General features: G+C 43.5%; 2 protein-coding genes across 3 annotated transcripts in view; one reads left to right on the top strand and one right to left on the bottom strand.

The window, feature by feature from the left end:
- Window positions 1-123,371: 123,371 nt before the first annotated feature.
- On the bottom strand, window positions 123,372-258,432 carry BANP (BTG3 associated nuclear protein). The gene is made up of 13 exons (XM_030457659.1): window positions 258,349-258,432; window positions 247,651-247,795; window positions 247,101-247,195; window positions 245,606-245,805; window positions 229,011-229,133; window positions 227,500-227,675; window positions 215,890-216,129; window positions 200,286-200,453; window positions 190,375-190,505; window positions 187,480-187,542; window positions 185,385-185,429; window positions 128,111-128,254; window positions 123,372-124,175 (listed from the first exon to the last, which is right to left on the bottom strand). The coding sequence occupies exons 2-13, from the start codon at window positions 247,718-247,720 to the stop codon at window positions 124,104-124,106; spliced, it is 1,527 nt and encodes a 508-aa protein (XP_030313519.1). The 5' UTR covers window positions 247,721-247,795; window positions 258,349-258,432; the 3' UTR covers window positions 123,372-124,103.
- Window positions 258,433-266,665: 8,233 nt separating this feature from the next.
- CA5A (carbonic anhydrase 5A) overlaps window positions 266,666-288,358 on the top strand; it is a 22,124-nt gene continuing 431 nt past the window's right edge. Inside the window, exons 1-7 of one of the 2 annotated variants that reach the window (XM_008491337.2) lie at window positions 266,666-266,923; window positions 275,326-275,523; window positions 279,318-279,436; window positions 281,112-281,207; window positions 281,383-281,445; window positions 283,787-283,942; window positions 286,214-288,358. The exon at window positions 286,214-288,358 is cut by the window's right edge and continues 431 nt beyond it. In XM_008491337.2, the coding sequence (XP_008489559.1) occupies window positions 266,794-266,923; window positions 275,326-275,523; window positions 279,318-279,436; window positions 281,112-281,207; window positions 281,383-281,445; window positions 283,787-283,942; window positions 286,214-286,393 (942 nt within the window). In that variant the 5' untranslated portion in view covers window positions 266,666-266,793 and the 3' untranslated portion in view covers window positions 286,394-288,358. Of the gene's footprint in view, window positions 266,924-273,666; window positions 273,821-275,325; window positions 275,524-279,317; window positions 279,437-281,111; window positions 281,208-281,382; window positions 281,446-283,786; window positions 283,943-286,213 lie in introns of those variants that run through there. The other variant, XM_030457660.1, reaches the window with a different exon arrangement.

The following is a 288,358-nucleotide window of genomic DNA, read 5'->3' as shown; positions in this document are numbered from 1 at the left end:
TGCCCACATAAAGAAAAACTCACACGACTTGTTCAGCCTTGGCATCAATCCAACAGGCTGGAAACCAGTCATGAGCTTTTGCACAGAGTGGTCCTCACTGCAGGGTTGGTGATGGTGATTTTGCACTCCTCTGCATGCAAAGGTGTCCATAAAACTTGTGGGACCCATAAATTTGGCACTGGCTGGTTTGTCACCTGGAGCTTTTGGCCTTGAATCACTCTTCAGCCTCTGGGACGGGGAGTTTCATGGGTTTTAACAAGACCTGTGCTGAATAAAGCACTCGAGCCAATCTTTTCCATCACACCTGCACTACAGAAACAGCAGTAATTTTCCTGATCTGAATAACCAAGAGCCCTTTCCACACCCAAACGTGGCATTTAGGAGAGGGATGGATGCGGAATTGCTGCGGAGCCCCTGTAGGAAGGGGAGGGACCACTTGGAATTGGAAGAGAACCAATTATCCTCTTTGAAATGCAACTCTACACTAAAGAGATACCCAGGCTGCAAACGCAGAGCAGAAGAAATAAAAACCCAACCTAAAAATCACAGGTAAAATCACCCCAAGAGTCAACGGGGATGTGTGTCTGACTCCTGGAGCTGCTTTTAGAAGGATTAACTCGAGCTCTTGATGCCAGCAAAACCTCTGCTGGGCCCTCTAGATTTTCCTGAGTCATTAGACGGTCAAGAAAACAGCAGGCCATTGGATGCCTTTCAAACCCCATAGAAGAAATGGATAAAGCCATTTATTCTATACAGGAATCAAAACCAGGGCGTGCAAATTTCCGCTCCCGAGAACATTCTGATGATTAGCTTTGATTAATGGTGCTGCCAAAGGATCATTCGTCAGTATTAACTAACATCTTTTTCCTCGTTACTTCCAACTCCTTACAGGCTAGAAAGTGAAATCTCGTTCTTTTCACCCCGTTCTCATCCCTGTGCTGGTTTTTGTGGGTTTTTTGGGTTGCCCACAAGACCTCCTCAAACACCAGGGGGTGGGTGAACAGCTTTGCGCAGCACGCGCTGGCGTTTGGTCAACATCTCTCTTCCATTTGTTGTTGTAGGGTTGCTTAGGAGCACCCCTTATTTGGAAGCTTGCTCAGTGCTGAGCTTCTAAGAGTCATTTTCCCCTCCTTTTATTTTTTTTTCCCCCAGTTCAGGACAGAAAAGCCATAAAGTCCTGAACTTGGAGACAATCCACGGCGCACGGTGCTGGTTTTGCAAAGATACAGGAGGAGAAAACATTTGGTCACGTTTTGGCCTGCAACAGCATCTTATCAGCACCAAAGACAAAGGGAAGGCAGAGAGCACCTCCTGTGAAAAGGGGACCTTGAGCTCTGTGCTCTCCTGAAGCACTCAAAACACCATGGAAACATCCACAGTATCACACACCCCCACCCAACCTTGATGGCCAAATTCTCCATGCTGCCCAAGATATTCCCCTCTTCCTGAGTTTGGGATTTGAGTCCTGGCTTTCACAGGCTGAACATCTGGGTTTCTACAGAACAGATTTTTGGAAGGTGTGGTGTAATTGTGGCTCACTCTGTAAGCAGCATCATGTCATGAGAACATACACATATGGAAATAGGGGAGGGATGGTGCAGCCTTTGAATCACAGAATTGTTTTAATTGGAAAAGACCTTTAAAATCATTCAGTCCAACCATTCCCCCAGCACTGTTGAGGCCAACAACACCATGTCCCTCAGCACCACATCTCCCACAGCCTGGAAACCCCTCCAGGAATGGGGACTCCACCATTTCCAGGGAGAAATTGTCCCCCAACTCCAACCTAAACCTCCCCTGGCACAACTTGAGTTGTGCCAAAAGTTCCTCTTGTCCCATCCCTTGTTCCTTGGGAGCAGAGCCTGATCCCCCTGGCTCCAACCTCCTCTCAGGGGGTTGCAGAGAGCCAGAAGGTCTCCCCTCAGCATCCTCTGCTCCAGGATCAACACCCCCAGGTCCCACAACCCCTTCTGGTCAGACTTGTGCTCCAGACCTTTCCCCAGCTCCATCCCATTCTCTGGACACGCTCCAGCCCCTTGATGGCTTCAGGAGTCAGGGAGCAAACAGAGGTGTCTGGAGGTACTTTCAAGCAAGCAAAACCTCCCAAGCAAAGTCCTGCCCCTCATCCCTGGGCACAAGAGCACAGCAGAGAAACATTCAGCACCCTGTTCAGTAATTTACCAGTTCAGGAAAAAAATAGGAAGCCATTTCCTTACCGTTGCTTGACAGGACCCAGGCTCCAGCAGGCAGCAGCTCTGCCTAGGATGGGCTCAGAGTGAAGCTGTGCTTCTTCTCCTGCTCCTCTCCCAGCCCCTCAGCTGCTGCCAGACACCTTCAGGAAGAGAAAATGAAAAAAAAACATCAAGAGATTTTGTTAGCAAACAAAAAAGCTCTGTCTGCCTGCTCCTCTGTTTCCTCATGAATCCCTTTATCTGGGGTATCAGCAAGAAAAACAGCAATTAGGAGAAAGCACTGGAGATATTTTAGAAGAAAAAGCTGTAAGGCAGAGGAAACATCAACTGGGATGGTGGGGCTCATGTCTGCCCTCCAGCTATGGGGCTGGGAAGGAGCTTCCCTCTAGTTCCACAGTAGGGGTGATGCTACAGATGGAGGTAAGGCCCTTGGTAGCCCCCAGAATTTCAGTTCTTTTCCCAAACACCTCCCAGGCTTTCTAGTTACCCACCAGCCTCTTGAGAGAAATGGTTCCTCATGGGCAGATGAAGTAGAAGGGACCCAAGCTGCTGCCCCTCCCAACCACCACCTTCAGTTGCTAAATTTGGGCGTTTCCAGGAAATCAGAGAAGGTGACACTAAAACTCAGGGAAAATCAGGACTCTCCCTCTCCTTCCTCCTCATCCCCTGCTCCTCTCCAAACCCAAGTGGGGGAGCAACCAGAGAAAGGTTTGATGGAACTCCCCCTCCATGTCAGACCTGCCCACAGAGATGGGCAGGGGGCTCCAGCTGCCCCAGGCTCCATCTCCTGCCTGCCATGGGTCAGCCTGGCCCCGAGCCACAGAGAGCAACCCCCAATTCATCTGACAGCTCAGGGAGCATTTCCAGACTGCTGGGCTCACTTTCTGTCACAGCAGATCGGGAAAAAATCTCCAGTCATCCAAAAATGGATTCCAGCAGCCCCTCCAGGTGATTCTTAAACCTTCAGACAGGCCTGGAGAGTGAGTGTTCCCCTCTTAATCCCCTACAAACATCCATGGGAATGGCAAGCTGGCTTCCCCCACATGTCTGCCCCTTCCCCTGGAGCCCTAGCTCCCCCTCTTTGGAGTTGGGCAGACAAAAACTGGCTTGATTCTTGCCTCTCCCAAGAGTTTATTTTCAGGTCAAAGAGCCTATGAAGAACAGAGGAATGGCACATGCCATCACCATGATGTGATGGGGCTGGAAGGGCCTTCCCAAGCCATGCTGCCTCCTGGACCACGGTGTTGCCCAACCAACTGGATGCTGCCAAGACCTCACCTGGCACTGGGACATCCCCCCAGAGATGTGCTCAACCCCTTCTCTGTTTCCCCACCAATATGTATTTATAGTCACCTGCTCACATCAGATGTATTTATCATGTTCATAAACTCACTCAGTGTGCTTCTATTTATGTTTTGTATTAATTTAGTTGACCAGACCCTGCCTGGGGCTGACCCCAAGCTGTCAAACCCCTGCAGCACAGAGCAGGGAGGTAGGTGTGATGCTAACAGGACCATGCAGTTAAAATTTCTCGAGTTAGAATCCTCACAAAACAGGTTTTCTTTCTGCAATGGTTGAAAATTAAGATTTTTTTCCTTCTTCTCTGCTCATCAGCTCACTTGAATAATGGGAAGAAAGGACAGCATCCTACCAAAAATGGCTATAGCAGCATTTGTTGCCAGATGACTTTCAACAAGACAAGAGGGCAGGGTCTCAAGTTGTGCCAGGGGAAGTTAAGGTTAGATATTAGAAAGAATTTCTTTACAGACAGAGTGATCAAGCATTGGAATGGGCTGCCCAGGGAAGTAGTGGATTCTCCATCCCTGGAGATATTTAGGGAGAGCCTGGATGTGGCACTCAGTGCCATGGTCTAGCAGCCGCAACGGTGGTTCAAGGGTTGGACTCAATGATCTCTGAGGTCCCTTCCAACCCAGCCAATTCTATGATTCTATGATTTCTAAGCACTTCTGTGTTGAAAATGAGGATCACAGGATACAAAGAAAGAGAAACCAGCCACCAGCCCCCCTTGGGCATCCCCTGAGCTCTGCAGATGACTTGCTGGAACAAGGACCAGTGCTTGTCCCATTTCCCAGAGCATCCATTCATGTTCACAGAGGAGGAGTAAGAGTCAGTGGATTCTTCTCCAAAAACCTTTTTGGTGACAACTCCCCAGGTCCCACCAGCACTGCTGGACATTCCCAACTCCAGCATGGTAGTTCCTGTGCAGCAGAATATTTCTGCCCCCTTTATCCTCCACCCCTGGAGGACTTTGCTGCTCAGATACATTAAATCACGTGGAAAAAATATCGTGGGTGCCCTCCCAGCCTCTCTCCAGGACTGGAGCACTGCTTTGGTAGGTCCAAGCCAGCACAAAGGATCCTGCCCAGTTTGTTTGCACCCAGTCCCAAGAAAAAAACCAAAACAAGAAAGTGGGCCCTACATGAATGAAGAAAAGGAAAGGAGAAAGCATGACTCCAGCAGTTTTCATGGCATTCTGACAGGCTGGAAAGAGTGATGGCAATAATTGCCTGTGGCCTCCCCAAAATTGCTTGTCACAGATTTTCCAAAGGCTGAAAAATGGATCCAGATATCTATATTTGTAAGTAACCAGCAGACTCAATCAGCTTGTCTTGACCAAACACTCCACAATGACATTATTCCACAATGGCATAATCCTTCGAGAAAAACCACAGCATTCTTGGAGCCCAACCAGAAACTCAGCACATGTAATACCTAAAACTGGAGTGGACTTTATACCCTGCTTGCCTATGAGTCATTTTCCACCCCATTCTGCTATTAAAAAAAAGAAAAAAGCTTTTATTTTGGTTGTTTTGTTGCTTTTTTTTGTTTATTTATTAACGATTCTCTCAATGGCTTTGCTGATGACAGAAGAAGGGAGTGAATGAGGCAGAGATTCAGCATCCCAGGGACCTGCCACCAGATCTGCCCTAACTCAGGCCATCTGCCTGGGAAAGGAGCTGCAGGCACCAACCCCACTGCCAAAATCTGATTTGTAAGGGGCAGTGCTGGAGCAGGGAGGGGGATGGGATCCAGGGTTTGTATTTTAAAACAAAGTCGTGTTACCAAACACAACAATAATTAAAAAAAAAGAGAGAAATGCATTTTAATTTGCTGGGAGGAACATGGGATGGAGGGACCAAGTTGTTTTGTTTTGACTGTCAAAGCTCAGTTTTCTTGGCAGAACTGGAAATACCCTCAGGCCTGTCTGGAAGAAGCTGGGCTGGGCAGCTTGTCAGCCAGCACATGGAAACAGGCAAACAAAAGTGTGTACCAACCCCAGAAAGTGGAACTGGCTGATCTAGCTCAATGGTCTAAAGCAAAGACTGGGCTGGCCACACGTGGGACCATTTAAAGCCCCCAAGAAGCAGCTCAGCATCAGCCCTGTGGGTGCAAGGTGAAAGCAGGCTAAACCAGCCATTTCTTGAATAAATACATTGAGCTGTGCTATTTGATCAAACTTCATCATCTCACCAGCTCGAGCCTGAGCCGTGGGGTTTTATTTTCCAATTTAAATCTTGGCAAGACCCACTGAAACCCTAGAAAGCCAGTGGCAGCACTTTGTGGGGATGTTGCTGGGAGCTGAAGGGTGTTGGATGGAGCTGGGATTCCTGTGAGCTCATTCAGAGCCCAATGAACACAGGGGTGGCCTCAGCACCAACAACTCCAATCTGCTACAGATGCTTCACCATCTACATTTCGAGTTAGGGCACTCAGCTCTGCTTCCCCAAGGTGTCACTTGATAAATGGAAGGCTGACCTTTCCTTCCCCTCCAGAGAAGAGCTCCAAGCCTTTGCTTACAGGTTATGCTGGGGTTTTTTATTGGATTTTTGGACTTTCTAAGGGGAAAGAAGAAGACAGACCTGCAGGAAAGGCTTTCAGCCATGCTCCAGCTCTGGCTTGCCAGTGGCTATAGGGAGGGACTCATCCCAGCTTGCTCCATCACTCTTGAGCTACATGAGGTCACCAAACATGACCCACCTGTCCCAATGACTGATGAAACAACAGTTCATGAGGTTACCTGATGGCCATGATCCATGTGATAGGTGCCATGAATCAAGGGACCTGCAACAGCTCTGTTTGCCTCCCAGTGCCAACCATGTCACCTCCAGCAAGGATCCCATTGTGGGGAGCTCTCAGCTCTTGTGTTAAAACCAATGGTCACAGATCTAAAATGCTCACATTAGGAATACCCTTGCTTCAAACAGAGGTTCTGTCTTCCTAGGGCCAAACACAAAGGATATAAACTCCATCCCATGCATTTACATGTGGGGATCATAAGCACAGGACACAGGGCAAGGCAGCCAAGCCAGCTCTCCTGATCAATCTGTGGTGCTGACAGGAGATCCCCAGTGCAAATGTTCCACATTTGCCTTATATTCCCTCTTAAACAAAATGAGCAAAGGTCAAAACTAAGTTCCTGTAGGAGGGCACATTTGCTGTCCAGATGGTAACAAACTATGAAGGTTTTTTCTGTGAGCAGAATGGACAAACAGACCTTGTGCAGCCTTCATGGCATCCTGACCCTAAGGCTGTACAGGACACATTGGGGTTTTTTCTCTCATGCATCAGAGGTGGAGTTTGGGGTCCTTATTCATATGGTACCTGGTCTTGTCTTGCACCAAGCTGAGTGAAGCTCAAGCACCTTCAGAAAGCCCTGGTGCAAAGTTCAAGCTCTGGAGGAAAGCCCTGTCTGCAGCACGTGGGGTTTCAGTTCCAGTGATTGGCACAAGCCTGAAACGACTCAAGACAAGGCTCCAAAAATAAGAGAAGGTCTGCTGGGGGAAAGAAGATGAAACAGGCCAAGGCTGGGGTCAACATCAGTGTCTCAGGACACCTGGGTTAACTTGCTGGCTTCTAAAAAGCCTACCAAAAATTCCCATCTATTTGTCTCTCTTGGGAAGAAGCACCACAGGTTGCCTTCAGCAACAGCTTCCCAGCCTTCAGCAAGATCTTTTGCCTGGGGTTTAGCAAAGGAGACAAGAGAGCTTGTGAAAGGCTGCAAGAGGAGGACCAGGGGTCTAGGAAACTGTGGCTTCTACCCTTGGGGGTCTCATTCATCTCTAAGCCATAGCTGGGTGTGCAAGAGAAGACAAGGAGAGGCAGAACCCAGCCTCCATCCTGCCCTAAACCAGTGGTCCCAGAGTGAGGAGGATGGAATCACAGCCTCACCCAGACCACCGAGCACACCTCCTGCATGGAAAGCACTGTGAGGAGTCTCCGAGGGAAAAAAAAAGCCCCAAACCAATAGGGCCATGGAATGGCCAAACCAATGGTCCTGGAAGTATCACTGCAGAGGATGCCCCAGTTGTTTCTGGTTTGGCTTTTTGGCCTGGTTTCTTTCAGGCTGTCAATAGCTGCATGTCCTCTGCAGAGCCAAGCATAAATCTAGTCAAACCCTGACTTATCCTCGAGCAAAGCAATGTCCTTATTGTTATTCTAGCCAGGAATACAAACATTTTTATTGGCCTGAGAAGTGCAAGCAAGACCCTTGGAGCAAAGGTAGGGCCCACCTGCCACCTCATCTTCATCCCACAAAGATCAAGCTTCTTACAACCTGTTTTTTTTCCAAGGCTGAGCTACCAGGTAAGCCCAGAAGGTCTCCAGTGGCAGGAGAATTGGTGCTCTTCAGCTGCAGCTTTTGTCTCTTGCTCCAAAGGCTGAAGCTAATGCAATGTGAAAACTATTACCCAATGGCAGAGGAGAGCTAATTCTCTAGGACAGGCTGAAACATGCAAATAGAACCCTGATCTTTGCCATTTGCAGCACAATGGAAAAATTGCTAAGAAAAGTTCCTATTGTGTGGGGGATGTAGTACTAACCACAGTCTCTCTCCCTCCCTTCCCCTTTGCAACCAGGCAGCTAAAAATGGCTTAAAATTTCCTGGCTCAAATGCTCGAGGTCAAACAGTGATGGTGAAGCCCCAGAACAAAGAGCTTGAAGACCCTTTTGCTCCTTTCCAAGCTCAGGAGATGCAGTGCTCCTTGCTCAGAGCCCAGCAGCACTGCCTGGCACTCCAGCTTCAGGGGGGACCTCCCCAGGTGCCCCAAGGACCTTCCCCACTCCCCAAGAACTCCAAAACACCTGCACCATTCTCCCCACCAAGCCACTGCCCACATCATCATCATCATCATCCCTGCCCCATGCAGTGTGGTAAGAAACCTTTCCCCATCCTCATGGCTGAAGAACTTTTCCCCATCCTTCAGCCATCTCTCTTTGGACACAGTTCCTCCTCCTCCTTCCCCAGAAGAGATAAGGTATGCACACACATGTGCTTGTCCCAGCCCCAGGAAAGGAAGCTCAGACACAGGAATTAAAAACTGGGCCAGGATTTTCAAGGCTGGATGCCTAAAGCAGGGATCCTTGACCCATCTTTGGGCACAGAGACAAACAGTGGGATTGCTTCCCAGCCCACGTGAGCACCTGCAGCTCCCAGCAACCTTCTCCTGAAAGGGAGGGCTTGAAAACCTGACCCCGAGCTCTCTGTTTTGAGGGCTGTGAGCTTTCCTGTCTCAATTCCTTCCTCCCCAGGCTTTTAGGCTCAAGCAACCAAGTGTCAGCAGTAGGATGGGGGTCAAAGAGGCAATCACAGCTCCCACTTCTGCCCTGCTTCCTTGGAAGGACACTCATCTCTCCCACTCGGTGCTTCTCCCCACAGCATCCCTTCTCCTGCCTCATGCCCCAGCCCATCAGCATCTCCCTTCTGTCCCAGCTTCTCCTCTGGCCCTGTCCTGGGAGGAAAAATGAGGATGGAACAGTGGCTCACACCAGCTGTGTCTGAAACCCAAGGCAGAACCTCAGCTCTTGACAGGCTGCAGGGAGAACATCCCCATGACAGGACAGTCGGGGGCAATGAAGAGATTCCAGCTGAAAGCAGTGGCTTCAGCCTTTCACCCAGGCAGCCAAATGCCTTTCCTTCCGTGTTTTTGTTAATAATCCCATTATTTACTGGACCCATGTGCTCTCTATTACCTTCCCTTTTCCAGTCCTGAAGGGAGGACATCTGAGGCTGGTTAGCCTGTTTGTAACGGGGCCATCTTCAGCTTTTTGGTATTTCCTGGCTGGCAGGTGCCCAAATCATCACTCTCCTCTTCCCATTTCACACCGAGTCCCTCCCAGGGACCATGCTACGCAGTCACCTCCTCCTGCAACTCCCAGGCCAGGAGCTGCCTTGGGAATCCAGAGGTTCTAAGAAAAAAACCAACAACAAAACAACCCAACCCGCCCCAAAACCTCACAACTGAAAAACAACAACAAAAAGTAAACCAACTCTGATTCCTGTCGTGGTCCACTGGTGAGTGCAGGCAAGGAAAACAGTTTGAGGATGGGGAATGTTTCCAATGAGGAGGTGTTCCAGGGGGTTGTTCTGTCTGGGAGGTGGTGGGGGTGGTTTTTAGGAGGGTCAGAGAGTGAGCTGCAGATGTCAGCTGGATGTCTGCAAGCATGGGACCTGCTGCCAGCACCTGAACCTCTCCCACTCGAGTTCTCCCCTTCCCTTCTAGCTGACCAAGACTCAAATGGAAGAAGCCACATGAAGCAGCATCTCCCTGGATGCTGAGGGCATCTGCTCCAGCTGATTTAAGCAGCAGCCCTCTGGAAAGGCAGTGGTGTTCACATCTCTCTCTCTTGTGCCTTATTACCACTCCACAAAGTGCAGGTTTGTCTCCCCTGCTGCCATTCATGGTGCTGGTGTTCAGCAAACCCTTTCTCACAGCATGGTAAAAAACATGGTTTTTTCTGCCCTAGGAAATTCAGTCTGGGTTCAACATCTGATACCTTCAAGGAGGTGAAATTCTGGGAGGGATTCCAAGCTGCTGGGTCGAGGCAGAACAAGACTCACCGATGGCTTCAGCACACACTGGGGACCCATCCTCAGCCCCAAAGAGGCACCTGCAGCTTGGCTTCTTCTTCCCACCTCCACCCAGCACAGAACCTGGGCAGCAAACCTGCTCTGTTCCTGACTTCACCACCTCCAGAAGCTGGTCCCACAGAGCACCCAACCACCACCAGGCAACCAAGTTGGTTGCACACAACATGAACAGACTGAGAGACTTATTTTTGCAAACCACATTACAGCACCAACATGCTCATCTCTCTTCTAAACACAGCCCATGTGCAGCTACATGAGTGAGGGAGATGTTTTGGGGCAGTCTGTGAACAGTAATTATTACCAAGACCTGTAACATGTAGTAAGACAGATTAAATTCTTCTGCAGGGCTGCCAGGAAAGCTGAGTTGCTCTTGGCACACTTGAAGGAGAGAGAATTGAAGGGACACTGCCAGGCAGCATCTGCAGAGATGCTAAGGCAGACCAACAAAACCTTCTTCCATCCCACCACAGACTCCCAACAGCAACCAAAAGCCACCCAAACCTGGTCCCAGCCAAACCTGCCTCTAACCTTCCCCAAAGCCACCTTCCCCAACGTGACCTTACCCAGAGGCTTTGTCACTCAGCAAGGATCCAGCTCAGCACATGTCCAAAGCTGGGAGTGGTGGGACCATCTCCTGACCCCCTCCTCTGCTGCCAGGACCTGTCAGCCCAGCTAGACAGGCAGCTTTCTGGCCTCTCTGACTTCCCTGAGGTTCACGGGTGGCCCAGAATATGACAAAATATTGAGCTGTTAGCAAAGCAAAGAGATTTGGGCTGGAGTTCCTGGGTAGAACTGCCAGATGTGTCACTTCTGCTCCGAGCTGAATTGGCAGATCATCACCACTGGGGAAAATGCTGGAGGGGAAGGGAAGGAAAGGAAATCAAACAATTTCCCAAGTCACCTGTTTCCTCTATGCCAGGACTGCCAGCTTCACAGGGAAAAGCGCAGCCTGCAGATTTAACTTGTGCTAATTGGGATCCTTCCTCTGCTCATCCTCATCCTCCCTCTGCAGCCCTCCACTCCAACCCTTCCTAGGCATTTTACACTTAATTATTTACTATCCCTAATGAACACTCTCATGCATCCACCCCTCTCCTCTGTAGCTGGTTTTAATCTTCCAATTGGGCAGCTCTGTCCTCAGCAGTGAGAAGTTGTGCAATCATTTGCACACATCTGCCACCAGCCCTGCTCCACCTCGCCTGCTCTTTATTTGAATCCCAAACCATGAGCCTCAAAGACTTTCTCTGGTCTGGCTGTTCAAGAAGAAGTGTCACTCACTGCAGAGGGAAGAGAGGAACCTCCCTGAGATGCTGTTCCAGGCTGCTTCTTCATCAACATGATGGCTTCATACACAGCACAGCCCAGATAACGCAATCCTGGCATCCTTCCTTGCTGAACAGGCTCATAACAAATAAAGAGATTTGGTGGGAAAGAAAAACCCTGCTCTGTTCCCATGTGCTCTGGTGGTAGAGCTTTCCAGCCCAAAGGCCCCAAAACTTGAGCTAGGATGGAATTTCTGGAGATAATCAACATCTGCAAACACCAATGCCCCAGTCCCCAGCTGGACCCCTTGCACTCCCAGCAATGGTGAAGGCAGCAGGACTGCAATGGGCAGCTGGAAATCTGGGGCAGCCCTTGACAGAGATGCTCTAATCAACCCTGGAGGGAAATCAGCCCCTGGAATCCCCTCAGCACCAGCCAGCTGCTTTGGGAAATGGTGCTTTGCTTTCCCTTTCCACTGCTTGCAGCCACAAACATGATATGGGCCAAGAGAGATTTCCCCCCATTTATTTTTTTTTTTTCCTCCTTCTTGGGGCTCTTTGCACCTGCCTGGGATTGTAACCTCAGCTCCAGGCAGACAGCTCAGGCTGCACTTCTTGTCACCCAGCCCAAAACCACAGCATCCTTGCCCCAGAGCAATGCTCCATGTGAAGCTGGCTCAGTGTGAGCACATCTCCCTGGGCCTGAAAGCCTTAATGAAAACCCTTGGGAACCAATGGGAACAAAAAGGGCACGTAGATCAGTCCTTGGTCCTGCAGAACAGAGCTCAGCCTGGCAGCCACCCACCCACAGGGAAAAAAAAACCATTCCCCAAGGTCTGTTTATTTTCCCACCATCCTTTCTAGGTGGCCTGTGCTGTGTGATTGTCTTGTGAAGGAGCAAGAAGATGAATTCAGGCAACTTCTGGACAACCTTCCTTATCCCACAACTGCTCACAGCCTCCTGATCCTGCTGGCATCCACCGAGATGAAGAACTGTCCCAAGGCAGAGAAATGTCCTCTCCTCCTGGCCCCCAGGTCTCCTGGAAACATCCCAGGGAGGATTCCAGTTTGTGAGGTTGCTCACTGGAGAAGTTCAAGGGAGAGGGATGGAGGGAGAGGCCAAGAAGCAATCCAGCAGCACAGCAAGTTTTCATTAAGACTGACTTCAGATTTGGCTTTCATGCACTTTTCAGATCCAGGCTGTTTTGCATAAAAGGACATTTCTTACCCCAGAAAACATCATGCTTTAGATGTACATCAAGGCTTTTGGTTTGAGTCTGATTTGCCTGCTGTAGGGATTGATGGGAAACTAATTCTTCCTCATCTGGAGATGATGGAGCCCTTTCCCAACCAAAAAGCCTACAGCATACTCGTTGGGATCTCACCTAGCAGCTGGAGGAACTTGACTGCATCTACCTGACATTGAGGAAAAAAAACCCACCATGTACTTTGGATTCAGAGGAACAGTGGAGAATTTTGAAAGCAATGGACATGGACAAAAAAAAAAACAAACCCCACTAACATTCAAAGAAGCTCCTGTCAGATGCCTTGGTGCTGTGCTCATCTTCCCCAGCACCAGACTCTTGAGGCTCTGGATCTATTGGAAGGGAGGCAGCAGCCTCAGCCAAGACTCCCCCAGCAATCCCAGCCCTTCCTGCCTCTCTAATAGGAGACAGCCCCAGGCCAGAGAACATCTAAATCTGGTAGAGGCAGGAAATGTCAAAATCCAAACCCAACCCCTGGTCTTCTGAGAGACCTGGAGCTCTGTAATGGGCCTGAAGTACAAACCCACTCATGGAATTTGGAGGGGATTGAAAGCTGAACACCAAATGCCACTTCAGGGCTCGGACCCATCTCTCTCCAGTTCATTTTTCATCTCCCCTTTTACTCTAGAAGCAGCAGTCTCCCTCCCAGCTTCAGTGTACTTATTTTTCCATTTATCCCAGAAGAGCAGAATTCCTTCTCCAAGGGTTACTCTACAGGACACGCAGAGAACATCTTGGCAACCCAAAATCAAAACCTTCACGTCGGCTCCACCACAAATGCCAAATGTGCTTTGCAGCCCTGCCTGCACCCGGGCAGACAGTGACTTCTGCAGATCTCCTGGAAACTTGGGTCCTGCCTGTCAGAAGCTTCACCTCCATCTCCTCCAGGAATGTGGGACCTTCGTCATTCCAGAGCCCTTTTAAAATGTCATCACTTCAGAGGAGGCAAGTCGGTGCTGGAGCCAGGGCTGGCCTGCTGGGTAATGGAGTGATGAGACTGAAGCTTTGAACTTTTAACAGTCTGGAAAGCCAGGAGAAGCCAGAGCAGGAGCTGACATCACCCTATCTCAGAGGCAAGCAAGCAGGGATTCTCCCCAAGCCTCTGCCTCGTAGCCACTGTCGGGGAGTTACGGGAAGCCAGGATGCTGATGCTCTGAGTCATTGTGGTGAGATGCTCTCCTGGGAGGAAGGAGCAAGAGTTTCCTTGCAAAGAAGTAGCTTTTTTTTTTTTTTTTTTTTCCACTGTAAATCTTCTCAGCGCACTGATGAGTCTGAAAGGTCACTGGGGCTTGGCACTGGTTTGGCAACTGAGAGCCAGATGGCTTTGATGGGAAGGAGGATAACGCTGTCTAGTTCTAATGCCTCTGCTTACAGCTTCACTGCAGCTCCTCTGGGTCACCAGGGACCAGTTTCCTTCACCTCCTGCCCCTCTAAGTCAGGCAGAGGTCAAGCACAGGCTCCTGCAGGGCTGGAAATCTGGGTGCTACCTAAGGGAAAGGGAGTTTTGTCTTTGGCTTCAACGAGTGAAGGATTTTCACCCAAGATCCCTGTTTGTATTTTGAGATGGGATGTCCAGTGCCCAGTGAGCTGAACCTGCAGGTATCCTGAGGGTCCTAAGATGACCCAGAGCTTTTCAATTTGGGTTGAAGGTCCTGAGCATATATTTATATCCTTCACACCCATGGAGATCTCAGTGGGGTTTTTGGTAGGAGTCAGCTCCTTCCACACACAATTGTTCTTTGCTGAAATCCCTTTTCTAGGATTTGGGAGAGAAGCACTGACATTAAAGGGCACGTAGATAGGAAACCCTTCATCTGCAGCTGTGGAGAAGGAGGTTTGCAGAGGTCTCTGATGGAGCTGCCAATGCTCTGATACCCAGGAGGAAAGCCCTCAAATACTGGAGGCTTGAGCATCTTCAGGAATGCTCGGGAGGGTGGGAGCTACAACCCTCCCTTGGGTTTAGTCCAGCCAAGCCTGACCTCTTCAGAGAGGCTGCTGGTACCACAGCCAGAGGAAAAGCCAGTTAAAAGCAAAGAGGTTGCCAGAAGAAAGGTGAGAAGCAAAGCAGGACAATGAAGTGACAAACCCCCACCTGTTCAACTGTCCCAGTACTTCCTTTAACACTAATTAAAAGACCTAGGAACAACCTGACATAATAACAGCTTTCCAATGTCCATGCAGCTCAGTGTTTTGTCACTAAAAGTGGCCAAAAGCAGATGATTAGGGAAGGGCTTAAGAATACAATAAACATTCTGAGGGTTTTCTCCTCCAGAATATTCTCTCAGCCTCAAAAACATTGCAGCTGAGGGATTTCCTGAGCTGAAGGAGGTGTTGTCTTTGTATTAAACAAGACTCAGGGAACTGCCCTCCTACACACCTCTCCATTGTCCCTTGGTTAATGGCAAAAGAGGAGAAAAAACCCCAAACATTACAAACTCTACTGATGATGAGGTGTCAGCCTAGAAGGCAGGGAAAGAAATGGAAATGAATTCACCTGCACCTAAAGGCCAGGTCAGGGCAAGTCCCTTTTCTTCATTTGACAGCAACATCTTGGTTCATTAACAAAAAGTTCTGCAGTAAAATCTTTCCCCTGACTCCATGGGTCTGGGCTTCAATGTCCTTGGAAGGATTATTTCAACACCACAGGCTGAATCAGTAGGTTCATTAAGCAGCAAAGGTTGGGAAAAGCCACAAGGGATTTCTTCAGTGAGGGTTATTATTGCTGCCACAAAACGTCTCCCTTGATTTTTCAGCCAGCTGCAAGCAAGGTTTTGCTCTGAAAAGCAAATGAGTCAGGGAGCCACCAGCACCCAAACACATTGCATGGAGGTGTTAAAGGCCTTCTGGGCTGAAGCTGAGAGCAGAATGGTCCATGAAGGTATTTGACTAGGAGGGATGGTGGGGTGGATATGTCCTTCCTCATCCACATCTGGACCTGGCTGCAGCTGTGCATTTTACCCCTCCCCAACACCACTTCTCTAAGGAATTTGCTGTTCCTGATGACACACGGCCTGGGCAAACCCAGGATCTCCTGCAGAAGGTAAGGACCCCTGCTCACATCCCTCCTGGATGGCATCCAAGGAATGCTGTTAGAGCTTTCTGCTCCACTGGAGAAATCCCTGGGTGTATTCAGGACATGTCTGGGCAGAAGACATGGCCTAGAGGACCTGCCTGAGCTGAATTTCCAAATCAGGAGTTTCTGCCTGGCTTAAGCAAAGTTCCTTTTCTTTGCCACTCTTGGGAATCATTACAGAAAATTCCTGACTCCGACATTTATTTTTTTTTTCCTTGCAGTGTCTCCCTGGGACTGGCTTGACACTGCTTTACCTTCCCTTTCTTGCATAGGAGAACCCCAGGAATTTAAAGCCCAGACTACTGGGACCATCTTCCATCTTCCTTGCCTGTCACAAACACGAGCCCCTCATCTCTGCTGGGGAACAGACAGGGGATGTACCTCCAGCTCACTTCAGTATGACTTTTTTTTAATCTTTTTTTTTTATTTTGGAGGTGATACCAAACTGGAGAAGAGAGTCTACCCTGGCTTTGGTTTCCACCCAAATCCTTTAAAGCCACCCAAGGCCACATGGTGCAGGGGGAAGAGCAAGGGCTCACCAGAGGGATGGGAAGAGGATTCCAGCACCGAGCAGACACAGTGAGAGGGCAGAAGAGGAGGGAAGGAAGCTCTTCATCCCACAAAACTGCCAAATTCCTCATTTCCATGGCAAATACAATCACCCCCTACCATCTCCCTGCCTTGGCTTCCTGGCACACAAGCCCAGGACTTCCACATGGGGTCAGACAAGCTGATGCCATTCACATCATCAGTTGCACAGCAAATTAGTGCCAGGGCCTCCTGCCTTGTTTTTGTAGCCCCTGCTCCTTGTTAATGAGGCATTTCAGCACCTCCTCAGGACCCTTATTGGTCTCTAATGAGGGCAAAGGTGTTTGGGGTATTTGACCACTTGCCTAATTAGTTTACAGCACAGATGCTCCCTGCTGGGGAGGAGATTTATGAGCTTGACTTTGTCCCTGGGGCAGTGGTGGGAAGGGAGCTGATGGCTGTGAACACAAAGCACAGCTCCCACCTCCCAGCTTTCCCCATCAGACAGCAACAGAGCAGCAGCACCCAGGGGACAGAGCTCTCTGCACCCACCACTCATCCCTAGGGATCTGCCCCCCGTGCATCTCTGGGGACAGCAGCAGGGATGAGGGTTCTCCCTCTGGAGTAAAACCTCTGCCTCATCCAGAGCACAGAAAAACAGAGTCAAGTGCTAAAGTGAAACCTCCTCCAGATCTGTCCCTGGCTTGCAAACCAAAGACCTGCCACAGCCTGTCCTACCCAGTGGCCAGGACCCTCTGGACATCCCAGTCTCAATAAATGCACAGTTTGGAAAACAACAAAACAATCCCCCATCACCTAACATCTCACCAAAGCTTCTCAGCCCCCTAGAGGCCTTTTAGCTTTAATTGTTTTATTCATTAGCTGGAGATCATTTGGTGTTTAGTTGATACAACAGGGTAGCAGAGGAGAAGAGAACAAAAAATCACCTTTGCCTGAAAATGTATGGAGAGGATGGAGAAGTGATTGAGTCCAGCAAGAGGGATGTGCTGGAGCTGAGCTGGTGCTGCCAACAGGGACCTTCAGCCACCAGCTCTGCTGCTGGCCTCTGGGGTGATGAACTCAGTCACAAGCTTGTTCATTGTTCTGGTTGGAAAAGACCTTCAGGATCATCATGTCCAACCCCTTCCATCTCACCTCTCCCATACAGCATATGGGGAGGTGGGTGGAGAAAAAGGACACGATAACCACGTGGTGCTACTCTGGTCTCAGTTTAGGACATCTTTCTGATTCCTGATATGTCAAGTCCTAGGAGAAAGCCATGTCACTTAAATGGCAAGGAGCTCAGCATCCCTTCCCTACCAGGCTTTCAATTTAAAAAGCATCACAGAGCTGTAATTGGATTCAACTGCTCCTACACAGGGCAGCTGGGGCCACAGCCACCCAGTAATATTCTGTATCAAAAAGCTTGTGTTTGGCACAGCCCCTAATGAGGGCAGCTGCAGCACAGCCCAGCCAAGAACCTGTCAAAAAATGACCAGCAGAAATAATTATGGGGGAAAAAAAAAGCAAAAAAACAACACGAAGCAGAAAGTATGATTGCCACAGAAAACTAAGGGGTGATACAGGTACCTCCCAGGGGCACTGAGCTGGGTGTGCAGCTTGGTCTGACTGAAATCAGGACAATAACTGATGGTGGGGAATCTACACCAAGCAGCTGCTGACAGGTGAGCCCCAGAGGTGTTAACTCACCCTGTGCTCTGCCTCACCACTGCCACAGCCCTGGGCTAACAAAGGCTTTGTCTTGGCAAACCTGTAGGGTGTCCTGCACCCTACAAGGACAAAGCTTCACCACTGGGACATCCCAGAAGCTTCCACTGGAGCTCCAGTCACCCCCAAATCAGCCTGACCCCTTTTTAGCCACCAAGGGGAAGCATCTCAAATGTACAACTTCAGCACGTGCTAAAGAAGGGTATTTTCCTCAAAAGAGGAGCACTGTCTCCAAAAGGCCTGGAGGTATCTGCACAGAACACCTACTATTGGCTTCTTTTTATTTCCAGCTGCTAAATAATTGCTCAAGCTTCTGCTCTATTTACATCACACATTCTCTGATTTTTTATTTTTTTTTCTTGCTGCAGCTTCCCAAGGAAACTCCTCAGTGCCAGCACAGGGAGGAACACAGGCCCTGACCTCTCGTTGTAGCCCATGTCATCATCTGGTTGAATGAGGTTGGGTGGAGATGACAGATTTCTCTTCAACATTTTGCAATAAAGCACATCAGGAACCCAGCAGCAAAGTCATTTAATAACCAAAGCAAATCTGAGCTAAGCCCCAGCTTTGCACTGGCTTTACATGCTTCCTCTCCAACCCTTTTTCCCAGAGAAAGCCCTTCAGAAATGTGGGTTGGGTTTCAGCCTTGCAGTTGGAGTTACCAGCATGTTTCCCAGTTACACCACTGCTGATGGCAGCTTTTGCTCCATGGCTGGTGTCCTTTCTGCCATGCAGGTAACCAAGATCCATCATCAAGATCCATCATCATCAAGTCCAACATTAACCCAGCACTGCCAAGGCCACCCCTGCCCCATGTCCCTCATCCCCACATCTCCAGGGCTTGGAAACCTCTCCAGGGATGGGGACTCCACCTGGGCCAGGCCCTGACAACTCTTTCCAAGAAGAAATTTTCTCAGTCCTGCTTGAGTAGATCCATGGGACTCATATGCTTTACTTCAAATCAGCCACTTGCAAAGAGTCCAGAGATAAACTCCTTTCTTCCCAGATTCCTCCAAAGTCAGACCTGTGGAGCCCAAAACCTGCCAGGAGCCAAGATCTCATCCAGGAGGTTTGGCAAAAGCCAAATCAAATCCCCCCCATCTATCTGTCACACAGCCAATGGCCACAGGGACAATTATTTAATGTTTATTACTATTATCTGCATTATTTATTATTATTATCTGCATTGGAAGCTCCAATGCAGAGCACCTGAGATGCTTCAGGAGCTGCAGCAGAGGTTTCCCAGGTGCTCTGGAAAGCCAGACCAATCCATAACACCAGTGCTGCAGGGAAGAACTGGGAAATGAACACAAGAGAAGGAATTTCTCCATCTCTAACCCTCACAACCCTATAAGGTTGTTTGAAATAGGGAACAGAGACTGTTTTCCTTGTGGAAATCCTATGTTTATTATGAGTTATGACTCTGAGTATAAATAAATACGTAATGGGTTGCACATTGGTTAATTCCCTTCATTGTGGGCTTAATTGCTTCCTTGTTTGCTTTATACTTTCCACTCTCCTATAGCCTCATATTTCAGCATAATCTCATCCTTTCCCCGTTTGTTTTTTGTGTCTCCATTTCCAGGAACTGAAAGGTTGAGAGCAAACCTGATGTGTTATGGAACTTCCTTATAGGAATTCAGCTCTATCACACCACGCAGCTTCTGCCTACCCTGGGGGCAAGGATCAGCTCTGACCCCCACCAGCCTGCCTCCAGCAAGAACCTTCCTTAAATCACAGAATTCTTTTCATAGAATGGTTTGGGTTGGAAAGAGCCTTAAAGATCATCTCATTCCCACCCCCTGCCATGCCCAGGGACACCTCCCACAGCCCAGGGTGCTCCAAGCCCCATCCAACCTGGGCTGAGACACTGCCAGGGATGGGGCAGCCACAGCTTCTCTGGGAAACCTGGGGCTCAGCACCCTCACACCAAAGAATTTTCTGATTTTCACTTCAAACCAGAGAGGGAGGAAGATTGAGTTCTCTGTGAGCACAGGCCTTGCCACTGGAGTCTCCACAAGAAGCTGCAGACACGTGGGATGGAGTTTCCATCTGCATTGGTTTCATGGGGAAACCACTGTGTTTGCTTGCAGCAGAGACAAGGGTGGGAAGGGTGAGCTCAAGAGGAGAGCAGATTTCAAAGGAAAGTGCATGAGGGAACCAACTCTGAGCTCACTATCCACAGCACAGAGAGACACATGCTTTTCCCTAACAAATACTAGATCAAGATGAGGTTTGGTACAGATGCACCAGCATCTGGAGATGCTTCCATGGATAAAGATGTCCTGTAGACATCCCATAAATGTTCCTTGGGCAAGGAGGAGATGTTATTGCTCTCAGGACCAGTGTTGGTCCTGTGGCAGAGGGGAATTAGGCCACTTGCAAAGTCTTCCTACCCTGGCATCACTGTCAGCCCCCAGCTAGCACTGGGTTTAAAATTTCTTTCTCAATCCTGTCCTCAGACTACAAAGCTGCCCAGAGTTTCCCACAGGCAACCACCCATCAGGACAGTCTGGGTAGTCCTAAAGCTTCTCAAAAAAAAAAAAAAAAAAAAAAAAAAGGCTGATTTTTGGTAAGCAACCAGGGGCTAAAATCCTTAACTCAACCTTAGTAGAAGTAAGGAGAAAAACATGCAGGGATGTGAAGCAAATTCCTAATTCCTCAGGAGACCCAGTCAATGGAAGGCTTCTCCTCTCTGTTTATTTTTTTCCCAGCAGAAGTCCCAATCTCTCCTCTTCCTCCCCAAAACCCCCTGACCATGCTCCTCACCCAGCAGCCATGACATCAGAGGATATTTTAGGAAGGCAAATCTGTCCCCAACCCATGTTTGGTCTCCTTCCCTTTCCCTCACACAACCCCAGCCCAACCTCAGGGCTTGCTGCAGAGGGAAGGCAAAGCTGGCTACTGGATGCCAAACCTGGAGGTAAAAGTGGGAATTTAAATAAGAAGGAACTTTTCTTTTCCAGTAATTTCCCTCTGAAGAAATAATATGCTTGGCTTGTCTCTCTGTTGATACAAGGGTGACTCATTAATCCAACAATGTGAGGCTGTGGTAAGGTTAAGGGCAGGCATCTACAGCTGGCACTGGCTCAGCTGGCAGCTCCTCAGCCTGCCTCAAAAAAATGCACTTTTATCACTGCAATGTATCCGGAATGCAGCTGTACCTACAGATTTCCCTCTCTGACTCGTTCTGGGGTTTTTTTTGTTGTTTTTTTTTTAAGGCAATTCTCAGAGTTAATTTGCTCCTGGCCCCTCCTGCAACCCACGCCTGTGCCCAGCCCTACACCCAAGCCTGGTCACACCTCTTGTGTGTTCTTATTTTACCCAAATTTGGTCTAACCCAAAATCCATGGAGGATGCTGGACTCGGTCAGCTCGCTGCAAGAGTTCAGGGCAGGCAGGAGTTTTATAACTCTCTCAACACCCATTTGGCACCATCCCCTGGAGCATAATTGGGAGCAAACTCCAAAATGTCTCCTGACCTCCACCTGAGAGCTGAAAAAAAAGCTGCTCTCCTGAGAGCTGACTCGTTTTTCAAGGTGGCCTCCAACAAAAACAGCGACCAAGAGTGGTATTTCTGCTATGAAAATAAAAAAAAAAAAAAAAAAAAAAAAGAAAAAGAAATGAGCTAAAAGAACTACTTCCACCCTTCCTACATCATAAAATGAAGGGGGGGAAAAAAGGTAAGAATATTCTCTCCTTACACACCACCTCTGTAGTTTCCTTTAACTCTGGAAAGATGTTTGCTTGGTTGGTTACAGCCATCCTGTGGACAAATGCCTACATCCTTCCTCACAAACTGCTCAGGCAGAATTCCCAGGGAAAACAGGGAGCCAAGTCTGCCACCGTTTCATCCAGCCCTACCCAAGCCACCAGCCAGGGACACATGGAGAAGCTGGAAACTTCAGCCTCCACAAAGACAGTCAGGCTGCCTTAAACAAGGAAGGAAAATGAGAAAATTCTCTTTTTTCAGCATCAGAAACCTCTCCTCCCTCTAGGACAGATGCTGGGGACTCTGCAGAGGAGCAGAAGGGGGATGCAAGCTCTGTGGGCTGAGCACCAGCATGGCCATACCAGGACCCAAGACCCATCTGACACAGGGTTTGTTTCCAGCAGTGGTTTAGAGCCATGGGAAGAGCATAAAACCCAGAAGCATAAAGTGATCCTCCCTCCCATCAGGCCCTTATCAGCCTCCAGCTTTTTTGCATCACCCAAGCTGGACCACGCCAGGTCCTCTATCTCTGTAGTTTTAAGTCCTTGGCTCAAGCTCCTACCAAGGTCCACGTGGGGCAAGTTCTCTGCTGGGCTTCCAAATCCCATAACCAGGTGTAGGTTTAAGGCACAGCATAGCTGGGCTGGTGGAAGTGGCCCAGTGGGTTGAGTGTTAGTCAGGTCAGGACTCATCAAACATCTGCTTAGAGTTTGGAGTACCCTGCCTCAACGCTCAGGGTTGGGTTTTTTCCAAAAAGATAATGATCTTTTTTTCTGTTAGGTTTCCCAGGGACAGCACAATACATCATCCTAACCATGGGCAAAGCTCTACAAATGCAAACCTGCTGCAGTGCTTTGAGAAAGGCACAGAATATTTTAATTAGGCCTCCAAGACCCAACCTGACACACCTAGAAGCAGAACAGACAAGTCTCAGAGATTCAGGATTAGGAACACACATCTGCTGGGAGGCTTTTCTAAAACTGGCCACCATTGAGGAGGTACCTGGAAGTTACAGGTACAGGATGCAAATAAGCCCAATAAATTATCTCTGCTTTCCATCTTCTCAAACCAGACTCCATCTCCTTCACCCAGACCAGCTTGCTCAGAGCCCCATCCTAAGATGCTCCAGATCCATCATCATCCTCAGCCTCCTCCAGCCCGGATGCTCCCATCCACGCTGCCCGATTCTCAGCAGAGCCCAGACCTCCCCCACCCACCCACGGGTGGTTTTCCTCTAGCTTCACCCACCAGTGTTCTCCTCTTCCAGCCCCACGTTCTCACACACACACAAGCCCTGACCCAGCACAACGTGTGCCCCTCTGCCTCTCACCCTGACACTGAGTTCTGGTTCCTAAGCAGACATCCCCACCTTGGCTGATGAGCAGCTGTAAAACCCCCCCAGCCCAGCCACCAAGCCACCTCCTTGAATTTCCAAGCTCAGGAACTAAATCCATCTTGGTGCAGGGGCATTTTGCCACCAGGCAAAGCCAGAGCCTGCGTTTCCCCAGCGTTTCAGGGATGCTGCTGAGCAGGATGCTGCTCCTGAGGGATGCTTGAGACCTTTTGGAGGACACGAAACCCAAGTACCACCCACCCTACATCCTCCCAGTCCCTTGCAGTGTGTGCTGAGGCTTTCCCTTTCACAACCTGGCCCCTTGCCCTGCTGGCTGCGTGCCTGGAGCTGGCAGTTCAAGCATCCCAACAGATCCATAAATAATTCAACAGCTTGCTAAAAAAAAAATAAAAAAATAAAGAGTGATCAATCACATTTATGGGTCTGAAACACTCAGAAAATGTAGGCAGAGACCCACAGTACCAGGAATAAGTCAGGAGAAGTCAGAGGGGGATATCAGCATCAGAGGAGCCAGGTGCAACACAACTGAGATGCCCAAGAAGGAGGAAGGAAAGAACTCTTCAGCTTCTAATTAAATCTTCAACAGAATAAAAGAAAAAAACCCCAAACTTTTCCATTTCCAGGCAAGAATATTTCAGAGCCCTAGACAGGCATGTGAGAAGTTCCAGCTAGAGTAAAAGCCTTTTTACACATCTTCCAGTAGCATGTGCTTTAAAAATCACACGAGAGAGAAGCCTGCATTTCTTTGGCTATTCCTGCCTATTTATTTCCCTGCTCTAGGAGCAAAGTATGCCACAGAGACAGATTTCATCCACCCTGACAGCTACTGCTCCTCGCTGATATGCAAATACCAGCACTCATTCATGTTCCTTTTTGAAGTTTATTAGCCCACTTTCCACATTGCTGTTATTTTAGTAACACCACCCCAACCATCGTAACTCCACATCCTGTGCTCTGCAGATATTGGTGTAAAATTAAAAGGCTATTTTCTCCTACAGAGATCTCCAAATCTTTCTGGCAGGGAGAATGTCTGACAACTGACTGGGCTCCAGCCCACGCTGCTGAGTGCTGTTTTCTTTTCAGTTTTCCTTTCTTTGGCTGTTGTGCCAGATGTAGTGAAAAGAGGCTCCCTTTTTTTTTTTTTTTTTTTAATTTATTTACATCCCTCATATATAGGTAAAACCAGAGTCTCAGGATAGCAGGAGGAGGGTGCCAGCATTCCAGACCCTATGCTGGACAAGTCCCCCCCATGGACAACACGCTGCCCATTTCTGCTGCAGCATTTTCACTTCAGCAAGAGAACCAAACCAAAATCCTGGGGCAGTCACAAACTCGTTTTCCTCCTTATTCAGCCAGGAACAGGAGAGGTGGAGGTGAACTTGGAGCTGCAAGAGGCCAGTGCCTTCAGCTTCCCAGCTACTTCCAGCCCTGAGCCACTGGGTTTGGAGCAGGATCGTGGGGTCAGGCACCTCCCATCAGCTTTCTGCAGTGTCCAGCACTGATTTAAATGACATTAAAGAGGAGGATAAAGGCAACAAAGGACTTGGGGGTAGAAAAGGCTGCCTTGTTTTCAATGGGTGCAAGTGCAGGTGTGCCCAGGGTAAAGCATCTAATTCAGTCTTCAATGGCTGAAGCAGAATTCCTGCTGCTCTGTTAGGGAGGCTTAGACCTTAAAAAAATTCTTCCTGTAATGAAACAGGGCCTCAAACCTTCTAGAAGAGCTTTTGGATGCTGGTACAACCCCCCTGCTCTCCTCCACAGCAAATCAGAGGCAGCCCTGGGTCTTTGTCTGTCCTGTCCTCACAGCACTGCTCTCCTCCTGGCTGGGGAGTAAGAGGAGAGCTCCAAAGCAAGAAGAAGACTGGGAACATCTCGAGTCCTTTATGCAAAACCTCTTCCCTCTGAAGGAAACAATCCTAATCCAAAGTAAAAATAGCAAGGAAGAGCACAGCTGCTTACAAACACCAGGGCTGATTTCTTTCTGTGGAAGCAGGCAGGCAGCCAAGGGGAGCAGGACCAGTGCTGAGGAGAGTTGGGATTACTGGCCCAAGGAAAGAGAGATCCCTGAGACGTTTCTAAACATTGCAAAACCCTGAATTACCCCAGGGACACTGCTAGCCCACTCCATTTATCTTCCAGTGCTGCACTCCCAGCCAGCTTTTCACAGAGCCAGGGGGCATGCATGTTTTCAAAAGCTTTATAAACACAGTGACACTTCCAGACAGCCAGCTGGAGGGGACACCTCCCTTCCTAGCCCTCTGTCCCAGCCTGCTCCCCACATCCCAGACTCAGCTTACACCAAAAAAAACCAAAAACAAAACCCAAAAAACCCCAACTACTCTACATTATCAGCACTGAAAGGGAAATACAAAGGCTGAACAATGAGGGAGAGGGACTTGGGTGCCTGCTGTGCAGGATTTGTGCCCCATCTTCCTTCAGCTCCTCAATCTGAAGGCTTTGGGGCAAGTGATGGGTGGTACCCCTGGGCTGAAACCTCAAACACCAACACGTCCTGAGCCCCCCAGGGAAATGGGTCCTAGGTATGGCAGGAAGGAGAGGTGGGAGAGGGGGGAGAGCAAAGAGAGGAGGGAGAGGAGGGGGAGGAAGGAGAGGAAGGGGAGGAAAGAAAGAGAGGAAAGAAAGGAAAGAAAGGAAAGAGAGGAAAGGGAGGAAAGGGAGGAAAGGGAGGAAAGGGAGGAAAGGGAGGAAAGGGAGGAAAGAGGAAAGAGAGGAAAGGGAGGAAAGGGAGGAAAGAGGAAAGAGAGGAAAGAGAGGAAAGAGAGGAAAGAGAGGAAAGAGAGGAAAGAGAGGAAAGAGAGGAAAGAGAGGAAAGAGAGGAAAGAGAGGAAAGAGAGGAAAGAGAGGAAAGAGAGGAAAGAGAGGAGGAAGAGGGGGGAGAGAGGAGTGAGAGGAGGGGGAGGAGGGGGAGGAAGGGGAAGAAGGGGAGGAAGGGGAGGAAGGGGAGGAAGGGGAGGAAGGGAAAGAAGGGGAGGAAGGGGAAGAAGGGGAGGAAGGGGAGGAAAGAGAGGAAAGAGAGGAAAGAGAGGAAAGAGAGGAAAGAGAGGAAAGAGAGGAAAGAGAGGAAAGAGAGGAAAGAGAGGAAAGAGAGGAAAGAGAGGAAAGAGAGGAAAAGAGGAGGGAGAGGAGGCTTTACTGCTGAGAGGAGGAAGGAGAGGCAGGAGAGGCAGGAGAGGAAGGAGAAGGAAACTGCTTGGTGGGGACACAGTGGTTGCACCCATCTCCTTGTGCCTGGGAGGTGCATGTTGGGTGAGGCCTCAAGAGCAGATGGCAGGAGATGGTGTCAAACCCCTCTGCTCCCCCTCTTCCTGGCCATGGGGAGGGTGCTGGCTGCAAGGCTTTGAGTGAAAAGCTGTTTCCAAGATGTAACTGCCTCTGGCACCTTCTGTGGGATGAATGGGTGTTCAGAGGGTGCCTGGAATTCTATTGCCTCCAAAGGATGAAAGAAGCTTTTTTTCCTCTTTAAAAGAAAATAAATAAAGAAAAAAAAATGAGAAAAAGACAGAAAAGCATCCAGGTAATGGTTTCTTTTGGGAACAGAGTCCTCCAAAATGTAGGTGGTAGGACAAATACGTTTCTGGAGAAGCTATATTGAGAACTTGGCCATGGTGAGCTTCCATCCCAAACATGCCTTATTGCTGTTGGGCTAGGAGGCTAAGAGCATGTCCAAAGAAAAGAAAAAGGGAAAAGCTCAATGGAACTGAGCTTTAAAGACAAAAACTTCCAAATGCTATTTGGACACTGGCAAGCACATGCTCCATTTCAGCCTTAAGGAGAAGGGAAAACAAACATGCCACTACTGGGAACACACTGGAGGTCTTGAGCTGGGGCTGTGGGGAGGAAGCTCCCTGGCTGGCCCACACAAACACAGACACAAACTCACATGGTCAGACCAGTCACTCAGAACAGAAGGAAACATGAAGCTCTTTGGGAGGAGGACACCATCCTTGTGACTCCAGTGACCTGCACGTATCCTCCTGCTACTCCAGGGCACAGGGACTGCCAGAAGAGCCAGCGAGCAGGCCCCTTCCAGCACCCTCTGGACACCATCCTCATCCTCATCCTCATGGGGGTAAGGCCTTTCCATCAGACTTTGTGCATCTGCTCCTAGATGGTGGCAGCCATCCAAGAAACATCACACCTCAGGTACTGCTGAGGAAGCTAAACCTCACCTCTCACAGCATAAACAAGGGATTAGTGAGACTTAAAATGTTTTACAAACCCACAAAAAATGCTCAGAAAGCCCCACCACAACCTGAGCAGTGGGAAGGAGGAGACAAGTGAATCAGAGCTGCTTGCTTTCAGCTCAGTTGGATAAAACCAAGAACCAGCCAGGATTCCTGCAAGGACACAAGGAACCAGCATAGGACTGAGCAGCATCCAGTATCACAGAATCACTGAATAGAAACATTTTGGGGCTGCCCCATCCCTGGCAGTGTCTCAGCCCAGGTTGGATGGGGCTTGGAGCACCCTGGGCTGGGGGAGGTGTTCCTGGGCATGGCAGGGGGTGAGCTTTGAGGTCTCTTCCAGCCCAGCCCATTCAGTGACTCAGCAGGAGCTTGGCCACCTCTGCTGCCCAGCTGGGTGTGACTACACTGAGTGCACCTCTGGCAGGTCCTTTTATTTCCCTTCCCCTCATGTGTTTCTATTTGGCCCCCCTGGCAAAGCCTCTGACAGCTTCACAACCTTGCACGGGAGGGAGGACAGAGTGGTGGTGTCTCCAACTCACAGCAGGGACAGAGCAAAAGGAGGAAAGTCACTGGAGAAACATGGGCCAAGGCAGGAAAAGCAGACCTGGATCCTCCTAAATCTAAAATGCCACTCTGCTAAAACAAGGGATAGTTTCCTTCATGCAGGCCAGCTACCAGGACCAGCAATTAAACATCTCAGGTTGCCAACACTCATTTCTCCCAAGCCCAGTTCCATTCTTTGCTGTTCTCAGGAGTTTTGGGTTTCTTTTCCATGAGCATTGCAACACAACTGGGAACATCACTGCTGCTTTGCAGGGGGGGATCCTTTGGAAAGGCTCCTCCAGCAAATCTGCACCCCTGAACACACATAGGAATAGTGCATGATGCCAACAGAGAAAGAAAAGGAAAAGATACCATTTTGGGATGCTTTACTCCTATAGAAAGTCAGTTCCCAGGATATCCTTGAAGGAAAAACCTCCTTTTTATACTTCCTCTTGACAGCAAGAGTTGTGAACATCCAGGGCCTGCCCCTGATGAGCAGACAGCAAGGTGAAAGAGGGGAGAAGCAGACCCTGAAAGTCAGCAGCATTGGGACCTTCTTTTGAGGACTGAAGTTGTTGGGAACTGCATCTTCATCTCTGCCCCTCCATGACTTTGCTGCAGCCTCTGAAGGTCTTTGGTTGCCCTTTCCACATGAAAGACACCCCCACCCTTGTTGCCCCTACCACCTCTCCAGGGAACCCATGGCTGTCCAGTCCAATTTAGTCACCCGAGGGTACCACTGAGAGGTGACATTCCCAGTCAAAACCAGAGAGCATCTCCAGGGACTTGCCATGCTTGCGTGGAGATGGAGAGGGGAGGAGTGAGAAGGTGGCAGAACAAATTAAGAAAGAATAATTAATTGATGCCCCACACAGCACACGTGTGATGGAGAGCAGCCATCTCCTCCTTGCCCACCACCTCCCAACATCAGCCCTGAGCCCACCTCCCACGTCCAGGACACCTCCCAGGAGTGGGGAGCCCAGAGTTGAAGCTGCTAAACTCCAATAAAGCGTCGGGTGACTGGCTGACCCTGCCTCTGATACAAACGACTTGCTAGGGATCAGCATGAGATTTTATTTCCTAAAAACATTCACAGCCATCCTAGGAAGGGTAATTCCCATTCGTCAACTTGAGTTTTTCCTGGCAGGACCTTCTAATCTCTTGGCACTGCTCTGCAAGCTAAAGCAAGCAGATGTGTACATTTGCAAATCGAAGCCCTGCACGCAAGTCAGGTGTGAGAACTGATCAAAAGCTCCCTGACAAACCTCAGGACTGCATTTCGATGACAAATTAAGTTTTGATTAATTCCTTTAAATGATCCATTGCCCCAGAAGATATCAGCCATTCGTCAGAAGTTGTGGAACAAATTAGTCCAGGATTTGCTCATTCCCGTTTTGTTCTCTCCAGAAGAAAAATCCAGGTTTTCCCTTGGGCAAGCCCCTTTTTTCTCTCAGCTCCAGCCCAGCATCTTCTGCACATGCCACCCCTAGGCTGTTCTCTAGGAACCTAGAGGGGCCATAACAAATCTTAGAGAAACGGTGGCGTGAAGCTGAAAATCGATTTTAAAACCCCCTCTTTTACCTGAGCACTCCCACAAATGTCTTCTCTTAACCTGGTGACAACACATCATCCCCCCTCACAGCAGAGCTTGTGTGCTGTGTAATGTCACCTGTCCCCATCACCCACCTCCAGCAGACACACACAGCACTAGGGACACACCACAAACCCCTCCTCTTCACCGACTTCACTCTTTTCTCCTCTGTACAACCCAGCCTTTTTTGCTTTTTTTTTTTTTTTTTTTTTGTGGTGGGGAGGAGGGTGTTGTGGAAAGCCCACAGCCCCAGGGGAGCCTCTGAATTCCCTGGCAGCAGCCAAGTCCTTCGGACAAGTTTCTCCGCACGCAAAGCTGCAGGGACAACCCAGGGCGTTTGTCCGCAGGATTTCCCTCCTCGTAATTTAAGGCAGGCGGGTGCTCAGGGAGGCTCCAGCCTCCTTTTCTCCAACAAAAATCCCATCATCGCTCCCAAACCACAGGCCAAGAGTCACCACCCAGGTACACGAGGCCCCTGCAAGCACTCACACACTCAGGCACTACAAACCAGTTGCTAAACGACGGAGGAAAATACCAAGAAGGAACAAGCGGAGAGGTTGGGAGAGCAGGAGATGAGCTGCTGCCAGTCCTGCTGCTCCCCATCCCCTGGGTCCCTCCCCTGAGGCCATCAGCATCCTCCAACAGGAGCCAGATACCTGGAAGGAGGATCTTGTCCTCCTGCTCCAAGGAGTGATGCTTGCAAGGGAGCACCAAGCCAGCTGCAAACCTGTCTGGGCAGCTGGAGGGCCCTGGGGCAGAGCTTCTCTTTCTGGCACCATCAGCTCCAGTTCAGCACTGCTGGAGCAGCCCCAGGTTGGAGGCAGAGACTCAAGGGTTTGGTGGCAGTTTTGGCAGGAGATGCCTTAATTTGTCCCCAGGCTTTGTCATTACACAGGGGGTGGTGGTTTGGATCTGTGCCATCCGAATTTGGCCTCGTTGTAAAAACGATGAGCTCAAAAAGGACTTTGTGATCCCCAAACTCGACAGATCCCATCTCTGGGCTATGGAAACCCCTCCAGGACTTCAGAAAGATTTGGAATAGGTAACTTCCCAAGACACAGCTTTTGGATTCTATGTGTGTAAAATGCTTGTGTCTTCTACTCCACGTGCCATGCAAATAGCTGCTTTTCTAAAGATATTTTCTCTTCTCCACTTAAAAAAGAAAATATCTGAAATCAATGATTTTATACTACTTGATTTGTCAGGCAGCAAGTTATGTTCAGTTCTGTTCAACACCTTGGACCTCCATTTCCCATTACATTTTATTCAGAACCACCAAAGGGAAACTGGATGAGACAAAGCTGGAATCTCACAAGCACTGAGATCACTTCACAAATACCAACAAATGGTATTTTTTTCCTTCCTCCCCAAGCTTCACATCATCCTCTACAGATCCATCTCGTGGAAGCATAAGAAAAAAAAAAAAGTTGGCTAAATCTTACCAGGCCAGGTGATGGAAGTTATTAAGTAAACTTACAAGAAAAAAAAAACTCAAAAAAATCTTTGGCTCAGCTCCAAGCCTGTGTAGGCAGCATTGTACATCCCAACACCAGAAAGCAAGGGAAGGTTGGAAAACTGCATCTTGAAGCCCTAGAGACCAAACGTATTTATAGGATAAACTTGAGGCTTGCTGATGAGGGAGGAATACACCCATGGTCACCATATTTTTACAAGGCAGAGAGTCACCTAAAGCAGCATTAAAGGAAGATGCAGAAAGAGAATTTACCTTTCCTTTCCTTTTATCCTATTATTCCTTTTCCTATTATTATTATTCTTTCCTGGTATTCGAAATACCAGGAAGCAGGTAACAAACCTTGGCTGCTGGCAGACAGAAGGTTTATAGAACTTTTTGCAAATGTATTTCAGCCTGGAAACATTTCTCTCAGGAGTCACCTCTTGTCAGGGGAACAGCCCCTGGCTCAGTGCCTGCCCCTCCAGAGCATCCTCACCAGACACTCCTCCTCCCAGGTGTCTTAGGAAGCTCCAGGCTGATACTCAACATTTGGGTACAACTTTGTGGTGGGGGCAGCTGTTTTCTGAAGGTGTGTCAAGGGCTGTGTGTCCTGTCACATGCTGCCATCACACCCAGCAGGGCACCCAACTTGTCCTGGGAGAGCTGGGGAAAGCAGAGGTGCCAGAATGCAGCCCACCTCACCACATCCCAAAATGCAGCTGCTTCTGACTTCTGCAGCAAACTCACAGAAGCAGGAACACCAGGACTTGCACTTTCCAACCTCTGCCAGACCCATCCCAAAGGCGTTTGGCATGGGCAGTGGGAAGTGTTGCAAGAAGCTAAGGAAGAGGTGATGACTTTGCTGGGAGAGAACAAGTACGTCCCGGCTGCTGCTGGCTCTGGCTGTCTGGCCAGCATCTCCCTCTCCCAGGCCTTATTGCCTCAACCCACATATTTCAGATTCTTTTAAAGGGCTTTACTACTGAGCCAGTTTTCTGAGGTGCCGGGAATCTCCATCAGCACCAAGTCAGGAGGAACCACAAACGGGCCATACCTCAACCACCCAAACCAGACTTGCTCTTCCAGCATTCCTCCAGCATGAGCACGGATAAGCCTCAGACAGAATCCACAGGGCAGAGAGGCAACGAGGAAAACAGGACACAGGCAAAAAGCAACATGACTTGCAGTGAGCAGGGTCACCCTATGGGGTCACCACCAGACTCAGGAATCACCTTCCCACCTCCCTTTCGCTGGGTGACTCCACGCCAGCAAACCCCAAAGCACCCATGGGATGGAAGGAGATCTGAAGAAGGCAGCCAGGGCTTGTTTGTGTTGCTGCAGCTGGATGTTGCTCAGAGGCAAAGCTGATGGGGCCTTGATTTATTTCAGGGATGATACATGCAGTTCAGAAACATGGCACTGACCCCAGAGTCTGCTCACAGGCAAACGTAAATCAACGAGCATGGCAGGAAACACAAGATCCACACGAGCTCCTGCTACACTCCCACCTTTTTACACACCTTTTAAGTGGCCCCCAAACTCATGGAAGACTGTGGTTATCCCACCTTGTGAACCATTCCTACCCTCACACATCCCTCCCCAGGTGCTGGTGGCTTTCATCTCCTGCAACACTTCCATCACCCCATGCTCAGACCCCTCTAGGTATCAAAGTCAGGCTGGCTCAGCCCCTGCTGCAATTCCAAACCTCCAGGAAAATGGTAACTGATACACTCAGGCAGGATTTATTTATTTTTTTTCCTCAGGGTAATTTCCCACTTTTGTTTTTGGCTCCTGCTGATAGTGCAGAAGTGCAGAAGGGTCCTACTTAGGGTCACCCCATGGGGTGTGTTAGACCAGGGGAAGGAAAAGCTGCTTCAGAGGCTTTACTGCTGATGTCTATTTATACTTTACATCAACAAATCTCTTCATTTTTAATAAAGTTGTCATCTCACCTAGGTAAAATATGTATTAAAATAATTAAAACCCATAAAGTTTGGGTCTGTTGCTGTAGGTTAAGTAAACATGATTTCAGTTTGCCCTTAGTCCTACAGCAAAGGCTCAAATTGTTCTCATTACTCAGCCAAACCAATTTTTTAATTAAAAAAAAAAAAAAAAGAGAAAACTTAGAGCAGAATAACACAACTCCTGTGCAGAGTATGTGAGGAGGCCATGAGCTCTGCTTTCTCACAAGGGCTGACACACACCCATCCCAAACAAATCCACACCACAGAATTCTAAACAATTCGGACACAAAATCTAATCTGCAGCAGATCTGTCACCTGGAGAAGGGTGTCTTGGTTCTGGAGACATGCCAGCTTGTTGCTGAGAAATAGACATAAGCCAGAGCCCCCAAATTAACTTTGTCCTGGCTGGTCAGGAGACAAACTCCCTCAAAACACCCACGTGGCTGGATCGGGGTCCAAAGCAGGTGAAGGATGTGCTGGGAGACAGAGTTCACCTCTTCCTCTCCCCTCAGCAAACTGATCATCCCCTGAGATGTTTTCCTTGGCTGCACAATGCTGTTAACAACAACAGGTACATGACAGCACCTTGCCTCAGGCACCCACCTGTAGCAGGGGGGCTCAGCTGCTTCTTGGCAGCACCCAACACGTTCAGGATGCTGATCTGGGGACAGGACCATGGCAGCTTTATGTGGAAAGGAACTTCATCAGATTAAACACCTTTTAAGTGCAACACACACAATCAATCAGGAGCCACTCCAAGGAAAAGCATTAAACATCACTTCCAAGTTCTTAACTATGATGGAGAGGAGAGCCCCTCTCCCCCTGCCAAGGTGGAAATTCAAGACTTATCATGGATTAAGCTACAGAAGGAAATGCTTTGTCCCTGCAAGGTTTAAATCTGTTGGTACCTACAGTGGTTCCACAAGAGTGTTAAAGCAAACCCCCTTCATCATTTCCTTCCAGAGAAAGCCCAAAGCAGCAAGTCACATCTTGCTCCCTATAGGTGTGCAGGAAACATAATAAATATTATTAAATTCCATCAGATACTACAAACTTGAAAGCCCTGTCTAGGGGAGGGGGTAATTTCTGACATAGGGATGATTGATTTCCAGTACAGTTAGGAATGGAATGCTTGCTTAACAGAAGTAAAATACATGTATTTCAGTGCCTCTTTAGCTGGGAATTCCAGCACTCTGTCTTGGCTCTGTTTTGGCGCAATGTCTGCAGTGACAACGAGATACTGAGCAAGGGCTCCTCAGTGCTAAGGCAATGAGTAAGTCCTGAACTGCTCACAGCTACATACACATCATTGCAACATGACAGATGAGCCCTGGCCAGTGTACATCCCTCCAAAAAGCTGAGCAGAAAAAAACCACACAAAAACACCCCATGTCCAATGATGCTGAAGGACCTTGCTTTGTGTCCCTGCTGTGTTTGACCAGGCTGAAAACCACCCGTGTGCTTGCACAGAGCTGGTTCTTAAAACCTGCTTGGGTTTCCTTTTAGTGCTTTCAGACCACTGCCTGGGCCCAGCAGAGATCACTGGACAAGCTCCACAAAGAGTGAAGTCACCATCAGGAATAGATTCCCAAGTTGTGCTCAAGAAGGGGATGCTGGAGGATCCCCCCATTCCCAGTGCCATGGCACGCAGCTCCCTTTGCATCCTCTGCTACGTGTTGTTCTTATCTTGCTCCTTCTTGGCTGGTTGTCCCCAGAAGCAGTGCTGAGAGCACAAATCCCTCTCTGAGGATGAAACTCGTGATGTTCCATCCCTGAAAATGACACCAGGACTCCCACACGCTCCCTGGAGGCCACTCAAGCCCAACCCTTCCAGCCCAGCCACTTCCACGTGCTGCTTCCACGACTCTAAGGTTTCTAAGAACTGGCCCCAGATGCTTGGAAGCTCAGGATGCAGCTAAAACAGCTCACGTGGCCTCTAGCCTAGGAAGGCCACGAAGCAAAGGAGAAACCAAGCTGGGGTCATTCAACACCAAGCCCATGAGCTCCTATTTCAGTGGAGCTTGGGGAACGCAGCTGCAGGGAAGCAACACAGGGGTTAACCTCTCTTCCCTGCCCTGAAGCTTTGGGAAGGGAGGCACAAACATGGAAATTCTTGTGATGTGGTGGGCTTTGGAAGGCAGGTCCTGCAGCCAGAGGTTAGAGCCAGGGACAAAGCCACTACGGTCTTGTTTTCTCCTTGGCCAGGGATGCACAGTGGATCCTTGGCCAACAACGTGCTCTGTCTCATCTGAGGAACAGAGATAAAGGAGAGGGGAGATGCTGCATGTGTGCAGAGAACTTGTTATTAGCACTACTCACAAGCTGGCAGGAAGAAAGGAAGGCCCTATCCAGGGTGGGGCAGAGGACAGGCACCCAGAGCCTGCTCCCTGTGTTTTCTTTGGTCTGTTATCATGCTCTGCTGTCATTAACACCAAACATCCCATCTGAGGCTTTCCTGATGTTTGGAGCCCAGCCACAGCCTCCTTGGTGTGTGCATCAGGTTCTCCCTGCTGGTCTCTGGGGCTCAACAAATGGAGCCCCTGGATAAAGAGATTCCTCTGGTGGTGAATTGCAGACTGGAAACTTGGTCCTATTGGCAGGTTGAGTTGGTGGGACACTAACTGAGGGTTGCTAGGAAGGCTTCTGGAGGATGTTTGCAAAGAAAAGAAGAAAGGATAGAGTGTTCACAGAACCACTGGATGATCATCTAGTCCAAACCTTCTGCCAAAGCAAGATTGCCCAGAAAGCATCACACAGCAGCCTTGAGGAGAAGAATCTTGGAGTCTTGATAGACAGTAAGTTAACCATAAACCAGGGATGTGCCCTTGGGGCCAAGGTGGCCAATGTCAGCCTGGGAAACATTAGGAAGAGCAGTCCATTCCAGTAGGTCAAAGGAGATCATCCTCTCCCCCCTTTATTCTTCCCTAGTGAGGCCCCACCTGGAATATTGTGTCCAGTTCTGGGCTCCTCAGCTCAAGAAGGTGGTGGGGTCACACAAGAGCACATTGCACCAGAGCCAGGCAAGGGGGAGGTACAACCCTCACACTCCTGACCTGCTTTGAACATCGGTTTCCAGCATCAGGAGCAGCTCCAGCAGCCCCCATCACATGGACTGCTGGAGTTTTTGTGCCTTGGTCTGGCAGAAGCAGCTCCTGCAAGAGCCCGATTGCCCTTTGCAGTCAGGGATGACACTTTCCCAAAGAGCAGTGATGATTTTATTTAACGAGCACCAGGAAATGGATTGAGTGAAAAGGTTTGGAACTAAAATATCTCTTGGGTCTCCTAAGCTGTAGCATGTAGCATGACAATTCTGTGATTCTGTGTTTGTCATCAAATACACCAAGGTTCAAGGTACTGTGAGAACATCACAGAGCTTTGTGGAAGAGCTGAACACCCCCAGTGCAGAAGGACCATGCAAGGCAAGAAGGTAGAGATGGAGAAATGAAATGACCCAGAAACAGAGGTTCTTCTGGGTTTTCTTCCAGGAAACAAGACTAGGAACACACAGAAAAGTTCTGCTCCAAATTTATGCATCCTGACTTTAATCCAACTAATCCCAGGGAATCACAGCACCTCAGCCACCATCCCAACTGCAGAGCTCTTCCTTTCCACGTTTCCCCCAGTGGCCCAGCAGCAGGTTGCTGTCAGCTTGTCCTGGGGCTATGTCACCAGAGGCTAAAAATAATTATCCTTAAAGGAAATCCAAACACTGTGCTCTCCCCTTTCACTCACTACCTAATTAATAGTTTCCAGGTCACCCCTGGCTTTCTGAGAACATCTGTTTGTTTTCACTACAGTCAAGGAAAGTCAAAGCTGGCCTGGAAGGGGGATATGAAAGCACTTTCTGTGTTTGCACAGCCTCCCATCCGGATGCTGAAGCCTTTGAGTAAAAAAAGCTCATCCACAAAGGCAGCTTCATGACCGCAGACCTCCAGCGTCTGTGTTTGTAGTTCTGAGACTCCCATTGATCTCTGCAGTCACGAGGAACAGGCCATTTCAGGACTGGTTTTACAACAATGCAGAAATAAAAGTTGTTGCACAAAAAGGAACCAAGGATTTGCCTTCAGATCTTTGGTGGCACCGCCCGAGGACGTCGCGCTGGGGCACAACCTTGGAGTTTGGTTTCTCCAAGAGCTGTATCAGCTCATGCACGCCCAGGAAAGGTCCTTTTTTTGGTCTAAGTGAGGTTTGCACACCTCCAGTCCTCACATTTATGGCAGGACAGGATGCATTCATCTCGCTTTGCACAGACTTGGGAAGAGACAGGGTCATGGTGGCTCCCAAGTTTGTCACATGGGCTCGTGGCTTTAGTTGTGACACAGCAACCCAGCTTCCCTCTGCTTCTGATCTGCATCAAACAAGATACAAAGCTAGGAGGTACAACTGCAGGAAGAGTATTGGAGGTCTTTTGCTGGACCAAAAGACACTGGAAGGGAACAATAGATGTGCCATTAATAAAGATGGAAAATCATGGACAAACTGCTCCAGACAGCAATGACTGGAGAAGCAAGGAAGATTCCACTGCATGAGGATGAGCAGAAAGCAGCACAGGGAGATCCCAACCTCAAAGTGAGGTTCTAAATGAAGAGCAATAGGTAATAAAATGAATGGTGGCAAGGAAAGAGCTGGAAGATGGAGGAGATAGGATGACTCTGGCTTTCCATACATCCAGGGACAGAACTTGACACCAGGAGCTCCCCTGGAGTTTGTTAGCACCTTCAACCCAATCATCACTTGACAACACAGCCCTGATTCAAGTCCCAAGCTGTAACATAACCCAGCTCCACGGCTCAGATCCCAGCTCATCCCTGGCTGGGGCCAAGGATGTGCATTCCTGCACAGGCTGGGTTGGGAAGTGCTGACAGAAAATAAGCAATCACTCATCATTCTTCACTGTCAGAGCACTGTTCCACCCAGGAACACCAAGTCCTTGGGTAAGAGGCACTGGAAGGACTTTCAGTAGCTACTCCAGTGATATCAACCATGCAAGTGCTTGTGGACAAGCAGAAGGTCCTGGACTGCGATGACATTTCAGGAGTAATCATCAGGGGACCCTGCAGAGGGCTGTCCCTTTATTTTAACATTATTCTCCTTTAATGTTATGAAGCTGACAGCATAACCAAGCCTTAACACCTTTTGGATCCTCAGGTCTGTGCTATAACATCATCCCCTAGACACACCAGCCCCTGGCTCTGATTTTTCTTCTCCCTTCCTCATGAGATGGAAAAGCCAGAGCAGAGTCCCTGGGATTTGCTCCATCTCAAGAGCAGCTACATTTAAAAGCCATGTCTGTTCATGAGGAGTGAAAAGCTTTTCATTTCCTTTCCCTCCTCAGCAAAAGAAAAATGAAAATAATCCTTTAAGTTCAGGTCAACTACAATGCCTGACCAATCCCTTTGGTTTGGGTTGGTAGCCTGAATAATTTCCACCTTCTGAAAAAACAAAACAAAACAAAACAAGAAGGCAATCAATGCAGACAAGTTAAGAAACAAAATGTTACTTCAAAATGGAAGAATGTGAATATTTAGTTCTGAAAATGTTGAAACAAACCATAGCTGCCCTTTACAGAAAGATTAACTACTGGTGCCAGCTCAGTAAATACTTTCAGTCAAGCTGAAAATTGTATTTCTCAGCAACCAAACGATTCATCCTGAACAAGGTTGCCCAGATCTACCCAGACTGCAAAACCCAAGGGCTCCAGGAGTTGGGCTCAGCACAGATCTCCATCACCACAACCACACTCAGGACTTGGAGCCTCTCCGAGAGTTCCCCAGCCATTACGTGGCAAGATATTTTTAAAGAGAACTTTGATCCAAGTGATTTGGTGGTGCTAAGCTTTGCTCTTTGGAGGAAAACAAGAACAGTAATGGCTTTTTGCTCCCTCAGTCAGGAAAACAAGGGGGGTGAGAGATGGGAATTTTTCCAGGCACCCATACCTGGCACTTTAATGGGTTAAATGATCCATGTAAGCAGAATTACTCACTCTGAAAATCCATGACCCCGTTATCTGACTGATAATATTTCTTGATTGTCCTTAAATTACCAGCCCTTTTTGTGGGCTTCCATAATGGAAAGAATTGAGGGATTTTTTAGTGGTGGCTACAGAGAAACAAGCCCCAGCAGATACTAAAGGTCACCCCATGGTCCCCCAGGGGTTTGATTTGTTATGGGGTTTTTTAATAGTGTTGACAGCAAAACCCTTTCATCTTCTGGGAAACCAGCAAATGGCCTCTCCTAAAAGGGCAAACCCACGACCCCACCAATTCAAGTCCTCCAAGGCAGGGATCTCAGCTCCCTGCAAACCAAGGCTTTTCCTCTGCTCCCAGCACCACTTCTGAGCCAGCAGAGTCCAAGAAGAGAGGGCCCAGCACCCAAACTTCCCTCACAAAATAAACATGCACCTCTGTACCCAGCAAACCCCTGCTTCCAGACACAGACAGCTCTCACAAGTGGCCACCAGAAATGACAGGAACTGCTCTTCACCCCTCACGAGGAACAATATCTAAAACCTAAAGCCAGCAGAAGCAGCACAGCTTCATGCCACTGAAGGATTTTATGGAACTCCAGCCCAGAAGAAACAGAAAAACCAAAATAGCCCAAGAAAGCTGAGGTTTGAAAACCTAACGACTAAACAGGGGCTTTATTTACACCTGAAGCTTAGGTCTCCTGTCTATCAAGGAAATTAGATTTACTATTACTGCTCCAGGTGGGAAGATGTGCACAATGAAACTTAAATCAGCTGCACAGCCAGCTCATGGCTGAGGCAGCAGCATCAGTCTCCACTTGAAGAACCATTCAAATCTCTTATTTCACCTCATTTATTCACCTGACCTGCAACCTTTGTGTGCATCTCTGTAAAAAGAGGACTGAGAGATGGCAGAAGACAAGACTGCTCCTTTGCCAGTGCCCCAGCTCACCACTGAAAAGATTTCTCAAGAGTTTAATGCTGCTGTTTGCTTTGGCTTGTCCCTAAGGAGCAATCTCCACACCACCCTGGCCAAGCTGCTTAGACCTTCTCTAATCCCTTTTTTCTCCCCTTTTTCCCTCCCCCAGGACTTCCCTACTCCTCATCGCTAGCATCAGCTTTCCCAACAAACTAAGAGGGCTGAAGTTGGAACAAAAATAGCCATTGACATCACATTCCCCACCAATGTGTCTTGGTAATCAGGAGAAATCTAGTCTCAGCCCCTGGCAAAGCTCCTCCTGGAGGAAGATGACCTCTCAGACTAGGTCAGCACGATGGGAGTTTACTTGCTCCTCAAAACAGAAATGAAAAAACACAAAACACCAGCAAAAAACTACCCAGGGTCTTACTCTGTTCACATCCACAACTGGCTCCACACTGGGGAAATCCAGATGATTTCCTTGGAGCTGCTCACAGTTTACATCATAGCATGAGCAGAAGAGTTGGGCCATTCCCTGTGCGTGCTTCCCAGCGCTGGCTCCAGGCCAGAAGGAGCTGATCTCAATCTACATTTTCATTAAGCTTGTGGGTGGTTCAGGGAGAGGGTTTTAATGGGCTAAGAGAGACAATAGGGTGCAGCTGTGAAGTTTGCATCCGGATCTGAACTTGCAAAGAGTTCAAGTCCAGGGTTTTTGGGTCAGATCCATCTTCAGCATTAATTTTCGAGATATCAAAATACCACCTGTGGGACTCGCAAAAGCAAGGCCAGTTCTGGCATACAGCAGTGGAACAGCATTGCCCTCCATGGAGTCTGTCCTGATTTACACTAGAGAGAGATCAAAATTCCTGCCAGGGCAGCAGGGAAGTTGTGCTTTACATTCACTGCCATAATTCCAGTGGACACAATAACATCTGCTTGCTCCAAAACCCCGGAAAATATCCTAATGCGCTTCCCATCCCTTGGTTACCGATGCCAGAAGGACTCTAAGTGCATTCTGAGCTACTATTTTTGTTTGGGGATGATATGCACGACTCCTCTGCTTTCACATCCAAATGATCTTTTTCATCCTCCTCCTCCCTTTCTCCCTGGCAGCTGCTGGGGCTGCATCTGGGCCGGGGGTGTGAGCAGTGGGTTCTGAGAGCTGGGAACTGGCGGTCGGTGTCCTGGTACCTGCTGTGCTCTGGCTGCTGCTTCCCTGCAGCTCCAGGAGGGTTTAACCAGAGCTTCTCAGGTCTCGAAATCATTCAGAGCTCTAGGGAGGTTTGTGCTTTCAGGGAAGGTTTTACAAAAGCTGCAGAGGTGGGGATGGAAAATCAGGAAGGGAGGAAACACAACCTCAAGCTTAGACACAACTTAGCAGGGAGAATTGGGCTGGAACATGGCCAGAGAAGGGCAATGGAGCTGGGGAAGGGTCTGGAGCACAGATCTGCCCAGGAGCAGCTGAAGGAGCTGAGGGGGTTGATCCTGAAGCAGAGGAGGCGGAGGGGAGACCTTGAGGCTCTCTGCAACCCCCTGAGAGGAGGTTGGAGCCAGGGAGGCATCACTGGTGGGGCCATCAGGGCTCCCCAGGTCACTGATCTGTGCCATTAAGGACAACTTGAGGATTTGCTAACTGCAAGATCTATTTCTAAAAGAAAAACTGTCACTCACTTCCTCAGTACAGGATCTCAAAAAAATTGTCTGCTTCACTTTCCAAACCTTTGAGAACTTGAACCCCTGATAACAAACAGCAGTCAGGTCTTGGTTTCTGAAAAGCCAAAATACCTCAGATGAGAAACCTGCCAATTGGTCAATATTTGAGACAAAAGCTGTGAAAAGTAGCTGCAAAATCTCCCCTGAGCTAAGTGAAGCTGGTGGCATCTTGGGAAGTTAGAAGCAAAGCAAAAGCTTCTTTCCTTTTAAGTGTAGCAGCTTTAAAACACAGATTCTCATTTAGCAGCAGGGTATGTGGATTCAGACACTCCCAAAAGAAGAGGTTTGTTTGCCAGCCTGAAAACTTTGTCTTTTAGGTATCTGGAGGCAGGCAGAGGCTTCCAAGCAGTGCCCAGCCAGATTGTGAGATTAAAGAACCAAGAGGCATTTTGTATCTCATCCTGAGGATGAAGGACCAAGAAGTATCAGAGCCACCAGAATCCCCCTGTGGTCAGCACACTGGAGCTTAAGAAACACATTTAAAATAACAACTGCTTGTGCAAAGCCATTAATTTGACATTTAGCATTAAAACAGCTGTTAGATTTGAAAGAAACCTCCCAGCAGGAGCAGAGGGAAAGTGCTGATGTTACCTCTTGCCTGGAGGGATCGGTGACACTAAGGGCCACCTCCCAGCTTGTGGCAGCTCTGGTGGCATCCCAGCCATGCTCTCTGGGATGAGAAGAGTTGGTGACACCCCTGGGACCTCTGGCTGCAAGGGGAATTTGGCCCAGGATGTCCAAGGCATGTTCAGTTTAAGAGGTCAGGTTGAGAACTAAGTGCCTGCACGTTCTTTATGCCTGGAAACAGGAGGTAAGTGCAGCCATTAAGCATGGCTAAAATACATCTTAGTAAGAGATTCTTGGAAAGTCTCGTGGTCTCCAGTGTCTTCACCTTTGGCCAAAAGCAAAGGAAGATTTGCTCCCACTTAGTCCGTCTCAATCCCAACCAGGGAGCCTTCTACAGCTGCATAAAACTGATGCTGGTGGGAATTAACACACGCAGAAATTCCTATGGAAAGCCAGTCCATCCCCTCCTTACTGCAGGGAAAACACTGATTATTTTATTTTATTTTCGTATAATTATTTTTTTAGCTGCCAGACAGGGGTTCAGGAGGTGGGGAAGCAGCAGCATCACTGCCCCCATCACCGAGCAGAACCCCCTGAGGCAGCATCAGTGGCTGGAACCAGCTCATCCTCACCAACACCCCAGTGCTATAAACTTCTCCTCTGCTGCCAGTGCTTAATCAAATACCAGAAAAATATTAAAATATGCCAGATGAGATCAGGCACCTTGTCTGTGTGTCTGTGATTCCTAACCAAATTGCTTTGGAACTGTGTAAGAGATGGTGATGTAAAGAAAATATTTATTAATTAATTATCTCAAGAGTGTAAAAGACAGCAAAATGTCCACTCACTGAAAAGATTACATTGCTATCTATATTATTTTCTATTTCATACTATACTGTACTTTATTTCCTATTTTTACACTATATTACTATAAATTGCTATTGAAGTCAGATTTACTGATGTGACACTTGCTGGCAAGGGGCCACTTCAAAGCAAAGAAATCCCCACAGAGCCCAAAAATAGGAGAAATCAACCTGTTTCTTTACCTGTCTCACCCAAAAAAAAGGCAAACAATCCACAGACCTCACTGCCACAGGATCTCAGGAGGTAGTGGGATTCAAAAGGATCATGTAAAATAAGTTAAGCAAGAATGTTAGGAGTTCTGAAACATGGAGAAAAGCCTGGAAGAGCTGAACAGCCCCCATGGCTCTGGTTTGCCCACCAAGAGTCCACCCCAGCTTCTTTCTCCATCAGGTTTCCCCAGCACCACTTCCCTCAGAGCTGGAGGTCCCAGGCAGCACTGGGTGGGGGGGTTGAGGGCCCAGAGCAGGATTAGGGCTCCACAGCCTGAGCTCCACCATCCCACAGACCCTGAAGGAGAAATACAGGATGGAAACAAAGAGAAAAGTCACCCAAGTGGAAAGAGCAGAACCAAACTGGGCAGGAATTCCTTCCTCTTATTCATCTCCAAGGAACAGCAGCTGGCCCAGAGCTGCCCACGTGGACCCTGATGACCCTGGCAACCTCCCTCCTCCTGCCACAAACCTTAAAATTCATTGTTTAAGCAAAGCCAAAACTTTAAGCACTGAAGCAAGCAGCAGAGCCAGCTCCAGCCCAGCTGCTGCTCCAGCAGAGACCCAGGTAGGCAGAAAGCTCAGAGCACACATCTGGAGCCCAGCCAACATCTGGCTTTACTTTAGCCTTTCTGTATCCTCCTGCAGAGCAGCAACACAGCACCCACCTCTTCCTCTGCACTTATCTCCTCCCTGCAACCCCTTGCCTTCAGCTGTTGCCTTTTTATTTGCTTTGCACTAAAAGGTGGTCTTTAATTAGACAGTCACTTTTCTGGGTATGTTTCTGATTGTATCGTATTTAAACCAGACCCCCGAGTCCACTTCTATGTTTCTGACACAAAACAGAAAACTCTCCATAGGGCCCTTTCCCAAACCTTAATTACTTTTCTTATGTTATTGCTCTTCTCCTTTAGAGGCCAATACAGGGTCTTGGGACAGAGGGTTTGAAGCTGCAGGCTCGAAATTGCCCACAAAAGGACAAGAGCAATGGACCCTGCAGGTCCCTCTGGGCAGGTGCTGGGAGGGAACCACAGGTAGCTCCTATCTGGCTCAGTCTCTGAAGTACCTGGGGCTGCTCAACCCTCTTCACACCACAGAGAAACACACAGATCCCGTGCAGAAACTCCACAGGAACCTTCTGGGCTCTCCTGTCTATTTCCTCTGAGGTTACCAGCACCCCTAGAACGACCCAGATGACACAGAGCTCTGCCAGGATGCAGAGCAGGTGCAGCCTTAGGGGATTTTACAGCCTGGCTTTTTTGGAAACCCTCCCTGCAAAATGCATCAGACTGGAGTGCAGTGTTCTGCTTGCCTCCAGGGGCTTCCAGAAGAAGTGGCCAAGCAAACAGGAGGCCTTGGTGCCTCCTTACACAGCCAGCCCTGCAGGTCAGAGAAATGAACCTTCTGAAACTGTCCTTAATTATTCTGTAGCAAAGGGAAGAGCCCTCCAGTGAAGGACGTTGGAAGGCTCAGGGAAAAAAAAAGCTCAGGGAGTTCAGGAGGCTGCTGATGGGCAGATTATGTTACTGTTTAGTTCTCAGACTTCCTTCCATAGGGACACTTAACATATATTGAAGCTTGCACGGAAAAGCCACACGCTCTCCAGACTAGCAAGCTTTTAAACCATAGATCGAAAGCTTAGGATAAGAGATAGAAAAGCAGATGCAAAGCCCCATTCAGCATCACTGAACACACAGTTTAATAAATCCTTCTTGGAGTTTCCAGGAACTCCATGCATCCCGATTCCATACTGGTGCTTTTCCTGCCAATCCACACCGTCAACACCATGACATCACCTAGCACGCACATCCCAATACGTGCACCCCTTTCTCCAGGCTCTTCATTTCACTTGACTCACCATTAACATGCAACTCCCACTTCTTTTGACTTCCACTGTCATTAATCTTGCTTCTTGGGAAGGCTTCAGCCATCAGTAGGTCTAACCCTACAGCAATGAAGTCACACTCGTGGGGCTGCCGGGGGGAGCTGACTCAGTGGGGCAGTGACTCACCCGCCTGAGGCAAACTTGGAGAGCTCCATACCCTCATTCCTGGATCAAGCTGCTCCAGAAGGTTGTTTGGAGACACTAAAACGTATGGGACACAATACAGCACAGATCCATGGGGAATGTTGGAGAGTTACGTGGTGTTGTAAGGTGATGAATGGGGTGCACACAAGGGCCATGAGGATGAGCAGGAGACTGGAACACTTCTCCGATGGAGACAGACTGGCTTGGGCTGGTGCTGCCTGGAGAAGAGAAGGCTCTGGGGGCCTTGGAGCACTTTCCAGTAACCCAAGGGGCTAAAGGAAAGCTGGGGAGGGACTTTTCACAAAGTGGTGAGCCCCTGGCCCAAGTTGCCCTGTGAAACCATGGGTTCCCCATCCTTGGAAATGTCCAAGGCCAGGCTGGATGGGGCTTGGAGCATCCTGGGCTGGTAGGAGGTGTCCCTGCCCAAAGCAGAGGGGTTGAAACAAGATGATCTTTAAGGTCCCTTCCAAACCAAACTATCTGATGATTGTGAATGTGAGTGCACACACTGGTAACACCAATCTCCATCCTGCAGCTCTCTGCCAAGGTGCCTCAAGACAAGAGGTGAAGGTTTGAGTTGTGTCTTCACCATTTTGGGAAGACTTCACTTTTTCTCCTGTTCCCATGCTTCTGTCACCAATTGAGGCTAAAGCTGGGAGGAAAACTAGGCCCCTTCCAGAACTGCTCTTTGGCAGAGCTACCCAGGAGCAGATGCACAGTAAGGACAGTTTTGTTTGGCAACTTGCTTGTAGGAATATATACATATATACATTTTAATACCTCTGGCAAAGAAAGGATCGTAAAAAGAAAAGTTGGTTGGCCTTCCTGGCTGGGCAAAGAATGTACTTTAGGTTAAAAAATAGATTCAGAATTGAAGTAAGGAGACAAAAAAAAAAAAAAAGGTTTTATCTGCCTGTGAACCTGCCTTCTGCATTGCTGCTGCCACAAATCAGTGTCAGGCTGAGCCCGTGTTACCCACGGAAAGCAGTCGATCAGCAAAACACAGGCGTGCCACACCTTTAGGGAAACATCTTAGAGACTAATATCTTTTCAATCAGGTCCAGAAAGACATTTATTAATCTGCTCTTGTGATCTGGAATGAATTTCAACCAGTGTAAATCACTAGGCTGACGATGCAAGTGAGACAAAAGAACAACCACATGTTTCACCGGGTCATTCCTTTTCCCGTTCTCCCCTTCCACTGCCTGACACTCACCCCAAAACCTAGAGCCTTTTCCTTGCCCCCCAGCATCTCTCTGGTCTTGGGGTCATAGAGGTACCTTGACAATTACTGGGAATTTCTTTCACATGGAGAAGGAAACTGCTGGACACAGGTCTTGTCTGAAGCACCAGGACAACTCTTAATGTTGCCGTAAAATGGACATGTTTTATGTGCATGCCTAAAAAGCCCATTTCAGCATGATAGATACGTAAAATAAGTTACAGGCTGTTAAAATTGTGTCATTTCTGTGTAAAATGGCCATAAAGGTAATTGGCCTGTCCCTTACATCATGTAAATTGCTTCACAAGTGCTCCAGGAGCCCAGCGCTTGGCCGATGCAAACAAGTCCAGGAAAGAAAAGCAACTTGCACTTTTAAAGGACATTTTTTGGATAAGATCCTAGCAGAATAAGTCTCAAAGCATGTGGCTGTCTCGGGGAACTAAGGGATGGTGGGTTCCACCAAGCCAGTCTGAGGTTCTGAGGAGGTGATGCTTGGATCCAAGGCTGCAAGCAGGAAAAGGCCATGAAATTCCTACAAGCACAAGTTTGGTTGCTGCAGGCCTGGTACCAAAGTTTCTGGTAATGTATCCACTGGGCTTTACACCAGACACCAAGTGTAAACTTTAAATATTACAACTTTAAATCTTTAAAAAAACCCCACACTTAGGTATAGGTGCTGAGATGCTTCAACTCCTGCATCAAGGAAGCAAGAAGTTGAGCTCAGTCCTGAAGGCAGCTCCAGGCAGATGTGGAGCAGATCAACCTCACAGTGAATCACCTCTACTGAAGAGAGAAAACAGGCAAGAAGCACCCAAAAAAAAAAAAAAAAAAGGGTGGAGTACCAAAGTCCTGTCTGAATCCTCTGGCCACAAACCACAGAAACAAGCTCAACAGAAAACTAGAAGTCAAGAGAAAAAGGGAGCAGATAAGGGAGAGCTCTTAGGCCTTCCAGCTCTCCCTTTGGACACTGGCATAGCAGAGGGTAAAATCTCTCTTCCAGTCACTGACATCAATCTGATTTATTTGCAAGATGTCAAATCCATGCAGGCAGAAAATAATGGTGCTTTGGCACTTTGAGATAAATTTCACCACTCCACAGGAAGATTAAGTTACAATAAGAAAAGTTGGTTTATTCTTGTTTTTTTTTCCTAATTCCTCAAATAGAAGCCACTTTAATATTATAAAGACAGAGTGTTTCAGAGTTTTCCTGTCCTAACTTCCAAACAACATCAAGAAAAGCAAAATTTCTTAAAGAAATCACAAACCAGCAGCGATTTTTTTTTCAGTAAAACATGAAAAACTTACCACATTCCTTAAGTTTTTCCCCCAGCTGAGAAAGCCATCCTGTGAAGAAATGGCACTGCCTTCCCCAGGTGTGGAGAAGGACCTACAGACCTCCAGAAACCCAACCTTTACAGGCAGAGGATTCCTGTAGCACGTGCAGGGCTTCAGGATCAGGAAAGCTCAGACTTGGTTTTCCATTTTCATGTTTTACTGGTCACAGGTGGGAAAGCTCTGCGTAGGCTCCTCCCAGCCTCTCCCTCTCCCATCATCCAACTTTGGCAGAGAGGAGAAGAGATCCAGAATGCTTCCAGTCCCCAGGGAAACCCCGAGTGCTCACACCACCATCCCTGGAGCCCTCCCAAACTCTTGGCGCGGAGGGGCCGGCATGTGCTGCGGGGACTTCCCAAGCCATTTGCAGTGCTTCATGCATTAATACCTCTCCACCCAAGCCTCAAAACCACGGCAAAAAATATGACAAACCACGTCGAAATTCATGAGAAACCAAAAGTTGCAGCTGACCCCAAGCCTTCCAACCCCCCCCTGGGCAGCTCACCCCTCCGGGCTCGCACGCGCGGCGCCGCGTCAGGACAAACAAGCAAAAAAAGTTTGCTCTCCATGAACTGACTCATGAGTTGGCCATCCCCAGGGCCATCACGAGAGGCTTGACGCATACCTTGGTCAGAACATTATATTCTGGTAAACAGGGGGCTAAAGAGGGAGGGAAAAAGTTGTTGGGTTGTTTTTTTTTTTTTTTTACAGCCAGTATGGGAAAGAAGCGTCCCGGCTCTTCAATCCCTGGAAGAAAGCCCTACCATGAGCCCAAGATGCTTTCCAGACCTGTTGGTGACTCTTGCTGCTACCATGCTACAAAGAAAAGTGGGTATGTCCAGAAGAGGAAGTGCCCTGATGAGAAGGGGGAGAGAAGCCACTTGTGGACCAGGGAACAAACCATCCAATTGGGTTTTTCTCATCCATTCCAGCATCTCTGCATACTGCACAACACCCACCACACACCAGGATACTGCTCCAGGTGCCCCAGGAACCTCAGCTTCGTGTCCACGTGAAGTGGGCATGAGCCTTCCCAGCTACTTCTCAGTTCCACAAGTCCTTTTCTTTTTTGGTGTTCAGTAACACCACAGAAATCCCGATGGAAAAGCTCAAGAGAGAAGGAAATCTACTCTCCAAAGGGGTGTGCCAGGCCAACTCAGTTTCCAGCTACAGCTGATCATTCCCTATTTTTCAGGTCACAGGGCTCTCCCTTTAAACAGTGCCTTGAGAGTTTGGATGCCCACATATTATTAAGCCAGAATCCCAATCTTATAGGTGGCTTTGCAAACTGGCTCCATAAATGTCCTAAAGATACTCCTGGGAACTGGATCTATCCAGAATGACAAACATGCATCCAGCAAACAGAACCCAGCCCAAGTCAATGTGGTAAGCAGCAAAAAAAAAAAAAAAAAAAAAAAAAAAAGAAAAAAAAGAAAATAAATCTCTTCCCTAGTCAACAGCATTTTCAAAAGCAATTAAAAAGCCTCGTGGGGCTGTGGCTGTGTCCTCAACTGGCAAGTCTAGCAATGCTCTTGTTGACCGAAGAAAACACCACGAGGAGTGGTGTTGGCAGGAATTTTGCCACTGGAGAAAAACCAAACCAACAAAAAACCAAACCAACAAACCACCACCCAAGCCCTAAGCCCACCACTTTCAGAGTTTTGCCATCTTCCTGTCTGGTAGAACCAAGATACTGGTTGTTTGCATAAGCTCCTGGCCCAGGTCCAGCTGTCTGCAGTGTAAATACAGCCACAGAACATCAGGCTTTGCAGAAGTTGTTTCTCTGGAGTGTGTTCATGTGGCTTTTGCAGGCAGTGAGAGATGGAGAAAGACTCTGCAAGGAACCCTGCCCCAGTCTGCTTTACATAAAGCTGCAACCAGCAGCCAAGTTGTCTCAGTTTCCGACCCTGCCTCGAACATTCACCACTCACTGAAAGCCATCACCTGACATCCTGACAACGGGGGGTGGTGAAATTAGAGAGGCTCGGGTCCTCCTAAGGAGGTTTGCAGAGACAGCTTCCCCAAAACTGGCTTCCCAGTGGTCCTCCAGAGCTTTCCCTGGCTGCTCTCCCAAACACCACATGCCTCCAGGCTGTCACCGAACCCCACTCACGTTTCCAAGGGAGATGGGTCTAAACTAGAGGATCAGATCCAAATATCCTGACAGCAGATACGAAACCCAACCCAAATAACTCAATTTAAGCTTCAGGCTTGCCCGTCTTTCCTTTTAGCAGGAAAAGAAGAAACTCCACCTTCCAACACCCCCAAAACTGGGAGCACTTTAACACCTAGGTCTGTCTGGCATCCAAGCCAAGATGTCAGAGATTCAACATCTGAAGAACATCAACCATGTTGCTAAGGATCTGGACTGGGACCCAGAAGACTTGGAGTCAGTTCCACACAGCTCTCCAGGACTAATCTCTCTCAGTGTGCAAACAGTGTATGCCCACATCAAGCCCAGTTCTGGAACACAGATCTTCTGGTACAGCAAAAAATGCAATCCCAACAAGCAGCAAGGGGGTGAACAGGCAGACCTGTTCTTCAGAGGCAGCTGAAGGGCTGCAGAGCAAACTAAGATTTGGAAACTTGACAGCTTTTTGTCATGGGGGCACGTTCAGCTTTGGATTAGAAATCAACAGCTTTGGCTGATCCACAAATCCCCCCCCAGACTCACAAGCACGAGAAGCTGACATTTGGGTAAGCTCTGTGTAATCAAAGTGGCAGATTCTTATCCAAGGCACACACTCTCTGAAGGCTTGTCCATCAATCCTTTATGATGTTTCATAAGAAGCAAGCTTAGTAGTGTTGAAACCATTCAGTTCTGCAAAAAAAAAAAAAGGAATTTATCCTATTAACCCTGCCAAATGTTTCAGCCTGGAGGAGCTGAGATGAAGCAGCCAGGATACACCTGCACACAACAAGCTCTGATTCTCCTCCAACAGCACACGTGTGTCCACCTCAGGGGTGTTTGATGAGCACAAGGTTACTTTGCAGGGATCATGCTGATGTTTTATGAACCACCACTTCTCATGGCCACTCTTTTGTTTATCATAATAGGATTTGCTTTGAGGTTTGGGCAGCCACAGCAGAGCCCAGAAACAAAACTTCCCCCAAGCTGAACTGCAGCAGGGCAGCTCTGAAAAGGTCAGACAAAGGAAAAGCAAAGTGCAGTGGCACAGGCTCATGTTTCCAGTGCATCTTTCACCTTGAGCCATGATCTGAAATGTCTTTTCCAACCAAAACAATTCAATGAGTCCATGATCAAGCCAAGCACTTCCCAGGACTACGCCTTGGAAGGTTGCACTGGACTTGTGCCCATGGCTATGAGTTGCAGCTGCACCTTCCACACAGGCACTGGGCAACCATCAGTACTGGAGGAACTGGGATGCAGTTGTTGTTGTGCAAGGTGCTTTTCAGCACAAAAAAAAAAAAACCCAAAGTCTGATAATTAAATGAAGGGACGAAACAGAACTTGGAGGGCTCATGGAAGGTGGGAAGCAGAACTGGGAAGCTGGCTTGGCACTGCCCTAAGCCTGGTTTGATTCCCTGCCTGGGAATCAAAAGGAGGGAGATGAAACAGCCTCAAAGGTATTTGCAGAAATTTCACCCCATGTCTGACAGGCAGCAACAGGGAAGGCTTAAAAATGTCCAGAAGGGAATAAAGAAATTCTCCAAAGAAGTCCTGAGAAAGGTCAGAGGACCAACGGGATGGTGACAAATACATTTGGCTTAAGGTTGGTTTTTTATAGGTAGAGAGCCCTTTTATTTGTGTTTGCACAGCAGAGATCAAATTTATATTTCTCTTGCAACTGTTAATACAGCTAAACCAGCAGAGGAATCCGAGATCCTCACAGCATTTCAGAAACCCAGAAATATTTATGATCAGGCATTGGGCCTCTTAATATCTTCAAGGAGCACTGGAGGGAATGGTTGGACCATGCTCGTTCAAAGATTTACTTCCCTCCTACTGGGAATTCAGTGTCTGAACCAAGACCTAATTTTGTGGTGACACAGTATTCCATAAGAGAAAAATATGGTACAAATATTTTGTTTGTACGTAAAAATGATAGTTTTAATTAAAAGAAAAAACATAGGGGCCTTATCAGGGCTTTTGGCAAGGAATAAGTGATATGTTCAGCATTATACAACCAAAAACTACTGAATTTTTTTTTCCCCTTCATTTTTTATCTACCCCGAGACACATTTCACACGCAGAGAGTTACTGGAGGGACCTTATTCTGGGTTTGCTTAGAAGAATAAAATGCACAATTATAGTCACTAAATATATTTTAGTTGTGTCACTACAGAGCAGTCCCCTCAAGGTCACTGTCCCGAGGCCTTTAAGGAGGAGACTTCCCTGGCAGGAGGGAATCCAGCCCACCCTCTGCAGACCTCAGCTCCTTCTCCAGTTTTTGGCATTTGCTTGGTGCCTTTGTCCAGTTTTGGTTTACATTGATTGCAAATCCAACTAATTTCTCTTGGAATCAAATTCAATGACTCAAACACAACGCAGGCCAAGGCATCAATTTCTGCCTGGTTTTTGGTGGAAATCATATGACATCTTCCCTCCTTTGGCCTTTTGCATGGTTCCCACCCGCAAGTGTGAACTGACCTGAGCTCCTGAGGAGGGGTCACGCTCCACTTACACTTGTGCTTCTTCTGTTTGGGACAAAACTTCTCAAACTAAACCCAGAACACAGCCTGAGAATTGACTGAACGCCTCGGAGTTGCCTCTTTTTCTGTCTTGCTCAAAGCCACCACTCTTGACCAAGAACATCACCCCAAGGGGGGTTCTGCACCCCCTGCTCTGTCCCATCACTCTTATTGCCCAGTGGAGCTCCAGCCTCAATGGCCCATTGCACAATTCCCTGGAAAACCATCCCACTCCTGTTACCCCACTTCTCTTTGAGCATCCCAGCAGCCACCAGCATCTCCTGGAAAAGTGGGAGGCCACGTGTTGCCCAGGGCAATGCAAGGACATTTTGCAGCAATCCCAGCTGCAAAAACCAACCCTTGAAATCACAAAGAGAAATCAGATACCCCCTGGTACCCCAACCAACGAGTTAAAGCACAGTCAAACATGATTGAGCCACCCCACAGATATTTTGCAGCAGGACTTTCCATGCCCTCCTCTGCCCCTTGCAGCAAAGCTCAGCAGGGATCTGCAGTCCGGTCCCATGGAGCAGCAGGATGGAGTTAGAGAAGGCTGAAGATGACTCATGTCACACACATCAGTCTGGGCTTCTGGATTTTATTTTTACTTCAGCAAAATATTCAGCTTGCCCCGGAGCAAAGCTATTAGTCATGCTCGCTTCTGGGAACGGTCAGAGTCCAAAAGGGATCAAGACTTATATGTGGTTTCCTTCTTTTTGATTTGATTATTATTCATCAGGAGCAAAATTCCTTCCTCTGCAGAAGCCCTATCTATCTTGCATCCCTTAGATGGAATATAGGTCACCTAATTTCACCCCTGAAGAAACAAACATTTGCTGAGAATAATCTCTTTCGGATTCCTGAGAAACTTTTTGGAACAGAAGAAACACTTGCTCGTCAGCCTCAAAACCCAACTCTGTCTCATTTTAGAATCAGAAATTCTTGAGTTAAAGCACAAGTCTCCATCCTTTGAGAGGAGAGATACCCAGGGAAAGCAGAAACCATCCAAACCAGAAAGTCATATTAGCATTGAGGGAGAGCAAGGCCCAGACAAGGATTGAGGGCTTTAGGAGGACCCCTGGGACATTCCGCATGCACGAATTATTTGTTGAGTTTATTGCACATATTCAAAGATGAAACCATCTGCTCTGACTTACAGCTATAACTCAGCTATAACGTGACTCCCAAAGCCAACACGTGGAGTCCTTGGGATGCTCTGTGATTAATTCATTACTGCAAGAGCAGAGGCTGCACCTCAGCAGCTCCCCACGCACAGCAGCTCCAGGTTGCCTTCCAACCATGGGGAAGATTTGCCTTCCAGCTCCACTCCTCCCCACACAGAGCAGGCATTCAAGAACTGGACACAGCAAAAAGTTGATGCTTTTCTCATCCTTCCAGAGAACAACACGTCCTAGGGGAGCGGGGTGGGTGTTCTGATTAATAAGCAAAGTTAAAAGAAGAGAAATTCAACTCCAACCCACTTCCAGCCATGGGTGCTTGGAGGGACCCACCCTCAAATCTGCTCATCCCATGTGCTAGGGTGGTGATCCAAAGATCATCTCTCCTTCCCATCTCTTCTCCATCCAGGTGGGCAGTAAATCACTCACCATCAGCAGCTCTTGATTAACCATTTCCCATGGCTAGGGACAGGATGGGATGTTTCATGCAAACGCCATCAGGTTTTTTTGCAGTATTTTATGGTGGATGAAATGCCCCTTAAGAAAATCACCATTAAAAGCAGCACTGTTCTGTACAAATTACTTTCATTGGGATGTAAAGAATGTGAAAGGTTTTCACAGTTTTAGTTGGACAGCGAGCACCTTTGCATTAGAAATATAAATAGCAGCTTAATCCGAGCCAGACCTTTTCCCAAAGAGAGAATCCCTCAGACTTACTCCAACCCATCCAGATTTTATCTGACTCACTAATCCAACTAACTTCTTCTCTACTACCAGCAACAAGAAAAAAAAAAAATCACTGTGGGAAAACAAACAACTTGTTTCAAAACCTCTTCACTCAGAGTCACTCTCTTCAGACACAACATCCATTAGGGAGATAAATGACACTTATCACTGCAAACTGCCCTTCTTGCCAGGGCTAGCAGAGGAACAGAGCTTGTGAGATGAGGAGAATGGGACCGTGTCCCAAAGGGATGAAGCAGAGTCACATCCCTGCTCCTCAGCATCCCCCCAGCACTGCTCATCTGGTCCCTACCACTCACTTTTGTTCTTTAGTGCTGGAAACTCCCAGTTTCCAGAGTTTCAGCCAGAACCTACAAGTAAAGACCACAGATCTGCAGTTCAGAGCTCTGCAGGATGATCACTTGGTGAGTTCCAGTTCCTGCCCTGCCTTATAACCATACTGGGCTCCAGAAGCAACTAAAATATTTCCTCAGATTTACAGGTTTTATTAAGTTTGACTTAACAATTTAGAGCCAGGACAGGTGCAATAATACACTGGAGCACAAAATCCAGCTCTTGCTCTTCTCTGAGCCATAATGAGCCCTAAATCTCACCAGAGCATGAATGCTACTGTTTACCTCTGCCATGAGCATCTCTGATGTGGCTAGGAGCCACGTCCTAGCAGAAAGTGCAAGGGATAGGAAAATGTGAAGATTAATAAACAAACAAAATCTCTTATTAACAAAAGCAGGCGTTTAGGAGCAAAGCACACACAGAATCCCACAGATTTCATCTTCAAAGACTCAGAGATCACCTCTCAGTTTAAGAGACACAAGCCAGGGTAGGATGCTTGGTTCACATCGTGGATGCAGGAAGAAGCTAAGGAGGGAAACACTATAATGAATTCTGACATGAAAATATACAGATGATTTAGTGTCTTGATCGGTTCTTCTTGAACTGTGCTGCTTTGGTACAGCAGCAAACAGACACAGATCTCTGAAGAAATAAACCAGCAAATAATCCCACTAATAAAAGGCTCAGCTGGGCTTGCAGAGCACACACACATTTGCATTTCACAGCAAGGGTGAGGAGCACAAAGGTCCTTTGATTCCACAACTCCTCCAAAGCAACCCACCTCCCCAGACCTCTGGGCAAGGCTCCAGCTGGAAGCAGGAGAGAAACCATTAAGAGCAAACAAACAAAACCCCAAAACAATGACAACAACAACAACAAAACAACAGCCAGCAAGCTGCCAAACCCATCCCAACTCCCCCTCACTGCCTGTTCCTTTCAGGACCCAGCTCACAGATCCTGCTGGCTGATAGGAAAAGGGCCAAGCCCCAGCAACATCTCCCTCCCATCCCTTTGGGAGGAGTAGGTGGGATGGGGAGAAATGGGACAGGGAGATGGAACCCCAGGGCCAAGCCCCCCAGAGCAGGGGGCTCACTCCTCCTCAGGCTATGGGGGCTTCCAGCTGCTGGGGGGGTGGCAGGGCTTGGGCTGAGCAAAGCTGTGCAAGAAACTCACCTGGAAGGTCTGCCTCTGTGTTTCCTTGCATTTGCCTTCAAGCTCACGGGATCCCATGGGATTCTCCTGGTTATCTTTCCCAGATTCCTCCCCAGGAACCCAGCAGTGATTCCCCTTTGCTTTCAGCTGGAGATCCCGAGGCTGTGTCCAGGCTGCAGTCCCTATTTATTTCTGCATCCCTCTTCCTGGTTCCCCCCTTATTCAACCAAACAACATTTAGGAGGCTGACGCAAGCAGTGGGTGATCCAGAAGCCAACTCCAACCCCTGGGATCCCTCCCTCCTGCCCACTCATCCTTGCTGTGGAGAAGTGGCCGTAGCCACTGGGACCTCCAGCTACATCTGCTGGAAGATCCATCATTTCTGGGTGGTCCTCAGGGGGAGCCCAACGTTGCTGACAACATCTCCACTCCCCCACTTTCCAGCCCAGTCAGGCCTGTCCCAGCATACAGCATGGACCATCCTGAACTTGAGCATCTCTCAAATCTGCAGCCCAGTCATTAACTGTGTCATCGTGCACACCCTCCCTGGAAGTTCAGATCTTTCCTGTAAGGACACTCCTAAAGAAAGACCCCGGGGAGATGCAGCCCACATCCCCTTCCAGCCCTCCTGGAGGGTTATGTCCAGGAGAGATGAGAAGAGAGAAGGGAAAGCAACCCACACTAACACAGCTTGCTGCTCCTCTGCTAACCCTGAGCCTCTGGGATGTCCCTGACAGTGACACCAGGCCAGCCACCTGGCTGCAGGACCTTCATCCAGAGCAAAAGATGGGTCACCACATCAACATCCGCAGGAGCTCTAAAACAATGATTTACAACAGTCATTTGTAAGGAAACAGATACTCTGGTTAGAGGAAGCCTACACACCCCCACCCCAGTTACCCTGCCCTTTTTCTCACCCTGAGAAGCCAAATGCAATACATTATCCATCATCTCCAGCCTCATCTCCCTAACTTGGCATTACTTCCCAATTCCCCTAGGCCCTCTCAAATCCCTTCCCCACACCTGGATGCTCAAAGGTGTATCCTACCCTCCCCAGCACCTCTGCCCACCTTCCTCTCCTGCCTGGGGCTTCAAGAGAGCAGAGGAACTGCAGCTCCTTCCCCCCAGCTCTGCACCTTGAGACTGCCTCCTGGTCAAGGCCAGGAGAGTCCCCACCTTCCCCAAACATCCCCTCCTTGTTCTATGGGTGCTCTCATCCCATCACAGCCCTGCAGGGGTTGGACACCTTTGGTCAACACCCAAGCTGAAGAGACAGGGTGATTACTCCCATTCAACATAAAAAAGGAAAGAGTGGAGGTTTTTTTTTTTTTTTTTCTTCTCTCCTCTAAATTGCTTCATAGATCAGTAACCACAAAGCAAACAATTGCCATCTGCAAAGACAGTGTTCTCCTTGCAGGAAGGAGAGGGGGTGTGGAGAGCACTCTCAGGAGAGGGTTCAGCTGCTGAGCAGGATGTTGGGATGAAAGAATTAAATCAGTGCTGGTTAAAAAAGGGCAGGTGGGGTGTTTTTTTCCCTTGCATTACTTTTTTTTCCCCTACATATACCACCTTTTGTTAGTGAGGACCATCCCTGCTTGCCTGCATGTCCCACACCATACCCTGCCAGCAAGAACCCCCCACCTTGGGCTCTGCCCTGGTGAGAAGGCAGCAGACCTGAGAGCCAAGAGGCAGCACCTGCATTTTGTAGGAGAGAAAGCAGCACGGGAAGGGTGAACAGCATGGCCAGAGCAGGACTGAAAATAAAGCCTGGAGGCCCAGTTTCCTCCTTCTAGCTGTAATCAGAAAAGGATTTTCCCTCCTGATGCAATTTCCCCTTCCCCTCCTCCCTGCCCAAAGGTAAGGAAACCCCTGGAGCAGAGGGGATCCCAGGTTATCCCAGCTCATTACTAAGCAGTTATTCCTGCAGTGCTCAGCTATTAAACTCTGATGACAGCCCAGAAGACAGGAGGAAATGCCTCCTTTTCACAAGCATGCAGAAGACTCCTCTGCTCACAGGAAAGCTGTAATCTTACCTACCCCACCATCATTTTACCTCTACCTTTTCCCCATTAGGCTGAGTGTTCTCCAAACAATAAAGAGCAGGAAATTACAAGTTTCAGAGTAATTCTCAGACACACCAAATCCCCAGGTCAGAAACTTATTTGCCCCTTGAGTGAATTAAAGCTGGACTAAAGGGATTTTTCTTTCTCATTTTAACAAAGGTAGCTGAGATCCTGCGAGGCACTCAGCAGAAACTGACTTGGATTTCACATGTATCCACCACAGCCCAAACGCATTAAAGACATTAACATTATATAGATTTGGATTAAATTCATTGTAATAATAAGGCCAGATGTTTGCTCTGACAATGAGCTCAGAGGAATGTATATGCTCATTTACACCAGCTGGAAATTTGGCAGAATAGGAGAGGAACATCTGAGTTTGCAGAGGTACCAAAGAGACATTCTGAAGGAGATTTGCAGCAGAGGTGTTAGAGGAACACTCCTATTTCAGATGTTGCCTCAAAACCAGATTCAGCAAGATCATAAGATCCTTTGCCACAATATTTAACTTGTGAATGAGAGCCCAGCCCCAGCAGCTCCATCTCTTTATGTCCTTATATCATCACCAGCTTCTGCACCACCAGCCAAGGACCACTAAGGACAAGTTATAAACCCACATGTTATTTGCAGTATCAAGCAAGAATAAATAAATAGAGATGAAAGCCTCAGTGGTTTTTTGTGTTCTCCCACCTACATTCTATTCATTCTTTTCTTGATGTACCACAACATTCTCCAAAAATACTGAATTAGCCTTAAAAAAGACACTCGTGTCCAAAAAAAGACGACTGGCACCTGTGAAAACATTTTCCCACTAATCCCAGTGAAAAGAAAACCTCCATCCCAAATGGAAATCCAAAAGCATCCCCAAAAGTGGCACAGGAGGACTGACATTACAGACTGCTGGCTAACACAGGCTGGGTTATTTGGTACCCAGGGTGGTTTTCTTAGGCAAGCTTTCCACTGATCCTCACACAGCTGGGTTCAGAAGTTCATCTTTTGTTTGCTACGGTTCACTACAGGTAGAAAAAGAAATAATTTGGGGAACAAGCTTCATTTACTGTGTGATTAAGCCAAACTTCAATGTGAAGGACAGACTCGTTTTTCTTCCTGTCCTCCACTAAACAACCTCCTCCCAACCCCTGTTATGTCCACAGCAGGAGGCACAAAGGTTTCCAGCAGTACCTAGGTACAGCTTTGGTCTCTGTCACGGGGGATATTTTGGGTGTTGCCAGAGGCAATGAGACCCCCCGACCCTCAAAACTCCAGAACTCCTCTGCTCACACATCTGCCCAGGTGTGTTTCCTCCTCTCTGCTCCCCAGCAGCAGCCACAGACACAATAATTCTGCACTGGACACACTTAGGTTATGGCAAAAAACCCAAAACCCACAAAAGTGCTAAAAACTTAGCATGGCCAAGTGCTGCCAGGCACAGGCTCTGTCCTGCAGGCACTGGCACAGCTTTTCCCACTGACATTGTGTCCAACTTTAGACAACTTGGGAGAAAAAAACCCAAACACATATTATTTTTCTGCCTATCGAATAGGCTTCCAAGATGCCATTCACCCAGGAGCTGTTTTATTAAAAATACATCAAAGATCCTTTTCTTGAAACACTGAGCTACTCCCAACCTCTGCTGGGTTGCTCCTCTTTAGAGCTGCTCAGGAATTCAGCAGACATGCTAGCTGGAAGAAGAGAGTAGCAATGCAGCTCCCTGCTTGGTTCTTCAGAAGACACTTTTCTTTTTTTATTGCTCAAAATTACACATTTTTATTTGGCCACAGCTCGTTAGGATGAGCAGACAGTTCAGGAAAAAAACCTAAGACGTGGCCCACGCCCTGAATATCTTTTATCGCCAGCATTTCAACTGAAGACAGACATTTTTTGGAGGTTAGAAAACCCATTTTGCTTTTGAGCTTGTAAACTTCTACCCCTCTCTGGGAATGCAGGAAATTAGAAAATAGTCAAAGAAAGAGGTTTTTCTCGGGACCATTATCCAGTCTGGAAATACAAAGAGGCTCCCTGCACCGCATGGATTTGGGACACAGGCGTTGCCTGGCCTTGGGACATTCCACACATCTATGCCAGCTCCAACCCAAGTCATCCCCAGCTTCTTGCTCCCCGAGAGGCTGCAGGGTCTGAGAACTCCCCAGGCCTCTGCTCCAGGTCTATTTTCAGGTGCACAGAGACACAAAAGCACCGGGGTCACGTTGCAGAAAGCAAGAGCTGCCATCTGAAAGCACTTTGGAGCTGGGGTGTTCACACGCGCACTGCAGTAAAAATGTCAACATAAAGCAGCACACACGTAAACTTTCAGATTTAAAGCTTTATGAGGACGTGGAAGTAGACATCAGGGAAGCACTGGAGGTCTGCCTCGAGAGCTCCAGCTCCTGCTTGATGTAGCAAAGAGGTTTGGATCTGCTCAACAGCTTCGTGCCTTGGGGAGAACGGGTCCAGCGCTCCCTTTGAGTTCCTCTTCGAGCTCTGTTTGTACTCACACACATGGCTGAAACCATAGAGGGTTCAGGGGCATAAAGTTTTACAAGAAGCCTTGAGAAAACACAGAGCCCTCCCTGTGCAAAGGATTAAGCCACAGCACAGCAAAGTACAGGACAATTTACCACGAGTCCCCTTTTTACCTTCAAGTAACACCTCACGCATCCCACGGGCAAAACCCACTGTGACCACAAGACTTCTAAATGTGGATTACTGGACAAAAAGGTCCCATTATGAGCCACGGAGGTCTAGCAGGGGGTTAGAGTTGCAGACATTTTATAGCATTGCTATTATTCAGGCAGTTGACTTCAGAGGAGAGAAAAAAAAAAAAAAAAAAGAGAGAAATGTCAGGAAAATCTGCAAGAAAAAGATATTCTTGTGTAGCCTATAAATACCATTGACCCAACCAGAGAGGTGCTTATGCTGGCAAACTTTCAGGACACTCTATGGAAAGAAACCAGATCCCTCTCTCTGTGATTGAATCCACTTGTGGTGGGTAACTTCCTAAAAAAAAAAGACAAAACATGAGCCCTCTCCCAAAGCTACTCAGCTCAACCTAAAGCACAAATCTTTAGCTTGTTGGTGATGGGAAGAGAAAGTCTTTAAAAAGAAATAATCCACATAATGACACCAGCCAGGTGAAGAAAGGAAGGACCAAGAACAAGGGGGAGAAGTTTTCCCAGACTGTGTACAAGACTTGATAACATTTTACTAGAAGGTTTTATGGACATCCTTGGTACAAGCAAACTGAAAGATTTCCATTGAAAAGTTGTGGTTTTGCTTTATTCCTTGTGGAAATATATTAATGTATTAATGGAAATACATTAATACAAAGTTCATTGGAGAAATCTTGCAGCATCTTGTTGCACCCTTTCTTTGCATTATTATTATTTTTTACTTACAATACAAACAAAATTCAGTATTTATATTTCTGACGTTATAAAAAAACTTTCCTCTTTTTAGGTAATATTCTCAACAGATACCACTCCACAGAAGTTTCCTCAGTTGCACAGTTATTTAGCCCATGGGACCTTTTCTTTAGAAGATACAGAAACTTTCTAAAGAAAAAACCCTCTGGTTTTCAGCTATTTGCAGTCATCATCCCATTATGACCCAACAGGACAGAACATCCGGCTCACAAGAGCCATGGTCTCACCTAGGATCTTCTTTACAAGGTTTTATTTTTTTTGCTTAATGCTCAGAGGATGCTTTCAGCTTTATTAAAAATGATAAATATGATTTGCAGAAGGTCCTGTTTCTAATCAAAGATAGAGAGGAAAAGAGATGGAATTTGGAAAGGATGCAGCTGAACTGAGATGGAAGAAAGCTGAAGTGATCCTGCCCTGCTTTTTAATCATTTTCCAGTGTTTTCACACTTTGCCCATCCTGAAAAAAGGGTAAGGATTTGTTTTTCCTAAAAGAAAAAAAAGAAAAGAAAAAAGGAAACATTTACTTCTGTCAAGTAAGAATAAAACTCCACAGTGGGAAGGCAGGGCAGGCTGATGTTGTTCCACCTCTTGCTTTACATCAACTCTACACATTGAATGTAGATCACTAGCTCCTGGAAAGCCCCCAGCATAGCTGTGCATGACAGATAAGGTTGAGAAAGAAAAAAAAAAAAAGCTAATTTCCTACTCATGTACAAAGCATTGTTGTGTTCTTTTTGCATTAGGTACCATTTTGCTAATCCTCACAACCCACACAAAATGGTGGCGAGTTATAAAATCAATATTTTCCAGCCAAAGAACCTAAAGAAAAAAAAAAAAAAAAAAGAAAAAAAGCAAGCAGCTCAATTCAAAATCAAAAGCCTAAATTAATCCTCAAGACATCCTGACAGCCCTGGCCATAGGATTTGTTTTTCTGGAGTTGGACTCATGCTCCAATATGCTCCAAAACACAATTTTTTTCCCTTCCCTATACCTTTCCCTAATTGTGCTGGTCTGCAAGGTGTGAGAAGCTGGAACAGGATGCTCAGGTCTTTGAAGATATCTAAGATGCCACGTTTACTGCTGGTGTTTATTGTTCTGCACTGGGTCTCCATCAGGGGTATCCTCAGATCCATTTGGGGGGCACCAGTACAGGAATATAAAGTTATTTGCCCTACACCAACGTGGGGCGAGCCCTGGGCTCGAGGTGGCACCCCTTTCCCTACAGAAAGGATTTGGTGTTTTTCCAGGCTCTGGGAACTGTTCATGGCAGATAACCTAACCCCATAATAGCCTGTTTAACCCCAACCCACATCAACAGAGCTCCGGGGAGGTGATGTTTTGAGGGGTTCCAAGAAAGAAGCTGGAGAAGCAGCATGTTTGGCAGGTGCCCATCCCAAGAAAAGGCACCAGTGGGTTCTCCCAGGGATCTCTCAGCCATAGTTGGCTGGTGGATGAGGGATCTCACCAGCTGCAAGACCACCCAAGAGAACAGGAGGTATTTCACCAACCCTGGTGTTAGCACCCTGCTCTGGTTTGGGGGATTTGCCCCCCAGGACCTCCTCCTCTTCCTCTCCACACCAGCACCCTGCAGCCACAAGTGGTCCTGGCCCCAGCTGCTCCCAGCACATCTGGGAACCCAGGCACCAGGATGAAAACAACTCAAACCAGCTGGGTCAGGAAATGAAGGGGGAGGACAGGGATCAAAACACCAACTGGAGCACTCCACCGGGCTGGGGAGGCGAGCAGAATGCAAATAAAAATGGAAATTGTTTTGCTTGCTACCACTGGGAGACAAAACACATCTAAACCTTATCTGAAAGGATGGGGACAAACCCAAAGCAGAGGTTGTGCCTTCTTCCCAAGCAAACCCAGAGCAGACAGAGAAAACAGAAGCAGAGACAGCTCAGCTGGGTGTGAGCTGCTCCCCAGTAAATCCATCTCTGGGTTTGCACAGAGGAGCTCGCTGAAATTTAAGCAAATAGCAGCAAACCTCAAAGAACAGGAGAAATCTCACTGCATCCCCAAAGTATGCAGCAGCAGAGATGTTGCACAGATGCCAACTGGCAGGCCACAAGGAGGGAACACAGTATTCCTAACAAAACCTCCTCATTTTTCCCATTGATGATCCCAGCCAATCCCAAGGAGCCAGAAGGAGCTCAAACCTTTTCCCCTAAATTGGGGGGAGAGGTAAAGAAAACACTAATTTCAAAATGAGCAGACCACACAGTAGAAGTGGAATAAAAATAGTAACAGAGAAAGCAAAGCTTATTTTTACTGACTCTTTCCTTATTTAACTATTTGCTCAGGAGTAACCATCCAGGAGGTACCAAATTTGAAGCTTGCCTACTGGGAGCTGCCATGGGAGATGGTGGCTTCACCTCCAGCTGAGTGTTCCCCAGCAGAGTCCCATGAGCAGATCCATACATTCTGCTGAATCAGCAAGAATGATTTCACCCATCCTCAGAGATATTCATAGCTAATTTGCACCCTCAGATCAAGGAGCAGGAACCTCCTGGGCACACTGACACCTTCACCACCCACACACCACTCAGTGGAGCAACTGGCTGAGTGCTGGGTTTTGTTTTGATATCCCCCCCTAAGACTGAAACATTTGTTAGGAATACTTGAGACTGAAATCTAGGGACAGGACTGAGCTGAGACTGACTGCAATGATGTGTCCCTTCTACAGCTGCAGGAGATCTGGAGGGGGGGAGACCCCTGGGGTTGGATACCCAGAGCCCTGCAGTGTTTGCTTCTGCAACCTTGCCTCCTCCTCCTCTTCTTCCTCCCCTGCCTTTCTCTCTCTTCTCCTCACACTGTAGCTCCCCCATCACCTCATTTGCCCTCTCCTCTCCTTACCCTCTGTTTCTTGTTCTGCCTGGGCACCACACTCAGCATGACAGATCCTCCAGGCACTTCCGTGATAGCACTAAATAATATTTTAATAGTACAGAGATCACCCAAAGAGCCTTCAGAGGAAGTTTTTAGCACTCGATCTCCTAAGCAGTTTTCCCCTCTGATATCTGATTTGCACAAGACTGGAGTTCCCTGAGAGCATCTTACCCAGATGCAGAGTTAAAGGTGAAAGACATTTTCTTCTCAAGCTTCTCACATGGAAATCCTGTTTTGGGTTAAAAAAAATAAACACACAAAAACCCAACCTTTGAGCTTATTCTCAGACCATTTTCTTCCCTACACCAACTCATGTGCCACAACCTCAGGTCATCTTTCCAACAGGAGCTGCCAGGGAAGTTCAGTTCTCTGGTATTGCAGCAGGGTCCCAGCCTGCACGTGCACACACAAGTGCCTGCATTGCACAAGCATTCAACACATGTCACCTGCAGGAGAGCAGAGCTGTCCAAATGGGCACCTGCATGGATACAACCCCAGTGTTAAGTGAATTTTCATGGTGAAAAAAATCAACCCCTCTCTGCAGGGAACCCAGCAGGACACAGAGACCTTCCTATGACAAGGAATATTTTGCCAGCCTGATGCTCAGGGCTCCCGTGGATGTGGGCAGAACATCTTCCCTGCCTCCTTCCAGCCTCTGGCTGCTGCTCCTGGCTCTCCTTGCAACCCCTTTATCCCCCCCCAGCAGAGCTTCCTCACGCTGCAGCTCAGCCCAGGGGATGTTAATGTGATGGAGCAGCTCAAAGCTCAAGGAGATTATGTGATGCTCTCAAAACATCTGCATTCCTTCAAGATTTTTTAGTAGCAAGAGAGAAAGCGAGGGAAAAAGAGAGGGTGGAATGAAGGAAGAGGGGGGGAAGGAACATCAGCTCCAGGTGCAGCCTATTCCAAACCTTTCCCATCCAGCTGAGCTCCCCTATGGGCATCTGCTAAAGCCCCTAAATACAAGCAAGAACGATCAGGTGGTCATGAGACATGGAGCTGCTGTCAGGAAATTTCTCCACCGTGGTTTGAGGTTATGTCTTTCAATATCATTGTCCTCAAGCTCCTTTTTCTTTTCTTGAAAATAATCATTTTGCTCAGATACTTGTGGTGAAAACTTCCAATAAGTTCCAGTGTGGAATCTAGGCAGAACGACAGATTATCTGTTTGCAGTAGGACACCTAACTTAGAGCAGCTTAATAGCATAAAAATGATATATTTTAAGTCCTGCTCCCTCAATAATACCTTTTAATGTACTCAACTTATTTTAACATTATAAATAAAAGTGCTGGCACACACTGAGGTTTCTCTTGGATGGGGGAGCAGCATGCTCTCCAGCTCCTTAGCCTCGCCGAGGTTTGGTTGCCAACCTCAGAGCTGGAACTCCAAGTCACTTTAATAAGCAAAATATTCCATTTTCCATGTATTGTTGCTCTTCAGAATGGATCCAGTTCTTGGGAGTGACGATGAAAGGCTGCAGATTTCTTCAGAGCAAAAAGGCAAACTTCATCAAAACCATATTACAAATCATTGGGATGGGGCTCTTCGCCTGAGCACTTGGCTGGGTACTTCTTCAAGAGAAGAGAACCAGCTCCAACCTGCTGTGCTGGTGTCTCATCTCCATCAGCACCCAGGTCCCTCCTGCTGCTGAAGGTGTGGTTCCCTTTACCATGATGCTCCCTCTGCAACCCAAGCCAAAAGTTTATTTCGAGCCCACGTCCCTCCGCTGCTCCAAGTCCCCAAAGCCTGGAAAACTGCACACCCAGCCCCAAAACTTGGTACTTTGAGATCATCTTTTAAATGTGGGAGGTTGGAATTAGCTCCAAAAAGATATTATCAGTGGCGTTTTCCATAGTTTCACGAACAAAACTTTCTCTGCTTTTTACTTTTAATAATTCCAGTGTAAATTGGAAGCTCCAGGGGATTTTTCCACATTGCCTACATCCCCTTGGACACAGGTCTGTTCCTGTAGGGATGGCTTGTGTGTTGCTGACAGTGTTGAGCACCTCATTCTCCAGAAAAGGAGAGCTGAATGCCTTATGTTGGAAAAACCAGAGAAAACTTGGCAGCTCTGAGCTGATCGGAGGGGGAACGAGGCAGCATCACCAGCACCCCTATTCACAGACGGTCAAGAAGACAAATCCCTAACATGGCCCCAGAGGTACCAGAAACTCCTTTTTTGCTTTCAGACCTTCTGGAGGCAGGTTGGCTTCCTGCAGAAATGGTTTTGTTGCTTCCAGTGACTTCATCATGAAGAAGGGTGGCCACTGGGCTTGGGCTGGGGGGAGGGCTGCTGGCAGCCACACAGAACTGCTCTCCAATGTTCCCTGGCTCAACCATCTCCCCAAGCACCATTATCTCCACTTGTGTGCAGAGCTCATCTCGCTGCTCTGGGGAGATTCCCCAGGCACCAGCTTCCATAAGATGGGTTTTTCTTTTGCCAAAAATAAAAAAAAAAAACCCAAACAAAACAAAACAGAAACCTGAACAACACTGACCTCCACATTCTGGCATCACCGCCTCTCATGGAACAGGCATCTGCTTTCACATCCAACTAGGATAACTGAGGTTGTTTTTGTTGTAATTCTGATACAGCTGCATGACTGAAGAGTCATGGATGGAGCTGTTATGGAGGAACTGACCCAGTCCACTGCTCCCCAGAACAGTGATCACAAGCAGACAGCTCAAGAGTGGGTGTGGAACTGGCGGAGCTCAACCCAGGGCTCCCCACCCCATCAGCTCCTTTCCCCAAGGGTCTCACGTTGATGGAAGAGGGGGTGTCAGCAGCACCCCAAGAAACCAGCCTGGGATTTCAGCTGCAGAAAGTGGGCAAGCTGCTCCCCTCCTGACAGGGCTTGGTGTCTGCTCCCAATGAGGACAATGGGAAGAAACCATGGGATGAAGCTCTTCCAATACCCACCCCAACGCCACATCCAACAAGCCTGTCCAGGTACATCCAACTTGCTTTGCCCAGCTACTTCTCCAGCACTCCTGCTTTCTCCATCTAGGTTTAGACACCCAAAGAGGTCCTACAGCACCCACAATCTAAGGTCCTGGATGCCAAGACATAGAGCAAACCCATTACTGAGGGACATGGGTTAATGAGCAGCACTCCTTGGTGTAACCATAACACAAAAGCTGCTCTTGGTTTACTCTTAATTCACCTGACTGGGTGAGGCTGCACATCCTTGTAAACTCCCCACCAGCACCAGTGACAGCCACTTGTGGACTGCAAGCACAAGTCCAGCACTGAAGACAAGAGTTGTTCAGATGTTCAGATTTTGAACCAGGGCTTTATTCCAGATCAGGAAAAAGCAAACTGAAGGAAGCTGAGCTCTCCGCAAAGAAGCAGTAAAGTTCAGGGGTAAAAAAAACCCAAACCCAAAACAAAACAGACAAAAAACCCCCCTTTGTTTTTGTTAAAACAAAAAGCCTAAAGAAAACCAAACAAAAACCAACCCTCACTTCAGTTGACCTGAAATGTCCCATTACACTTTACACCCCAGTTTGTGCTCGCATGTGTAAGAGTTGGGTTTCTTCTTTTTATTAAGACCCAAACCAAGATAGCATTCTGTTAGAACATCCCAAAGCACTTTTGTGACAGCATTTTACTCTCACAACCTCTCCACATCAAGTATCTCCTCATTTTCAGGCCCTTCTTCCCTCTCAGGCACACACAAAACCCAGCAGATTCAGCTCCCCCCTTCACACCCAGGCTGAGCTACAACTGCTGTATCTCAGCTGGTCCTAACAAATACATCCTGATCCTATCAATCCCTGCAAAACTTCTGGAATTGCTTTTGTTTATAGAGGCAAGACTCACACAGCAGGACACTCAAAATATTTCATATTATGCTATGCTACAGTGCCTTCTTGACTGGCATGTGCAAACCCACTTGGGATAGATATAACTGGGACCAGAGCTCCCAAGGCTTCTCTTGTTTTGGGGAATTCACATGCAGAGCCAGAAGTGATAAGAAAAGGAAAGGGGGCTGGTGAAAAGATGATATTCTAATGAAAGGCACTGGCATTATCCAGAAACAAGAAAACCTCCCTGTGGGAGCTATATCCTGTTTCATACACAGCTGAATTTAACACTTCACTGAAATCTCTCTGCAGAAGCACTGAGCTCTACGACAGAATAACCATTAACATCAAAGGCTAACCTCAAGTGTCCTGGAAAAAAAACAAAAACAACCCCACATCAGTAGAAGTTCTCCAAAATTCTGCTCTGCCTTCACCCCCACAGGCAGAACTGAATAGATTTTGATGGCACAAGTGAATTCCCTGCCAGCAATGTCAGGAGGAGAAAGCTGGCAGCTCCACTTCTTCACCAGTAGCTTTCCAATTGGTTTTACAATATTTTCTTCTGTAGGACCTCGTGTTTACCCTGCTCTCATGTCTCAACAGATCAGCACAAAATTCTGTTATTTTTACCCTCAGCCCACAGTGAGAGGCTGTGCTCTTGAAGCTGTTAGCAGTACTTCCAGCATCTCTACATCTTAAAAATAAAGGCAACAGGGTCCAAACCTGCCAAGCAACAAAATAAACCCTGGGAGGCACCCTGAGCTGACTTCAGCTCAGATCCTTCTATAGCAGAGACTCCTCCAGCAGCCCAGTAAGAGCAGCTACCTGCTTACAGCCTGCCATAAATGATACAAAAGGTTCCTAGGGAAGCTGCAGCAAGACTCAGAGCATCCTCTCAGCCCCAGCTCAGACAAGCTCCAGCTGTAAGCCCATGATTTTTGCAAGTGACAGTGCCAATGGCACTGGGAGGTAAGCCCAGAATAGATGGCTTTCTAAAAATTCAACTTCGTGGGCATGCAAACAGTTATTTGACCACACATCTTTTGTTATTTATCCCCTGGCTGCCACACAGTCTGTATATTCACCAGTAACAGGCCAATGTATATGCAGATACACACACATGTGCCCTGTGCTGCTCAAAAAAACCCCAAAACCTGCTGAAAAGCTGCCTTTGGGGAACCATCTGCAAATACAGATTCCTACCCACTATCACATCATGCTCCATATCTCCAGGTTCCCTGCCTAGATAAGAAGGAGCTCTACATCCATGACCTGCAACAGGATCTAAATTAGGAGTCCAGCAGAACTCAGCTTTGCACAAAACTTCTGCTCATTTAACACTTGGGGATTTTTCCACAGATACAGGACAAGCTTCCACTTCTTCTTACCTTGGATCTTGAGAAGCTCAGATTGAAATTGGAGGTGAACTTATTCACTCCATGCAGAGCATCCCCATCTAGCAGATCCACATGGAAAAGGTGACCATGACCAGAGTAACCAGTAACAGTGGTGGGAAGTGGTCTGCACCAGATTACTGCCTTTTTAGGGCAGGGAAGTCCCCAGGTTCAGGGTCAGAGAGCAGAATGGAATCAGTTTTAATTAAATGAGCTTCCAGGCTGGCAGAAAACAAGACATAAATGAACTTTGCTAAACCTTATTGCAGAAGTGAGGAAAAAAAACCTATAAAGTAGAAGAACTGAAGGACCAGAATTCGACAGCCTATGCTACAGGGGAAACATGAGGAAAAAAAAACCATACTACTGATCTCTAAGCCCCAAATTTGATTAATTTATGAACCATCAACAGCACAACAGGATAGAAGCCCTGACACTCACTAGTGATCAGCACCAGAGTTTCAGGGGAAATTAAACCTTCCCCAGAATGTGCCCCAGGTTGGAGATGAGCATCACCAGGGACTTCTGCCTTGGCTCAGCAGAGGAGTTTGATAAGGAAAGATTTGCTCACGTGCACATTTCTGAGAGATCTCAGTGTGTTCAAACTTGGCCATACTTTGGTACTTAAATACTCTCCAGACCTGGATGGCTCAAAACAACGTTGTTTGAAATCTCCAGACCTCCAGGAAACAAATGGAAAACTTTTATAGTTAGCATGAAACAGGGGTCAGGGGCAGAGCATGTGTACAGTGTACGAGTGTCAAGATGTACATTTAGGAAAACAGATTTCTGCATTTAAGTGGGAAGGGTCGTGGCCCCTCCAATCCCTGCGGAACCATCTCCTCCACCCCCATCTGACAGCAGGGAGGGAAATGGGAGGACTTATCTTCCACGTGTGGGCCAGGAAAACCAAAGTCATCCATCTGCCCTTTCCAATGCAAGATGATGGATGGGAAGCAGTGTGTAAAGCCAGCCCAGGATCCATCCCTCCTCGCAGGGAAAGGGGGAAGTGGACCAACACAAATGTGCAGCCTGCTCTGCCATCTGCTCCTGGAACAGCCCCATCGGATAGCAGCCATCACACAGGGCTTATGGAAAAGTCATGATCTGGTGCCAATCCTCCCTGGTTGGAGTTTCTCAGGACTATATTTAGTCCCTTTGGGAAGGAAAGGGGTGTTATTGGTTGTTACTAGCAGAAAAACATGTGATTCAATCGGCAACAGCCTTCGGTTCCACCAGACCACAGCATCATGTGAGTCCTTCTAACAGCCATGGATCCCTCTGCCCAACTTCCCAAGCATTTTGGAGCATTATTTTTGGTATTTATTGCAAGCTAGACAAGACATTGAACGATAAAAAGGGACTTGCTGCGTGCTGAAACTTAGACCCACTGAGTTCCATCCAGACCAGAGCAAAACAGCTTGGGATTGGGAAATACAATCTGCTCCACAACGTGGTTTCACCCATAAATCTATGATTTCACTGGCATAGCTACTATTTTGTAACATCAGACTAGACACCAAGAAGGAAAGAGTTTGCTGGCACTGCACAAGCCTATCATGTGGCTCAGCTAATTAAAAACTGACCTGGTCCCTGATCATTAAGTGTTGTAATCACATGCCTGCAAGCCATTAGATGCAGAAACAGCCTCCCCCCTCTCCTTCTTCCCAGACATCATCAGCAGAATGAGCCTAACTCGAGGGTCCAATCCCTTTGAATAAACACCAGGGCTCAGCTTTTGTCAGAGAGGAAGACCCAGGAGAGTTCTGACCCTTCAAGTGTTTCCTCTCACTCCACAACCACGTTTTTGCCAGATGTAGAGGAGTCAGCATCAACTTCAGCCCCTTGGCTGTCCCCAAGAGCCACCTCTTCCCCATTTGCACCAAGGGCTTTGTACTCAAGCTGGGTTGCAGCCAGGATGCTAAGGCTGATGTATCTTAAGCTATGCTAGAAGGGGGATTCAGGTGGAGGTGACACCATCATCCAATGAAGGACAAACTCCAGCCTTGGCACTCAATCCTTGACAGGCACACCAAGACAGAGAAATTGATTTTCAATTCTCTTGAAACTTTGCCCTCCCTCTTAACGTTAATCTCAGGAGTACCTACACTCAGCAGAATGGGAAAGGTTAATTAAGGGCAGATGAAAGATGATGGAAGGAGAAGAAAGGATAAGAGGGGACAGATAAGAGGCAGCACATCTCTTGGAGGATGGAGAGAGGAGGCTGCAGAGAACCTGTGGGATATGGGGTTCTTCATTCCCAAAAACCCTAAGTCTGCCCTGAGCTCAAAACCCTGGTTCTTAGAAGAAACCAAAGGAAAAAATATATTTTCCTGAAGCTGCAAGAATATGCCAGAGAGTTACCACCATCCCTCTTGCACAGGCTTCACCTCCACACAACAAACATCTCTGACTCCATTCACCATGCAAAGAGGAAGAAATTCCACCAAAGTGTAACACAAAAACAAACAAAAAAATCCACATGTGCTTTTTTGATAAATCATTTCATTTATCTCAACTCATTAGATTCCTTAGCATTGTTTCTCCTAGATATTCAGATATTTGTTTAGTTGTATGGGCTTTAGGGCTTGGGTTTTCTTTGGGGGGGGGTTGGTTTTGGGGTTTTTTTGAGTCTTGTTTTAACTCCTATCTCATGCAGGTCACAGTGTGATTCTGCAAGGTACACAACAAGCCCTGAAAACCCAGTTTACTGATTTTTCAGCTTAGCTGCATGTTCTCAGAAGAACAGTTAAACCACCTTACCTCCCTGTTTTATACTCCTTCCAATGACTTGAAGATTCACTAGGGGGAAACAGCTCCAAAAGACTCAGATGCAACCCCTTGTCATTTCCCCCTGAATTCCTTATTTTGCTCCTTCCTCTAGGAGAGGAATTGACTGGAATGGAAGGCAACACTTGAGGCACACTCATTCAGCAGATTTACACAATGGCAAGATAATTTCCATGTGTTTTGTATGCCTCTTAACACTTCTGTTTGCTTTTTTTGACCACTGGTGTACACGGTGCCAAGGGCTACACTCAGCAACCACAAAGAACTTTAAGTACTTCTCGATTAAGATAATAAACTTAGAACAGACAAAAAAAAAAGTAGAAGCAGCTCAAATTATTTCTCCTAGTGGAGTTGACTTGGATTTTGTCAGTAAAGAATTAATCTTTTATTAGATTCTTTTAGCTTCCTCCTTGCACCCAAGCATTGCTCGCTTCCAGTGCCATGCCAAAGCTGAGAACAAGCCAAGCCTGGAACCAGCTGGGCAAAAGGCTCCTGCATCCTCCAGTCCTGCTGGTCCTCTGGTGGAAGAAGGACCAAGGAGGGAGAGAAATGACACAGAAGCATCATAAAGCAGCATTTAGTGAGTAAATCCTGGATGGGAAAGAGGGAGCAGACACTACAAGACTCTGGATGTACTCAGTACATTTGTATTATCAGTTTTCTGGAAGTGAAGCCCTGGATTAGACATCCACCAGGAACAGGTTGGGCATGCAGAGGTGCTGGAATAATTTTGGAATAGTCCCTGTCTCATAAGGAAGAACTGAAGATCTTTCAGGTGTTGTGATAAAATCAGAAACCTGAGCACTCTGGACTGGCTCATGGGGAGGTCATTTAATCAGCTGATGGGAAGCCAGGTTCAAACCACACAGAGGAAAGTCAAACTTCATAAAGCTAGAGCATTCCAGGAGAAAATGGAGTGCTACACCATTCACAAGTAGAGGAGCAACAAGACAGGCTGAAAACATTTATTTGCAGGTGTGAGGTGTCACACAAGTAGATTTCTACAGACAGCTTTGCCTTAACCAAGCAGTAACTTCCAGACTCTGAGCTACATCATAAAAACTTCCCTTGCCTTTTAATCAGAAGCCCACTGATTTCATAACAAATGCTGGTTATTAATTTAGATTCATTTTAAGTTATTACAACTGGCTTTGTTAGAATCAACTTGCAATTAAATTTAGAATTCATTTGAAAACACAGATATATGTTGTACTCAGTGGCCTGCTTTAGGGAAAAAAAAACAGCTATTTGTGTTTCTTAAGAACACAACCTTGGAGATATTGATCTAAATAAGTGTCTACACAATACTAAAGCAAACACATCCCATATCCATACTGCTCCAGGGACCATGAGGTAGGAAAGAAGCACCCAGTGACAGCTGCAGAGCCCTGCACTGGCTCAGGCATCCTCTTGTTCTGCAGTGTTTCACACAATATACAAGGGTGTTTAGGGACTTCTGCCATAGAAAACAATCACTGCTTTGCTTTCTGATAACAAGCACACAAAAAAACCCTACAGAATGGGAAAACTCCAGGAAAAAAACCTAAATACTATAAAATCTGGAAAATAATTAATAGATTTTCCTGTGCTTTCATAACAACATTCACTTGGTTAACCATAAAAAGTGATTATTATGGTAATAAAAAGTGATTAATAAATTATAATAGAGACAACCTGTTCCCTTCCAGAATTCCAAGATGACTACATGCCTGTGAAAATAATCTCTTCAACATGTAGGCTTGGGGTAGCCAGCAGGCCAGAAAACATCCCCCACTCTCCCCAGTTCTCTTGGATTTTATCCCCAACATTTTGGGGCCACACCTCAGCCCAATGACACCACTGCCAGGCACCTCTCACCCCAGGAAAGGGAGATCTTGGGGGTACAAAAAGAAACACCATAAGAGTAAAAAAGAGCCATGAACTTGAAAATGGGCTTTTTATGGGGCACTCAGTGGAACCCTGGTCTGAGTGACAAAGGGAAAGCAGAGGAGAGGAAGGGGAAGAGAACTGGAGCAGGTGACAAGGACCAGAAATAACAAGCCCTGAGCAGGAGGTGCAATAACCCAGTGGTTCCCAGTTTGGGGTGGATGCTGCTCATTCCCAAAGCCTCTCTCCATGCCTATGGCAGCTGGCTCCACAGAAGCCCTGAGTTATCATAACACCAGGATTACCAGCGAGGCCAGACAAGAGGAAAATAAGGGAAGCTCCTTCCAAAACAAACAGCCATGATTCAGTATCTGAGACTTCACAAATTACCTATTGAAAATAGTAGAAGCTAGATCCTAATAAAGCATAACTGCCTGGTTTGGATTTCACAGATGTTGAAAGTGTTCACAATCTGGAATTAAACTAGGCTAATCTAAACCATAAACACAAACCAGCCTTTGGATTCTATCTGTAACCCTCTGGTTCAGTTCACAGCTCATTCTTCCAGAGTTCAACAAGCAACAAATAAACCTTAGAGAAAGAAAAAGAATTGTTACTGTCTAGTATAACCTACTATTAAATAAGTCCTCACACAAAGCATAATAAAATCCAATTTATTGTAGTTTGTAAAATGCAATTCTCCACCTTGATAATTAAAAAGACATTGTAGTAAAAGTCTTTGGTTCTCATGTGGTCACACGTCTTGAGATCTGATTTTTATCCAAAGCAGAAGGACTAGAAGAACATGGAACTGCTGTTACAGTGCAAATGCACTGCTAGAGGAGACAATTTTGGTGTTTCCTCCATAAGAAGCAGGGAAGTTGGAGCTCTGAGCTCTCTGCATTGCTGCTGAACCAGCCCAACCCACCATGGACCAGTCCTGCACTCAGGAGCAGGAGCCTGGCCTGCCAGCAAGGGCACTGGGGCATCACTCAATCCCACCACTTCCAAGACACACAGACCCTTGGGTTCCCAGCTGTGGGATTAGCATCACTGTGTGCTTTGGATGCAACAGAAAGCTCAAAGGTTCTGCTATTTGAGTAGCAGGCAGAAGAATGAGCAGTGCAGCTCTGGCCCTTCCAACCTGCAGGGTTAGTGATACCCAGGATCTTCTTGCCTGGTTTCCAAGAGAAAGAGTCAAGCAGCTTCCTGTTTAACTGAAAAATGTGCACACAAAGTCATTTTTCCCCGACTCAAGTAGGAACAGAAGGAGAATTTCCTCACAGGCATTTCCAAGCCTGCCCTCAGAGCCAGCTCTCTGCCTGAGAAATCTCTCCTTCTCTTGGCACCAGCTCGGGGCACAGCACCATTGCTTCTGTGGATTTTTCCTGGCCCATTTGCCACTTCTGACACATACAGACTCACACACCCACGAGGCAGAAGAAGCTTCCAGCCTTGTACTTGCAGATGCACTTTGGGGAAACCCTTTAAATTCCCCCAGGTTAGTCCAGATTCAGGTCGTCTGCAAGGCCAGTGGTACAAGAGATCCTTTCTATTGCTCATTATCTTAGCCAAAAAAAAAAAAAAAAATTAAAATAAAAAAAGCTTTGATGGTTTCTGACACCAAACTGGATCCACCAAGCACTGACCAAGAGCTCCTCTCCGGAAACTCCATCCTGAGATGCAGTGGCTGATGCAAGAATTCAACTGGAAGCAAGGATGGGTCCAAGCATGGGGAAACATCAATTAATTGCAATTCCCAGCTTGACAGCAAGATCTTCAAGGGCAGATCCTGCACCTCACACCCAGCCCTGCAGAGTGAGACCCTGCAGTCCAGAGGCTCAACCACATGGCCAGTATCTTTGGTTTATGCAACTCCACTCCCCTCATGACTTCCCTTGGCTGAAGGCATCCCTCTGGATGTGATCATTCCATCTCAGCCCTTGGAGTAAGAGCAAAGGGAACCAGACTGCACAATATAAATCCTTCCTCCAAACACATCAACACCCTTCCTAAAAATCAGGCAAACACACCCAATTCTAGAAAGTGCCCAAACTTAATGTTTATTTAACATGCATTCCTCCATCTCACAAGCGATTAAAATCCATGCAGCTAGACAAACACTCCCATAAGAGGAAAAAAAAAAATCCACCAAACCAGACTCTGTTCTCTCCTTCTACTGCAGCAAAATTTGGAATCACAAAAGGTTTAAGTCTTATCCCTAGATTAACTATTTTTAAATATGCTTAGAAGACAAGCACACCACATTTAGTCCCCCCCCAGGAAAAATTCAAGTGTATTGAACTACAAACCATAAAAAAACCTGCTCGTTCATTTACATATTCTGAAATACCAGCACCCAAAGGCATCTGCAGCCAGCATGTCACATGTGGTGACAGGTCAGCCTCAATTTCTTACTGATGCTCCAAAGATTCTTTCCAGTTTGGACCAGCACTCCCACTGCCGGCTCCCCTCCAGCTGCACACCAGAGGGCAGTGTTCTGTAGGCTCCGGCCAGAACCCAGAACAAATTCCTCATGTGCTGCAGCCCAGAATTGTTGTGCCAGAGCCAAGCAATTAGACCTTCTCTGGAGAATTAACTCTGTAGCTAGAAGCAAAGCTGCCAATTAAATCAGCATCTTCAAACACCTTCGGTGATCCTTCACCTCACTGACCAGAATTACTTTTTTTTTTTTTTTTTTCAGGAAAAGAGGGAAAAAACAAGCCATTTATCAATTATAATTCTCCAGACATTGAGACTGGAGCTGACTCCACACAGCTTTTTGCTTGCAGGTATCTGTCCTGCAGAAGCCAAGGGAGACAGAGGCTGTGCATGGCATCAAAACCTTCAAGTCACACAGGTTCAACCCAGGCTGGACTCAAGTTGAGCCAAGTATAAGGCTTAAACAAATGGATCCAAGAATTCTGATGAAATCCAGTGGCAAAGCAACTGGTAAGAAATCAGACACTCCAGTGCCTCCCACTTGGCCATCAGACAGCAACCAGGTGCCAGCACTTCAGGGATCTTCATCTACTGAGTGGATGCAGAAGAAACAGAAGGAGCCAAGTCCAAGCCAGCAAAGCAAACCAGGAGGCAGGTGCAATGAAGGTTAGAAAGCACAGAGCTGCAGTTGCTCAAGACTAAGCACCTGTGAAGTTTATCCAGTTGAGCAAAATTATCCCAGGTTTCCCTTGCCACAGCCCACACAGGCTCTGCTGGGCTTTTATCCCCTTACCTGCTGCATTTGGGACACCTTCCCTGCCCCCAAGCACACCCAGTACCCACTACAACCCCCACCCCCCTTCTCCTGCACCTCAGCCAAACAAAATCAACAGGAAAGGGGACTTTATTATTTAAAACACAGGTATCCACCTCTTGTCAAGTCCCTGCTTCAGGCTCCTGTATTTTTTCTCTTGCAGCACGTGCTGACAGATGCTGCATTCCTCAGGCCACTGAGAATTTCTGCAGCAGGGGAAGGGCAGAGGCAGACCATGGCCTTGAAACATAATGCAGGAAATTGCTATCTGTTCATTTGGTATAAAAAAGAAATGTATGCACAGCTTCACTACAGATGATAATGTACCTACTGAGCAACTGGGATCAGTGCCTCCAGATCACTTTACCTGCACCCCAGAGCATTTTACTTCCCCCCCTCATTCACATTTTACCTTTCAGAATCTTAGAGGTAAGTGGCCAAAGCCCCTATCAGTCTAGTCATCACGTCTGGGGTTTGTGTGCATTTTCCTCTTTCTGGAAGGATCAAGTGAGCACCATGCTATAGGAACAGACCTGCATTTAGAGGCAGGCATCCCAACCCCATCACTGCCATCCTGGTGACCCCAGGCACCGCTGAGCCATTTGGCACCAAAGGAACCTCAGAGCAGAATAAATGCTGTCTGAAGCCTCTGGATTAGTGATGTCCTGGGAGGGCCAAGCTGACTGGCGAGTGGAGGCTTTGCTTAAATTAAATAACCTGAGGATGGTGTCAGTCCAGCAGGGCTGTGTGTTACCAAGGACAGAATGCATGCTTGGAACAAAACTCTTTTTGTCCTTAGGTAGCCTGTGAACTTCCTGAACTCATGCAAGAGTAGGAATCAGGAGTTCATCTCTACATGCCACACTGAGGGATATTCAAGTCTCCCTTGCCAGTGCTCTGCATTGCTATGGAGCCATTATATCATCATCTGTATTTCAGAAAGATCTTTCAAACATCTGGTTAGCTTTAAATGCACAAAACCACATGCACGCACCACGATTTTTCACGTTCAGCTGCTTCTCCCGTGGTTGTGAGAGAACCCAAGAGCAGATGAACCTCAATGACTCCTGATTGATGATGGACGTCCCGTTTACATTTCAGCTGACAACACCAAGGTATTTCCTCTCCAGCTGCAGCCACACAACAACAAAAAAGGAGACAACACCACCAAAACCCCCTCATCATGAGTCACGGACTCCGAGCCCACTGACTCTGGGCCACATGAGCTGCAGAGGTAATAACAGCTCAGCAACAAATTACACAGCATCCTTCACCTGTGTTCCAGGGGGATACAGATGGAGACCATTATTTTACCTAGTGCTTAGAGGCACTTGACTCCAGTCTGGAAGGCATTTAACAGCACAGAGATGGTTAAACTTCCCTCCTCAACTCTCCATTCAGAGAAGCAAAATGGAATTTGACTGAAAGGCAGGATGGACGTGTTGCTGCCTGTAACAGAAAATGCTTTGCTGTTTGCAGGGAGCACAGCAGCACTGGGATTGATGGCCCAGCTTCATCACTATGTGTAGCACTGGATTAGATCAAGAACTCATCACAAGTCAGATATCTGACCTGAAAAGATTCTTTTTTCTGGTTTTGCTACACAAAGCCTAAAATATTTGCTTCCCTCTCCTGGTAAGAGAATGAAGGGGTTTGGTGGATGGGGTTTATGTTGTCTCTGCCTCATTGGGACTCTCTCTTCTGCTGGAAGAGATGGAACACTGCAAGCAGGACAAGCAGAACAGTATCTATGGAGATACCTTAAGAATCAGGTATGAAAGGCAGAAAAAATTACCCCAAGTTGTCCTTGCTTTGACAAAACCAGTTTGGTCTCTGCTTCAGAGCTCCTGGAGCAAGGCAGAAAACTGCCCTCAGAGATTCATTCTGTTAAGACACCTGAAGATAGGTAACAACCAACTGCTTTACCTGCCCAGGCTTTCCTCTGTATGTTATGTTCTGTGATCTCTAATGAAAAAAAAAATTAAAAACCATAGAGATGGTAACAAAAATTAGCCCCCAAGTGCTTCAGCTCCTTTGGTGAATGCCCTGGGGAGCCAGGAGACCCAGAGGGCTGAGCCAGCACTGCCTGCAGCAACCCCCCAGCCAGCAAGAACATTGCCATGGCTCCAGCTCTCTTTTTAACCTCAAAGAAAGCCAGTCCTTTCTCCTAGAATATAAAAGAATTTTCATACTCATTTAGCCATAAAGCTTCAAGTCCTGAAGGGGCCACGATATCATCTATTCCAACCTCCAGCATCACCCTGCCCATCACATTTCACCCACTCACCCCACTGTACAAAGCCCCTGAACTAAAGCCCTGCAATCAAAGCTGCCTTTGGGTCCTGGCAGCAGGACCCCTCCCGTGCACACAGCCCTGACTTGACAAGCACCAAGGGACAGTAAATCCTCTGTGGCATTCCTACCCCAGAACACATGCTTTGTCTCTCAGCTTCAATGTGTTGGGCTTTAGCTTCCAGCTAGGATTCCCACTCGAGCTTTTCCTTTTGTTTCCAAAGTTCTCTCTCTCAGAATGATCCCAGTGCATAAATACCAAGCCACTTCATTTCTCTTTATATACATTCAGCAGATTAAGAGCTTTTCAGTATTTTGCTCTCCTTAGCTCTCAAATCATTCTCCTAGCCCTTTTCCAGACTGACATCTCTTGGAAGAGAAAACAAAAGACCAAACCCACATGGTTTGGTGGGGGGACACATGGGTCTCCTGCAAACACATCCCAGCATCACACTAGGGTTTTTTTGTTTGTTTGTTTTTGTTTAGTTTTTGTTTTTTGGGGGAGGGATTTGTTTGCTTTTTGGGATTTTTTTGCCAGGCTGCTATACTGGGGGCTCCTTCTGCCTTTCACAAAGGTGTTTATTTCTGCAGTGCCATCAGTTCTGCTTGCTTGCCTGCCTTGTTCCCAGATGAGGAGTTACATCTGGATCAAAGGAGTTTGATTTCCCTGGGATGAGCTTCCCAAAGCCTTCCAGACCAGACAGCATCGTTCCTGCAGTCACCACTTTGTGCTTCCCAGCCAAAGCCTGAGCTGTACAAAAGCTTCATCAGCAGTAATTTTACCATGACTGAAGGTCACTGATGAGATGATGGAACAACAACCCAAGCTCCAAAGCCCACCAAGCAACCTCACATTTCACAAGGGCTCCCTGACAATGACTATTATTTTTTTTTTTCAGATCTATCAGCCAAGACTTAATCCATTTGGTGTGTGTGCTTTACACTGCAAAATGCTAATTGCTCTCTTCAGATACATGTCCAGCACTTCAGAAAAACATCCAACTTTATTTCAGCTACCTTTGTCAACCAAGCCCTTTTAGGAGGAGATAACTTTCCAGTTGACAGTTGACTTCATTTTAAAAATATCCACCAGAAACCACATGTGTCTACAAGACTGCAACTGGAGCACTTCATTAGTGCAGGAAAACTCAGAAACAAAGCAAGCAATCAAGTAGTGATGGTTTACTCAGTTGAGAAGCCCAATCTATCCAAGCATCAAAGGCAACAGCTGCTTTTCCCAGTGCTTTGCAAGGAGAGCATCAGAAGAGCAGATATAATAATCCATCAGTACAGGGCACTCAGAGCAGAGGATCTGGGACTCCCAAGAGATAATCATCATTCAGTAACAGCTTTCCAGAAGCACAGAATTAGCTGGTAATTGCCTCAAGAACACTCAAATTTGAAAGGTAAATAGAGTCTTCCCATTTCCCTAATGTCGCTCAAATAACTCTCCGTTCATTTATCCAGCAAATCCAGCTCTTAGTTTAAGTCATAACAATCTATAAACAACCTGTGACTCTTCCACACATTTCTCCAGCCTTTAGCACTGCTGAACATCCTCAACAGACAGACTGGAGTTGCTACAGAGAGAAATGAGTTGCTGCGAGTCTGGGCTACCAGTACCATTCAATTAGTCAACCCAAGCCAGATGCTTTCATTTCTATCCCAGACTTGATGATCAAAGGCTCAGACAATTACAAGCCCGCCCAACTCTTTTGCCAGTTGCCCACCAAACAGCTATAAACATTCAGCAAGTCTCTTTGGTGAGTAAGAGGAAGAGAATTTGCAAGCGGCCGTGCGAGCGCTCTCAACGTGGATTCTCTTGTGAATATTTACTCGCACGAGCATGCAACGTGATGTTGCTTTCCCACAAATGTTCTTGCCAATGCAGTTTTTGCTCATCCGAAGCGGTTGGGGAATAAACAAACAAGTGTGGTCAAAAAATACCAGCAAAGCAGATCAGCAAATTCTAGATGGAAAAAATATTCACGGCGGCCGATCCCGGCCACGTGACGGGGAATGGCTGGGTGCCTGTGCACTATGTCATCCTCCCTGCATAGGGCAAGAAGGCAAAATTGACTTTCTTCTCCCCTCTCTGCTTTTGTAGCCACATGCTCATTTATAAGCAGAAGTGGAAGTAACACATAGTAGTAAATACCAGTAAGGAAACATCTGAAAACGATCAGATACCCGGGTGAAACGCTTGACACGGTTTGATCGCACAGCCAGAACTCAGCATTGCCTTGGGCTCTGTGGCCATCAGAGCCTGCCATAACTTCAGCGTGATGAAAAGGGACTGGGGATGAGCTTGACAAAAGTATTAAAGTATTTGAGAGGCTTCAGAAATGTGGGATGTCTCAGGTCACACGTGGGGCTTTTCCTCCTGACATGATACATCTGTGATAAGAAACAGCTGGGAAAGGCTGAGTGCTTTTCAGAGGCACAGTGCTCACGGTTGTGAAAGCACAACCAAAATCAGCTGGGACACCAAGATCCTTTAGCCAAACCCTCATCGCATGCTCTTTAAGCAATTGAAAAAGATTCTACTTTCTGCAAGGCCTCCACATACCATTCAATTCACTGAACAATATCCAGTCTGTATTTCCAAGGGCCCCATCACCCCCCGGTTTCCATGTGCAGAAGCATCTTCTTGTAATTAAAAAAAAAATAATTCCAAGGTGGGCACAATATAGAGCCCAAGCTCTTGAAAGCAAGATTAAAATCCACACACAGAATCTGTCAGAGCATGAAAACCTTCCTGAAGGGGCATTAAATGGAAAGATGGCACAGAAAGCACAAACACGCAATGAAAGAATAAAGTACCTGGTGCAGGTGTTCAGGGGATGAATTCACAGGGAACAGAATCAGTGTGTTGAATCAATAGTCCTGCCTGGAAAGAGAAAAGAAACAGTAATTAACATTTCTTCAGAATTAAAAAAAAGTATTTTACATGGTTGAACAAAATAAGCAAGAATGAAGCACATGTATTCACCAAGAAATGTTTGGGTTTTCCCTACACATGAAATTTTTCCTGTCCTATAAATGAAACTATTAAAAAATTTATAATAGCAGTTCTTCAGCCTTCTGTTAGTCTCCAAAAATATTGCGTTCTAACAAATAAAACATTTAAGAAAAATCTGAAATAGACTTTTTAAAAAATCCTATGACTCAGGATGTGCCTGACCAAGCTTCTTCAGCAGCTGGTTCCTTCATGTCAGCATGAAGCCCAGCAGGTAGTACAAACATCAGCAATGAGCACACATCCCATTCACTCCACAGGCAAAAAAGCCTTCACAAAAGAATTCTTTTCATTTTAATCATCTCAGCATTAAAAAAAAAAAAAAAATAAAGCATTTGAACAACCACCTAAAACTTTAGGGACATGGTTGTGATTGCCATTAGTGCTCTCCATAAGCATCAGGTGGCTTTAACCACCCACCTGTTTCATTAAAGCAGCAAGAAACACCTTATATTTATTTACTATATCTCTCAGGATTATTTTAGCCACCGACTCATGATTTCTCAGCATGCAGGGCTGGCAGAGCTGCAAACCCTTTTGACTCATTACATGAGCAGGGGAATCCCCAACTGGCCTTCCCTCCTCATCCACTTGGGGAACACTGATGCAAAGGAGGCTTTTACCAGGTTGAAAAAGACATCTGGAAGAGAACATGCCTCCCTCTTCACTATGGCCATCAGAGCTTTCCTTCTCAGTGTATCTATGGTAAAGCTCTTGCACAATAAACAACACAAAGTGCCTCGTTAAAAAGATGGCCAGTGTTTTGAAATCATAGCAAGAATGCTGCAAGGATAAATATTTATGGGGTTTGATGAACTGCAGCACTGTGCTAATGAAATCAAGACTTAAATGTGCTCGGACAGTCCTTTACCCAAAATGAGTAAGACTTCATTGTAAATATTCAAAGAAAAAAAAAATCTATACACTCTCTCAGTGGCAGAGAGAGTGCACATGGGAGATCAAAGGCAGGTAGTGGAATCCTGCAGTGAGAAACACCAAACCAAGCATGGGACCAGTTCTTCCTCCTGGCAAGGTGGGTGGTTCCCATCCGTGCAGCTGAACACCTGAACTGGGACTAATCCCAAGGAGCAGAGCATTCATTTCAACTCCCTTTCCCTTGGTCTGGATGGAGCAGAAGCTGCAGATGTGGAGGGGAAGCCTTTTAGGAAGGTGAGATGAGAACCAGAGAGGTTACGGGAGCCGAGCGGATCCTCCTGCGCTCAGCAACTTGGGGCTCCCCTTCTGTGCAAATCCACAGGATCACAACAGCTCTCACATCCCAGGTTTCATCTCAGCTGAAGGATGAGGAACCCAACAGCATCAGGAGCCCAACCCCTTGAATGCTTGGAAAGTGCTTGGAGATTCTGCAGCACAAGAGTTACAGCTGTGAAGCAGCACCAAGTCTCAGCTCTTTTCCAGCGAGCCCTTGCTGCAAATCCCCAGCCTGGACTCTTTTGCAGACATTCTGCTTTTCCCACCCTGTGAAATGCTATTCTAGAAATTCCACATAAACGCCTTTCACATTGCATTAGAATTCCCCCAGCACAAATAAGCCAGATAAGAAGTGCCTGCCTACAAGTGTTATGAGCAGACTTTCAACACAGTTGAACTTCAAAAGAAGAGGAACTGCTCATCCCAGCAAATATTTGCTTCAGCCCCTACCCTCCAGTGACTTTCAGGTGTCTGATAATCAAGTTATGCCATAAAACCCGTGCAAATTAATGGATTCCCCAACCATTCTGAGGTGGCTGATAAGCTTCTTAACACCACTGACCCTCTAAACCCCCAAAACGATCAGCGAGCAAGATTGGGGGGAAAAAAAAAAAACAAACCAAAAAACCACACACAACAGATGGTAGCATGTTTGAGCAGAGTGATTTTAAAAGGAAATAAAAGCTCTCTGTAGACTCCACATCCTCTAAATCCATTCTGTGAACAGATAAAAGCCACATTGTAGTCAAGGCTCCACCTAAACAGCTCCAGCACAATCTAGGTCAGCGTGCTCTCGGAGGAGCTGATATATTAATCAGTGGTGATTCCAAAGGGGCTTTGGACTAATGCAGTGTTTTTATATAGGAACTGGCAGCCACCACCTTTTGCAACTCAATACTCTCTCAAAGGCTCAAAGAGCCAAAAGTTACACCAAAAAGTGCTTTTAAGCCACCTGGAAAAACAGGGGTGGCTTTGTCTTTATTCTAACAATTAAAAAAAAAAAGGCTATAAAAAGAAAACTATGCTACACGTTGGTAAGAGCAGTTCCAACAAGAGAGGTGTCCTCTCCTTGCAGGTAAAGACAACCCATTTGCTCCATGTCTCCCAGTGAGCAGCTGCAGGAGATTCCCATCTCTGCCAGGCACCTGAATTTTACACCCTAACTACTCTGGATCTGGGAATCAGTCCCAGGAAGTTTTCTGTGGCACTTGATTTAAAGCAGGACCATCTCTGCTGGCTGGAAATGAAGTTTCCCATCCCAGTTCTTAGGGACAAGGACACGGTTCCTCTTGGCTTCATTAAAGGAACTTCCCATTTTCTGCCCAAACAGTCCACAGAGATGTGTATTGGTTCTGACAACATTTGGTGGAAAAGAATCCGAGGCCCAGAGTGAGCTGTTTGCTGCCTCTGGAGAGATGGAGAGAGGCAAACTGGTGGGAGGGGGAGGCTTTTCTACCCAAAACCAAATGTTTTGTCTCCATTCCATCCAAAAGAAGAAAAAAAAACCCAAAAAAACCAAAACAGAAAAAAAGCCATCCCTCAGTCTCGAAGGTCTTGTTTTCATTCCTTTGTAGAACTCAATCACATTTTAAACCTCTGTGACTACACAGAGAAATTTTTTGTTTTCTGGTAATTTCTAACTCCCTTATCAGCTCCTCCTGCTGATGTGCAGGGGATGGGGCAGGACAGAACCCCAGGGAAGCCCTCAGCATGCTGGAAGTCAGCAGAAGGGAACCCAGAGCTGGGACTGCTTTTTCTCCCAAGCCACCCAGTCAAAGGAGGAATTACCTGAGCTGAAAAGCCTGAGGACACAGAAAGCTTTTACTATAAAGGAGTACATTTTTTTTACCTCTATAAATAAATAATGGAAAGCCAACCTTTCCTCTCTCCCTACAGCCTCACCTAACAAACCCAGGATCCAGCTCCATCACATCTGAGCTTTCCATTCTCCCCCAAATCCAGCCCTGGAAGACGCAGGTTTTAACCCTGCAAGCACCACAGCAGCTGCAAGAGCTCACTCAGAGAAAAGCAAAAACCTGGGCACCAGGAGGGCAGGGTCACATTGCCACTTGATTTTACAGCAGATTTGGGTGCCAGGTTCTGCCTTCCCAAGCCTGGATGGAGCCATCCTTCCATGCTTCCCAGTGGCACAAGCCCTTCACATCCACGCCTGGATCCTACTTCAGGAATGCCACCAGATCCCAAGGGTTTCCTTGGCCAACTCTTCCTCTGTCAGATGCTAAGGAGCAGCCAAAATATATTTCCATCAATGCACATCTACACCCAACCCAAAGAGGGGAGTCCCTGGAGCTCTTTTAAACCTTTGTCAATGAGTCACAGCTATTCCTGCTCCCTGATATATGGAAAAGAGCCCTAAAGCAACAGTGAAGTGGTTGCATCCAACCATCCAACTTCCCATCCTGTGTTTAGCTCAGGGTTTGGGTTTTTTCATTTGTATCAGTTTTATGTCCATGCAGCTGGTTTTATTACAGATATCTCCTGCCCCACTGTCTTCTCTGGAGTCTGCAGTCTCACAGGGCGAGCTATTTATCTCAAAACCCAAATAAAGGTCATTTTTAGGCTGAGCCATTGCATGGGAAAGAAGTGCTTTAAGTTAACAGATTGAATTAACAAGCCAGTAAAACTTAAAATGGCCTTTTTTGTAGTTCTTGGCATTACAAGAAGCATCAAGTCTTTTTTTTTGTTAACATGGGCAGAAGATGGGTGAATAGAGCTGCTTATGGTATCAAATGTTCCATTTCAACTTTGGTCTCTGACAATTAGAAGAGAAAAAAAAAACCTTTCCTAAAAGGACTCCTCTGGAGACAGGCTTTTACTGACTGATAAACACTAATTATATTTTAACTGGGCTGCCCACAAAGAATCAGTATTCAAACTATCCACTGTCCCCTTTGCAGAGACAATCAGGGGAAACGGAGGAACTATTAAAATCACATTTCAACAGAATCATAGGATTTCTCAGGGCAAGTCCATTAAAGAGATCCAGAGATACCTCCATCTCCTGTGGAGATAGTGTTGCCCTATTCAGGTAAATGGGATGCTGATTTACCAGGACTCTGCTGCAATCCAGGTCAGAGGAGGCTGAAGATATCTTACACCCTGAGAGCTTAAACCAAGTGCTCTTGGGTTCAGGATCCTGATGGAACCTTGGTCCCACAGCCCTTTGGTGGGAAGCTGGGAAGTGACCCCAGTGCCACCTGCCCCAAAGGGACAGCCTGGGCTTCTGTGAGGCCTCCTGCACATTCTGTGGGTGTTTTGGGGAGTAAAGGCACAATGCTGCTTCCAGGAGACCTCAGCATCCATATTCAGGTCAGACACTCTGCTACAGCCTGGACTTCTGCACCAACCTATGTTCTGCTCCAGCTGTTAGTGCTGCAAGAACTCTGATTCCATAAAAACCAGCAGCTCCCTAACAGAGATTTCCATGGACCCAGCACCACCTGAGCACTAATCCCCAAAGCCAGAGCACTCACCTTCCTCCTGGTCTCACAAAAAAAAAATCAAACCCCTGAAGAAACAGAACTGCCACAGGTGCTTGGGGCTTACTCTTCAGGAGTCACTTTTCAATACCTTTTTTTTTCTAGAAAAATATCCCCAAGCACTGCTATAAACCCTTTCAGAGGCTCCAGAGTGCAACCACAAAAGCCAGAAACCCTCAATCACACTTCTCAGCTCTTCAAATACCCACCAGGTGAAGGCAACCCCACAAATCTCTCCAGAGAGTCTCTCAAAAACCACAGCTCACTGCTGTCCAATCCCAGAAACATTTAGGCACTACGGCCACCCAAGGCAACTTTAAAGATATCCAGGTATCCAGTATCCTGGCAGGCAGGATGAATGCTGCTCCTGAGAACTCAGCAACCCAACACCTATATCCAGATTTAACCAAGTCATGATGATCAATACTTCACAGGAGAGCCAGGCCCTGGGTTCCACAGCCCTGCAGAATGCCAGGGATTAAATACTGACATATTTAAACATGGTTTAACCTGGTTTGGGGGTTTGGTTTCCTTCCCTTCCATTTTCTCTTTGTAGAAAGTGCTGGAAAAATTCACTTGGGAACAGAAAGCCAAGATCTGGGACATCTTGCTAATGGATCCCACCTGAAAAGGCATGTGGCATTTTTTTTTTTTTTAATTAGACCAAATAAGTGAAGGCATCTGTGCAGCACACAGCCCAAGGGAGCTGATTACTTAATGGTCTCAGGTGCTTGGTGCTGATGCTCTCAAGTGGCTGCAGCTGCAGCAAGATGACACTGCTGGGTAGGGAAGGCAATGGAGACCTTTAAGCAAAAGTGAGACAAACATCATAGCATCTACTCTAAAGCCCATTAAATCCATGGAAGTCTTTCAGATAGCTTCCAAAGGCTTTGGATCAGACTCAGAAGCTGCTCTGCATCCGCAGTTTAAAATGACTTTGCTAGAGAGAGAACAAAAAGCCTTTTTATTCCCTTTTTCCAGATGTGGAGACCAAGGAACAGAAAAGTTGATGCAGAGCAGGTCACCATGGCAGAGCCTGGGCTGGGGTCACTCCACCTCCCCACAAAAGCTCCAGCAGGATGGAGGGAACTCCTCAAAGCTCAGCCTTCCCACGAGAACCAGCAAGGGCTTGGCCTTGCACTTGCTTTCTCATTGCAATGTGCAGCAGACAATTTTTAGGGAAAGAAAGTGGCCTTTCTCCAAGGGAGAGCAGAGGAGCAGAAGGGAACATGGTGCACCAGAGACATCATCACATCATTAGTTAAGTCTGCAGGGGGGGTATTGCCCTCAGCCAAGCTTACAGATTCACAAGGAGAGGATAAATAACAGCAACCTGGAGCACCAAGAAAAGCAAGATGCTTGGTACCTTCACCTGCCAACATCTCAGAGCTGTAAAAAGAGGGGCTTGTAAGAAATTCCAGGCAGACATACCTTCTGATGGCACTGAAGCACTCAGGACACAGAGAGATGAGGCTTTGGGAGAAATGGAGAGGAATACTGAGAGCTATTTTGCTGCTGGAGAACATTCCCCTGAAACAGGAACAGTTTCTATATTCCAAGAGCACAGAGCCCCAGGGCTGGGGGACTGGCACCAACCAGTGCTCAGCACAACAGGAGGAAGGAACAAGACAAGCTTTGCATTCGAGACAGCTATAATCTCCCTTAACTCCAAGCAGGCAGCACAGTAGCACAACTGAACCAAGAGGGAGCTGACCCAAACCACAGCTCAGCCCCCCCCAAACACACACAGTGTAAATCCCAAACCATTACAATCAAATAAAGGCAATTCAGGGACAGAGAGGAGAGAGACACCTCACCTGCTGAGCTCAGAGGTGGCTGCTCAGGATGGAAAGGACACCCCTGGAAGGTGCCCAGGGCTCCAGCCAGCTCCCAGAAGTGGTGGCAAAATTTCCAAGGGCAGCATCAGCCCAAGCACACATAGCACCTTGCACCCCAAAATCCAGGAAGACCAGTACAGCCCCCCCAAGGAGTGAAGGCTGAACACCCACCAACCTCCTCACCATCCCTAACAAATAATAAAGAAATAAAATTGCAGCTCCTACCTAGGTTAATCCAAGCAGCAGCTCCTCCAGACTCACCCCAGGGAGAGAAGGTGGCACTGTGGGTAGTTTCAAGGCTGGTGCCAGGTGGGATAGATGAGCTGGGTTGGGCTTTGCCACCTCATTAATTCCTTTCAGGTGCCCACAGCCACTGATGGCTGCAGCTGGGAAACTCCAGAGCTGCTGGGGGGATGAAAGCAAGGGCAGCATCCAAGTAAGGAGGAGGCAAAGAACCCCAAATTTATTATTTCATAATCTTGAAACCAGCCTTGTAAGGCTGGAAGGCAGGGCACAACTGATTAAAAGCAAGGCCAAACAGCACAGGGTAAAGAATGTGAGATGTGCTGAGCTACTGGATGTGGTTTTCAACCCTTCATTTTGTTGCTTATTTAGGTTCTTTATGCTAAAGGTGAGGCCAGCACATACCCACACCTGCACACAGAAACCACGGTGAGTCTACAGCATTGCCAGTGATTAAAAGCTTCACCTGCTTGCAGCCTAAGTAACCATTTGTTTGAAAAAAAAGGGTTCTGGCTCCAGCCTTGCTGAGGGGCTGTGCTAGGAGCCTCACAAACAGCATCTCCCAGGCTGCAGCCTCTGCAAACTGAAAACCTGCCAGTTTTCTGGGGGTTTTTTTGTTTGTTTTTCCTCCAAAAGAGGGGGAAAGGGACTGTGACAAGAGAGCTGTATCTGGAGCATCTCCCAGCAGCAGTGGGGTGGGTGACAGGCACAGCACCCCACTATTACTGTATGGGGAAAAGGTCCCTTTCTCCCCCACCTTCTCCTATCTATGCTACTTTATTTTCTCTTGGGATAAATATAAAACCACGCTGGGTCCTGGAGAGGTGATCACTGCCCATGCCCAGGGCTGGCACATTGCAGGGCTGAAGCTCAGGCCTGGGCAGCAGCAGATGGAAGCTGCCTTTGCCTCATCCCAAACACAGCCTTTGAGCCTGGGCTGCTTCTCAAAACCCCTCTTTACTCCCTAGCAAACTGGGATCCAAGAGATGCCTGGATAACCACCTCTTGTCACCTCAAGAGCAAGCTGCAGTGTGGAGGCAGCTGCAGAGTTTGGGGAACCCCCATTGCCCCCTTGCTGCCACCAAGCCCCCACTCTGGCTGCTCCCAGATCCCTACAGATGCTCCTCAAGTCCCTGAATCCCCTGGCTCAGGATGCCTCATGAGAATAGCAGTCCTGCTTGAAAGCCTCAGTTGGGCTTCAGCACTTTGTTCCCTTCCTTGCAGCCCTGAGACCATCCTGCTCTCCTGACCACCTCCACCAGAACTCCTGAGCCCCCCTCGCTGCCCTCACCTTTAGGATTTTTGTTGGCAAATGCAAAAGCAGAACCCTGAGCAATCAGACAGAAAAATTCTCTTTCTGGAAGGCAGAGAACAGCAGCTCCTCTCCAGCCTTCCATGTGCAGAGTGACTTAGGAGATGTAGTTCCTACAGAGAAACCTTTTACCCCATGGTAAAGGTGTCAATTCTGCTTTTGGAAGAGAAAAAAAAAAAATGCAAAATTACCAAGATTCCTAGTTCCCCAGCAAAATATGGCCAAGAGAAAGCCAGCTGTGACACCCCTACAAATATGCTGTATATAAATGCTGGAAGGCTGTATGGAAACTGGATAGCACACCTCTGGTATTTGCAGTGTATGCATTTTTTTCCAAGACCAAAGCCCATTTTCATGGGGTTAGAAATCAGCTCCACTAAAAAACCTCAGTACAAAACCGTGCCCATTTAAATTTTAACATATATATATATAGGTGTTTTGGGGTCATGTTTCCACAGGTCCTACTCCTGAATCTTTGTCCCACACCTACCTGGCTATGCAGAGCAGGGATGTACTCTGAATTTCTAATGAAATCTCAGAAAATGGGCTCAGATTCAGTAGCCTGGGCTCAACTATAAGAAAATAGAAAGGGGAATGGCTGCCCTTGGCAGGTCAGCTGTGATCATGCTGCTGCTGAACCCTGCAGAGTGTTTGCATACCACTGAGATAGGGCTACTGTGGAAATACTTAGCAACAGCTATCTGTGCAAGATTAATTGCATTTCCCAACAATTTCAGGCTCTGTCGTTGTGAAGAGCAGATTTTCAAACCCCCTCAGGGGATCTGGGAGCAGAAATTCCTCCAGGATGCAGAATCCCTGGCCCTCACCCTTTAGACACTTCAAATGAGAGTTTGGGGACCATCTGGCCAGATGATGCCAGCTACCTCAAAACACTCCTGAAGTCAGGAGAAGCAAAAACCATCACTAAAACCATCACTAAATAAAAAATATATATTTCATGGGTGAGGAGACACCAAGCTAGGACAGCTGGTGTCCCAGAGCCCTGTGGCTGAGTGCCAGCTGCAGGAACCCTCCTGAGAACATGGGGCTGTGCACAAGGTCATTGGTGAGCTGGAGATCACAGCCAGCCCAGCAAGCACCAGCTAAGAATATTTTCCCTGTCTACATTTGCACATGAGCAGCACTGGCTGTAAATCTGTGGGGTTTTAAAGACAGGTTTGCCATCCATTTGATGGGAAGCAGTAAGAGGAGAGCAGCTGGGGCTGGAAAGCTGCAGGATGCTCATCATGCACACCCCACGGGGAGATGATGGGTGGATGGATGGTTCCAAAATCAGCTGCAAAGAGGCCAGGCAAATCCCAGAATCACAGACTGGTTTGGGTTGGAAGGGACCTTAAAGTTGATCCATTCCCACCCCCTGCCATGCCCAGGGACACCTCCCCCAGCCCAGGGTGCTCCCAGCCCCATCCAACCTGGGCTGAGACACTGCCAGGGATGGGGCAGCCACAGCTTCTCTGGGAAACCTGGGACCCTCACACCAAAGAATTTCTTTCTAATATTCAATCTCAATCTAACCACACACACTGGAGATTGTTCAGAGAAGTCAGTCCCTGGCAAAGATGGGCCAGGGACTCACAAATGGGTAACTTGCAGTCAGAAACCCTGGGAATCTGTGAGTGCACCTACTCCACAAACCCCAGGCAACCACAAATTCCCACTTTTCAGCTGTTGAATCACCTTTTTTTTTTTTTTTTTTTTCACCATATCTCTGCACCTTGCTTTCCTTTGCTGGCAGACAAGAACTTTGTCCTTGGCTTTGTTGTGCCCTTCCCACCTCTCCAAAAATAGCCTTATTTTAGGTGTATTTTTAGCCATTACATTCCTTTCATCAAAGCAAGACAGCAAACATTTTTAAAGATATTTATCTTCCTTTAGTGGCCTGACTCTGACCTCACATAGCATGGCATAAACTTAGGAGTAAACTCCCTGAAGTCTTGAATGGGTGTAAAAGTAGCACCACCCTCCCCAGCAGGAAATGTTGCTACGAACTCTTAATCTCACAAAGCAGCAGCAAAGCACATTGCTTATAGACTTGGAGGCTGGCTTGACTTTGTAAAAACCTGGCAAAAACTGCAGGAAAGGGAATTTGCAGGCAACCAGCTAGGTCTGGTTGTCTATTAGAAAAATCAGTGGATGTGGTTTAAAAACACAGCTTGCTGTAGGACAGCAGAGTTTGGAGAAAAAATGCCCCAAACACAGGAAACACAAAACTTTTTTGCCTCCAACAGGCAAAACAGCTCTGGCAGGGGCAGTGCCACAGCTCTGTGTTAATGGTGTGACAAGAAGAATACAAGATGTGAATTCCATGTGTGAAAGTCAACATCAGGGGGGTTTGAAGCATCCAAAATGGGATGCCACCCTCTGCAAGTCCCTCATCTGCTGCAGCATCAGGAGCAGACTCTTGTTCGGTTCCATGGAGCAGCTCCTGAGGGGAGTGGGTTTCCATCCAGAGCAAAGACCTTGCTGAGAAGAGAGCCAAGGAATGGTGGGGGGAAAGGTTGAAATTCCAATCAAATTCATTGTCCCAGAAAAGGGGAAAGGTTGAAGAGTGCCACTGGAGCAGTGTGTTTCGGTTTGGGTTTGGACACGGTGCCAGGCAGTCTGTACTGCCTGTTGTTCCAGGAGGAACATCACCCTGGGCTCATCAGATGTTTCTTACACCACAGATTTTGCAGTGGAAATCGTGTCAGCCCAAACCCCTGAGCAGGGAACTGAACCACACACCCCTGTCCTCCGTGTCCTCACCACCTCGACCACTTCAGGGGACCCTCAGCCCCAGGGACAAACCTCCCCAAAGCCCAACAAGTTCTCAGCTCCTGCAGCCAGCACCTTTGGGGCTCTCATCATTTTAAGCAGTGCCCTGAGCCCCTCAGCCCTGTGTTCACTTTGCTCCCTGGGGATTTTTTTTTTGTCCCAGAAGTAGCAACCCCAGTCCAGGGCTGATGCACCTCACAGACTTGCGAGGGTTTCCCTTGGAGGAGCTGCAGTAAAATAGAAAGGACAGAACAAGAAGAGAAAGTTGAGGAAGAGGAGCAAAGCCTTTTCCAGTCACCAGCCCAGGGGAGTCTCACAAACTTCTGTCTGTACTTATGCCAAAACTCTGCCCACCCACAGCCCAGTGGCTTCTACCACTCCCCCACCCCATTTTAAATGCCCTGGGAAGTGCCCTCCATGTGCTGCCTCATTCCCTTCTTCTCTCCAGCTGAAATCCTCTTTGTGGCATCACAAAACCTCAGCGTGGGTCCACCTTTCCTCCTCGGTACTGCCTGTGGCCTTGGGGACAGAATACAGAGCTGTCAGGAGTGGCAGCCAGGAGATAAGATGCATTGCTTGAGATGCAGGAGGTTCAGCAAGGTGGAGAAGGATGGGGGGTGTCAGTAATTGATGTGGATTTCTCCCAACTCTGCAAGTCCGCAGAGGTGAGAAAATGGAACAAACAAAGGAGGAGCAAAGAAGGGATCACTGTGATCTAAGAATAAAATTAAGCTGGGGAAGATTTCAAATTTCAGTGTTTGCATCATCCCTTCCCCATCTGCCCTTGACCAAAGACAGATAGTGAAATACCTCTGAAATAAGAAAAAAAAAAATATTTAAAATGTGATATGAACGCTGTTAGCATGGGGCAGTAGCACGAGATATTTTATCTCACTCACCAGGACAAAAGGTTCATTAATCATGTTGCACTATTTTATGCACCATATCTTATCTTCAGATTGCTCCCTATACTCTCTTTTACAGGACATCTGTGAGCAGAAGTGACAGCAGTAAAATATTGATTAATATTATGATATAGCGATGTTCTTCACTGAAATGGCTTTATTACTCAGGAGGATGTGAGCACAGGCATTACTTAGCCCCAGAATGCAGCCACCTCCTAAGTGAGATCTGCTCGCCAGCAGAGCATTGAGCACAAGAAACAGAAAATTCTCTAAAAATATAAGAAAAACATCAGGAATATTAGGGAAGATGGAACAGAAGGGCACAAGTAGGAATTAAGACAGAAGAACCATACAAATTCCTTCTCTCTTGGGAAAGTGCTAAAGGGCTTTTGAAGAGTGTAACTAGTGTGAGACCTTAATTCTCCATCTGATGAAGAAGGAATGAGGATGCTAATTTTGCATATCTTATAGCTCAACAAACCTGGTTCCCTAATCATCCATTATTATGTGCTTTTATACTTCTTACAGAATTTTCTCCCCAAAAGTTTCTGTTCACTGACATGTTGAATACGGGGTGTGTTTATGCCTGGGTTGGGAACAAGCAGCTAAAGCTGATTCTTGGGAGATTCAGGAGAAATCCCTTATCCCAATTCCCCACCCAATGACCAGCAGCATCAGGGCTTGATCCAGCTGACACCAGCTTGCTGTTCCACAAAGCCTGAAATGAAGGAGAAGACACTGAGCTCTGGCCTCAGCTCTGTAACACCACTCCACTGGCAATGTTTTAAACAACTTTCCCAACAGAAGGTGGATTTTACAACACGGGGGAATCGTTGCTTTTGGAGGAGTTTAGCTGTGTTTTCCAGCTGAAGAGCAGCATGACTGAGAACTCAACCCCACCAGCACACAAGGGATGGAGACTGGGGTCCAGGATGGGCATATTCTGCATGGAAAGACTGGAAACAGCCACAGCATTGAAAGAAAATACTAAAATTCCTTTGCAGTCCTGAGGCTGCAGTCTAATTAACCATTTCTGGACACAAGGAAAGGGGTGGGAATAAGCTGAACGTGGCCGTGGATGATGACCACCAGATCTGCTGAGTCTCTGTGCATGGGCTCAGGAAGAGTTTGATGATTTTATTTTTTTTTTTAAGTGGTGGGGAGGACTCTGTGGGAGAGGAGGGTGGGTAGATGTGGGCACTGCACCCAGGAGAGGACAGTGCCACCATGCACACCCTGGGAACAGCTCCCTTGGCACCACAGAGCTGCCCCTGGGTGACAGGGACCATTTGAATAATGCAGAATAGGGGCTTGCTGGGAAGAGAAGCAGCATGTTGATGAAGTAATGACCTTCAGAGAGGTGGAGACTCATGAGTTATGAACCCATCACTGCACACCCCCCCCCCTTCCTCCACTTCCTAGCTCATGTATAAACTTACGCAATGATTTATTTGCATCCTGCACGAAAACAAATGGCTGCTTTACATATTTATATCATAAGATAAACTGATATTTAAGCTGATCAAAGACAGCGGCAGATCTGGAGGCGATTACAGAAAGTGTTTTCTTAACTGAGGTCACGATGCACTTTGTGGGGGTGAGGCTGTGGATCTGCTCAGCACATGTTAGCAGGGGCTGGAGGTCAGCAGATCGAGGCACACACTGCACTCCTGCCTTTCCAAGAGCACTGACAGTTCAAGCAAAACCAAACCTGGCTCCCTGCAGCAGGTCCTGGTAACAGCAAATATTAGGCGAGGGGGTAAACCTTGTGCTGTTTGCAGAGGGAAAACTGGAGTCCTTGTGGAGTCTAAAGCCTTTCATCTGGAAGGGAAACGGGGTGGCAAGTGTGTCCAGCACTTTCTGAAATCTGCCTGGGGAGATGCAGAGATAACCAGTGGCCTGGGACAGCGATTTCATCAGTTCTCATCCATCAGCTGAGCTGGACGTGTCCTCCTCAGCCACTGGGAGTGAAGAGCAGCACCGTGCAGCAGCAGGCAAGTGGCTTCCAACCCAGGTGACAAGCAGTGACCTGCCAGCCTGCAGCTCACTATCAGGCATGATAGATTTGAGGAGTGAAAAAAAATAATTGCCGGTTTCAGAGAGACGTAAAGACTCCTTCTGGGACAGGATAATGCTGCTGTGTTTTTTCCAGGTGCACGTTCAAAATCCTCATAGCCAGGGCTGGGATTTGCAAAGCTATGAGCTGTCTGCAGCAGAGGAGGCAGAAGTTTAATTCTGTAAAGCAGACCTGGCACACCACGGGCTGGTCTTAGAGGGATTTTCCTCTTTGGCATCTGAGGATAAAATGGATGAAATGCTTCCACTTGCAAAGCCTTGCACTGACTTTGGCTGGGCAGAGGCTGCATGATCCAGGGATGACCAGCACGCTCCAGCCTGGCATTATGGAGATACTGCTCTGCCACCCCCCAAGCCCTGTGTCTCCCAAGGGATGCAGGGATGGAGACTTTTGTAACACGGGAAAGCCAGAGCAGCACTGCTGCAGAGAGATGTCCCTGATGCATTCCTTGCCACTGAACTAAATGTCATCACAGTGTGTGTTTTATTTCTGTCTGCTCCCTTTGAAATAGCAACTTCCCACTCTCATACCAGAGCCCATGGGCCAGCAGATTTGCAGGATCCCAAAGTCCAACACTGAAAGAGCCAAGCTGTCCCTGTAACAGGCAGTCAGGAACGTGCCTTCCCCTGATTTTCCAGCCTTCCAAAGCCACCGTGTCCACTCAGCGTTAAGTGACTCTGCAGGCCCAAGGGATGGAGCCAGCTGGGATTTACAGTCCCTCAAAGAGGCAGAGCTGCTCTGGGATTTCACTTCCAGAGACATCTGGGTCCCTGCTGGCCTCTGCAGAACCAGACAGCAACGGCACATCACGGAGCTGTGAACAAGCAGCGGGGATGGGAACATTTCTCCTCCCGTTTAATGGGATGTTCAAATTAAAACCATACTGTTATCTTCCACCCCCTTGTCATCCCGTTTCCCTGCAACTCATTCCTTTTGCCCTCGCTCCTTTTTGGCACCTTGAGTGCTGCAGGAAGGGCAGCAGCTCGGGGCTGTCTGCATGGTGCATGTCACATCCCCCCAAAAGCCAGCATCCCCCATCAGAGCTGATCAGTACCCCTGGGTACCAGGGGGGGACACGAGGCTCTCTCTGCCTTTCAGCTCCCTCTCTCCAGCAGCCTGAGCATTCGTTGCTTTGCTGTCAGGGGCTGTGATGATAACACTCTCACCAAGCTGGTTATCAGCCTGTCTTGGGCGGGATAGCAACATCAGCAGCTGCTGGCTCTGAAGGGTGAATTTAAGTGCTGCTGATGTAAGGTCTGCTTGTAAGCACGGAGCAAACGGCCTTGCTGCAGGTGGAAAAGTCCCTGGGGATTCAGAAACCACAAGAATTTTTTGCAAGTCTTTTCCTTAAGTGCCAACAGGGGCGACCACGGGGTCATCAGCTGGGTGCTCTGAGCACTAAACACCTCGGAGATGCTCTGGGAGGGATGGAGGCAGCATGCCAGGCACCAAGCAGAAGGCTTTGGTAAGAGCAGTCTCCTCTCCTCTGGAAAATGTCCCTGAAAAATGGCAGAAGCCCCAGAATTTAACAGAAAAGCTGCAGACTTTGTCTCTGCAGTTCCTTTCAGCAGCACGAACAGGTTGTAGCAAGCTGTGTATGGGTCATGGTCTCTCTGCCATGGAAAAGTAATTATTTGGTCTATAGAGGGATTTTGATACAAAATATGTGAAAAAACTAAGACTTCCTGTGATCACATTCCTGCATAATACATAAAAAGGCAGAGACTTCAAACAGCATCTTTTAGAATCTTTCCAGCAGACAAATAAAGAGCTGTGCTTTTAAAGAAACCAGGAGAACTGGGGCTGCCACACAGCATTTTGCAGGTTTTTTGGGGGGAGATCTCATGTTTTGCAGCACCCATCTCCACCAAGCAGTGGTGTTTTAAGCAAATGTCTTGCTGGCAAACAGGAGGCATCCAGGCCAGATGCAGCCAGCACTGGGATGCAGAGCTACCACAGCCTCCACCCTACCTGACACTGAGTGTGTTCCCAACATGGGAGTTTTCCTCCTGCATCTTAACAGCTCAGAAGATCCAAAGTCCAAGTCTTCAGACAAGATACAGCACTTACAAAAGCAAGACACTTTCCCCTACTTGCAGCAAAATCCTACTGGTGACTCTGCCTATGTCCATCTCTACCCTACACCCATTTCTGGGTTAAACTCCACCCTTGGAAAGTGCTCAGGTCACATTCGGACAAACTTTGGTCTCTTTGTTAAGGCTTTTGGCAAGGGTGTGTGCTGGGGCTGATGGGTTCTGGTGGGGCTTCATGACATGGATGCTATTCCTGTCTGGACTGGATGGAGGCCAGCATAGGCAGCATCCTGCTAGCCAGGGAAAGACCTTTGCAGGGTCTGCCCTCATATTTCAAAGACCTGGATCACCAGAGCATATCAGCACAGCGTGCACTTGACAAAGAAACACTGCCCAGTCAAACTGGGATAAAAAGAAGAAAATGGCCTAGAAATAAAGGCCTTCAGATCCCTTTTCCCCAACCAATGCAAACCCCCCTTTCACGTGTACTTGAGCAGCCTCCATGTTCTTGGCAAGCTCAGTCCCAACTTTCCATCTGCATCCCCCAAAACCTCTGCAAAGCCCTCGGAGAAGGACAGATTTCATCATTCTTATCTGAGCTTTGGAGACAACATTTATCTTCCCTGACAGAAATCAACTTGGTTTGCGAGCAAGAAGACAAATTCAAAGGCCAGGAGACCCAGAGGGGCCTGGATTGTTTGAGCTGGCACATTCAGGGGGTGAAGTTTCAGAGAGGCAGCATTTATTTCCACTCAGTCCCTTTGCACCTGGCGCACAGAGATCCTTCAACACCACCGAGCAGGGCCAAGCCACACACCCGCAGCGCAGACCTCAGGGGCTGCAAACGTGGCTTTTGAGAAGATGGGGGCAGCGAGGCAGCCCCCTGCCCTCCCCAGCCCCCCGCAGCCACGTTTCTGTTGGCTCCCGGGCTGGCTGGGCTGCTGTACAGGGATGAAATAATATTTGGACACGGCGAGCGTGAGCGGCGAGGGTGAGCGCGCGGTAGCGCTGCGTGCTGGCGGCTCTCGCCGGGTTTTGGGAAGGAGATGAAAGGCCATTTGCCCCCCTGTACAGGTGGAGAAATGGTTCACAGGCCAACATTTGAGCTTGTAAACCAGGCTGGGATCCTCTGCTCGAGGAGGGGAAACGTCACTGGAGTGGCGGAGCAGATCCCTAAGGCTTCGGCTGGAAGTCAAAGAAGGGGTTTAGAAACTCCGAACCCTGCTGGCAACCTGGGGCTGCCAGAACAAGTCCCAGACTGAGCAATGAAGGAAGCAAATAAATCCCACACTGGGCATAGTAGGGGCCAGATACCTTTATCAGCTGGGACAGTGCAACAGGAGTCAGGGTTCTGACAAAGCTGAAACCTCTCCCTCTGTAGAATAAGTGTGGTCGCTGCTCCAGGGACAGCAAGTGAACCAAAGCAAATCCCCAAAGCTGGAGATGGAGATCCTGCTTTTGCAGAGTAAACCCATCTCTCTAGGAAGAATTCTGTCCTCCCGTGTCCTGCGCTGGCTGGATTCTGAGCAGAGAGGGAGGAAAGATTCAGCTGGAAAGATAAGTGAGTGACATCTGATCTGCTCCCCATGCACCGCGCACCGGTCAACAACCGCGGCTGCATCCAGAACCTCTTCTTGGGTTATCCGGTCCAAGCCGTTCCGTGCAGCCTGAGCAGACCCAACACCCAGCCCCATGGAGGACTCCATTGCAAACTCCGTGATGTGCCAGAGATCTCCAGCCAGGCAAAGCAGCCCAGTCTCAAAAAAACACAGTGTCCTGCCATGGAGAGGGTGTCTCCGCTGACCTTACGCTATCAAAGCTTCCAGGTTTTGTTTGCTTGAACTCTTAGCTCCTTCTTAATGGTTCCCTGGAGCTGACAGACTCATCATGGACTCTGCTCCAGAAAAGACCCATCGCATCAGGATCGAGTGGCCAGACTCTGTAGAGGCCAAGACACAGCAGCACAGCCAGTGCTGTGCAAAACAGGTCCTAGGAGGTGGTGAAACCAATTCAGGAAACAACCAAGAAAGCTGCTCCAGTTGTAAAAAGCCCCTCAGGAGAAGATTCCAAGCACATTATTTCACGTTGAACAGAGCCAACTGAGCAGCAGAGGAGCCTGGGGTTGGGTTTATCCCAGAGGAAGGTGCAGCCATGTGGACCACAGACCCCACCAGCCAGATCTGCCAGCATCAAGCTTGGAGAGGCAGGTGAAGATCTGGCACTGGTAGCCCAGCAGCACCAATGGGTTTCTGCCTCTGGCCAAGTTAAACTTCCAAATCCAGTCATCCATGAGGCCTTCCTGCAAGAAACCTGTCACCTGCCTAGCAAAGAAACTTCACATTTTTCTCTGCAATTAAACGAACACGTGCAGAACTGATCCAAAAGATGAGTCTGCTCCACATGGTTTTTCTTAGCATGCTCATCTCTGGGTTGCATTTTGAGGGGCACATGCATTTTACTCAGAAAATTTTGTTGCTGGATTTTGGCAGCTGTTTTGCAGAGGCCCAAGGAGAAAGAGGTACCAAAATCACATCCGCTGCAGTAGGATTTAGGTGCAAAACCAACTCAAGCTCCATGGAAAATCCCATCTGTCACTAGGAAGAGATTTCTGGGAGATGCTCCTCTTTCCTGTTGTGAGCTGCTGCACACTTCTCACCAAGCTCAAGAAACGGCCCCAAAAGTCCAACCTCCATGGAGAGCTTCAAGGACTTCAGCAGTATGGGTTCTGGTTCCTCCCTTCTTGTTCCTTGGAGCAGGAAACCAAAGGCTCCACCAGCTCCAACAAGCTCAGCTCACTCGTGTTCAGTGCAATCCCTTCCACCCAGCCTACTTATGAAGCTCAAACAAAACTTCCCAGCACCTGGGTTTGGGGAAAGGGATGCCATGGCTGAGGAGTGGGGAGCTGCCTCGCTGAGGGCTGGGCAGGGCTCTGCCTTGCTTTTGCTTTTTAAGGGCTTTTCTCGTGTTGTTTGAAATTTTGACTTGTTTATCCATCTGTTTGTAATTCTGCTGAGGTTTGGGTGTTTTATAGTTAATGAGAAATTGCTTTGTGCACCCCAAGCTATTACAAGTGGGAGAAAGGGTGGGGGTTCTTGGAAGCTGTTGCTACAGGCAGCTGAGCAAAGCAGATTTCCTACAAGGCCCTTTAGGTTTTGAGTCACAAAACTTAAAGAATCCTCTGCTCAGCACAGATGCTGTCCCCATTTTCCTGCTTCTCTTACTCAACAAGCCATCCCTGCTCTCCCCCCCCAGCATCTGGCCAGCCCACCCCACTGCCACCTGGCTGGGGATGGTTTCACATCGTGCATTATGAGGCCCTAAACTACCTCAGGTTTGTGAGACCCCAACGTGACTCAACACCAGACCTGTGCTACTATGAAAGTGAAGAATTAATTTGTTTTACTACAGCACAAAAACTGCTGGAGCGATTCAAAATGGGGTCATAAGAACAGAAAGACATCCTCAGCAACCCACGCACTACTTTGGCTCCCATTGGCTTCTCCATCTGGATCCTACCCAGCTGAAAAACTGTCTGGTAGTGCAAAGAGCTCTCAAAGGAGGATTGGCCCCAAGTCAAGTCCTTATCCTGGGTGTTGTATCAGCACAGCCTGTCCTTTTCTAACCATTTTCTTCCCATGGATTGCCTCCTGATTCCAATCTCACTGCCTGTGGTTTCCTCTGCTTCCTAAGCTTGGTACTGAATCAAGATGTCAGCTTCTATCTGTTTGTTGAAGGATTCATTCCTGTCACTGCCTTGCTTTAAAAATGCTCATGCCCCTCAGCCATGGTTAGACTGAGTCACTCCCTGGCCAGACACAAGTCAAACTCTGCTGAATGGACAAGCAGAGCCAAAGGACCTGCTCGGTCCTTGATTTGACTACAAACAAATCATTCATCCACAGTGAATGAAGCATTCCCAGCAGAGCAAGGGGGGAAAGGTTCAGGCTCCAGTGCATGGCCTCCAAGCATTGCAAGCTGTCCTTGTCCCCAGCACAACCTCTCCTCACAGCTGTCACCTCTGGGCTTTACGTGGCCCTGTCAGACAGCAACGACTTGCTCAGGAGAGATGCTCCATATGGCACTAATACAGGAAATATGGGTTGAATAATCCAGGGAGCAAATCCTTGGAAGGCATTCACTGCTGGATGGGGTTGGGGAGGACACTGCTGGGTCTGAAACTCTCCCTTAGCATCCCCAGTGCCACTGCTGCAAGGCTGGAGGAAGAGGGGTGGAGGAGGTTGCAGCAGCTCCCATTGTAAAGTCAATGAACCACTTGCACAATTCACCCCCTCAAACCATTTGTGGGGTTTGGGCACCCTGGGTGAGAGCATTGCATCTCAAAGGGTAGCATACTGAAAATGATAATAACACACAAAATCTTGAGCAATGCTGCCACAGAGTTGGAGGGACTCTCCAAGCACAGTTCACTGAAGGGATACCAACCAAGCTTCATTTTAACCACCACTTCTGGGTACACCAGAGCTGTTAAAGGAACAGTGTTAGGTCAGAAATAGTAGCAGAAAGAAATGAAGAGGTGCAGGCAAAGAAGACCAGGCATGTTTTCAGCTGAGATCTGGGAGAAGACAGAGAGAGAAAGGCAGAAGCTGCTTCAGACAGCAGGAGCAGCAAAGACAAAATGCTGGCACATGCTGTCACCTGCTATCCAGCTCTTTTTGGAGCTGGTTGACTTTCATCTTGCCAGAAATTAGGACAAAAATTAGAACCCACAGCAAGGCAGCTTTGTCTCACAAGTAGGGAGGTGACAAAGCTAAGAATGCACCTCCAAGAAGCCCAAGGCAAAAAGCTCAGGGCTGTGGAGCAGCCTGAGCCCTTCTCTGTCCCAGCCCTCCCTGTCCTCAGCACCATTGCCATGGCACAGTCTGTCTGTCAGGCAACTGAGGAGCATCAGGGCAACTCATGGTTGATGTTCTGATGGAGCAGGGCAGGCTCTGGCAAGGTGTGATATCAGTGGCAGCAGTCACTGCTGTGGCCAAGCTCATCCCTGAACCTGCAGCCTCTGGAGAAGCCAAGAAATGAAGGATTCATCCACCCCAAACTCATGTAAAGCCTACTCAGAAGCATTGAGGGTTTTTTTCTCTCCAGGGGGTTCCTGGCAGACTGTAGGCAAAGACTTAGAGGCAGCAGTGGTTGGTGGAAGTCAGGGAGGGCTCTAGATATTTTGGAGACCATTTTTCATGGTTTATCCTGAGGTGCTGAAAGAAAACCTTCCTTCTTCATGCCTCTGGGAACTTGGGAAATACAAGAGGATGCTGTTGGAGCTCTGGAGATAATTAAATCCAAGCACTGAGGCTCAGAAGGTGGAGAAAGCTTTTTAAGTTTTATATTGATCATGTCAGCACTGCATAGGTGTCTGCCCAGCAGTCCTTCCCTGGCTCCCACTGAGCACTGCAGCACCCTCAGAGGGTCCATCTCCAAATAGCAAGGAGTTCAGGGCAGAAAGGCAATGTATTTTTCCATACCAGCAGGACCTCAGTGTTGTTCCCAAGCTCCAAGCCCTGCTGTGCTGTCACTGGAAGGATGGGGATGCACAAACTGTGCAGTGCTGGCACCAGGACCATGCTGTGGTAGCTTGGGCATCCAATGCACCCATCCTGATGCTCAAGCTCTGGCCCTACAAAGCACCATGGAGTGGCCCAGCTCACCCTTCCCCATGGCCTGAGATCCTGGGCTGCCCAGCTGCATGGGCAAAGACAGAGCAGAAAGCCAGGAGGCCACCAAGACCTCTATGAAATCAGGCTGAATTTCAGCAAAGGTCTCCAGAAGAGAGCAGCTGGTGATGAACCCCTCAACACAGCCTCCTCAGCCCTCTGAGAGCCAGGGAGAGCTCCCAAAGCAGTAATTCTCCTGCACAGATGTGACCATCTGGGAAAGGGGGCTTAAATTTTGTTGGTTTGGGTTGTTTTTAAGTGGTGCTGTCTTAACCTGCAGCCAGTCATTTGAGGAGGGGCAGCTCAGCTCCTTCCATCTCCTTCTACCCAACCTTAAACAACATTTACAGAAATAGAGGAAAAAAATAGGACAAGAACATCACCAGGGGTAAATCCTGAACCTTCCCACCTAAATCCCAGGACAGAGCCTGCAGTTGGATGCTAACCAACAGAAAAAAACCCAAACCAAACAAATCAGAGATTTACCTTTTCAAATCCATGATTTTGCAGGTGATGACAGCCCCAGGGTTGCTGTGATGGGCACTGCAAACCTCCATGAGCAAACAAACACCAAAGGGTGACAGGATAAACCAAGAGCCCACATCATGAGGTCAGTCTGATAACCTCAGCTACTCCTTCCATGTGGCACAGAACTCTCATTTCTGGATGAAACCTCAGTTCATTTTTCACATGGCAATGGCATACACATTTTTTGCTGCAAAACCTGGCTCAAGGTTTCTTCCAAAACAGCTAAAGTCTTATTTTAGGAGGAGTGGGAGGTTGTATGCACTGAAAAACCAGACCTATACAAGCTTCAAATAAGGCTTTTTTTGTCCTTCAAACTAAAACTTATTGGAGTTCAAATCATGGTTATTTTTTTGGACTATTACCTGGGAGGAGGCTTAACCTTCTGAACAAGCATTATTAATTTTGTTTTTTAAAGGAGATTTATTAGTTCTATTCTTCAGAGGAATATAACTCCTGCATTATTAACAGCATCAGGGATTATTAAAGAAGCAGGGAAAACAAATTAAAATCTAATTCTGTTCTCACCATTTCCTGACCTCGAGTGATTTTCCTGCCCTGGAGTCTGAGATGCTGGAAAAGCCCAGAGGGATGGATGGGGCATATGATGGGGGGGGTCTCCAGGTGAGGTGGGGAACATTCCTCTAAGTGCCTTCCCTGCCACTGCCAACTCCCTGCTATTTCCATTTCTGCTGTTTTCACTTTCTTTTCTGCACACCCTGGAGAGGGAAAGAGTGGCAGAGCCACAGAAAAGGGTTTGGATTTTTTTTCCCCCTTCCCCTCATAATTTTCATGAATTACAACTTTTCTTTTTTTGTTGTTTTTTTTTTTCCCCATTGCATTTTACAAAATAGCTCCTATAAAACAGAAAAGAAGATTAAATCCAAGCTTGCTGTCAGCATACAGCCCTTGAGCATGAGGAAAAGGAAGCACTCTGAAGAGAGCCAGCAAGTTAACTGACTCCTGTCATTAGTGATGCAGCATCATTAAACTGAAAATCATTAAACTGAAAAAAAAACCCCAAACAACTGAATGCCAGACTTGAGCAAGAGAATAATTTCACCCAGCTCCTTGCCCACTTTCACTGGTGTTCCTGTTTCACCCTTTATGATACGCCCAACACATGCAAATGCCAACAGCCATTTGCAAAGCTCTGATTACTTCTCTTCTGAAATGAATCATAGAATCATAGAATCACAGAATGGGCTGGGTTGGAAGGGACCTCAGAGATCATCAAGTCCAACCCTTGATCCACTCCCCCCGTGGTTCCCAGCCCATGGCACTCAGTGCCACATCCAGGCTCTTTGGAAAGATCTCCAGACATGGAGAATCCACTACTTCCCTGGGCAGCCCATTCCAATGCCTGATCACCCTCTCCAGAGAGAAATTCTTTCTCATCTCCAACGTAAACCTCCCCTGGCACAACTTGAGACCCTGCCCTCTTGTCTTGCTGAGAGTTGCCTGGGAAAAGAGCCCAACCCCCCCCTGGCTCCAACCTCCTTTCAGGGAGTTGGAGAGAGTGATGAGGTCTCCCCTGAGCCTCCTCTTCTCCAGCCTCAACACCCCCAGCTCCCTCAGCCTCTCTTCATAGGGTCTGTGCTCGAGTCCCTTCACCATCCTGGTTGCCCTCCTTTGGACCTGCTCCAGCACCTCAAATCCCTGCAGGAGCTCCACAGTTGGAGGCTGCCCAACCCATCCCATTCAACGACTCCAAATGATCCCTCAGTGTCAGACAAGACCTTCTCCCTGGAATTTCTTCTCCATATAATTTCACCCAGCTAGAAGTAATAGGAAGAGGCTCAGGCACAGACTGCTCTGGGCTGCTTGCAGGGCTGTGAATCAGAGCTTTGCATGAGGATGTTCTCCCCAGGCCTGGACAACAAACAAATGTCCAGCCAACAAACAACAACAAATGCTCACCTTCCAGCCAGAGTGGTAGAGATCCAGTAAATAAGGGAGAAAATAATCTTACCTTGGTTTTGACCTCTTTTTACCCTGTTTTTAACACTTACTCACAACTGAGATTTATTCTACACCAGGTAATTTCATATGCTGCTGCAGTCCCAATTCTTTTATAAAAGGATGTGACATATAAAATTCAACTAACCTTGAACTACTGTGGGCTGAGAGCACAGGTTACTCTGCAGATCTCTCATTCATGAAGGAAACTTTTTTTTTTTTTTCCCAGTGGAAGAACAAAATTGCCTGGTAAGAAGGCTCAGAATCAGTTTGTGTGTTAACAGGCTTTTTCTGGGACATAACTCCACCTCAGACATCAACAAATAAAACAAATAAAGTGGGTTAAGGAACAATTAGAAACAGTTGATTTCTATTAAATTCTACAGGATTTTTCCTGTGCTGTTTGTTCCAAGATGTGTCCAATCTTACAAGATCAGACACACAGGTGTCCTGAGTTTGGTAAGCACACAAAACTCCTTTAATAAATCCCACATGCAAACCCCTCCACTTGATTGGGTTTTTTTTCATATGTTAAAAACAAGGAGGTTTCCCAGGGAAGATGCCATTCCTTCTTCACATGTCATGTCTGGAGACTGCTGCAGAGCACACCAGAGGTTATTTTCTCCATGACTTCCAAAGAACTCATTCCATGACCCAGAAACACCTCAAGTCCCTCTCAACAGGTGGATCTACAGCTACAGGAAGCCTGGGGGAGCACCAGGTCTCTGCAGGATACAGAACAAGAAGATGTAAACTTTGTGCTCCTGAGGATGGATCTAAGAAGCCACTATGAGAGCAGCCAGGAAAAGCCAGGGCTGGAATGGCAGGAGAGCAGTAGGACAAAAAATCAGCATTATTTAGTAGCCAAAGAAGTATTTTCCTTTATTCTCTGCTTCTAAAAAACCACAAGTCTGCAGAATGCTGGGGAAGGCAGAAAGCTACCCCAACCCAGGTTGCTTCTTGCTCTTGCTGTATTTTCAGGGATATTAACCCAGAAACACCTTTTGGCATGAGGGATGGGCTGGGGCAGCCCCCTCAGCATGACCTCAGGAGCTGAGTCACCAGCCCAGGGACTGCTGCAGGGTACAAGCAGAGCTGACAGTGACAGCCACTTCCAGAGACCTTTTGTGCAAACCAGCAACGTGGTTTCCATCATACCAAGGCTTCCAGAAAGCTGGAAAAGAACTGGATAAATGGTACATATGATTCCTCCATTCTGGCACATCCAAGTGGTTACTGGTAATAACCTTTGAAGGCTTTTTAGCCACTGATGTGACTATTCAGGGACAAACTGGGGGGAAAAATGGCAAAACCAGTGGGTCTCCTGACTCTCCCATCCATTTTTCTCTCCTTTCAGCACACACATCCCTGTGTGGTATCTGCTTTGATCATCTATTTTTTCCTGTGTAATCACTAATAATAATTTCTACACACAAGGACCATCGGGCATGCTTGTAAAGTGATTTCCTACATCCCCAGACACTGCACAACTGGATGCCTGGTGTGCTAACACAGGGATTTTATCTGCTTCAACACACACAGGGGCCTGAGGCCTCGAGGAAATTAACAACCCAAACAAATTCTGCTGAGGTTTAAAAGATGAATTATTTTAGTAATGCTGATCTTACATCGGACTCTGGTTTGGAGACAGCTCTCTGCAAAATCAGGCAAAATGGCTTAAACAAAGAGGGATCTGACCAAACTTCAGCTCAACTGCCACATAGTTTTCTGTCTCCTTCTCTTGGGTTGCTGACTAACAGGACTATTTATGTCTCAGCACTTCAGTCACTTCTCCTTACCCAGAAGCTTGTTCTTTCCATGAGTTCCAGCGAAAAATGAAAGTTGGTGGATTAAAAATAGAAGGAAAAAAAAAAAACCCTAATTGCTATCTCAAATGCCTTTTGCTTCTGGCACTTCAAGAGCCGTTCCTTGTTTTGTTTGCTTTGCTTTGTTTCTTGCCTTTTTGCCTCCCTCTTCCCAAAAGCAAACTGTGAAAGGTCAGATGCTACCACGATCCATGGGCCTGCTGCAGCAAGGGCTGCTCTGCAGGACTTGGCAGACAGCAAACCCAGACAGTTCCTTACAGGAGGTCTCCATCCAGCCTTGGGAAGATCACCACGGAGCAGCAGAGTGTAAACAAGACATGGGAACCCTGAGTCACAGCCTGAGGGCATCCGAGCAGCCATCCCTCCCATCTGGGGATCAGCTGCAGAGCAGCACGGGGAAGGTGCATGGCAAGGAATAAATAGGAGGGAAAAATGGATCTGAGAAAAAAGAGGGGATTTTCTAGCTGGCTTCTGTGCAGAAGCAAATCATCAAAGCATCCATGCTGGGAGGGTGAGAAGGAACTCAGCTGTTTCACAGAGTTCAAGAGAGAAAATCAAATCAAGTCCCTCCCGGGTGAGAAAGAAGTTTCTGAACTCTGAATAACCTGGGCATGGTCTCTCTGGGGAAGGGGAGGCTCAGCCATCCCTGCTGGAGTCCTTTAGAGTTTCCAGTGTGGTTTATCCCAGGATGGATCAGAATCATTGCCCATACAACACTGAAGCTATGGAACACACTCACCACAGTGCCAGAGGACAGCAATGAACCAACCAACAGGACAATGAGCTGCAATTAGGAAGAGAATGGGGCAGGAAAGAGGGAATTTGGGGTAAAGATACATTATTTTATACCCAACAATCCTTCCCAGATACACTGTGAGAACCATTTGGCAAACACCTGGGTGCAAATGCTGAATTTGAGCTGGAGGGAGCCACCCTACAAGATGTATCCAAAGAGCCTGGTGCAATGGGAACCTGCAGCTTCTCATCCATCTAATACCTGAGGTCACCTTGCCTGCTAATTCACTCCCACCCAACAACAATTTTCAGCCAGGCAAGCCAGTGGTGCAGGTGTAAGAGACTCAGCACCTCTCCCATGTGCATCCCAAACACTGTGAAATATAGCAAGAAATGTGTGTGTTCTTCTGTTCTTTGCTGTGAGCTCAGGAACCAAATCCAGGGAGCAACAGATCTGGAATTGTAACCTGGACAACACAGAAAGCTTCTCTCTGCTGATCTGGTGCCCTCCATCACTTCTGTGCTCTTGAGGAAATCAGGCTCCAGGAAGAAGCCAGAGTTCACCTGGGAACTTCTCACCAGTTCCAGCCCAGCTCCAGCAGCAAATCCCCCTGCTCACAATTGCTTGGGCAGATTCTGCAGGTAAATATACCATAAAACAACACCAGGAGAGGAGAGGGGAGGCTTTGGAGGAAGCATGGCAGTGCCATAGGCTTAGCCAGCTGTGGATCAGTGATTTATTTCATTTTTTTTTAATGGAAGAAGCTGGTTTTACCCCTAGAGATTCACTAGCATCAGTTACTGAACAGTTCAAAACCTGTGTCCCAGTCTAGAATTCCCACTCAGTGTCCTGTCCCACAGCTCAAGCCCCTTTCCCTTGCCCAGGGAGAACCTGCCAGACCTGTGCAGGTTTGTTTCCAGCTGGATGCAGTGGGGTGGGTGAAGCTCAGCTCCATCCTGGTCCCCAACATGACAGCAGATGGTGACTCCAGGCTGCCAGGCCACCCTGCTCCTCTGCTGAGGGTCACTTTTACCCAAAAGCACTTCCCCTCTTTCCAGAGCTCCCAAACAAAGTTCCAAAAACTAAAAGAAACCAGTTCCCCATGCCCCAAGCTTTCTGCTTTGGTCTCAGCCGGGAAGGAATCCTCCAGATGCACTTAGGTTCCTTCTAGGAAAAGAAAAAGCTGTCACTGGCACATCCAGCTCCTTCCAAGCTCTCTGTGATGAAGCAGAAGTTGCCACTGGAGAGGTCCTCACCACCATGTCTTGCAGTTTATCCCCAAACTCTCACACTCCCCACTGGTCCTATAAGCCCTGTAAATGAGAACTTTGGCACAGCCCCCTTTGACTTGTCTGAATTTCAGCTTTTCTAGGAGGAAAAAAAAAAAGACAAAAAACCAATTGGTTCAAAAACACAGCACAGAGAAGAACTGTGATGGCCAAGGGTGACCCTGGGCTCTGGTCTGTGCTGGTCTGCAAAGGACTGGAGAGGTTCCTGTTACATCTCCAAGATCCCAGGTCTGGGTCTGCACAGCACTCCAGGATCTCAGCTCTCCTGATTCAGTTCTCTTAGCTATCAGTCAAGGTAAGGGCTATCCCCATGGCAGAAAGGAGAGCCCAAATTTGGTCCCTCCATCACTGCCTCTTCTAGGATGACACCCCAGCCTGAACTGGAACCAGTGAGAGAAGAGCTGAAGATGCCAGTACTCATGTGTCTATAGAGCAGCACAGCCCCACCCAGCCAAGTGCTTTCCTGGTACCTCACACACACTGCAGAGGAGAAGACAAAATTCTGGGAACCACATTGGATGGGGAAGGACCAAGGCTTTTGGTGGTCCTGAGAGTGCTGCATGCGAGGGGGCAGAGAAGGAGAGGATCCTTTGGGAAGGTGAGGAGCACAGGCTTCAGCATTGTGAGCTCTGGGGAGGGAGGAGGTGTCCCCAGGAGGTGTCCCCAAGGGGACAGAGCAGGAGAAGATCCTTTGGGAAGGTGAGGAGCCTTCAGCCTGCAGCATTGTGAGCTCTGGGGAGGGAGGAGGTGTCCCCAGAGGAGGCTGTGTCTGTCTGATGTCCTGCCAAAGCAGTGCTGGCCCCTGCCATGGAAAAGGCTCTTCAGCAGGAGCTGAAATCCAGACTGTGGTGTTGATTAATTACAAAGCTATATATCAGGGATACTTTCTATTTTATTAATGAATAAAATAGGATCGTGGCATGAAGATAAAAAGGGAGTTCAGCTGAATTCAGCTGGCTTGTTAACTGAGTGGAGCTTTCACAGCTTGAAGTGAAAGACTCATTTCTGGGAACACATAAAACTAAACCAAACCAAACCAAAAAAAACAACTGGAAGTGGATTGCAGGAAGCAACCCTATCCTGAGAGAATGGAGCAGAATGGACCTAGAAGGGCTTAGATATATATTAATGATGAGAAGAGACACAATAATGATATAAGAAAGGTGCTGGACAGTGAATTAGGAGGCCTGCCCTTGTCCTGCTGAAGAAGGCAGATGGGGAGAGACTGCTTCAAGTAGCTAAAGGACCAGGCTTGAAATACTGGGAGGAGCTGAATGAGTATAGTTGGTCTTGGATTCATCTCCCTGCCATAAAAACAAGTTAATTGAAGAGACAGGATAAAAAGAGGTAACAAGAAGTGCAAAAGAAATAGCAAGTTTATGTACATTAGCTGTTTATAGCAGGAGAATGACTCAGTCTATCCCAGCATTTTTCATTACGACCCAGATTAGGCCTTCAAGAAATCCCCACCTTGAAACTGGAAAAAGCCTCTGTACATTGTATATAAATAGACATTTTCCAGACACACGAGGACAAGAGCTCAGACTAACTGCACAGACATCACCTCGTAATGTAAAACTACCATCAGGTTTTAGTATTATTACTTAAACACTGACCTTATTCATGGCAAATGTTAAGAGCTGAAGTTCTGGAAGAAAGGGAAAAGCTAGGTGTGTTCAGAGGCTACAGGATCCTTTATTCCATATGCTAGGCCCTAGAGCTGGAGACTGGAGATTTCTTGCTCCCCTTCCCAGGAATCATGGAGCTGCATGAATTGAGAGTTCAGACACAGCCCCTGCTTGATGTAGGGGCCAACAGAATGAATAACCCAGGAAGGATGGAAGCCAGGACAGGCTGACTTGTTGCCTCTGAGCACATGAGTCTGAGTCCAGGTTTCCCCCACATCATCTCTCCTGGGCACTGATTCTATCATTGCCTTTTAGCCCAAGACTTGTGTCCCTTCCACCACCACCAACACACAGAGTCTCCTGCTTCCTTTAGGACCTTTAGATGGTCCTACCAGCTGACTTACCCAGAGGCTTAACTCTGCCCTGGGACCAAGAAAAGCTCAGTAACAGAAAGAAAAGGCAGCTGCTATTGCACATCAGAGAGGAGCCAAGCATGGAGACACTTCCCAAACTCACCAGGACCCCTTTGGCCACAGCCTGCTTGAGAGGGACTCATTAGCCAGAAAACTCAACTTTATAAAATGCAGCTAAAGGAGCTTTGGGCTTTCTAGACAAAAATCCATGGGATTCCTGGGGTGTCTGTGATCCCAAGCAATGACCAGCAGCTGTCTACAGCTGCTCCCTGCATGAGCCATGGTTTAAAAAGGTCAAGCACAGACTGTTTGGGATAAGTCAGTGTGCTAGAAGGAGGCCTGCAGCTAAATGATGCTGAAGCAGATTTATTGAAGCTCTAACCACAAGCACTGCAAATACAAGACAGAGCTGCATGGCCTTGGTAGCTTTGATCCATCTTTGGTTCTGGGATTAGTTTGTTGGGTTTTTTGGTTTTTTTTTTAAGTTTCCTGGCTCTGAGAAACTACTTTGCCAAGAGGAAAATGGTATCTGAGGAGAAACCCAAGAGGAAAAAGCCTCACCAGAAATGAAAGCCACCAGAACTGAACCAACTGCAAAGCTGGCAAAATCAGAAGGCAGTAACATTAGTTCAAGGAAGATCCATAGGAAAAAAAAAAAGGAGTGTTGCAACAGAGGCAGATCTTAAAGCAGGGGAGCACAAAGCAAAGGAAGAGGAGCACTGAACATAAAGTAATGGGGCAAAACTCAGGGTCTGGTACAGAAAGCTTGGTCTTATTAATAGCACCAAGCTCTGGAAAAGATGCAATTATTATCAACAAAAGAGCAAGGAACAGAGTCAACAGATTTGTTACACTCACAGCTTACTGTAGGAAAAAATTCTATACAGACAGAATAATTCTAAGAATACATTAAAAAGAAACATTTTCCATTAGCTACAAAGAGAGACATTTTTTGGACAGATGTCTGATGCCAAATATATTTCTGTGCTTGATGCATCAGCAGTGTTCTGGCAGGTGTGCTTAGAAAAATACAGTGCATGTTTGTGGGCATTCAACACCCTCTTTGAGAGACACTTTCCTCAGCCTGTCACTTGGGTTTTGTTCAGGACCAGAGGTGTTTCATTGGAAAATACAGCATATTTTTGTTGGTATATCCAGGAGGGTTCCAAAGTCTACAGACCCGATGCTTACATCTGGGGAAAATCTGCATTAAAGGCAGGAGAGAAAGCTCCAACTCACTTTGGAAAAAGCTGGAGCTGCAAAGTTAAAGTTGAATTCCATGTACTGGAAAGAAAGGAAAGATAACAGGCAGAGGAGAGTTTGGCAAGAAGCACCCAGCTGCCACAACAGACAAGGAGATCCAAGGATCCTGGAGTGACAATGTGTAAACAAAGCTGCCCTGCTTCAGCTCCTCAAATTAACAACCTGAGGGGACCACTGAACAAAAAGCTGTCCCAGGCAACAAGGGATCTGAGCAGGATCCATCTGGGAACTGAAGCAGCAAAGCTTGGGTCCTAAGAGGCTGTGATAGACCTGTAGAGAGGACATCAGCACAGTCTCCATCACCAGCATGGCCAAAACACCTCTCTTGGTGCCCATCAAACTGGGGCACTCAACAGGGATGGAGATTCTGGATCCATTTGGTTAAAAAGCAGAATTACCTCCCTGAGGATCTGGTGTTATCAGGCACCAGTTCATCCACAAACCATACCAAACCAGCCACAAACTGGGGCACTCAACAGGGATGGAGATTCTGGCTCCATTTGGTTAAAAAGCAGAATTACCTCCCTGAGGATCTGGTGTTATCTGTGATCAGCCCCAAACCATGAATACCCCCCCCATCACTGCTGCCAGGAAGATGCTGACAAAGCACTCCTGGAGAACACAGCTGTGATCAGAGCATTTGCAAAGCAGATAAAAAGGTCTGGTGGTTGCAGACACACTCTCCCCTCTCTCCTTTCTTCCTCTGGAGGTGCCAACAAGTTTTTCATGCTGTGTTGGCAGCAGCACCACCACTCCCTGTGCTCAGAGACCTCCTGACTGAAGAGACGGATTGGTATCTCCTCCTGACCCAGGCAAGACCCCAGAGCAACCCCCAGAAGAACCTGCCCACCCAGCACCCACATCACCAGAACCAGACCTCCAACATCTGGTATCTCCTGCTCTAGAAAACGTCTCCAAATAAATTAGATAAGCCTCAGAGCTCAAATACTTACACACCACCACAAACCACAGATGTTCTTGGAATAAACACAGCTTGCAAATGCCAGACCTACTGTAGAAGACAAGATCTCACAGGTAGGCACTGGATCAAGCTGGTACACTCCTAATACATCTTTAATCTTGCTAAGATCTTGTGGTTTGGAGATAGGATTTTGTTTCAAAGCACTTGGATAAAAGAGAGAAATGCTTCACATTAGCTGAAATAAACAATCTGCTGGAAGTAGGAGCTCAGGATTGTCACATGTGGCCAAAGAAGTCAAAGAGAAGGACAAAAATCAGTGGTCTTAAAAAAACCTGTCACCAGAACCATGCAGGAGTATTTTCATTGAGAAAACAGTGGGTGATCTGGATTATTAAACCTAGAAACCATGGCAGCTAACGAAGTCAAGCTGATTTATGCTGAGTATGGCACCTGAAAGAAGAGTCCTCTCTGGTGGGCTCAGCCATCTGAAGTCAAACCAGGATCTGGAGTTTCCTTGCTGAGTGGCTCCGAGCATCACCAGTGCAATGGGTTGGTGTAAAATGCCAGAACAGTGGAGGACCTACTGAAAAAAAACCCCTATAGTCAGACACTTGACTATTTCTCATGTGTGGCCTCCCAAATATTTTGTTGATAAGGACTCAGCAGACTGAAGCTGCAAGAAAGGTTTTATTTTGACAGATCAGCCAGTTTGATCTGCTCTGCTGGGCATGGTAAAATCTTTAAAGCAGGCCTAAAAAACCAGAGACGTTTCTAATCTGTGACCTTGAGTCTGTGCAAGCTGCAAGCCAATGTGCTTAAGCATGTAAAATAATAATAATAATTTTAAAAAGACAAATAACACTGCTTATAGGTTCATAACCAAAGGCACCGAGCTGCTGACAAGCAAAATTCCTGTTTGAATTACTCTTTATATCCTACAAATAGGTGTCAAGTGCTGCATGAGGAAGAAAGGATGGTCCAAACCTTGAAGAGACAGAAGGGCCATAAAGACAAGGACTGCAGGGCAGGAAAATAACATAATATTTAGGAAAAATACTAACACAGTATTAAGGCCTAATAAGTTTTAGCAACTGAAAGTCAAAATTTCCATAGGAAGGGACCAAAGGGCAAGAAGTGAAAGTTGTTTGCACACAGAATTTTATTTCTGTTCAGTGCAAGGGGCAGCAGAAGGGAAAGAACAGATCTGAAATGAGAAACAGGATATAAGATGAGGACAGGCCAAGAAGGACCACAAAAAGTACACACATGTATTTGATGTGATAGAGAAGAAAAAGCCAAATGAGAGGAAGCTTCTGAATGGATGTGATTTGGGCAAAAAGTCAGTGTGCAGCTAGGCCAAGAGAAAAGGATGTTGCATTCATCAAGACGTGATGAGATAACAACTTGGATAAGAGTTTTAGCTGTGAGGAAGAAAAGGTTGAATACTTATAGCTGAAAACACTTAGGATAGGAACAGGAAAACAAGAAGATGTTTATTGGCCAGAAATAGAAGGAAAATCTCCATCCACCACCTGAACTCTATCAGCTGAGACAAGTCCTCCCAGGAGACTTCCCTTCCCCTCCCACATTGTACAGCTTCCTCCTCTGTAACTCTGCTTCCCTTCCCAGCTTTCTGTTATCATTTGGATATCTATCTTTTCTCCTGCAAAGGACCTGACCAAGGAAAACAGAGAGCTTGTAAAACCCATCTGCCCGAATGTGGCTTTTTGATGTCTGGAGCACACAGACACACTGCTGAAATTTATGGTTTCCAAGGAAGACTGAGAAAGGCAGAAATTTATGTTAGGAAAATGTGACTGTCATCTTCGTTTATCTCCCAGTTTTGTAATGGAAAACAGGCATTTTACAAACACAGCCACACAAAGCCCAGCATGAAATGGTTTGTGAACTCGAGCGCGCTAACCAAGAACCCTTCCATAAAGCCTGGTAATAATCACATTAATTCTGCAATAAATCACACTCCTTCTGTAACCATCCACCTGGCAGGGAAGAAAGCACCCCGGCAAGAAGCAAGGCAGCAGCATGTCTCTCCTCTTCCATCCTTCATTCTGTCTGTATCAATCAAAGAGGCTCTGGATCCTCCAGACTGCCCACAGACACCCGCAGTCCTTACAGAAGCTGCAGTAAATTAGACAGCAAAGAAAATGCAGAGCTAAACCAGACTTACTGAGGACACTTCAAAGTGACAGCTCCAGGGAAGCTCATCCCAAACACGTGGGCAACCTGCAAACCTTCACCTCCTTCCTCTGAAGCAGGCAGATAAGTGAAGCAACTCCAGTGATTAGCTGGAAGGAGTTAAGCCATTAAAATAGAAACACTCTAATTTCTGTATTAAAAAAAGAGAGCCAAATTTGCATTCCCACTAAATAAATGTGCTTTTCAGTCCTTGGCAGCTCATTTGGAGTTTTGAATTTACAGCAGGAAACAATACAGATTATGCTTCAGACAACCCCAGCTTATTTCTTCAGCCTATTTGCAAGGAAACCTGAAGCTTGACATAAGATAGAAGAGCACCTACTTGACCTGGCACCAAAAAAACTTGAATTCAAAGCTACCTCAGCTTCTAACATTTACACCAAACCCAGTTCAAAGTATTTAAACTATTTTGCAAGCATTTAGATAGGAAGCTTTTCTATACTCACCCTGGAGGAAGTGGTGGCATTACTGATATATGTCCTGCACTACATTAAGTGTGGCTGTGGAGTTATTTATGTGCTTTTCCTGACTTCTTTTGACACAGGAGTTGATTGCAGGGCTGTATGATTACGTCTGCATCTCTGAATCTTTCTTTCTCAGCTGGAAAGTCTCAAGTTCCAAGCTGGGATTCCCTCTCCACCCCCTTCTCATGGACTTAACCCTCCTTCTGCTGGAAGTGTCTAGTAAACAGCCATAAAAAAACTCTAAGGTACAAAGACTGCAGAGCAGCAGAAAGGGTGAAAGCAGCACATTAAGAGAAAGAGAAGTATTTTCTTGGATGCTCCCTGCTTATTAACTCTGTGCTCTAAGAAAGCTCTTTTTAATTATGATATTTTCAACCTTTCAGAACTGGTCCCAAAGGATTAGGATTTCAAGTTTTGGGGGTTCTTTTTGTGGTTTTTTGTTTTTTTTTTTTTTTAATAGTTTCTGTCTAGAATTCTTTTTCTTATGATTTTATCAGGCCACCCCTCCTCCCTCAGTTCCCAGACCACCTACAGACAGAAGCATTGTTCAGCACTAAGACTTTTGCTGTGGGGCTACAAAAAAAGCATCCATGCTCAAGAACCTATCACTTTTCTCTCCCACAACCCAACAAAATGCACTTTTAGCCCAACTCAACCCTCCTACACTGAGAACCACAAAACAGAGGAGAACTTGTGCTACCTCTCCACATGTGTGGAGATGTGCAGGATGAAATATCAGCCACTGTCACCTCATTTCTGAGCAAAAAGGCTTCCTGGGCACAGCTGCCACTTACCCATCCTCCATCACCTTGATCAGATGCATGCAGAAAAACCAAGAGAACCTTGCAGCAGAGCTGAGACCACTCTGGAGTCTGGAGCAAACCTGGTCCAGGTAGATGAGCAGAGCCAACTGGATGCTGCAGCTTCCATTCATCACCAGAACCAGTTTCCAAGCTCAACCACTCCCTATCTATGGAGCTTTCTCAGTGCCAGGTGTGTTGCCTCTGCTCAGAGAAAGGAACTGGCATGGAAAACCATGTCAATCCATGCAAAGATATGTGGAGAGGCCAAAGTTCCTTATGGGAATATTCCTACAAAAGTCTGGCAGGAATACCAGGTGAAATACCTTCCACCTTTTACCAAAATTAGAACAAAAGGAAAAAAAAAACATTTTCACCACCACTGAGGTGCATTCAGCCTTTTGCCACACGAGAAAACTTCAGTGAAAACACAGAAATGGAAAGCACTGAGGTTACCTTATTATTATTTTTTTAATTCTGAGACAGCAGACACCAGAGAAGCTCCCAGTTTCACTATAATTCTCACTTGATAGAACTCAAATGCATGCCAGGCACAACCCAATACAGATGTATTCCCCCCTCCCAGAAGTCTACAAACTATTTTAAAACACTGCAAGGTCTAAAAAAGAGATAAGGCTTATAAAAATTATAGAAAAACAATAAAAGTTTTTAAAAAAAAATCAGAAGAAAGCCCCAAGCCTCTCCCCTCCACCTTGCCCCTGCCTACCTCCAAAGCTGCTGCCTCTTGGATAAAAGCAGGATAGTTCTGTCACTACTTTATTTCAGAAAATGAAGAACTTCTCGGGGTGAACCACCCTCCTGGGCTGCACATTTAAGGGCAGGAAGGAGTGAGAGGGAACCTGAATGAATGAAAAGGGAGGAAAGGACTCAAATCAAACTGTTTCTCAGCTTTTTCTTCATTCCTCCCTTCTCCTCTTTTACAAACATTTTGGCTTTTTTAATTTTTTTTTTTTTTTTTTCCTCCTCTGGTTTTGCTGAAGAGAGCAGGGGGATTAAGAGAGTTGAAGTAGGATTGAGTAATAAAATTGCTGTTAAATAACAGCAATTATGCAAGGCAGATGGCCCGGAGCAGAGAGCTCAGCTTTTCACAGGGGCAGCAGCACTGAGAGCAGCTCTGCTGCAGACAGAGCTCATCATTTGTGTCTGATTAATCCCAATTTGTGATCATTAGGGAAAGACTGCCCTAGGAGGGTTAGGACACCAGGGTGAGGGAAGGAGGCTTTTTAGGGGAGGAAAGGTATCAAACGAGCTGTTTAACCTGGACTGGAAGCTGGTGGAATTCTCACTGCAGTTCCCAGGTGCTGGGGTATTCACCTGGGTGCCTGTAAAAGGAGGTTTAGTTTTGCTACCAGGTAGGAACAGCAGGGGAAGATCTGGTTACTGCCCGGGAAACATTGCTAATTAATGGCAGACAGATAATTCCCAGCTGGGGTAATTTCTGTAAGTGTTAAATAAGCCACCTGAGAGCTTCTTTCCTCTGCATAAGGTAATGCCTACAGCTGCTTTTCTCTTGAATGCCATTAAGAATCCAGGAAAACCTGAGGGTTTGTGGTTTCTTTTCTTTGTTTCATTATCAAGGGTGGGCAACTAAGCTCCTCTGGCAAGATCAATGCAGCAAAATGGATTTTAGTAAATATCAGTGGAGGACACTCTTCCTCTGCAATTCATACTTTTAAAACATTGACCAGGAATTGGCCTAAGTTTAAAAAGAGGCAAAGAAGCCAAACAAAGGAGACATTTCCTCTTGAATTAGGCTTCACACATGAGGGTGTAAATGAGGAAAAATCTGTTTTCATCCAGTTCCATCCCATTTATCACGTGAAAGACCAAGATTTGATTAAAAACCCCATGGCACCTTAGGACAGATGAGTGTTAGCCCCTTCCCTTGGCACCACTGCACGTGAGCAGCCACATCCCACACGCTCCAACCCCAGCTCTGCACGACTCCTCTTACCTCCACTCACTGCACAGAGTTACTCCTGGGTTTTGTGGGGCATAAAACAACCTCCAAATATGTCAAACCTTGTTTAGCAGAGACATAAAGTATGTCTGTTTGCACTAGCACATGAAAAAAAGCAGCCTTAGTTTACCCCAAAGCCCACTCAAACTCAATGACTTTCTTATTCCCGGCTTCGTTCAAGGAAATGAGGTTTGACTGCTGAGTCCTCACCTAAACGAGCAGAGCTTAGGGAAGTGCTTTGGGATTGCAGTGCATAAAAGCAACATTTTTATGGGAACCAGCTTTTTTGTTGAATTATAGGTAGGGCTCTGAATTTTCAGCACTTAGATAATTGGGAATTCAGAAGGAATGCTGCTTGCCAAGGGGAGTTTGTGCAGAGCAGAGTTCAGCAGTGATTTTGGTGGCTTGGGGTTTTCTTGCTGTATTTTCCAACATGAAGCTCCATGGCAGTTCTGCAAAGCAAATAATAAAGGCCAGGGCTGCCAGAGCGTGCCAGGGTCTCCATTATGGAGAGGAGCATTAGAGCAACATTTTGGCCAGCATTCCCTGCTTTATAGGCAAACTGTCAATACCCAAAAATACCTAAAAATACAGCTAACAGAAGGCATTCCAGTTTGTTTGGGTCACAGAAGGGTGCTTGCTTTTATAGTTTTGTTTTGCAAGACAAAATATAGAAAAGTAACAAGGAATGAAAGGAAAAGAAAACCAGAAAAGAAATAACCCACATCCTTCACTATTTTTAGACCAATTTCTAGTCTTACAATGCATCAAACTGTAGTGTATTGATTTAGTTTTTACATCAGGACCACAAAAGCCCTTTAGAATTCATGAGATGGATGCACTTCCAGGTGGGATTCAAGATGAAGTGGTCTGAAAGGTCATTAGAGCTGTACTGGACTGTACATCAAGGGGTTTAGAACAACACTGGGACAGATGCTGAGGGCCTGGCTATACTGAACTGAACTTAAATTTGATGAAAACCAGTGGAGCCAAGAATGGTATCCAGAGACTCTCCTCCCCCAAAGCCTCTGTGCCCAAACATGACACAAACCAAAATCAAACCCATGATAACAGTGTTCTGCAGGTGACAAGATGAAATACAAATAAAATATGCAGCTGGTCCTAGTCTAACCTTAGAAGAAATGTCTTCTTGAAGGCTCCTGGGCATAGCTCTCAATCTCCTGCTCCTCCTGGACATAAACAGCATGAGGAGAAAAAAGCAGTTGAAAACCAGGATGTTAGAAAGTTTTCTGAGGGGGAAAAGAACCTTCTTATTACACAGGCAGAGGCTGTAATAGAAAGAGATGTAATGAGAACTCATTTCTAGCTGACCCACTCACAACTGCCAGATAGTCTGCAAGGGCAGAAATACACCAGAGAGCCAGGCAAAACCCTCAGTAGTAGCCCAGCAAGGCTTCCATTCCTTGAGTTCTCTTTTAATACTTTTAGGATTCTTACAGTTCTGTTGCTATGTTATTGTTAGGATAATCTCTGTCCAAGCACACTCTTCACACTGGCAGAGAACCCCACAGAGCCTTCACCATCCCAAGCTTTTCCTAGAAGGGAACTCATTCCTGGATTAATCTTCTAGGGAAAGATTTATTTGTGCCTGACACAAACTGTGATATGTAGAAAACAAACATCCTTGGAGATATTTCCTCCATAGTCAAGGACATAAATCCTCCAAGAACATGAAATCTTTAGAAAAGGGAAGAGGGACAGGGATTACTCATGGGAATACCTGGCTCAATGGTGAAGTCTCTTTTCTTTAAAGCATAAACACAGTGTGACACAGCTCAGACCAATGGTAACATTGACCTAAGACTGAGAAAAATTCACATCTTGAGGAACACAGTTCTTAACATCTGAATGCACAGGTGGGCCTTAGGAAACTGCTCCCCTTACCTATTTATTTCAATTGATTTGTACACTCTCCATTCCTCACTGGTGCAGCAGATTTCATTCTCTTGAAACCTATTGGAATGCTGTTTCACTGCTCCATACACCTTTACAGTCACTTTTAGCAGGAGGGACTTGAGCATGCAAGTGGCTAAAGGAAACCTCTCCTCAACTCAATTTCATCTTCTACCTGAGCTGAAAAATGCAAAGAGAACAGAATTCTTAATTGCACCATAAAACAAAACCCTACAGTTTAAATGCATGTGTGTTCCCCTCGAAAGCAGAAGATGCCCAGGATGCTGAAGGAAAGCTGGGTAACACTCAAAACTTCCTGAAGATGACAAGAAAGTCACTGTGGCCAACATGAATATAGCAAGAGAGTGGGGTATGCAGTAGCATGCAGTGGTTTTGCCATCCCAGCTTTCTCCCTGTCATTTCCAAGTGATAAATTATTGTTCTTAAACAGCTCCACTAAATTGCACAGGCCTAGCTTTATTTTTAGGCTTCTATTTTGGATGCCAAGCTCTTCAAACATCACCCAGCCTGAGAAACATTATTAAAAAAAGAAACTGAAGGGTCGCCAAATTCTTGGCCTGCTGCAAACTTTGTGCTCAACAAGCTGTGGTTCAGCCTGCATTGTACTTGTGCGTCAAGAAATATCCTAAAGAGAAGTAGGAATGCACATAAAATGTCATGCTTACCAGGGACATCAATCCCAGAAACTGGCTCTGCTTAACCCTTCCTTTCATGAAAACAAAACCAAACTTATCCTGAATTTGACCAGGCAGAATTTGTGGCTATGCCTCACTCATTAATACCCTAAGTGGATGATGAGCTACCTGCTGCTCACTGACAGTGACTCCACAGCCAGACAGCTGAAAAACCAATACAAGGCAACAATTCTCCCACTAAACTCTGAATTTCTCTACAATGTGCACTGTCAAGACAATCAGGTTACAGCCACCATGGATGTGTCCCACTCAAGCTCAGCAAACCTGCAGATGCAGCTTTCTTGAAATCAGCATCAAAGTTCCCCTAAGTTTCAGCAGAGAAAGGATTTCACCTTGCTTTGCAGGGATCAGACCTTTGCAGTCCAGCAGTGTCTGGATGAATCCCCAGGGGAGGTACTGCCAGAAATGCCTGGACAGAGGAGGCAAAAGGAACTCAAAGGGAGAGAGCTCAGAAGAGTTGTTCACATTTAAAAAAAAAATATTATTTCATCAACTCACTGTATAAAAGAGGATTTGCAGACTCAAGTGTTAACTATCACCTTTTTCTCTTCTGAGATTATACCACAATGCAGTGTTGGGATCTTCCTTACAGACTTAATCTTACTCCTCAGTTTGACAGCAGAGCTTGCCAGATGGGGTCTGGGCTTTAAATACTCTTACAGCACAGTCCAGTCAAACCGTGTCCATCCCTAAGGCAGAGAGCAACTTGAAGCTGCACTATTCATAAATACACATTTATTTTTCATTAGAAATGCATAATTACAGCATTTAAAAGCATTTTCCCCTAGAAAAGTAGTTAAGCAACAGTACAAACAAAATTGTTAATCTTCTGCAAATACATTTTTCATTACACTGAACAGAAAACACCAGCAAAAGTCTAATACTTGCAGTTATGGGATTTTCTTTTTTTAAATATTTTCCATTTTTGTTAAAAACACCATAGCAAATAAAAAAAAAGCTGTTGAAACAGTGAAAAATATTTGAGCTCTTGATCTTCTATATGTGGTAAGTATTGCAGAGCAGCAATACACTTCCTAAGATATCTGCAGACATTCAAATGGTGTATTTCACAGAAGAAATGAACAAGGATGAAACATTGAGTCTCACAGTTTTGATTCATTAAATTTCTTTCCCTCTTTTTTTTTTTTTTTTCTTTTTTTCATTTTTTTTCCCTGCTGTAACTGTATCTAAGGGCAGGCCCCATTTTTTTTTGTTTTCTGAAGGCCAGCTCCTCAGCTCCTGTCGTGCTGCAGCTCCAATTTCAGGGAAGGGGATGGATTTATTCCCAGTGAGGACAACCAGCTCCTCAGGACTCTGCTGTTTGCAGATGCCTGAGGTGTGACCACGAGTCTGACAGACATGTCCATCCTCCTGGTGTTGCACAAACACTACAGCACTTAACTTCTGAGCCTGGCACCTGGGCTGACAGAGGTTTCCCCATTCTCTTATTGAATCTGGATGGCTCCGTGTTCTATCTGCATCTCTGGCTGGATCCCTGATGGGAGGGTGTCAGTGCCCTGCAAAATGAAATGGGAAATCAGTAAATCAGTACAGAAGTTGGGTTTTGTTGGGTTTTTTTTTCCATTGCTGTAGCCAAGGGAATGTGAGCATGTTATAATAAATACATTCTTGCATCTACCAGTGCAAAAGCTGCATGGAGAGCAGCTGGGTGACAGACTGGGAATGGGAATACACTTCCAAAGGCACCAAAAGTAACAGGAAGAATCCACATGAAGACTAAGTAGACCAATGTCCTCCAGGCTGGAAAGAGAAGGCTGAACTAATGAAATCAGGATAAAGATTTACAAAATCATGAGTGGGATGAAGAGAACAAATAGAAAACAATTACTCCCTTTCTCTTCCCTCCACCCCCCCCCAAAAAAAAACCAAACCCAGAACCAGCTCTAAAATGAAACAAAATAAAACCCCTGTCTGGCACAACCTGTGCTGAAGCTGTGGAAGGACTTGTCCCAGCAAGCTGTAATTCCTGACAGCTCAGGGGTACAGAGCTGAACTGGGTTATAGAAGGGAAGTCCACCAAGGATAACCATGGACAAGACAGCAAGAAGTCCCAGGGTGAGAGAACTGTTGTAGTTAAGGAGGGTAAAACTATCTGTTTGCCCTGTGCTTGGAACTTCCCCAGCTGGTGCAGGATATGGTCTAAAACTGCCTAGTTTATCCACTACAGACTGTCTCTATTTTGTGTAAAATAAGAACAGCCCTACTAGAGTGAACTTCTTTCTCGTGTAAAATTCTCCCTACAGGCCTGATTCCACTCCCTTTCCAAGCAAAACCAGTCCTCCATGAAAGGATTTAAAGTAAACGTAATTGACTTAAGCTTTCAAAGGAAGTCTCCTTAAAAATTCAATTACTGCCTACCAGTAGTCTGACAAGGCTGTGAAAGGATAATCCCACAGCAAACTGTCTTTTTAGCCAAGCTAGCTGGAGGAAGGAAAACCAGATTATGAAACAAACTTCATCTTTAGAGCTATAAGATGAATAGTATTTAAGAACAGCTGTACTGGCTTGGAGAAAGTCCATCACACCCAAAAAGCCTTCCCCTGATAGCAGCCAGTATCACAAGCACAGATAAACTACAAGACAAGGGCAAGCACTTAATGATCTTTTCCTGTAAGCATTTAATGATCTTTTCCTGTACACTCCCACAGATTCCTGAGATCTGCCCTTGATGGATTTCCCCTCCATGAATTCATCTAGGAGATGCTTAATGTACACCCTGGATCCAGAATTATTCCTGGGGCAGTACTTCTGTTATGAAGAAGTCTTACTCAAAGCTTTCAGCTTCGTATCTGCACGATGATCACAGAGAGACACACGGGTTGGAAACTCAACTACATTTCCCACCCCGTGGGTTTTACTCCACAGACACAACTTATTTTTTCAAATGAAAACACTGGAGGGTCAGAATGACAAAGTGCTGGGTCCTACATCAAGGTTTTGTTGTTGAACTGTTCCATCTCTCTGCCTTCTTGCCACTCATTGCACACAGCCACAGGATTCTTTCCTGTTCCACGCGCTGGATCATTTGTTGCTTTCCATGTTCCAGAAGTCAGTGTCAAAGTGTTGAACAAGTTTATCAGGTTTCTAAATTTGATAGCAGGTAAGTTTCCAAGAGCCCATCAAAGTTTTCTTTCCCATTAGAGACAAAATCTTTTTCAAGTAATCCAATTACAGCAATATTGAATAATTTACCCAACATCCAGACCAGAAGCAGAAGACTGCAAGAAGGGATTAGGTTTGGAGTTACTTTTTTTCCCCAAATCCAAGAATATTTACCACCAGCATAAGGATTTGAGCAGAGAATTATTTCCAAACACTCTTTATCATCACATTCTGAATTCCTACATCTTGCAAGCTGCTGTAAGTAAAAATGTGTGGAGATGGGAAAACAAGCCAACTAAGCCTAAATCCCCAAATGCATCTGATTTCAAACCATATCTCCTTCCATACATGCATTTGCAGTTTTATGGCTGTAAAATATATTAATCATTTGTGTTTAGAGATGTGGTTTAGGGTCACTATGAAACTGTCAGAATCCTAGCTTGTAACACTTCCCTCTACAGCTGATTTCTAAATACACTGAAAATAAAAAGCTGAATTTCATACTGCTGTGTGCTTCAGCTGAGGTCAGTGAAGGGATTCATGTAAAACAGTCTGACTCCTACCTTATAAAAATAGATAATAAATAAGAGAGTTAATAAAATTCAGATATATAAATAAAGATTTATAATAAATATAATAAAATATATAAATATAATAATAATAATATAATAAAATTAAGATAATAGTGTTTTATAAGCTCTGACTGATCAACAGATTCAAAATCATTGATAACATCTCAGTTTCATGGCAAAGAACCACATTAAAATCTCACTGAGAGGGTTAAGAGATCTGTGTGGGACTATTCCACCCAGAAGCCATGGGGCTCTCCAGAATAATAATGCAAACACCAAGTTGGTTTCTCCAATTCATTAACAGACCCTGAGCTTTCAGTTTGTGTAAACTGAGGAAATATTTCTGCCAAACCTATTTCTGGTGCTCTCTGGTTTTCCTTTCACACTCTTCTCACTTCACGTTCCTTTTCTGCTTCTCTTTAGCTTTGGATAAATCTCTGTGGTTAACCACAATATTAAAACCTAACGTGGTGCAAAGTGTCCCAGAAGGGACAAGTAACTCCAGTGGCATGGGAGAGGTGACACTGCTGGGTGTGTGACTGCACCCCAGAACCTCCTCCCAGCAGAGGGGGGAGCTGAAGACAGGCAGGAGGAACAGACCTAGGAAAAAGTCTCTGGGATGTAAATTTGGAATTATTTTTATGCTTTATTAATTGCATGGGACTTGAGGACTTATAAGAAACGAGGCAAAAATCCCTGTAGCAACTCTTACTGTCTGGTGTACACCACAAGTGACTGTGGATACAACACCGAGAAGGTTTGTGCAGAGAGAAAGCAACCAAGGAGGGGAAAATGCTCCTTCAGGGCTCATCTACAGGGGCACATGAGTGTGCAGAAAGCTGGAATGGAACCTGACAGCACAACAGACTCACGTGCCAGACAGTCTGATCCTTTCTGGCAAGGAGCATCATTTTTCTCAAAAACCCTCTGTAGCATCCAGGTGGGGAACCAGAGTGGAGCAAAGCAACTCAATGAGTCTCAAATTCTGGTCTCCCAACCAGCATCAGACAAGATTCCACTCCAGCTGCTAAGGATACCATGATATTTTGGCTAGCACAACCACTGGCATTCTGTAGAAAAGAAGAACCCCAGTGGGGGGGTAGGAGACAACAGTGGGGTTCACAGCAAAATGTGGAACCATTTGCAGAAGACCTGACAATGGTTTTAAGTCAACATTCTTGGCTCGTCAACAGTCACAGCTTCAAGCTGATGAGAAACTTCTTCTAGACTCTAATCCATGTTGAAATTGATTTTAAAAGGGAAAAAAAAAGTTAAAATAAATTCCTCCACTGTAACCCAGAGGATCAAGTGTTCACTTAGAACTGGTAACATTGAGACTCCTGTGGGAAATCCAGGGTGTTGATGAAAATAACTGGAAAACTGCTGTCAGAAAGGGAATAAATCTCAGCCTGAGAAATACTCTGGATAGATTCTCCAAGGAAGTTTTTTGCCCTGTCCTCCTCTAACGTGTCTCTCAGCCTTCAAGGATGCAGAACAACAATGAAGACCAGAAGAACTATTCCCTAGAGGCTTTGAGCAAGAATACAAAAGCAGGAATATTCAAAGACCATTTTTTACCTTTAACAAAATGATATTTCTTATTAAAGGTTTTCTTCTTTTTTATACTTTGGAAACAGGATCATAAACTCATTGGGACTGCAGTATTTGTGGACAGACTGACAGTCTGACCAACAGATGTTTCAATCAAGAACAGTCAAATGGTATAGAAATATATAGGAATAGAAATATATACATACTTGGTTAGTTGCAGAGTGGTCTGTCACTGGTGTCAGCTGCACATACTGGACTTGGATGTCACTCCCTTGGAGGGGGGATCCATCCACACCCCCCGAGGCAGGCTCAGCAGAAGCAACAGCTATCAGCTGAGCCCCCTGCAACACCTGCAAGGGAAGGAAAGGAGAAAGCAGCTTGGAAACCACCACAATCAGAAATTCATTATGAGCCATCTAACTTAAACCAGATGCAAAACCCAGAGACCATTAAGAAGAAACACAAGCAAACTTGTCTATCAGGAACAGTTCCTTTAAATCCTGTGGGTTTCCGAGAGGACGTGGAACACAGATGGAAAGCTTCCCATAGCTGATGCTTACAGCATTTTTGCCTTAAAAGATCACTAATTCTGGTCATGTTTTTTGCAAATATTAAGTGGGACAGACTGAGCAGGTTACATCAGGAGTGTGATAATGTCACTAGTCCCCAACAAGATCCCTGAGTAATGCTTTTACTGCTGGGTAAACAGACACAGGTCCCAGATATTCCTGCTCACAGCCAAAATAATTCCATTTGTGACCATTGATTACAGTGATGTTTGTATTCCTGTTGTATGTGAAGGTGTAGATGTAAGAATTGCTGCTAGCTAATGCTTAAACACATCTGCACTGTGACTGCTGAGCACTCTGGGTCCCCTGTAAGCTTCAAAACCAAAAGACCAGTTTTGATCCATCCAGAAGTGCTTCCCTAAAAGCTTTCTCATGGTTAGACTCATTTCAATCTGCTTTCTGAAACACAAATTAGAATAAAATACACATAGGTCAACAACAAGAAGCCCCCAGTCTCATGTTTTACATTCAGCTAAGATACACAAATTCAGTTTTCATTTCTGTGTGGTGTAATTGAAAAAAAACCATGGTATTTGAACTCCAGAGAACAAAAGGCATCTTTCAAACTAAGGGAAGAGAGCAAAGAACAAAAATAACATTCTCAACAAAGGTTTTGCTCAATAAAGTTTGATTTCTCAGCTGATCTGAGGCTGGGTGGCCATGAAGGAGTGGGTAGACCAGAATTTCTCTAGGGAGTGTGGGAGGCAAGAGGAGGTGAACTCCATAAATGACCTTCAGGGGTGTTGTCAGGATTTTGTAAGGATCTTGGGTGTTCCAAGATACAGACAGCACCAAGCTGCAAGAGGATGCTCCATTTTGTTTTTATAGGAATAAGCAAAATTCTCTCTTCCTATGGTATTTATTTTGGAGCTGCACAGTTCACACTGTCAGAAGCACATCACACTCTGGCCTGCTGATTACCTGCAGGTCTTCAGGGTATTTTGTCTCATTTATTTCTGAGCTACAAGCCCCAGAATGGCTGTGAGCAACTCAACAACTCCATCACTCTCACAGGCAAACTGCTTTACAGCAAAGAAGCCTAAAACTTAGAAGAGTACCATCCCCCTCTGGTTTATGTGTGCTGCCAATCCCACATCTTCCAGCACACTTCAAAAGAACTCCCTTTTACAGCCCAGAATCTGGAGAAGACCAAGTAACTCTGTAATATGTTACCTTATACCATAACTATGAGATTAATTTCAATTAAAATTATCATTTGTGGTTTCTATTTCAATTCCTGTGCCATTGCTGAAATGCAGATACAAGTGGCTGAGAGCAGAAGGGCAGAATTGCCATTTTTACCCATTTCATTTTTTTTTTTCCCCAAAGGAATCTGGCAGTAAGGCTGTTTCTGTAGCCTCAGTGGCACAGTACTTTGTGTTTGATTTGCTGAGCCAAAGAGAGGATCAGCTCAGCCTGGAACATTTGATCCCACTTTTTATGTCTGAAGGCCTCTGTCAGATGTGGCACGATGAGGAGCTGCAGCAAACTGAAGATGCTGCTTCACTAATCACCCTGTTTTCATAAAATAACACAATTTATCACGAATCTCAAGCATACCCAGATAGAAAAACCCAACTGAAGTGACATAAAAACCAGCAATAAATGACATTTTCTCTAGGCACTACTGGAGATTATCATGAATTTACTTTATTTGTGTCTTGGCTTAAAGATATGCTAGAAGTTTGTTGTGCTGAAGAACTAAGACTGATGTCACCCTTTCTCCTTCTCATAAATAGCAATATTGATAAACATTTTGTTTAGAAATAGTCCAGCTCAGGCCAACAGAGTGGCAAGTTTATGGCCCTTGGATTCTGCTTGCATTTGCAAAACCTTTTCCTTCCACAGTGCATTATAAAAACAGGTATTTCCATTTCCTTCAGCACTGGGAAGAAAGGTCCCAGGGGAAGAAATGATCTCAAAATATGTGTTGATAGGAAGACAGACAGAGACAATCACACAGAGCCCAGAGAGGGGATCCAAGAGGCTTGAACAGACTCTAATCAGGATGACTGTGCTTCCCTAGAGAAAAAGAGGATTGAACCTCAGCCCTAGGAACTCAGTCAGCCTCACCTCATAGTTTTGCTCTGTCCCTAAATGTCACAAGTTTTGGATGAAATGATAGTGAGGCTGCAAAAATTAAAGACAGAAGGAGATCCCTGGAGGAGATGGGCAGCAGAACCTTCTACAAATGAGGTGGGTGCAAGCATACAGCTTTTCTTTGGCTCCTTTCTCACTTAACCTCCAATCCAATACTTGAACTTTGTAATTCTTACCTGCCTTTGACCTTAAAATAAAGGAACAGTGCCAAAAAAATTAACAATACACCCTATAAATGAACTTCTTTTTAGTACCACTTGGCTTCTTGAATATGCTGCCTTATTGCTCCAGAACAGCTAACAAGAATATGGTTAACCTAAAAAAATACTCAACTTCTAATAAAATTGATTAATTCATGCTCTGAAGCACACCAGAACCAGAAGCTTGGTGCCTCTCACTGAGGCCCAGAATCCCAGAACCAGAGGGAAGCTCTCTGAAGCTCACCCAGGCTACTGAGAGTCCAAGTGACTGCTGAAAACAAGCCTAAAAAAGACTGCTTTGGCAATGAGCAAGCAGACCAAAAAATGAATTGGTGAAATAATTCAGTGGTGTATTTAGAAAAAAAGTACATTTGGTCATCCATTACTGCCTGCTGCCAGCAGGAAAAACTTTTCTTGACAGTGAGAAGATCCTCAGCTCTCGGAGCTCTTGATATTGCACAATTATTTCCACTGCAAGCACAAGCAACAGCACAGCTGGAACAAAGCAGCTCCCTCACTTCTGCTCTTCCAGCTAGGAATTCCAACCACAGATACAAGCTTTGCCCCAAATAGAAAGACTAGTGGAAAATGTTTATCAAGAAAAATCAGAATACTTGGGGAAACGTCTGTAAGATATTGGGGAATATCTCTGAGATGTTTGTATTTGAGAATGCTTTGAAGATAACAATCCTCCCCAGCACTTCTTGTGACTTGGCCCAAGCTTTTCAAGCCTTCACATCCCAAATCTTGATGCCTCAAAGATGACAACATTGTATGGTGAGTCTGGTGAGGAGAAACTTCCCAAATGAAGAAATAAGCATGGAAAAGCCCCTTCCCTCACTATTCCCAACACCTTCCAGAATAAGCTGTTCTCCCCTAAAGCCTTCAGACAGCAATATAAAGTCTCTCCCTCTTCAAAGTCTTGATGATTTAGGACATGCAAGTTAGAGAGCCTGAGCATCCTACATTCTATTTTCTTGTCCCTTCTTCAGCGAGACTCTTGATGTGAGATATCATCATAAAACCAGCAGTCATAATGAAAACAAGGTGCTTTCTTTGCACTGAGCCTTTCCATTTAAAGACCATTTTAGTCCATAACTAAGAGTTCCCATTTAACATTCAACTGCCAGGGCAGGAAACAGAATGTTTCAAAAAAGATTAAAATTAAATAGGTTTTCCTTTGGTTTCTTCCAAAACGATTCAGGCATACTTTCCAACCACGGTTCAATTCGTATCACATCCTCTGCTGATTTTTCTTATCACTGAGAATTATTCTTCCAGAAGCCCATAATTTGAAACATTTTTCTAGACCCCAGCCTTCAAAAATAGGTAACTGGTTTGGGACAGCTGGAGCTTGTTTACCAAAAAAGCTCATTTCTCACTCTAGTCCTTACCAGGCTGAGCCTTCTGAAACACATTATTGCTACTGCTCTTGTGAGCTTTTTTTTTATTTATTAATCTAGGCAAGCACATATGTTTGCCTACCTATAAAAACCAAGACATTTGAAAATTTTGGTGTCTTTTTTCCATCATTTCATCCCATTTCTACAGTAGGAGTGCAATAAAAGATGATGTTTCTTTAAAAAAAAAGGAGGGTTTGAATCACTGCAAGAGTGGTTGTTTATGGAAGGCTCACATCTGAAAATCCTGTAACACTTCTAGCCAGCAAGGAACCATTTCAGCAAATGTTGCACAAAATAAAGGAGTTCTGCATCTGAAAAAGGAAAGAACTCAGTGACACAGTCTACCTAAAGCAGTGGGGAAAAGGAAAGTTTGGGTCCAAAACTTTAAGGATGGTCACGAGTGTAGATGATTCCTAGAAAACATTAAAAAAATAGGAAAATACCTAATTGTCATCCTGCTACATGTCATTCATTGATGGCAAAAGAACAGGAATGCAGCTGAACAGCAAGCACATCTCCTTCAGATGCTAAGAAGCTCTCCTGATAAATGTGTCCACTGAAATAAAACAACTCCCTCTAGCTGATTCACTTCAGTCTTAAAGTTTCCTTCCTCCTGGAACCATAGGAGTAAAAACATCCACTGCATTTAGTGCCAAAAAACCTTTATTTAGTGGATTTAAAGGCTTACAGGCAAGTTTCTCTGGGGCAACTAGACTCTATATTTAGGTGCAGAACTTCAAACTGCTTCGTATCAGAAATTACTGAGTTTCTTGAGAACATCAAAGGCTTAAGACCAACCAAGGTCTCCATCAGCTTGGCATTTACTGTGGAATCTGGAACAGGGGATGCAAAATGGAGTTGTATGGAAAAAAACCCAAGATTTTCCTTCCTCAGAAAATCTTTTGTAGCTCCTCATTTCATTAGATGAAAGAGAACGAGACCCAAGGCTGGGAAACAAGTTCAGGATGGAGGTTACTAAAGGAGAAAGGAAAATTCAGCACCATGATCCACTTTGGTTCAATTTAATCAACTGCATCGAACAGCTCATATCTGCTGGAGCCTGATCCAAAGTTATTCTGAGGATTTTACAGCCCTATTCCAATGAAATTAGCTTTATAAAGTTAACAAGCCAAAGAGGAATGGCAGCAAAGGACAGACTGACCTAACTGGTCTCAGAGACGGGGTTGTCTTCATGTTAAGATCAAGTAATAGTCATCAAAAAAACCCCACAGGAACCCTCTGCTACGTTTATGTGTCCCATGTGTAGATGAAGTCAGAATCCATACAGGCTGAGGAAGTGTTAATCTTTGCAGATATATAAATTGACATGCAACCTGTAATTCTTCTGACCAAAGAAGGACCAAGGATCATCCTCACACACTGCTCCAGCCTTTCCACACTCGACTCAAACCTAAGCAACAAGGACTTGTGATAGAATTATGAGGCCATTGTAAGGATGCAGCTTTATCTTCCCATCTTTTCAAAATATTAACAGCAATAAAAAGGCTGGAAGTTCCTTTTCCAAAAAGATAAGGGAGACAGATGGCCCACAGCCTTGCAGAGAGTATCTGCAGCTTTTCTCCCCCAGGGTCTCATGATGAGAAGCATACAGAGGTGCAAGGGAGCACATGAAAGCTGTTACCCATCCTTTAGATTGTTTATTGGCAACCCTTTTCGAAGTAGAAGCCTCCAAATATGAGGCCTCTCTTTCTTAAGGTGCATTTTTTATGGCTGCTGTGTGTCCAGTTTCAAGCTGCTAAGATCCCACTCAAGGAAAAGCCAGAACACATACCACTTACATTTTTTCCAAAATAATCATGTATATTAATTTCTTGTTTTTCAAGCTGAACTTACTCTATCATTTTACTATTACCAGCATCACTACAAGAGAAAAAAGCCTCAAGGCTGTAATATGTCCTCCAATAATGTGTTTCATATCCAGCAGCCAGAGAGTTTCCAAAAAATCACATTTCTATTTTACTGTTACAACGGGCTGATGGTTTTCTGGTTTGTCTTACATGACCCTTACACAAAGCAATTTCCGTGAAAACCACAGCTGCTTTTTGAAGTACAACATCTCTTAGAGGCCACCCCACCTTTATTTTAAATATTTAATTCACAAAGTAGGATAGAACACTGCCATGCTGCCCCATCTTCTATGGGATCTCATTACTCCCTGCAGAAAAAAGGCTGGGAAGGTGAGAGACTCTATTTTATCATACCAAGTAGGCAACTAAACCTTTGCCAGTATATTAAATAATTCTGGCATATTTGTTTTTAGAGAAATACATTACCTTGCATCTAGCTTTATTAAAAGACAGGTTGAGTCAATCATATCTAATAATCTAGGTCAGAGTGTACAAATGACCTTTTACTTTTATTATTTAGCATTTAATTACACCGCCATTTACATATCACTAATTATTCATCTTCTCTCATATCTTTGATTAAAATACTGAATAGCATAAGTCAAAGATATTTGTGGGAAAACATCAGAAAATACAAATTGGAAGGCCTAACATTATTTTTGGCAATATATCAACTGAGCTCTTTTGAATAAATTGAATACTGGCTTCAATCAGTTGCTCCAGAGCTCCATTTTCAACTGATTGGAGCAGCATGTTGGAAATATAAAGCAAATAAGCCAAGTGTCAATCAAGCTCCCAGCAAACAAGCCCATTTTTAATAAAGGAATGCTGATTCACATCAAGTATGCTCACAGAATTTAACTGGTTGCTAATTACCTTCTAAGCACTTCCTTCAAACTGGGCATATTTAATGAATTAAGGACACACTCCCCAGTGTTGGTGCTCAAGCAACTGATGCCAGAGGACAGAGTTGGCTAGGAAGTCCCTTTTCCACTTGAGCAAGAGAACAGGTATGGACTGGGTTAGGCAGAGAAGAAAGGAGAAAAAAATAAAAAAAATTAAAAATAAATGTACCAAGAGACTCTGGGCAATGAAGCAGCTACCAAAGCTGGAGAGCCTGAATCATCAAATCACAGAATGTCAGGCTGGGGGGGGACCTCAGGGATCACCTGCTCCAATTCTTCTAATATTATTGTTTAGATGAGATGTCTCAGCTCCCCAGGGAGATGAGACTTAAAACTTTACAAAACGGGGGGATCTGGGAGACCATTCCAGGGTCTGACTGTCCTCAGAATGAAAAACATTCCTCTTGTGTTCAACTGGAATCTCCCCAGGAGCAACTTGTGCCCATTGCCCCTTGTCCTGTCCATGTCCATCTCCTTCTTGGCAGCTTCCATCACCCAAACCCAAATTGCTCCACTCACCCATCCTTAAATGAAATCACAGAAATCACACTGCAGAAGCTTTTATGTCAAGGTAATACATTCCCATTACCATCCCAATGTTCCTTTTAAAATAAAAGTATGTTTGATATGAGGTCATGGGAAACAATATAAACTGGATTCCCTGCTCTTAAAGGTTGGTTTTCCATTCTGAACTTACTGATCTAGTTTGTAAAGTTTACTTCGAGTCATTCCCTACTCCAGCAACAACCTGCACCTAAATTAGCTATTTACCTCTTACATAAAATGTGCCAACATAAAAATAAACTCAGCATATATAAAAGTCTTACATACAGCAGTTCACAGAGAGAGGAACTCTCCCTGCTGTGTATTTTTAAGTGTGCTGAATTGAACCGTGCAAAATGTGACCTTAAATCTGTCAAAACTTCATTAACTAACACCCCTACAGAGACATATAACTGAAAGCACCTCCTTTAAATTCCCCAAACTAAGAGGCATGAAAAGTGAAACTGATTTCAGCTCGACCAAGTGTGGAAAAATGAAAAGAATAATCCCAGGCTCTGCTTTTATCAGCAGCGACATTTCCTCGCATAACAAATAATAAACCATCTCATCTGCTTCTCCTTGGAGCATACACCACAGCACAGCTCTCCTCAGTAATGTCTACTCTGAGATTCCCCTGCACAAAAACCTGGAGGAAGGCAGGAACACAAACTGCAGTTATTGTGGTTACTTAAACAAACTTTACAGAACTCTCCATCCTTCTGGATGCTACCGCGGCCGCCTCCAGCTCAGCAAGGGGAGGCAAATCAGGGCTCAGAGTTTTTAAACCTCCTGCATCTTCTAAAGCCCTTTCCCAACGTCCCACCTTGCTTCCCAACATCCCACCTTGCTTCCCAACTTCTCTATTCTGGCCATCCCCAAGGAGAGCAAGGCTCAGGGAGGCCCAGGAGCTCCTCAATGAAAGCATCGGGACTTCCCAGCGCTTTGGGTTTATGGGCAGGAGCAGCCACCTTGTTAACAGGGTCTGAGCAAAGGCAAATGAGATGCCCAGAACTGCAAGAAGTTTTGGGAGGGGTTCATGACCCTGATTAACATTCCCTGTACAAGCTTTTTTTTCCAAAAGAAGTTAAATAATTGGAAATAAATAGTCTTTGAAAATTGTTTGAATCTCATTGGGTAAGTAAACTGGAGAAACCTAAGGGGCAGAAAAAGATCAAATAAACACAGTTCATGTTGCCTTTTTTTTTAAAAAAAAAAAACCCTGCTCATGCCAGAGGGTCCCTCTGACCTTCCCCTCCACACACTGGAATAACCTGACTTTTTATACATATATATATATACACACAATACCTAAAAGCATCTAAGGTACAAAAAAATCCAGCAGGCTCACAATGTCTCTCCAGGTTAAACCTAAATTTAAGTGAGCACCTGAAGACAAAGGTGTCTCCCACTTTCACTGGGACATGTCCACTGGGGGTCATTCAACACTACCAGCTCTTTTGAGAAGTGGTTGGTATTGAAGGCAAAAGGGGTAATCAGTCTAATTAAAACTTTATCTGTAAACTATTATTCTGTCTGAGAGGGATGCAAAGTTAATTACTGGGAAATAAGTGCCTGAATCGAGCTCTGTATCACGTGATGTAAATACAATGAGATTATGTGAAATCTGATATTTAAGCAGTCCTGTTGACAGTATTTGATTTTAACTCAGTCTCAAAGGTAGTCAGGCAGCAACATATCTGCCAGCAGCAACAGGGAACGAAGCAAAGAAAGAGCCATATTGTCTCAGGATGCTTTGAGGTCACATCCCCTGGAAGCCAAGTAGCATCCTTCCTTTGCCTTCAAGTGGAGATGGGCTCAGGCCCTATAAAATGATGTAAAATACACCAAAACAAAAGAGAGACTTTCACTGGAAACCCACTTCAAACTCACACATGTGCAAAACTTAATTGTAATTAATTGGCCGTTCAGCTGCGGATGTAATTTCAGAACAAATTACTTGGTTATGGAAAGAAGAGTTACATCATTGAAACACCCTGTATCAAATTATCCAGGCTCTTGGGAAGCAGGAGGCTGTAAGAAAATCTGTCCCATCCATCTGACTCATCTCTTGTAGGAAGAGACTCTTGGTAAAGCACCCACCAAGGGAACCTTCTCCAAAGAGCTCCGGGGTTAACTGAGAGCTCTCTGCAGGTTGCTCCCAACCTCCAGCTGTGTTCCAGCTGTTCCACAAGAGGTGGTTTGATGTATCTGCACCTGCCAGAGCTCCCTAAAGCAGGTAGTTGTGCCCACCTTCTCCTTTGAGGGCCAGGCTCTGGTTATTCCACCTCTTTTCTCAATCTCAGCTCTGCTGAACCCACGTTTCACATCCCACGAGCTGCACGCACGTGGATGGAGAGGTGACTGCCCACACCCAAATTATTCCATTCATCCCAAACACCTTTGGGGGAGAAAGAAGAAGACATAAAAATATCTAACTCAGCTTTTCAGCCAGCTCAGCCTTCAGCACCATGTTACAGCTTGCAAAATCCTCAGAGTTAATTCAATCTAAGAGTGGTGAAGATCGTTCAGCCCTCTGCAATTGCAACATTTTGTGATGAAATGGTTTACTGTAAGCAGGAAGTAAAATAAAATTGATGGAATGGCTTCCAGAAGAAAGGTTTTTCAAAAGTGGACAATTAATTCTCTCTCTGGTAATTCGCTATTTTGAGCAATACTAAAGAAGCCTTTGGCTTCAGTGGTTTTTTTCCAACAGAATGTTATTCTTGGGCTTTGTTCAACGTACAACTGAGAGCTATTAAGAAGTGGCTGGATAGTTTAGAGAAAATACTACAGTGTCAAAGAAGTCTCACTAAACCCTAGCTGCTGAGTGCAAAAACTCCAGCAAGAAGTCATCCACCAGTGACCCAGACTCCTCTGACTGACCAGCACTGGGAAAGGTTACTGGAGAGAGCAATCAATGGTGACTCACACAGCATCTGCCTGGTGGGAAATTTTTTCTTGTGACATAACCTAGCCAAGAGGGAGAGGATAACTCAGCCCCAAAGGACTGTCTCCCTTCTCATTTTTATGGGACAAGTCCCTGCTAGCCTGATAAATAAGCACATCAGTCAGAACATCAGCTGCAATGGTCACATCCTCCCTCTTTCAAATTCCTGATGGGATTAGTTATATGCTTAAAAGGTCAAGGTAAATGCTGAAGTGCTTTCAGCCTTTACTCCAATATTCTGCTAAAGTCTTCAGGCAATTTCAGCAGAAATATAATTCAATCCTTTAATAAATAACTTAAAACTAGGATTTGGACTCTTCGTGCTGATGAGAGGGTCCATCTCCTCCAATGAGGCTAGTAGTAAATATACCACTTAAAAAGAGGAAGACCAGATATCACTGAGGATCTACCAGAATCACACACATCTGTTATTTTGCTTAAAAACAACTAAATCAATTTATCAGTTTCCCCTCGGAACGGTGATTTTACTTTGATTCCAACAAGAAAAGACATTTGGGGGGAACTGCAAATGTTTACATCATAACTGGCAGTGATTTTTTTATTTATTTTTATTTAATACTAGCAAAATAACAACTGAAAGTTTGGCTCTTGTTGCTAGGGTAACAAAACACTGCTCCTACCGTACACTTCAGGATCCTATTAAGTTGGAGAAATATGGATGAGGGGGAAAAAGCACATGGGACAACAGCCTGAGCCTTTTATACACAGAGGAACAGGAAAGTTCTAGTATTGCAATGTCCAGGAAAGTCCTATGGAAAAGAAAATGGATACACTGCCTCTTGCACTTTAATTATGAAATGATGTAATTGGCTGGATTTATAGCAATTGGGATCAGAAGGACAGAATGGCTTCAAAAGGACAGCAGAAGAAAAATGGCAGGAACAACCACAGCAAGGAGCTAACTGCAACAGTGCCTGAACTATAAATCAGAAGCTGAAGATAGTTTTAAGCCAGTACATGTCAATTAAAAAATACTTAAATGAAAAAGCAGTACTCCTGAGAGTTACCTGATCACATCAATAAGTTGCTTACAGAAGCCTCCCACAAAATATAATGCTGGGGATGTCATTCAAGGGAAAAAAACAAAAAACAGGAGGAAAAATGTTGTAAACAGGACAGAAGTTAAAGAGCAGATCCAAACCTTCTGGGCTTCCCTTTGAAAAAAGGTTTTGATTTGCCACCCAAATCTCAGAAGTGAGAGGAATGACAGACAGCTGTAAGATGCACAAGCACAAGGTGTTCAAGTCGTATTACAGCAGGGTATACACAGCTCTAAGGGGAAAATGTACTCCAGAATTTAGAATAGAAATACACGTACAAAATGGCTGGGATTTAGAATGAAAACCATCCAAGAACACCCAGAATTCTCAAAGTACTCCTACAAAAGATGATAGGATGTCAGTAGGAAGAGAATTAAAATACCCGACTGTATCTCTTGGCTTTAATCTGCTACTAAAGTTCATGTAAAGAGAATCCAAAATAATACAGACTGCATCTACTTCAATTAAATCCTTCACACTGAGAAAGACCACGTTGCTGTACACTGCTCAGTGTGTTCCAGCACTGACCAAAACTAAAAGCAGATGTGGTGTGTACCATAAGCTACATAACATCTTCCACCTCAGAAAAACCTGTTGCATGTCCAAAACCATTTCAGTCAATGGTCCTCAAACAAAAGCAATTGGGAAAACCAATTGGTTTCCTTCATCAAAGCCTCCCAGATACCATTTTATAATATCTCACAGATATAAGTTCTCACAGATACCATTTTATAACTATCACCTTTTTTACAGCCTCCACACCCTCAGACCAATGCAAATCCCCATCCTCTGGTTTCCATCCAAGCTCACAGGTAAGACATCAGTTTGTACTCATCCTTCTCCCCACGTGTAGCCATATAGTAGCCATATAATTTCTTACTTACTCTGAGCCTACTACTCAGAGCCTTCCCTTCAATCAAAGCACTAAAGGGACAAATGTTTCCAGTTCCCTGGAGAAGAGCTTGGGAATTGGTGCTTCTTTCACACCAGCATCTGAAGAGCTGTCAATGTGCTCTTCTTCTAATTCAGAGTTGGAAAATGAAAATAAATCCTAAGAGGGAGTCAGTGGGTTTGACTTAAGTCGTGTACTAGATGCTATGGTACTGCAGATGCTACTTTCCCAGTTTTGCAAATGATTTCCTGGGGACTGAATTAATTTCTTCCGTTACTTATTTTTCTCAAGCTGAAGCCAGTAACCTGACATAGAAGAATTATACAAATTCTTAAAAATGTGAATTGCCAGTTACAATCCAGAAGGAGAACACAAGTCAAATCATTTCTCTGCTAGTGATTTTCCAAATTTTTTTTTTTTTTTTTGCTTGCAAGTATTAGCCTACAGTATGAAGTCCTGCCAGGGAAAGCATTTTCAGAGATTCTAATACTACAGATTATAACTAAAACTCTGCTCTTAAAATTCAGAACAAAGAAGAAGAAGAAGAAGTGACTGTTTATCCTCTTTGCTCCTTGCATTGCTTTGAAAACTGCATCAAGTCATTCTGAACACATTAGGTAACACATACACCCTGTCCTGCTATAAATCATTAAAATCTCTTTGTTTTGAGGGTGGAAAGCAATTGGCACTGTAGCTGAGTGCCTGTTCCCCCCTGGGAATTAAACTTCAACCATATGTCTGTTGTCAGGGCAATTCTACCCTGGAAGAACACAGGTCTCAGTGCTCCTACAGGGCTGTGGCACTCATCTGCATGCCCTGCCATTTCTTCACCCATTTGTGCTCATTTCCCACTCTGCAGAAATCAGAAATTAGCAGGCATTACTTTGGGATGCAGTTACAGGAACCATCCATCTCTGCATCTTCTCCAACTTTGCTGAAGAGCTGAAGGTTTTACCTATGTGGAGCTTCCAGACATTTATGGCCTGGGGTTGAACTTCACTCAGGGTCTCCCACACAACAAAATAAATATTCTGCTACCAGCTGAGCCTCCAGGCCAGCCAAAGGTCTTTACTTTCTGCAGCCATATCCAGATAGCATTTGCATACATGTTCAACTTTCCAATCACCAGTTGGAGTTTTTTTAAAAGGCATTTTTGAAACTACTTTCAGTGTTGGGTTTGTGGGTTTTCATTTCTCCTTTTTTATGAGAAAAGAAAGAAGAATATGGAGTGTGAATTTGAAGCAGACTTCAATGAAAGGTTTGGACCCAAAACTATTGTTTTCTTAGAGTACACATCTGGTTTTCCCCAATATGCTGCCAGTTCTGTAACACAGTTTAATACCCAGCTGGGATAATGTAAAACTAGCAAATAACCTAAAATAAATGCTAGAAGCACATAGTTTGGTTCAGTAATACTTGTATGCATTAAGTTCTGCGTGAATAACATTTTACCCACGTATCAAAAAGTCTGTATCAATGAAGGGGGGGAAACAAACCCACACCCCAAAGCAGGCACCCTGCACATGTGTGGCCACACATGTGGAAACTAGAACTAAAACTCACCCGAGAGGCAGAAAACATTGCTTTTAAAAGGTTAAAATGACTTTTTTTTTTTTTTTTTTTTAACAATCAGAACACAAGTTTTTAAAGCAAGGGCATTAAAATGTGGGTTTCTCATCACATCAGAAAGGAAATATCAAAGCATCTCACACCAGCGTGCTGCAGGAATGTTCCCTGGGCAGCTGACAAGCTTTTCCCTGACCAACTTGAAAATTTCTCCTTTTCTAGTCCGTGGGAAGTAGAAATGCCTGGTAACAAAATTGGTAATTCTTCAGAAAGGAAGGCTACTGGAATGCACAGAGGAAACTGCTGAACAAAGAAAGCTGAACCTACAGAACACCCCTGTATAGAAAATCACCTTCTGCAACTTTGGTGGCCAAAACACGAAGCAAAACCTCGCAGCAAGAAAAGTGACAACCTGATAATGCTGTGCTGAAGGCTGCTAAGAGGTAAGCATGAAGTAACACCACGAGCTCAGTTTGAGAGCTATCCATAAAATGCTGCTAAAGGAGTTTCAAGACGTGTCAGTAAAAGTTCTTCTGCCTTCCAGTCCATTAATGCCCCGAGTTATTTTGACTCACAGTTTTAGTCACACAATAACTTTACATCCTACAGCTCTATATAGCTAGCTGTTTTTTCTAGAGATGCAGAAAGGCTTAAAATGGATTCAGGGGGTTAGAAAAAAAGAAACAAACACATTTGGACTTGATCAAATCTGGTCCTGATACAAATTATAGCATTTACAAACCAGATTTGCAGCCCCTGCATGGTTTCTAAGACTGCCTTGGGAATGTCAAATGCCAAGATGCTATTAATATAAGGATTTCATATAGCACGTGCTCATAAAAAGCTTTTTTTTTTTTTTTTTTTGTATCTAATATAGAACATGCTACATTTTTCAAAAAAGATCATGTTAGGCTTTAGCAAAACAAGATCATTGAGACAGGCACCCTGAATGACCTTGCTGCACTGCACCAACCCTTGAGACTACTGCTACTCATTAATTACTCCAGTGAGTAACATGTGCAGACTTTCACCCTGAGGTCACAGTTAATATTCTGAAAATCTTCCCTCTTACATTTATAATTCCTTTCCAATGCCAATGTGTTCTCCAAACCCTGTTCTCCTCCTGGTACCAACATCTTCCTCTAGAAAAAACTTTGGTTGTATCATCCTGTAATCACCACAGCCCAAGAGCAAGGATTGCAAAAGTTATTTCATGACCTTCATCAAATCCAAATTTCACACTTACAGAGGCTTTCTGGGGAAGGAGAAGGAAATGGGATTTAAGGAGAAGGAGCTAAACAAATGGCATTTAATTGACTGCCACTGCAAAAAGATAAATCACAAGAAAGAAGAAAGGGTGTAAAAAAGACTCCTGAAGGGTGCAGGAGATTTCTAGTTCAGGTATTCCCTCAGACACTTTGCTTTTATTTAATTATGGATGTGCATAATTAAATGCACATATATGTGCACTTATATGCATATATATATATATGTATACACATACATATATGACTTCACACATTTATGACTTGGATCACATGAGGCACAAAAAACCCAAAAAACAAAACCCCTTGTAGAGTAAATAAGCTAGAGGATATAAGTAAAAAAATGGTACTGAAAATTTTAATTTTAAACTTTCTTTTCCTTTCAAACACAGATTTTAAAAAATCTTAAATCAGATCAGATCTTAATCAGGTTTTAAAATCTTCCGTATTTTTCCACCCTAGCATTTGAGATAAGCACTAAATCACTTTATACCATCCTAGATAATGATTAGCCAGGGCTCCAAAGCAAGAAATAATAGTTAATTAAATTAATTAGTTAATAGTTAATTAGATTGTAAAGTTTAAATCAGGGCAGACAAAACGTAGCAGGCGATCCCAGACTTTTCTGACAGCGTTTTTACGCTTTGTGAAAAACTTCATCTCCAAGACATGGAAGTGAAGATTCCTAACCATCCTCATAACAATGACAACATCCTCCGTGTGATGGATCAGGGGTTAATTTAATTGCCTGAGTGTCCAGACAGACAGCTGGAAATAATGAGATGAAGGAGACCATGAAATCTCATCCCGACCTCCAGTGCGTGAGCCGAGCCCAGCGAGCGCGCAGCAGCTCGTGCCTGCACGTTCCGTGTGTGCACACCAGGCTCAAGTCCTTCCTGCTGGTCGTTTCAGAGATGCAAAACTTTTGCCTTCTCCAGAGATGACATTTCTCTGCCTGTAACCCTCCCAAGTTTTAATATCAGGGCTCAATGTTCGAATGCTTTCCCTCTCTATGGTGCCGGGGTGCAGAGCTGACCGGTGAATCCAGCTGCGGTCTTCAGCCCCTCCAAACAAACACACTCCTGGTTTGCCCCTTGGAGCTGCATCTGATTTGCAGATGTTTCAGCTCTTCCTCCCTCCTGAAATCCTCTGTGGGTCTCCTGAGCAGCAGTGGCAAATAGCAGCATTGTTCTGGGTACTGACCTGCTGGGTTGCCGAGTTCACACCGGATTTTTTGCTGAATATCGTATTAACACGATCCAAAATGACACGAGGCATTTTCTGCCTCAAAAAAAAGGAGAGGAAAGGGAAAAAGAAAAAAACGAACCCTCAACTCTTCTTGGCAAGATAAGGTTAGCCATAAGTAACTTTTGCAATTGTAATACTATAAAATTTGAACCTTTGACAACCTTTGGTATTTCTAGAGCTTCAAAATTTGTTCCAGTGCTAATTTCTACTAAAAACATGCTGTGGTTTTGAATCAAACTTCTGGTGACATTTACTGGGGTCTTTCAGAGCCCCACACAGGCCAGTGCTAGACCTTTTACAGCTTTATTTACAAAGAGCTCCTTTCAGAGGGTGAGCCAGCTCCATCCACACTGATGCGTGTCTTTAAACCATTAGAGATCTCCCCACACCAAACATCGCTGCAGTTGCTGACATTCACAGCTGAATTTCTGATGCATTAGGGCACGGGGAAATGGTGACATTACACAGTTCCCTTTGGACTTGTCAGGGATTCTAATGAACAAGAAAGCAGAGCAGAGCAGCTCCCTCCAGGAACGCAGCAGCAGTGGTCCCAGTTGGCTCCTGCAGCACACGATGCTGCTCTGCAAAGGAACAAATCCCCACCCCGGGGCTGGACACCCCTCTGTATTTTTCACTAATGAGCAAAAGAATTCATTAGAGAGCTTCTTGCCATTACTACTGAGGAACATTACTTCTTCAGACAAATAACAGGTGCTGCTCTTCACGAGGGCAAAGAGTAAACTCTGGAAAAAAAATTCAGAAAAACCGCTCTGAAATTTCCAAACCAAGAGGGAAAGTTTTTAAGTGCTTGGATGATGCAAACAATAAAACAGCTCTGGACTGAGGGGAATAAAGTGCACGTGAAAATGCTCACTGTGGACAAAACTATCATAATAGCACGAGGAGGAATGTGAAGATGTTTAAGTGCATCATACAAAAAAAAAGAAAATCTCGGTGCTCATTCACATTTTATCCGTCTGAAGAATCTCGAGAGTCAGGACACAAAGAGAGGCAGAGATTCCACTCTGGAGATTAAGAGAGAAACTGGAATTGTTCAAAGTGACCCCATTTGTTCTGACCACATTACCTTCAGGATAAAAATTACTGTGGAATATCGATGGCACTCAAGAAAGTGCAAATAAAAAAAAACCCCTCCCTGCTGCCAAGCTCTGCTGTTACTGTACACAAAACACAGGATAAAAATGTATTACTGGATGTTCAGATAAAGACAGGGCACAGAGGATGGGATTTCTATCTTGATAAATGGCTATGAAAATCTGTAGACATTACGGTGATGAAATCCTAGATTCTAAGATTGCTTAGGAGTAAGTGGAATTGCAATTAGTTTTTGTCGTGCCAGGTCCACTGAAAGATTAAAGGGAGGGGGGAAAGGTCTATACTGAGCAAATAATTAAAATCTGAGAAATTACACTTAGTTCTAAACATAAATTACAAAGTACATCAGTAAGGAAAGTACCTACTCTAAACAACTAAAGTTTCAATTCATGCATCCAGCTTAAAGCACTTGAGCAGAAGCCAGTTGTGCAGTAAAATAATGTTATCTTTCCAAAGCTTCAAATGGAATACTTTAGATCTGCAGATAAAATTCAAAATACATCATATTTTGAATGAATATTTCACTGAAGGAAAAAAGAAATAATAAAAAAAAGGAGAAAAGCAAACATAAGTTTTATTGTTTTTAATGTGGCTGGAAATCAGATTTCAGACTGAAAGAAAAGGACAAACAACACAGGGTCTGATGTCTAAATAAGTTTGTTCACTGGTTGATAACTGGGAAAAGTTTCCATCCAAGGAAAATAAATAAAGAACCTGACCTAACAATCCAAAGGGTGAGAGAGGATTCAGTCTGTGTGATCCTGAGGACACAAATCATGGTAAATTGCGTGCTAATAAAGAGACAGCTCCGAGCCTTACAGACCAAAACATTTCTCACGCTTCTCCAACACTCTGAATGTTTCTGGCCCCGATCTTCCTCTGGGCCCAGCTGCTTCAGACTGAAGTATGAGCAGATTTTGGCCCCTGAGCTACTTCAGCCAGGTCCAGAAATGCTGTGAGGACACAGTGCTCCGGGTCCTCTGTCACACACAGAGCCTTGGCAGGTCACCTGGAGAGCACCTGAGGTTTTAATCCATCCTCATCCCCGGGATAACACAACATTTTCTAAGTCCTTTAGCACACCTGCCACACACAGACTGGGACAGAGGAGACCAAGAAAAAGTGTGCAGGTTTTGGTTTTCTTTTTAAAAAAAAAAAAAAAAGTCCAATAAAACCTTCATACAGTTGATTTCCAAGCAACTTGGAAAGCTAAGCCAGTTTTAATGTCACGATGATGGAGTATATTTAAACAGAAAATGAAAAGGGAGGATGATTTGGCTTCAAAATTTAGATAAAATGTATCTCAGACCTCCAAAGCACAAATAAAAATGAGTAATTAGCTGCTAACCTATTAAACATCTCAAAGCTTTTACTTCCTCGGTGGTAACAAAATTGAATGGTCCCAAATTTTTTTTTAATGGGATATAATTTCTATTGGATTAACAGTTTTGAGGGAACATCCAAATCTTCCTGACTTTGACAGTTCTGTTTTCAAGTTCTTTAGCAGCATTATTGTCCATTTTTCTAAAAGCCAGGAATTCCAAAGGAAGAATATTTATGGGAGTTTATTTAACATTTCTGCTGTTGCTTTTCCTGGTTTAAGGGGCAGCACTACGGTCAAAAACTCCTCTGAAAAACATTTTTGAAATAGCTGGTTAATGAGTGACTAATTGTCCAGCTACACGATGACTTCAGTCACTGGTATCCCAGGTAAATAGGAACTGCCCAGATACAGAATGTTCTCAGCAAAGTGTCCAAGACTCTGGAAACTGGCTCGAGCCGAGCCGCGTGCTTTTGGAAACACGATGCAGGGGAAGGATTCATGGAAGGGCTCCTGTGGGACAGGCTGAGCTGCAGGAATGTTCAAAGCCTGGGGAAGATTTGTTATACAACGAAGCCACCTGAATTTTTTTTTTTTATGTAAAACACTTTGTATTTTAACTTTGGAGAGATACCTGAGTGGTGTCAGCACGTTTGCTGCTACGGAGAGCAAAGGAAAGGGTTTTGTGTGAGTGTGGAACATCCCAGCCACAAAGGAAAGGAAAAATGGGAAGGAAATAATAGGAGAGGTCAGTAGAAAAGCCTTGACCAGACATTCTGAAGCACAGACCACTGAACCCCATCCCCAGGCAAAAGAAAAGAGAGGAGTTGTTTTTGCCTCTATAAACAAGGAAAATCTTCAGCATTAAAATCCTGTATTAAGCACTTCTGGTTCACACAACATCCCCCACTAGACTCACAGCCTTTGTCAGTATTTGTCTTCACAACTGAAGAAAATTTGTTATTATTCCTTGAATTAGCAGGGAATGTAACACTTCACCAAGCTGCAGCCAGCTCTGTTTCCCCCAGCTCCAGCAATTCCAATTTCCTGAACCTTCACAAAACCTTTGGGGACCTAAAGCCTCAGCTCCAGGTGGATCCCCTGTTCTCACACCCTTTGTTCAGCATAGAAAACCTGCTATTTATCTAAACACTGCCAATGACTTTTACCAACTTGCAATCTTGCTCCACGTTGTTTTATTGTGAGCAGAACCCTCTCATCAGCTTGTAAGTTGATGATGTGAAAGAGGGAATTAAAAAGAACAAAGACACCAGAGCTGTCATAGATATTTTTTAATAAAAACATTTTGAAAGCAAGTATTTATTTTAGCTGAAAACAAATGCCTCTATGCTCCTTTTTTTTTTTTTTCATACACAGCTGTCTGCAACTGCTGGATGACCGAAACATTCTGCAGCTACCTAACCAGAAACTAAAATTTCTACTACAGATACTAAGATTAAAACCAAACTCCCTAAAAGACACCAAGAGCTGACCTCAGGCTATTCCTGAAAACATTTGGTTAATACTTCAGAAGGGATGCAAGGAATCTAGGAAGCACCAAAAGGTCTCTGGACTTGTTATTTACAAATAAGTTTTTCTCCAGGAGGTTCAGTTTGCTGTACAGACACATGGACCTCTTAGCCTTTATTTTTTAATTATTATTATTTTATTTTTTTTTAAGGAATGTGTGCTTCTAGATCCCATATTGAAACCCCACCTAATAAATGATACGACCTAAAAAGCAGATTATTCAGATTGCAAATCACAGGGGCAGAAGCTGTAGAGTTCCAAATGGAAATCCTGCCCTCAGAGTTGGGCATTCTGCTACAAACCAAGGAGCCAGTGGGATGGCAGCTCTGCAGCCTGCCAGGACCAACCCTTAACACAGCAAACTCTGAAATTGCCACTTCCTAACCTTTTCCTCCCAGTTTCATGTTTCTGTTCCTTGGCTCTCAGCGTGTCTAATTAATTCACAATAAACAAGGCACTTGCCACCTCCCTTTGCCAACTTGATGAAAAGTTTCCTGAAACACCTGCATTTGCAGCATAACCAAGAAGAATTCATTCATCTGAAATCTAACCAGGAAATCAAATCCAGAGGTTTTTTGGGGAAAAAAAAAAAAAAAAACCCATCACAAATATATCAAGGTTCTCCATCCACTGAGAATCACAAAGCACCTGAACAAAGCTGTTAACTCCACCTGCACCACGGATCAGAGGGCTCAGAAAACACAAGTGACTGCAAAAAGCCTGATTCTTGTTATAAACCTGGGCACTGCAGACCTGGGGAGAATTTTCCTGCATAATTCTGTGCATAGCAAAACACGTCCTGATAACTCACAGCAGGAGAAAAATGGGGAGAGTTTTCTGTGACCCTCAGCAAGGAAAAAGGGCTGAGATGTGAGCTTAAAGCAGAAAGGAATCAGGGCATTTCGTTTGCTATTAGCCAGGCAGCAAACTGGGAGTTCAGTAGTCAAAACTTTACTATTTAATAGCAGGTGCACCCAAATTTGGCTTGGTTTTTGGTTTTGTTTTTAGAGTAACTATAATTACAATTAAACAGAGATATTGCCAATCAAATGCACAAGGAAGGGACTTTCATTCAGAGGCAGCACCCTTGTTCACTGATGTACTTCTGGAATTATAACACCAGGAAATGCTAGAATAATAGAATGCAGAATACATGTTACCAATCCCTCGAGGTTCTTCCTGAGCTCTGCTAAAATGCAAAAGGTACAGTAGCAGAGAACACACAGCAATTAGTGTTTAATTGCAATATGGATTTTATATCATGCATCATCAAGCAAAAATAGCTTCGCATTAAAATGGGCTCTGCTGTCAAATATTATTCCTTGTCCTACTAAAAAGGAAGATTTTGCAAGTACCATGAAAAGTAAATTCTCTCTTCATTTTAGTGTGCTGATTCTGAAGATCTGGACAGCATTTAATTTGCAGCTGTAATGAGAGAAGAAACCAACAGAAAATCTGTGTTGAATATTCTGCTGTACATCAGCCTCTGCATGCAGTGAAACTTGGGAAAGATTACTGCTAGAAAGTTTCTAAAAAAGCACAAAACTTGAACCTTAACGTAATTAAATCCACAGAAATAATCCATGGTTTTAAACTCAAAAGATCAGTTTTCCTTGTGAAATCTTTGCTTAATTTTAGACTATCTTGTGATCTAAAACTGATTATTTTTCATCCTCTTTGCTCCACACAAACCTGGTCTGTACCAATTACCCTTCCCATCATTTTTTTTTTTACCTTTTTCTATCATTTTCCCATGCTCAGAGAGTCTCCATAACTTCTTTCCACATTTCTCTGTGATCAAATATAAAACATTTATTCAAACCAACACCTCGTTCTCGTGTGTTCTACAGCATTATGTCTTTAAAAACCTTGTAAGAATAAAAGGATTTTATCTTCTGCTCTATTTCTCTCATGGATATTCTTTTCCTTTTCATAGGTGGCTTGTGAGAACAGCAGATAGAAGGGCAAAAATCCAGTCAGAATTGATTTTTTTCGTGACAACAAAACCCCATTTCCCTTCCCCTTGACTCTCCCAGCCTCCAGAGCACTGCTTAGCATTGCTCCAGGCTATGAAAAATCACTAACAAATGGTTACATTTGCCATAGAGTGAAACTATTTCCAACACTCTTTTTTTTTTTTAATATATGGCACATACAGATACATCATATATACATCCCTGCATGATATTAAACTAGCTTGGCCAATTAGAGAAAGTGGTTCAATATGCTTTTATTTCTCTTTTTTTGGTTTGTTTTTAAGAAAAACTAAAGAACCCAAATTTTTTTAAGTTCTCATGTTGTTAGCAGTGCACATTTTACCAGTTTCAACCACCTTCCACCTCCTCTCAAAACCCAGGGGAACTGGACACCTATTTTATTCCTGGACTGGGAATCATGAAAGGACATCCAGGGGACTGTAAAGGGCTTTTCACAGAACTTCTCCTGAAAACTTTAACTGATAAGGCAGAAAGAAGAGAGGCAGGAGCACGACTGCAGGATTTTTGTCAAAGGCAGAGGAAAAAGTAATCCACTTCTGAGCTCATCTAAATCAGCTTCAAGCACAGCACAAAAGTCTCGATGAAATCAAAGATAATAAAATGGATCTCAGGAAAACCCAGCCCTGAGCTGACTTACCAGACACTGAGAAGCAGTAACTAAATTCTGGATTCAACTATTAACCACTCCTGAGCTTACAAAGTAAACAGCACCAAGAAAGTAAAATAAGAAAGTAAAATAAGAAAGTAAAATAAGAAAGTAAAATAAGAAAGTAAAATAAGGAGACTTTTTTTGCAGCTGGGGATGAAAACTTCAAGGTTTGCTCCAAGTCCTGCCAAATCAACAGCAAAATTCCCAGCAGCTTGTGATGGGATGGCATGGAACAAAAGCACAAAAAGGAAGCAATATTCACCCTGGAAAAAGAATTCAGCTGTGAATAGGAGTAGCAGAGATGTGAGGAGCTGGGACACCTGGGCTAAGCTGGGGATACCCTTCCCAAAAGCTGTACAAGAAGGATGCAACCTCCAGAAGGGAGGTAAACACAGGCACTTGTAGCCTGTCCAAGGTTTTTCTGTAAATCCAGAGCAATCTGCTGCTGCTTTCATTCCCCCCTCTGCTAGATTAACACTGCTAGGAAAGCAGTCCCCATGGCTCAGGTCAGATTAAACAGATATACAAGCACGTGCACACACAAAACCTCAGGCTTCCCTTTTTTTTACTGTAGTGTGGCACATCCTGCAGACAGAGAGCATATATTGAGTATTTTGTTGTCTTTACATTAACTCAGCAGGCTAAAAAGATTGTTTGGTGTTTCTCATCAGATGGAATTATACAGCCATGGCTCCAAAAATCCCTATTTTTACCACCCAGCACAGACTATCTTGTTCCATGGAAAAGTAAACATTTAAGGGTGCCTCTCTATACCAGGACATAGAAGAAAAAATGAAGTGGATAAGCTAAACTACATTAAATCCCTCAGCACTCTGATTTATAATTCAAGTGACTTTCATTAAGTTCAATCTAATTAAAGATACATGAATTAAATCCTCTTGAATTCTATAAAATAGTGTCCACACAGGGGCTTCTTATGGTTTAAAATAATCCACTACATTTATACCTTTGGTTAATTTAGATAAGCTTTTTGAAGTATTCTTGTACAGAGGAGCCCAGAAGAATTCAGGTTCTCCCCAAAGGATGAGTTCAGTAGAATTATCAAAGGTATTCTCATAAAGGAATCTTCAGCTTCTGGATTATGCTTTTTAAATGCAATATAAAAATTTATTATTTATTACTCCTCACTCTTCCAAGGCAGCAAAGGAGGGAAAACATTCCCAAAAATTACATGGAAAAAGCACTTTTTTGGGGGGGTCCATTTTAGAACCTCATCTTAAATATCATTATGATGTCTGTAATAATTTTTTCTCTCTAATCCAATTATATTTCCTTTTTTATTAGAAAGTTTATAAAGCTTTATAAAGCTTTATATCACCTGCTACAGCTTTCTGCTCACTGCTGCCAATGTTTATTATAAATATTTGTTGCACAGAAGTCTTCAGTGAGGACAGTGATGCTCATCCTTACCCCATTACTCCTCACTCTTCCAAGGCAGCAAAAGAGGGACAAAGTTCCCAAAAATTACATGAGAAAAGCACTTTTGGGGGGGTCATTTTAGAACCTCATCTTAAATATCATTATGATGTCTGCAAGAATTTTTTCTCTCTAATCCAATTATATTTCCTTTTTTATTAGAAAGTTTATAAAGCTTTATAAAGCTTTATCACCTGCTACAGCTTTCTGCTCACTGCTGGCAATGTTTATTATAAATATTTGTTGCACAGAAGTCTTCAGTGAGGGCAGTGATGCTCATCCTTACCCCATTACTCCTCACTCTTCCAAGGCAGCAAAGGAGGGACAACGTTCCCCAAAATTATATAGGAAAAGCACTTTTTTGGGGGGGTCATTTTAGAACCTCATCTTAAATATCATTATGATGTCTGTAATAATTTTTTCTCTCTAATCCAATTATATTTCCTTTTTTATTAGAAAGCTTTATAAAGTAACTCCATAACTCTAATCCTGCTCTGTCCCCCTGTGAGACTGTCACAGAAAGGACTCCCTCCCATCACCACCCTTCTGAAAGATTTCCTGGACCCTCATGCTTTGGTATATTGGAGTCCAGCCAGTTCCAGCTCTGACTCTAGCAGTCCTGTATATTCCCTCCATCCACACAAACCTCTCAGGGTATTCCCCTTGCTCCAGGGAAGGAAATGTTCCTGGAATGGGGGAACTGGTGCCAAAAACAAGCCCAGGTTTGGAGTGAGAACCAGCACCCCTTTGCTTTAGGAGACACAGACTGAAGAGGTCACACTGCAGGTGGAAGATCCCCAGGACCTGCAGGGGATGAGCTGCTTTCTGCCTCCACCTTTCACACCTCCAACTGGGAAGTTCAATAAAAGAGAGAAGGGTGAAAGTCCCCAGGCATGCTGGCAAGACTAACACACAAATGTGGGCTTACAAGCTTGATGTCACCCTTCAGTTACTGCAGAGTTTGGCCAGGTTCTGCATGGTTCCTAAGCCACAAACAAACATCCCACAGCTCTAGAAACCATCACACAAGAGGAATGCACAGATTCTGACTTGCACGACAGCAAACAGCAACACTGACACACGGATCCCAGATCTGCTCCTTAATTACTACCAGCTAAAGCACAGCCCAGCTTTTCATGTGTTAAAAGCAAAGGAAGCCACGAGCACTTGCATCTGGTGTAAAAGTGCAGCCTGCCTGCACATCTTGGGAACTGGACTGGTGTTTCCCATTTATCTGCTTACAGCCCCTTTTGAAACACTGCCAAGGCAAAAATCTGCAAAACCTCTGGCTTACCTAGAAGCCTCCTGCAGTGAATATCCTGACATACCCATCAAGCACATTGGGAATAGTCTGATAAATTACTGAGAATTTAATTAACAGAGTCATTAAATGTCTAAGGTTTCCTTTTCTCTGAAGAAGCTGATGCATTTTCCTGATGAAGAATTACTTTCTAGGAGATTGCAGGGCTCTGTTTTGAGTTTCAAAATAACTCCATGAAAAACCCTTCCCCAGAAAAGCTTTATCCAGCTACATTATGGTTTCATTTCAACACAGTCTTAGAAACGAGACCCAAACCTGCTACAATCCTAGTGCATCCATCTACAGAAGTACACCCCAGTGAAAGCCACAGCTGTAAAAAAACCAGGAGGAAGTTACACATCACTGATATCTGCACTTGCTTTGATAGCTGCAGTAAGGATTTGCATTAAGTTTACCAAAAGTTCCAGCTGAGCCCCTCGAAGCACAGGGACTGAGAGCTGAGGATCTCATTTCCCCTTCCTCTGGTCAGCACTTGCAGTGTCACTGCCACTGGGTCACTGCCTCTCCAGGCACAATCTCAAAATCAGAATTAACCTTCACCTCTCAGATGAAGTGTTCAGTGCAGCTGCTAACAGCACTGATGGGCAAGACACGAAAGCAATTTGAAATATTGAAGGATTACGAGTGCCAAAGCGATGAGAGAAGTTCTGTGTCCACTACCCAGAGCAAGGCACGAAGCACAATTGGCTGCTGGGAGAGTTCTGAGAAAGAATATTTGTCCTGCTCTTGCTGTCCTGGGCCTCTTTTGGCCACACTTCACCTTTGCCAGACTTGCAAGTGATGTACAGTCATTTAAGAGACTTTACTAGGGTGTTTCTTGGAACTAGTAAACACCAAACCCATTTTCTTGACTCATTTATGGCTTAAATTTGATTTTCCACTAATCCTAGTAGGGATGGGTTTCCCATAAGGGATTAATTCCCCGTGCTACCTCGGCTCTCCAAGATTTCTTTTTTTCTGTCTTAGCATGCAAGACTTTTTTGCCTGAAAGGAAAGGAACATTGCCCATTGCAAGAGAAATAACAAACTACTCTGCACATTGAGTTGATATTATTCTGCTTTGTATGGACAACGACTACTGATAGCCAAATCCTTCTGGGAGCTGCAACACAACTATAGGATTTTTTTTTCATGCAAACAAGAAGTCCAACATTTGCATTTCCCCATCTCTTCTGTTATCCCAGTTTTCAAAGGAAACGCTGGGAAACATGGAAGTTCTTAGAATTTCTTTTTCTGTTAAGCAAATTCTAAGGAACACAAGGTTAAAGTTGAAAGATGCCACTGCTATTGTTGGCTGGCTGCTTGTGAGTTGTCTGCAAATATATATATGGAGAAGTCTCCCTGTAAAAATGGCCTTTCAGTTGGAGAATTCATAGAGATTTGCTTGGCAAAGTGTTTTTCACAGGAAAAAGCTTTCATATGTGATTTTTTATTTTTTTTTTCCAGAAAAAGGCACAAACTGAAAAGAGAGATAACAGTACACAAGGCTGTATGTAGAAAAAAATACTCAACAACTGCAAAAACAGCAAATGAAAACAATTCTGCCACAGAGGAACTCAAGTCCCCTTGGCTCCTGTGTAGCCCTTTTTAACAAGTGCCTTTGAGGAGATCCTTGGGTTCAAGTTCTTCAAAGCCTGAACCCAGTGCCTTTGGTGACTCTGGACATGGTCCAAAGCTTATCTTTTCATTTACTGCCAAGTTTTGATCCCTCAGTTCAGTAGAGCAGAGACAAAATGCCAAAAATATTCTTTAGCACTTCTTCAGCACCCTGCTACTGTTAGTTTGCCCTTCGAAATCCAGCTGCAACCAAAGAATCTTAAAACCCCTGCAGACATGCATTAATTAAGACTTTAAAGCTTGGGCACAAACTCACTGCATTTTTGGGTACATTTTTATTGCATTTCTGCAGCAAACAGGGAATTAATTGGGAGGGAGAAGGAACAGCGTGAGAATCCTGCACCCAAAATGATCTGTGCAAAGCCTGGATATGTATATATATAATATATATGTATTATTTTTATTATATTTATTTATTATTTTAGTTTTAATTTATTATTAAAAATTATAAAATTTATTCATTTTTATTATTATATTAATATATATATTATTTTTTTAGCAGGCTCACTGTTTTGAACTGGCAATACAAAGTATCTTGAAGGGAATCAGTCCTAGTTCTGTATCAGGAAACCTTTTGGGTTCTGCTGTGGCTCAAGAAACTAAATTTTGCTTCAACTCGAGGTTTTATATGAAATTGATAATGCAAATAATGTCCCTAATTTTTTAATTCCTGTTTTAGTAAGAGTGCAGGAGTAATTCCAGACACAAGCAAAACTTGGGTCTCCTTACCCTGAATTCTGTGCTGCAGTTACTGCTTGTGTATCATCTGTACTTAATGATGTACTTAATGATATATAATGATATATAATGTGACTATCTGTACAAAATAAAAACCATGTTGATAACCAATTTCAATCACCAGAGAGCTCCAAATCACTTAAAAAACCCAATTCTCCTCCCTTCCCCAAAACCCAGCAGCTAACACTACGAAATACACAACACCATGCAGAACAAGCACCTCCTCACTTAGAATTATATTCTTTTCTTTTCCCTTGTGGATGTTAATATGGGAGGATGGAAGTTTGCAGAATGAGCTTTCCTTCAGTCAAAATCTTCCCCTAATTTCTGAAGCCAAGTCTGGCTATCCACAGGCTCACTCTCCAGCTCCTCACTGTCTGCCCAAGGTTTGTGGTAACAGATTTAGCATAAAAATGAAGAGCTGAGCAGAAAGCTGCTGCATGCTCTTGGTAGATTAAGTTGCAGCACGAAATGTTACTACTCCCAAATCTGCAGAGATTTTGGGTGTCTGCTGAAAAACACAGAGCTTCACCTTCCCTGTCCTGCCCGGGGCAGCTGGATGCTGAGTGTTTCTGCTTTAAGAACGTTTAATGCAATTTAGAAAGGCTGAACTATTTAAGCAGATGTATCTAATTCTCCTCAAGTGATTTTTAAAAATGAATTTAACTCCTCAGGAGTGTTTTGAATGTCTTCCCCCCCCCCAAAAAAAAAACAACCAAAAAACCAACATTCCAGAAGTCTAGAACTTACAGACAACTTCGCTGTAGCGGGCTGAGGCTGCAAACAACTTAAAAGGGGAAAAAAAAAAGTCCTTGTTTCAGCTCTAGTGACATTTACTACTGAAAAAAAACCATTAAAGTAGTTCTCAATTATTTTACTTAAAATGTACTGCTTACAGAATGCTTTTTTTTAAAACAGACCTTAATAAGAAGATAAATACAACTTCTGCTGAGAATAGCAGCTAGAGAGCTGCCTTGTGGAGGGGAAAATCTTTAGCCCTGAACTCTGTATCAATTTCCTAATGCTAGGAGAATCACTACAGGATTTTTAAATGGTCAGGATTTATTATTTTTTTTTTACCTTAACATTCCAAAAGGCAGGTGACAGAGCAACATGGACATCCTGAGAAAGACTGAACCAGGCTGATCATGACAAGGTAACACGTAGCACAGATTTCTGCCTGAGAAACCAAACCAGCTCCAAAACACATAAAAGCAGCATAGCATTAAGTGCAATTTAATGCCACATAAACTTGAGATTTAACTATGCAAAATCATGAAAAAGAAACACAGTTAAACAGAGGTCGTAATGTCAAGCTAAAGAGATGTGAACAGGAAACAATGAAATTAAAACTGCCTTGTCGTGTCGTAAAACAGCACTTCATGCTATGCCTTTAAGTTTGAGCTCCTCAGTCTTAGAAACAAACTAGAAAGAAGAGAAAATGACTCAGAAAAAAAGCAGGAAAGCATATCAGAGACCTGAAAGATTTTTTTGTAGAGAAAAGGGGTTCAAAAGTTTACAGATTACTAAGGCAAAGAGGCAGAATAGGGCTGGAGCTGCTGCAGTGCTGTACCGAGCAGAAATCTCTCCTTAACCTCACTGATTTAGTTCAGCATCATTAAACCTACTACATCTTTGCTTTTTTCCCAGTAATTTTTTAGTAGTTTGACAGTTACTTCAGCTCTTGGAGCACCTATTTTTCTGCAGTGGATAACATCTGCTGCAGTTACCAAAACGAACTTCACCCGCGCCGAGCCGCACGGCGCTTCCTTGAGCACCTCTCTTGGGCTCTTCAGTTCGTGCCCCTTGGCTGAGAAGCTGCTCGAGTCCTTTTTGCTACACAAACAGCACCAGAAACCACTGCCCTAACACCTCAGCACAGCAGGGTGAGTTGAGGATAAACAGGAGGGCTAAGGGGAAAAAAAAAAAGAAAAAAAAAGTTGTTCGGATAAAAAGAGCAGAATATTCTTTAAATGAAGCCATATTTGAACTGAATAGAAAAGGCTTCCAGAGCAGTCAACTGAGTTTCTTCATTATTGTTGCAAATTAAGAAAAATTCTAAACTGCATTTAAGCAGCAGAAAGTAAGGTTTAGGGTGTTGTTTTGTTTTTTTTTAACAATCACAGACTTGAAAGCCACGTCTACGTGCTGTAATTCAAAGTTAAATCCATCCATGACAAAACTACTGAAACTGATACTGGAGAGCCCGGTGTGTCTGCAGCAAACTGATGCATGATGACAGCTGAAGTGACTGAAACCAATATTTAGACATTTTGGTCAATACTGAAGGTTTCTTTGGAACTGCTCACAGATTTCCCAGCCTGCCAGACGAATTTACTGCACCCTCAACAAGGAAAGAAGTGGGAAAACGAGGAGACTAAAAGGCAATTACTAGAGAGTAGAAAAGGATGGAAGTTCTTACCAATTTCACGCTCTCCACTACCTCGGGGTGGGATGAAGAAGCCAAACTTAGTGTCAGGAAGAATTCCTCATCCTAAAATGGCTCATCTTTAACATTCCTCCTGAAACGTGAGCACCCTCCTTATGGCAATTCACTATCTGCTAGCTTCAAATTTTCAGGATGTTCCTTCCAAATACATATTTCTTACAACTTTGCTGAACGGGGTTAAACATTGTCAAGTGAAATAAAGCAGACACAGCTGGAAGCCCAGCTCAGACAAAAGACATTATCCACTCAAACTTTCAGCATTAACTTCAGCTCTTAGGACGTTCCTCGGACTCTCCTTGCCAGACAGGTGAAAGAAAAAAAAATGTTCTTTTCTAACCACTCTCTAAAACTGAAGAAGTTGAGAAAGCTTTCATCTTAATGAAAAACACCCTGAGATCGTTCTTGCTATATATGCATTATGAATTTTTACACGAACACCCAAACAAGGCTTTTTCAAGCCCCCATAACCTGCATTTCTCCAAACATCAGTATCAGATAAAGTGACCACAGCATGAAAACAAAAAAGAAAAATCCCCCCGTATCAGTAAAAGCTGCAAAAAGTAATACAAACCAAAATCTGTTTGGTTATTCGGTTTTGTTTTTTTAACACATCTGTTTGACATCAAGAAATAGTATTTTTTTTTTAAATCCTTCAGCCCAGACGTAGCAGTAAAACCAGTGGTAGTAAATTAAAGAGTATTTTTATGTAAGCCCATTTATTTTACCCATACAGTTAAATCCTACCTCCACCCACAGGGGTTTGAAATTTTTTATACAGGATATTAATAAACAGTAAAACACTAACAGAAAGTGTACATTCAGCTGGGTATTTTTGCAATATTTCCTTTAATCCATTATCTTCTGGACTGGTTTTGGATCATTCATTGAAATAAAAAATGTGTGTTATAAATGAATGTTGCACGGGGAATAATTTGCTTTAGGGATCAGAAAAACATTTATTATTCTACAAATTCTTAATAAGAAAAAGAAAACCCACATCCAACCTGCTCTCTTCTTTGGCAGGAACGTGTTAAAAAAGCTTTGGAAAAAAACAGCTTTAATAAAAGTATCACCAAGAGCTCCCTCTTTCCACTTAGGCTGTAGGATTTATTTTTTTTTCCCCATCATGATGGATAGTTACATGCAAAAATAGCCCTTTTTTAGAGATCATATTTAATTATGAATATCTTTTGCCAAGACACTTCTGAAATACAAAACTTCCCTGCAAGAAGGGACCTTTGAGCTGTTGCACCTTACACACATCTGATTCCCAGGGCAGCTCCAGGGCTGGACACCTCAGCCAGGAGGTTCCCAACATTTTGGGTTGGATACTGGGAACAATTTCTTTACTGGAAGAGGGGTCAGGCATGGGACAAGCTGCCCAGGGAAGTGGTGAAGTCCCCATCCCTGGAGGTGTCCAAAAACCACGTGGATATGGCAGTCCAGGACATGGCTTAGTTGGCATGGTCATGTTGGGCTTGATGATCCTAGAGGGCTTTTTCAACCTTAATGATGCTATTTTTTTTTTTTTTTTTTGCTGAAAAAGTTTGACTGAAGCAGCCAGACTGACCATGATGTGACCACCACAGTGAACACATGTACACACAGTGCAAATTGACCTAAGAGCAGCTCCTCCCCATCACCAGGGAATAATTTGCCTGGAAAGAAAACGAGCTGCTTGCTAATCTGCTGCAATATCTCCAAAAAAAGGGCTTGGCCATCAGTGACCTTGAACCACTGGCACGAAATCATTTCTTTATTACCTAACTAATCCAGTCTTCTGGGTTGGAAAGCAGTATAATCAACTTGCTCAGGAGAAGACTGAGCTGCAAAGACTGAGTCCTTCAAGTCAAGAGGACAGACGTGAATCAAACAGTGATTCAAGCTAAAGAAAAATCTCGGTGTGCTGTGTCTGCATCTGGGGGTGAAAAGCAGCAGCAGAGACATGGGAAATGACAGAACTGACACAAAACACAGCTCCCAGTTTGGGAGCAGGAGGTGTGTGAGTTGGATGGGTTGCCCTGATCTTGAGAACAACTTTTTTAACAAGGAGAAGAGGAAACAAAGCTGTGGTACATCAGCACAAGCCAAACTAAGGAGATACTTCATTTGCAAGTCTGGGCATATAATAAGAAGGACTAAATATTTTCCAGAAATTAAAAGACAACTGTATTTACTTTCTAGCACCACCAACCACATTCTTTTGCATATGGATTAAGTCCCAGTTTCACAAGAAAAATATTCAGAAAATATTTGTTGCAATAAGTAACCTAGAATTATTTGTGATACAAACTTAAGCATAAAGTTACTCGTTTATAAGAGCAGCACTTTTAGAACCCTAGGAATTATTTTTTCTCCTTTCTTAATACTTTTCAAAACACACATCTGGTCCACCTTGCATGCAACCAAGTCTGTAGCAAAGAGGGAGACAGGGGTACAAGGATGGAAGCTGGAATGTGCTTGGGTCATACAAACTTCCTACCCCCAGAGCTGGCTATCTGAGGTCTGCTGGCTTTGTTTGGTCTATCTCACCGGATGCTTTCCTTGGCACTGCTACAGGTAAAAGGTTTTTTTTTTTTCCCCTGTAGTTAACTAGATCAGTCTCCAATGGTAAAACTCCAAAGCAGTCATTTTGATGTTAGAGGGAAGAGAGCTGACTGAAGCTTTGGCTGGGATATTAAATTCTAAATCATAAGAACCTAATAAAAGACAAAAGTAGTCTTATAAATATTTATAATTTATTCTTATTACATTTTATTTACTAGTGCAGAAAGTATGAACCATGGAAAATTACACAGAAGCCACCAAGCTTAGCATATTATATGTGAAAGACCATTTTTTACATTCTGGAAACAGCTAAACAGCAAGGCTTCTAAATAAATCCTTTAAAACTCCTAATCCAAGACAAACATGATGATTATGATTGTAAAATGCTCCTGCAGAGCATCTGTCGGGTACTTTTAACTGTTTCAAGTGGTAGAAATAGCCCCTCTACTGATAGGACAGGAGCCAGAGCCAAAAGCTTGAGCACATCTGGTTATTTTACACATCTTAAAAATGGCTCCTTGAGCAGACATGAACGACCACTAAAAAAATAAAATAAAAAAAATATGTGAAACTAACTGGTTTTCCTCCTAAAATATTTTGACAGCACTCAGGCAGGAACTCTTGAGCTGTGCCATGGCTTTTTATAGTGGATGTAATGGTTTTTATTGGCCTCAGCTGTAGCAGGACAGAGCTTGCTGGGTCTCCTCCTCTACCAGCAGCACCAGTGACAATCTGAAGTTGCTCTGAGCTGCGTTTTGTGCCAAGGATCTGACACCTGAGATGTCAGAAGTAGCATCCCAGGACAATCTTTTCACTACTACCTGTATTTTGTAATGCAGATAGTAAAATACCTGCAAGTCTCAGATAAGAGAGCAACATCCCCTGAGTTTACAGGGACATTTGAATCACGGCCAAATGGTGCCCCCTGCACAGAAACTTGTAACTGGTTGAGGCTTTGGGTTTTGAACAAGAAAGAGAAATTCAGATCATGATGCTGTGTACTAAAACACCCTTTTTATTTTAGTCAGTAGACTTATTCCACTACCTGGAGTTCTTTGCCTATAGGCAGCATTATCATCCAAAAATGAGCTGACTTGGAAAGTGTTGCAGCAAAGCAGAAATGGCCAGCAAGGGAAACAGCAGTGAAAAAATGGCAAGGGGGAAATAACAAGCTTAGACTCATCCTCTTACTTCTATGTATTTAACCTACATTCTTGAGGAAGGAAGAGGCTGGGCAACAAATTGCTTGCTTGCCTTTTTTTGTGAATCACCTTCATCCTGAATTTTTTGATCTTTGCCTTCTCATAACCTTGAAATCCAATAATGATAAAATTCCAGGGATATTACAGAGGCCACAAGGCACTTAGCTGAAGTGTACTGTTACAGATATGACATTTAGAATTGGGCCTGGAGCTGGATGGACAGATTCACTAATACAATAAAAATAGCCTTTTCTTTCCCACATTTTACTATCTGTCTTTGTTTATTCAACCATTCAGCAAACCCAGCTGGATCACAGACATTGTCATCAAAGAAACACTCTAGGTCAGCCAGAAGTGGATGCCAATTGTCTAAAAATAAATAGAGGCTTTGTCACTGGAGTATAATTTTAAGGCCCCTGTAATGAATAATGGAATAGAAAATCTTTCCAGGCAAGTGGGATACACTGATTTCAAGCAGAAAGATTTCACAGTTAATCTGAAATTCACAGTTCTTGTAAGCTCCAGATAACCTAATTTTTATTTTGCTTCAATAAAAATTATACATAGAGGAGCTTATTAAAAGGTTTGGTGTAGCTTTTGAATACTTAAAGAGCTGCAGAATACTTTGGGAGAGAGATGAGCCTTGAGTTTACCTCTCACGCAGACAAGGAAACTGAAAGGATGTGGTGAACCAATTTCCTATGGGTCACCAAGTGGCACAAGTGGGATCAGATTTCACACTTTCTACCTCTTATCCCTGATACAATGCACAAATTATTTCCTCTAAGCTAAGAGAAGAGACAAGATAAGAACATATAGCTTTATCAGGGCAGCCTAATTGCTAAAGATCTTAAAGGAGCTTAAATAAGCAGCAGAAGCCAAAGATGCTGTAACAAGTAAAGCTTGGCCCTGTAAACATATTAATTTAAAGAAGATTCCTTCACAAAAGGTTTTAGAAGCTGCTTCCTTCGTGGATAAATATCAAATTTTTCCAAGTGACATTTATTCAAGTCTCATCAGCAAAGATGAGATTTTTGTCTCAAGTGCCTGTCAGCAAAGCAGAAAAGATCATGTGGAAACCCACTGCACACCCGGAAACTGAACAGAATTTTTACTCCATTTTCTTTGGCCTTCATTAATTCCTACCTAAAACATTTTCCTACCTTTCCTACTCAGCTCAAGGTGCCCTAAAAATGGAATTAGGTAAGGAAGACAAACTCAAGGTTTGTTTCTGCCCAATTGTACTGTAACAGTGGGGTTTGTATTGGGCAACCTGAGATACCAAACAAAACCACAGTAAATGTGAGAGCTCCTTGCTCTCAGGTGAAGATTATTGATTATTCCCTGTCAGTTTATCAATGCACCACAGGCAGAAGTACCAAGGCAGCCCAGAGATTTGGGGGGGAAGCAGCACCAGGGGTTAAAAATTTCTCATTTCAAATACTTTTGAAATGAATGGGTCTGCCCCCAATTCCTTCCACTTCTTCACATGAATCCCGCTTGGCAAAATGAATTCTCCTTCTATTAAGAGCACAGCAAGCATTGATAAACCTACAATTGCAGAACCATTAGGCCAGATTCAAGGCACCTCTTTGTTATCTCCTTTTCACATACAACAGAGGGGGAAGAGGAATGGAAACTTTTGATCCCCAGCTAGGCAAAGAGCACCAGCTCCCAGCACGTTGGACTTTCACATTTTCTACGTGAAGTTTTTGGGCTGGCTCAGTTCTGAAGCCAATAAAACACTGCTCTGAAGAGACTTTGTAATGCAGTAACAGCCTCACGTTTTTAAAAAGTCTATTAGTGGCTTTACTCCTTCATCCCACTAGTGATGGTACCCTTCTAAAGTTACACTTAGCAACGGCAGGCACAGGACTCCAAAAGCAGCAGTTTTGGCTTTCTCTTCAGCACTCCAAAGATTACATGCCACAAAGGAATGGACTAGATCCCCAAGAACCATAAATTCAAGTCCTAAAACAACAAAGTATGTCAATATTTCTTTTAGGAATGGGAGTCACTAAATCAATCTTCACTGGGCAGGTTATGTTTTTTGCTTGTTCAGTATTTTGAAAGCCTCGAGATAAAAACGTCCAAAGAATGACACAGTAACTGAGTCAGGTTCAAGTGAATATAATCCACTGCTTCTTGTAAAACCAGGGAATTACTGAACACTTTGCTCTACTTTTGGCATTGCCTCTGTGAGATAAAAGCTCTCATGCTTTTGACATCTGATGTTGTTGTAAAATTTACTAGAAATTACGTCACATTTCTTCAGAAGGAAATCCAACCAATTTCTAACAAGAAATTGTTTAAAATCTAATATCCCTGACACAAATGATTTTCTTCTCTAATTGGCTGGGACTCCACTTCTCCTTAAAAAAAACTATTAGTAAAAGACTTCTTTACAGTGGTCTGATTCTACAAGTGTTACAACTCAAGGTTTCTTAGGTTTTTCAAAATGCTCACGCATCCATGATAAAACTGGTCTGGAGAAAACCATTTCAGTGGGAGAAAAGGCAGAAAAGGGTTTGCACGTGTTTCTCATCAGGTTGGATTCTAGTTTTCTATTAAGGTTATTCCAAGAAAAAAATAAAAATTCACACTCCCCAAGTTGAAATGCTGAGAAATCTTTGGGATCTTCCCATCCTCACCCTGCCTACTCCAAGGAGCCTGCAAGCAATGGGAATGAAAAGCCACAGCAATGACAAAAACGTGAAACCAATGCTTCCCAGCCTCTTGGGGAGAACGTGTTGGATACTTGTGACCACAGAGTTGCCTTTGTTTACTCTGTTGTGAAATACCTCATATTCTGATCAGTTCTGTGGTTAGAAAAGACTTAATGAATAAAATCTGCTCGAGAGATAATACACCGACTATTGCAAAGACAATTCCCTGTGAACACTGATACACAAATACTACCCTGGGAGATACAAAAGATAAAGGCTGCCTGAAGTTCCTCAAAGAACAATCTCATAGTATTCATTGACAGAAAACAAGAGCAAACATTTATCTGCAGATTTATCTCTTCAGAATGAAGAAATGAAAGCTGCAAGGACTCAATAATCATCGTTTTCTCCTGCTGATGCTATGCAGACAGGCAGCACTCAAAGGGAAAGGTGACAGAGATTACACAAGTTGCTGTGCAGAGCTGGGAGAGTTTATTTCTCCTAAATTAAAAGATCAGCTGACGAGGAAAATTTAAGCTGCTGGAATGATCTGGCCTCGTGTGATGGTTTTGTATTCTCTCCACGCTGACACACTGGCTGGAGCATGGCTTCACTCTGCCTCCTTCCAACTGGCTGCAAACAGGCAGAAAGTGTTTCACAACACCTTGCCCAGAATCCAGGCCAGAGAAGCTCAGCTGTTAAAAGTCCCCAGCATCACGTTTCCCTTCCAAGTCAGAAACACATTAAAAGATTCAAAGATCCACATTAACCTAACAGGAACTATTTACCTCGTGGTTAAGCCACTTACTGGTCAGATAGGAAAATGCTCCCTGTGCTGCTGCCTGAACCTTCTGAGCTCCCTCAAAGGACTGGGACAGCCAAGGTGATGGGATTTGTTCCCTGGTTCCTTGCCTTGGCATTCATGGCCTCATCCTATAGCTCCTGCCTGTTTGAAATGTTTTGTGGCCAATTTACCTTCTTTACTCTTGGAATTCCCATATCTATCTTCTGCTACTGGAAGCTGTGCCTGCCCAGGTCAGCTCCCATGTACAACCCCCAGGACAAGCACATGAGACATCTCTGCTCCTTCTAACTTTCCTTCCCACCACAAAACCACACGCTCCCATTTTCATAAGGCAAACCCACAAACATTATTAATACATGAGCTCAGTCCAAGTCTTTCAGACACCACTTTCTATGCAGTGCAGGAATTCTTGTTTTCATTCTTCTGTCAGACAAAATGTCAAAAGGTGATGCTCAGTGCCTCACTGCTGCTATTCTGCAATTCAGCAGCATCCAGTTCAGACTAGTTTCCAAAGGTTTTAATGGAACTGAGGCTGCCATAAATTTTTGGATTACAACAACAAAACAAAAAAAAAAAAGGATGAACAGTCATAGAGTATTTTTCAAACACTTGTTTTCAACCAAACAATGAAAACCCTGGTTTGCCACCCTAAATAAAATCTCTAGTAGTCATTACCAGGTCTGCTGAATAGAGGCACTGACACTGGGTATATAATGCCTCAAGCCTTCTGCTGTAATAATTTTCAGTGCTTTCTGCAAGATCCCATCCTCTCTGGTAGCTCTGGCAACTGCAGGCCACATTGTGTCTGAATCTGGAGAGGCTTTGTTTGTGGAGAGTTGGTTTTGATCAGGTTGACGTGTACTAAATTTAACTCTGGTCTATGTTCCACTGTGCTTTTGGCAAAAGCTCCAGAAACTATGTCTGCAAACAACAACAAAAAATAATTGTCTAATAGTTCTGTATTCCACTGGCTAATAGTAGATGTGCTGTCAAAAAAGCAATCTTTATATTCTAGTGGGATCTCACCCATTAGCTCTGTTTGGCAATACCCCTTGATGGCTGATGGTCAGCTGGCCTCTCAAAGACAGATCAGGAAAACTTTTCACATGGCTGCACAAAAGCCAAGCCCTCCTCTTCTTGCCTGCACTGGTGCATAATCTTTATATTTTTTTTTAGCAACTACACATACCAGTTCCTGACCTTTGGTTCCAATTACTCAGAGATAAAAGAAGTGGACAGAGTCAGAAAGTTCTGATCCTTTTGGTACTGCTGCAGTCTTGGGGCTTCCTACATCTTGGATTGGACAGGGTGTGTGTGTGTGTGTGTGTGTGTGAAGAATTTGTGGATGCACAATCAAATGCATCAACTCCCTTTACCCAGCAGCATTCTAAGGCTGCTGATCCAGACAGTTTCTCACATGGAAATCTCTTCCTCATCTCTTTCCAGCCTGTCCTGGCAGCACAGGACTAACTCCACCTTTAATGTGACCTCTCTGCACTCTTGTGCTTCTCATGTGTGACTGACATGACAGGGATTTGACACTCTACACTTTCATGCTTCATTTTTAAGCTTCCATCTCAGCTATACAGCCACTTCTGAAATCTACTGTTCCACACACCTGGATGCTCTCCTCTCCTCCAGCATCTGTGCAAGCCACGTGCTCAGCAAGGACAGAAGAGCAGTGTTCCTCCTCCCTGCCCTCACTCATCCTTCTGCCCCCAGACTCAGACACCCTCCTGATGTTACCTTCTCCTCTTCTCCTCCCAACCCTCCCATTGTGAGCATGAACTGACCCACAACCTGACCACCTCCTCTCCTCCAAGCCACACACCATCTTCTGCCTTCTCCACGGGACCCTTTCCAGGACACAAGCTCTGCACACCATAAGCCAGACTAACTCCAGCCCATTATTTAGCACTTTTCCTCCCAGCTGAGTTACACAGCCAAATACAGTGACAGTGCTGCTGAGACACAAAAGAGATTTTTTCTAGCATAGGAAGGCAGGCAAGACTGCTGCAATGACCATGCAGCCACTCAATAAATACTTCTGCCATGCCAAATTGTCCCCCTGGGTTCTCTGGTTGCTCTGTGCTACCAAACCCAGGCTGTAATTTTCAGCAGAGCATCTCTGGTGTTGATCAGAACTCCAACAATCAGCTGAGAAAGCTGTCTCTTTCAAAAAGATTAAAATGCAAATGAAAATATAATTATGCTTTTAATGGGCTCTTGTTACAGCCCTTCTGTCCTCAGGAGGCTGGATGGATAAAACAAAGTCCTTAACATGTGTTTCTGCTGGACTCCAGCTCTATGGTCCCTGTGATTTGTGGATGCAGAGGTCTCCAGTAGCATTTTGTGTCCCTCCTCAGGCCCACAGCAGCAGATCCATACCTGGAGTTTTTACCACCAACCAACTGCCTGATTTTGATGGACAAACTCCATTGCTCTGGAAAGCATTTTGCTTCTGAGGCCCTTCCAGCAGATTGCTGCCACAACCTGATCTCTTCTCACAGAAACGATTTTTAAAAACCATTCAGATTTGAAAAAATGGTTCTTGAGACTTTGATTAGTCACACAATTTTCAATTATTTCAACCTGTTTTAGCACCTTCTCTCCTGGAAGGGAAAAATGCAGCTCTCCCCATGTTTGAGATCATACTGGACTGCAGCAGCACTGTTGCATTTGCTCCAGTTCCATTTCCCAGTTACCCTCCTCTTTCAAAGCTGAAAGAAAATCACTAAGTGTGTCAAAACAGCTATCCCTGTCCAGCTGTACTCCTCTTTGCTGTACTCAGTCCATTCCTGTTTACACTTCCCTGGAGACCCAGCAGATTTCAACTCCAGTGCACTTTCCATCCTCTGTTCTCCCACTGAGGAGATCTCCTGTTTCCTTTTTATTCCTGGTACTACACGGAAATGCAGAGACCACAGGAGATTTCTGGAAGACTGCTGTGGGGTTTTTTATATCCTGCTCCAAGCTGGCTATGCAAAACAGAAACATCACCTTCACAACCCTCTACATGTATTTTGTCTCAAAAACTCAGCTTTTAAAGGAGCTGTTCCTCACACTTTACCTTGCTGCTGAGAGCACAACCTGGCATTTCTTTTCCCCCTGAATTAAGTATTTTACAGCTCTCACACTGCTACCATGAAAGGCTGCAGAGGAAGGATTGACTAAATGATGTATCACTGACAAGACTGATTTCTAATTAAAAACATTATACTGATGAGGAAACCAATCTCCAGCAACTCATTTGAAAATGATGCTAACAGAGGAATATCAAACTACCCCGCAGAAAACGAGAAGGAAAAAGTGGCACTCCTTTGTGTTTTCTGATCTCAATTACTGCTCCTACTCCAATGTGATTTTTAGATGAAGTCACCACTTGAGATCACATTTCTGGGGTTGTGCCAGAACCTTTGTGCTCCTGCCTGCTCTGGGATGAAAGAGCTGGAAGCCTGACAGCAATCGAGTGGCTCAAGTTTTACCTGGCAGTCACGAAGGAACCCGAGTTGCCCAAATCCCTCTGACTTTGAGAAAGGCTCTGAAGTCTTTGAAACCTGTCATACAGAAGTGGCACAAGCACATTTCAAAGGCACTAGGAGCAGTATATTCATCAGGTTTCAGCAAAAAAAGCACAATAAGAAGGAATGACAGGGGAGTCAGGGAGACACAAGACTTCGATGGGGCTGGGAGAACCAGGGGAAACCAAAGCAAAGCCAAAATAAGAAGATTCTTCAGGAGCCAATTTTTTTCTGGAGCAACTAAAGAAAAAAGATGCCAAAGACTATCCTGAGGGAGAAACAAGCCCCTGATTAGACATATGGATGTCTAGAGTAAATAAAGTGTAGAAGAGTAGAGAAAGTCTGCTTTTCAACCTCAAACGAGCAGCTCAAAAAGAACCAGTGCAAAAATGAAGGGTTTATTTAAGCTAATTCTTAAAATAGTGCTATAGAGTGAATACCCATGATTGATTTTCCACAGGAAAAAAAAAAACCTTTGGAATCAAACTAATTTTAAATGTACAGCTCACACAGAATACTATATTCTAGTATCTATTCTCTAGTATCAGAGAAGTCTGTGCAAAAACTATGCAAGACAACGAGGAGGATTCTGGCAAGCCTGGGTGTCCTGTCACACCATCACTCATTTCAGTGGGGACTCTTCCTCCCAGTTTGTTCCTTTTTAAAGCAGATATTCTCAAAACTCTTCTTAGTTACAGACTTAAATGTACACTGTCCAGAACTACGACAGGCATGGAGAAAAAAGGTTAATTTTAGTCATTTTCTGAAGGAGTCCATCATAAAGGTTAATTTTAGTCATTTTTCTCAAGGAGTTCATCATCAAGCAGTGCCCTAGCATCATGCTGAGCATGGTCACAATCCAAATCACTGCTGCTATCCTCTGGAATCTTTTTTTTAATCTGACTTCCACAGCACCTGGAACAGAGCTATGCAGGCTGCACGCTTCAGCAACCCTCCAGAGGCACCTATAAATTTCAGAGGAACGAGAGCCACACACGTTAGCAAAGCTGAACACAGACAACTCTTTTTAAACACAATCTCTTGCTGCTTCTAGAGCCTGGCACGAATCGTGCCTTCCAGGGAGATGCTATCAGCAGCAGAGCAGATAGTGTCAGAGAAACCATAAAACTTAATGGACCATAACACTAAATATACCACAGCCTAACAGGAGGCAGCTAACATTATTATTACAGTGCAAGTTCATACTCTTTAAAAAGATTATTCTAAAGCAGACTGGATATTTTTTTGTTTTCTTTTTTTTTTTTTTTCTTTTTCCCCACAACAAACCATTTCTTTGAATGGTTTTGAATATCACAAAATGAAGTTTCCCTATGTTTACCTCTTGTTATGTTGTAGTTTTCCTCACTGAAGCAAACACAAAGAATTCTCCAAATGAGGAAAGAGGAAGTCTGGGGATTTTTCTTGTACTCAGTTGGGTCAAAAAACCAAGGATTTTTAGTTCATTCAAACATTTTTGCACCAGTTTCTACAGTAATAATAATTATAGTAAAATGCAAACAGATGACAAATCAATTTTTCATTTTAATAAAATGTTTTACTTGAAATGTAAAACAATCCTCACCAATTTCAACATTTGGAATTAATAGGACATTTGTATGAATTTAGGAAAAAAATCAAAACAAATGCAGGTCCTTGTACTGACATCAAGGTCTGGCTAATAAAAACCAAACCAATTAACTGCAATGACTGAAGAACTTCTTAAATTCTTGATTGTTAGTGTTTGCAAATGCCTGGAATAAGAGCTGCTGGATGCCATGTGTCATTAGAGAGCTGGAGCTGGGGAAAACCACCAACTTGTCAGTTGTGTTTTCCTGGGTTAAGCAAAGCAGATTTCAAGAGATACAATTCACTTTCAGGGGATAATTTACATAGCATTGATTTTTGCTTATGAAATATGTTTTTACAGTTATACAGAGTTCAAAGGATGTGTGGTTTTCATTACAGGAAATCCTAAAGAGGAGAAACTGTAGATTTGCCTGGAAATTTCAGTAGCTTCAGGAGAGGAAGAGGCAAAATCTCTCTCAGTAGTAATGAAGTCTGAGAAGTAGGATTGCACTGTTATAATTCAGCTTAGTTTATATATATATAAATTGTAATATATATAATTTATAAGTATTTTAGGTAGAGGCTGAAAGGCAACTCTTAGTCTTTCAGGCAGGAGGAAAAAATATAAAATGAACAATAAATCCTTATGAAACAATCTGGCTTGGGATGAAGTGATGGAACAGGAAATAACATTACAACTCTGTTAAAAAGCAGAATGTCAGTACTTTGCCCTGGAAGATGCTGTTTTTCAACACACAGCCTCAACCAAAGCCAACCAAGCAGTGGCTTTGCTACCAGCTTGCTCCAGCCTGGCTGGGCATGGAAAAGTGCTCCAGGAAATGAGACTGATCCTATTGCATCAGTGCTGCTGCTGCTGGCAGTAAGCTCAAGAGCAGGAATACTGTCCATTCTGTGAGCTATTTTGCAACATTCTAGGAATTCTTTTATTCCTCTGACTCTCTTAAGCTTTGCTGCACATTTTCATGAAAGCTTTCCAGAAAAACAAGTGATAAAGAACTCCTGTACAGTGAAAAAAAAATAAATGACAAATTAGTGATATTTAACTGTAGCTTCTAGCAATGTTGCAAGCTATTAAGTATGCTGTGCTGCTACTAAGAAAAAAAAAAAAGCCATTTATAGGAAAATAAGGCCCAATTCTGAGTTCAGATGTTCTAATTTGGTAAGGATGTAATTTCTTTTACTGAGTCTGTCTCGAGTACACTGACATCAGTGAGACAAAACACTGCTTGTTTTAAGACAGAAGTCCTGAAGTTTGACAGTCTCCACACACACACACACACACACACACATATATATATATCCACTATCCTCCCAAGGTAATGAAAAAGACACTATTCCACAAATGGAAAACTAAAGCATCTGTGTATCTTCACTAAAATAACCCCACAGAAAGTGGCAGATAGCAGTAAGCCAAGACTTCATTCTCCAAAGCAAGGGAGGTGAATTCCATTTTCCCAAAGGAACATTTCTAATGAAGATGTTTGCAACTGGTGTACCTGATAAATGCTCTTTCACAACAGCATTTGCTAAAAGAACAGAAGAAAGCATCACCTAAATGGGTCTTTTTCCCCCCATTACTAGGCCAGTCATTCAGAATCCTGGATTTCTTCCCTGCTCCAGATAACATCCATGGACTCCAATGAAAATCAACTTATTTTGGAAAATCTCCATGGAAGAAGGAGCATCTGGTCTTTGTGTTTGGGGCTTTCAAGTGTATACTTACAGAAACAGCCATGCAACTACACTCATGACTCACCAGTGATTTTTTTTTTTTGCTGTTGTTAAGGATTCAGTGTCAAACTACACGGGCTCCAAATAACTGGTAAAACTCTTAGCATCACTTGGAAAACAATTAGGCCAACAACAAATGTTTCTGACAGTTCCATTCCCATTACGCAAGTCTCAGTCATACTTGGTTTAACTCAGAACAGATGATGCCCTGATCACTCCTTTCTTCAGGTTTCAGAGGGTGTCTCTCTGACTTCTCACCACTGACAATGAAAAGCACACAGAAAAAGGAAAATCATTTGGGATATTTTACTATACACCTCTGAAGATCAGCATCCTGTTAGCTGGTGATGCACAGAACACTCACTCCTTGAGATTTCCAGCCTGGGCTCACCCCAAAATGCAGCCCTGGAGCACCTGGCTCTGTGAGCCCAACAGGGAATGAATTCCATAGGGAACAACTTGATCATTCCCACTGATTTTGGGCATAGCTCTGCATGCCACATGGTGCATGTTCTCCTTTCTATGTGCTTTCTATATTTCTACCACCCAACAAGGGCTTTTTTTCCATCTTGACCTATTACAAACCAAACTTATCCTGAAGGAAAACATGATTCCACCAAAGACAACAACAAAATCCCTGTGCCACTGCTGAAACACTCTCATTCAGTTCTCTGGTCTGGGCTTTTTTTTTTACAGCTTTCCCCTCTCTATTACACAGACATCTCTTTTGTTCAGACTTGCAGCACAGCAGATATCCTGACCTTGAACTGCTGTTGTCTTCCTAATGCTCCTTATGCAAAATGCTTTCATACCTGCCTTCTGCTACAAGAAAAATTCAACCCCCCACAATCTCACAGCACTGCCCTGGGATCTAAAAGCACTGAGCAGTATTTTTTCACTTTTAGTTATTACATCTGCTTCTTTACTGGCATTACAGACTTTGTGCCTCTGAATGAATCTGATGCATTGACAGCAACTTCTGCAGCATCTTCACCACTGAAACCCAGGAACTCACAAAGCTTTGGAGTCAACTCAGAAGTAAACCAAGTCTTAGAAAACATACCCAAAAACTAAGTGTGAGATAGGGTTTGAATGTGGTCCCTCTTCTGTGTCACTGCTTTGGACTGAGATCCTCATTTCCAGCTCCACTAGAAGCCATTTTGATGCATTACCAGCAACTTCTGCAGCATCTTCACCCCCAAAACCCAGGAACTCACAAAGCTTTGCAGTCAACTCAGAAGTAAACCAAGTCTTGGAAAACATACCCAAAAACTAAGTGTGAGATGGGGTTTGAAAGTGGTCCCTCTTCTGTGTCACTGAGATCCTCATTTCCAGCTCCACCAGAAGCCATTTTGATGCATTACCAGCAACATCTGCAGCCCTCAGCATCTTCACCCCCAAAACCCAGGAACTCACAAAGCTTTGGAGTCAACTCAGAAGTAAACCAAGTCTTAGAAAACATACCCAAAAACTAAGTGTGAGATAGGGTTTGAAAGTGGTCCTTCTTCTGTGTCACTGCTTTAGACTGAGATCCTCATTTCCAGCTCCACCAGTAGCCATTTTGATGCATTACCAGCAACATCTGCAGCCCCCAGCATCTTCACCCCCAAAACCCAGGAACTCACAAAGCTTTGGAGTCAACTCAGAAGTAAACCAAGTCTTGGAAAAAAAGCCCAAAAACTAAGTGTGAGATGGGGTTTGAAAGTGGTCCTTCTTCTGTCACTGCTTTGGACTGAGATCCTCATTTCCAGCTCCACCAGAAGCCACCTCTAACAAAACAGTTAACTAGAAAATCCCACTAACATGATAAGTAACTTAATTCTAAGACTTCCTCCCCGTGAACTCTGTAACACTTCTGCTGTTTAACACAAATATTTAGCAACATTCCAGAAGCATGGAATGACATATTTCAGGAACAAAAATAGTTGAGGAAAAAAAAAAAACCCAAAAAAAGCCATTTATAAAACAGATTCATTCATAGCTCAACCCTGGTTGGAGCCCAGAGTTTCTATCAAAGAGAAAGAATATCTGCATGTAAACCAGAACTGCTTTTTGCTTCCAGAGCAGGCAGGAACTGATAGCTCTAGCTGAATAATTGATGGAGCCAATGTAGAACAATTAATCCCAGCAGACTGGATCAAATAAAACGAAGCAAGTTTACAATTTGAAGTGCTTAATTCCACAAAGAAGAAAGCTAAGGCAAGCTACAGAGGATGATTTTGCAAACGTATTTTCCAAGTGCTACTCACAGTAGCACAGAGATGTGAGTGTATCCCAGTTAATTAAAACAGCACCCATTATCAGAACTGAAAACTGTGCTGTTGAGCTGGGACTTTAATGTCTAAAACAAGGTGGTCATTGCAGTTTTTTTAAATGTATGCATTTGAAATAGAAACACAGATACATATAAATACAATAAAAATACACTGAACTATATGACATCCTCCCTGGCTTTTTCCCAAGTCAGCTTATAAACTACAAAATCATCATTTTTGATCAGCCTTCTTCAATTTATTAGATACTCACTCAGCCAGCTTGAAATATTTTAAGGACTCTGAAACATTGGACTGAAAATTTATCTGAACTATGGAAAGACTGAATGTATGAGTTAACAGTCATAGAAGTCAATGAATTGGTCAGATTTCACTATTTTTGTCATTATCTTGTTAAAAACCTGAAAACTGGGCATATGACAGGTTGTTTTTTTTCTAAAAAGATAAGCTCACTCCTCACTTGCAATCAACCACTGTGGTTTCATTTTTAAACAGGATGTGTGACCAAAGCTGGCAAAATGGAATTATTTTCATGGAGAAGAGCCAAAAAAAAAAAAAAATAAAAGGAAGCCATCTCCCATCTCCACATACTTAAATGAGCCACAAATGATTCCCAAAGTCATGGCCACCACTTGGGAAAGACCACGTTGATCATTTCACCTAGACAGACGGTATGGAAACAGATTTAAATAATCTAGATTTACTATTGTGCTTAAAACAGTGGAAAGATGAATTATGGCAATGGCCTGACCTCTGCACGAGCCATTCAGTAGCCTGACAACACACACACATGATACACACACTTTTTTTCACCACACATGTATTTTAAAACACGTTTTACACCAGGATGACAGGAGATCTCTCCACATGCCAGCAGCCAGAAAGTAGCTGGGATCCAACCAGGAGTATTTGTGTTGTAAAGTGTCCAGGACCAGCCCATCCTGGGCCAATTGTACCAACCAGTCACCAAATCCTTCCTGGGTTGGAATCTGGGATGTGGGACAGTGATTTCTGAACACACACACACAAAGTTAGAGGCATCCCAAGTATGTAAAATAACTGAGCACGGAACTGTTGGAGCATTGGAAGTGGAGTGGTGATGGGATAAGGGCAAATCTGCAGCATAAAGAGAGGGTTGATATCACATGATGAGAAAAATCATAAATGAAGAGCACTAAAAAAAATAAACAAAACAAAAAAGAAATGATTTCTCCAGATTAGCACAGCAAGATAGCTTTGTGATGACTGCTATTCTACAAGCAGAGATTTTTATTACTAAAATCTCTAATAAGAGACAGCTTAGACCTATGCCTTCTATGAAGGAGGAGAAAATTATTTTTCCTTATATTTAAAAGATTATCACCTCATATCTCATCTCTTCTTATTAAGTTTACAGCAATATTAAAACAAGATTTGGGTGAATAAAGAACATAATATACTCCAAAATAGAGAAGATATTCTTTGGAGCATTATACATGCTCCTGTCTGCTTGAATGGAATTTTAATGGAACAACCCACCCTCTTAGGAGAAAAATAAATAAAAAAAAATGACAGAAAACATAATCCTTTTCCTAAAGCTTCATGAAACAGCCTTGCTTTACAACCACCACAGTCACTCTGTGGACTCTGTTGCTCAAAGATTGAATCAAAGAAAGTACCAAGAAGAGATCAGCAAATCACCCTCTGGAATTCTTTCCACCAGTCAGAACGTTTTCACAAACAGTAATTTGGGGAGCAAACTGTAACAGATATCAGTATTTAAATAATAGCTGGTTTTAGCACCTCTCTGTAGGTTTCACCCCTTTTTTGATCAGCAAGCCAAAGAAAAAACAAACTGAGTTTGGGATGTGAGGAAGATAAGAGCACGAGGCTCTGCAGGTCAGGAAGAGAGACACTGCCCTGGGAGCTGGGACTTCTGAACAGAAGACAAAAATAGTTGTGTGACATAATGTCTAAATCTTGTGAAGCGCTGGGGAAAAATTATGTTTAAAACACAGACATTATATTATGTACTTACAGCCAAGGATCTGCTGGAATTTACTGTTTGCTCCCAAAACAAATCTTTACCTGCGTCACTGAAACGAAGCATGAAAGCAGGGTCAAATTGGAATCATCTGGTACTAATGGGAAGCTATTTCTTTATTGTTACACTTAGCCAAAAGCTGAAGTGACCCAAAAAATGCCATAAATATGAGATTTTTTGCTGCCAGAGACTTTGTTTACTTTGCCTTCAGCAGAGGGTTTTGTTGTTGTTGTTGTTTTAACATGCAAAGGTATGCTGGGTCCCAGCTCAGAAAAGGCAAAAAACCCACAAGACACAACTCTGTGTGGCTGTTGATTTGGGATAAGTGATATCAATCAGTAGATGATGAAAAAAATTCTGAAACAAGTTAACTGGAAAAGAAACTGCAAACTTTCTTACATACTCTCTCTTTAGGTGCTATTTTAAAATCAAAGCATTATCCCCCAAAAATGAAAGGTGTCACAACTACAGCTGCCCAGGAGACATAAAAAAGCAGAGCAAATGCCAGCAAAAAACCAATCACCAAGTGGCTCATGGGGAATTCAACAGAAAGTTGTGCAGTTTTCAAGAATCTCTGTGGCTGAAGACACTTGTCCTGTTACTGATGTTAAAACAAAAATGGGTTTTTAAGCCTCAGACTGGTTCTGTGGATCTGATGAGTCAGTGAACTTTAGTGCAGACAGAGGGGAGAAGTGTCCAGGATTTCCTACACTCACATTTTAAGCCAGGTGCTGAACTACAGATTAACCACAATAATCACCTCTGAGTGTCTCCAACATATAAATATCCCTACACTACACTACACCTTAAGGACATAAAAGTGACTTAATATTTGCAATTCCTTTCTTCCACTCCTGTTAAACTCAGCTAAGCCTGGTTGTTTCTTCCTGGTTTCCTTCTTTTACCACATGTAAAATCTATTTAGACATCTATCTGAAAAGCACTGCAAAGTGCTCTTTCCACCCTCTATTTCATTTATATGACAACTTAAACTCATCAGTTCATTTCTGCATTAAGGGCACAATGTAGAAAAGCCATTGGGCCATCCCATGCTTAGACAAAGATATTGCCTTTTATTCCATCACCATATTAAGGCTGCTTTAAAGTTAAGAGAAGAAAAGGCCAAAAAAAAATTTGCTAATTTTGCAAAGAGTCCTTTAATCAGCCTTGACTCAAGGCCCATTGAAAGAAAGAAGTTTACTCAGTATTCAGGAATTTAATCCTCCCAAAACAATACAGAATCCCTGGGTTTGCAACATAGGTGTTTCTCAAAAACCTGAACTCAGGTCTGCTGCCTTTCAGTGAGCTTCTAAATCACTCAATACTTTCCATGAAAGTGGATAAATTCTGCTAAGCAGTAAAAAGCACAAGGCATTTTCCATTAAAAACCAGAACTTGCTTTGCTCTCTGTAACGACAGGGAACAGATTTTCCCATTGATACCAATAGAAGTTTCCTTTCCATGTTTTTTTCCCTGATTTGTCACATGCCATTGAAGGATTGTATTTTCCCTGAATACTGTCTCCTCACAGTGGGGTAGAAGAATTTTGTTCTATTATCAAATACAACAACCTGGAGTGAACAACTTGCACAGGTTTGCTTGGGAATCCCATGCAGCACGCATGCGAAGTGCTGCTGGGCATCAGGTGCTCTGCAAATGAGTGGTGCACAAAGCAGGGGCAAATCTAAAAAAACATTTTAAATTCTGCATGAAAGTGTATTACAGCTACTTTTTTAGTTAACCCTGCTTAAAAACACCAATCTGTTACTGTTTCTCTTATGCTATGGCTTTTTCTGGGGATATTTTCTGTGTCACCCATCACCTAAGTAGCAAGGGGGTTTTTTGCCCAAGGTTTTCTTTTCAAATCTATGCAGATTTGTATGTTTTCATACATTTAATTGCTTTAAGATTTTAATTCTAACTTATTAAAAGACTACTTTCTCTTGCAAACTGCTTTTTCAGAACTAAAAACTTTTAATGACCTACTTGGAGGAACAGTCAAAGTGGAGAACACCTCTTCTATGGAACGCCAAACTAAAGAGTGTACGTGCACAAAAGACTATCTTCAAGGAAAAAAAAAAAAAGAATAAACTCATCATGAAAATGCTCACAGTATTTTAAGCAATCTTACTTTACCCATAAATACATTCTGCTTCTACATGAAGTTTGCAGACAGGACATCTTGTTTCAAAACTCTTCATTTTCACTCCTAAAAACAGAGCAGCCCTGCAAGACCCTGGTACAACCAAGTACTGAAGAAGCTTCAAGAAACAAGAATTTATTTATTTTCAAAACCAGACGAGCAGTTTTTAAGTTCCAGCTGCAGTATATTGGGGGGTTTAATTTTGTTGTTTTTCCTCTAACAACCCTGCTTGTTTCTCCCTGCACCTTATTCAAAGCAGATGTGCTGAAAGCAGGAAAAGCCCTCTCAATCCACGGCAGCAGCTGGTGCAGAAGTCAAGGGCTTCTTCCTCTTCTCCTTTGCAGACACAGAGCCCCTGGCAGCACCAGATGCAGAAAGCCTCACACTGAGATCCTGTCCCTGTCCCCACACCACCAGTGACAAGGCTGATGTGGGAGCAGCAAAGTTCTTCCAATTTCCTTCCTCACTTCTCCAAGCTTTTGCTGAGCAAGTAACTGGCAATCATCTTCATCTTACTGCCCTCTACTGCTTAAAAATGAGGGACAGGGAAAAATAACTCCTGTGTGTGATTGATTCTTGACTGAGAAGTTCAATAAGGAATCTCAGCATCCTTAAATTTAGAACTTTTAAGTGAGATGCATTATCTTATTAATTTTTTTATTAATAATAATAATGATTAAGAGCTGTGAAAGAAGGTTCTTCCCTTTGGATAATAAATTACTGAGGTTTTTAATACTGATAGACACTGCAGCATCTATTAGCTGTAGATAAGAGATACTTAAGTATCTTATATTCTAAAGGTTTAGTAAAGGAATTTAAATTTCATATTCAAAAATATATTAAACTCTTTGTTTCCCCATAAAATAACACCTATAAAGTGCATAAGCAGGAGTCAAGTTAATATGTACAGATATTTTTGTTTCCATAACTGAAAATCATGTTAGAGCTATGGATTAAATTGGACCTTAAAAAAATGTGATGTTCTCACTGAAAAGCAGAATGTGGCTATCTCAGGAATCAGGGAAGTGAATAAATCAGGGAAATAAAAAATCAGGGAAGTAAACAGAGCTACAGAAACTACATGGTAAAAAAGTTGGTTTGTAAAGAATTTCCCCCACAAGCAAACCTATTTCCACTTTATTTTGATCCTGGCACAAATGAGATTCACTGGCTGTTACATGGAATTACTAGAACAGGTTGGTTTGGTTTTTTCCACCTTAACATTTGGAACCATTTCTCCCCCTTTTCCACTCCTCTAAAAGTGAAGAGCTTGCAGCAGAGCCCAGAACCAGGACAGATGTTCCAGACGTAGGTGAGGAGGTCAGAGCTCCTCCTGAGCTGCATTACAGGGTGTGTGTGCCGTGTCTATTGAAAACAGATCCCAACAAGCCATCAGATTCACACTCCTCCTGAGGACATGAAAGACAAACTCTCCCTGATCTGCTCCTCACCCACATCCATACTCTCTAACCTTTCAGACCCACCAGCAGCTCACTGCTACTTCACAGCACTTCAACCCTGCAGTATTTTCTCCATCCCTGTGGCAGCCTTCCAGGAATATCTCTTCTGATCACAGGCTCATGGAACTCTCACACAATCAGCACACACGTGAGGATGCTCTGCTAAAGATTACTTGGCCAGCTACCTCCTCAGCCCTGAAGCTGAACTCCCCCAGACTGCCACAAAGCCTGAAGCAGCAAGGTCAGAGGAAAAGTTCAGAAAACAGATCATGCAATCACTGACCCATAGAAATACCTCATTAAACAACAACAACAACAACAACAAAAAAGATGTGTTATTAATGTGGTCTTCTCACTCAGCCCTGGTGAGGCCACACCTCGAGTCCTGTGTCCAGTTCTGGGCCCCTCAGCTCAGGAAGGAGATTGAGGTGCTGGAGCAGGTCCAGAGAAGAGCAAGGAGGCTGTGAAGGGATCCAGCACAAGTCCTGTGAGGAAGGGCTGAGGGAGCTGGGGGTGTTGAGGCTGGAGAAGAGGAGGCTCAGGGGAGACCTCATCACTCTCTCCAACTCCCTGAAAGGAGGTTGGAGCCAGGGGGGGGTTGGGCTCTTTTCCCAGGCAACTCTCAGCAAGACAAGAGGGCAGGGTCTCAAGTTGTGCCAGGGGAGGTTTAGGTTGGGTATTAGAAAGAATTTCTTTCTGGAGAGGGTGATCAGGCATTGGAATGGGCTGCCCAGGGAAGTAGTGGATTCTCCGTGTCTGGAGATCTTTCCAAAGAGCCTGGATGTGGCACTGAGTGCCATGGGCTGGGAACCACGGGGGGAGTGGATCAAGGGTTGGACTTGATGAGCTCTGAGGTCCCTTCCAACCCAGCCCATTCTAGGATTCTATGATTCTCTCTCTGCAGCTCAGGAGTCTCGGATGGGTTTCAGCTCACAAACTTCTCTGCAAGAGACCATGGCTACAACTGTAGAAGAGGCCAAGTTTCTTTTTTCTCCATGTTTCTTTCATATTCACATGGTAAGATGATTGATACTGCAAAAGCAGCTTACATTGGCTAGGTTTTTTCTCCTGAATCTATCATACATGCTGTTTGCTCTAGATTCTTCTTCTAACTTACCTACTGATGCTGATGTTAAGTGGACGAAATGCTGCTCTTATTAAAGTTTTTGTTCATTGAGCAGAAGAACTTATCAGCTCTCTAGGAATACATATGATCATATTTTAGATTTTAAAGTGTTTTAACTTTTTAATTTAATAACTGAGCCTATTAGTAGAAGGCCTGGTGTCAATTTAATTAATTTCTAAATTGGAGAAACACTGGCTGTGAGGATGTACAAAATGGGGTGTCTAACCTGCAGAATGAAGGAATGACAAACTACTGAATTTGTTCTTTCTGCCCCATGTGTATTTCTGAACACTGTGGCACTACAGCAGGTCACACATTGAACACCTCTTGGGATGCAGAACACTGAAGCTCAAAGGAAGAAGAGGATGAAGTCAGGCAGGAAAGAGGGCAGGTAATCACAGGAAAAAAAAAAAGAAAGAAACTGGAAAACTTCTAGTGATTCATAGGGATAAAAGGCAAAATCAGAAAAATTCCCACTGCTCCACAGCTTCAAGTGTTAGTTAATGTAAAGCTTAATTATTTTTGCAGTTTGGTATTTTTATTAAACGTGCACTGAAATACGAAACTTCCAGCTAATAGAACACACGTGTAGGTAGAAAGCGTTCCTTCTGGCATGACTTCATTAGTTCCATGAACAATGATGCCAGAAAAACAAGGTCTAAATCCAGTGCAACCACGAGGACAGACAAGTCAAGAGGGGGGGAAAAAAACTTAAAACCAATCGACACCATTAAGCAGATAAGCTCGTATCTATTACTAGTATTACGAGGCTTAAAACTTCCCTATCACCTTAGAAATTTTACTGATAAAATTTCACAGTGGATTTATGTCAGGTTTTGCTCTAGTTGACAAGAAAGTAACAACTCCATGCTTTGCAGCCCCAGCTTCTTGAAAACCTTTTTATTTGTGAGCCTGAATGATGGCATCAAGCAGCAGCACTAAACCTCATCTGATTAAGCACCCAGTATCTAAGGGCACAGGAACACCTGGAAAGCAGCAGCATGAGATGAATTGTCAAAGGCAATATTTAGCAACTAAGCTAAGCTCTAATGCCATTAATAAGTACAGATTAGTGCCACATTATTCACTTTCCTGATTATCAATCTGCTCCAGTGACTACTGGCAGCGTGCACTGAAGTTCAGAACATGGAAGAAAAAGCCCCTCTCCTGATAAGTAAGGGGCAGGTGGGAAAACTACAGAATTCTTTGATCACAGGTCATGTTCAGATGCTTGCAGGCTTCTGGATTGTTATGACTTACATCACCACTGAACCATATCGTGTGACAGGTTTTTGTGCTCTTATCCCACTGCAAGTGCCAAAGAAAATGCATTAGTTTCAACTTCCATTCTTAAACCACAAACACAGCTTAGTTTAACTCATTTTCCTTTGCAATTTTTATGAGCTAATCACTCAAAAAAAAAAAAAAAAAAAAGGGGGTTGCTCAACACAGATCAGCTGATGAGGAGAAGCCAGTTCAGCCACAGACCTCCCCCTTGCCCCCTCACATAACACACACCCAGAGCTGTTTTAAGGACTCATGTGAGTGCTACTCATCCCCTTTGGTGCAAAACAGGTCCAAAACAGGTCCATGTGGCTTCAAGTGCTGCTGAGGGGTTCTGTATCTAACGCGAGACGGAGATAAAAATCCCATAAACCTTTTGCTGGCTCTTAATTTCTTGTCTGCTGGAAAAGAGTTAAGCAGCAAATACTTTAGGAGGAGCACAAAGGTTCCTGTGAGCTTGCACAGATGCCAAGGTAACAAGGCCTGGCTGCTGATTCTCAGGAGAAGAGCACTTATTCTTTTGCACCAAAATCCAGCCAGATGAGTGAAGACAAAAAAGTCCCCAGCACTTCACCATTTGTTCCCAAGGCAAGTTTAAAAGCAGGGCCCTGAGCACAGTTTCTTTGGTTTCTTGGTTTTTTTTTAAAACAAACAACACAACAAAAAACCAAATAAAACAAACAAAAATTGGATGCTTGACTGACTTCCTACATACACATGTACAGCCACAACCACTCAGGCAGAACCAAGGTAGTACAGATCCTTATGCAGGAAAGCTACTGCTTTTTTCACCAGAAAATGTGATTAAATGATGCTTTTCTTCCCCATTTTGTGTGTGCTCTCACAGATATTCAGCGGATACTTATCACTTATCTACAGGTATGCTCTGACAAGTATTTACAAACACCTTTCTTCAAGTGCAGACTTACTCTGCTGGTACTATGCAACTGCTCGAGTGAGCAGCAAGACTTCCAATTAAAGGCATTGAGTTTGGAAGCCTTTCACTACCTTACAGTTTATTTTACTCCATGACACTTTTAGCATGAAACATGACTGAATGCCACTGTAGTATGAAAGGACTCACCTCCTCCCTGTGTAACACAGAGGACTTCAGGAAAATATGGTCATTTAAAAGCAGCATAACCTTGTAACAGTGATTTCAACTTCGTTCTTTGTCTATTCAGAAGAGATGCAGTTTGTGGAATACTTGTTATAAATAGATATTTAAAGGAGAAAAATAATGAAACTAGGCTATAATTAAAAAAACAAGTTACTTAAGCTACAAGGCACTCTTGGAGAGACACAGCACCACCCCAAAATTACTCTTTGTCATTGGCACAGCTGCATTTCACAGAGAAGGAAAAAAGAAAAGTACTTCAGCAAAAGCTCTGACACATCTTCAAAACAACACCTTCCCTAGCATGACTTCTGGAAAAGTATTTCTGATTAAAGTCTGAGCAATGAACACTTACTGGGTTGTGGCTTTTTTTAAATACAAGAGAGATTGCTTCCCCACACAAACACTGTCTGTGGTCACAAGTTCAGAGTAGCAGTAGCTTCTCAAGGCTTCTGAGTTCGTGAACCCTCATGATGAAAGCACTTGCAGTTGAGGTCAGTAGTCAAGTTCTAGCCATCTGTCTCACAACTTGTTAATATTCAACAGGAACAAAAAAAAATTCATAACACATTTATTCAAGTACCCAGGCTAGAAAGCTTCTTACAGGAATAGTTTCGTGCTGTGGAGATTTTAATATAGCTCAACATTTAGAAGTGTGTCTGAGATCAAACGTTAGCAATTTTGCTGACACTTGACATGGAAATTTTGCTCATTTAATCACTTATTGACTCGTCACTCAAAGTAAAAGCTGCTTTTTCTTACCTCCTGTGTGCATAAGCACCTAATAAAGCCATCTTATCAAAAAGAACAAAAGCAGATGTGAAAGATCTCTTTCTCCCAAGACAGGCACATAATGAAAAAAGAGCTGCTTAAACCTCAGCAATAAATGTTCTCAGCTTTGCATAGCTTGCAGTCCACATCTGGCCACAGTGACAGATGATAACAGAGAAAAGAACACGCTGCACACAATATAATCAATCCACTTAGCAAACATCAGAGTGAAGAAGCTCAAGAAGGTATAAAACACAGGGAGAAATATCTTGCAGGAACAATGAAATAAGCTTGGTCACTTTGAGTCAACAGACAACGTCCTCAGCTTATGATTTATCATTCTGCAAGTTGTTCACTTAAACACAGAGACCAGAACAGATTTTCCTCTTTAAAACACACCAACAATGTGAGGTCACTCCAACTGCAACATTAATTTTAAAAACCAAATTAAAATGTAGTGTAAAACTCAGTTCTGTTCCTACCTGCCCATCTTGACCCACGTGAACTTGATGTATCTGCAGGTTTCCCTGTAAAGGAAGAGCAGTGAAAATAAGAACAAGTTTGGAACTGGAAAAAGTTGCTGTGTCCTGAAAAAGGCCTGGTTCTCATCTTGTAATTAAACTAATTCAATATTAGGGAAATGCATTAATTTAGGAAATTCTGCTGAGGGTTATTTTGGTAATCCTGCTACAATTCAATGGTCACCACTTCAACCACAGAATATAAAAGAGGAGACTAAAAAGCAAGGAGGGTTTCAGCATCAGCATGTTTTGCCTTCTGAAATTTACTGCACAACATACAGTATTTTTATGCAAAGTTCATTTGCATGGCTTTTAAAGCAAGATTTTTGTTTTCCTTATTTATATAAAGCTGAATATTTAAGTCAAACCCTTACTACACTATAATTAGTACAACTCTTCTGCTTGTAGAGAGTTTTATTTACTCTGTGGTTATAAAGTTACTGAATATAGATTTATTTTTTTTAAAATCAAAATTGGATTGCAAAGACCAACATCATTCTACTACAGGGATCACATCTATTACAGAAAATTCTCAATAATGTGAAGTATTTTAAAGGAAACTGTAGCTACAAAGCCTGAAAAGGCAAGCAGTATCTTTACAAAATGAAGGTTGTATTTGTATGCTCAGAGATGTCTTTTCAAATGTACACTTAGATAAAAAAGAAGAAAACAGCTTCCTAAACACAGCAGCTTGCAGTGCAATAGCAGAGTTCTTTGAAGGAAACAAACCCCAATTCTTTGATTTGCATGTTTTCTGCCTTTTCTCTTCCTGTCAGCACTTCCTCTTATTTGAAGCTGTGTACACTGCAATAAATTTCAAACCAGATGTTTTCACCAGTCACGGACAAACACTGTCCTTAAAAGTCTTCCAGACAGGAACTCTGGATGCAGGCAGCAGAGCCCGGTGTGTGCTTTAACCTCAGGATCAATTACAAGGACTATTTGCTGAATCATAATTTTTGCAGTGGCTCTTTACCCAAGAAGTGCTTCAGCTTTATTGGAGCACTCTGTGCTTTCCTTCAGACCCAGAACATTTTGATCCTTTATTTCTCCCTGGGTCTGACAAGCTGTTCAAAGGAGGCTGCCTTTAACTATAATATTTATATAATATTTATATAACATTTATTCTCCAGTAGCTCTCTGTGTTAACATTATTCCTCCCCATCAGAAGTGGTTTTATGAGATGTGATTTAGAGTACTTTGGAAATGGATTAAATTAACCCACAAAGAGATATGTTTAACATTGAGTAAAAAAATCTCTACAGGGAAAGCACAGATTAAAACTGTATTCTGCATTTATGCTTTACTTTATTTTGCTATTGCTTCTTCACATAAACAGATTATGTACACAAGAAGTCAAACACCAGTATAACCATTTAGGAGTCTATATATTCTTAAATAACCAGCTATGGCACTCTCACTCAGGTAAATTCAGCTGATTTTAATGGCTGTTTTGCCTGAGTGGGAAAAAAAAAAGGCATAATTGGAAGGTTTCAATACTGGATTTATCCATTTCCATTCTACTCTACTGTTTTATGGAAAAAATTATTAAGTGTAACTACTGCAGTCAGATTACTTGATCAGCAATGACATTAAATTCACTTTTTTTCTGCAGTATATGTTTACTAGATGGTGTCTGAAGCTTTCTCCAACTCCTGTTCAACAGTTTCCACAATTAAAGATGCTTCTGAACACGTTTTGCTCATTAACCTAACTAAAACACTTCCATTTCTCAACGGCAGCAAAAGCATCTCAGCTGCCTTATAAAATACTCTGCAAATACTAGATTTCCAGCAAAGACCATCAGCCATTTAGAGCAATCAGTGCTACAAACCCAAGGAGCATTCTGGTGTTGATCAAGGGAAGGGAAAAATTAAAAAGCAAAACACAGAGGCAGAAACATCATTTTGAATTCCCTGCCCCACAGCACATTTCATTCTGGCCCCACCACCTGCTCTGTGCTGCACTGGGGCAGCACTCAGAGGTTTGGGGTTGGAATCAGGACCCTAAATTCCTGCCAACATCTGCTCCACGGGTACCCAAATGCTTGGCTCACCTCACTGTCCTGTGTGATTTGAACTTGCTCCCCCTGAGGAACTTGGGCTATGTGGAGATGGCCCTGTGGGATCCACAACAAAAGAAAACACAAAGGAGCATCAGAAGAAAATCAAATCTAGAGGAAGAAGCTATTACCTTGGATTCAGTACAGCTGAACGTATGGAAGCAAAGCATTTATTCAACAGACACCTTTTAAAAAAGACCAAGTGCATCCAAATTTCCCCATTTTTTTATGCAGAGTGGCTTTGAACAGAGTGCTTCATTTTCACATGGGAGGAAAGCAAATGGGCATTATAAAACCAACAAAGTGCAGTTCTCCATAGACACAGTATCTACATTTTTGGCTGATACACAAAGCATGGGACTGGCTTGTTTTAGTACATTAACATTGTGCCTAAAACAATTTAAAGCCCTTGGAAACTTAGTTCTGAAAACAGATGGGCCAAGAGTAACAGAAGGATGAGGTTTAAAAAGGACATTCCCCTGGTTATGGGGAAGTACCATGCTAAAAACTGTCTCTGAACCTGCCCTAAATTGCCATGAAGTCATTAATTTGAATGCACTGATTCATGTTAGTGGAGAAACTGCCTTAAGAATCTTGGTACTGTTAATACCTGAGTGTTGCCAACCATACCCACCACTTGAGGATGGTATTCAGCCTACCAGCTGATCAAAACATGGATAAGAGTGGACAGAATTCCTTGTGCATCCTGACTAGCCCAGCAAAGTCTCTGCTACTGTGATTTACCTGACGGGAGATTGGATTCTAAATAACCTACTTCAGGGTTTATAAGGCTTTGTGTTCATTTTAATATGCCTGCATGAGGCAGAGATTAAAGATAATCACTTGGAATTCTGTCAAAGGCTCTTCTTATTTTATAACACAAGAACAATTGCATGTGATTTTCAAAGAAACACAGATCCCTCTATTTCAAACAGTTTCATTTCCTTTGGAAGGAAACTGTCTATTTATAGGGAGAAAAAACAGACTGAAAGTATCACTCTGACAATAGGGACTGTATATAAAATTAGAGCACAGCCCAGTCCATGTTGAGATTAGAATCACTTTGCTCCTTAACATCAAGCTCTCAGGGCTCCCAGGAAAGAGAATTAAACATTTAAAAGATCCATTTACAGTGGTTTCAAATATAAGCAATCTTTTCTGACTAAAGGGAGGGAAGCAGGGGAGGGAGGTGACTTCAGTCACCTTTGTATCCTGCAGCATTCTGAAAAAAACCTGCTCACTCATCTGCTGCAGACCCAGAGCTGATCTTCAGGGACAGTTCTTTTGGTTAGTTCACAAATTCAATTCAATTTGATTTGTTAAAAACTTCTGTAATGTAAATAACTATTACCCTGCTCCCCAGTCTTGACCTGACCTCTGTGTATCATTCCCTAAAACTGAAAAAGTCCCCTTTTCCTCTGTTTCAGCCTAGGATCCCTCTACACGTTGGACACATACCGGCTAATATTCAAGTCCTCCTTTTAAGCAATGCTTACAGCTCTGTCAGTTGCCTTCAGCAACATGCAGCACATCTTGAAATTCTTCCCTCCTTTCCACACCACATTTCTCCTCTGATTCTTCTGCTGCTATTCCAGTGAACCTTCTTACAGACATTCCAAAAGCATCTGTCCTTCATAACCCTTTTTTTCTTCATGATATTTCTAAGCAACTTCACCATTTCCCCCTGACAACTTGCAGCTCTGCAAGACCAGACTCCAGGATTCCCTGTGCTGAGTTTCCATCCTTTAAGTGGTTCCATTGGGCACATTTGCTCCTTCTCTTCTGCACTGCTTCTCTGACTTGGGGAGAGAATCCTAGAAATACTCAAAAATGCTTCATTATCCTTCACTACCCTTTCTAATGATGATGGCAACAGCCAGACCTGGGTCCTATAGTTTATCACACTAATACCTCTCAAGAATTCTTGTTTATTTGCTCATTTCCAGCTGTTTCTTTAGCTTGGTTTGTCAGGAAAGTGGACATAAATCATGCAGAACAGGTATGTATGTGCCCATGTACCCTTATTTCCTGTCCTGTGCTTGTGCACTGCCTGGCACAGTTGAGAGCTGGCTCCTGCTCAAGCTTCTGAGTACCTTCAAAACACTAAATACCACCAGGGGAAAAGTGTCTGCTAAATGACTGCACAGAAATGCTGTCAACTACAACACCAAGGTTTTAAATACTAATGGAGACAGATTTCTCAGGTTTCTAACTCAAAAACAAAAATGTGTGGGCAGATATAATTCCCTATTTCTGAAATCTGCATGTCTGGAATGCCCTCAGATCCATTATTTCATTCATTTCATCTATTTTCTTTTAAAATTTGAAGTTAAAACACTCCTTGTATTCAAACTGTGGACAAGGTGATTTTTTTTTTCCAGAGTACAGTAAAACCCCATATAAAACACAACCATGGCCTGAGTTATGGTAGCAGTCTCAGGATTTAAATAATGTCAATATTTATAACTTCTACTTCTATACATGTATCTAAATGAATACACATGTAAAGGATTCAGCAAACAGATGTTAAAAAATGCCTGAGAATGCAGGGGTTTTAAAATGAAAAATAAAGAAATGCTGTCTTGTTTTGCCATTCATAACTAGAACTACCTCTGAAGTGTAAAACATACACTTAGCAGGTCTGCTACTGTTGTGATGGCAAGTGCAAGCAAATGGGCAGGTAGAAAAGAAATGTGCAAATGAATTTAAAACAATTGTGTGAGCAAATCCTGCCTGAAGTTTTTTACCAAATGACTAAAACATTTTTCATAATATTTCAAGGCTTACTTTCTGAAAATCACACTTAAGAAGTGATGAAAAGTCACTTTTTAAAAAGAAAAAAATTTATATTTCACAGGAAGCAAGGTTTAGAAAAAGTTTAGTACATACTACTTGGACTTGTCCATCTTCTCCTATCTGGTGGATCTGAACCTGCTGAGCATTGGCTAGTGCATAGTGTAGTGCCTGGGGCTGGTTCTGCTGGATCTCATTAGAAGCTGAAACTGAACTCTGCGAGCCCTCTGAAAAAGAGACAAAAATCCAGTTTTATTAGATGTGCATAGCCCATGGCAGTGGCCAGGCAACAGTGCATACTTTAATGGAAAACAAACAGAGGAAAGGTTGGTGCAGATCATTTATACATCAATACTTTTATTCACATCACCTGTTGATTTGTTACCAATTCCCAAGGCTGTTTTGTCTCATGCAAAGCACGTGTTTAAAAGCACCTTTTGAACCCAGATTAAAGAGTTGGCAACTGTAAGAGCCATAGCACAGCAAAACCCACGTTTCCTAAGCAGTTCAACCCTTTCTTTTGTACACCTGTGTAGCTGAGCAGCATTACACATCTGAAAAGCCATCCTGTAAACTGAAGTTATCATATAAATAAAGGATATCTCTCAATTGGGTTTCAAGAACCACCATCTATAATTCATACTGACACCCAAGCCTGGAATTATTTATTTTTGTTAACCTCAAAATGACAGGCTGATTTCTTGACTTAGATGAATTTAAGCACTACCTCCCACTGCAGAGTAAGAACCATCTGAAAATGCCCCTAAAGAAAGGAAAAGACACCTGGGTGTTATCTTCAGCTAACAGTGACAGCAACCAAGAAAACCACCGTGTGATTTCAGGAGGATAACAACTTGCATTAGAAGTAGACATATCATAGATTCATTGCTAGGTTATCCACCTGCAGTGAAAGGATGCTCAGAGATATCAAGAGGCAAAAGGAAAAGGAAAAAGAACTAATTTTTTAGGATAACAAATACTTTTTTTCTTTTTTAACATGATTTTCCAAGGCATTTGGTACCAGTGATACTAAGAGACTAATAATGTCAATAATTCTCTATTGAAAGGGTGAAATGAAATACAACAGACCAGAAACTAATGCAATGTGTGGGTCTTCCTACAGATCAAGATGCCAGTAGCAGGGAAATATATTACCAGATAGCATATATACTTTTAGAAAGCAGGAAAAAAACCTGGAGCTATCCATCAATGCCACTTTAGCAGTACCTGGGACAAGTTCACATACCCACTCTTAGGAAAAACCTTAAAACACCCAAATATACTAAGATTCAACATCACTCCTACTTTGTTTTCTTCCTTTTTTTTTTTTAATTTGATTCATCTTGAAGAACAAGACTGCCATAAAGTGCTTTTAGAATGATGGATCTGAAGAAAAGCTTACACAGGTTTCCTGTAAACAACTCCACTTCTTTCTTTTTGCTGTGCACGAGTTCAGTGAAACCACTTAAAGCTCCAAGTGCTTTCCAATTTTCCTCCATTATTTCTTGCTCTGACAATGACTTTTATGCTACAAGGTACCATAAAACACTTTAACATCCACCATGTATTGACATGGAGTATTCCAGGGCTTTCAAGCTCTCCAAGCACCGGAAACCATAATGAAAATATTTAAGAAACAAAGTCACTCTCCTTCCATTGAAGATCATTTCCTTACAAGGCTTTATGTATAGCTTAAATAAGCACTCCATGGGCCTCATCCTGCTCAGAAGTAACTGATGGCTGAGATGTTTTGATTTTTAAAATGACAATTGGGTTTTTTTTTTAATAAACACAGCAGGAAGCCACGTTTCATAAAACTTTAAGACCTCTGCTTCATAGCTAAAAAGAGGATTTTAGTTTTGCAAGAATGAGCCTTAACCACTCATAAAAATATGTTAGTGGAAATGTTCATTAATAAAATCATCTATTTAGGGTTATTTTCAAATGTTTGTGGAAGGGGATAATTTTGAATTTTAAGTCTAAACATGGGAACTGGAAACCAGTTCAAAACCACTAAGCTGGTTATTGACTTCTTTGTTGAAAAGGAGAACTGCTGAACAATTCAACTACACAGCTCTAATTGCATTAGCATCCTGCAAACAGAGAACTACAACTATAACTGAGCAAAACACAACAACTCTCTGTTTTGCTACTTACTGGGTCTGCATCCTCACCCCTTTACATGTGACCAGTAGATGATTGCAGAAAAGATGGAATTTCTTAACTCCAGTCCTGCCACTTGCTGTGCAATTCCAGGACTTGCCAGACAGAATTCTGGATGGGATTAACAAATCCCCACTGGCAGAAAAGTCCTGTACCCACTGTGAGAAACTGCACCACGGACCAACTAACAACCCCAGCTCCTTCAGATGCTGATCCCATTGCCAGAGGCTGTGCCATGGCCACTGGAAGTCACAGATATCCCAGGGAAATTCTTTCCCTGAGCCACTTTCCCTCTCATTTCCCTTCAGTCCTAGCAATAGGATTTTTATTGCATTTTTAATTTCATAGGTTCCATTTTGTGAGGATGCTAAATGGCCAGGCATGCCCACTGTTATTCATCTACCCATTACTCCATTCCTGGCTGATTTTTTTTTTCTTCTATCATGTTTCCCAGTCCCCCACTATGCAAGCTGAGTTACAACTCAACTTTAGTCACATCACAGTGTCCCAATAAATAATCCTTCATTAAGGTGTGTGGGTGCATACAGACGTGTGCATACATGCACACCTCCATACTCTGAAAACATACAGAGTATAAATATAAATACACATCCACAAACAGCAAAACTGGACTTGGGACACAAGCAAAGTAGGATGTGATTCACTCCCAGGTATAACAACCTCCTAGCAGTACCCAAACTGCAATGCTGAACTTCTGAGAAAACATGCAGATGCATCTATAACAAGTTATTTCTTTTCTGATTAAGAAAGTTATGTAATAATCAAAGCAAGAAGAGCTGCAGCAGATAAAAATACCTATTTACATATATCATATGCACATATTGAAGTACAGTTTTAATGGTGAAGTCCAGAAGACTTTATTTGTAAACCATCTTCACAGATGCCAGAAATTATTATGCTTTTCAGAGAGGAGACACAGACTGAATGCAATCTTACTGTACATCTCACTTGGTTACTTATAAATAGATTTCAGTTTGGCTTCACTGCAACAACCACAGTTGGCTTTTTTTTTTTTTTTTTTTTGGGGTTTTGGTGGGGTTTTTGTCTTCTTAGAAAGAAAGGAGAGGATTCAACAGTGTCTAAAAACAAAACATTCTTTGTCAGTCCTGTTCTTCCCCTCTAAATCTCTGACCAGACTGCAGTAATATTTATCCATTTTTAAACATTCCCCATTAAAAACAAACACCATCATGAATAGCACACAGCTTGGACAGAGGATATGTCAACAGTTATAAATCACTATCATGTAAACTATCCAGCCCCACATTTACAACTTTGATGTATTAGAGAATCCCTGGCACCAAGCAGCTATAGAGCTGAACCCTGCTTTGAAATTTTCCATTGGAAGCTTCCAAAGGGGCACTTGGGCATGAACCCAACAACTTGTGAAGCACTTCCTCCTCAGCACATTATCCCTGGCATTCCCAAAGCACCCTCCAGGAGATGGAATCACTTGAGAACCAGCCTGGGAGATGCTGCACTGCCCCTTCCACAGGTCATAGAATCATGGAATGGGCTGGGTTGGAAGGGACCTCAGAGATCATCAAGTCCAACCCTTGATCCACTCCCCCCGTGGTTCCCAGCCCATGGCACTCAGTGCCACATCCAGGCTCTTTGGAAAGATCTCCAGACACGGAGAATCCACTACTTCCCTGGGCAGCCCATTCCAATGCCTGATCACCCTCTCCAGAAAGAAATTCTTTCTCATCTACAACCTAAACCTCCCCTGGCACAACTTGAGACCCTGCCCTCTTGTCTTGCTGAGAGTTGCCTGGGAAAAGAGCCCAACCCCCCCCTGGCTCCAACCTCCTTTCAGGGAGTTGGAGAGAGTGATGAGGTCTCCCCTGAGCCTCCTCTTCTCCAGCCTCAACACCCCCAGCTCCCTCAGCCCTTCCTCACAGGAATTCTGCTGGATCCCTTCACAGCCTCCTTGCTCTTCTCTGGACCTGCTCCAGCACCTCAATCTCCTTCCTGAGCTGAGGGGCCCAGAACTGGACACAGGACTCAAGCTGTGGCCTCACCAGGGCTGAGTACAGGGGCAGAAAAGTTGTGAAGGTCACGAAGTTGTGACACAAAGAGGAAAAACCTGACTGCTGAAATACTCCTCCTTCCTCCCACGTTGAAATGGGACCTTTTACATTTTCAGTTTGTGTAGTATAACGAGGCAACCAGGTGCCACTAATTGCCAGGGAGTGAGCATGAGCTTGTGTTAAGCCCACCTGTGCCCAATTAGGGTGGGCCCCCACTGCGCATGAGCAGGACCAGGGGGCCAACCCTAATTGGGCACAGGTGGGCTTGACACAAGCTCATGCTCACTCCCTGGCAATTAGTGGCACCTGGTTGCCTCGTTATACTACATGTTTGTTTCCTGCTCGTGCTTCTGAGTCAAAGAACATTTAGCCTAAGCCTGTCTCCGAGAGTTGGCAAAATCACCCCCCCTGAAGCACTTACTTCTGTCACATCTCTCACAGCTGATATTCCTCAGATGTTGCAGAGCAAGATTAGATTTGTCAGACAAATGTTACTTGCAACTGGTTCAAGAGAATGCGTGTTTAATTCTCAGCTAAGATCAGTTTTTAAATTCCTCACTTCAATGGCAAAATCTCTGGGGTTTTCTAATTCTTTCCTGTCCTACTTTATCACTGGAGGATCTGGCTTTTCATTCTGGAAGGAAACGTAGGAGGTACAGATGCTGTAGTAGAGGGAATTCAGGCTTTGTCTCCTGATGTATTGTTATCCAAAATTCTTTTCCTGGTGTCTAAGCCTCCCAGCCTCACATTTCTGCTTACAAACTAGAATGGATTTTCTTGCTTCCTTGATGTGGGAGTTCTAGCAAGGAAAAGCTAATGGCCAGACGTAGCAAAGCAGTCCCCAAAAACAAAAAGCAGGAAAAAAATTGTACTGCTGAACAATTAATCAAAATAAAACTGTAACCTGCAAAGCATTATCTCAACCTGAGCTAAATGTGCCCAATTTTGCAGCACAGCTTTGAAGATTTGGCTGCACATCCATTTTTCTATGTGTGACATCTCTGCACTTCAGCCTAAATCTACATATAAATCCCAGAGTCATAGAACTAATTAAAAATTCCAACATGGAAAACTGTGATAACAGCTTTAACAATCTTAAGAGAAATTAAAAGAAAGGGAGAAGGCACTCTCCAATTAATCCTCCTCCCAAAAACCTCATTTCCTACTGCCTTTCCTCCACAGACTGCTAACGTTTTTAAAAAGAGTATCTAGTTAAATTATCGTGGCAGCCATGTGTACAACTCTTGTCAGAAGAAGAAAAAAGAAAGAAAAAAAAAAGGGAAAATCACACATTAAGGATGGAAGGGGCTCTGAGAAGAGCAGAACAAACTGCAATGAGTAACTCAGTTCCAACACAAAAGGCAACAGCTTCAAACACAAGAGACAGATAAAATAAGGAAAAAACCAACTTCTGCCTAAATACCAGTCTGCTACAACAACTTTACACAACCTCCACATCTCATGGCTACTCAAGAGCTGCACAGCCAACCAGATGTAGAAAAATCTTCATTTATTTGGGGGTGAGGGGCAGAGGAAAGATCCTCACTCAGTATTTTCCTTACAGCTGCTGCTTAGACACGTTTTTGCCTGCACATGAGTTGCTCTTGAGCTCCTAACACCTGAGCACTATCAGAGAATTATTAAAGCCAAAAAGTTGTAAGGCTACACAAGGAGTAGGGGCTCAGCCTCCTGCTTTTCTATGGTATCTGCACAGCTAATTTTTCCATATGATAAACAGAGCAGAGACAAGATCTGTTAGCATTTTTAACTCCATGACTCACATCAAAGCCACGTACTACATAAACTTTTATGCAAAATAAGCAGAAAAAAAAAAAAAGTAGAACTTTTGATATGTCCAACAAGTACAGGAGAACGAAGCCCCAGAATAGGAATCCTCTTTAGATGTAACTAGTTCAGTATAATTTATTATGTGTGCATCAACCCAATGCTTATAAAAATCCCCAAAGCACAGAATAGATTGGAATAGGTTGGAAGTGACCTCTGGAGATTACCTAATCCAATGTCCTTCCTTAAAGAAAGTGCCAATAAATAGCTGCTGATTGAAACTACATTTGTACTATAATATATTAAATTATATTATATTATACTATAAGATAACAGAAAGCTATCTTGCTGTTATCAGCCCCCAGAAACAGAGGATGAAAAATACTACTTTAAGCCAATTATAAACAAGTTTTAGATTTGAGCCTTTTGTTGTTGTTCTTGTTTTGCACCTTTTGGTCACAATTTTAATATGAAATTCCACAGCCACAAGCTCAGAAGTGGAAAAACCTCCCCAAAGCCTGGAAGAAGTTCCTGCAGGGAACGTGGTGTTCATTCATGAGGACATTAAAATCATCTTTAAACCTTTTAATGATGTTTTCAGAACAGCTCAGCTGCATGGCAGACACTGTGATCCTGTGAGCCTACTCAATGCATCTGTTGATGGCAATAAAAAGAAGTGCTTTCTGCAGGCTATAGGAACATCTCTCAGGCTAAGCCTTAAAACTCCCTAGGAAATGGTCAGCATTCAGCTAAGAAGCAGCAAGTTTAAATACCTCCACAAGTAACTTTGGGTATCATATTAACCCAAATCATATATATATCATATTCACCCATATCATATAACCTGGTAAAAGGGGGGGTGAGTGTGTGTGTAAATTTTATGCCATGTGGGGTGAATATGGCACAGTAGCCATCCAAACTCTTTTAGGAGCCTTTTTTTTGGTTGTTTTTTTTCCCCCATTATGTCTTTTGTGAATAGCAGCTACTTTATTCCACCCAGGAGATGAACAACTCAGCTGCCTGGTATCTGTACCATATGATGGAGGGGAACCAAACACAGGCAGACAGCAGCAACCACAGCTGGGTGCTGACCTGACACCAAGCACCCAGGAGCTGCTCTTAAGAGCTCTAAGTAACAATTGGGGGAAAGACAGATTCTCAAGTAGCTGAATTCCAGACTGTTCAAGGCTCACCTTAAATTGCCCCCTGAAACAAACGCTACCATAAAAACTGTCTGGGTTCATATGTAACACTTTAAAAAGCTGTATTTGACAGCTATGTTGTCATAACTGTGAAATACAGACCTCCTTTACTTCAGAGCTGTGAAATATTACTTCTTTTTCCTGCTAGCTGGCAGCAGGAATTCTCCTATATCCACTATACAGTGCATATAATAAGGACCAGATGCCTGTGAATTATGATGCTGTAATTCCATTGAGGGGTTCCAGGGATGTCAAACCACAGAGGCAAATTCTGAGTGGTTCATGAAGTTACCTGAGCAGAGCAGTGGAATGACAGTCCTGTCATACAAAAGTCACCTTTTTCACCATCTGTGAATCTGCAGCTTTTTCCCTTGCATCTTTTCTTTCCCTATATTCAGCCTCTCAATCCACTCTCCCATTTTTTCCTCTCACCTCATTTCTTCAGGTGAAACACCACTCCCACCTGGCCATGGAATGTGCATTAGTTTTTTAGAAGGACCACCTGATTCTTGGTTTTTTTTTTCTAAGAGCTTTTTCAGAGTGGGTGCAAACGCAGTGCTGAATTCACCTCACAGCTTTCCAGCCTCCCAGAAACCGATGCCAAGGGCATTCTGAGCAAGAACAGTATTTTACAGAAAATTAACAGAAGGCTCTGAATTCCTGGGAACATTTTCACACACCGTTACCAAAGGCAGCTGTTAATGTTATTGCCAGTGCTCTGCTTTTGGCTCCACAGCCTGCACAGTCCTGCCAGTGACATGCCAAGATGCCTCAAGCTGACTTCAGCATCTTCAGGACCTTCATCTTTTTTAAGGACATGCAGCCACCTCGTTGCTACCAAGGGGACTTGGGAATAGGCTGTGGAGTGGGAGACACAGAGGCCATAAAAACTCCTGGAGTAATCCTGCACCAAAGCAGTGAGCTCAGCTCCAGCTCAATGAATTACCTGGGACATGCAGCCCAAAACACCCAAGGGGGCTCTTGCAGAACCAGCTCCTGAGGGGCAGCACCACCATCCTACTCCCAGCTGCTGAGATCCCACAGGAGCTAATCCAGTGGCTTTGTACCCATGGGACAATTTACTCAAAAATCAGGTTAGTGGAAGTGGGGGGAAAAAAACCTGAGTTTTCAGCTTAACCACAGCAAAATAAAACCAAACCCACCCACTAGAACTTCTTATCTGATGGCCTTCTGAAGACAAGTATTGCCTGAGTCTGTTTGACATCTCTACACTGGACTCCACAAACCTCCAAACCAAGAGATTAAAAACTAATATTTTTAAGAATAAATCTCAACAGTCAAGAAGTATGGTCTAATGAGCACAGGCACACAATATCCACTCACTACTGCATTTTTATTCTAAAATACTGATTGCTGAGAGACTGAAAATAAAAATCCCATCAACGTGTATGGCTTATGGTTATCATTACGTTGATTAGTTGTTTTAATTTGGGAATTTTGGATATGATTCCCAGTTACAGCACGTAAAATTTTCCATTGAAAGCAGGTTTTGGTATTCTTTGCATGAGATACAGTGGTTAGTGTTAACATGCAACCAAAAATTTTATGCAGGCAAATAAACTTACTTCCTTTTCTTTAGGCTCACTTCCAGAGCACTGGTTTTAATATATGATGTACAAATGTCCCATAACACTGCTTTATATTAAAAGCATGAGCCAGAAATGTCCTCTGAGAACACTTCTTAGGTCAGTATTTTTCATTTGTTACTATTATTCATGCCTACATACCTTTATGGAAATATAGGATCACCTACAACATATTGAATTGCTTCAGAGGAAAATACTTCAGGAACAAAATTCAGCACGTCCCCTCCTAAATGCTCCAAACACACTGGGAAAGTGTGTATTCACTTGACTCCTCTCACAAACACCAGTTGCAGAAGGATTTTGACCTTCTCAAAAATTTTAATATGGTTAAAAAAAAAATCCCATATCATAGCAGGAAGCTGCATGTGCTGAGTTTTCTCAGTTAACACACGTGGATGGACATTCTCAAGCATCTCAGCAAAGCCAGGAATAATAATTAATGTTCAAATGAACCAAGCCAGTCTCTCTCACACACTGGAATACCCTGCACTATCAGTTCTGGCAAAGCTGTACTTTACTACTCTTTTAGAGACAGATTCCCTTCTCCCTCTTTGAGAACACACATGCACATCTCCCTTCCTTTCTAGGATCACTAATGCACTGCAACAAAGCATGACTGTATTCTGGAGAAGAAACAGGATTGGAAGCCCATCCTATCAGGGATCTGCTTTGATACCAACCCCAAGAGGCTACAAAGGACCCAAGAGGTGCTAGGAGGTAGCAGGCATGCACAAAAAAGCCAATGATGATTTAGCTATAAGTAGCTGGCTTCACTTAGTGCACAGATACCCTCCTTGAGGAGCACTGCAAACATACTCATGCTGTAATAGAGAGGCCTCTTTGCCAATGAGAAATGATACTTTAAAATAAATTAAAAAAAGTGATAAAATCCACTCTGAAAAACAGAACTGGGAGAAATGTGGATTTCTCCATTTCTTACATAAAAATATTCACATTTGTGGGTTCTGCATGCACCTGGTGTACATAGAAAGATCAAAATAATCTTCAGGTATGTAGAAAAACCAATGGCATTGATTCTGCAGGTTTCCCTTTCTGTTGGGGTTTATTTCAGTTGGGGGGGTTTGGTTGTTTTCATTTTGGTTTTGTGGTTTGTTCGCTTTGGGGTTTTTTCCTGTTTTTTGATTGGTTGGGGGGGGGGGTTTCTTTGTTTGCTTTTTTGTTTTGTTTTTTTTTTTTACCTGAACCACTGTAAGATGATGATGAAGGTGTTCTCCTTGAAAAGCTTTTCACAGCCAGACTCTGCCCTCTCTGCTTTCTCCTCCAGGCTGTCCGGCACTTGGAGTCGATGCTTTGCTTGATTCGGTACCAATCAGATTCTGAGATTCCAAACTTATAGAACAGGTGACCTGGGATGAAGAGAGAGAAACACAAGGGTTAGAAGCCAGCATAAATCCCTGTTTTCAGGAAAACACACTGATGGTGTGAACAAAGAAACTCTGGAAGTGAACAAACCCACCAAAGGTGTAGGTACAGTGAGAGGGTTTCAACAGCTGTTCCCAGAATTAAGGAATCCCACATAAGCACAGTTTAACACCTTGCTTAAGAGATTGCTTTACAACCACCAGATGGTATCTCCAGAAAGGAGGTGGGACTAAGAAAAAAGAAAAATTATCATCTACTGCTGTGCCACAATTTCCCTGCCATGGGTGTCAGCAAATGCCCACTCTGTAAGCACTGAGCCCATGTCTCAGTGTAACCTATTCCTCATACACACTGCACAAAGAAATGGGTTTATAAGTGTTTGCAGTAATGCCCAATAAAAAAAGCTGTGCTTTAACTCTTCCTATGACTTCAGGCTGTCAGTAAGTACAAAAGAACTTATGTAGTCCTACAGAAAACACAGTCCTGTGCTCTGTGGTTATGTTGCAGCAAGTTCCATGTTTCATTCATAAATGCATTTTAATGAGTTTCACAATCTATGCTGCTCTGTTTAGAGGAGTGACTGTATGAACAGCAGGTCAGAGACAGCTCTCAAAGACAGTCTGGCTAGGAATTTTAAGTGTCATCTATGGAAGATTCCAAGATGTTGCTTAATTCAAAGAGAAATCAAACCCAATATCAATTATTTGGGAGAAAATAAGTCTCAGGTGCAGTGAGGTGTTCCCAGGAGGAGCCCCAAGTCTTGCGGGCTAAGAGCTTGAGAAAGATGAATGCCAGAGATGTGACAGAAGACATTTTAGGCTAGAGTGACCTAAGCCATCAGGCACAGCTTTTCCAAGCAAGGTGAGCTTACTTCTTTTCCCTTATCCACGGAATTCCTACTCAGCTGATAGTGGTGGATAGTGTAAGACTGAATGCCTGCTGTTTGCAGAGCTTTTTTACCCTAGCTGCACACTCAGTCACAGTCACCACACGTGCAAATTAGGCATGAAAAATTAGCCCTTAAGTACAAAGATAGTTGATATAAATGCTAAATGAATTTCAGATGTAGAAATCCATCCAGTTGGCCTTACAATCTAAAATGCTATTCTACGAACAGACCTCAAGCGCCCACGTTTCATAACATTCCCAAAGATAACAGAAGAAAAATCTCATGCTAAGGACAGGGCAGTTTTGTTTTCTTTAAGCAGATAAAGTTCACTGAAATGTGATTTACCTGTTAATACAGAGATACATCCCCAAAACACGTGGAAGCAATAATAGGACACTGAAGTGTGCTGGCTTTCTGCTCTCTCTCCATAAGCGCTCACATGCGGGAGAGCTTTCAGCTGTCTCATTCTGAGTGTGTCAGACCCCACAAACAGAGAGGCAGCACTAAAGCAAGATGCTGCAAATGAGCCACTGAACCAGGGGAAGTCCATATTAGAAAAGACAGAAATACTTCAGTGAGAAGGGGTCTGACTTTCCCAGAACACTTCCTAGCTGTAAGCAGCGTGCAACTTGTCGCTCCTAAGCATTCACGGGAACTGTGAGCCACAAAACAATCCCTGCTAAAAGCACATTTAAAACACATTCAGCAATATAATTTCAGCACTTTGGCAAAGAAACAACAGTATTTTGCAAGGCAGATGCACTTATACAACAGGGGTGAAATAAAGGATTGCAGTCATCTAGGGCTGGCTGACTGTGGCTTTAGACATCTCTTTATTTAGGACAGTGGATGGTTGCTGGTAACACTCAAAACAAAGGATGGGCTTGTTTTTAAACATTAAGGGTCCAAAGTTTGCTTTCTTTGGGAACCTCACTTCCTAAACAAAGCTTTCTATGAAAACACCCCAGAGACTTAAAATAGTTGAGTTATTTAATAAACTGTAAGAGTCTGAGCAACTTCTATGGACCAGAGATGTATTAGCAGCATCCTGGAGGACACAAAGGTCTGCACAAAGAAATGCACAAAGAGGAAATCACATTGGTTTGCAAGCAAGAACCAATATTCAAATCTCATCAGGCCAAAGTGTAGGAGGAAGGCATCAGGAAAATTCAAATTAAGTCAGCTTTAAAAAGCCAACAGGTGCATCATACCAAGGTCTTAGGTTAGAAACACAATGCACTTCTGCCAGAGCTCTTCTAAAACTAAAAAGACTGACACGAGTTCTTGGATGCTTCTTGTGTGCCACAAAATAAATCTTTCCAGGGTTCAAAGAAAGACAAAAAAAAAAAAAAAGCTTGGAAACACAGTGAAGATCAGTGGGTACAAACACAAAGATGATGAGCGATGAAGCCTGAAAGGATTATATATCTCTGGGATGTTTCATGTACAAAATAAGGGGTGAAAGGCTTGGGTTTTTTTCCTAAAAACAGCTAATTACCAAAAAGGAAAACACTATGAAAACAAGGTTCTTGAGAAAGCAATCCTGTCTTTCTTACAGGTCAGAAGTCAGTCAGCAGACGAAACAATCCACACAGAACATTAATGGTAACAAAATCTAATTAAGACCAAATTGAGGGGGAAGAGAAGACACTGCAATATAAAAACCAGACATGAAATATTACATCTTGATACCACATTCAAAATCCACCTCGTAAAAAGCAAACTTCACATCAATAGCTTGCATTTGGGTATTGCTAAGTTGTGTTGCTTCCCATTCTCCACGAACACCAGATTTCTTTAGACAATTAAAAGGCAAACCATTATTTTCATGGACTTGGCAGAGTTCCCTGGGCTGCCCCTTTTGTTGAGATGGCACCAACTTTCCCTTTAGTGTTGTTACATTCTGAAAGTTCAGGGAATGGATGTTGTGGAAAAGAAGGGCTTCAGCTTCTGCCTGCACAGAACCGTGAAGAGGGGCGATTATTTGGGGGCTTGGCTAACAAAATGCATTTTTTCACAGAAGGGTCATACATTTGGAGTTCTTTGTGTTAAACGAGTAGCGTATGACAACAAAATCTGCTGTGCTAAATATTGGAAGAGCAGAGGGGGAAAGGAAAAAAAAAAAAAATAATCAAGCACCTCTGAAGTTACTTCTTGCGCCTTCAAGCTTCAATTCTTCAAAATGTAATTCTGGTCCTGCACTGACCATATTGAAGCAATTTTTAAAAAGAGAAATTGTTTACTCATTTCACAGCTCGAGGGGGGGGGAGTATGATGTCCACAGCTGGGAGGCAGTTTCCCTCTCCAAAACTCCCAAGTGTTTAGGGTTGGGCAAAGGGAGGCAGGAGGGGAGGGAAGCAGCATCCTCACTAGAGGAAAACTCATCCCACTGCAGGCTGTGGGATGGCAGAACCCTGGCAGCTCCTTCCGTGTCACATGTGGGTGAACATGTCACCAGATGATCACTTTCCACAACATTCTTCTCACCCACAGGCTAAAAACAACAGCCCAAAAGAGATGGGGGAGCTGATAAAAACTTGGAGAAAGGGAGGTGGAGGGGGGGAAGTTTCAGCTACCAAGCAATTACTCCTCTTTCCATTTTATTTCTGGAGTTCCCCTTGTTTAACTATTACACTCAGACCTTTCAAACAGCTTTAAATTTATAGACTACCAGACCAGAGTGCATGTACTTTACAGAACAAACTATAATCAGGGGGTACTTACAAACAGCCTCAAATAAAATGGATATCCTATTCTACCACACGTATCTAAAGAAGGATTTGCTAAATCTGTTCCAGTAACCAGAGTATTTTAAGCACTGAAATGTAAAAATCAAATGCTATAAAATATTCACAAAATCTCAACTTTTTCAGGGAAGTTTCAATTGTTAAATTTTCTGGGAAAGCCCTGTTTTCCTAAGTATATAAGATACAGTTAAAAGAGGATTTCAGGAAATATGACTCTATAGAAAACAGATTACTTTATTGCCCTATTCAACTAAGTAATGATAATATAGAAACCTCAAAACTCCAGGTTAATCCAGTCCCTTTCTACTTGTACAGTAGGAACTCAGTTCTACGCTAGAGATCACGAGGAGTCTCAGCTTGGGTAACTTTATAAAAAAACACCACGTATTTGCTGATTTGACAACAACTGCTTTCCAACAAACAGCTAGAAATTGTTTACCCACGGTCTGTCATGACAAGGGAGTAAGGAAATCAATAAATTCCACCAAGAAGACAACTGGAAAAGCCAGGCATGTTTGAGGAAACACTCCAGATGTAAAAAAATTTCAGTGAAGTCAGTGGTCTTAAGCGTGAGCATGTGATTAGAGAATTTAGGGAAAAAGAACTAACTTCAGCAAAACCAAAGATGTTTTTTATGCTCATATTGCATAATTCTCCTGGCTTCCAGATGCCATCATGATGTGGGTGTTATATAAATACACACATCAGCACACCAAGGAACCAAACTCTGAGGATTGTGTTCTCATCCCTTTTACAAAACAACTGGAAGAGAAGTGGGGCTGTGGACAGAAATCTCTGCAGACAGAGCTGACCTCAGCCCAGCACCATCTCATCCCCACTCCCCAAAACCCCAGCAGCAGAGGGATCACAATTACCAAGGCACAATCTGCCCCAAAACCTATAAAGTCCTCAAATTCAAAACTGGGACGTGTTGAGGTAACCTCCTAGCATCCATTAATTCCCTTCTAGAATGAAAATCTTTCCAATATAAAAAAAAAAATCAGCATTTTAGCTGATAAAACAAACAAACAAAAATCCCAACACAATTTTAAACCATGTCTTCTCAGCTTCTAAAATAAAGCTGAGTCCAAGTTAAGTGTTTGTCTGGTAGGAATACTTTCCAGGGATCAAAAGGGGATATGTTGATGTATCAGCTACAATCAGCAACTATTTATAAAATGCTAATTACACTGTTTAGACAGCCTGCTGATTACAACTCTATGCAAATAGAAGAACATTTGGAAAAGGAAAAGAGGAGAAAAAAATTGGAAGAAAGTTTTCCTCAATAATTTCAAATTACTTTATCATGTTGAGGAAACATTTCAGACAGGGACTTGTTTAAAAGATCGACCCAACAGCATAAAAAGTGTTTGCATATAAACACTGAGTCTCCAGACAGAGACTGAAGTGAAAGGGAATTATTCACTTCTTCTGTCGTTACAGCTTTCTGAAGCTGCAGATCTGAGCTGGTGGGTGCACACAGATGGCTGTAACCACATTTATTTTTCACTTTTATTTCTCTCAAGGATATTAAATCAAAGGTGAACTACAAGAGACCACTCAGCTTTTACAAGTGATTGCTCCAAGCCCTTCTGCTTTGGTTAAAGTCTCCTCCAGCACCCCATAGTTGTTTGCTGTTGGGAAATGAGAAAGTAAAAGCCAAAAGACCCAAATCTTCTCTTTCTCTGTTCATTGTCTCTGTAAAATGGATACAACACCTCACATTTTAAAAGATTTCAAGTATTTTGAAACCAATTATTACACAATAAAATTAAGCACTTCCTTGATATCTGTTGTGTAGATGTGGCTCAGATTTCATTCTGGCAAGGTGCTGTTCCTCCAGAGAAATACTAAGTAGCTTCCAATTAACAGAATATTTAACTTCTTTTTTTTTTAATTTGTCTGAATATTTTATTAGCATTTACCAATATTTCTTCTAAACAGTTGCCTAAGTATTTAATTTTTAAGAAACCACTGAACCAGAGGAAACCCAACAATTCTTTCAAATGCCCTTGTTCTAAAAATTAAATGGATCCACAAAGGACTGCAGGACACTTCCAGAACAAAAATAAAACAAAATTAAAATAAAACAAAAATAAAATTCATTAGCATCCATAATCTCCAAATTCCATCGATGTATTTTCTTCTAAAACAGCAGAGCTGCCCCATTCAGACACACCACCTTTCTGCAGAAAACGGCCTGACTATTTTTAATCTATTTTACCAAATAGAACCTGCTTTATTTTGACTTTAAGAGACAGCCATAAGCATGCAGAGCATGCCATCTAGTGGAGCATAAATTGAGCATTCTGGCAAAAAAAGAGAGGATTTATATCCACACACGTGTAGGTTTGTTCTGTCTCTGACTCCCTTACAAAAGGTTTAGAGAGCTGCAGCACCAGAGATCTCTGTGCTGGGGGATGGCAGGGAGTGAATGGATCAGCACAGAGAGAGGGTTTTTGGTGTTCTGGTTGCAATCTCTGGTTGAAGTCAGCTCCACACAGCACCTTGTGGTGGTGGCCAGAAGGGATTCCTGGAGGGATCTTCTGGTCACACTTCTCTGCTGGTGACAGAACAGCAGAAATCATAGAGAATAATAGAATGGCTTGGGCAGAGTGTTGTTATCAGAACCATGAAGTGTAGAACTCACTCAAGGAATCCTTCAACCCCACAAGAAAATAATTCGACCAAATAATAAGACCAAATCAGAGGCTTTACAACCTCAAAATAGAAAAGTTTTTGTGACTTGCTACAGATGACAAGTTAGATGAGAGCCACTCCAATGACACTGGACAAGTGACATAGATTTGCTTCTATTTTTCAGCCAAGTTTTAAAAAGAAAACACATTGCTTTCTCTAAAAAGCATCTTGCAAAAATCCAAAGACACAGCAAATAAAACAAGATACCTTGAAAAAAAGAAGATCTGTGTTTCATTTCCTTCCAGGATACACAGATCCATGCAACATTTGGGTCTCAGGATGACAGCAAAATTGCAGACTTCATATAACCATAGCTGCAGAGCTAAAACTTGCAGTGGCAGCACTCCCTGCAGACAGCACCAGCATTTCCATCTGAAATGGCTTTTCCTGAAGATTAGAACCTAAAGGCTCCACAACCCTTGTTGGACTTATCCTGCCACTAACAACCTCCTTCCAAACTTAAGTCCTAAAGTGCTCATGATAAATATTATCTTCTTTCTGCCTAATAAGAACGTGCTTGCAGGATATTCTTTTAAGTCTTCAGTTAAATTTACCTTTCAGTTTTGCACACTGAAGTGTCAGAGTGTTCACGTAGCATCGCACGGGCAGCAAGCAAAGATCTTGCTGCTTCTTTTCCTCACTGGGAGAAACAACCCCACAAGGTTTTATCAGATCTCACTCTACTCTGGAATGGGCCATCCCTACGTGTGTGATGTGTTCACTGCCGAAGGATCGGGCGCTTGAAAGCTGCTTGAAATCAAAGTCTGGATGCTCAGACAAATAGAATCACCTAAAATCCAAGCGGTAACACTTGATGGAAATAAACACTGGTGATTTGAGGGAGCCTGCTGCCAATAACCACACATCAGGTTCTATTTGATAGCCACGATTGTGCAGAGCAGTTGATTGAACAGCTGTTTGTCTTTTACACGGCAGCACAATGGGATCTGACAGCTCCCGCAGCAGAACTGATGGAAAAAAGGAGGGTTGTTGCTTTAACCACCCCCTTCCCGAGCCATCCCCTTACATAAACCCTCACCACAGTGCCTGGGGAGCCCATCTGGATGGCAAACACCACCACACGTGCCGCCAAGAAAAACTCCCTTCTGAATCAACAATGAAATTTTCTCCCCTTCCGAAGGAGCTTGTGGGTTTGGACAGGACTGGCACGGCAGAAACCCCAATGCTGCAGGAATTTATTTACATTTTCGTCGCAGTCGGCTGGAGGCATCTCCTCAACCTCACTTTTTAACCCTTGGGAAACAGAGAAAAGAAAGTTCAAAGCCAGGAAAGGGAAAGCTGTGCAGCTTTCTGGAATTCCGTTTTGTGAGGTTTCTGTGAAATCACAGCTGCCCGTGCAGGCAGCAATGCCTTTTCCAGATGAATGAGCAGTATTTCTGCACTGATCAATCTGTGCTTGGTGGCTGAGCTGCTTTTCCTCTCAAAATGTCTGGGATTAAATACTTTCTTAGACTCTTCATGTCTTCTAAAACCACACCGTAATACTTCAGTTTTGTCATTTACAGGCTTGCAGTACTAAAGAAAATATTTTTTCCTCTGGAATCCATGGGAAGCTCGTTAGGATATTTTCTTTATGAGGCTGAGCTTGAGTGATACTGGATTACCACCAGCCTGCTCTACAGATGGAGGGTAAAGTACTCTCTGCATCCTTCTGAATCCTAAAAGGACACTACAACTTCTGTAGTAACCACCTTGCAGGCACTCATAACACTGGAGGAGTTCCATGCATGGAGGAATCAGCCCAAAGAAAACAGTGCTTAGCACAAGCATGATCCAGAGAGCCCTCTCCTTCACTTGTCATTTCATAGCTCAGATGGATCTTCAGTAGTTATAAAGATGATTCTTGAACATGGCACTCACCCCATGGAGTGCAAACAGTCCAGTATTTTTGCTGACATCAGGGTTTGGGGCTTGTTAATAAATATGTTAACAATATGTTAATAAATATGAATGAATGTTAAGAAATGAATAAACTCCACACAGGAGTGATTGTCATGAGAAAAAGCCACCACTCGTTCAACTAAGCTCTTGTATTTGTAGCAGGAATTTTCCCAAGGAGTCCATCTTTCTTATGAGCTACACAACTTGCCTTTTTTTTTTCCTATATGCTCCTGCAGCAACGTTGAAAGGCACCAAGAAAACTGCTTTTGTGCTCACAGATGTATCTGAATTTTATTTGCTGCCTCTCAAGAAGCGAAGACCAAGCACAGTTCAAGCACGTACTTGAAACCAGTCTGGCCAAAGTGGAAAAGTATTGACAGGATGGAACAACTCTGCATTGGCTTGAAAGAGATGGTCCAAGTGACCTAATGCTTTAGTTTTCTTCTTTCTGTAGAGCCTGGGAACTCACAGATGCTTAACAGCACATCGTGCACCATCAAGTTATGTGCAGTCACGGTTGGGACTGACAGGCTGAGCAACTGCTTATGCTCAAAACTGGAAAATTAAATTCATCATCTGAATAACGCAAGAACAACAAGAGGAGTATGAGAAAAGGGAGAGAAAACACACTGCCAACAATTTCTTTTTGCCTCCCCAAACTGCTGCCTTTATTTCAGTTTGTGAAGCAGTAAGTGCCCAGGAAAGAAGAAAACAACAGCCAGCATTAAATTACAGTGCTTACATGAAGTCAGTAAGCAAGTGCCAGCATTGATGCCATTTATGAGAACTGTGGTGCTGAGATAAACTCAATGGGTTTTCATATTATCTTCTTGCCTAGCCTCAAAAGAGGTTATCACTTCCCTCCATGTGGCAGCATTTAATTGATTCACAAAGCAGCAGCTATTGGGAACTAGAGCCAGGCTTTTGCAGCTCTGAGGAAGACATCATGTTTGCAGAAAGCAGCACTGCTGCCTCACAAGGCCTTTCCCAAGGGTCCTGTACCAAAAAAAGTAATGCTTTTTGGATATGAGAACAGCACGACAGAAATGCTTTCTTTCCCTTCTAGTCATTTAAAGATGTGCTTCTCAGCACTTTGCTTCTCCCTCTCTTCTTGAGCAGGAGATACTTCAACACCTCTACAAACCCTCTCCTCCTCTCTTCACAACTTCTGCTCCCAACAGCAGCCACCACTCTCCTGGACTGCAGCATCATTTGCTCCTGTGCTCAGCCCTGGTGAGGCCACAGCTTGAGTCCTGTGTCCAGTTCTGGGCCCCTCAGCTCAAGAAGGAGATTGAGGTGCTGGAGCAGGTCCAGAGAAGAGCAAGGAGGCTGTGAAGGGATCCAGCAGAATTCCTGTGAGGAAGGGCTGAGGGAGCTGGGGGTGTTGAGGCTGGAGAAGAGGAGGCTCAGGGGAGACCTCATCACTCTCTCCAACTCCCTGAAAGGAGGTTGGAGCCAGGGGGGGGTTGGGCTCTTTTCCCAGGCAACTCTCAGCAAGACAAGAGGGCAGGGTCTCAAGTTGTGCCAGGGGAGGTTTAGGTTGGAGATGAGAAAGAATTTCTTTCTGGAGAGGGTGATCAGGCATTGGAATGGGCTGCCCAGGGAAGTAGTGGATTCTCCGTGTCTGGAGATCTTTCCAAAGAGCCTGGATGTGGCACTCAGTGCCATGGGCTGGGAACCACGGGGGGAGTGGATCAAGGGTTGGACTTGATGATCTCTGAGGTCCCTTCCAGCCCAGCCCATTCTATGATTCTATGATCAACCACAAAGCAGCTTTGCAGGACTGCGCAGGAGGAGCTTGAGTTCTCAGCAAGATGCAGAGCAGAGGATTTGCACAGCACACAGCTCAGAAGAGGCTGCTGCAACTTCCCCATCTACCAGAGCCACGATGCTGCAGAATTGGGCAAATTCTGCTCTGCTTATATTTAACCCTGCAAACTCTAAAATGAAGCTTGTCCCACCAGGATCTGGCAACTCAGGAGAAATGTGCTACAGCATCTGATAACACTGCAGTCCCCAAAGGAAGGGGCTGAAGTGAATTTTTATTTCCAGAGAGCTACAGTCCATGGTATTTTTTACTAGGAGAAGAAAATGTTGGCAAAAAGATGAGCTCATCCATAAGGATACAAACCACACAACTTCTTTTCAGCCTACTACAGCTTGGAAGATGAGCTGCTGTCCTATGTAATGAGGAAACAGCAGCATAGGTTGAAGAGAAGACAGAGGTTCTCAACAAATCAGTAGCTTGAGCACTGCCAATAACCCATCCCTCTTCCTCCCAAACCTCTGGAGTATCCAGAGCATGACAGATTCTTGAGCTAGGTGGTCTTTGAAGGGGGATGGATTGAAACACCAAGTAACAATCACAGCAATCCAAGTTACAGGAACTCAGCAATTTCTAGTGCTGATGAAATACTGAGGGGATAGGACAAAATGCAAAGTGAAAAAATGTAAATTTTTAAGTTCTCCAATGCTGTCCTGAGAGAATCTGAAGTCTAGATGCATGTCTTTAACTGCTGATAACCAAGACATCTGGCAATCTCTGTTGTACCTAGGTATAAAAGAGTTTTAAACTGAGTTTGTGACCAGTCCAGTCTTCAGAAATGAGACACATGAAGCCCAGAAGTATAAACAGGAAATGAAAGGAAAGGAGTACAAAAAAAGTCTGCAAAGATTAGGAAGGAGAGAAGGATACAAAAGGAAAAATGGATACAGCTTATAAAAACACAGCAATTAAAAAGGCTTTTTTCAAGTGGAAAAATGAAAAAGCAGAAAACACTGAATTCAATCTGTATTTATAGTGTTCACTTTCAGCACCTGTAATGTTTATTTATATAAAACATTCGATATAACAGCAACAGTCTGCAGTGTCTCCTAAAACAGAGCCACTGGTGAGAAAGGTGAGAGCTAACAGTTTGTCTGTGAGAAGCAGTATTTCCAAGTAGGGTAATTCCTGCTTATTACTTCCTGCAAAGTATGATGATTCCTGCTTAGGAGAGGTGGATCACAAGCGTGGCACATTTCTTGTTTATCCTGCACTGCTATTAAAATCAAAAACCTTCAGTAAAAGCAAATGAGGAGCTGCAAACAGTAGCAACTTACTGGGAACCACAGATTTTACATGACACAAGTTACAAGTTGCTTAAAGTGGCCCAACCTGCACTGTGTTTGGGCAATGTGCATCATTCATCCGTACATTTGGCAGGACCCAAATGTGTTTCCCATGAAATAGCTGTGGGTGGGCTGCTTCTCAAGCACTTCTGTGTCAATGAATTTTGTAAAACATTAATAGTGCTTTGCCCTAGCTGAACATCCCTCTGAAGAGGACACCTTGCATTCTGCTGAGTGCATTAACAACTTTTGCAACTAGGGAAGTAGTAAAGTGGTCCCAAATTTCCTGGAAGCAATATTATGACAATAGAAACACCAAGCTTTGATTACCAATTTCTTGCTCTTCTACATTCTTAATTAGATCTTAAAAAGTAAAGCTATGTGTCAACTGAAACAACCTATACATCATTTACCATGTGGTTAAAAATCAGACTTTATCATTAGGTGGTCTCATTAGATTACATTTTTCCCTCATGTTATATAAGTGACAGGGATGGATTCTGGATGAAGAGATGTTAAATCATGAATGGAAATTGGAAAAAAAAATCCCTCTACAAAGCAGCCTCAGAAGCAGGTGGGAAAATTCAACAGAATAGGAGTAAGCTGATTGTAACAGTTCTCAGACATCTTGCACCACTGCCCCTCTCCTCTGCTGGTACAGGGGTATTTGATAGGGTTTTTTGTTCTTGATTTTGGTTTGGTTTGGGTTTTTTTAACAATAATCATGTCCCCACTGGGAGAGTTATTTCTATGTGCATAAACAGTTCCCTGAGCAAAAGATGACTGAATGGAGTGAAAGAAGATTTCTGTTGTCCAGTAATAAAACTGAATTAAGGGCACAGGTTCTCCTTAATGCAATTAATGAATTTTATTTCCTTCCTCTACCCAGCCACTGGTGGCTTTTAATTTGTAGGTACTGATCTTCTACACTCCTGCCATAATTAACCAAACCTGATGTCATTAGTGAGGGTCTGCAGAAACACAGGTGCAGATGCAGAGATCTTGCACAGAAATGACACAGTAACAAAGTCAAAATGGGAAGTAACTAATTGTGCTTTCATTTAATTACTTACTTTAAAGAATAAGAACTACTGACAGATTCTCTTTTACGAACTTCTGAAATCCCCTCGCTGTTTTTTTTTCCCAAGACAAGATGTAAAACTATCCTTTTTGTTGTAAAACTTCCCATTAATGCAAAACTGTGAATTTGAAAATCTGTGTTTTTTTTAAAACTCATTTGTGGACATTGCTATAAAATCTCAAAAGAGCTTAACTTGTATTTTCTGTTACCCAAAGAAAATTACAACTGTGGATGTTCTGATATCACATTTCACCCGAAAATGTCTACATTTGTATTAGGGATGAAGTAATGAGCTACTTAATGGCATAAAGAGTGTTTAGGTCATTTTGGTTTCTTGCCCAAAAGCTCTCTTCAATCCCACTGCCACTCCACAAACAAATTTATACCACAAGTGAAAATTAATACTTCCAAAGATAAACTTCCATCTCTTGTGGCAAACCTTACGCAGCATATCAAGAATTTTTAATAAACACACATCTCTTCATTTTCTATAGTTTCTGCATATTCTACAAAATATTCTCTCTCTATTAAAACCAGATTTAGTTGATGCTTTCTTTTTCTTTCTGACAAACTCAAAAAGAAAAATAAAATCCTTTATATTGGCTTTGAGCTTTTCCAGCTTTGATTGGCAAATGCGAGGCTAATGACATGAGTTTTTTCATTTAAATTTAAAATAATGCAGCAAAGTTTTACTGCTCAGAGCAGAAGCAAACCACACTGTTAGGAAAACAACCTGATTTAGTTCCCATGCTAGTGCTGCACTCGGTTTTCAGTGGTTTTTACAGAACAACACTTCACCAGTAAAACCAGATGGGCTGTGGACTGGTAAAGCAAAGTGGACAGGGCACAGCAGGACTCTTCCCAGTCCCTCTCTGATGAATATTAAGTATGAAACTGAGGCACAGCTGAACTCAATAGTTCCACTGAGCTCAGCATAAAAAACCATCTCATCCTCCAAAGTTATGAGTCCTCCACACACTCAGCTCACAGCAAATTCATAAGCAGGCTACTGAAATCAAATTTCATTTCAAGTCCACTATTCACAGTGATGAGCTATTAGGTTATTACATGAAATTATCATTCCTGGACCACGGCTGTTACTGTTAAATTTGATGCTTGATCAAGTTCACATGCATGTCCTTCATTTGCTGCCACAGGTTTCTATGTCACTGCTGATGGCAAATCTCAATAACCATTAAAATTAGGCACCCAAAAAAGTAAAATCTGGTCAAGATTCACACTGGGTGTACTTTTCTTCCAAAGGCATGCACAACCCCTAGTATGTTATGGACTTGTTCCCAAAAGGAAGCAACTCACTAGTCAACATGAGTTAGAAATAAAGATGTGTTTCAGATAGCTGGATCCCAAACCTTCTGAACCATGCTTGTGACATCCAAGGCACAGACAGTGGGTCCCTGTGCCCATCATTCATAAAGCTGCTGCTTATGATTCACTGCTGCTACATTTCTGCCATTACAGACCTTTTCCAGCTCCAAGGATCACTTCTATAATCCGATTTCTTCCTTGTCAGAATGCCTCCTATAAATGACATAATCCCTAGCTTGAGCATTCATTCAGAGGTGCACATTCCCTTCCCCAGGCTCACCACTCTGTAATGCAGTAGGAGCCTGAAGGCTTCTGCTTCAGGTATGTGAGGAGAAATATTTGCCTAATGAAGCAAACTGAATGGGTTTGTTTTGCCTAGCAATTTCCCCAAGATAGCCATCAAATTAGTAGAAACAAAAGCAGGTCAGTAGCACTCTGTTTCCTCAGCTCAGTTCAGTGTCAAGAAAGCACAGCAGCCTCACCCTCAAATATTCTCCACGTTTTCTTCCAGGTAACTACCAAACACATTGCCCTAGCAGAAGCATAAAAACACAGCATCAAATTCTTCAAGCACTGTTCAAAACAATCTCTCTCTGGCTATGTTCTTAAGCCCTAATTGGCATTTCAAATTGGCAATTCCATAAAAAACACTCGTACAAAAAATTACTCCTTCTCTACTAATCCACTGGTGACCTACATAAGCTGTGACTGTAAAGAATCTTTTAACATCATTAACATCTAGCTCAATTAGGAAAATTGGTCATTTTTAGCCACTATAACAGTGACATTTTTCTTTTTTCACTCTTTGCTTACAGAGCAGGGTGTCACACAAGAGCTCTACACTTGGGTCAGATGCTTGGCTGGTTTTGTGAGGCCCTCATGTTCCTCCTTTGCTGGGAAACACTTACAGCACAGCACATGGAACAGACTTGGCTGTCCTCAATGTAGTCTCTGTGTAACCCTCTACTAGAATTCACTACAGCAGCTTAAAACTGGTGGCTATGCCTACTATATTATATATGCCATGAGGTTAAAATTACCAAAAATTGCATCTTCAGTGTAAGCCATATCTGTTCATTACTGCAAACAGCTCTCCTAAGCAAAAGACTCAAAAAATACTGGAGCAGAGGGAAGGGCATTAGTCTCACATGCATCCCTGTTATGAATCCAAAGACTTTAAGGTATTTAATCTTTAGCAGAGGTGGCACATTTCTTCCATCTCAATGTCAGCAAGCCTTTTGAAATAATGCACACAAATGGGAAGTGAAAAACTAAGACTAAAGACTATGACAGACTTTTTTGAACACTCAAACGATATTTAAATATGTTCATTTATTTTATTACCTTTTTCATCACCTGAGAATGCAGTATCTCTCTGATATTTACTACATGTGGTGCACTCACGCTCAGGAGTTGCAGAGAAATCTGAATTCAGACTTCAAGGGTGAGGAGTTTCTGGTAACACCCACAAGCTAAATTAAACCAGTTCATCAAGATTCCTGAACAACAACAACAACAAAACAAAACAGCAAAAACCAAACCTAACAAAACATCTGTCTGGCAACAACAACACAAACCCAACTCTTCCAAAATGTGTTTTAACTGCAAGTAGCAGACAGTTTCTGCCCTACCCACGGAGCAGAAATTCAAACGTTTCTACTCACAGCGAATTCCGTAAATCATGAGAGGATCCAGCTGCTTCTTCCCGTGCTTCCCCTGGCCTGAGAGGTTGGAGATGGCCTGGATTTCCCGATGGAAGAGGTAATCCAGCAGTGTCAGGGCCATCTTCTCAGCCGTGCGGCAGTTTGTGCTGATGTGCAGCATGTCAGCAGGGGTGATGGGGCACCGCACCCGCATCTCGGGGTTGTTCTCATCTCCCAGCCACGTCCCGTTGGGGTAATCCTCTGGAAAGAGAGAGAGTGGGGAAATTCTAATTGTGCCACAGAACGGAGCTCCTCGGGTTCAAGTTACAGGCAACGTTTCACAAGTTGCCACGAGGTCTTCCAGTTTTCCTCCCGGCCTCCATAAATTACTTTAAAATTGAGCTTGACTAACAGGCTCACAGGACTCGCTGCAGACTGGAAATTCTCAGCTCTTCTCAAATCCACACCAAGAGTGACCAAAAATTATTGCCATGAATGTTCTGGCCTACAGGAGCAACTGGTGCAATTAGCCCAGATGTCTAACTTGCTCTCAGATTTCTTCTTGAAGTGTCTCCTACGAGGGGCCAACAGCTGGAAGAGCAGAGCACACTGACCTCAGGGTTGCCTTTCATCAACTTAGCCTTCCCCTAGAAATGAAGATTGCTGCAAGCCCCTCATATTCTTCAAGTACAGCTGATTTTGAGAAGCTAACAGCTCTGAACCACATTTTTCCCCAAAAGCATCAGATTAAAATGATTTGAAGCAAGATTATAAATTTAAGGAATTGTAACAAATAGGGGCAGTAACTTAATCACTTAAAAAAGGGTATTTCAAGCAATAACCATCATTCAAAATGCAGCCAGAAATCCCAATTAAAATTTGAGTTTTTCTTCAGATTTACTGGCCAGCAGTGTAGATTATTTTCTAAACACAGCATTTACCAAGGAACAGGCCCAGAACTAAGATAATGAACCACTAATCACCTGCCAAGTGCATCTTCCCTTCTATACCCTTGCAATGTAAGGGCAGCAGCAGCAGAACTATTCCTTACTTCTCTTGTGTATGGACACAGCTTTTGTATATAAAGGAAAAAAAAAACACAATTCACTTTAAGAGGAATACTAAGTCCTCCCTGGAATTTCATCTTTGCAGACAAAGCCAGAAGTGAGTGGGTTCAGGACTAAGCAGAAATGAGAACAGAGCTCCTAAGGATGACAAATCCCTACTGACATGGAGGATGCAACACAGGACCCAGTATGAGACTCATTCCAAAGAAACCCAAAATTTCCAGCACAAATCTTGACAATGCTAGCAGGAACTGGATAGAACAACATTCCTGTACTATTCCAGTGGTCACTGACACACAACATTTGGACTTGATTTCTGTGTTTGCTCAACTCTGTGGAGTAAAACAAAGTTTTCTGACTGAGCAGTCACTCAGCCCTTCCACACAGTTGTTTCAAACACCTTCAAAGTGGTAGAAAAAAATAAAGTCATTCAATTACATGACTTATCTTTCACTAAATGCCTTTAAAGTAGTGTTTCATGGTATGTACACATTCACAGATTCCTGATTTCCATAACCTTCTAGTCAGAAAGTAAGAGTGGTAGAGTTCAGAGAGATGAACATAACCTTTTCACGTGGAACAGGACCCCTGAGCCAGCAGCATCTTTATTTCCAAGTGCTGGTATAGGTTAAGCAGCCTGCATTTTAGTTGACTACAAGCCAAAAGTATGCAATAAAATGTAACATAAAAGCAACCCAAACACTAAAGCAACACTTTTCCTACATGACCTTTGGGTTGAGTCATACCACATGTCAGATGGAATTTTATTGCAATGAAAAATGATGGTATGAAACAAACATTGCATTATGCAATACTGATCCATCCTTATAAACATCAGGTTATCAACTATAATCATTTGTAAGGAAACATTTTTTACTGATCTATGTAGCAGCAAGTCCCTCTAACTTTTTTCCATCAAAATCAGAACTTAATGCTCTGTTCTGAATATATTTTATGCACTCCCATTTGGTTTTATATATGGTTTTTAGCCTCATTTTTTATCCTGAACTATGTAGTAGGGCACGCTGTTTTCTGCTCACAGTACCAGGTATCATCTGAAAAATAATGTGGTTCAGATTAATCATGACTTATTTTGAATGCCACCGTGTCTGGTCTCACCACAAGTCTGGTTAACATTATCAGGCAAAACAGTCTGTTCCTGAAAATAAACTCACTATTTTATAAAAATTTGGGCTGAGTGGGTAAAGTAAAAACATCCCTGGATATATGTCTAAGGTTTTCAAAGAGATTCTAGAAAGCCTGAGTGATTGTACATCCTACCAAAATCTTACTGCCTTACCAGTTCACAGAATTTACTGCTGGAGTTACTTCTACTCACAGAACACCTTTCACCTGCAATCCTGTTTAAGAAATGTTGTCCACCTACAGGAACTAAAGAATTGTTCCAATTTGCAAAATAATCTCATTTACTTTTTTACTGGCATGGAGTCCAGAACATAGTGTTTTCACCACATGTAACTGTTCTTTTATTGCTAAGAGCCTGGAAAAAAAGACACTATCTTGTTATTCTCACTTACGAACACAAACCCCACAGTAAATTATCTTTTGCATTTTCTTCCTGCTTTAAAAGCTTCAACAGAAAGGGAATTTGCTTTATAATCATTTTGCATTAAGAGGAACTTGCATGACTAAAGTTAACCATGACTCTACTGACTCCCTGCAGCTACTTCAGGGCACAAAAGCCAAACTATTCCTTATCTTCTATGGAAATAATTCCTACCTGCCTGCCTGCACATCTGGCACTTGGCATAGAGCAAATATGATGAGATTGGCACACAAAAAAACTGGTGAAAAGAGAAAGTACAGCTCCAGTTATAAGGAAGGCAGAAGTGCTCTGATAAAGGGGTCTGCTATGGAATACAGACTGAATGAGGAAAGAGGAACAAAAGATGGGGAGTTTCTCTCTGAACAATTAAGTGCATAAACTGTATTGATTCAAGCTGCACCACTTGAAGCTCCTTGCACTCACACATCCTTTTATGCTTACTGAAATGGCTCTTTAAGTGCAGAATCAGGAATTCTGTGTCATACCTAGATAAAATCTAGACGAGTCAGGTTATTTAGTACATACACTGCAACATCCAGGTACTGAGTCAGGACTCCTCTAGGCACTGGAAAACCACACAAAGCTGCTGCTTTTCCTTACTGCCTACCACAAAACAGGTACATGAAGGGCTGGGGAGGAGCATTACTTTTCATAGAAAAATAAGTGTACACACTCATCTGTAACTCAGCAAATCAGGCACCTTTTTTGGTTTGCCCTGAAGTATTTTTCTTTGGTTCATTTTCCTAATGGCCTTCCTGCACTTTGAGTCTCTTTGGAGAGCTATGTGGAAAGGCAATTCCTTGAGTTTTTTTTTTTTACACCAAATTTGCATCATCAGAGAAGTGGCTCTTGGTCATTTCTACTCCCACTGTTAAAAGTCCTGACACTTTTATCTGATCGATCTCTCTCCTCAGGAGCTCTTTTCCATGACAGACAATTTCTAGCTCCTCTTCAGTGTTATTTTGGAGATCAGAAAATTTGCCCTTATCTCTATTCTAGCAAATCCAGAACTAGTTTGCTTTTCAATGCTGTTTTCCAATCTTTTTTTTTACTCTATGAAGTCCATTTCTTTTATCTCCCAGCACAGCTGACCATCCCCCTGTTTGAGGAGGAGAGGCAGCTGGGGCTGCTGCACCAACACTCATCTCTATGGAAACAGGACAAAGCTTTAAGGTGAGGATCAAGAAAATTTAAGTCAAAAGAACAAAAAGCAGACACTGGGGCTTTCAGACTTGCTCTCAACGTGTCTCTGTCCTTTCCCACCCAGGGAGATGACAGACACTTCACTGTTACCTCCTGGCTTCCCATGGGGACCCATTCCCTTGCTTTGACATCTGAGCATTAGCAGTAAGAGCAGAAGCAAAGTTGGGCTCCAGCCTCTCACTAAGTGATGGCAATTAAACCAAAGGAAAACACAAGGAAACATCTGCCCACATAAACACTTAAATTACCACCTTCTCTTATTCCAGTTGTGTTTATTTTATTAACAAGGCACAGGCAAAACCTGGCAATGGCAGCAGAGAACAGGTAGCTGCAGAACGAAGGCAGAAAGATCAATTAACTCACCAAACCAACCAAAAAACCCAGCATTCCACATCCTGACAAAAATAACCCCCCACTTAGTTAATATTTTGGCTGTTGTGTAGCCAAAATCTTTTTAAATCAACTTCTGTCAATCAGCCTGAGTCCTTTGCCCCTGCCAAGAGTTCCCAGGATAGTGATTAACACAGAGCACTGGCTTTATGAGCTAATTAGCATTAAAGATAAAGGTGGCAATCAGGCTGCATGTTAACCTGCACATCTAGCTATATGGTTTGAAATTTGTGCTATTAAAAAACAAACAAACAAACAAAAAAATAGGAGTAAAAAACTGGCTTTAAAGCTATGTTCACCAAAACCTCCTCCCTAAAAGACAGAAGAATCTCCAGGTATAAAATGTATGGCACAAAGCATTTTGCTGTTTGAGACACAGTTCCCTGGTTAAATCCATGAATAAGAGGAGATCCATTTCCTATGGGACTCATGGAAGGACAGGGAATTTATTCAAAGAAGTAGAAAATGAGGACTATGTGATCAACTGTAATTTACAACAATCAGCTAAAACAGCTAAAACAGGTAAAATTGAGAAAATTAAAACCTGTTAAGTTGCAAGGCTTTTTAAACCATTAGAAAATGTGTTTTATGTCTGAAAAACAGATTTCTAATTTAGATTTTGTCCATTTTCTTGTTTATCTCCTCTTTATATTTAACTTCAGAATAGATTTTAATTCCAACTATCACTATGACCCATACCTGGAAGAAAGCATTGGTCATGTGTTTGCTCACAATCATAAGGAGAAAATAAACAAAAAATCAATTTCTGCAGCTTCCTTCAGGTTTAAAAAGTCACTGAAGCTCTTCAAGTCTCAGGGTCTCCACATCTGCCACATACAGTATTTTTTTAAGGTACAAGAAGTCTGCTATTTAAAAGTTGATGGTTGCTGTCTGTATCTGGTCCTGAGGAGGTTGGCAAGAGGAGCAGATGATGATAGAACATGTGAGATTTGATCTTACAGTGAACTGGAAAATCCTGCAGACAGATAAGTCTGGGCCACGTACAAAGAGCTGCTTGGATTCCCACTTGGAAAGCCAAGGCAGAAACCCTCTTTAATTCTATTATTGTCAAATGACTGTTTCAGATGCAAAGCTGAAAAGACAAAATGTGACTGAACTCTTTTTCTTTACCTGAACAACAGGTTTTTTTGACTGAACAGTATTTTTCTTTGGAAAAGTAATATTCATCCTTTAATTAACACACAATGCAAACTGACTTTCCTTTCTCTTCTAAAAAAAAGCCTCCATCACACTTACTTTTCTAATTCTGTATTTCTGAGACTCTCAAAATGCACTGAAAGGAATGCAGAGAAAGCAGATATGATAAAGAACCATCACACAGGGTGCCAAATACTGTGTCAGTGTATCAAGTCTAAAGTTCACTGAACCAAATTCTAAATCAATGGGTCTTGCAATCTTATTTATATCACTTAAAAACAGCTTTCATGGAGCTCTGTTCAAGAGCATATCACATACTTGGGAGATACTAAGGACAGTGTGTTTCTTTCTTTGTGAATTCAAAGTCTTGGCTTGAGCATCAACATATTTTAAAACTATCTATCTGCTTTTAAAGCAGCACAGGGACATTCTTGTACCACAAAGATGAGAGGTCCAGCTTTTCTTTTTCCTCCCAGATTAAAAATAAAACACAAACTCCATTGTGAAAGGCTCAGAAGGATAATATAACGTGCATTAATGTTTTAGGAATAGCTGTTCCTCTTGTTTGTACAGTAAGTCACAGATTAAATATTTTAAATTCTATTATATTGCTAAAACTCATAAGTTAAAAAGTTTAGACAAATACATTTGAGAATGTCAGAATATTTTTTAGCAGATTTGTGGTCAGCATTCAAGTGCATATGGTTGCCAGGTTATAGCTTAAACTGAAAACCAACCCTTGACAGGATTACAGCCACATACCAGTACCAGAGAATTCATTAAAGTCAGAAAATAATATAGGTACTTAATATCATAGGTTTAAAACTCCTGTAATTTAAAACAAGTGTGGATCTAATGGTCTTCAAAGTGCTATTTTTTTGCAGTGGAAGGCAAAATCCAAAAGAACACAACCATGTCAGGATGGACGAGGGACTGTACCCAAGGTTCTTCTTACCATGTAATCCACTAGGACTGATCTCTCCTGAGATAGGAAGGCCTGAAGAATAATTAACAAAATAAATTCTGGGCAAGAAGGAAAGTGAGTATCAGCTGTACCATGCTAGGCTGGTGAAATCTAATGCAGAGTCTACAGACCTTCATAAAAGGCACAAAAACTCTTGAAAGCACAGAAATTCTCCTCAAAAAAAAAAAAAAAATAATTCAACAGGCTGAACTCTTTCTTCTGCTGAAAGTGTAAGAAGCACAATAGCTGAAAACTGAAGAGGAAAATAGTGCCATGGCATCATTCAGCACACAACTATTAAAAAAAAAAAAAGCATATTCAGTATATAAAACTAAATGGTTCTCCCACTCCCAAACCATGTCAGTGAAAAGTGAAAATAGTAACAACTCTTCCTGTGCTGTTTTGGCTTGCACAATACAGTGAACAGCACAAAGCTGGAGGGTGCCCATGGCATTTAAGTCACAGTTTCAATACACCTGAGGCACAGCAGCTCTAAATGACTGAATACACACAGCAAATAAACCCTCACAAATGGACAACCAAGTTATTTGTAACAGTTTCTGAAGGTCTATGACAGCTCATTACAAAACCATGCACAGAGACACCAGCCCTAAATGATGCTTTTAAAATGCTCTTCATTAATCAGCTGCTCGTTGTCTTTAATCCTAATTAAAAAATTCAAGATTAAAAAAGCACAAATTTGTTTAAACTGAGTGCATGCTGAACTCCAAAACCAACAGTAAAAACACACTCATGTCAAAGTTAACTTGACTTTTAAAAGTGCAAAAACACATCTATCAATTGTTGACATTAACTTTAAACACTTCTTAGTGATAAATGTTTGTTTCTTATTCAATTAAATGAGAGAGATGTATAAGCCAGACTGGGGGAGGGGAAAAAAAAGAAAACAAAAAAGAAAAAAAAATAAAAGACACAAAGAAAAAAAAATTATAATTAACAAGAAACCTTCCCTACATTTTTAAAAGCTGGTTTTCTGCAGACTAAAGGAAAACCACACAGTCCCTCAGGAGAGCAGAGCAAAACCATTAATTTTCATTATATTTGTATTGTTTTCATCTACCAAAACCTTTCAGAAAATAAGCCTCTATCCAAGTCCTGAGCCACTTGCACAATAAATTGGTTTGTTTGTAAGTTTGACAGGTCAGGCTATAAGTTGTTTGATGGTTTCCTTCGTCCAGAAAACATCTCTGCTCAATCTGATGTACTCAGAGAATAACTACTACACAAAAGACTTCTAAAACCATGAGAACAGTTGGGTACTTCAGAGTTCTTAAAGCCACACTTCAGGAAGAACAAGTTTATATGAAAACACAAAGAGGAACCTCCTCATGTAAACTGCTTAGCTCCATTTCTGGCACAATGTGTGAATTACTCACAGAAGTTTGATATTCAAAAATCAGACAGAGAAAGAGAAAAGAAAGGTTAACTAAAAAAAAATCTTAAGCCTGGTTAAATGCACTGCAGGAAGGAGAGTTTCACAGCTGTCAGAAGAGCTCTCCCGAAAGAGAACTTCTTAGCTAAGATTATAACTAAGATAATTACACAACAAAAAAGATCTCTGGTTTGAAACAAGGACTCTCAGTTCAAGAAACTACCTGGTTAAACATCACTAATGAATTGTGTTCAACATATAAAGAGGATTTTTTTCCAAAATCAGAAGAATAAAGAGAAAAGAGGCAATGACTAAGTCAATTAGACCTTCCTGACAGTGCTTCCCATTAACATTTTAGCCCTGATGGAGCAGTTTAAATTGCCAGAATAAAGCAGCTTGGACACAGTTTTATTTGGTAGGTTGCATGGTTGCTGTTTTAAGACCTTTCTGCTTCTTCACTTCTGCTCAGGACTGGGTCACATCGGGGCTTTTTCATTCAGTACTTTGTTTCAGCAGTAAAAAAATGTTGATTTTATTTATTTATTTATTTTTACTTAGGATTTAAATGAAGGTTCCAATCCAGATCTCCAGAGACCAAAGATTCAAAGCTAATCATTTAATAATGATTCTATTTATAGATTTAATAATGATTTAATAATTTTAAGCTCATGTCCTATCCCCATTTAAACTCTGAGAGGATCAGTGGCATTCAACTCTTTCACCAGTGCCTCTGGAAGAAGGTGTCTTCCTAGAAGAGAAGCTTGGCAAAGCAGAATTTTGGGCTTTGATCTTAGGTATTAAATTATCCTCCCATTTGTAGAAATGTAATTTTACATCTAAAGCAAGTGGTTATAAAATTAGACTACTGTTTCTACACCCACACCAACTGCTCCTCTCCAGTTTCCCCTGTAGATTCACTTGGGCTGCACCAGAGTTCCAGAAGAAAAGACACACTGACCATGTGCATGCAACACAACAACCTAACAACTAATCACTTCTGACAGTAATTATTATCTATAGGCTAAAATAAGAATTTAAATGAACAAACACTGTTTCTTAGTTGGCTGAATGAGGACACTGTTGGTGTTTTCTATGCCAAAAATATGACATTCATAAAACTAGTAAATCACTTCCTAGTGTGTCTTCTGGCCTATTTTAATTTGACTGGTAATTAAATACTGTAAAATCTATTCTTGCTGGCTTTTATCTTCAACTGTGCAAGATTACTTCCTGAAAACCCCTTCTAGAACTGCAGTCCAGTGAGTACATCAGGTGCACATGAAAGGACACTAATTATTCCAACATAAAATGTGGAAAAAAAAAAAAATCACCCAATTTCACAGAAATTAAGAGATTCAGTATCTCTAGGTGCTTTCAGTTCATTGACATTACATCTTAAAATGTACACTCCCCAGGTGATTAACTGCATCTGTACAATGGGTGAGCATTTTCAGCTTCCTGAAATGCAAAAGAAAGACTCAAGTAATTGCTGCTCAGAGAAAAGAGAGAATATGCCTCACTGCACATGCAAAAAGAGGAAATACAACTGAGGAGGGAATAAAATCACTTTCAGTTGGAAAAAAAAAAAATAAATCCTTTTCTAGACCACTACTGGAGCCAGGATCTGGGCTCCACACTTCTGTATAATTATTTTTCAGAAACAGACAGGCAATAACACCAGTATTTTTAAACTACCATACCTGATTAAAGGCTCTTTGCAAACAGCCAGCAGAGAGCCTATAAAGTATTAACTCCATTCTGAAAACATCCCGAGGTCAATGCCATGTCCAAAGTCAACTAAAGCCCAACTATAAACATGGTTTAGTTTTACTTTCTGGACACAAGAAGACAGATGGGATTCTTATTGAAAACCTCAGTGTGTAAGGGCTGAATTAAACCACTCTCCATCCCTCTGTATTTTAAAATCAATTGAGCAGCTCCAAGTCACTGGGAATCCTTTCACTCATGATGAGAGCAAGCTGATGGGTTCTGAAACTTTTGCCTTTTAGTGCTGAAGAAAACAAGTCAGCACAACAGACCTATTCTTCTTCATCACTTCCTTTATTAATAATTTCATTTCTGTGACATACTGCAGGCTGCTTTGCTTAGCATTCCTGCTGTGCAAACACTCCTCTCCCAGCTTCGTGAGGGCAAGAAGAGGTAGGGGAGGGGGATTACTAATCTGATTCCCAAAGCATTCATCAATCTCAACAAGATTTTTTTTTTTTTAATGGATGAGCACTCAAAAAGTCTGAGGAAAATCAGATCTGAAGACATTAATGGATTAGCTGTTGCTTCAAAATTTACATATACAACAACAGCATAAAAGGCCAACATCACATTTGTCTGTGCAGATCTGTGCCAAACCACCAAGCCAAGAAGGGCACCAGGAAACAAATACCTTCCTACTGTTAAAAACTTTGTTATTGGCATAGCTAATGCAGGGCTAGATTAAATATTAACAGACCTCCACAAGGAGTACATTTGATATGTGTTTTCCCAGCACAGCATCAGCACTACCTGCAATACAATTATTTTTTTTGAGAGGAATGCCTCAGACTAATTCCCCATTGTCTAAAAATGAAATAATCTTCAGAAGCAACCCTGTGTCACAGCTTACACACAGAACAGAATCTAAAAGCTCTTCCTGAAATTGGTATCTTGTATGAGTATCCATAAGAGCCAAGATCCCCAGGTTCAAATGCCTCAGAACAGCAATTGCAGAAACAAGCTGACCTTCAAGTTTTCAAAGCATCAAAGCTTTCAAGTGTCTCATTTGCCACCCAGAATCCTCAGCCAGTTCAGGCACCTCTGAATGCACTCTGAAATTCTCAGCTTCAGGCTGTCTTGAATTAATCCTTACCACTAATTGTATCCTAACCTGCTTACACCCAACAGGCTTTGTTACCAAGAGCTGCAGTCATGCAGAAGAAACTGAATCACTCCAAAGTTAGAGCCCTTCTGTTTAAATGTTAGAGATCAACAAGACAACATCTACCTTCCAAATACAACTGTGCTGCAACAGTTTCCTTAAGTATCTTATTTGTCCTTGGTACAGCAATGTAAACATGAACTACCACATCCATCAATACACTTAATAAACACTCAATAATATGTTAAAAAATAATTAGGAAAATTATTAAGTGGAAATCTAGGATTCCAATTACATACTTTGGTATAAAGAGAATCACTGATACTTTCAAACTAATCATAAAACATAATTTATCAGATCTTATTTTCACCTAAAATTCAGTCTCTCTTATCCCAGATTCTTTGTGATTAAAGTATAGCAAGTAATATTCATTTCAGTACTTCAGTATCAGATAGAATATATTTATGAGGCTCATCAAAAATTCTTCAATACACTTGCCCAAGACCTGAGGAATTTTCAGAAAAACCTGAAGCACACACTATCCTGTTAACACAAGCTTCTTTATAATAACTGTTTACAGTTCTACAGCAAGTATTTTACTCTCATAATTACACAAATGGACTGGCTTAGTAAGTTACAGGAGGAGATGGACTTGTAAATTCTGTTTCCCAGAGAAGGCACTTGTTCCCCTGAAACAATAATTCAACTTGGTGTGAGGAAATCTTCCAAGTTGCAAGTGTTAATTTAAAGGCTTTAAAATACAAAGCTACACTGCTATGGTGGGGAATACTTACATTTACAAGCTATTTTAATTAGCTGTTCTGCTTGTAAAAATTATTATTAAAAAAACCACCTAAAAGAACAAACCAATTGATTCATTCAGATGAATCCTGGTGCTTGCTGCATAGCAATTCAAGGTTGGACCCATGAGATAACCTGTGAAGCTTGCAGCTGAATCCCAGCTCATTCCACCACCACATTTACTGCTCTAGTAGCCTTAGAGTTAGGTCAGCATACCTTCAGAGTTGAGAGTAATTAGTGTGACATTGTTCCCAATACTTTGGCTTCCTAATTGTCCACTGTTGGAAACTGAGTCACTGGCCTCAGAGCCACTCTCTCCATCTTCATTGTGACTGTCGTCGTGTCCTGGGACTTTCACCACTATGGTGTTCTGTCTACGTCCAGGAACAGCACTATGGAAAAGAAAAGGAGGAAAAACACAATCCTTTTTTGGGAAAACACAATCCTTCAGCAGGAATAGCACCATTTTTCCTTACTTGGGAATTGAAAACACTATTTGACAAAATTAAATGTATTTTAAAAGCGTGTTCTTTTAAATAAGCCTATTCCTGTTGTTCTGGTTTGGGCTAATTAACTCTATCCTGCCCCAAATTAAGGCTTTGGTTATAACTAAGAGCTATTCAGCAAAATAAAATGGAAGGGAAAATGGCAGAAGGATTAAAACATTTTAGATGCACACTTTCTAATTTTGCATCATCAGAAGTCGAGGCACAGTGTGCAAAACAAAACTTAAATAATTTATTAAAACCTATTATTTAAATAACATTTTCCACCCAGAATCTCCAGCTCCACTTAATTTCAAAACTGCATTAGACAGTACAAATTCTAAGAACCCTTCCTGGGCTGCTGCATCTTTGTTCTTCAGCTGGTGAAACAGAGATGTTGGCACATTCCCAAGTGATGCTGATGAAAAAAATCCGTAGCTATGGGCACTCTTTCTGTCAGCTGTCAACCAAGCAGACCCAATCCCAGCTCCTCCAAGGTGTTCTCTCCCCATCAAGAGTGAAGCATTTACTGCTGACAGAGGATTTCCCCCAGCACAACTGTCAGACAGTTCAGTGCTTCCCCCCCTCCTCTATTACGTAAACCATCCCTCAGTTCTGCACTGCAAATTCATAGAATGGGCTTGGTTGGAAGGGACCTCAGAGCTCATCAAGTCCAACCCTTGATCCACTCCCCCCGTGGTTCCCAGCCCATGGCACTCAGTGCCACATCCAGGCTCTTTGGAAAGATCTCCAGACACGGAGAATCCACTACTTCCCTGGGCAGCCCATTCCAATGCCTGATCACCCTCTCCAGAAAGAAATTCTTTCTCATCTCCAACCTAAACCTCCCCTGGCACAACTTGAGACCCTGCCCTCTTGTCTTGCTGAGAGTTGCCTGGGAAAAGAGCCCAACCCCCCCTGGCTCCAATCTCCTTTCAGGGAGTTGGAGAGAGTGATGAGGTCTCCCCTGAGCCTCCTCTTCTCCAGCCTCAACACCCCCAGCTCCCTCAGCCCTTCCTCACAGGATCTGTGCTGGATCCCTTCACAGCCTCCTTGCTCTTCTCTGGACCTGCTCTAGCACCTCAATCTCCTTCCTGAGCTGAGGGGCCCAGAACTGGACACAGGACTCAAGGTGTGGCCTCATCAGGGCTGAGCACAGGGGCAAATTGCTGCTGCAGAGACTGGTACTGATCTTTCAAAGGAGGGGAATGAAGGAGGAAGATTCCTGGAAGTGCTACTAACTTGCTCAGGATATTTTCCAGGGAATCCGCTGCTCTGCTCAGTGGCTCCTCCTGCCCAACCATCTTGGCTACGATCGAATTCTGTCGGTCGTTGTTGAGTATGACTGTGGTCTGAGGGACAACACTACAAGACAAAAATGAGAGAGGAAAATGGAAGGTGATGGAGCAAAGCTTATAAATAATACATTCACAGAGGCTTAGCGTTCAAACAGGCTGCTTCAAACCAGAGCCCTTGCTCCCAGCATCTCAGTTATGTATCAAAAGGCTGAAGCTGGTAATCCATCAAATTTGACATCCGTACCATTTCAAGACCTCAGAAATTCTTTCAGAGGACAGATGGCTTCAGTGGAGTTATATAAAAGTCCACGACCCCTGGCAACGTGATAAAGAACTCGTCAGCTCAAGATACACAGGAGGAAGTCTGTAAAACCACAGCTCTGAAGAGCCACCAAATTCTTGTCCTGAAAAGTCTGAAAGTGAGCATTTTCAGAGACACTAATTACATGGAAATGCACCGTTTATAGTAGGAGAATTCCTAGGGAAAAAAAAAGTATTGCAAAATTGGATTAAGTTTAAAAGCATGTGCTGGGGCTTTTGGAGGGCAGAGAGATGAGTGTGGTGGTGGGGACACCAGAACAGGGACAGACTCTCAGTTTAAACAATGCCAAGACTGCTTCTTGCATGCATTTTACACACAAAAAAGTGTAAAACAAGAGAAAAGCATTTAGCATGTGAGAAACCAGAAAGGCTTCACTATCACTTATGACAACAGTGCAGAAGGAAAGAACTTGAGCAGCCTTGCACAGAAGAACACACTAAATCTACACTATAATGTAAAAGTAAATAGGAAGAGTTGTGTCCAGCATGTCTTATCAAGTAATTTGGTTTCAGAGATCATTGCCATTATTATCACACTATTATTCAATGTTGTAAGGTGTGGTTTTGATATTTAAGACTGTTTCCACTATGCTCATGATAAACTTAAGGAGAGAATTAGGAAATTTGTTTTCTTCTTTCCCTTTGCTTCCAACAGTAAAGAGCCCACTATTGTTTTTACTGGTCCAACATCTCAAACATGACTGATGGTCATTTATTTTTCCTCACTGTATTCCTTGGCTAATTGTTGAAACACAAATTAAACAAACCTGATTACAGCAACTCTGCTTTTCAGAGTTGTTTTTCAGCTGTTATGACAGTGCCTGCTCGCTTGAATATTCACAAGTCTCCATAAGACTTTCAGCACTGCAGCATCCATCATTTAGATCTAAGGAAGAGATAAGAAACTCCCAGAAGAGTTTAACAATAAAGGGATCTCAACTTTGGCAGGGATCAAATGGTTGACCACAGGTTTTCTGGATGAAAAAAGAGCCTCAGGGCCTAATGCCCTGCCTCCCTCTCACACTAATTGCAGCAAATGGGATTCCTTGTGGGCTGCCAATGATCTCTTGGATTGCAAACCTTGGGAAGCTCTGGAAGGTGTCTGACTAATCCTAGACAAGTACAGAGTGTTCTACAGCTTGTCATGGGTATGTGAAGTTCAAATTAAGCAATAAATGGAGGGGGTTCTGTTGGGTTTATGTTTTCATAGCCACCTTTTCAAAATTTTCTCCATCATCAAGAGAAAAAAAAATCCACATATTTCTGGTTAAAAATAAAACCAAACCTGGCAACTTCTATCTATTTTCTCCATGTCAGCAATGCATTTTAAGAAAAACACATCAAATACTTGATAAAATACTGATCCATGGCAATGCTGGCAGTCCCCAGTCCAGCAGCAATATGCATTCTCATTACACTTCCCAAAGAGACACGTTTGAAGTTTTTAGGGGCCAGTTTCCAATGTTCAAGAATTTTACACTTCTTTTTAGACAACGTTCTTTATCACCATCTTTCTTGCAATCACTTCTGAATGCCTGTTTAAAATGTCACTTACCAAAGCTTATTTTTAATGAACACTCTGAATAATTAATTTCAGCTGGAGAGATAAATGCAATAAAATTACATTTATAAAGGCCTTACGATTTTGCTCCTATTAAGTTTATACTTGAAAAAGAGTCTTAGCACTAAAACTTGATATCAAATAAGGAAGAGGTTGGAGGGGGGGGTTGCCTTTTTTTTTTTTTTTTATTAAAGAATCTTCATTTTTAAGGAAGACAATCTGGAGAGTGAGCTGGATGACACACAGCTAATTGAAGTGAATTTAGAATAAGGAAATAGTTTTCTCCAACCCATCAGCACAGATTTATCCCCTCTTAAATGCATCAATGTGTGCTCAAGCTTCCTTACTTCAATGCATATTTTTTCACATATATCCCTAAACACTCATTAAAAGGCTGGCTGCTCTCTTAACATTTAACTTTACCCAGTCAGCAGAGGGGGTTATTGACAGGGAAAATCCACCTCCACAGGTGTTTTGGGAAAAGCCACCAACTAAACAAACTATTTCCCTGATACCAACTTCCCTGCTATATAGCAGAAGGCAAACCTGACACCACATACACAAAACAACCCTCTGTAAGGGCACAACAGCTGCCAAATTGTCCCTCAACTCTTCAACATTTGGGAATCAGCTGTTGTCAGCTTGTGAGAGAAGTTTGCTGAATATACACGAAATTAAACAAGGAATTCTATGTCAAGCCAAAATATTGGGACAACCTGAGAACATCCATCAGGGGGAATCAGGCCAATGTATCCTCACACTGGATTATTCCAGTTTCTTTTTTCAGTCTGTAGATCCCATAAGGTGAAGCAACTTTAATCATTACTTATGTCCTACAATACAGAAAACAAAAATCACAAAGAAGGAGGAGGAAAGCTGCTGCTGTTCACTCAGACACCAAGCAAAGCAGCTCTCTCTGAGCACTGCCAGTACTCCACTCATGGAGATAGAAAGAAAATATTGAAGGAGGTCAGGAGAAGTGCTTCAGAAACCCAGTGTTATTGCACAGGCTTCAGAACTTTCCACTTGTGTTCACAATAGTCCTTTCCCTGCAAGCCTTAGGACTGGGGAGAGGCTGGTTCTGCAGTTTGCCTATTCTTGGACATAATTTAGTAAAAAAACTAAAATGGACACAACCTAGAAATCTTGGGGAATTTTTTTTAAAATGCAGTTTATCAAGTCATCTATTAAACAACAGGTGAAAATATTTCTTAAAATAAACACTAGATAATTATTTTCATGTGTGCATATTTAGCCTCTGTGGGGTACTGTACTACAAATGATGGTTTATATTTTGCATAAGAAAATTGCTGCCAAAAGTAATTTTCAGTATGGAAAACGTGTGAGTCATTGATACGATCATTAATCTGAACTGCTGGTTTTTCCCTGCCAATAACCTGGCAATCACACAGAACCCAGCCAGTGGAATAAAAGAACTTTTGGCAATCCCAGGACCATCATCTCTTCCTCTTCCCAGATGAGGTTTTCATTTAGAGAGAAAAACAAAGCAAAAGGAAGTGCCATTTCTATCTTCCACCAGAGACAAGATCAAAAGCATTTCTCCAAATGGATGCAAATCACATGTGAAAATATCTCAGGCTGTAATTTTCAGGCAATATGAATAAGCACCAGTTCAGGGAGTAACTGCAGCAGTGCTCAGTCTGGTAGAGAAAAGGGAGTCCTCTGCTTTAGACCATCCTAGGCCTCTGCAAATAGGTAAAGAAGAGCTCAGGGATCATATCCTGCTGCTGCTACATCTGTGTAATAATTCATAATAATAATTCAAATCAATAATAATTCATGGTTACAAGGGCCACAGAGTGTGTGCTCCTTAGCTGGAGGGCAGAGCTCCTGAGGACACCATTCCCATAGTGAACATGTTAGAAATAAAATAAAATATCAAAATCAATATCAAAATATCTAAATAAATCAGGAAGGCAGGAGTTGGAATTACAGTTGGTAGACTGATTGTACCAAAGGCAGCCAAACACTGCCTTCAGGGAAGTGAGACTGGGAAAGAGACCTTGAACTCCAGTGTCTTCCAGTTTACTGCTGGGGCAACCATGAAGACTTCAATGGATGGCTCATACCTGGGAGAGGGCTCTGGAGGAATATCACAATTAGTGAAGAAAAAAGAAAGAAAATCTAAATGTTCTTCAAATGACATAGAAAAAAAATGCCTTTTTAGAAGTGTGGGGTTTTCCTTATTTTTTCTTTTTTCTATTTTACTAAGACTTGTGTTCACCTGAAAGAACAGCCATTCTTTAGAGCTTTTCCTCACTCTTTAGGAAGATGTTAAAATGCTGCTTCCTCTGCCTTCTGCACATCCTGCTAAGATCCTCTATCCAAACAGGAATGAGAAAACTGGCTGAAGAGTTTCCACTGGTATACACATGGTATACATGAACAGAACCATGAAGGGGCAAAACACACACAGAATCACATTGGATTTATGCCAGAAAAAAAGAAAAAAAAAAAGAACAGAGCTCCTCATCTCAAACAAAGAATGCAAACCTGCCAACAACCAAACCATTCAAAGATGAAATCCAGGGGGACACCTGCTGAGGGTCGAGAGCTGCATGGGCACTTGAACAGTTAACATTTTAATGTCTCTAAACTGTACATTTGCCCAGTCCCAGCCCACTGCCAGAAAAGCAGCAGTGTTATCCATCATTGTCAGTAACAGTTCAGCCATCAAAAATTATCTTTGGATTCTTTGCATCTGGAACATCACAGAAGAGCAGACATTCTAAAGACAGAGCTAATGCTTAGGTCCCACATAAAACCAAGCCAAAGTACACCAGCCATCACTGGAGAGAGAGGTTCATGGATCTGGAAACTGAGAAAGCTGTAATCAATTTATAATAAAGATAAAGCAAATCCAGAGTTTATTAAAACATAGTGTTAACAGTTTAAGAACATCAATTTTTCAGCTGAAAGAGGAGCCAGACATTTTCCAAGTAACAGAATACATCTATATAAAGCTCACTGTACTCAGCCTTACCCTACAGAGATCCTCTGAGCTGGCTGACAAGCAGAAAGATAGGAATTACTGGTTTTAACACTAATTTTAACTACTGTTAAAAACTGTTGTGGATTATTCTGCTCTGAGAGAACCTAATCACACCTGTACAACCCAGTGTAATCACCTGGAAACAACACCACCCATTTCCAACTAGTTCACCAACTAACCAACACCCAGATAACACCACAAGTGACCCAAAGAACTCAGCACTTCAAGATTCTTATTTCAGGGATTTTACAACACCTCTCTGGTAACACAAACCACTTCATAACCCTTTTAGGTTTCTTTTTTCTAAGAAAGGAACAAACAATTTACTTTATTTTGAACACAACTGAAGCTCCATAAAAATTTAATGCATAGTGGAACTGCATTTGTAGGCTTGGCTGATCCTGAACAGTTACTATGAATGGAATTATCTACTGCAGGCTTAGTACTAAAGTAGGAATTGGTGTGCTTTTAGAAAACATTGTAGGAAACAAGAGTAAAGACTTGGAATTCCTTATTATACAATTAGCTACTTCAACATTTCTTCTCCAGATTTTCTTACAAATTCTAGCATATTGTGACTTGCACACCACAAGAAGTCTGGGGGTGAAGGAAGCTGCATTATGAACTGGCTTTCAAAACCTTAGTTACAGTAACTGCAGCCTTGATGTTCACCAGATAAACTGCAAATAAATAATTAGGTTTCTGCAAGAAGAACTCAGACACACAGCCAATTTGTGCATACTGCCTATCATGTATCTCTGTTTTTCTTGGTTCTCATGAATACCCCAGCAGCTCTGCACACCTGCCACCACACATGTTTTTATAGAAAGGCCAAGGATGCTGCTGCCCCATGAGCTGGTACTGATTCTTTGGTTTCCATATACCCTGAGGGGATGTTAAAGAAACCACTACAAATGATATAATTTTAAAAATGATTATGTGCAGATTTCCTGTCTCATACTCCACCCTTCACTATGGAACAAAGAGACTGAGCTAAAGATATGCAAAAATGTACAGTTCCACCAAAAGGAAAAATTCTCTTTGGAAAGACATCCAGATTCCAAACAGTGTGCTTTTTACCTTTGGAAATGTATCAGTTAAAGAGAATCTGCTGCCAAAAAAAGCAGATGGGAGACTGGCTCTTTGCCACCTTACCAACCTTGCCGAGACCTTGCTAAGATGTTAGGTTGTTTCATCCTTTTGAATCTCTAAATCTCTCTCTAGTTCCTTTCCATCTCACTTTAAGGCTAGGACTCTCCAAAAATACTGGAAGTTATTTCTTTTAAAACTGGACTATGTATTATTTGCCATAAGTTGGTTTTGCAACTTCAAAGCAATGGTATTACTGGTACTTTAACTGGGTGCCAACTGGTACACAAACTGTTTTGAAACTCAACTTAAATTTCTGACATTTAAAGGAAGATGTAAATTTGCCCCCTTTAAATCACAAATTATCTAACTGCTCTCCTGCTCTCCTCTTCATTCAATTAAAAACCCCCAACTTACAGGACAAGGTTCCAGGGAGTATTCTGAATGGTGACTTTTCAAACTCCCAAGCATCTCCAGAGACTGCAACCTTAAAAATATTTAAATTCTCAACACTGGAATCCAAACTAATACATAAGGCTTTTCTGCCCCCTTCTGTTTATTACATGATTGATAAATTACTTACACATAACATACACTTCCACAGTCTGCTTCACTGCTTCAAGTATATTGAGGTCTTTATATTTTCACCAACATATAATCCTAATAAACATTTTCATCAATTTTCCAACATTTGGGAGGTAAAGGCTGCCTGCTTTCATTTAAAGCAATAATTCTTTTCAAAAAGGAAAAAGGAAAACCTGTAGCCATATGAAGGCATTTGTCCTGAACCAGATTTCAAGTCATGCACCCTTTACATTTATTTCTTGAATGCAACAGCTGGCTGTGCCCAAGGAACCACAGCATTAAATGTTCTAATTACCCCAAAATTCATTTACTACGACCTTACAGGAGTTGGCAAGGGGGCAGGTTAATCCAGATTTTAATACTACTATAATTGGGTTTAATTATTCTTGGACACTGGTAAATGTCCCCCTAATCTGTGTATACTCAAAGCCTTTGTGATCAGGATTTCTGCCTCTCTTTTCCACTCTCAGATAGCCTTACAGTCAGAGGATGTTGATTTCTAAATTCCCTGTACATTCAGTTCTCTTGTTTCTTAATTTCCTATTATGAACAGCCACGTGCTGCACCCAGTTTTGGGGCAAGAGCTTTCACATAGGGTTTTTCTTCACAAAATTTAAAGAAAAGGTCTCAGATGCAGAACAAAGTTCCTGTTTATGAGCTAAGTGGGAATAAATAAACTGTTTACCCACACGTGGTTCAGAGAAAGCACAAATTATTTCTGATGCTTTAAACCTCCCCATTTAAAGGATTTTACATTTGTCATGGACAGGAAAACTTACTGTATGATTACCTGGGAATAATAAAATAGTAAGCCTTGTAACACACCTACAGAACTGAAACCTTTATCTGTAATTTGAAGGATTATTACCCAAGACATTATTGACAGGGTCCTGAAAATGATTGCTGAAAATCTTAGCTAGCATTAGATTTAAGACTTCAAAATTCTCTCTTTCTACAAGAGTATTTCTAGTCTTTCAAGCCTCACAGACATGGTGTGAACACCCAAGCCATACACATTCTGTGTGTTTCTCAAACATAAGTTATCAGCTCCTACTTGCTGGGCTCTCATTTGACTCACTGGACTGTTATAAATGGTATTTCATCAGAAACCATGAAGAAAAGCTGGACTTGGGAGAAGGAATCACCACAGTTCAAACCTTGGTCAGTCTGAAAAGTGTTATAAAGTTCCATGGGTGAATTATTGAGCTCTCCAAACCAGAGATGAAATGTTGGTACTAAATTGTTATTTGAATCCCCTAACTGATCTTGCAGTCTCAGCCTAAATGCTATCTGGAAGTTATACATTGTTTCTGATTTTATCAAATCCCAACAAAAAAAAAATTACTAAACACTTGGCTCCTCAATATCTTAGTGCAACAATAATGGAATGTGAGATTCCAATGAGAACACTGCTGTGCAGGATTCTCAATTCCAAGATGCCATTTCTCCTTAGTCCTATGTGAATTTTAACTCCCAATAGTGAAGGGAGTGAGCATTAAATCTCCACAACCTGACAGCCTGTCACAAAAAACCCTTCACTTGTTGATGGTCTGTAACAAAAACCCCCAACAGACAGATAGCAGGGCAAACAATTTCAAAATATTGTCTCCAGCATGGATGTCCAAGGCAAAAATTACCATTGTTTGCACCACTGCTGCTGAAGATCTTGCAGGACACAGGAAATAATGATAAAAATCAGTCACCAGAGTTCTTAAACTATTTTCAATACAAGTTTACAATCTTTCTAAATATAATGGACAACAGAAATTCAGTTAATTCATTGCAGATACTTCTACATCAAATGCATATTTCACTGTAGGTAAAATTAAAATATGTCAATTGGTTTTCTTAATGCCAGAATCAACCTCAAGTTGTTGAGGCTGACAGGTTCTTGTGACAGATCAGGAGACTTTGGGAAGCATTGTCATGTTTTCCAGGGAATCAAAGATGTCAAGGGTTTGGTTGTTTGGGGATTTTTTTCATCCTGTAGCCAAAGAAACTGACTCTATGCAGCCCTGAGGGAAGAAATAGGGGCTGACATCTAAGTAAAGGATTCCTTTGACTGATTAGTTCAGTTTCATAAACTGAATTTTTGAATGCAAGACAGAACTGTAATTTTCAGATAAAAATCTCTACTACACCTCAAGAAGGTTCTTGGCTTTTTTATCTATCCCACTTAGATATTGGAAGCCACAACGGTTCTTCCAGACTAAAATAGTGCTCACCACTTGCTGGCATTACAAGGTGAGAGCAGCTCCATTCCTTCATTTTAAAAAAGCCACACAAAATACACTTCACAAATTCAGCTTGCAAATGAGATGGGGTGAGTATATCCATGGATGTGGGTTTATATCTAGATGTAGATATACACACACACACAAGAATGCATGTGTCAGAATCCCCTTTATCACCTGTTCTGCAGTAAGGATTAAAAACCAAAAAACCAATGGGAGATAGAACTGAAAACAAAAGCCCCCAAAGGTATGAAAAGGCACAGGGAAGAGCAAGGAATGCAAATATAAATGGAAGTTCAGATCCTGCCTCCCTTGGTCAAACTTCCACTTTACCAGAAAGCTTTTATCAAACTATAAAATTCTGATTATATTTATATGCTCTTTGAGTTTCAATACAAATTTTAACACATTAAAAGGAGTAAAACCCTCTGAAGTCATGAGGTTTTAATTACCTTTACATGCTGTTAACACTGACTTTGTTCCCTTACAGCGAGAGCACCCGAAATGAGCGTGGTGAAAAGAGATCAGACAATTCTGTCCTTTTCCTTCAAGCCCTTCTGTGCCCAGACATAAACAGACTGGGCTTGCATGAAAGAGCTATTCACCCCTGGGCAGCACCAGCACCCTCAGCTCTTCAGAAAACAAACCCCTTAATTTTAAACAGAATTCTTACTGGCCAAAGCTACAGACATGACACTGGAACTGGTAATTTAAAATAAATGTTTGCACACAGTGCCCCTGACTGATGACAGAAGGGGACAGGGTAAGGCTGATAATTTATTGGGACCACAGGGTTGAGTCCAAACAATGACAAAAAGTTCATCTGTGGGTTTGTTGACCACTCCCAGGCATAAAGGTTCCAGCTGAAGATGCTGCTGGATGAGGCCCCAGAAGGAAGCTCTGACATAAAGTGTAGGAAAGGACAAATAAACCTGGCTTGTTTATAGAAGATGACCAGGATTCCTGAAAATCTGATGAACTCCATCGTTTCTCCAAATAAAACCTTTATATTACATTCTGATGAACACCCCAAATTGCTGAGTGTATTTTCAAGCCATCATCTGTAACACTCCACTCCCTCTCACCCCCTAAAACCTGGCTTAATTTTACATCTTGTGCTGAGCTGCCTGCTGAGTTGTCTTGAGGACTGAATCTCCTTCCAGGGAAATATTTTTTCAGGCCTGGAGTTTAGTGCATGAGATCAGGCTCACAGCAGGCAGAGTAATGTACCTGCAACTTGAAAATAAACCATATAGCATATATCTTTCAGGACACTGTACTCCTCAATACGTGCTTTGTTTTAAACTGGCTACTTAAAAAAAAGAATTAAATCTTCCTGCAAATCCTTCCTGTCTTCCTTTCTTGTATTTCCAGAAAAGGGAAAGTTAGCTCTTAACTCCAGTTAAGGACAGAAATAATCCTGAAGGTTTAGAATGTTAACTTATAATTGATTTTTTTTTTTAAAGGGAAGAAAAACTTGCCATAAATTAAACTTAACAAACATCACCTGATGAGTTATAGAATCAACTGCTGCAAATGTGGGAAAGAGATTAACTTCAGACTGCAGAGACTCAACAGTCACTTTTTAGAGAAAAGAACTGAAAAATTGCTATTCTTTTTCAAGGCCTGGATTAGCATAGTAGGATGGTTTGTTATAACCTCTAAAAATCCTTATGATAAAAATTCAACCAAAAAAAAGAAATAAGCTATTAAACATTTGATAACATGAAATTAAGTTGGTCAAGAGGTTTGGAACTCACAGCAAAAAACATATACACACAAAAAATAGAATTCCAGCTGCTTGGTTTTTACACCAACACCTCAATTTTATTTCTTTAGTTGGTTTCCTATTTTACCCCTAAAAGCTTTATGCAGGAGCAACCATGGCTTTGCTGAAGATCAGTTCTTCCTTCAGTTCTTTCTACCCCACAACCCCCTGCTTACAATTTCATTTCAACCACTCTGAGCTTTCAATTTTGCATTATTTGACTGCAAAACCACTTGCAAACAAAGAAACAAGCACAGCAGAAACGAAGAGCTGGAACTTGGGAAGTCTGGAGCCAAAAGGTTTGCCAGCTGGCATGCTGCAAACCAAGTGGATGAACAAATCCTCTTCTTCCAAACTCATCTCACCCCACTGATTAAACTTCAGGGTAAACCAAACATATTAATGATCTACACCTACAAAAATAAAGCAAGTTCATAAATCCCATCTGCTACATGACAGCACTGAGCCCCCTCTTTTGCATGGAAAAATATTTATTTTGGGGTTTGAGACAAAAAAAAAGGACCATTTGAAACACTTCCACCTTACAAAGCTGATGTCCAACCCACTACCAAGTCTTGCTCTAGGTCTTTGCACAATAACTGAGTGCATTTAAACTCTCTAATTCCATTTAGCTCTCCAGTTTCCACTAAAGGTATAAATCTATATATGTACCTAGCTTTACACACACTAACCAGGATCCTTAATCAGTTATCCACAAGTGCATGAGGGAAAGAACCAGATCTGTGTGGTCTATATTTTAACCTCACCATGACAAAGGAAATACCTGAACAAGACAAGTATTCCATTTTCCTCTTGATTTCCATATTTCTTCAGAAATACTTTTATTATTAAGCATGAAAAAAAACTACTTTCAAATCTAAATCCTTAATTATTAAAACTAATAGAGTTAAAACATTGCTTTCAAATACATCTATTGACTCAACAAAAAATTCCCAAATAACAGAGCAGAATTTAAGTACTAAAAGTACTAATTGTACTCCCATTTGCAGAAAATACCCATAAAAACAAATGATGGAGAGTTCTGTGAAACCAAAACAAATTCCTATGTTATCTGAAGCAATCAACCTTAACCATTTATACTTGAGCTTACCCGACTCAGAACAGTGATTAATGGGGAGACACTGACAGAAATAACACTGCTTTTAGACTGAAATGTTTCACATGAAATCTTTTCTTCAAAACATGGGTAAAAAAAAAAAAAATTCCTTGTCACACTGCGTGTTCATCAATTTATAAATCACAAGACCCAGGCACATGCTATAAATTGCAGGCTTCTCATTTGAGGCTGCCATACTGACAGCCCAGGGGCACTGCACCAATCCTCCTATCCAAGAAACTTTCAGCAGCTACTGGAATCTTTGACCAGCATGGTACCTCATAAAGAAAAAGAAATTAAGAGGTTTTTAATACCATGCTGCCAGGAAATGCTGCAGACAGAGGAAGAGAGACAATCACTTCCTGCACAATGCTGGACAAAGCTCAGGATCACCAGGACAATCCATACACTCCCATTACTAATTTATTACATTATTTTGCTACTGCTCTTGGCTCTTCCCAAGCTCCATACAGGTCAACAGAAATTTTGCCATGGATGTTACTACTTCTGAAACCAGTTAGACATGTTAAAAGCTCCATTAACACTATGTCTTTCTAGGTAACCCTGATAGCCACGTGTTTTTAAGCCACTAAATACTGAGAAAATACTTTCTAAACCTATTTCTTTTTTTCCCCTTCGAAGAAAGTGAGATTTACCATCCTGCTGGTTTTCTCCAACCCCTCTTACGACCAAAGGTGATAAAAAGAAGGAGGTCTGAGAGCTATTTAACATCTGTTCAAACCTGTGGCTGAGGGAAGGAGAAGCAGCAGCCAGCTCCAGCAGTCCCAGAAGTTACTGTCACGGGAACAGAAGATTTCAAAACCCCACAGCAAGGAGTGGCACAGAGCATACAGAAAACAGGAGGCTTATCCAGGGCACAGGACAAAAACCTATACAGAACTCTGCTTCTTTACTTCTGCTTTCCCTGTGATGATTTACTAAAATACACCAGCTACATCCTCCTGTATTTTAAGGGCCTATTGCTGCTTCAAAAAACAAAAAACAAAGTTTGCACCTCTCAAATTCAGAATTTCTTCCCTTCAAAAGATGTCTTCACCCATTAGTTTTTGCTGCAGCTTGAACCTGGAGATCTAAGAAGTTAGAATTCTGTTCCTCTGTATCTCAGCTGTTCATACAAATTACTCATTACACAGCACCATCCCATCAAACCTTTCTTTTCTTCCTTATCTGCACTGCAATTAGCTAGTATGTAATGAAGTACCATAGCAGTGGATCAGAATAAACAATAAGAAGAAAAGGACTGAGAACACAATCCAGCTTTCATGAAGATGTACTTACACACTGTATCAAGAGCAGTAGGCAGTACTGTCATTTCTGAATTTAACATTTTGGAGTTTTCCAAGAAACATCAGCAAGCCTTCAAAAATCACATACCCAGAAAAGGATGTTGGAGGACTTCCACACACATCATTCCTCTTGTGTTTAATAAAGAGACAGAAAACAGAATGAGGCTCTAATATGCACTGCATTTCTGTCCTGGGAGCTACTAACACGGGGTGGTTCCTGATTTATTACAAATCTCCTTGAAAACTTCTACTTCATTTCCCTAATAAGTATTTCTAAAATCTTGGAAACCACAGCTTGGCACAAACCCACTATGAGTTATTCCAATAAATCAAAGTGCTGGGTTTATTAGAAAAGACAACTTATCACTGACCATAAATCTGACAGCTGTTAGAAAGGCAAGACTCCTGCCTCCCTGCTGCAGCTCTATGGGCAGATTATCACTCCAGTTTATAAGCACCCAGTGCAGACTGCTGCAGACAGCATAAAATTCCACGTGGTGGTCAAGGCAAGCCATAGTGCATAGCTGTGAACTCACTTGGCATGCTGTGACTACACAACTCCACCAGCAGATGACCCAGAAGAAAGCTCATCTGTCCAAGTTATCCTTGTTTTCATCACATGATGACCCAAGTGTATATCAAACTGACAAGTCATAAGAAATTAATTTTAAAAAGCACAAACAGCCCAAAGTCATGAAACTGGGTGAATTTACAAGGCACAGTTCATACCCATTACTCTGTGTGCTGCTGGAAAACAGCTTTTGGCTACGTTAAATCTGCACCTAAATTTTGGGGCAGAAATTATATATATATTAAAAAAAAATGTAAAAGAAAATTCACTAAAAAGTGGAAGACAAAAGATCCCAAACACTAAGGTATTTACTGAAGAAAGGATGGGAGTCTGCTTCCCTGGCAGAGCAGCACCATCTGGCTTTTGCTTACTGGAACCTTTTTGTTAAGAGAGGCAAACCAGGTATTACTGCAGCAGGAGGAGAAGGTGCTTGAAGAAACTCATTGAAATGCAGAAGCTGAAAATCCCTGCCCAAAACACTGAGTCCTGCTGGCAACCCTCCTGCCATCTGCAAGGGGAAGGGGAACAAGACAGAGCTGATCCAACACAACAGTTCATGCAGGCATTAAACTGAAAATGATCAACAAGTGATAAAGATTTTTATGAATGAGAAGCAGGGAACTCAGTGGAACACTGAAACTGCCAAGTTAAACACATACACCCCTAATTATTTTCTTTTGAGTCATATAGGCCACGGGCTGCTAAAAGAACAAAAAGCCCTCAGTACTCCATTGGCAAGATGCATTTGATAATGTGCAACTTCCTACCAACACTAACAAATATTTAGGGCAGAAAATCTTTACAGACTTCAAGGCTTCTCTCTGCATTATTATCAGGCTGAGAAGCTGTCAGCAGAAATTTGTACATCCAAAACACAAAGCACCAAGCTCACCATTAACAGGACAGATTTCTGATGGCTACAGAGAGAAAAAAAACCAAACACCAATCCTGTAAGGAACTCAAAATGTACAATTTACAGAGGAAAGCATTCACTGAACATGAATTAATAGATTCCCAAAGGGGCCGTGTAGTTCTGAAAATGTTTTTTAATTCTTTTGTGCACAAACCACAGGAAGAGGTTCAGCTTATGCACAGGAACTTGAAGACCTCGAATATAATGACCAAAAAAATTAGTAACAGATTTAAAGAAGGTTTATTGAGAAATAATTATTATCTATATTATTATACTATACTACATATAGTATAATACAACAATAATATAATAACATTATATATTATGTTATAATACATATTATATGCACTATTATATTATTATTACTATATTATTGTATTATTGTTATATTTTATACCCTCCCCAGTATTTAGTGAAAGCACTGGTGTAATATTTTAGTTTCTTGCTCTATGATCCATCCAGTTATTCCATTTGTTTTATTTCTTTTGTTATATAACTCAGCAACAATTGGCCTTCTGAACGTATGACTGGGACACAGGCAAACGTAGACACAACACCTATTGCAAAGACAAATTAAATGGAAAAATGGAAAAGGAAGATGTTCAGTGGTCAAGATGTTCATCACCAGCAAAAGACCAATAAAGGAGTTCTGAACTGGAGCCCAAACATTGTATTTCCATCTAAAAAGGAAAGTTGTGGTGGAAAAGTTTGAGGACATCAACTGTTCCAAACTGGAGAGGTGTCTGACCCAGCACAAGAAGGAGAGAATAATCAAATTTAGCTTGAAAAGTAAAAGAATATTTAACTTTTAAATCAAGGATCAAGAAACACATTGGTTTCTGCATAATTTTATATTTTTAAATACAAATTGAAGATCTGTTTAAAAAGATTAGGCTACATCCAACAGAAGAAATCACACTCAATGACCAATTGCAAGGTAACAACCTGTATGGCTACATGAGCAGGGTGCATCCCTACATCCTAAAATCTACAACTCTGAACTCTAATGGCAGTAAGGTTATTCCCCATCCTCTCCCATAAATGCAGGAACTGAAAGGTATCACAATAAAGTGCAATTACAACCCTGAGAGAATTTTTTTAACTTAAAATACCTTATTTAGCTCTAGAGTAGCCTACCTGAAACATTGATGTACTGCACTAACATGCCAAAAATATATTAAAAATAATTTTCAGCCATTGAGAAAGGTCAGAGAGAGTGAAGAAAAAGTTCAGAAGAGAGAAAAACAGACTGATAAAAGATGAATTAAATTAGTATAACTTGACTAGAAAGGTATGACATGTGAAAGTTGCCTGTACACCCTGCAGTGAAGAATAAAAAGCAATTATTTAGAGGAGTATTGAGGGTTTTTTTCTAGCTATACAAATAGGAATGAGGGAAAAGCTGTTAAACAAAAGAATCTTTTGATAAGCACATTTCCCAGGCTGGAATCACCTCCATGGTAAAATGAGAGGCACATCAAGATGTAGATATTTAAAATCATATCAGGGAACTCATACATAAAGGTGCTGCTGGTCAGACCTGCTCTTTCATCAAAGTAGATGAGATTATTTAAAAGATTTTCCATCTCCAACTTTGAAGACCAAAATAAAGACAGAGATTCTAGCAAGAGCCTTTAGAAAACAAGCACACAAACCAAACTCCACTCTGTTTCTGGTGAATTAAAAGTCAAATGAGAAACAATTAGAATGATGGTCAACTCATGGCCTCAAAACAACCACATAATAAATAAAAGGAAGGCAAAAAGCTTCTCTGAAGTAGCTGATGAGCCTTTTCCAGCAGCTGGATGGATGAATCAGCCTGGTTTAAGTCAAAATGAAAGGTGGGAAGAGCTGCACACTGTCCACAGAGCAGTGTCTGACTCTAGAGTAACGTCCTGAACCTGGGACAGAAATTACCTTCAAGATAAATTAATTCTACATTCACAAACAACATACCAAGCTCTTGACAGCTTTACAGAAAGCTGCAGAGCCTGAAGCCAGGGGAAGGGATTTAGGTTACTTGCAGAAGCAGAGTGATGAGTAATCTGTTCTTTTCTTACCATCTCACTTTATTGCAGGTCTGGGTAGCTCCAAGAGGGGAACCTGCCACCATGGGGACCTGGATGGGGCTGTGCTGTTTGTTCATGACAAGATCCAACTTCTCTTCCAGGGATTTACAGGTGGCTTCCAGTGCCAGCAGCTTGGCCTCGATGCTATCCAAGCGCAGGCATATTGTCTGATTAATGGAATAGAGGAATGACTGGAAAGGGGAGAAGGCAAAGGAAACTGAGTTGAAAAGGCTGGGGGATTTATCTGCAGCAACACACACAGAAGGAAGCTCCAGATAAATGTGACTAGAGAACAAAGGAATGAGCAGTGTGCCCAGTGACAAAACTCAGCCACACACAAACCTGATGGCATCCAGGAGCATTTGAGCATCTCTGGATTCTTCCAGATCCTTACTGAGGAGCCAAAAAGCATCCCAGCCAAACACATTTTCACCTAAGCACTTAGTTAGGATGATTTCATAGCCCACAAAATCATTTCAAATGACGTGCCAAAGCCTTTCATTCAACACATATAAAAACAAAAGGATTATAAAGCTATGAACACACTGTCCTGGATAAAGTTAAATAACATTTTCCCCTGCCCCAACTGATAAATTGAGATGATTACAGTGGAAATTATAACAGCACAAGTGACCTCTGAGACAATTAATGCCACTCACTTAAGTTTTCTCCTAAACAGCAAATCAAGAAAAGCAAATTTAGTTTTTCTAAGCAATTTGCCTGAAAAGAAAGCATTTTCTACTTGTTTCTTTGGAGAAATAAACCCCATTAAAGGGTAATGTTACACACATTCTCCTTTGCAAACATCAACTGTGCCATCTTGTGGCCTTTCCTTACAATTTACACCCCCAACCAAACTGGTTTGAAGTGCTGCAGCTCCTCTGGTGCTCTTTCAATACAGAGGTCTCTAGGACCATTTCAAATATACAGAATTACTCAGTGTGTGTGGCATTACTCCTATACTTAGGCTCCAAGAGAAGCAAGCAAACAACAACAACAAAAAAAGCACCAAAAAGCACACCAGTGAAAAGTGCAGGGCAAGTTCTGCAAGCACAGAAAAGCCTGAGCTACTGGGACTGAACCAGAATGGGTTGAGCTATTAGGAGAATGTTGTTAGCTTCAAATAATTATTTCAAACATGATGAAATTATCTAGAAACTAGAATATAAATACATGTTCAGGTATATCTTTTAGGTCAACCTTCTACATTTTATCATAAAATGTGCCAATAGTGTTGTTTGAGTCACCAGAATTAATTCTGATGGTATTTTATATTGGACATAAAAATCCTCCTACTGATTTTACCAATCATGCAGATTTTAAAACTTGTGCACTAAAATGAATGAAAACTTACAAGACAACTATAAATAATTTCAGTATTATGTATAAACAGTTCATTTTACATTCTTTTATTTTAAGATATTCCCCCAAGAAAGCCAACCTAGTTATTGTTGCAAATAAAACCAGAGAAGGGCATTATCATAACCTTAATAGAGGGGTCCTGGCAGTTAATTTCTATACGCTGACGTTTCAGGCCAGGCTCTACATCATCATCTGTCACTTCATGATTTGCCAACACAACTGTGAAGAAAAATAAGCATTGCCAAAGTTTATAAAACAAGAGGACATGGCTCACATTAAAAACACATTAGATGGCTAAAGCAAAACAATGTAAAAAGGCATTTCATTAACATAGTGCATACAGTTTTCTGGGCTTATTGTTTCTCAAAAAAAACCCCTCAACATTTATCCAAATCTAAGACTTCATTTCACATGCACTGAGGATTTAGCACTTAAGAATTATCTTGTATTATTTTATTAGGAACTTAGCCCAGTGCTCTCATTAGCTGATCTAGAGTACTGAAGATATCCAAGCTATTGAAAACTTGGTATGGAGTCTTGACAAGTGCCTCTCAGAAAAGAAAAAAATCTGCAGCCCTGCTTTGTATGCTCAAGAAAAGCTCAACCTTCCACTTTGTTAGCAGAAAATACTAGAAATGATCTTTCTTATGCCATGACAACCATCTCTACTGTACCTGGGTTATCTGGAGTCAAGTCTTCAACAGCAATCTGAACAACATCTGCCAAATCCTGTTCTGACATCATTCAGAACCAGGCCACAATATCCAGTCAAACACCACAGCAGGTCCCCAGAGAAGTGATTTTGCAAGTCATGCAACCCTGAAAAACAGCAGGGAGAGGCACATTAATACAGGTGTTTGATAGACCAACACTACCTTTGCTTTTTCATTCTTCCTCTCTAAAAGGAGATGCAGTTCCTAACAGAAGTGAGCAAGCTAGGAAGTGATCAGTGGCATCAACTCTTACTTCACATCACCTCTGTGAGTAAAGCTTTCTGGGCTAGGACTGAGATGAGAGTTTAAGCTCTTCCTGGCTGATCCAGAATCCCGTGATTCTGTGAATCCTGTGATTCTGTGATCCACTTTTCTGCAGTTTCCCTATGGATAAAGAGACCATTTCAGCTTCAGAGATGTGGCAGCTCAGCAGTGCAAAATCCAAAATCCAATGTTTTGGTTTAAATTGACCTTCCCTGTTTCAAAGGTTTGAAGAACATGCAAGACCTTTTCTAAATTGCAGGGGTTTAATTCACAAATGATCAATTAGTTCTTGCAAGTGATTAGACTTTACTGTTTGGCCTTGATTTTGCAACAGCACAGGGAAGTGCCAAGCCATGTTCCATGTGTAATTCCTGTGTTCTGTACAGATCTACATGCACCCAACTTCCTTACATGTAGGAGTCCTAAAATCTACAAAAACATTCAGAAAGCACCAAGAGCCTCCTTGCAACTAACTACCACCAGACATGAAGCAAAATGTGACTTTTTTTTTTTTTTTTCTGGCTATTGAACTTTACTGGTTTTTCTACAGCTCAATTCTGATAAAACTACTTTCAGAAAATGGTCCTGATTTGAAAGCCAAAGCTTTTCTCAGCCCTGCTCCCCTGGAATCCTCTGCCAATGTTATTTATTGGTGTTTTAAGAGAAACATTTAATCTGTAAAACTGAATTAAAATCACTGGAGCCATTCACACTTGTGAATGGCTTACAAATGGATGGACAACAAATACCAAGAGATCAGCAGATTTTTTTTTCCTCTTTAACCTGAAGCAAAAACCACACCAGAGATAATCTGAGGTTTACCAATGGAAAGGGTAATTCATCCCTTAACACTGACACTGAATCAAATCCAACTATGCATAAAGATTTTCCTCTTTCCTTCTTCCACTCGAGCACAAGAAAGCCAGGAAGCCAGACAGGTGGAATAGAAATTTTTGAAGAGATCAACCACAACCTAGAGAAGGATTTTGAGGCTGGCCTGAGCAAAGCCCCATCTCAAAAGGACTCCCCACGTATCACAACTGTTTACTCAAAATACCAGCACTGCCAATACTGAGTCATTTGAAATTCTGATCATGGCAAAAAAAAAATAAAAAATAAAAACCCAAAACTGTTGGGACAGGCCAGAGCGTGGCAGCACGCCCAAAAAAACCTGGCAAGCCATGAGTGCATATGGATGCCATTTTGGCAAATTATATTTGCCATTTCTGAGAAATCCTGGTAACCAGCCAGGCTTAACATAATAAACCAGCTGTGCTACAGTTACTGTTTCATAATCTTACATACTGCTGTACTACTGAGAACCCTGCCCTCAACCTGGAGGAAGCCTCTCCAGAGCCTAAAAAAGGACAAACCAGACCAAAACCCAACTTTGCCTATTTCCACAAGTCAAGATTTCACCCACTTCTAGCTACACACCCAGCAATGTTTTACACAACATTCCAAAGGATTCAGAATGCTTTTCTTTAAATCCACTTCATGTGATGCATATATTTAGCCTCCCAAAATTCTTTAATAAACACTGAAATTAATTAAATGTTTATTCAACACAAAGATGATTTCTCTCTTCAGACATCTGAGTCGTGATCTGAAAGGATCCAACCCCTTATCAGAAAGGAAGAACCAAAATCCTCTGTCCCAGAGCCCTGTAACAAGGACAGACCAAGCAGTGAGTGGCAGAACAGCTACTACACATCCACAGCAAAGCATCTCCATAACATTAGTATTTATTTCCATTTAAACAGATTTTATTACAACTCCAGTGAGCCAGACCCAGCTCGCAGGCTGCCAGCCAGCATGATGACAGAACACATTTCTGCCTTCTCAACAGGCAAAACAAACCAGAACTCTGCTGCCACCAGAGGCAGAGAGCTCCTGTGTCAAAGCAGAAGGGGAAAACAAACAAATTTGTTAGGAGTGCTGGATGTGGGGAACAGGAAAGCAGTGGCCATGTAAGATGTGTTGGGCACTGCAACCACAACTTGAATAAAAGCTTCTCTGCTGAATTCAGAATTTCAATTGATATGAGAAAACCTTTGCAGCAGCCTGGCCTTGCTTTCAGAACCAAGAGCCCAATAAAATTGAACAGGATGAGTTAGGCAGGTTTATCAGCTTTAAAAAGCCCCAGTCAATAAATTCAAAATAATAACTTTGCCAATAGAATTTCCACATATTTTACTCAGTGTTTACCAGCACCTCCTCATGCAAAATACTTTCTTGAAATTTGCTATATGTTCCCAGCTCTTTAATTTATTTTTTCTCTTTTTTTTTCTTCTGGCTGAAACCCTAGGACCCACTGATTCTAAATTAAGTGTATGTACACTGCTATTAAGGAGCTAATGGTGAAATATTACCTGGAACAAATATTAAGCTCTAAGAAAAAAAATATTAACAGAAAGCCAGGAAGCTGAGGATAAATTACAAGAGGACATGAAATCTGCCCACTCTTTCTCCCCCAAGCAGCACAGGGAATTTGGATCACCAGAGCAGTATTTTAGGGGCAATTTGCCATTATCTGGGGAAGGGCTATGGCAAGACAGCTCAGGGCAGGCAGTGGAAAATATCTCATGAATACAAACACCAAGGGAGGCCTTGGGCAAACTGACTCCAGCTGAGCTGCTCGGGTGGATCTACCCTGCACCCATCCCTGCTCCTCAGATCTACCCTGCACCCATCACTGCTCTCCAGATCTATCCTGCACCCATCCCTGCTCCCCAGATCTACCCTGCACCCATCCCTGCTCCCCAGGGCTTTTCTGGAGGTTGGAAGGGATGGATCCAACTCTTACCCAATGCAAGAACTGAACACCAGGTTGCAGTGTGGCTCAGAAGGATTTCCTCCCACTTCAGCCCTGGATGCCTTCACACCTCACTTCCCTCAAACGTTCCTAAACCTTCAGCCCTCTTGTGTCAGATCCCAGATCAGGTCTGTTCACCCTCTCCCTACCCTATGCCAGACACTGCTTTGGTAATCCTAGGCTAAGAAACCCAACAGAAACCCAGTCCTGCTGTATCAGGCAGCACAATGTAAAAATTGCATTATATTTTAATCATGGCAATAATCAGACACAGGAAACACACTGCACTACTTACTGCTTCCTAAGTGAAAAGTATTTGGAAAGAAAAAAAATTGAGAAAACAGCCCTGAGATCCCAAGACAGAACAAGCATCAACTACATCTTACAATAAATACAGTCCATTTCATCACCCATCAAAACTTTAAAATATTCATGTCCTTATTTCTGTGTTATGAGTTGAGAGTAAAGACAAACGCTCAGCCCTATCCTTGGCTTTTTATAGCCAGAAAGAAGCCAAAAAGGGGAGCAAAAAACCAAGAGCATTCCTAAAAGCACTTGCTAGGAGGTGGCTCCAGCACTGGAACACTCAGAAGAACTCAGCAGACAACTAAAGGTATAAATTTAAAGCAGATTAGATGAAGTGCACTAAATCTCTCTACCAACACTGTTACTCAGAATTGATTCCCTTAACACAGAATTAAAGTAGCCTTTGTTTAATTAAGTAAATTAATATTTGTAAGCAACTGAATTAAATTCACCTGAATTCCAGATTAGTTTTTCCACACACGTTTAATGCAATTTAATTAATCTATTTTCAAACATTAATTCCAAATAATTCTTTTGAGCAGCCCCTTGTAAACAAACCTATTTAACTGAAATATCTGATGGCTTCCCAAAGTCACAAGGCATCATTCCAAAGTGTATAATCAAAACCATCCAATGCCTTGTTAAGAGATAAAAACATGCACAAAACATAAATCTTCTCTCTCATAGTAATTAGTGAAGGTAAACATGGTATTAAAAAAACCCAAACAATTTCCAAAGCTCTGGTCTATTTAGAGAGTTTAATTGAACTTGCCTTATTTGAGCAGCTAATCACTCCCCTGCTAATATTTCTCAGTGCTATTGATAAGTGAAAAAAAACTTCTCAGACTTCAGTTTGCACTGTGACAAAAATTTACTGCTGTTTGGAAAGCAAACTGCTGAATTACAAACACTCTTTTTACTTTGCCCAACCAAAAAGCCCCAAATTTTTTCCTCATCTTCATTTCACTTTTCCTTAAATCAATTAAGGCAAATTTTCAATTATGTAATTTCTGTTAAAAATATATACAAATGTATATAATAAATGTAAAATATAGATAATAAGTATATAACATACATAATAAATATATGTATATAAAAATACATAGAAGGATTAGTTTGGGGTTTTTTTCTGAGGCAAATAGCTACCACGAATGGGACAAACAAAGGTTCCTTATCATGCAAAAGCCAGAATTTGCTGACACTTATAGAAGTTTTCCAGAAGAGCAAACCAGCTCAACTACAAAGGCAAACCTAGTGATAAGAAGGTATTTCACACATGCATGCAAGAATATTAATCCTCAGTGAGGACAAAGTTATGCTGTAAAGGGATTATAGTATAAAGATCATCTTCCCCCTGGAAGTCAAGCCCCTCAGAGGACAGACTTGCTCATTAACTCTGCTGCTTTAGTGAAGTCACTTCAGCTTTCCCTCTGTTCCTGTCCCTTGGGGGACCCAGCCCAGAAGGACCCCTGAGCTTTAAGTCTCTGAGCAAGGAATAATCCCCCCCAAGCTTTGTGCAGTTCAGTTTAATCCGCTCCATCCAGCAGCAAATGATGCAAAAGCAGCCAAAAGGCATTCCAAGTACAAACCCATGATAAATCTTCACCAGGCTGCTCAGGTGATGTCTCTGCTGACCCAGCAACACAGCCCTTGCCCTGGGAACTCTGTCACAGCTTCACAGAAACAATCCCTAAACAATCCCTGTCAGTATTCCCATGGGAAGAGCTGGGAATTGTTCCTATCATTCCACACCTGAAGTTACAGATGGGTATTACAAGGCTCAGGACCTGACAATTCTCTTTTAGTTTTTTGCTCTGTGACTTGGAACATTTTTATAAGCCCAGAGTCTGGCTTTTTCTCTAAGATAAAGCTGGCAGCTGGCACAGGGCTTTCCTACACTAATTAATAATTCCCCAACAAGCCACATCAGTGTAAATGTAAATATACTGTACCAGATGAGGAATAACATAATAAAAAATCCCAAATTTCAGAGCATTCAGAGTTAAATGCACTGCAAGCACAAGAGCTACCAGTACCCCTTATGCTTCAACTCTCTGGAGCTGCAGCCCATCAAAAAGAACCTGAAAATTATTTTCAGAGAAAAAAAAATAATTAGAATTTACACTTCTTTACTACCAAAAATCATAAAGAAGATTCTAATCTTTTCTAGGATGTGTTGAGCTTTCCTTCCCAGTCCACCTCAAATGGCAGCTTAAAACATTAAGTCAATTTTGGAGTAAAACTAAACAAGGATTTCAGTTTAAGAATTTAAAAGAAATAGTGTAATAATATACAGGCATCTTTGGTTCAACCAGAGATCAGAAAAAAAATCCATCCTCCCAAAACATGACAGAAACATTCCTTATCTGTGAAAGCAGGGACACCAGCCATAACATTCTGGAGATATATAAAATAAATATCACTCACAGAGATGCTCTGCTGATAGGCTGCAGCACATGTGCTTAAAACACAGAGAGCAACACAACAAAAAAAAAAAAAAAAGGCAACAGCTGCTCCAAGAATAAAGGATCTTAATATTTCTTTGGACTACAAAACCTCACAGGGGGGAATAAATTCCCAAATATTCCTATGACAGCTCACATGATTTTTATTATTTTTATTGTCTTGTATCCAGAAGTATTGCCCCCTTTTTTTTTTTTCTCACTCCACCCTGCACAAGCCATCACTTGGCTGCCTTTTTCTAACTCTTTTAACACACTAGCACTGCCCAGAGACTCAGACAGAAATTACCCCTATCCTGCTTCCCAGGGTGCTCAGCCCAACAAACACCTCCTGGCACAAGGCAGGCACTGAGCATGGGGCTTGCAACATTTTTATCATCTCAGAGTCTGGGTTTTTTCTCTAAAATATGCCATAAATCCTCTCTGGACCTTGCACAAGTGCTCTGGTTGCTGTCCTGGGCCAACACCTGCACTGCCACATCTTGGAGGATTTCTGCTGAGTGAGCTTGGCAGGCCAGGGTAACACCTCTTAAAAATACACTTCTAGGTGTATTAGACATCCAAAAAAACCCCCCAAAATCTGAATTTGATTATACAGACATGTAATCCCATTGGATTTACTGATATCCACAGGGACTGGATATACCCAAGTGTCTGCAGATCCAGTGCCTGAAGGCAGAGGTGAGTTTTCTCAGTCAGTGCCAGGCACAATTTTCCAAGTGTGGCTGAAACCCAGCAAAAAACAAAACCCAAGAACTGCTCAGGCAGCAGATGCAGCATGCAGAACCAGATGTTCTGTTGTCTTAATGTTTTCATCCACTAGATGGAGAATTTTTATCAATTACAGCACCAAAAAAATCCTCCAAGTACTTAGAAGAAAAAAACCCTCCAGAAATGTTAAGGAAATCAGCACAGTTTTCAGCTTTTACCTCTGAAAGCTCAGGTTTTCATTAAGTTGTTCTGTCAGTACCAGAATTTTTCCCCTTCATACAAAAATATTCAAGAAAAGAGCTTCATGAGCAGCATCACAGCTGGTGCTTGGCTGGCTGAGGGCTTTCCCTCAGCCACTTGTTCAGTACAAACTCAGTGGGCACCCCAGGACTGGATTCACCACGACAAACACTCAGCTCAAGTTCAATTTCTGCCAAATGCTTCATCCTTACGTGCTCAGCTTAACTCAAACAGAATCTCTGACAACAAAAGGAAACAGGATATTTTTTTACTATAATTCCATGATTTTCCTAGTTTGTGCACTGCTGATTTTCTATACAGTCGAGACACTTTCTGATCTAGAAAGTCCAGGGGTGACAAGGACAGCACCTAATGTTGGTACAGACTTCAACTATAAAAAAAAACCACAATGGCCAACATAAAATATACAACAATTAATCTGCTTACTCTACAGTCTTACTCCTACAGCTATCTAGAAAAAAGAAACTTCCAAGCTGCTGAAACAGACCTTAGCACCTTTTTAAAATAGGATAAAATCAGTATTTTTACATTCTTACCAAAACCACCTATGAAAATACACTGAAGAGCACCACTTCTGAAGAGAAATGTAAACCAAGCAGCTCTTCCCATTCTGCAACCCTTTCACCAGCACAGTTTCATCCTGTTTCTCCACTCCCCCTCCCTCCTCTAGAGAAAATAAAAGCAAGCCCAGCTTTAAATGTGCAAAACTGTGTAACCCTAGGATGCTACAGCAAGGACCCTTGCTTAGGGGAGACTCATTTGGGCAGAAGGAGCAGGGAAGGAAGGAGAGTTTAACCTAACAGCTCTTAGGAACCCACTCCAAGGGCAGGAGGGATTCATTCTTTTTTCATCATAAAATACAGGTGCTCCAATTTCCAGAGGAAAATCTCAACTGAATGTATTTTAGTGGCCTAAGCCAGAGTTTTCTAAGCAGGAAGCAAGATGAAATGATTTTGTTCAACAGACAACATCACAAATTATTTTATTTCGAGTCCCAAACGCAAAGGATTTCACACAGTTAATCCTTTTGTGCACTTCTGCATAACATCTTCACATGCAGGCTAACAAGCAGGAGGCAAAGCTGAGTGCTTAACAGAAGCTTTAAAAACCTAAAACCGAAACAGAAACAAGTATTTGAAGTCACTTTGAAGACTTTTTATTGTGTTTACTCGGAAAAGATTAGGAATTACCCTTTTAATGAATCTGAAAACAAAACAAAATCCCCAAAGCAAATTAAATCACTTCAGCAGTTAACAACTAAATATCAAGTTTCAAGCTAAGGGAAATCTGTGAAAAAAATTTATTGGCAAAGTTCAGGATACACAGACTTTTTTTTTTTTTTCTTATTCTAATCCTTGGCTCCTCCTACAAGCAGCTCCTGCTGTTCTGCTCGATTAACATAAAGAGTTTCAAGAAGAGGTTCTGTGCAGAGAGAGAAATGCCCATCTCTTGCTTTCAGTATTAGTGTGGTGAGAGTCTTTACTCGCTGAGGAGCATCACAGCAATTTGAATTCAAGGCATTCTTCACTGAAAGGTGTGAAGACATTCAAGTTCTGACAAAAGAAAGGCATGTATTTTTCCTGCACAAAAAATGCTTTACACGTTTTAAGGAAAAACTCAAGACAAGGCCAGAAAAAACCTCAAAAGTGCTTGAGGATTTTGCTATAATTAAGGTGGGTCTGAATCCCACTGCCCAGCTCCTTGCAAAGATCCAGGTAAATCCACTCTGGTGACACTTATATAGCTATAAAATCCTCTTGCTTCAACTAATTAGTCCAAAGCAGTGTAGAACTCTCCTGGACTGTGTCAGAACCAGCCCAGGCAGGAAACGAGCCTTTTCCAACACGTTTGGGACATGTGCTGATGGAACCCTCTCAGCTGTGAACATGATGATTGGCATGCCCTGCTGTACTCTGGGTTATTATGCAATTACTCTATTCATCAATTACTCATTTAAAAGAACCTTAACATTTAATACCTGTCCAGTAACCACACAATAAATTAAACATGGTTGGATAATTAAGACATGAAAGCCAGCTACTGCTATTGTAAGAGAGATCACAAATGTCAAAACATATACTACAAGATTTTCATCCTCTGAAGGAGATGGAATGTTTCCCCAACCCCAACTCAGCCTTTTTAATCTTTACAATAAATTAACTAGCCTCGCTTCCTACCCTCTTTTCATGTATTATTGAAAACTGAACCTCTGCCAAGCTGTTAATTAATCCCCAGAATAAGGCTCCGCTTCCCAACCACATTCTTGGGATTCTGGTCTATTTCCATAGCCACTCAGTTGAAAATGTATCAATAATTCCTAGCAGAAAACACACTGTTTTGAGAAGCACTGCTACAAAATTACCAAAACTGTGTCTTTTGTTGTTTGTTTTTTAGAATTGTTACTGCCTTGTAACAAAACTCTCCAAGTTTACCTTTGCTTCCTGCAAGCCTCCCATCAACAGCAGGGAACAGGACACTACACCTAAAGTAACCTCACACAAAAGGCCAAAAACAAATAAAAACCCCAAAACATTCCAAACTATAATTTTACAACAATCTGCTTCCACTGGAGCAAATCACTCAGTTACTGATAACCTTCCACAGTTGTTTACTTTAAAAGAAAAAAAAAAAAAAATCTTCCCTGGAGAGCTCTAAAAATAAACTGATACATAAACTAGATGCCCCATAGCAGGATAAAGTTACTATGTTTGGTTAAGTACACAACATCCCACAGCACCAGGATTAAATATATATATATATATTTTAAAAAGCAACATTTGAATTGCAAATAAGGAAAAAGGGAAGACGGAGTGTGTTATTATTAAACAGATGACTAATGTGAGGAGACCAGAAAATATTAAACCCGATAGGGTTGTGAAAAAAAACAAAAAAAAGTAAAAAAAAAAACCTTCCTATGATTAAATGACCACATAGGCTGAACAGCACCTTCAGGAGACAATCTGGGTAAAAAACCTTCCTATGATTAAATGACCACACAGGTAAACAGCACCTTCAGGAAACAATCTGGGTGGGTTGGGTTGTTTTTTTTTCCCCCCCAGTGTGAAAAGGAGCAGCCCCTTCCCATCCCCTCTCTCTGCCAGCAGCTGAGGCAGTGCCAATGTCACCACTTCCACCCTCCAAGGAAAGAGGGAGGGAAGGAGGAAGGGGTGTGCTCAGCAAAACCCCTTCCCAAAGCCCTGCCTGGAGTGCAGCGTGTGCGCCACCCGGAGGAGGCTCCTTCCCAACGGGAAAACTGGGAATACGGGGGGGTGGGTGGGTGGGGGGGGTGGGGAAGAGAAAGGGCACAGTCTCCAGGGACACAACCCGGGGAGGGCCCAACCAGCCCCCGCATCTCCGAGGCCCCACGACCAGCGAGGCCTCCGCTGCGGGAGAGAGAGAAGGGGCCAGAAATATGGGGGGCAGGGAAGGGGAAAATGAGGGGGGGGGACACACACACCCCACCCCAAGCCTGAGTGGGGAGCGAGGCGATGAAGAGCAGCCCCCCGCCGAGGCCCCATCTCCGGCGTCCCGCGGCGGGAAGAGGCGAATCCCCCTTGGTCGTCCCCCCCCATCCTGCCCCGTCAGGGTGAGGGAGGGGGCGGAGGCCCGCGGCCCCCCCGCCTCTGGGCCCCTCCTCCCCTCAGCAGCAGCAGCAGCAGCAGCAGCAGCGGCGGCGGCGGCATTGGCGGCGGCAGCCACCGCCTCCCGGCCCCGGGGGTGCTGTGGGGCAGCGCGGTGAGGAGCGGGGGAAAGGCTGTGAGGGGCCCTGGGCTACACGCCCGGTTCCAGGCCCCCCGGGAGCTCAGCCCCAGCCGTCCGGCCGCGGGGCGCCGCGGTTACCGTGTGCGGTGCTGAATTCTCGTGGTGTTTGTCGAGCGGCTGCGATAATGGCGTCCTTCCTCGCGAGAGAGCTCCCTCCCCACAGCGCGCAGGCGCCGCCGCGCTGCGCCCTCTCCGCCGCCTCCCTCCCCGACTGCCCGCGCAGACGCAACCTCCCGGACGCCCTTCAGCGAGGCGCCGCCGGAAAGGGACTACAATTCCCAGAGGGCAGCGCGCCTCCCCCGCGTCGCCGCCCCCGCCGAGCAGGACGGGACCTGTAGTACATGCGCCCCGCGCGGTGCATGCTGGGAGTTGTAGTCCGCGCCACAGGAGAGGATCCCACCAGGGTCCCGCTAGCCGCTCACTCCTCTTCCCCTTCACCCCGAGGTGTCCACCCGCCCCTGCCGCACTCCCATGGCTTCACGAAACCCTCTCAGTGCAAAAAAACTCCCTCCGCAAAAAAACTCCCTCTGCAAAGCCCCTTTCGCCATCGCCCCCGGGGTGGTGATGTCCCCACCATGTTGTGGGGGTGGCGGTGCCCCCCAGGCTGTGATTCCTCCTCAGGCAGCGTTGCGGGGCTCCCATTGTCACACATCCTATTTTATTAAGACTTTCCACACCTACCAGGCCATGTAGGCAGAGGATTTGGGCCGTGGAGCTGTCAGCAAACAGATCACAAATATATTTGTACCTTGAGAGCCACCTGCTCTGAGCCCTTCACTGCACTGAGGGCTCTTGAGGGGCTGCAGGGCAGGAATGGGATTATCCGAATGGGAGATGTCATGTTAAGGAATAAAAAAAATGTCACCCTCCTCAGAACACGGCTGGAGAACAGGCAGCAAGTGGGAATTGGCTAAATCGGGCTGATTGTTCTGTTGCTTCCTTCGTTCCTGCATTTGGTGTGAGAACAGAATGGCTTTGGCGAGGGTGGGAAACCTTCTGTTAAGCTTCTGGGAATGATAAAAATAAAGAAGCACGGAGGAAGTATGCATCTAGCTCTGCAAGAAGACAAATACTAAATCATTTTACTATATCCTTCCATTTCAGCGTTGCCCAAAGACAACAAACTTTACACTTCATTTTTCAGCTCCAGCATAGCCAGGGGTGACTTTCAAATTTCTGCCCTAAAACATCCCTTAAGGCAGGGGCTTAATTCAGTTCTGCAGTGGCATGGCAAGTGATCAAACCTGCTCTGGTTCAGCTGTAATTCTCTGCCCTGACACCTACAGACCTGTGGCTCAAGGAGCAGCATTGCTGTGGCTGTAGATACTGGTTTGAAATCCTGTTCTCTGTAGCTTTGTCACACCCAAACTCAAGGTGCTCACTGCAGGTCTTCAGTACCTGTATGAAATTAAACTCTGAATGTCACAAAATCTCCAGTTTCTGAAGTGTTTCAGACCCCAGGGGAGCAGCAGCTCCTGTGTCTGGATATTATAGACAACAGGACTTAAGGGTTTTTATGTTCCAGATGGGGAAACCTATGCTGAAAGAGGTACCTGCTCCACCCCTTTCTTTAAAAGTGCTTCTAATGATTTCTCAAGCTGGTGTTTTCAGTATTAAACACTCCTTATGAGCCTAGAAATTAACAGCTGGTGTGTGAGGGAAACCTCAGCCTCTCCTTCCAAAACTGGAGCAGTTCAGCTGGGTCTGTTGCTTTACTTGTGCTGTTCTCCCCCTCCACAAGCAGATTAGGAAGTTCAAAGGTTAAACTGCTAATAAACTGACTTTTCACACAGGATTGTTTCAGGCTTTGCTGCACAGGTTTGCCCTGCAATGGATTTGCCTGTGAGAAGTTGCCAGCTAGAAAGAAGCAGAGTGACCCAAGTCCTCCTGAGCCACCTCCTGGGGGAAGCTGCTGGTAAAAGCTTCTGCCACCATAAACCACATCTGAGGTAAAACCTGCCCTGTTTTCTCATCAGTACCTTTCCCCCAAGAGATTATTAACTCCCATTCTGCTGAGCAGGGGAGATCCTGCTCCTCTCTGTATAGCCAGCAAATAATTTCTCAGCAAAAACACAAACCAGAAAAACTTTCACTGTCAAACCTGTCAAACTCTCCACCTGTAGATGTCAAATTAACAGCAGGGAATGCTGGCAGCACCCGACTGGTGTTGGATAAGAAACTGCCCATAAACAAGCAATAGGAAGAAGTAGATTTACTGTAAGTTATATTCTGATTTAAGCTATGGTAACTTGGTCAAGTGCCGACATCAAATCCATTTTTATTTTCCTTCCCCCCTATAAAAATGAATAAAAACTTCAGGGTGCTAATAAATCAATTTCATTTTTTAATATTATAAAAGAAAATACATCCTCTTGTCCTGACCCAACTAAAATAACAAGGTACTTCTTTGTTGCTTTATTTCCCCACCCTTTCCATCCTCTGTTTTTATTTCTCTCTTTTATTTTATGCATGTGCTAACTTTTCTCTGTCATGTTATGAAGAATCATTCAGTTCCAGGAAATATCTAGCTTATTTTACTGTTGTATCAGCATTCATTTACTGTTGTTTCCTAAGGAAGTTGCTGCTTTCACATGTTTTGTGTGGATCAAGAGACACTGGTATCTCATTCATCAGTTTCCTTTTTTTGTTTGTTTGTTTTTAGGAAAAGAAAAAACCTTACCATAGCATCAAAGGTAAAAAATTAACACACTGTGCACACAATTTTGCAGCTGCAGCAGCAGCAGGAAAACAAAGGTTGCCAAACAAAACATTTGTTTAAACAAGTGACAAGCATTCATAATTATACTCTCTGCTGAGCATGAAAATACAGAAACAAAGGCATGAATTAAAACAGAAGATGTGACCAGGGCACAGAAGTTGCTCCAGAGTATTCACCAAAAGAACTCTGTAGGAACAGTTTTCTTTTCTATGGGTAAAATCCTTGATCACATCCTATGCCATGAAAAATGAAAACGAGGACTTCAAGTTGCCCTGGAGAGGAGCACAAACACATCCTTGTGATCTGGTAACATAGTGAGGCTTAAATAAAAGTTATATAAGATATAATTAAAAAAAAAAAAAAAAAGAAGTTAATACTATTGGTAAACTTGCTGAAGCATTTCTCCTTTTATCAATAGAAAACTTCTCTGCTGTTAGACTCTGTTGCCAGTTTTCATTCTCTGTACATGTTTCCTCACCACTGACTTGTCAGACACCACATCCATTTTCAATTATCTCAAAATTGTTCTTTGATTTCACTGCAGAAAACAAATCAGGATCAAGTGAGGCTCCTGCACCTGCTTCAGTCACCTTCATGACTCAGAGCAAGACACAGACACCTCCTGATCTCACTGCTGGCTTATGCTGAGTAGACTCAATTTCAATCAATTACTTTCATTACTGAGGATGGAAGAAAAGGGCTTGAATTCCTATAGCAGAGAGAAAAAACTTGTTTCACATCTGGTCATCTACCTGGTCAAAGTTCATGGTCTTATAAGGTCATTTTTGCCAGTCTAGGGAATGAGAAGGCTCAGGCATCACCTCACTGATCTCTTATCATAGAATCAGAATTGGCTGGGTTGGAAGGGACCTCAGAGATCATCAAGTCCAACCCTTGATCCACTCCCCCCGTGGTTCCCAGCCCATGGCACTCAGTGCCACATCCAGGCTCTTTGGAAAGATCTCCAGACACGGAGAATCCACTACTTCCCTGGGCAGCCCATTCCAATGCCTGATCACCCTCTCCAGAAAGAAATTCTTTCTCATCTCCAACCTAAACCTCCCCTGGCACAACTTGAGACCCTGCCCTCTTGTCTTGCTGAGAGTTGCCTGGGAAAAGAGCCCAACCCCCCCCTGGCTCCAACCTCCTTTCAGGGAGTTGCAGAGAGTGATGAGGTCTCCCCTGAGCCTCCTCTTCTCCAGCCTCAACACCCCCAGCTCCCTCAGCCCTTCCTCACAGGAATTCTGTGGATCCCTTCACAGCCTCCTTGCTCTTCTCTGGACCTGCTCCAGCACCTCAATCTCCTTCCTGAGCTGAGGGGCCCAGAACTGGACACAGGACTCAAGCTGTGGCCTCACCAGGGCTGAGCATAGGGGCAGAATCCCTTCCCTGGACCTGCTGGCGACGCTCTTATTTATTTTCATACTGTTCCATCTCTCTGTATACATAATGAAAAAGAAAATAAAATTATAGGAGGCTGTTTTCTCAGAATCCTGCCATGCTCACAAGCTCAGTGTTTGCACTCTGTCTGTCAGGTTCCCAGGAGCACGCTCACAGCTGTCCCTGCTGCCCTTTTACCTCTGTCACACACCTGATATCTTTGCCCACTATTTGCTCGTTTGCTCAGCTTTGTTCAGCTTTGCCAAAGACCATGTTTACCTCCTCAGGTACCATTACCATCAGCAGTCATTTTTAATCCATGGGGTTATCAAAAGCCTGAAGGGATCACACTTAACTGATTTCAGGGGATTTTATCCTTTTTTTCAGGTTGCCTGAGAGCTGCCTTTTCATTCTGTGTGTACTTCCCCCCCCCCAACCCCCGTCATGGCTTTTTTTTCTTTTTTTTTTTTTTTTCAGAAATCCAGGTACAAAACATTACATAGCCTCAATGTCTCACTGATGCTGTTATTCTAAGCAGAATCTGACCCTCTCCCAGTTCTGAACCTGCATCCAGTTAGACGTGTGTTTAAAAATATTTGCAATATAGCCCCATTTTTTCATGTGTGAAAGGTAAAATAACTGTGTACCCTGTATCCTGACTGACTGCCAGGGGGAAAAGCTGGGGAGAAAAGCCCAGAAGATCCTGAAGGATGAACTGAATATGGATCAGCCTTGCACCTCTGTAGGGATGAAGGATAATAGCATCGTGGGCAACAGGAAAAGGGCAGGACCAGCACATCAAGTGACTATTACCTGCTAATTATCACTTACTAATGTATCTGGGATAATGTGTGAATTTAGCTGGAATACTCTCTCCTGGTTGGAGACCCCTAATGCAAGAAAGAGAGTGAAAAGCTGAGGGAAAGAGAGGGAGAGGAGAGGAGAGGAGAGGAGAGGAGAGGAGAGGAGAGGAGAGGAGAGGAGAGGAGAGGAGAGGAGAGGAGAGGAGAGGAGAGGAGAGGAGAGGAGAGGAGAGGAGAGGAGAGGAGAGGAGAGGAGAGGAGAGGAGAGGAGAGGAGAGGAGAGAGAGGAGAGGAGAGGAGAGGAGAGGAGAGGAGAGGAGAGGAAGAGGAGAGGAGAGGAGAGGGAGAGGAGAGGAGAGGAGAGGAGAGGAGAGGAGAGGAGAGGAGAGGAGAGGAGAGGAGAGGAGAGAAGAGAAGAGAAGAGAAGAGAAGAGAAGAGAAGAGAAGAGAAGAGAAGAGAAGAGAAGAGAAGAGAAGAGAAGAGAAGAGAAGAGAAGAGAAGAGAAGAGAAGAGAAGAGAAGAGAAGAGAAGAGAAGAGAAGAGAAGAGAAGAGAAGAGAAGAGAAGAGAAGAGAAGAGAAGAGAAGAGGAAGAGAAGAGAAGAGAAGAGAAAGAGAAGAGAAGAGGAGGCTGGGGAGCTCTGTCATGCTCCTAAATGTCCTAGGAAAATCTGGACATCAAAAAGCTTCACCTAGGCTGAAGTAACATGTAACCTTTGGGATGTGTGAGCCAATCCACAGAGAAATCAGCGTTCAGTTCCACTCAGTAACAACCTGACAGCTTTGTGCAATCTGCCCAGGGCTGTATTTTTAGCCACTCCACAGAGGTTTCACATGAACTCCTCAGCAGCAGTGCCATCCCAGGCAGCTTCCCACCACTTGATTGATCCTCCTGCTAGCTGTTAGGCAACACAGGCTAAGTGAGGGAGATGCTGGTTGTGAAATCACTTTCCTGTAGCTTTTTAATGACAGTAAAACTGTCAGACTATATTTTTCCTGAATTGTTGGGTTTGATTTGCCAGAGTTGCCACTGAGACAATATTAGGAGAGGACCACCCTTGCAAGCATGATGCCAGGAGAATCAGGTTTCTTGAAACACTGATTGAAGGAGGGAACTTCTCTCTGCAAGTCACAGCATTCACTCAAAGTTAATCAGAATAGAAGTACAGGCAATCAGAAAAAATATCAGCAAAAAAATCCCAAACATTGATCCTCTCTGTCCAGTCTGGAGGCATTTACAGCTGAAGTCAAATGGGTTAGGGTTAGGGAAACTTCTGGGTCTCTGCTTCTCTAGTTTCTGTCAAGACAGAGTAAGCACATGTCCCTTGTGCACATTCACACCCCAGATCTGTAATTCCCCACTTGTGAGCAATAATAGCAAGTGGATTTTGCAGTTCTTCAGGCAGAACCTCTAGCTGATGGGGCTTGGCCTAGGGCATGCTGCAGCAGGCAGCTGGGAAAGAAATGAGAAGCATTAAGACCCCTAAATAGTGGGGTTTGGAATAGTAAATAGCACAGAAAAACCATTTTAGGGTTCTATAGAGGATTCCCTGAGCCTTGCACTGACACCCTGTGTGACAAGAGATGACAGCCATGCATAGACAGCATGAAAATATTGTCAAGCAAATATGTTTCTGATGTGAAACACCATAATTTGTTAAGTATAACAAAAAAGAATATTGAAAAATATTTCATGAATAAATATATGGATTAAGGAGGGATTTTTAATGCAGAATGTTAATAGCTTTATCAAGACAAGAGGGCACAAAGGGTCTCAAGTTGTGCCAGGGGAGGTTTAGGTTGGAGATGAGAAAGAATTTCTTTCTGGAGAGGGTGATCAGGCATTGGAATGGGCTGCCCAGGGAAGTAGTGGATTCTGGAGATCTTTCCAAAGAGCCTGGATGTGGCACTGAGTGCCATGGGCTGGGAACCACGGGGGGAGTGGATCAAGGCTTGGACTTGATGATCTCTGAGGTCCCTTCCAACCCAGCCAGTTCTAGGATTCTATGATCATTTTGCTTGTTTTATCATTGGTTCTGTAGCTTTCAAAATACACCCTCCTGTGTGCTTGCTGGAGAAAAATATTCACATGGATTGTCCAAATAATTTTATTGAAGACCCCACAACACTTCTGTGCTGTCATGACCCTGAGGCCACTAACAAGCTGTAATGGTCCTGACAAGCCTCACCTCCAGCCTCCCCCAGAAACCCACTTAAGCCCTGGCCTGGCCCCCTAAGCTCTTGTGTCTTCAGGTTGGGCTTTAATCTTGTCTCTGGGAAGGACTTTGTACTCCTGTTGTTTGTCTTTGGCTCTGTCTCCTTTTTTTGCTTTTTTTGCTTCTATCTGAGCACTCTGGTTGGACCTTGGGGCTGCTTTGTCCCTTGGGATTGTCCATGGACACTTTCTGGAGTGACACTCTGGGGGTGACACTGCTGCTGAGGACACTGCCTGCTGTCACCCTTGGCTTCCCACTTCCCTTTCCTTGGAGAGCTGCTGGCTCCTGCTGCTCCTTGCCATGCCCAAGAAATCCTCCCTAAGGGCTCTCCATCTTCATTCCCATTTGGCCTGTTATAATCTGGAACCTTGTGGGAAGTCTTTAGAAAATTAATTCCTTGCCTGTGCTCCTGTGCTTGGTGTGAGGAGCTTCAGCTCTGAGTCAGAGGCTCCTTGTGTCTGTGCCACTTACACAGATCCCAGCTATGGGAGGAAGAGCAAACAACCCCCCCAAAAAACCCCTAAAGGATGGGATTTTTATACAGGTCTTTCATGTAAAATAATGAAATGATTGGAATTGTATGTGGAAATAGTAAGAAATGTTCCTTGTGCTTTCTCATCTCCAAGAAACAGGTTAGTAACACATCTTGGTCTGTTCTCCCCACTAGGGAAAAATATAAAATGAAAACCAACAAAAAACCCACTTCAGCTGGGTCAAAGTGCTGTGTGAGTGGGAGGAATAACTATGGTTCCTTCTGTCTGTTTCTATTTCCAGTCTGTATAAAATTAACCCTCTTTGCTGGCTCAGAAGAACTGATTCCTCCTCCTGAGGCTGCATTGATGCTGTATTGCACACTTGGAGCTACAATACTCCTTTGCAGGAGGCTGCTCCTCTCCCTGGTCTTCTGGGAAAGTCTCCTGGATTCCTGTGAATTCCTCAGTCTGAGCAGTCTCAGAATTACAGCTATTAATGACAGCAACTCTTAGCTATCAGTGTTCAAACACACAACTGCCCAAATTCAAAGCATGAAGAAATTATAAGCAAACCTCCCCTTGCATCCCCAGGAGTGGTTTCTGTAACCCTGCAGGGTTCTTGGAGCTAGGTGAGAAAGAACCTGGAAAGCACATGTAGAATAATCATCAACTAACTGGCCCTCCAACAAAATGTGGAGCCAATGAAGTAGCCAGTCCAGGGACAAGTTGAAAATTAACTACCTGCTTAGCTCCCCCTCTCCAACCAGGAAAGAGTGCCCTCAATTTTTTTTTTTATAAATAGCCCTAGAGACCCCTCAGTTATCTTCAAGCTGCAAACACCCAGGATTTTTTCCTTCTATTTTGTGGCTAGACTCTGGAAAGCTCCTCTGGCTGCTGGACAAAGTGAAGATTTTGAATGCCAAGGTGACAGCAATGAACAGTGTGAAGGCAAACACCCTGGTGCATTTATACAAGCAGCTGAAAAATATCTGGAGTCCCCCAGCAGTGCCTGCAAGACTCTGCACCCTGGCTGCCTGCACTCAAAAAAATCGGAATAATGCACGTAAGTGTGTTTGGTTTTATCAAAATGGGACTGGCTGCCTGCAGAAGGGAGATGCAGAGCTCCAGAGACAACAGAATGTTGCTGCTCCCTCCTCTTTGTCAAAGAGGGAAATCTGAGAATGTGACTGAAGGATTGGAGAAAAGAGAGTGAGTGGAATGGCAGAAAGTGGGGAACAGAAATCTGGTATTGAGTTGGGTTATTTACCCCTGTGTGCAGGAGGAAAAACCTGTTCTGTTCTCATTTCTGCTGGGTCAGTGACATTGGGTCCTTTTTCACTCGTAGGAACCAGTCAGTACAGAAAGATTTTAAATTTTGACCTGCAAGGTTTTGACTGATTTCAATGAAAACAGTGTTTCTAAGTGTAACTCTGAGAGCATTTAGCTCCAATTGATTCTGAGTCCCTTGGAATTTAATAGGCAACGCAATGTTTCATTCTGAAAATGAGGCCTAAGAAAGTACAAAACCCTCCAAATGTCTAGGAGAACTCCATTGAATCCCTTCCTGAGATGCAGGACACTGCTGGGAGATGTCAGAGATTTAGTTATTTAAAATACTGATTAACTTATCTTCAAGTAAAACCAGGCCAGACAGAGCCTGTGTGTCTGCTTCTCTGTGTGCAGATAATGTCAGCTGGGGCAACAGCAATGAGTCAGTTTTCTTACTTTTAGGAGATCCTTCTGTTTCCTATGGTTTTCCTCTGTAAATGTATCCAGCTTACTAAGTTCTCCTAACCAACAGACAGATGCCTCCTTGGATAATGAGCTATCATTCCCTTCTGTTTGAAATACCAAACGAAAAATTTTGTATTTAACTGATGAGAAAAAGGCTGATTTTGTGGCAGATAAAAACCAAAGTAGAATGGAGACAGGCACAAAGCTTTGCTTATATTGAAAGCCAGAGGAAATCTGCAGTAAATTTCAGGGTTTAGGAGCTCTACATTTGCAAATGCAGTTTTGAAGATGATGCCAAAATATTTTCTGTCACCCAAGTGACTAACATTAAAAAAAAACAAACCAAACAACAGTAGATTAGCTTTGAAGTACAGCCAGACAGCCAGTGTAAATCAAGACCTTTCATTAAAAGTGATGAGACCCATGAATCAGCAGCACAGACCCCCTGAACACAGTTCCTGAGTCTTTTGCTTGTTCTGCATATATCACAAAACTTTATATATCACAATATATATACATATATCACAATTATATATCACAAAACTTCATGGCCTGTAGAACTAAAAGCTAAAGTGTGACATTTCTGTTTCATCACTGAAACTGCTTCTCTAGGAACATTATTTGAAATAGTTCAGTCAAGTAAGAAGGTAACCTGAAGAGCAGCAGCAATCTCTACATCTCCCCATGTGATGGAAAAATTAATTATCTTCTGATCACCCCTGGCCTATCAGATCCCAGTCAGGAGCTGAATGATGCCAGCATTTTTTTTTTTTTGCTGTGGCCATGGGGAACTGTACTGAGAAACAAAACCTCACTTCCTGGTGACAAACATTCCAGGGGGAGGTCAAGGCTGTTCCATCACCAGGCTCCATCAATTTTCTACCATTGCTATCTCACTATTTTCACTCCAAGTTCCCCTTTTTCACTTAAAGCAGATGCTGTTTATTACTCAAAGCTTTTGCTACTCCATGACATTCATGCAGGAAATGCCAAAACAAAGGGATTGAGGCAAACACTATCTTTGGAAAAGCTGGTTTCAGCTGCCAGTAAACAGACCCTGGCTCTGCACAAGCCTGTGGGTTCCTCCATCTGGAGTCTGCAAAAAAAGCACATCCCATTAAATTTTACTCTTCCCAGCTGACAACCCAAACAGTTGCTTCAGTGAGAAAGACCTGATCAAAGAAACATTAAAATTGTACTGTTGAGCTCTTAGGTGATGTCTTGTTCACCATTTACCTGCCCTTAGCTCTCTTCTCTTTCTCCCCTCACCTTATCCCCCCCCCAGAAGTCTCTCCCCAGGCTGGGTGCTGATGCTTTCCCCTTCCCCCAGACACTTGCTGGGAGGACACAGGTGAAACAACTCAAAGGCTGCCACTTCCCAGAGCCTTTTCTGCATTCCTCTTGTCCCCCCACAAGAACAGAAGCATTTGCCTGCAATTCCTTGGGACAGAACTGTAGGAACGTTGCTGAGAATCGTGGCAGATTGCTGGAAGTGCTTTTCATAGGGATTTTAAGTCTGTGGGGCATATCCTCACTCTAGTAAATATTACTGACCTGAATGGCCTTTTGCTTTCTTATCCTTTTTAGAAATGGCAAGAAAATCAGAATTCTTCAAGTTTGTTGGGTTTTGTTTTGTTTTGTTTTTTAAGCCCTGTGTAAGCAGAGCAGTGAGACACAATCCAGGTGTGCCATCTCCAGGGCTGCACATACAACTGCAGCAACTCCACAGATTGTCCAGGAGAGACTTTCTAAGCCCTTCCCATGCTGAGATCCTAAGCCTGCATTCATAATTTTAGCAAATGTTTTTATACAGAAAAGATAAAGCCTCTGTTTGCTTTGCCTTGCCAACTGGAATTACCTTCTCCTTATCTGGACACAGCCTTAGCCACTGCCTTCTCATCCAGGCTCCTATCTGAGCCAAACATTCTGGAGGCAGAGAAAAGCTCAGCATTTCTCTATCTGCTCCTGCTTTCCCGTTGAGCTTAGAGCTCTCTGCCAGTTACATCCATTTGATAAAAAGCACTGGGCTGTTTATCAATAAACTGACCTACATCACATTCCAAATCTGACAGCAATTCAACCCAACTTTCAGCACTTTGTCAGGATGGGACCTCAGCCAACCAGCACTTGTATCCTCCAAAGTCTTGATTCATCTAAGAAAGCTTCAATGTAATCAACTTATCCTGGATTTCCCTAGGAATATTCAATCCAATTGGCTGAAGCAGAGCCATGGTCCTTTGAAGTTTAAATGGTTCTTGATCGAGTTTCAGTAAGAGGCTGGGATTTATTTTTCTGATGCAGGATGTGCTGCTATGGCAAGCATCCCTCCTCAACTTAGGAAAAAAGGTATTTCCTTCAAGCAGGTGGGGTTTCTCAACCCTTCCCACCATTCTGTCCTCTCTCTTTCACTTCAGAGCCCAGTGAAGTTTGTTTCAAAGTCCACGTATAAACAAATCAAAGTGCTTTATTCAACAGGTAATTTCTTTTTTTCTTTTTAAAGATCAAAACCTTAAAGATTAAAATCAACTGAAGCTGACTTATTGTGCCCCTCGGTCTTACTTGAAAACAACCTGAATTAACTTACATATTCTTCCTACTCATTTTGTAGCCCACATGTGTGAATGCTCTCCTCCTCGGGATACTTGAAGGGAATTTAAAAATGAAATATTGGAAAAAAAATGTTTTTAAATCAAATTTACAGCAGTGCAAACTGGCAGTAAGCCCCTTTATTTAAAGAGTTTATTCTGGATTTTTACCATAGAAGTCACCTTCAAAATATTTTCTTGGAAACAATGTTATTAATTATGGTAATCCCATAATATATACAATCTGTATTTTTGTTTGGATCTTGACTCTCAGGGAAACCTTTTAGATACTTGTATCGATTTTAAACCCTTTAACTATTACTCCAAACAGACCTGTTCAAGCATCCACAGCCACAATTAATTGTACAAAACAACTCAAAAGTTTGGGGCTGTTTGGGTGGCTCTATACATGTTCTTCAGCTGGAAAAGGTAGGAAAAACCCCACACTGCAAATAGAAAAACCAACCAAACGCTATAAAATGAAATGAAGCATCACTGTGTCTGTCTGGAAGGTTTTAAAACAGTATAATAAATCAAGCCCAGATTAGGTCTGGCTGTGGCAGGTCTCTCCTCACAGATGTCTCACATCTTGTTCATGCTTGGTTTATTACAGAATTTACTGTAACTGTTCTGGCAGCCTCACAGATATGCAGGTGACAAAGGTAAACAAGAGATCAGACCCTTCCATATATAAATGAGACATGCAGAAAGCAGAGGGTGTAAGCTGCATGCTAGCTTAATTCTCAGGGTTTTGGGGTTTGGTGGTTTTTTTTGGTTTGGTGGTTTTTTTTGGTTTGGTTTGGGGTTTTTTTTTTTGTTTGTTTGTTTGTTTTTTTGGTGGTTTTTTTGTTGTTGTTGTTCTTTTGGGTTTTTTTGGGGTTTTTTGTGGGATTTTTGTGTTGTTTGTATGTTTGTTTCTCTTTTTTTACCTTTGAAAACAAACCTAGTAGATGAGATTTCTCTTCCCACAGTTTCTGTATCCCTTGAACTCATCCAGAAAGCCACCTGCCAGATTTCTGGTAGTGATGTTCCCTATCCACAGAAACCACCCTCAGCTCAGGAAGGAGAGAGAAGAGAGCACAGCCCAAACCTCCCAGGTGGTCCAGAAACACAACAATTTGGGGAAAACCAGGAGAACAAGGGATACATTGTCATTCTGGCTGCTGCTCTGCTCTCAGCCTGCGCTCATGCTCACTGCATGTCTCTTGCATAAACCACCCTGTCTAGCTGGGACATGGCCAAGGAATGGTCCAGAAAGATAGATTTTGGCTACACTAAGAGCTGGGAACAAGGTTTAGGGTTTATGTTGCTTTTTGAACAGGCAGTTTTTGCCTTTCTGTCTGCAGCTTCCAAAATAAACCATCTCTCTGCTGCTGAGCTCTCATTTTGGAGGCTTCCCTTCAACTCCCTAGAAAAAGTTTTGGGTTTTTTTCATTTTTAATACTGAAGTTTTACCAAAATCTATCCTCAGTAAGAAACAGCATGTGCCTGTAAAGCTGGATGCAGATCCTGTGAATGATTCAGAAGGGAAACAAAAGTGTCACGGGTCAAAGTTACTCCTTGTAGTTGCTCCTTTTCAGTTTTACACCTCAGTAGCCTGTTGGTTCCAAAAACCTCTGCCATAAAACTTTTCCCTGGTTGTGCAGCTCAGCCCACAAGAAATGACTCATTCTGCTCAGCTGAGTAGCTCTATAATAAACACAATGTTTTCAAAACCTTGCAGGATCAAATCCTTAAATAGCTTCACAAAGTTTGGTCCCCCTAATGCCACAGTGTAAAGCAGTGGAGTCTTTTTTTTCTTTTCAATTGTTTTTAGCATACCAAAAAAGCAGTAGTTGCACAGAAACTGGGTCATTAAACTGTGATTAAGCCTGAATTAATAATTGTGCTTATGGGTAGCAGCTGTTTTCCATTTCAACAAGTATCTATCTTTTCTTTTTTAAGTTACAGGAAGCTGCATGTTGAGAATAGTAAGTTAACCATCCAGGAAAATACTGTGAGTCAAACCAAGAATTCATTGTGCTTGCAATTGAATCGTGCTATACAGAAAGAGACTGTGCTTTAAAGACAGCATATCCTGGCAGGGAGGAGCTGAAATGAAATTAAACCCCAGTTTCACATACTAAGATCACTCTGTTTGGACATCTCCCCACAACCTGCTCTCTGATCATGGAGCCACTCAAAGCAAAGCACTTGCCAGATTTCAACCTCCTCTTACTCAACTCAGGAGTCCTTTAAGTATGTTGTATTGTGAGGGCAGTGTTGTAAACCACAGAGAGTGCTTCTTGGGTGGCTGGAGCCAGCTATTGGTCTTGTCTCCCTTTCAGTAAAACACTCTCAACACTCCATCAGGTTCCTCATGAAAATTCAGAAGCACTCACCCTAACAAGAGTAAAAATCCCAAAAGGTAAAATGCAGATCTCTACAGTAATCTTAAGGGAATAACCAAGCACTTTGATTCAAAAGGATGGCAAGGTGAAGGCCAGGAGTTGGTGTTCTGCTCCAACAGACCCAGCAAAACCTGGGACACTCACTCCACCTTTGGGGTTTCACTGATGCTGACAGCCTCCTACAGACTTCTCTTTTTGCTCCGTGTTCCTGTAACACAGAGAAGGTGTAAGGAATAACCAGTTTCTCCAGGCCTGCCCCAAGCAGTGCCAGGCACTAGCTGAATTTCCCTCGGGGTGGATCTGTTGTGTCCTCCAGCCTTTGGGTCAGCTGCAGGGGGCTGAAGAAGCCACGATGTTGATTTCTCCCCAATTTTCTGTGTGCAGTTTGGGGACAAGGACCTTGCTGTACCCAGGGCCACCTCTGTGTGTTCTAAATGACCGAGACTCGATGTTCTGTTAATGGTTTAATTAATTAATCAAATTGAAATTGCAATGAGCAAAACAGCACCGGGTGCATGGGGAATCTCTTCAATGTTAGTTGAAATGGAAAATTCAAATTTTCAATGGAAAATTGAAATTGCAATGAGCAAAACAGTGCTGGGTGCATGGGGAGTCTCCTCAATTTCAATTTTATTCAGAATTTTTATTCAATTTTCAAATTTTCAATTTTATTAATGAATTAAACCATTAACAGAATATTAATCTCGGTCATTTATAACACGTGGGAGAGGGATGGAGCTCCAGCTTCACCTGGGACAACCTCAAACCTCCTGCTTGAGCAGAGCCAGAGGATGGCGACTAATTAGCCAAGAATCAACGCTAATTCCCTGCGGGATGTGAGCAAGCCCTGACGCTATGGCCCTGACAGGGAATGCGTTTTGGGGGAGTCAGGCACGGGGGAAATGGCGAACACGCACCCACCGCGGTCACTTTGTCACACTGCCACAGGGTAAAACGCCGGCAGAACCCACCCTGCACAAAACCCCAAGGAAAAAGCTCCAGGCTGGGCACCGCCTCGCCCCTGTGCCCCCGAGGGAGCCATGGCAGCGGGGGGGCCGTGCCGGAAGGGGCCGTGCCGAACCGGGCCGGGCCGGGCTGGGCTGGGCGGTGTCGCCCGTCGGTTTCATCGAGTGCCTCCAGCAGGGATGATGCTGCTGCTGCTCCGCAGGGCTTTGGGGGCCGCTGCCTCACGGAGGGGGACGCGACGGTGCAGCCTGGGAGCCTGCTGCTCATACCGCCTGCGAGATGCCCGTGAGTGCTGCCCCTGCCCTCGGGGGGGAGAGCCTCTTCCCTCTTGGGGGGGAGAACCTTCCCTCTTGGGGGGAAGCCGCTTCCCTTTTGGGGGTGGGAGAGCCGCTTCCCTCTTGGGGGGGAGGAGGTGGGGGTAGAGACCCCCTTCCCTCTTGGGGGGAGTCCTCCCCCTCGGGGGTGGGAGAGCCGCTTCTCTCGGGGACGACGACAGCCCCTTCCCTCTTGGGGGGATCCCCTTCCCTCGGGGTCCCCCCCGGGGTCGGGCTGCCCACACCCCTTGAGGCGAGCAGCTCCCTCCCCACCCCATGGCCCCCCGGTTCCGAGGCAGCCTCGCTGCCCCCCTCCCCTTCCTCGGCCCGCCCGGCTGAGGGTTGCTTAGGGCAGCGTCCCTCCATCCCTTCCAGCCCCTGGGGTGCGGGGGGGCTGCCAGGACCATGGGAAGTTTGTGTAGAGAGAGGCGGGGATGCTGAGTTCAGTCCGGTTCGGTCCGTGAGAATTCCCCTGCTGAAGCATCGGGAAAATGGTCGGGAGAAGGAGAGGAGCTGTGGCACTTCTGGAGAGCGTTATACTCGCCCGCGTGTGGCACTGCGCGGGCTGCGGAAAGGTTGCCCCTTGCTGCGGAAACTTGAGGGGGAAGTTGTTCAGCTGCCCTTCGTGTGAGGGGCTTGTTAAAAGATTTAATTAATTTTTCCTTTTTTCCAAGCAGTGGTATCTAATGAAGCAGCCGGTAAGGCAGCACCTCAGGACTGTTGTGGCTTTGGGCAAAAAAAAAAACCTTTCCTGGGGGTTGTGTGTGTCAGGGGATATCAGGTGAACAAGACCTGTGCCCACACGGGTCTGTTTTTAGGCAATAAACAGCCCTATGGAGACTATTTGTGTGTCTGACCTACCCCTGCCAGTTTGAGATGCCCACGCTGAGCGCAAGATTGGTGGTTGAGGTGTGGGTGTCAGCTGGATGAAGTAGACTTGGTCAGTATTGGTGTGGGTGTTCCAGGAGCACTGCACCCTGAGAGTTGTTGTAACCCCAAAGCACACGTGGGTGCAAGATGGGCACCTACAAGAGAAGCTCTTTGCTTCACAGTGGGATTTATCCTCTCTCTGGTGCAATCCGATGCCAGGCAGTGGTACTGGTGTGTTAGGAAATCTGAACTGGTGTTCTGAGCCTCTGGAAAATCCATAAAACAGAAGCCACCTTAAAATAACATTGTACTTAAGGGAAAACATTTCCCTGTCAAATAAGAGGGCAGGATTTCTTCAAGGAGCATTTTGCTAATGAATAAATTTATCAATACTGTTTCAAGTCAAGTCAGTGCTCTTCCCTGGGTAGCTTTGAGTCATGCAACTGGAATGTATTATTTTTTTTCTCTACTTCCCTGTGCATCAGCTGACTTGAATTAGCTTTTGGAGCCAATATGCCAAAGCATCCTCTCTTGCCAAAAAGTTCTGCAGTATTTAGTTGTAAGTTCTGTACTGTGCACTAGAGCCTGACTCTCTTCATCTTCCAGTGCATCCACTTTGGCAGAGTCCACTCACGATTCCTGGGGGCACCCGGCAGTCTCCAATCAATATCCAGTGGAGAGACAGTGTTTATGACCCCTTCCTGAAGCCTCTGAAAATCAGCTACGACCCCAAAACCTGTCTTCACATTTGGAACAATGGATATTCATTCCTGGTGGAGTTTGATGATTCTACTGATAGATCAAGTAAGCAAAACTCAGAAAAAAATCTTTTTCAAAGTCATCTTAATGCTAAGAGAGGAGAAATATTTGCATGGTGTAAAATCTCAGGACCAGTGTTAAAAATGAATGTACAGCAGAACAACACTTGAGCTAAACACAGATTTATAGGGGAGGGAATTGTAATGTCTAGGTTGGCCTCCCTTTTACCTTACATGTAATTATTACCATGGACATTGTGCAGAAATCCTCTGTTATAGGTTGAAACTTAATCTAATTGCACAAGTTTAATGCCCTGCCTTTTGATCGGGTCTTGTAATATCCCAGCTTTGTCTCTGAGTCAGTCCAGTCATACATATAGGTGTCTGCTTAATCCTAAATGAGATTCCATCATTCCACTTCATTTATGCAATCTGCCACTTACCTCTTTTGTGGTGTTTACAGAGAGATGTAATGCCTTTGAAATAATCAGCAGCAAAATTACTTTTAGTTGGAAAGCATATATTATCTTAATAAGCTTTTGAAGAATTAAATAATATTTTGCTGCTGCCCCAGAGAGCAGGTGCAGGCGTTCTTGTTGCTCTAGTAGAAGCAAAAACAAAATAATGAAAAGTAAAATAAAGTAAAATCCAGTTATGCCTTCCAGCAACTGGTCGTAAATAATCACACTGACCTGAAAATGTATTTTTTTTTAGGAAATGCTCAGTAGACTCTAGTGACTTAAAATCAAGATATTGTAACCAAATTCCAGATTTCCTGGTTTTGGTACATATAAAGAAGGCATTTTGTAAGGGCAGGTAAACTGGGAGCAGCTGGTCAGAGATGTTGTGAAGCAAATGATGCAGGTCAATTACTCAGCTTGTCCTGGAGGGAAAAACTGAGAGACCCTGGGCAAGTTTGAACTTATTTGATTAATATATGTTTAAGATGTCTGGCTTATGGGAGATGCTAGATCTTCATGCAGGACTTAGTAATGTTCTTGGGAAGGAAACTTTCAGCACGTTAAACAAATGCTTTATCACTCTGGTTGATCTTTGTCAAGATATTGGTGAGGCAAGGCAGTAAAAATGGCAGTGGGGGAATGCATGGAGCCTTCAGGGGCTTGTGTGGTGTTTCAGAGGGGTTTTGGGGTGTTAGTTTCCTCCCAGGGAATATTCCTGCCCTTGTTCATTTCAGAGCTAGGGTAGGCAATGAAACCAAGAAGTGGTGCCTCTGTTTTTACAGTACAAATTGCTGTGGTGTTAGGTGGGCCTAGAGGAGAGACTAATTACTTACTCATCAGTGATTGTAACTTACTAACTGATTGGTTTTGCTTTTAACTTGCCAGTCCTTGCCTTTACACAGCCACACCCTGCTATCTGTTACAGACACTTCCTGAGAAGTCTAATGGGTAACAAAATAATCTTTTTTTTTTCCGCAAGAGTTGATGTAATGGAGGGGAGTTGCTTGCAGGAGGTTAAGAAATACACAGCATTTAAATACACAGGGACAATTTTCGTGCTGGAATTAGGGGCTGCTGGCCTTTCAGAGTGCATCACAGCTCTGAAGGGTCTTACCTGCTTCATCTGTAAGGCTGAACACCTCAGGTCCATCTTTAAGTGTGAGCATTCTTGCTGCCTCTTTTTGAGTGGCTGCCTTTTTGTCATCATCCTCAAATTAATTATTTTTTAATGCTAGTGGCTTTAAAAGTCCAGTGGCAGGGCTCCAAAATTACAGGGAAACAACAGATCATGGGATGTTGCTGTATAAAAGGCCAGGTTTTCAAGTGTCTGACTCTCCTCCACCTTCCTCTCTTTACTGTTGCTATTTCTGATTTTTCTTTCTGCCAGCTTCTGTCTAATAACAGTAGAAACCCAGAGAAGGAAGCTAATGAATAAACACAAAGCAAAAAAGCAACAAAATTGAAACAGAAGAGGAAAAAGACAGAAGGAAACGTGCATCCAGGATAGACAGAAATGCTTAAATCCTGAGATGAGGCAGAACAAGACTTGGTCAAAAGATGCAAGTAGTGCTTCCGTGGGGTGTTTGCTAATGAGCAGAGCAGGAGGAAGAAGAAAGAGGGTTTGGGGAAGGTAGGTACAGCCCCGGGTGCTCTCTGTGTGCATGGATGCCATCTGCTGCAAGGAAATGAGGCTGAAACACAGCTAGCTGCAATAAGAGGCTGATTTGCTGGGTTGTTTTTTTTTTTTTTTATCCCCTCTGGTGTTTGTTAGAGCTCCTTTCAACTTCTGTTTTGTTTTGAAATTATTAAGATTTTTTTTTAAATTGTCCAGAAAGAAATCCCAGAATTTCTTGTAAAGGGGCTGTAAATTCCTGCTTGTTTCTTGCTGCTTTCTGGAGTCCACTGTAGGAACTTGACTTTCTGCATCTGTGTGCCTGTACCTAACTTTACTTAAGAGAGAAATTCTCAAGTGGATGTGATGATTATCATGAGTGTAGTCACCTGTGGGTTTGCACCATCACATCATAAAGAAGGAATAATGTTAAAACACAAAGTTTAGTTCTGAAAGAACTGGCACTGTGGGCCAGATCTTCATTCTATCCCTGAAAGTTTCATTTCTCTACCATGATTATTTTAGTGATGGTCAGTAATGCATTTATGCCAAGAGCTCAGGAGCAGTGGGGAAATTATTAATTATTTAGCTGTCAATTTGCATAGCCTGCTTTAGCTTTCTCTTTTGTCACAAGCAGGTCTGTCTGGTATTTCAAAACTGCTGGCTGGCCTTCAGGGAAAAAAAAAAAGACAAGAAAAGCTCTTAATGCCTCTCATTATTTTCTCTTTAGCATTAAAGTGATTAACTTCTTTTCAAAAGTAATGTTGGGATTATGTCCTTCAGACTGTGGTTTGCTGTCGAATTTAAGTGTGATGTACAGTTAAGTAAAAATCAGAAGAAGCATCCCTACAGCCACATATCTGTTGCTAGTCACTTGGATGTAATTGTGCTCTCTCCTTTACCAGCTGGCACGATGTGATCATTAGCAAGAAGATGTTGCAGGATGTTCCTGCTTCAGTTAGGAGGAAATGAGCAAAAACCAACACTCCACAGAAAACCAGGCATAGACTTTTTCATTTGTGTGTTTGCAAAATGATGAGTTCAGAAAGCAGGAAGCAGGCTGAGAATTTATCCCTTACTGATGGCTAAAAGGTGCCTTAAACCTTAAGAAACTCAGGAGCTTGTCCCTAGGCAAACTCTATGTTCAGATGCTTTGTGCAGTGGAGCTTGAACAGTTTGCAGGAGACACAATATTGGGGCATTTCTGGCTGTACAGGAAATATTTCAGCCTTGATTATGCAGTCTTGAAAGCTCTGCTGAAACAGAATGTCATCTTAAAGAAAAAGAATAGAATAGTTGAGACAAAGTGATTTTTATTTTTTTTTCCTGACAAAACTGGATTTTCAAAGGCTTTGTGTTGTCATGGGGTATTTCAATATGTTTCAGAGACACTGAAGCTTTGCTGGTGTGTAATTTAATAAAGATATTTGTTGCTTTGTTATACATGTTTGTTCTGTTAAGGCAGTTCTGTGCCTGCTCAAAGAGAAGGTCATAGAACATACCATGTAATCACCATGTTTGCCAAACTTGATGGCACCTGGAAAAAAACAATAATTCCCTTGAGTGGGGGGTGGGTGAGGATTCTATTTAAGTTTTCACCTGCAATTTGATATAGATGACTCAGACTGCAGGGAAAAAGTCTGATGGGACTGTTCTAGTGGAGATAGTTACTGATTTCTCCCTTGGGCAGAGTTATTTCAAGCAGGATCTTTTTGTGTTACTTGCCTAAATCACGCTGATTAATGTGTGTCTTGTTTTGTTTTTTAGTCATCGTTGGAGGTCCCTTGGAAAACCAGTACAGGCTAAAGCAGTTCCACTTCCATTGGGGAGCTATAAATGAGTGGGGCTCAGAGCACACAGTTGACAGTAAATTTTACCCAGCAGAGGTATGAGATAAAATGCTGAACAGTACAAATACTTGTGGTGCTTGGAGGCAGGCTCAGGCTGCCTGGGACTGTGCTGTATGCTAGAAAACTCCCACTTAGAGGAATTGCAGTTTACTGTCAAGGATCAGACATGGTAGGTGCCACAGCTCACATACCAGTATATTAATAAATTTATATTCAGTGTGTTTCCTGGAGAAGAACAATGTTAAAGTTGCAGATTGGTTGCATTACTGAAACTTTCAGTGATGTTTTCTTCTCCCTGAGTCTCCCCAGGGGAGATACTGGACAGCAAATTATCATTACTGTTCCAGCTCTGGATGGAATGGCACAACTCTGCTTGTCCTTCCTTCTCTTTAATGGAAAGAGGATGAGACAGAAAGCAGACAGAGTATGACCAAGTCCCAGCTAATCTGATGCAAATCAGGTGGACAACAAACACTGAGGTAAAAGTGAAGCTTTAATCAAGCTCAGGTCTTGATTAAAAATAAAAAATTAAATGCTTTACCTGTGAGCTGCAGTAAGCAGAGGAGATGAGCTGTAGGATCTCTTTCCCTGGGAGTATGATGAATGCACTGCATCTCAGCTCCTATCTCTCCAAATCTCCCAATCCTTATTGCCTTAAAATGACTTTATTATTACTATACAATTACTTTATAATTACTGTACACTTGCAGAAAAACAAAGCACGCACTAAACACTCTTCTAAAATTATTTAAAGAGAAAATGGAAGATCATTTAATTCCCACACCTGTGCCTGCAACTAAAGAAACCTCTTGACTTTGTATGTAATAACTGTCTTTTGTATGTGACCTCAGAGCTTTGGCTACTGTTAGAAACTTCATTTCTGTTATCAGCAATTTGTTGTGTGTTTCTAAAGTCATTAGAATCGTGTACAGCAGAATCCTGTGGTAATACAGTGGTTATCATGATCACTTGATATTCTGCTTTCAACTTGTAAGCAATTATTGAACTGCTTGTGATTAAATAACTACTGAGGCAAGAAGAGTTGGTGAGAAGGATGGAGCTGTGGGGAGAAATACAGAGGAAGTGTTTCAGAAAGTATGACAGATATAAACACAGTTATATGCCAGAGATGGAGGAAAGCAATGATGTTTATTTTTATGGAGATTTTTGTCTCCTCTTAACGTGTTCATAATGATGCCTGCCTGCTTGGCAAGCTATTTGTTAACTCTATTTATTTACTATGAACTTTTTAATGCACAAAGCCCCTCAGTGGAATGCTTGGATTGGACTGTGAGCAGTGCAGGGAAGCTTCTGGTCTGTGCATGGAGTTTGTCCTCAATGCTCCCTGTCAAGAGATGGAAGTGTCCTCCAGTTCCAGGCAGACTGAGCTTTGTCTTTGCACTGAGCTAGCAGTGCTATAATCAGTCTCCCACAGACAAAATTCCTTTCATATGTCTGAAAGGCAACTTGTAGTTCTTTGGCTGTTATTTTTATAAAGACAAAAAATAAAAATAAAAAAAAAAAGGGGGGAAGTATCATTATTTTGCAATAACATTTTTGGCCCAGTTTTTGTAGTGTGTGATGCCTGCGGGAGTTCAGTGTCTCAAATTGCCAAAGATCAAACAGTAGCAAAGATCAAATGTCAGGTTTCTTGGTACCATTTCTCTGCTCCCCTCATGTCTTGATTTCTCATTCATTTATTGTGTTTCAGTTACATTTAGTACACTGGAATGCTGTTGCCTACCCAACTTTTGAAGAAGCAGTGATGGAAGGTGATGGCCTGGCTGTCATTGGAGTGTTTCTGAAGGTAATTCCACTTGGCTGTAGTAAGCTGGAATGATGCCTTTTAATCTCCTTTTTTTAAAACAGATTTAGGGCAAAATCCCCCTAGAATGTTATTGTTTAGAAAAAAAAATACTGATTAATGTAGATAAGGAGAATGTCAGCTTAATGACTGTCTAACTCCCACCTGTGTTCTGCAGCTAGGAGCACACCATGAAGGGCTGCAGACACTGGTGGATGCCTTGCCAGCAGTTAAGCACAAGGTAAGGGTTTTTCAGTGTCCCCCCAATTATCATAATTAGTGCAGTCATTCAGCATGAAGAGTACTTTGGGAACAGGAAAGCACTAAGAAATCCTTTTCCCTTAAATGTCAGTAGGATTAGTTAGATTATTGTTTAACAAGAAGGAACTTTATGTGCTGTGTAAAGTGGCAGTGTGTTTCTTCAGGGGTTGAGACTTTCTGATTTTTCTTGGATTTGTGAGGAGGAGATTATTGTTTAGTGGTGTTTTATTGTTTTTAAAAACATTGTAAACTATTCTGCTAGAAGAATGGGACTTTTTCTTTAGCTGATTCCTGACTTCTGCCAGGAGAGGGAGTGCTGTGCTCAGGAGCAGCTCAGGCTTCTCCAGGTGCCTCTTTCTTTTTCTAAGTAAAAGAAAATACCCAGCGACAATTCTGTCGCCTTGTAACACACAGTTACAGTTGTAACATCCAGTTGAAGTCGCTGTGCCACTATTCATTGCAGTAAGGATTTTCTTTTTTAATCCAAATAAACCAAATATCTATGGCAGGGCAGTGTAAACTCTGCCAGATAGATGCCGAGCAAGTCAGTTCAGTGCCAAAAAGACCTGCACAAATCTGTGAGTATGCACCCATTATGAGAATGTGTTACTTTACAGCATATGAATTTGAAGGAAACTAAAGTCAAGATACTTTTTTTTTTTTTAATTAAAAAAAAGTGGAATCAAGCATTATGCTCATTAAGATGCATGTGGGCTGCCCTGACAAGGATCTTATTTCCAAAGGGTGTCAGTCACTTGATTTAAAACATGGCTGCAGCCAGGCTGAAAAGGACCTGGGAGTCTGGATCGACAAGAAGCTGAACATGAGCCAGCAGTGTGCCCAGGTGGCCAAGAAAGCCAATGGCATCCTGGCCTGTATCCGGAACAGCATTGCCAGCAGGTCCAAGGAAGTGATTCTGCCCCTGTACTCAGCCCTCGTGAGGCCACACCTTGAGTACTGTGTCCAGTTCTGGGCCCCCCAGTTCAGGAAGGATATCGAGGTCCTGGAGCAGGTCCAAAGGAGAGCAACCAGGCTGGTGAAGGGACTCGAGCATAGACCCTACGAGGAGAGGCTGAGAGAACTGGGGTTGTTCAGCCTAAAGAAGAGGCGGCTCAGGGGAGACCTCATCGCTCTCTACAACTACCTGAAAGGAGGGTGTAGCCAGGTGGGGGTTGGGCTCTTTTACCAAACGACTTTCAACAAGACAAGAGGGCATGGACTTAAGTTGTGCCAGGGGAAGTTTAGGTTAGATATTAGAAAGAATTTCTTTACGGAAAGAGTGATCCGTCATTGGAATGGGCTGCCCACTGAAGTGGTGGATTCTCCGTCCCTGGAGATATTTAAAAAGAGACTGGATGTGGCACTCAGTGCCATGGTCTAGCAACCGCAACAGTGGTTCAAGGGTTGGACTCGATGATCTCTGAGGTCCCTTCCAACCCAGCCAATTCTATGATTCTATGATTCTATGTGAAAACTTTTATTGGCTTGCCAGCATTGTTAATGACTTCAGTACCAGAGCCTGAGCAATATCACCTTGATTAGGGGGTGAGGAAGGTCAGGTAACACCCATTTTGATTTCCTTGCACCTTCCCAGCTCACATGATGGGTGAAAGATCCCATCTAGAATCTCTTGTCCAACTCTGCTTTTGAAAAGGGTCCTTACTGCAATATTCTTCCTTCTCAGTGGGGAACTTACAAGGAAAAACTTTATATTCTTTTCCTGCATGTGCTGGAAATACCCCAGGACTAAAAGGTTTATGTAGGAAATCATGGGCTCTGAAGGTCCCACCTGCTGTCTGGGATCTCTGTTGTGTGACTGCAGGTTCTGCAGACATGAGCATCTCACATGGATTAAGGAAAGTTTCAGTCCTCTTCCTTCTCCCTGCTGCCTAAGCTCACACAGTAAAAAGCAAAAGCACTATTGTTTGCACTCTGTGAAGTAGATCTGGCAGAACTACCTGAACTTATTCCAGCATTTATTTTTTTCTTTCTTTTTCCTGTTTCCTTCTAGCTCCCACAAAGACACAGTTGGCCCTTGGCACTTCTTGTTTCTTCTGCACTCAACTTCTCATGGCTTGTGGGGACAGCAAACATGTTTAAATTTTGTCTACTCACTGGATGCTTCTTATGCTTCAAACCCAGATGATCAATTTTGTACAAGTTTATAGAGTTTAAATCATGACTTCATGTAGATATTTATTAACATTCACAATACCTAATTTTGAATGTGCATAGCTAACACCTGCAGTATTTAATTTCATTGTAAAGATGTTATTAATTTAAAATACTTGTTTGTTGGTGGTTTTTTTTTTGGGCTTCAGGACACAATTATTGAGTTTGATGTCTTCGATCCTTCCTGTTTGCTGCCTTCATGCCCTGATTATTGGACCTATGCTGGCTCTTTGACTACTCCCCCACTTACTGAATCAGTCACTTGGATTATCAAGAAGCAGCCAATAGAGGTTGATGAGAATCAGGTAAATCTGATGCTTTCCTTTCAACTCAGACCATCCCTGCTGCCTGTCTGCTGGTGTGGAGGGGAAAAAAAAAAGTATCTGCTTAGCAGTGGCAGCAATTTTCTATGAGTACAGAGCTGCTTCACACTCAGTATTTGTTTGGGGACTGATTCTGATATTAATAATTATTAATAATTCTGATTATAAACAACAGGCATTATTGGAAGACTGCAGACCTAGGCAGTAAGCAGTTAAAAGGCTTCCCCAGCTCTCCAGTAGATTTTTATCTTGATCTGTGCTAAACAATGCCTTATGCTGCAAGCTGCTCCTTGGAAACTTCTAAGGTTGTTTATCAGAACCATGGATAATCTCACCAGGATGCAGCCAGACTTGTGGTAGGGAGGGAGGAGAAAGGGCAGATTTAGTGAAATTCCAAACTGACTTTTTCTGCCTTTTCTTGAGCTTGCAGAGGCTGCAAGGGCTCATTCTCTGTTCTGCCCTGGGGGTACAGAAGGGATGTGGGGTGGCTTTGAGTTCTTCACATCCCCTTCTGATGGGGAGAGATAGAAGGACCATCCATTGGGGTTTTACCTGTGCCTCTGTAAGCATGTTTACTCTCTATTTGGCTGCACTGTCCTTGAATGTCTTTTTTTTTTTTTATTCCCCTTAAAGGGCAAAGGTTTCAGCAAATGTTTGCATTCCAGGAGTTATTTCAAGTGGAGGACTTAGTGGTCAATAATCTCTTCTAACACTACTCCAAGCTTTTCACCATTTGCCCTCAACTGCTTGTAATTTGAATACTCCATGTTTAACAAGATGTTATTTCTTGGTAGAGGTAGAACAAGTAGAAAGTGGTCTGAAGGGGGACTTGTTGGAATTGTTTAGGAGATGGTTGCAAAGAAAGTGAAAAATCAGTAACCCCTAAATCAACCATCTTGCATGGTTTAAGAGGCACTGAAAACTTTGTCCATTGTCCCTGGGTTTTGAAGCTTTGATTAATAATGAAGTGCAAGTCCAACAACCTAAGGCAAAATACTTTTTTTTTCTTTTTTCTTTTTTTTTTTTTTAAATGAAACTCTTGCATGGGTTGAGTCCATCTAGAAAGTCATGCTCCAAACAAACACTGCAGAACAGGCATAGATGTGATCTTGAATGTTTTAGTTTACATAAAGGAACAGGGCAGAAAGAACTGAAAGCTGTTAAGAGAGCAAAGAGAACTGCACAGTGTCTCATTCTTCTTTTCAAATGAAACTTTGTCTTTTTTTTTTTTTTTTCCTTGGCTCTCCATCACTCCTTTTGTTTTATGGCATAGAAGACCTTAGAGTTGACTTAACATTGTAATGCCCTTGTGAGCATTACAAGCTGATCTGCCACATACTTTATTTTAATCTCCAGTTATAAACCACTCAGAACAGCAGCTATGTAGCCTGTTGGTTGTTGAGGTTCCCCCTTTTCTGGGGGGCAGCATATGCATGTCTGCATCAGATTACAGAACTGCAGAGAGGGTGTAAATTCAGGAGGCTGGAGAGACACATGGAAAGGTAGCAGATGTTCCAGTGTTCCAACTGGAATCATAGAATCATAGAATGGGCTGGGTCGGAAGGGACCTCAGAGATCATCAAGTCCAACCCTTGATCCACTCCCCCCGTGGTTCCCAGCCCATGGCACTCAGTGCCACATCCAGGCTCTTTGGAAAGATCTCCAGACACAGAGAATCCACTACTTCCCTGGGCAGCCCATTCCAATGCCTGATCACCCTCTCCAGAAAGAAATTCTTTCTCATCTCCAACCTAAACCTCCCCTGGCACAACTTGAGACCTTTTGTGCCCTCTTGTCTTGCTGAGAGTTGCCTGGGAAAAGAGCCCAACCCCCCCCTGGCTCCAACCTCCTTTCAGGGAGTTGGAGAGAGTGATGAGGTCTCCCCTGAGCCTCCTCTTCTCCAGCCTCAACACCCCCAGCTCCCTCAGCCTCTCCTCACAGGATCTGTGCTGGATCCCTTCACCAGCCCAGTTGCCTCCTTTGGACCTGCTCCAGGAGCTCAATATCAGAATCAGTTCTGTCCCACACCACAGTTAAGATTTAGTTTGCCTAAAGATGGCAGATGACTGACACTTCACCTCTGCACTGGGATGGATGATGGTGTAACCTTTGCCAGCAGGTGACAGAAGTACCAGAGGTTTGTGCTGCAGTTCCTCAATGCCAATGTCATAGTACCTTTGATTGCTTTTTGTCCTGAACCCCAACTACTCTCCAGTTTGTAAAGTCACCCAATTGGACGTTTCTCATTCTCAGCTGGAGGCATTTCGGATGCTGCTCTTTACTTCAGATGGGGAAGAGGAGAAGAGAATGGTAGACAACTTCCGTCCTCTTCAGCCTCTAATGAACCGAACCGTCCGCTCCTCCTTCCAGAGCAGTCACCTCTTGAATCCTGAAGTACAGCCCCAGGACCATGCTGAGCACATCAGGCCATAGATGGGCTGAGAAGTCAGTCCAGACCTGCAATACCTGGAGGTGACTGATTGTTATTTTTTCAGTGTTTTTCCTTTTCCTGCAGTGTGTATGTGCCATGCAGTTTCCCAGCCAGCCAGTCTCAGTTCTGCCAAGTGCCATTTGTCCTTCTGGGGAGAAGCTGGGTCATTTTTTAAGAAGGAAACAATATTAATCCTTAAATTTACATCCTATAAAGCATGTTGGATCAGTAGGGATTTTTTTTTTTTGGACAGCTAAAGGAAAAACAAGGGCAGGAGTTCTCTTTCCCCTACCTCTTTTCTGAATTGTTCTGTCTCTTCAAATGTTCTTTCAGTGACTTGCATGACTTAATCATCCCAACTTAAAAATATGTTATCAGGCATCAAGTTTAATGAAGTGAAATGTTTTAATACTGCTTAGATCCTTTTGTGGAATTGTTTTAGGGGTCTGCAAAGCAAACCAGCTTCTCTAGTCACCTATACAGTGACAGCTGAGCTTCCTTTTTCCTTGGTGCTTAGGATGATGATGAGAGAAGGGAAAAAATTACTTAGAGAATTTAATATCTTTCCACTCTATTGACTGCATGATCCATGTTCATGGATGTCACCAAATGTCCACTCTTAACTACATCACAAGCCAGGAGACTTTTTCTAAAACATTATAACAAGTGTAGAAGCTTTTAACTGTGTCAGCTTCCCCTCTTTTACATTAATAATGTGTCAAGAGAAGAGAGCAGAATAGAGTTCAGCAGTCTCTCAAGACTGGCAGGAGCAGCAAATCATCTGGAAATGTCCAATTGATCCCAGGAAGTTGATGGCATCAGAGGGCAGCAAAATGAAATAAGTCTCTGCTAGCCCTCCCAGTGGGATTTTTAGGGGGAAAAAAAAGCAAGCACTAAAAACCCAACAATTCCTGCAACTTAAACCTCTGCTGGGAGAGTATGGACCAAATAGAGCATTCAGATAGTTGAAAGATTTATATTTCTTTTTTAAATAACTCGTAGAGCACCAGTGCACTGTCTTAAAAGCTTTGCCTTAAGATCTACTTTTCTAATAAAGAGTTCTCTAGCTTCAGAACAACTGGGGACCAGGTTGTATTTAAGCACCTTATGAAGTGGTGGGAATTTCTTTGTGGACCAGGCAAAACTGTTGTGTGAGGTGCCAGAAGTGGAGCCTTATCCTAGAGTTACAGTCCACTTGCCACAAGTATTATCTACCTCTGAAGCATGCTACTACCAGCCATAATTCCTCTCAAGCACCTTCCTCACTGACTTTTTATTTGCTTTACTCTGTGCCAGTGCATGAAATGAATGTGCCTGAGGAGGAGCAAGTCTGTCTGTACACTTGCACAGCCCTGATGGATTGTATTGGAGGAGCTTTGTAGGAGAACAGATGTGACTTGGGCTGCAAAGTCCCTGATTGCTGCTCTGATTCAGCACAAGTGATGCCAGGACACCAGCTTGTCACTGCTGAATTCAGAATGTTAGAATCAGTACCTTTTTTCTTTTAATTTTTAATTCAGATGTTTAATTTAAAAGCACTTTAACATGGTTTTGTTTTTGTTTTTTTTGAGTGGCCCATATGATTTTAAGGTTTTTTTTTTAATATTCTTCTTTAGGCAATGAAGTGCCCAGATCCTGCCTGTGCTTCTTTAGTAGCTCTGCCTCAGGCTGTTGTTATGCTGCAATAATTGTGCCTTTTTTCCCTTGGCAGCTTGAAACGTTCCCACTTAACCTTAAGGTGACTCTGGGGTGGAAAATCTCTCTTCCATCCCCGTGCTGTATACATCTCTTTGCTGTGTAGTTTATTCACTATGGTTGTGTGTGCATCTACTGCACTGATTGTTTAAAATATCTGGAGACAGGGTCAGCACAGCAACCATTCAGTGTGCTACAAAAATTAAGCTTTGCAGGGTTTTTAAGTTGCTTTGCTGGTTTTTAAGTTGCATTTACAGGTTACTTGGTGTATG

This window comes from Calypte anna, chromosome 11 (genome assembly GCF_003957555.1).
Source record: "Calypte anna isolate BGI_N300 chromosome 11, bCalAnn1_v1.p, whole genome shotgun sequence".
NCBI lineage: Eukaryota > Metazoa > Chordata > Aves > Apodiformes > Trochilidae > Calypte > Calypte anna.
Note: the sequence above shows the minus strand (reverse complement) of the source record. Positions and strands in the feature narration are given on the sequence as shown.

Bases quoted from the DNA above. Each gene is read 5' to 3' on its own strand.
- BANP (XM_030457659.1), bottom strand. From the start codon at position 247,720: ATGATGTCAGAACAGGATTTGGCAGATGTTGTTCAGATTGCTGTTGAA. The intron at 216,130-227,499 runs GTATGCTGACCT...CTCTCTTTCCAG, and splicing joins AATTACTCTCAACTCTGAAG to AGGATTACCCCAACGGGACG. The intron at 128,255-185,384 runs GTAGGAACAGAA...CTTCCCTTGCAG, and splicing joins ACGTGGGTCAAGATGGGCAG to GTGTTGCAGGGGGCTCAGCT.